Raw genomic sequence first — 252,073 nt, forward strand, 5'->3', positions numbered from 1 at the left:
TCATCCTCACGTGGGAGCACAGCTTTACCACACATAACTACATCTTACACACAGCTGTTTACTGTAGAATTTGGGAGGCAATGTTCCCGACCATGTTCTTCTGCCAACGTTCTGAGCACCGCTAATGGCTTCTGTTATGGCTTAGCATTGCCCTCAAAGGCCAGACAGAGAAGGAGACAAGTTTACAGGAGAAGAGGCTCCAGATAGTCTAGCAGTGCCTCCCCTATTAACACCAGAGCAGCAGAGCAGATAAGGAGCCCCTGCCTGCCTTAGTCAAGTAGCACAGAAATCCTCGGTCACTCCTGGTGCAGGGGGGCAAAGGAATTCGAACTCTAGCTAGGTTTTTACCATTTAAGTAATGCTTTTACAGAGGGATGGCCAGAGTAAAGTAGAAGGGATGAAGACCTTTCCCCACAAAGTCCCCACAAGCAATGTGGATAATCCATCTCACTGCCGTAAAAGGAGGAAACTGGTGTTGCTCCACACTCCACAATCCCTGCAAATTCCCTGGGGTTTAAGTCATAAGTCCTTTTTAGCTTTGCCCACCCATCTCTTACTTCCCTATTTAACAGGAAGAAAATCGCCTTTACAAGCAGGTTCCTCCATGAGCTCCACAACCACAGGGTGCACCCCCTCTTCCCTTTGCCGAGCTGAGGAGGTCTCCCCGGGACACAGAGATGGGGGAGTGCTTCATGGGGGCTCCAAGTTCCACCTGAAACCGGCTGGACACAGACTCCTGGAGGAAGACAACCTCTTGCGGCTGGCAGGCCAGCAGCCGGGGCAGATCTCTGCAGGTGGAGCGAGAGCTGCAGAACGCCTCCTGCGTGCCTCCCTGTGCCTCCCTGTGCCACAGCTCTCTGGGGAAATGAAGCGCAGCTTCTCATCTTCCCTCTCCACATCTTCGCTCAGCCGTGCTGCAGCGACCGCCATCAGTCCCGGGAGGACCTCACACCCAGCCCCAGCTGCCGTCACGGGGTGCTGAGGGTCAGGGCTGTCACCACACAGCCCCACCAAGGGATGCTTTCCCGGAGGAGCAAGGCGGGAGGCGCAGGCAGGGATGCGGAGCTGGGAAGGTGCGCCCACACCATCCCGCTGCGCTGGCTGCTCGAGATGCAGCGCTGGCTGTGCTGTGCGGCGTCCCGTGCCTGACACTGTTGTTGCCTGGGGTTTGAACTTCAGTGAAGGATGATAATCAGTGTGTGCTGTGTTTGCCATTTTTCTTCGCAGATGTCTTTGCACTGCTTTTCGTGCTGTTGCTGCTTTTAGCTGGGCTCTTTTAAGTCTTAATCACCTAAAAATGTTTTTGTGTGCCAAGATTAGAGCTTTCAGTCTCTCTTGGGTTCCCTATTTTTGGAGCCTTGATCTGGGCTCTCGTTGCAAATTTTCTTGTGTGTTTCTTTTTAAATAAACAAAAGCTGTAATAATAAATGTCCAGGGATGCAAAGAATGGCGAAGGATCAGATGTTTGTTAAAGAAGAGGGATGTGGCAGTGGAAGAGAGAGGAACTGACTGGGAAACACTGCAGAGCCAAACATCCCAGAATACCTCACAGCTCATCTGTCAGGCAGCGATGCCGAGAGTAGAAGGCAGGGAGTTCTCGGGATGCAGATAAACACAGATGAGCCAAACAGCAGCAGTCAATCTGCTGCCACCGTTACTGTTCTTCTAATAATAAACAACGGAGTGCGCTCGCAGCCCACAGCCCTTATCTTCCAAGTCCCATGCAGCAGGAACGCTTGGCACATGGCAACCCTTCCTCGGCCCCAAGCCTTCCCCTTGCCCTTCTGCCTGGCCAAGGGGATCCGGGTGCGGAGCTGGCTCTGGCAGTGCAGCACAACGCAGGGAATAGCAAAGCAAGACGGGAGTATGTGGACTGTGCCTCCTCACCCCCCACCCACCCCCCACCCCCCACCCACCCACCAAGGCAAGGGCTCCAAAATCCTCCCCAGGGGGCCACTGAGTGTAGGTGGATGACAGGGGAAGGTCTGAGGCTATGCTACATCCAATGCAAACCATGCAGTTATCTGATTTACCCAAGAACTACAAAGTAACCTGAAATGTAAATCAGCTTTCAAAGCCTGTTCCATCCCTCACCCAGCACATTTCACCACCCCTGGCTTGCAGGCTTGGCTCAGCGGTTACTGCACATGCACCCTGACACGCTCTGCAAATGGGAGGAACCTAGAATCATCCAAGATGCCAGCTGGGTCCCCAGCGCTGTCCTTTGGAGAAGACAACCCTAAAGCCTGTTCTGGAATTCAAAGCTCTTCCCCCAAATGGGGTTAAAGAAAAGCTGAAGACTCTTCCTTGAAGACAAAGCTAACAGCCTTGTTCAAACCCCTGAGCCGGGAAGCTAAAGTTGGCAACACCCTTCAGGCCATACTGTCCCTGTCCACCTCACAATGCTTTCAGCACTGCTAGGCAAAAAATGTGTTCAGAAACCCTCTTTTGACCAGGACATTTTCCCTGAGATAATTCAGGAAATGTGTGAGATGCTAAGAAAGCTTCTGCGTGTTCAAGAGGAACAGCTTCTCCTTCACAGACCATGCTGAGGATCCCACACACACACACACTATGTCCCAGCACTTACCCACCCCTCCAGGAGGTTTCAGAGCTTTCTGCCCATCTGTATGCAGCACATGCTGTGCACAACCTCCTTCCCACCTTTTAATTTTTGTTTTTTCCTAGAACTACTCAGCAATGCCCTCGCTTGTTCCAGAAAGCCCCAGCAAACGAGAGCTCCTTCACCTTCTGCCTTCAGCATGTCAGCCCAGGAAGAACTAGCAAAGGGAGACCCAGAGCAATCCAGACCCATGTCTGCAGTGCCATAAATCCGCCTTTGTGAGGGACTGACGGTGCCGCTGGGACACCCACTATTACTATAGTCATAGCTGCGTACTACCGTTACTAGCGGCTTCCTTCGCAGTAACAGATGTGAGCGCACAAAGCACAGACACCGAGGAGTGAGGCTGGTGTGAGCAGAAGGGCTGGGGGAGAGGAGATCAAGTCCTGTGCAACAGCATTATCACAGCAAGGCAAAATCTGTGGAGACGGCTGTAAATAGCTGGTGTTAAATACAGGCCTGAGGCAAACTGTTGCACATGGTGAAAGTGAATGATAAAATGACAAAGCCTTGGAAAGCTGGGGTTTGGGACTGACCACTTCATAGGGCGGTCCATCTATTAGTTTCCACAATGTTTACCAAAGATTATGTTTTAAAGACAGGAAAATGTGATTCCCAAGCGATACCCGAAAATGGAATTAGTTGGGTTTCCCTGGGTAGAAGTAACCAAATCTTTTTCAATTCAGAACAAATTTCTGTTACACCACAGTTAAGTCCAACTCTTGCCCTACCTACCTAGTCTTCTGCTTAGACTGCAGTAAGAATCCATCCCTGACCAGACCTGCAGACACGAGATTTGTTCATCAACACTGCAGTTTATAAACCAGGCTGAAACCTTCCTGAGCTGGGTCTTCTGGCAAAATCTCAAGGCGCTGCCTGAGGGCTGGTGTAAGAGCTGAAATCCCATTTATTTGCCAAATAGTATTTTCCTTCATTTACTATCTTGAAGAATAATAGCCCAGATGAAAAACCCCATGCAACACTCTTGCTTCTATCTAATCTTTTTTAGTATTAATAGAATATCCATCTCCTGGCACCAAGGTGCAGCATTTGATCTTTCACCGGCATTTCTCTGCCAGTATTTGCTTTCAGAGTTATTTCCTTTACCACCTTTCCTAGTTATTGTGATGTCCATCATTCTGGCAAAGTATGAATGATACCTGGGAGCACACCGGAGCTATCCCTGACTTACCTCCTTAGCCCAAGATCCTTTCCCCTCTTAAAGGCAGCTCAAGTGCCTTTTTCATCCCTGAGACCTTGTCAGCTTGAAAGCAAAACAAGGACAATGTCCTGGCTGAGCAAAGTAAACCCTGGGGTCCTAACCCCAGGCATGGGGGTCACCACGCACGTGGGTGCACCTGCCAGAGGGGGTAAGTGAGAACTCATGATGAGAAGCAGCTGAGAGGCAGCTACCACCCCCCTGCATACACGGGATAGCAGCAGCAGTGGCACCAAGTCCATCTCGAAACCCTCCCTGACTAAATACACACTCTCAAACACCTCTCTGGACTCACAAGAAAGGACACAAGCTTTGCTCCCACCACTTGAGCAGCTCCCACACCCCATCACCTCGGTCCCCCTGCTCCAGCCCTGAGAGCTCCCTAGCACTGCTGTCTTCTCGCCTGGCAGCAGCTCCATCTACACATTTCTTCTTCCTGGTTCATAGACCAGTGGGAGGTGGGAACCAGCATCGCCTCCTTTCCAAGAGTTTTGCCTGAACAACGACTCATTTAAAATACAATGAGAAAAGCCCTGCTCCAGACCGTGGTGGTCGATGAACAAGAGGATGGCATGAGCTGCTGTTCCTTGTTCTGCCAGAGACCTGTTTATCCAGCACCCACCACCCTCCTCACTGGGAGGCTCGAGCAGCATCGCCTGCTCAAAGGGATGGTGGGCGGCATCCCCAGCAGCACGGGCCTGGGTCACGACTGAGCCCTCGCAGGGAAACGTAATGGAACAACAGCTGGTAGCTCAAGGAAAAGGGAAATCTTCACTTAGCAGAAAGGGAAGAGGTGAAAAAGGTGCTCAAGCGTTCTCACCTTTCCTTCTCCACCCAAGTAGGGCAGGTTGGACTAACACATTTTGCAGTTCAGTTCGACTTCAGGAATCGAGCTGCCAGCTAGCACTAACCCATTTCGAATGCAAACACATTTAGTCAAGTCTTCCTATTTTTTGACAGTTCTTCCTTCACGATTTCAGCTCTTACACTGAAAAAAGCCCCTGCCCTAAATCCTTCTTTTTTAAAAAAATAGCTAATTTGAGGAAGCTAGACCCTAATAGAGCCCTAATGCCCTATGATGTCTCCCAAATGATTCACTGGAAGCGCAGTCAGATTTTTTTCATGTAATGTATGTTTACCAATCAGCTTTAATACATCAAACAATGACACTAAGGTGAATTTAATGGCAGTTTATTGGCATCCCATTGTCGTTGCATTGTAATATAAAACATCACTGCAGGCCCCCTACTGCAATAATTTCAGAATAAAAAACTTTAAAGTCACTGTTGAAGAAGCAATCAACAATTCCAGGCAAAACCAACCCAAATCCCAATTCAGAGTTTCTAACATGCCTCTATAAATCAAAAATAGACACCTCAGGAAAGCACAAGGTTATGACCCCAAAAGCATCACATGCAAGATGCGTGTTGCATTGAATTGCAAAAATCCCCAGTGACCATATCTCACGTCCCTCCTTCTGCTGTCCCTGTAGTGCCTGACCTAAAACTGAACTGACAATCTCATACCCATCATAGACCCATGGACAAGAGCTGATGCTCTAGGAAGCCACAAAAGAAGGAGATATTCCCTGATGGAGCGCTTTAATATGTACAAAGAAGGATGTAAATAGAAACTGGCCGGGTGTATGCCCAGCATTTAGGAAGGGTGTTCTGGCAGCTGCCCAGGGAAGGGCCATGGAAGACTGAGGACAATCACAGCTATGGACACGGGAGAGTCTCAGGGGTCAATAGCTAGCTTTAGTTATGGAAAGGCAGAACTGGAGTCTCTGCTGCGCCCTCGGTATCCTTGGCTGCCCTGGGTAAATTGCTTCACTTGGTTACCTCCACAGCACAACACGCTGCCCCTAATTTAAGGGATAGCTGCAAGTATCAAGGGGAATTTAGTATCAAGGCTCTGTGATGCCAATGGGTACAAGAAAGGAGAGAGGTGGGGACAAGAAAGGAGAGAGCCAATGCTCAGTGCTGGCTGCCTGACATGCTTTTCTTCTATGAGCTAGTAATTTACCTTGTACATAGGTCTTCGAAGATATTTGCACTCACCGAGCCCTGACTTCACGACAGACTGTCATCCACAAGGCTCACACGCCGCGGTGTCTCACAAAAAGCCACTCTCGCTCCTCTCTTTCAGCAGTTACTTCCTTCAGTGCTAATGGTTACTCAATGGATCAGGGAAATCCTGAACTGAACGGGCAGAAGAAACAAAATTGCCTTCTTCCTCTGATTTCTTACTCCCCTGATTATTTTTTAATCATCGTTGTGCAAGCAACACTTGCTCCATTTTATTAAATGTAAACAGAAGTGCAGATAGGACTGGTTGTTTCCTTTCACGAGTTATATGTAATACAAGTGATCCGATCAATAAGATAACGCAGCCAAACAGAGTGCACAAAAAATCATGCACTCATAAAAAGCATAATTAAAAATCAGTTTTTAATCAGCTCCTGTGATTTCCTCCTGACAGGCAAGGCTCTTAAACTCATACGAGCAACAAGATGCCCACTTGGCACTTCTCTGGTATGCCCCTATGGTAAAAGAGAGGGTGGATTATTTAGCCTGGCTACTACTGAAAGATTTCCAAAGCTGCAGATGCTGAATTGCCTGTGTCTCTGAGAGTAAGTCCATGTGCAACATGACCTGAAAGTCAGATCCAAGAACATGGATAACTCCAGAATGGAACACTGATGAAGGAAAAGAGGAGTAGGGAAAGGGAACTTTGCCTTTAACCAGCAGCAACAGGCTTCAAGTGGATCTTAAATGCTTGCACAGCGGGTCCCTCTGCCGTAGGTTCTGTTTTATTTTCACCAAAATCTTACCCACCCTCCTCAAAGGGAGGGCAGAGGGGTGACCCATAGCACCGCACATCACAAGCAAACACAGCCCAGAAGAGTTTCTTGTACCTTACAAGTGTCCCACAGTGTGCTGACCATATTTTCCCTTCTCAAAAAAAAAAAAAAAAAAACCCAACGCTTTTCTTTTTCTAGAAAGTATTTATTTTCCTAGAATTCTCCCAAAAATAAGGACACTACAAGCCCCAAATATTCAGTCACCTGCCCCACTCCATCTCTGACTTACTCCCTCTTCTGCCCCTCCAGGCATGAAGGCTGTGCACATCAGAGTATTTACCGATTTATTTTTTTGCCCAGAAAAACTTGTTTCCCATGCACACCGTGGGGTTTTACGGCATTACACGATGCTGCGAGGTGGACCTGGCAGCTCCACCCTTGCTGGCTGTCAGTGTGGGCATTTCCACCGCTGCTGGGGAGCTGCTGTGCTCTTCCTGCCACATTTCAAGCCAGAAGCTGAAGCATCAAAGTTCTATTCTCACTGGCACTAGCCGGATACCAGTTATTTGCCTAAGGTTAGTCAGGACAAACCTGTGATATCCTCCTAAGACATCAAGCAGGTAATGTCTCCAGTGGACACCATCGCCATGGCAATGAGTTAACTCTCCTGGGTTCATCCCAGAAAACACTGGCTTCAGAGTAAGTCCTGGAATCCACTCAGCACAGACAGGTTTTTCTTTAATCGTCTGTCAGGACCTTTTGGTTTCTAACACTTTGCATATGGACACTTGTACTAAATTTGGTTTAAAAGCCAGCTCAGCCCCTCGTGACCAGTGGCACAAAGCGCACTGGGGACAGGGAAGGCAGTGAAGGAAAGGAGCTGCCCAGCTGGCAGGGACGACGGCATCACCACCCAGGAGGGTGGCTCTGAAGGCTGGCTCCTCTCTGGGAGCTCACCACATCAGAAACACCGCTCCTCCGCACGCACACAGCCTCCAGCACCCTGCCCACCCCTGGGGATGTCGCAGTGCCAGCATCCCCTTTTGTTCTTAGAATCAGAGAATCGCAGAATCATTGAGGTTGGCAAAGACCTTTAAGATCACCAAGTCCAACCGTTAACCCAGCACTGTCAGGCCCACCACTAAACCACGTCCCTAATTGACACATCTACATGTCTTTTAAATATCTCCAGGGATGGTGATTCCACCACCTCCCTGGGCAGCCTGTCCCAGTGCTTGACCACCCTTTCAGTGAGGAAACGTTTCCTAATACCCAATCTAAACCTCCCCCGGTGCAACTTGAGGCTGTTTCCTCTCACCCTATTGCTTTTCCCCTGGGAGAAGAGACCGACCCCCACCTGCCTACAACCTCCTTTCAGGCAGCTGTAGAAGGCGATAAGGAACCTTTATTCCCACGGGTCCCTATTAATCTTCTGCGCATTAAATAGGACCTCACTTCCCAAGGTGCCCTACTAATTAACAGCCGTGCTCATGCGGCGAGGCACAATGCAGCACGCCAGCTCTGCTCTCCAGCAGCGAGCCCTTGCTCCCTTCTCTCCCCATATGTGCTCCACCTGGCACTGCACAAGCCAGTAGAAGACCATGTGTCTTCTCACAGAACAAAACTCCCAGGAACAGCCTGGAGTTTGCCCCAAGAAGGCAAAGATGGGGTCAAAGCACTGTCTGAAATCATTTCCTTTCATTCTGTCCTTCCAGATGCTGCTAAATGGGCTGTTTGGAAATTCTCACAGTCAAGTGAGGATTTAAACAGGGTTTGGGGTTGGGTTGGTTTTTTTGTCTTCTATTATTATTAAAGAAAACAACCGGTTTCCTTCTTTTTTATTATTCCCCATCTGATATTTTGGAATTAATCAGGAAGACATTTCCTTCGCTATGTTTTTTCTTTTGTTTGTGTCTTTCTTTTGTAGGTACGAGAGCGAACAAGACAACCAGAGAAGTCCTTTTCCGGCTTTAAAAATCCACAGATTCACTTAGTGATAATATTACTGTCAGCTTCAGGGTGGGCAAGATTTTCAACTTGGGAACCTGTTTTTCCATGGATAAGCCCCCTTTTGCTGGCATAAATCAGTGCAGTGACGTAGGGTACATCACCTGCACCACGGACACGGTCACACCACAGGCAAGCAGCCGCAGCACTGCAGGACAGGGGGCTGTACCTGGTCCTGCTGCCAATCACCCACACTGGTTTAGAGAAGTCCCCTTTTCTCTCAACAGCCTTTCTAAAAAAATAAAATAACAGCATTCCTGTCTTCAGTAAAGTGTACAGAGTAAAAAATGCACTAGGTTAAGACCAAGGTATTATTATAATGATAATTTATGTTCCTTGACTACCTGGCCAATACTTTTTCTCTGGACGTCTGGTGACAGCAACAGCACGTGGTACTTCTTGCCAGGGAGAAGGGTGATCTGGAGAATAACCCCTATACTGGAGTTTAACACACTCTTTTCCTGTTACGACTCTCCCATTTGAACCCAGCAAAGGAGCTACGCTGGATATAGCATTCTGTTGACTCCTAATGTTATTGGAAGATGCTTTCTTTTCATCTTTAACCCTCCTGATCATTACTATTTCAATGATTCCTTTAGCCTCCCTTATCAGACACCTGCATGTTCTAACTTCTAATTTATATTCATTGCTATTACCTTCCTTTATTTTTCTGGGTACAATGTTGACTGGTTTGGAGGTTTTATTTTATTTCCTTTTTCCCTTCTCTGCTGAACGATAAGAATTTTGCTCAGTAGTTTTTCCTGTTAGGGAAAACAGCTTTTTGTAACATCCCATGGAGGACCCATAAAAAGGAAGCACATGCCAGTGCTTTGACTCATCTAAAATCAGCTGCATCCTTCAAGTCCTCTCACGCAGACTTGACTTCAGTAACGTTAAAGCAGAGCAGCCATGGCACACCACAGAAGTGACCAGCACTTCAGAAGACTGCCACAAACATTTTCCTCCAACTTTTCTGGTCCATATGAAACCAGCCTGGATCTCACCTTGCCAATCACTTCACTACAAGGGCCCAGTCGTACACATTCTTGTTCAGCTGAGGTACCCCACAAGAGTCAGGACACCTTCCGGCCTGATGAGCAAGGACTCAGGCATGGAAGAGTTCATTTGTTGGATCGAAACGTTCATCTGCATCCTTCAAGTCTTCTCAGAGATATCTCTGAGAAAGGCTTTAATGGTGGCATCTGTGACCTTCCTAATGTTAAAGCAGCCACAGTACACCATAAAATAGATGGATTCATTTGTTGCCCTCCATCAGTCCAAATCAACCCTCCTGCATCTGAAAATAGTATTGTGAGCTTTCCACGGAGGCTATGAGAGTGGCTGCTCAGATGCTGAAAGGGATACTGTCGAAGCTTACTCATTTCAAGGACTTTCAAGCATAAAGGTGGAAACCTTCAGGCGGGACTAGACACAGCGTAGGTGTCCACAGGGGTGCCAGAGCCCAATGGCAGCAAGAGTCAGACACTCCTGCTGTGTCCCATCCACAAAGAATAAGACAGAAGGACATGGTTTAGCATTTTGTTCCTGAAGACACAGAACCTGCGAAGCACCCTCAGCCTGGGTTCCTGCTGGGAGAGATGCTGTGCAAATGAACGGGGGGAACTGCTGGCCCAGGCAAGAGCTGACTGTGCCTCACCCCGCTTCAACGTACAGCATCAAATCTGTCTCCATGGGAGCTATAATAAGGGCAGAACTTATCTGTGCCATTTCAAACCAAAAAGGGGGGAAAAAAGTCAAAGCAAACAACAACCATCACAACAACATGATTCCGAGCAAGCGGAGCCTGAGCAGATGGCTGAGCAAATGCCCTGCCGTCACCCCACGCCAGCCCTTTGCTCCACGTGCTCCAAGCTGGGACGCAGCCCTGACCCTGCTGCTCTGCCCCAGCCAACAGCAGCTCTGGTGCGTGTGCCTGTGAGCTGTGCCACCCTAACGCAGATGCTGAGCAGCAGCCACCAACGCCACCTCGGCTCGGGTGTGCGGCCAAACCTGACTCTCACCCAGCCAGAGATGGGAAGGCACATGCCGAGGCAGAGGGAGGGAGGCAGAGGGCGCGTGGGGATGCAGCCAGGAAGGGGTGCGTGTGTGAGTGGGACCACGCAGGCCTGATTTTTGGAGGTGTTGAGCCTACGCAGAGCTCACTGACTTGAAACAATACTGTGAGTGTGAGTACCTTTACAGACAGAGGAGATGAGGGCAGGGTAGAGTAGGTGGGGATGACATACACTGAAGGCAAGGCACTGAACTCATGCCTCGGCTCTGTGAAATACAGACCAGGGATCTTGGGAGCAAAGGGGAGAACACAGAAGAAAATGCTCTCCGGTTCTAGGTCCAGATCCAACCCCTGCTGCACTAGACAAAACCAAGCCATGGCTCTGTAAAACCCAGGTCACCCGTGAATAAGCAAACCCTCCTGTCTGCATCAGGACACAGGAAAAACACCCCAGCAGCACCAGGGCAGGAGGTCAGCGAGTGGCTTGTCACCATTATCTTCCCAGTGCAGTGTGGAGAAAGGACTCGGGTGGGCTGTCACCGCATCCTGGCACCACTGTGCCCTGTGCTCAAGGGATGACTCTCGCCCTCAAGAGCAGCTGCCACCCCACCACCCATCCCCACCAGCGCACAAACCACTGGACGAGTTCACTTCCAGCTATTTTCTCTTGTTCCCCTAATCACATAAAATTGTCAAAGTTCAATTTGTCTTCTTACAGAGTAATTTGCTTTCCGCCATGCATTGCTGGCTGCGTCTCACTGTTACCCACGTGTCTGCAGCCACTCGAATACATTAGGGTTGAGCAGAGGCCCAAATTAGATTATTTATTCTAATAAAAATAAGTCTAATGGAATTACACCACAAGACCAGATTAAAGTCAGATGCTTTGAAAATACTGGTTTAAGTTTCGTGTTAGCTGAGAGAAGGAGCATGTGTCTCATCCCTCTCCCATCTCCTGACCCCACACATTAAGGCTTCTGTGGGAGGTAATCCACCCTCTGCACCAGCTGAGGCGAAGGTTAGATCATGCTGACAAGCACCAACTTTTTCAGAAAAAAAAGACAGCCCCAGGACAAGATGCACCAGGGAGAACAGGGAACCCCAGAAAACAGAAGTGCACAGAGATGAAATGTGAAACCCATGAAGCACTTCACCCCTCTTCCCCATAAACTGCACCACAACAAAGATCCTCACAACTGAACGCAGCCCGCCCAGCTAAATACCGACAGGTGCTTGTGCCCACATGGCAGCAACCTCACAGCTGCAGCTGGCTCTAAGCTAATTGTGTATTTTACCTTTCCTAGGACTTCCTACACGCGGGCAGCAAGCAGGAGCAGAAAATATGCTGGTGTTCAGTCCTCTGGAGACCTGAAGGAATTGCCCTGCTTTCCCATCCTAGATGTAATTCATGCATGGTGACAAATGATGCCACACAGGTTTTCTTCCTACATCAGAGCAGAGGAGGAATGAGATGACCAGAGAGCTGAGGGCAAGTGCAGGCCTGAAGGTAGAAGGTAGAAGTTGCCAAGTAGGTTGAAAATTTTGGGAGTCAGCGCAGGGCAGGCAGAAAGGGTCCCTCAGCTCCTCAGCATCCTTGTAGTCAGCGTTCAGTTTCCTAGAGCAATCAACTGGGTTTCCAAAGAGATGCCTATACCATTTAGTTTGGTGTATTGCTCTTAGACCTGGAAATTTTTTTGAGACACTACCTGCAGGATGAAGCACAGGAATGACAACATTAGGACAGAGGACGGTCTCTAACTTGGCACTCATCGTCTTTTTCAGCAAATGGGCTAGGGAAGCCATAAGAGGATAATTAATTAGTAGTCTTCCCATGAGGAGCTTAGCGATCATCATGCCCTGACACAGGAGGCTCTATCGACTTGGCACACTGTCACCCCAGATGTTTAGCTGCAGAATGCTCAGTATTTATACCAACGTGCACTGCAGTCCTTGTGCTAGATCCCCAGGCAGCTTAAATCAGTGTGGCTCCTCAATGAAATTACTGAGATTACTTCCATTTACACGACATCTGCATCTATGAACCAACCCAAGCATGGAGCAATCCTACGGCGCTTCTCCGCTTCTGTACACCAGCAAGTGTTGGAGGGATGGCACTCCGCTGCTTTTCACTCAAATGACAGCCTTGGTTTCAAACACAAACCCACAAATATTTCCATACTGTGCAGTGTGACAGTTGGATTTGCAAGGCAGTATGTTGCCTCCTCACACCTTCTTGGCATATGCTCCATACCTTTCACTTGCTGCTCCTGCAGCGTGGGAGATAGTAGGCGGCATGGCCAGTCCCCACGGAGGACACCATGGTCCTCATCTCGAGGTGCTCAGCTCCTTCCTCCATCCCAGTGCACCACAGCACCAGGATCTGGATTCCCCCTTGTCCTCCACACACCCCCAGGCACTGCCTCCTGCTGTCTCCAGCCCAGGAGCCGAGGAGTGTGGAAAGCAGGAGAGACCTGAGGTGTCCTCAAAGGAGAGGTAGGGAATTCCCACCTCCTCCTCTTCAGCACCCCTGTCACCACAGGCTGCTGAGTCCTCTGTCCCACGTCAAGCTCTATCTCCCTTGCATTCATCTGGCAGCCCCTTCCACCAGGTCCAGACAGTTCTCACCCAAAGGACTTAGACCCACGCTGGCAGGCACTCTTACCTGGAGGAGTACCTTGCTCTTTGTCCTGCCTCAGATTTCCTGGAGCTGGGACTACTTGGAAAAGGGGAGCAAACGTGGAAAACTCGAGGCGTGCCAGCTGGCTCCAGAGGACAGGGAGGAAGAAGGAGGTGGGAGGATGGGGAGGAGGAGGTGGGGGACAACCACTGATGGCACTCACAGGAACACAGTTGGTGCAGGGGAGCTGCATGTACGATTTGGAGACTTCCTAGAGGGCTTTAATGAGCCAGCAAGCGCAGTCAGTGCACTCGCTCCTCTCACTTTTAAATCAGTGTTTATAAAGTCCTGGGGAAATGAAACTATTTATGTCTATCCCCAGTAGGGGACTGTTTAAGGAAATAAGATAAACATACCTTAGTGTGTAAGTGCTTATTATTTAAGCAAACACACAGGTTCACTCTTTGTTTGTTTTTCAACGGCATTACTGGACAGCATTGACGGTGCCAAGGTCAGGCTGGGAGAGCAGAAAAGGAGCAGTGAAGATCTTTTCAGAGGAGGGGAAGGCTGCTGCTGCTCCTTGCACATCACAGGAGATCCCCCTCCCGGTGGGAACACCGTGGGAAGCCAAGCCAGGCCCCCGGGTCCCCACCGCCTGAGAGTAAGGATGGGTGCACCTGCGGCTCCCGAGCATTGGTCTTCCCCAAAGAAGCGGCAGGGCACAGAGTGCTGCAAATCCCGAGCTGCTTTTCCCGGAGACCTGCCTCAGCCGGGCTATCCACCGTCCGCCACTACAATAACAAAATCCAAGCAATCTCCTAAAACCCCCTACCTTGCCTTTGCTATCCCAAGCAAAAATAGTCAACTGCCATAACACACGACAGAGAAAATAATTCTCCTTCGAGAAGCACAGGGAAATATTCCCATTAAAAGGAAAGTATTTTATTTTTAAAAAGAAATTAAGTCATAATGACATCACACTCTTCAAAGCATGGTCCAAGCCAACCACCACTGCTGCCTGGGAGCTTAAAGCTGGCAAACCAGTACCTAGCGCCTTCCTCACCGCCCTGAAGCCGCAGAAACTTGCAGCTGTGTAATATTTTAATTACTCACCCTTCTATGAAGTTTCCTTGGGGGAGGTTTGTTTTGGAGCTAGGAAAGCTGCCTCGGGGGGGTGAGGAAATGACACCAGGCTTTCACTCACAGACACAGCTCTGTCTCTCCTGGCGTCAGACCCACAGACTGGCCCCGCACCAAAGCACTCGGACGTGAGCCGGGCTCCCGCTAACTTTCCTCGGCTTCGGAGTAAGTCTGAGCGAGGCGGGCGCTCAGCATCACGGAAACCCTCAGCCACACGAGCTGGGGACGGACACGGCGCACGGGCACCTCGGCTGGATGTGACTGGGAAAGCCTTGCACTAGGGACCCCGGGCCACGCCAGTCGGAGCAGGGAGCTGGCTGAACCCCCATAGCTCCGTTCCTGGAAAACACCTTCCTGCAGCGAAGTTTCCCACCCTGCCGAGCCCGACGAGCCTCTCTGCCTGGGAACTTTCTCTGTGCACCGGGCTCCTGCTCTGTCCCAGCCGCAAGGATGTTTCTTGCCCCTCCGGCGGGTCGTTACTGGTAATTTCAGCGGGTTGCTGGTAATTCCAGCCGGTTGCTGAATCCCGCCAGCTAAACAGGCGCAGCGGCACCGACACCGGCAGGCTGGCAGCAAACACCAGCAGTACAATCACATCGCACTCAGCCGGCGCCTGTGCAGCGTTTCCAACCCCCCCCCACCACCACCACCACCACCTCCGCCGCCCCTTCGCGGGGACCCGCACGGCCGCGGCCCCGCAGCCCCCACGGCCGGGCACGGCACGCCGGGGTGCCGGCTCCGCACCGCCCGCCACCGGCCCAGGCACGTCCCGCCCCGCAGCGCTACGGACGGCGCCGAACGAGCGGGGACGGCAGCGCAGCCGCCACAGCGGGGCAGCGGGGTCCGCTCCCCGCAGCCCGGGGCAGCAGCGCGGCCCGCGGCTCCCAGCACCGCCCGCCGAGGCGCGGGGGGCTGCGCTGCGGGACCGCCCGGGACCGCGCCGCCGCCGGAGCCCCCGCTCCGCCGAACCGCCCGGCCGGGCCAGGTGCGCGCCGCCCCCCGCCCCGCCGGGGCCGCCTTACCGTTGCCGTGCCGGAGCCCCGCGGCGCACGGCGCGGCTGCCCGGGCGCGCCTCCTCATCGCGGCGGCGGGGCAGGACGGGGCCGCCCGGGCCGCTCTCGGTGCGGTGCGGTGCGGAGCGGTGCCGTGCGGAGCGGTGCCGTGCGGCGCGGGGCGGGGCGGGGGGGCCGCGCTCTCCGCCCGCCGCCCGCGGGGCTGCGGCGCTGCCTGCCGAGGCGCGGCGGCACCGCTGCCCCCGCCCTGCCGCTCCGCGACCGCGGGGAGCGCCCGCCTCCGTCCCGCCCCGCCCGGGGGCAGCGGGCTGCCGGGGGGCTGGCTTGGGGGCTGGCAGGGGGGGTGGCGGGGGGACCGCTCGGCGCCCCCTTCTCAGCCCGCACCGAGAAAAGTTGGGTCCGTCCCGCCGCGACGCGCCCGGGCCAGGCCGGGGGGCTGTGCCTCTGCCCTGCCCGGGGGGGTTGGGGGTGGCTCTGCCCGCCCCCCCGGCAGCCTCATCCCTCCGTCGCTTCCCGCAGCTCCCCGACACCTGCTCCCCAAGTTGTCTGAGCGCTTTGGGGAGGGCAAACCTGCCCTGATCCCGGCACAGATGTCCTGATGCTTCCCTCTCTTTCGGCTTGTAACGCCAGCCTCGGGGGGGGGGGGGGGGGGGGGGTTGCGTGCCGAAACAGCAGAAGGGAAGTGGAGCCACACTGCAAGTGCGTTTTTCACTTGCACCATCAGCCCAGTTCCTTCGGCGTTATTAGAGCTTTCGCAGCTGCAAATCTGACCCTGTGACCCTTAACGAACCTCAGCCTCGCAGAGGTGGATGCCACAACTGGCTCATCATCTGAATTTTTAAAATACCTATTGCAATATGCGACTGAGCGTAAAAGCAGGATCTGAGCAGCTCCGCCTTCAGGTGCGCTCACCTTACACATCTGGATGTGTGGTTTGGGGTTTCGCGGTTTCAAGCCCCAGTGCCGTTCTGCAGTTTCACCTTTGGAAAGTGCCTCAATAAACATCTCGTGTAAACAGGAGGTTCAGTACCAACAGCTGCAGGGAGGATTCCTGACCAGACCTCCTCTTGGAAATGAAGTGGTATTTTTCCAGCTCCCAGCACTCAGCTTCAGCTGCAGCTCCAGGGTCTAGCTGGGTTCCCTCCATCACCAGTACCTCCAGGTCTCTGTGAGACTGGGATCCTCCATCCGTGCTGCGTAACTGTGTGGAGCCCACGCTGTACCCTAAGAACCATGACCAACAGCCACTGCCGGTGTGAATCGCTCACAAACTGAAACCCCGGTGTGGATTGCTTACAAACTGAAACCCAATCCACAGGGCCCTTTGGCTTGACCTCTCCATCTGGATGCAACTTCTGGCTACAAACATTGGCAGATTTGATTCCAAGAGACTGAGTCTGTTAAGTGAGCCCTATGGCACGGATTCAGGCAGACTGCTGCACTCCTATAATGCCTCCTGGGCTTTGTGTGTCACCCTGAGGGATGTCACTGTGAACTCCTCAGGCTGTTGTTTCTCAGAGCAGAACTGCACTGGAATGGGGTGATCCAGAGTACAAGTTCAGAAAAGTGTTTTGGTGTGTAGCTATCCATTTCGTGCCCTTTAATCACAACTGAGGTTCTTGCACCTAGAAAAGAGACATCTTCGATTGTGTAGGTGCAGGAGAAACCAGAGCACCCAACAAGTTACAATATATGTTGCTTGCTGACAAGATACATAAAGTATGTATCTTGTAATGTAAGTATTGTATATATGTATATTATGTAATTGTAAATGTATATTAAGCACAACTCATTACCAACTTGTTTGATAGCACCCATTCTGAGGGGTTTTGGCAAAGATCTTTCAACTGATTTCTCAAAAAAATTTTGGCGGTATTTTCAGCCATTGCAGGCAAACATGCCTTCCCAGGCTGCCAGGCCTCATGTTTGTTGCATGCATTTCTTCATCACTATAGTAACTGAAGGACAGATAAAGAATGACATTAAGAAAAGTAAAACTGGGATCAAACCCATGAAGAAACTCCTTGTCATAGTTTGGATTTTCTCAGACTTGCACCACTGAGGACACAGTGGGTGAGGCTGGTCTGCGTGGACCTGAGATGGGTCATTTTTAAAACGTTCCTGAAACAATTTTATTTTGCCTTCACTTTCTTCTCCATAGTACTAACTTGAGCTTTCTGGACAGCTCATTATCATAGCCTCTAGCTTTAATATTAAATTTATACATATGTGGCTTGATGTCTGTTCATGGAGCAAGCATCCTGACAAGATCTGAGTCCTAAGAGCAGCTGCTTACTTACCTTCACCATCGCTCTGAGTCAGGATCTCCAGCAGCAGCTACTAATGAACCTGATAGGATAAAAGGGAAAACATCGGAGTGCAGAGCCCTAAGCCAAGCACATGCCGCAGTTTGCACATGAGCAGGCAAACTGAAGTCAAACGGGTTGATGCCCTTTCCTAGCAGGTGTTTAAATGCTTCACTGGATCGCCGACCAGCAGCCCTGTGGGTCAGGATTAAAGCTGCCCATCTGCATCTGTCAAGCTGGAGAGCGATGGAAAAGAGAACTGAGCCGTCCCCCTCCTGCTGGTGCTGCCGCAAACTCCTGCCCCAGCCTTGCTGGGCTCGCAGCAGCTCTTAGAGAAATGCACTTTGAAAATCTGAATGCTAGAAGGCAGATGCAAAACTTGAAGTCAGAGGAGGGTCTTGACATCTTAGGCCCCCACCTCCTTAGCCCCAGTGGTGAGAGCCAGGGATAAACCACTCTGTGCTGGTGGGAAACTGGTTATGTCCTGCTGGAGGAGGGGCAGAGCCCAGCCTGCGCCCACCCGTTGTGCAGCCACGGGGTCCTGGTTGCTCTGTCTGCCACCCAATTCCTCGCCTCTTGACCCTTTGGCATGCCCGTATTGCCAATATTTGGAGGACAGTAATATTCTACACCACCAGTATCGGGTGTGTAAGGAGCCATCTCTTCGTCAAGGCAAAACCTACAGCAGCAAAGTGTTTTGTTTTGCTGTCTGCAGAGCAGCCCAGGTGGATCAAGAGCTGAGGGAGTCATCTGCAGAAACTTGAACAAAATGGAGCCCCTTGCACCTGAGGAGACCAAGGTTGCCTGCCACTGTTCCTCTGCAGCCCTGGTCTCAGGATCCTGCCGCTCTCTTTGCTTTACCGGGTGCAACCCATGATGAAGTGAGGGGAATGGATTCTGATGCATGGAGGAGGCAGAGTGCAAGACCGGTCCATCACTGAGTGCTTCTGAACCCCGAGAACAGGTCATGCCAAACCCCAGGGCTGTCATCAATTTTGGTCACACTGCATCGCACCTCCTTTTAATGCAGGTTCCCTTCCAGGATTATCAAGAGTTTATTCAGCCTTAATGGGATGCCTACAATAATTTAATTAAATTTTTGAAAAGAAAAGTTGGAAAGCATTAGAGAGGGAGATAAGGCTTTTTCTCTTTTTTTCCTCCTGCTCCTTTTTTCCTTCTGTAACAATAATAAAGCAAAGATCTAGTTGAGAAAAAAAGTGGCTGAGTGATTCATCGGGACTGAATCACAGTCACTATGCGGTGGAATTCACTGCCTTCGCTTCTGCAGTAGTAACTCCGTCGCTGCTTTAGATCACTGGCTGTGCTTTCAAGCACAGATATAAGGCGGAGAGAGGGAGATAAAATCAACTTAACAGAGAAGCTTTTTGGTGTGCACAGTGTGTTCCCTTTGAACACAGCATGGTCTCCTTTGCCCAGTTGTGTGGGATGGATTTTATTAAAAAGAGAGCATGAATAAATTAAGTTTCTTAGGGTTATACCTGCCATTAGATCATGCAGTCCTCCCACTCTGCTGGGGAATAACTTCTTTCTATTCCACTTTAAATGCAAGCTTCTCTGGTCTTGCTGGGAGGTTACCTCTGAAATAAGCACTCTGCCTGGGCCACGGCATCTATTGGTACCCAGACCTAAGCTGAAAAGTCCGGATGCAGTAGCTGAACACCTCAGAGTTCTCAGTGGTTTGGATCACGGTCCGTTTTGTGAGGGAAACCATTGTGAAGAGGTGAGACAGGAGGAAGATTCTGGCCTAAATCTGGTTTACAGCATCAGCTGATTCAATGCTGGTCCTTACTTAGAAATACATCTCACTGTTGTCACCACCTCCTTTCTCTACGTTACTCATTATTCGGTCCAGGGAGCACTCTGGATGGTACAGCATTGCCGTCCATCCAGGATCCCAGACGTGATAAAAGCGCTCAGGTGGGAAGCAGTTCAAAACTGAAGTGATCAAAAAGAGGAGGGTCACACTAGTGACACCTAAACAAACAGGCCTTTAAATAATCAAGCTGACATCTATAGTATGAAATCTCACTGTCTGCAGAACACTTTGATTTATTCACTGTACTTTATTTATAACACTACCTGGATATATCAATCTAAAATCTAGTTTAAGGCAGGTCGGCCTTTTAGCTTTAAAGGAGAACATTTGCATTTATTTTTAAACAGTGTAACTATCATTGTTCAATAATACAGACATTGCTAATTCAGGCTTCATCTGAGGGTTGCAAATCGTTTTGCAAGCATTGAAATGCCCTCTCAGAGTGACCCTTTGAGGTATTTATTATCTTGAGACGAAAGAAGAAACCAAAGCAAGGGGCAACCATGTCAGCACCACCCAGAGTCAGAGTTGGAGCAGGGGCAGGCAGCTGCCTGCTGCCACCGGGACAGGGGGTCCCCTCTGGAGAGCAGGGCAGCCCCTCTGTGACGGGTGGCTTGAGCTGTCTTTGGCAAAAACCTTTCTCCATCAACTACACAGCCCCAGCTTTTAAATGGCCAAAGACATCTAAGACCACCTACCCCTTTCCTGGTTCTAGTCATACAAGGTGGAATATTAAATAAGTCTGATATCAGAGGACCAGTTTGTCTCCCTTTTTTTATGGGAAATAATTGTTTTGGAGACAAGGTCTACATTTACAGTCTGTGAGATGGAAATTACTGAACAAATAATCAGAAATTTAAGGATGAGAGAGGTGAAATGACTCTTGATAACAAAGCATCTTCAGCCTGAGCAGATGTGGGTACCTGGAGAAGTGCTGGTGCTGCCACAGGTCTGCACCTGGGGGAGGACGCGGGGCAGTGCCCATGCTGGGGCTGTGTCCTCCTAGGCTGTCTCTTCTCCTCCCTGCAGTAAAGCCATGTCTGTCCCCACAGGCTGGCGTTGATGCTGGCTCTGTGTACATTTTTGGATTTCCTCTCAAATGCACACATTCATGGTGTTCCCCAGGCTGGGGCTGTGACTGATGAGTTTGTGTCCTCTGCTCCTCAGCATCGCCCAGCGTTTGCTCTGGCTCCTCCTGAGAAAGGCTCTCAGAGCCCTGGGCCATCTCCACCTTCCCTGCGCACGGCACAGAGGTGTGACAGAACTTTTTGTCATTTTATTTTAACTGGTTTTTAAAAACCCTATTTCTAATGAAAATTTTCCCCTTTGGTTCTTTTCTCCTGCAAAATTTTAGAAGAAAAAGATCTGCCTAGGAGGGAGAAACGCATCTCCTGCCTCCTGCCATCCCCCCAGTGCTGCGAGAAGCCAGCTTCCCGGCTCAGCTCCACAGGACAGTCAGGTGTTTCTCTTTCTGCACCGCAGGAGGCACTGGCTGCTGCTGCCTGGAGGTTGGGACCACACCACTGAAACCAGAGATGAGATTCTGGTATAAACTGGTGAAAGAGAGGGAAGCCTCAGCACAGGGGAGCTGCATGGAGCTGTGCTGGCTTTATAGCCCTTCTTTGTGTAAGTCCCTCAGGCTAGGAGGGAGGGTGACCCAGACCCCTTCCATCCTTCATCCTTGCTAGAGCACGTGGATAAACTTGTGGTGAAAATGCAAGCAGCAAGGAGCTGAGCCCTGGCACGAGCCTGTGCAGAAACCTCCTGAAGCTCTAAAGAGCCCAGAGGGTGCTCGGCGACCTGTGCTCAGCCCAGCGGGAGCCAGGTCCCTGCAGCCGTGCGCGATGTGCGAGCTGCACCGAGCTGTAACCCCGGCTGCGTAGGAGCCCTCGCTGGGCTTCATAATTTATATGCATATGAGTCTGTATATATTTCCATGAGTACTGCATCTCCGCATGAATAAGGATAACTATATGCAACTGTGAATAAAGGAGCTGAGTGAATCATTCATCATGGATTATTGATAGGATTAATTTTACCTCTTTTTCTGTTCTCAGGATGCCCACAAGCCCCCCTGAATCTATTTTCTCTTTTATTAAATATGACTGAAGACGAAGTAGATTAAAGCCAAGCAATTTTTCTCCTCTTTGCTTGGCTGAATGAGATGTTTGCCATCAGGTTAACCACTGCAACTTCTCCCAGAAAAAGAGTCTTCTCTTCTGGCATCTGAACCTAGAAGCTTCAAAATCTTTCCCCCTGAACATTCACAGGTGTAAAGGGCAGTCATGGGGATCTCAGTGGAAAATAAGCTCAAAACAGGGGCAAAGCAGAAACGAAGGGGTTTCACCAGCTAGCAGGGCTCAGGCAGGGCTGTGCTCTGCTGCCAGGGTGATGGGGGAAGGACTGCGGGTGTGCAAGCTCAGCTTAGCAGGTTCCACGCACACGTGTTAGGAGGCTGTTTGAGCTCCTCTTTCTGCCAACAAGGGGAAATTGGCTCCTCTGTGAACTCTTCAAGCAAAGCGCTGAGCGTCTGCACTGCCTGTGCTGACCTCCCAGGCAGATCACAAGGATGAAGGAAGCCAAGCCTGCCCAGGGCTGGGTACCGATGGTGCTGAGGGACCCCTGAAGGGTGGAGGGCAGAGCTGGCCTCTGCCGGCAGCTGGCGGGTCATCCCCTCACCCATTCCTAGAAGAGAAAGGACACCTTCCTCCGGCAGGGCTCTCCAGTGGCTTTCCACACGGCATCTGTGTGACATCTCAGCGACACGCACCCGTGGTATCAGAGTGTGTCCCAGCACATTTAGGTCACGAGCCAGCAGAGCAACCCCGGGCTTAGCAGTCCTGCCCAAGCAGGGAGGAGGTTAGTGTGGATCAGGTTATTCTCTGCCATTTCTCACATGCATTTCTTTTTCATGTGCATCTCTTTTCAGGTAGGGCAACTGCCTGGGAACAGAACCTGCTCTTCACAGATTTGAAACCCAATGCATGCTTGAGTAAACCCAGGAGCTGGTTCCCCAGCAGTTTTGGCAAGTGCTGGCTGATACTCAGTCCTCTGCACATGCTTCATGCCAAGAGCTTTGTAAGCCCAGTGCATTCAGTCAAACTATCCATATGCAGAAAGTTAACCTGGCTCCGTTTCCCACCCCAGAGCAGTCAAAACTCAGCTCCACAGGAGCAGCAGCCTGCTAGGTGCTCCCACACTGTTGCCTCTCAGAAGACTTTTCTTCATGCACCTTGTCGCTTGCACAGAGATGCCCGTGTTCCCACAAACCAAAAAGCCGGCAGCGCGGATGCCCACGAGCATCTCACACAAAGTGCCACAGCCCCTGGGAATCAAACACCTATTCAAACCAATTTGATTCACACTGGTTTTGCACATCAGCTCTTCTCCAGACAGGACGTTGCCAATCCTGTCTGCAGGCATTCGTACATCCCATTATTCAGTGTGACAAGCACGTCCTGTCATGTCTCAGTGTGGCTTCCCCTTGGCCAGCCGCACGCCGCCTGGCACCACCCCCAATGATTTTACACAAACAGGCCAACAATTGTTCCCTTGCAGATGGCTGTGAACTGTGCTGGGGACCAAGGCTGCTGTTTCCATGGCAGCATGTAGACGATTCCACTTGTGAGCAGCCCCACTATTAAAATACAAACAAAAATAAACCCGGAGAGTGACTTTTTCCTTCCCACTCCATGGCCTTTGGGGAGACTTCACCGTCTGCTCCCATGCCGGAAAACTTGGGCTGCTGCTGTGGCTTTTCCCACCGAGTTTCCCTGGGTCTGCTGGAGCTGCATGAACAGCAGCAGTGGTGTTCAGGGCATCGAACGCTGATGCTGCACTGCACAGCCCCAGAAACACAGCCGGGTTGGCTCAGGTCAGGACTGAGACGGGAGCCCACTGCAGTCAGGGCCATTTAGCAAGCCGAGAGGGGAGCCAGCAGCCCATCACTGCTCTGGGGTGCCCTCAACTACCCAGGAAGGAAAATCAAGGCCCCTGTTGGAGATGGAAAACCTATTTCCTAAGTCCATTACTTGCTTAGTGAAGCAACATGATTTCTGACCATTAATTCCCCATCAAAAATCTTCAAAACCAACAGAAAAAAAAAAAAGGAGACTTCTTTACTCAGAGCTCTTCAAGGAGAGGAGAACACACTGCAGCCTGCAGGTGGTTTGCAAACCCTTTCTGGCAATTGGATGCTCAATTAGCACAGTTACAGCCAACGTCCACCCCAGTGCAGTAAGTGCCTGAGCCCATGGCAGGCTTTGGCACCCCGGCAGCTGTGATGGCTGGCACTTCCCAAAACATTTTTTTTTCAAACACAGTGGTGAATGCTTTTATGTTTCCAGGATGACACTCAGCAATCTGCAGCAGCTCAGCAGAACAAAAGTTAAACTAGAGCTGCCCATCTCAGAGCAGTGATACCCATATGTTTCAGCTGGGCTTTGACAAGACAGACATGCGGCTGGTCCTCCTGCAGGGCTACAACTGAAAGCCATGGCTTGGGGATGCAGAACCAGCCGGAGAGCTAATAAATGCAGAAGGCAACTAAGTATTTTCACTTCCAAGAACAAATATCAGAAATTCCTCACCCAAATGTAACTCACCTGTTGTGCCATGTTTAACCTTCAACCATTTTCACTTTTTCTTTCTGCAGTTTCCACACTGGTTTTGGCAAAATATATTGCAACATTCACACATCCTAAGGGGAATTCATTATGCAGCTTCCTGAACACAACAGATATTTTAAGCTAAATAACGGGCACAGTAGGTCAGGCCGGGCACAGGGGTGGAAGGGCTTGGCAAGAGGAAACCACCTTTCACCAGCAGCAGCAGCTGCTGCGCTTCCTCTTCAAGGCAACACACAGTGAGTTATTTTCATGAACACAGTTTCTAGGGGGGGGGGGGGGGGAGCGGGGGGGAGGACAAATGGATGAAAAGAAAGAAATGGCTACCTGTGGTCTAGCCACAGCAGCCTAAAGCATCCCAGCAGTATTCAGCCCAGTTATCGAGTGCTTGGGAAGTAAAAGTGGTCCACTTAATACCATATGTTATGCCTATAGGAGCTACTAAGAGCTTACTCCTTAGGTAAGAAAGAGGTTAAGAGGGAGTTGAGCATGTAGGCTCAGGCAAGCTCACTGCATCCCTGGGACACTCTCCAAGTCTCCAGCGATCCACAGTTAAACAAGTCCCTCAGCCAGAGAGGACACCGCTGCCTCAATTAATTGTTCTTTCATTAATTCCTCCCGCCACATTACAAACACATTTTTGGCATCTGGCAGCAAGGCGTTCCTGCATTAATTACCCCTTCTGTGAAGCGCCCTTTCACATCTCTGGAGTGTGCCTCACGCCTCTTTCACCTGGTGCTTTCTACTACTTGTGTGGAAAGAAGCAGCGAACAGTCCTGCCCTGCTCACGAAAACACAGAGGCACTCCCAGGGGCTTCTCCTGAAGCTAACGCTTTAATACGCGCTCATGTTCCTGTTTGCTTCAGCAGGGCTTGCACTAGCTGTAGAGATCCTGACAGCTCTAAGAGCCTATAAACAGGTACATGTCTTAGTTGGAGAAGCAGGAGCTGCTTATGCAGGTAGTTAAAAAGCAGTATTAATAGCAGGCCTGCCTACACGCTCCAAGGAAGCGCTCTTAGGAGCTCACGCCACCAACAAGGCTTCAAGGCTTCCAGTCCTACATTTTCTTTTCAAATATTCATTTCCCCCAATCTGCACATGAAGGTGCAAGCTGCAGGACTCTGTTCTCTGCAATGCACCGAGAGGAGCAAGTCTCCTCTCCTTTAAACGTTACCTGCTCGGCATCATCTGCTGCACCCACTGCAGGGACCTTCCCACCCGCTGCAGGGACCTTCCCTCCACACTGGCTGAGCTGCCTCTTCCCCGTGGAAAAGGGCAAGATGTTCCCTTCCTGTGAGCAGACCATGGAGAAGAACAACCCCGTGGCTTTCAAAACAGGGTGGCCTGGCCAGGTGGGGGTGGAAGGAAGGGTGGTATGAGGTGAGCATGGGACATGAGTAACCACAGAGGGCTCCAATGTGTTCACAATATTTCCTGTGAATGCCACCAGCCCCTAACCTTTGGCTGACCCAAGCCATGGCTGCTCATCTCCCAGAACTCAAGTCCTCCCTCTTCCCAAATGCACCAAACAATGGCATTAGATCCCTTTGGTCTGTGCCAGGATGGGAAAGGACATGCAGGACGGTCACACCTCCGTCAGCCTTGGCTGCCCCACCGAAGGGCATCCCCGGGCAGTGCCCCCAGCCATACGAACCCTCCAGCCAGTCTCTGTGGGCAGGGAGCTGAAACCAGCTCTGCCTCAGCAAGGTCACCCAAGGGGACATCTGAGCATGGCACAGACCAGGCTCTTCCCAACACTCTGCCCTGCAACGGCAGATCTGCCAGTGAGCGCTGTCACTCGGGCCATGGCTACCCTCGTACCACGCTCAGAGGAACCAGAGTCTCCCAAAAATCGAAAATGGGTGCCCAGCCTCCGGCAGCTGCTCCAGGCCAGGGGCTAGGGCAGCTCCACAGCTTTTATCCATATGAATCAACCATGCCATCCAGTGGCTGGTGAGCCCGCGCTCCCCCCCACCCCCCACCTTCACCTCACCGCAACCGGGACGACATTCACCTGCCCTGATTTTGTTTTGTTCATGTATTTTTGGCATACCGCTTCGTTTCAAAATAAACACTCTCCAGACTTAACCACCCACGGTACATCTCCTGCTGTGCCCGAGTGCTCTCCCACCAGCACACGCACCAAGCGGAGCATCCCCATCCCTGCGTCACCCTGTCCCCCACCAGCTGCCCACTCGCTCACAGGGGAGCAGTGGTGGTGGGGAGCACTTGGCCTGCCAGCTGCCGCATTTAGAGTAAATATTGATGTGGAAGAGAGGGCCAGCAGTTGGTGGAAGTTCAAAGGTTCGATTAAACATTGTTTCCTTTTAAAAGAATAAATCAGCGTAAGGTGGAAAAGTGGTGAACAGATTCTGTGGCAAGGATGGTTTGAAATGGAAACAACTTTGAGATGTCAGCATTCACCGCTGTTATTTCTCCTTTGCTTTACTGAACTTTAATATCTGTTACCCATTACCTGCTTTGTGAGTCTCAGCTGCTGTCTGGCCTGGCACGTATTTTACAATACATTTAATCTTGTCTCTACTTTATAAAGAACCACAACTATACCTGCTGAAACACACTTCTCAGTCACTAAAAAAAGAAAGAAAGAAAACAAAATAAAGGTCTTCTTGTTGGATTCTCTTTTTTCAGCCTTTAGGCTTAAAAAAGCACCTGTGCTGTACTTTTTTCCATGACTACGTGGGCTATATATTCTTTCTTTAAAGATGCAACAGATATCTTCACAGACTTTAGTGATTCCCAGGAGCCAGGGCTGTTTGGGCACTCACCAAAGAGTCCCAAAACTGTGAGACCTGACAAAACTACAGGATTTTGCTGTAGATGCCAAGGACAGCAGATGACCGGAGCTGCCCCGGTGCAGCTGGAACTGGGGTCCAGCTTAACACACCCTAAGCTCACCTCCTCCGTGTCTCAGGTTTTTTTAGACCAAGCAAATGAAGCTCATGTCAGTTCCCCTCTCTGCCTTGCCATTTATCTCTACCATCTTCCTGCCTTGCTTTGAGCCTTTTCTCGCTTTCCTGAAAGCCAAGAATCGCAGAGGTTTTCCTTGCTGCCAGCCAAGGGGACACAAAGCTCTCTCTGCTCCTATTTTGCCCATCATGATAACGCCATGCCACCTCCTGCCTCTCGCCACCTGAGCTGAGACCTGCCTTCAGTGTCCCCACGCCGCGTGTCTGATGGCTGCTAGAAACTGGGATTACAGCCTGTTAGGGGTGCACTGAAAAACAATTTTATCCTCCTCATCTTTTTTCAGTGATGACAGCACCAAGGAAAAGCATTTCTATCCAAGTTTCTGAGACTTGTAATATTGCTAGATAAAAAATTTCAGAAACTCCATCACTTAGCTGTGCTCACACCACCAACCTCTGTGGAACATCATTTGCCTCCACAGCTTGATGTAATAGCAGCTGCAGACTATTTGGGCCATCACTCACCTCTTCCAATATCCCCCACTTTGTGCCAACACGACATGGCTGCTAACCCCCTAGATCATGGCAAGCTGTCACCTACTGATTGCCACACTTGGAGCAAGCAGATCTATCAGCACTGAGCTGCTCACTGGTTTCTCCAGCCCTGATACTAAGGTCCCCACGGTCAGGGGTCTGTTTGTCAATTCTCCTCCACTGTCTTTTCATTGAAATTGAAGTATTCTGGGGCAAACAGCCTGCAGAGGAGACAGTAACAATATAGCAGAGAGAGAAAGTTTGGTGGTGCTTCTGAAATCTTTCCAAATCCTTGTCCCGCTCAGGTGACCCACGACCATCACCTGGTAGCATCAGCCTTCTCCCCAGGGAGGGACCCCGGGGGAGACCCCTCAGTTATCCCCACAGCTGAGCATCCAATCTCCTCTGTGGTTTGCTTCCTTAATTATTTTTAATCTTGACTATTATCGCTGTTATTATTATTGCTAACAAGTACTTCAAACTCTCAAAGGACATTATAATGCACGCTAATTAGCCAGCCAGATGGCAACTGCCAAGAAGGCACCGTGGAGCCCAGTACTCCCAGGGCTGTGGTGCATGTCCATGCCTGCCCCCTCCCCTGCTGCCCCCTCCTTACGTTCCTTAGTCTCACTGGCACAGGCTTCCCTGCTTGGACTGTTCAAATCATAATCGCCAGCAGCTGAGCCAGTTCGTTAGCTAATGGCTGGGATGTCTCGGGTGGCCAGGCAGTGCGTGTCCCCTCCTCAGGAGCTACTCTGGCTGTGCTAGACCAGCAGAGCCCCGCTTTTCCCTCATCATCCCTGAGAATCCTCCCTTTCTTCTTCCAACCGCCCATCACATTGATGATTTTCCTCAGTGGGTTACTCTTCCCTTAACACATCCTATCTAACCGGGAACTGGCCCAGGACAAACACACAGCACAGTCTGGAAACACCACTTTCCTCTCTGCTAAACGATCCCTGGGGAAGCAGCGACATCTGACCCTTTGAGCCAGGGCAGGGCATGCATGGAGGCAGCGTGGGCACCGTGCACGTGCTGCCACCAGTGCCGCTGCTCCCTGGCCTCTGCAAAGCTCCCACGGGGGGTCTGCTGTGCCAGGCTTGCCCACGCTGGCGGAGGACAGGGCTTGGCAGACCTGCTCCATGCACCTCCCTTACCTACCCGGGCCCTCGGGAGATGCTTGTCACCAAACCGAGATGCCGCCCAAGGCCAGCCGAGCCCCAGCGCTTTGGGATGGTGTTGCAGTACCCCCAGCTGAGGTCTTCAGCAAAGCAATGTCTGCAGCTCAGCCTGCTGGGGCAGTGAGCAGTACATGCACTTACCGCAGCAGTCCTCGCAGGTCAGGCTGCAGCCAGGGAACTGCCTGCTGCAAAACTGCTTTTAGCCAGAGTCATCATTCTTGCAAGGAGCTGGAACTATGAAGCTGTTTTCCCCAATAAGGTCTCCCAAGAGCTAGTGAGATGTGAGCCTCTAAGTGACTAATGGCATGTCAAGAAGCAGAGCACCCGCTTGTAACCAGGAGGGAGCGGGAGCACCACCAGGCAAGGGGGGCGGATTGTCATTTCCTGAGCAATGGCTGAAGGCAGCATCATTTGTCACTGAAGAGCCTTAGCTGGGCAGCACAGGGCCCTGGACCTGCAGTGATGAGTAAAATAGAGGTGCTTTGATCTGCCTCCCCTCCCTGACGGACTTTCTGATTAAAAGACAGAAAATGATCAGACAGAAAGTGGAGCAAATTGACTCCATCCGATTCCTCTCCAAGGAAGGATGAAAAAAGGGCAAAGAATAGAACTAGTTCAATAGCAAACCACCAAGTGCAGAAAGATTTTCCAATCACTGGGCTGACTTAACTATTTTTGGGGAGATCACAGAGACCGGCAGCAACTGCTGCTTGTAAGTATCCTGGACACTGCCAAGAATTTTGCCCAGAGTAATTTTCCTTATCAGCTCGTTTCATCTCTGTCCTTCCTACTTTTCCTTCCCTCTACGAGACTTGACAGTTTCTCCCTTTGGAGTGGCATTGGCCCATATGAGAACCAGGATGAGACTGTTACCAGTGAAGCAGTGCAGGTGGTGGGATGATGGCACAGCTTTCCCTTTCAGGGATGTATAAGGACACCTTCTCCCCACGTGCAGCCAGCCTGGGCTGTGCAATGAGCTGGGATCCCCAGGACATGTCCAGCCAAAAGTCACCCTCTCTGCTTTTGGCACTCATCTCACGTGGGATGAAGTTCCCATCCTCTCTCTTCATCAGTGCCACAGGATCCTACCAATCCTATTTACTTCTGCATTGCCTGAGTGAGGTGAGATGATTCTCCCCGCGTCTATTTTTCCAGAGTGGCCATCTCCCAATCTGAAGGTACAATTACCTGCATGTGTCAGCTGCTAATTTGTTTGAGGAAACGGTTGTTGAGTGCTCAGGAAAGCACCTAGCATTGGGTGTGTAACGCAAAGGTTGCTATTACACCTGCGGGAAAGCGGGCAGCGTCTTTGCTCCATTTTCTCCCTAGAGACCTGCTGAGAATGCTGAGGTCCCCCTGGACCCCCTCTATAGCCACAGGAAAAGACAGACTCCCTCCAAGGGCTCTGAACTCCTCTCTAGAGAAACAACTCCATGTCTGAAGAAACATCTCTGTCCTGAGCAGCAGGGTTTGAAAAGATGAATTTCCATTGCGTGTCTAAAATTGGAGGACGTGGCTGTGCCCCAGACATCATCGCAGCCTCAGCGCCGCTGCCCAGGCCGCTGCTGCCAGCACACGGGAAGCAGGAACCTGCTGCCAGCACCAGCTCCCCCAGTAGACACGAGGAAGCATTTCTCAACCTCTCCAGGAAGCTGCTCTGCTTCTTTGGACATCAATGTTAATCACTCATGCAACTGCCCTTATCACTCCAGGTGCTGCTGAGATAAGAGGTGCCACTGACGCTGTTAATACAAATCTGCACTCCTTTGGAGGAGAGGCGGGTTGTAAGCAAGGGAGAAGAGGATTGCTGGGAGGCCAGTGGCTGGTGACAGACACCTGTCACCCCTCCTTCTCCTACCCAGGGGTGCTGGGTAGGGCTGATTAAACTGAGGATACTGAACCGTATCTTTAAAAAAAAATAATAATCCTCTATTCACAAGAACATCCCTGAGAAAAGCCCCATCTCTTAGATTCACTGTGGAAAAAACAAATTGAGCACGTTCCCAGTCAAGTAATATGGGGAATTTTGCATCTCAAAAGCTGCTGTGTCTCTTCCCCTTGCTGTTCTTGGTCTCTGAAAATCTGGCAATGCTCCCAAAAATGTCACTTGCAAAGCTATCTGGTTTGAGCACTGGCAGTTCCCTTCAGGGATGTGATTCTTATTGCTTCCCTTTTACAGCAGGTAGAGAGAGGGAACTCGAGGCAAACAGGGTTTGGATGTTCAGTGACTTGCCAAGGATGGAGCAGGAAACATTGTGCTGTGGTCCTCCCCCAGCTCTCCAGGCTCTCGCCTTCAGGCTGCACCACCTGTGCAGCCTTCATAGCAGGGTCCAAATGTCATGGAAGGACTTAAAGACTTGGGGGCTGGAGACTCTTTTCCATGTGACTATAGCAGGAAAAGACTCCAGGCTTTGCTGGCAAATTATCACAGCCAGGTCATGCTGAAAGCTCCACACAAGGAGCCTGAGTCGGAGAGCTGGGGCTCGGAAATGGTGCGGGAGCATTGTACCTGGGTGAGACCTACGAGGCTGGGCATGAAACACGTGTGCATGCGTGTGTATACAGGCTGGTGTACCAGGGTACCCACACCTGCACACGCTGCCGGCTCGGTGAAGGCAGTGTCCTTTGCCAGCAACATCATTTATTTGATTGCACAACAGAAATCACGTCCAGCCTTTGGCCCGCAGTCATCATGGTTGGAAGGAGACTACGTCCAGGAGGAAATATCTGTGAAAGCAGACTATTGTTTATGACAAGGACTTTACAGTGCTTTACAGTGCCCCAGAGCAATCTTCTAAGAGGAGAGTAAGCGTTGAAAGCACTTCTTTTCACCCGCAGCATGTTAGCCCAAGCCGCTGTCCACTGATTCCTTCATCACCAAGTTATCTCCAGTGAGGCATTAATGCTGGCCATAACCTTTATTTTTTTTTTCTCAGAAAATCCAGTGCCATTGGTTGTAGCTTACAGCTTTCTCCTTATAGATCAGTTTTGTCTGCTAGGGAAAGCTTACATGGGTAAACCCTATGCATGTGCTGGCAGCACGCTAACTGCTTTATTGCAGTTATAGATCTGCAGAAGCAACTTCTTGCCATTATACAGACTGCGTTTTTCCAGGAACAGGCAACAGGAGTGAGAAGAACAGCCCTCAATGCAGCAATCAGCGTCTCGTATGCTTTCTAGAAGGGGAGCAAACACCCATCAGCCATGACAACCTTTATTCCTTAAACTTCCCCAGAGGGAGCATTTCAAAGCATCAAAAGGATTTAAACCTGTCCGGCTGCTGCTGAGGCATAATTAACAGTTGCACAGTCAGCTCCAACTGCAGCTGACAAAGCCTTAGCAGCAATCCTCTATTTATCACACTCCCGGAGTATTTATAGATCCACAGCACGGCAGGGGGGGAGAGAGAGAAGGAGAATAACAGGTGAGCTGCTTACCAGGAGGGATAACATTTGCTTTCAGCTGCGTGGCATTTCCTTGGCCCCTGGTGAAGCTTTAGGGGACGGGCACGCGAGATGCCCTGGGGTGCAGCCTGTCAGCAGTGGGATGAAGCAGCAGGTCCTCTTGGGTGGGAGATGCAGTGGGTCAGCCCCCAGCTGAGACATTGAGGCCCTTCGGCTAATGGGGGGACTCGGGCTGTTGCAGTCAGGTCCTGGGGCAGACAAGTGCCCTGTGCCCTCACCAGGAACCCCTTCATCACCGAATATTGGTCCACAGTTGTTGTGGTCCCTTCTCCCTCACATCTGTCTCCACCAGGCTATGCATGTGGTGAGAGGCCAGCCTGATCTCCCGTGGCACTGATCATAAGCTGACCTTTTACTGTGTCATTTGTCCTTCCTCATCTCTCATCCGTGTCGTTTACAACCCAGGGCCTCTTCATAGGAACCGATATAAAAATAGCAATTATTCTTTGATCTACCTTGGCAATCTGATTTCTGGGCTGGAAGGTGATACTGGAGCCGATGGGCTGGGAGACCTGGCCAAGCAGCCTGTGCAAGGACTGCCAGCAAGATCCAGCGGCTCTGGGCTGACGAGGTTGCCACCTCAGTTCTCCCTTCCATGGGAAGGCATCCCATAAAAACTGCTGGGTATCTCTTTGGCATTTTCACAACTGTCCCAGCTCTGATCAAAAACTGCTCATATAAACAGCCATATCCCATTGCAAAGGGCTGTGGGAACTGCTGCTCTGCCAGTAATCTCATCTGTGCTATCTTGCACCAAGCTGTGCCCAGGAATTATCAGCACTGGGTTTATTTCCTGTTATGGCTTTATGACCCCACTGAGATCATAAATGCATCTAAAGTCTAACTAAAATAATTTAATTTTGTCCATAAACGGCTCTTTACAGCAATGCTATTCCAAAGGGGAAGGAAGGTCATAATCCTTGCAGGTAATAAGACTTCTTCTCTACTGACTTGCTGTTCAGACACAAACCTGCCCCATTACTCATTGCTCCATGGCTGATGCAACCTCCCTGGGGAGTTGCCTCATGCTGCCATGCCCTGTGAGGACCCCTGGAGAGAGGTGCTGCAGCTCCCACCTGCTGACACCTGCACCCAGGGCATGCTGAGCATGCCTGTCCATCTAGCCCTGCAAAGCTTTACTGGCCTCCTCAGTCAATTTAGCTTCACCTGACACTTACAGCCTTGCTCCAAGGACCTGCAAGCAGGTGGGCATACCATGCTCTTTAATCCATTGGAAATAGTATTTTGACCACAAGAAGACATTTCCCTGAGCAGAGCCAGTAGGATTCCTCTTCCATGGACTTTATTTACAACAGTCTCCTGTCTCTGGGCTCCTGAGCAGCTGCCAAAGCTAGAGTTCCCTTCAGCAAGGTATCTTTGGTGCTGCGTTTCTTGGGCGAGGCCAGGGGAATAGTCACCTATTAAATATGCAACACAGAAGGCGTTTTACAGATGGATTTTGCAGAAGAAAAGCTATTCTGGTACTTGGCAATGCCACTGAGCCTTCATTGCTCAGAGCAAGGACTCACCACTGGGATACAGAAGCAGAGCCAGCAGGCTGCTGCCTGCCCCAGCCCAGCAGAAAGGGCAGGTCCCCCCATCTGCTTCAGAGCTGAGGCTCCCTCCAGTTGCACACTCAGCGGTGCTGCAGGCACGAGGCAGCCCTGTCCCACCGCTCCAAGTGACAGCACTGCGTCCCCAGCTGCAGCCAGGGCCCGGCCATGCATGTGGAAGGCAGCACAGCTTCTGCCAAACACTGGGAGAACTGCGGCCATCGCACGCTGTGGCACAGGTGTTCCCAGTTTACAGTTTACGAACAGCAGCTGGTGATCTCGGATACCTTTTTTTAGGGAGGAAATTTGTGATTTCAGCCATGGAAGTCATGTGAACCCCGGTTTGTAAGTAACAGCAGGGGAAAGTACCTGTTCTCCCCTGCAGCCAGACCGTCCTGAGCAATAACTGTCAGCTGAACAAACTCCCAACAGTTTTCCGAAATATCTTTGTTTTTAAGGGAAGTGCTTTGCTGTTGCCAGGTTTGTTGCTGTTGTTTTGTGGCCATTGAGGGGCTGTTAAACTCCCTGCCACAGGGTGTTTAGGAAATAAATGAGCTGCTTCAATTCATTTCCCGCATTGTCTCAGGGTGGTTGTGGAGGAAGAGAAGGGCAGACCAAAATGAAGGTGGCAAAAGATGATTAGCGAGTGAAGGAGTGAGTGGGACGGGTGGTTCTCGTCCCCGATGGCATCAGGCCACAGCCCCCACAGCCACACATCGCAGGAGGCAGGGGAGCAGCTTTGCTGCCTTGCACTCAGAGATGCCTTGGGGTGCACGTTTCTCCACAATGCAATTTGTCAAGGGACTGTGCCACGAGGGGGGTTGCTGGCGTCCTCTCTTTCCCTAGTCATTCCGCACTGGGCCAGTATACGGACATGGAGTTGCACATAGAAGGAAACTCCACGTAACAAGCTCCGGTTCTGTCTGTGAACCTTCCTGGGGGGTCTGAGCCGGGGGCAGCCCCTTCCCGCCTGGGGGTGCACACAGAGCGCAGCACAGGGGAGATGCTCACAGCGGCTGGGCTGTGCCTGCTGGTGGGGGGCTGGGAGGGACCACCGGGGCTCCTCCCCGGAGCAGGTGGCAGACCTGGCCTGCAGCCCCTCTCTCCTTCGCCTCAGTGTCCCGGCTCGACCCTCCCCCAAAAGCAATCAGGTGGTGCTTAACGCCAGGGGGCCACGGGAAATAGGATTTTCAGGCATAAAGCTTGGGTAGCCCACAGACCCCTGGGGACAGGCCCCTGCGAAGCCTCCCCCCGCGGTGACGCCCCGCGGCCGCGCATCACCCGTAGCACAGGGCAGGGCTGTCCCGGGCTGCCGGCGGGGCCCAGCCGCTCCGACCCCCGGCCGGCGGGTGAGCTCCCAGGGGCCCCGCAAGCCCCACCACAGGGCGCCCCGGCCGGCGCCCCCCGACCCAGCCCGCCCTGCCCGGGCTGGGGGCCGGGATCAGCCTCCCCCGCCACACACCGAGAGCAGAGGGGCCGCACACGGCCGCCGCCAGCCGCTCCGCGCCCCCTGCCCGCTCCGCGCCCCCTGCCCGCCACCGCGGGGGCCGCTTCAGCCGCCGGCGGGAGCGCGGCCGCGGGGGGGGGCGCGGGGGGCGCGGCCGCGGGGACGCGCAGCGCAGTTGGGGCCGCGCAGCGCGGCTCACTCGTGCCCCCCAGTGCCCACGCGAGACACGGGCCCGCGCGGGAGCGGCGGGGCGACCCCGGCCGCGGGGGCTCCGGGTGGCCAGCGGGGGCTCCGGGTGGCCAGCGGCGCGGCGAGGCGCGGGGGGAGCCCTGCAATGGAAGCCGCTGGTGGAAGCCCGGCGTCCCGTCCCCCTGCGCGGCACCTCCTGCCGCCGCAGCCCTTTCCAAGGAGAAGGGTTAGAAGCTGTCCAGGCTCCTCACCGACGGGACAGCCCCCGAAACGCCGCTCAGGCTGTTCAGCTGCTGGCACTCCACTCCCGACATCCATGCCTTCCCCAATCCTATTGCCCCATGCCTGCTGCTGACAGTTCATCAGATTGTTTTTTCGCACGCTCAGACTGAACTCCTCTCCAGCACACCCTAAGCCCATCCCCATTAGAAATCATCCCTCACACTCAGGTCTACAAAGACACCTGAAAGTTCAGGTTGTCGGGGTGCGGGAGAGCACCCTTTTTCTCCTTGCTCTCCTCCTGCTGCTCATGGTACCACCATTCAGCAAACTGCACTGCTGCATGGACGCTGTGGAAAGCCAGCTGGCCACCACTGTCCATCTCGCCAGCCCAGCCACCCTCTCGGAGCCGGTGGCGGACGGATGGGTTGCAGTTGGCCAGGAGCACCTGGACACCAATCTCCTTATAGTCATGACGTGTCTCCTTCAGCGCAGAGAGACCCACAGTGTCTATAAACTGCATTGCCCTACAGTCAAGGATTAAGGTGTGCATGTCTGTGGAGGGAGGACAGGCATCTGCTGGAGGCTTCTCAGCCCTTTTCTTGGCCTGTTTCAGGCAGTCACACCTGGTGCCAAAAAAGCTCTTGCTGTTGCCTGTGTCTGTACTTGCCTGGGCCCCCACCCTTTGGTGCTTAGCGGCCAGCAGGGTAGGATTTACCCCAGTTTTTTGGTAGAGAACAGTCTTGAAATATTCCTTGTTGGCATAGTAGAGGGACGACTCGAAGCGGAAGATTTTGATGTTGGCAATACTGCTGAGCTGCTTGTAAGTGGACTGGTCCTCATAGATTTCCGTGTTGCTGACCTTGCCCAGCAGCGTGGCCCTGGGTCTCTGCGTGCGAAAGATGATACAAAGCAGAGCAAAGCAGACGCCCATGAGGAGCCCGATCTCCGTGGTGATCAGTGTGGAGGACAGCATGGTTGCCCACCACACCACCGTGTCCAGCTTGCTGAGCTGCCACATGCTGGGGGTGTCATGGAACTTCCTCAGCCCCCCCCGCAGGTTGACAATGGTGACCACCCCCAAGATGGAGGTCTGCAGCGAGTGGAAAAGTGGGGCGATCCACAGCAGCACCAGCAGCAGCACCAGGGAGGTGACCAGGCCAGAGACCTGGGTCTGGGTCCCCGTGGACTCCTTCAGCAGAGTCTTGGTCAGGGCTGCAGAACTGGCAAAGCAGTAGAAGAAAGAAGGGATCAGGTTGCACATGCCGATAGCAATCATCTCTTGGTTGGCACGGACAGCGTAGCCATGCTTTTTGCCAAAGATTTCCGCCAGGGAGACGGTCATGGCAAAACCGATAACAGCAATGGGCAGAGCATCAACTGCCAGGCTGGAGAACAGGTTTATATCTGGTAGAGTGGGTTTCCTGAAACCAGTGGGGATCTCCCCACAAACAGCAGACTTGTATCGCTCTTCAAAGTTGCAGTAGTAAGATATTACTGTGGCTACAATGACCACCAGCAGCTCTATGGGGAACGGGGCCTTCATCTTCTCCTTATACCGCTCATTGACCTCTTTGACAGGCACTATGACGGCCAAAGCAACCAGGCTGGTGACCAGGTCACAGATGTTCGTGTTCTGAATGTATCTGAAAAGGTCAACCCATGTCAGGATGAAGGACCCCACTCCTTCATGACGAGGGATTTTCAGTCCCAGGAGATACTTCATCTGGGAGGTGATAATGGTGAGGCTGGAGCCAGTCACAAAGCCACTGAGGAGAGGTTCTGACAGGTAGACAGCCACAAAGCCCAGCTGCAAAACCCCCAGCAGGATCTGAAAAGCAAGACAGCCATACTTTTAGCATCAATGAGAAGGGCTGGAAGAGGTAACTGGTAATTTATGTCATTTTGCTTACACTTTAGCAGCTCTGGCTATTCTGTCTGCTGAGCATTCAGTGTGAGGCAGAGGGCTTTGTCTTCAGTAGTTAATCTGGGGGATGAAAAACTAAAGAAACCTACCTATAACACTCATCCGTAGCTAGAGATGCCATGCAAAGAAGCCTACAAGGTCCCTTCTGCTGTCTCTTTACAAGCAATAAGGGCACATAATTAGCGCTGCAAGTCCCGGCAGCAGCCCCATCAAAGCAGCTCCAAGTATCACTCAGCGGCATAAAACTGGTGTGATGCACCGAATTTTAGTTGTTCCAGAGAAAGAGCCTGAGCTTGTTTGGGGACAGCTAGGCTCAGGTGGTGGGGACGCTGCCAGGGGTGAAGGAGCCCCTGCTGATGGCAAGGTCCTTGAGGGCAGTGGGAAGGTGGTCCACAGTTCCTTCTCCTGCCTTGCTGTGTGTGATCCTAAGGATGTTTCAGACACACCCAAGGACATGGCCTGTTATATGGTGGGGGGGAAACAAACCCCCACATTCAGCCATGTTTGGAACTTTCTAAATCTCTACATTTGATTCAAGGGCGTCAGGGTCTAGTCACATCAGGAAAGGTTTCTTGTAACTTGTAAGTCTGAACCAAGACTGGAGCTTAGAGATCTTTAGCTCAGAGAAGTTCCTAGCAGGGAAAGGACAGAGGGGAAACAGTACAACAGCAAACATTTGTACCTGGTAAAGACCAACCAGAAAGCTTAAGGAAAGGGCCACAGTGATGGCGTAGCAGCTCCTGTCGCAGGCACCTGTCCCATTAGTGGAGGAGGTCGAGTTGCCCACCACCAAAGAGCCAGCGTTGTCGTCACTGTACCCTGCTTGCTGGAGGTGCCGGTTCACAGACTGCCCGATCATCAGGCACAGGACACCGAAGGAGCCCACAGAGTTATGGCGCGAAGTGGCCATAGCAACGTAAATGATATTGCAGAAGAAGTTGGTGTAGATGCCGTAGATGGGATCCTGGCTGGCTAAGAGGGAGTAGGAAATGGACTGAGGGACGGCAACTATCCCCACCAGGAGCCCAGATATGACATCCCCAAGCAACTGCGTCTTGACATTGTAACAGGGAAGCCAGTCCAGCACTGGAAACAGCCGACAGAAGAAGGTGATGATGGTTTGATGATTGCATGTGCAGACCTCTCTGGCTTTCTGTAGGATTAATTCCTTGGTGCTGAAGCCTGAAGGCTCATACTCCTCCAATTTGACATGTATAAAATTGGCAGGAGTCTCTTCTGGCGTTACGGAGCCCAGCGCGTCTTTGCTTTGCCCTGACTTCTGGCTTGATGTGTCCTCCATTGCTAAGGCAGGAGAACAGGCAGCCATGACGTGTTGCAGTCATGTACATAATGCACTTTGCTTAGCTCCAGGCCTCTTGCTCATTGCATGGATAAATAAAATAAAGGAAAATAACCTCAGACAAATCTAACAGAAAAGCACTTTCCCATGGTGCCAGTTCATTTTCACTTATGGACCTGATTAACCACAGTCCTGAGACCATGCTTTAAATTGCATTCACACCGGCACAGATGCCCATGTCAGGAGCAGAGCTACAGAGATCCCTGTGCTCCTTCCTAACATACCTCTTGTTCTGAAAGAGGAAAGCAGAATGGGTTAAGATCAGATCATACTATTTCACTGAAACCAAAACTTCTTCAGGAACCCTGCATTTCTTGGTGACACTTCCACTTCAGCAAAAATCTTTTTCAAAATGTTGAGAAATTCCAAGTGATGCTTTAGGAATGTAACACCTGGGTAAGGGAGGTAATTTTCAAAATAAGTTTTCCTTTAACGTTTCAAAATTTTAAATTACATTCCTGGCTTGCATCAAACAGGCCCACCACAGGGGATCCTATCTGCAGAACAAAAGCATCCTGCTTTTTCAGTCTGGTTAAGTAACATACACGCTTTCCAGAGCTACTCTGAGTTTTTCAGTCAAAATGCAGCTGCAACAAAACATACCTATTTGTCAAAACAACAATACACACAGACAGAAATTCTCCTGAGAGGAGACCTAGAGCAGCTGCACTTTGGAAATTGAACTGGGCTGATGAGAAATCCCATTCCCCTGCCCCATGGGTTCATTTCACACCACTAGTCCCAACCCAACTGCCTTACCTCTGGCTGTGAGGAGATGCTGGGCGTTTTCTCACTACCTGGGGCTTGTCCCCTGTGGACAGACCCGTCTCCTCACCTTGCAGAGCACATTGAACAGAGAAAGCATGAGGCGAACAACTGCAAACTTGTTTCCTTTGCCTTCCTTCTGGACATTGTGCTGCTTCCCTTGAGAAGAGAGCTAAGTTTCTCAGCCAAGAAATCAGTCCTTTTATCTTGCTCCAGCCGATGAAGATGGTGCAGCGGGCTAAACAGAGCTGTGTTTTGAAAACAAACATTGTTCTGAGAGAGTATTTTTGATGAAAACTTGTTCTGGCCATTAAGAATGATTGAAGGGGTTTAGAGCAGTGCTCCTGCCAGGTAACAGTATTGCTGGTATCTGGAGATGTGTTTGCAAAACAAGAGGAACAATGCAAAGAAATCTGCCTGTGTGTGCTATTGCTCTGCCCCGCCCTGAACTGAGAGAGCATCATTGCTTGAGTCCTGCCGGGCTTCTCTGCTCAGGTTTTCGTCTATTCTGTGTAAGTTTTTGCTCAAAAAAAAAAAAAAAAAAAACAATCAAAAAGCCAAACTTTTTCCAGGATGACTTTTCTTTCCTGGCAGCTTCTCCACCAGCGTGCTGCCACCAGCCCCTGGGCCCTGCTCAGCTGCCTGTTCCCCACGCCTCCGCCCCTGCTCGGCCACGCTGCGCTCACCGCTTCCACAGCACCAGTGATGCCGGGCTGCACCCAGGCTTCGCAAAACAGAGGTCTGCAAAGTCAGAAGTGTGACACAGGTGATTTCTAAGGAGACAGAAGAACTCAGTACGTGTCAAATCTGCACAATCCACATCTTGCACATGTCTTTTAGAGACCAGCACAATTTTTTTTTAGCACAAAGAACAAGGGGTTGTGCTTTGCAGAAAATAAGCACAATTCAGTAAGTGCAAGGTTGCATTTCTTTTGTAGGTAAAGGTGAACAGCTGGATTAGAGGCCAGGAGGAAAGGTAACGTTTTATCATCCTGAATTGAAACAGCAGCCTCATAAATACCAGCTGGAACTGTTCTGTTCTCGTGATCCCTGCCAACAATCTGCATCAGACCTCTCAGCACATACTCCCACTCACCTCATTCTCCACTTTTTCTTTTCCATCTATTTTCCACCAACCTAGTCTCTAAAATCTTGCTGGATGTGTCATTGCCCCATGGCAGCTTGGCCCCTGCCTCTTCTGGCACGGACTGTGTTCTGGGCTTGGGGAGCGGGCTGAGAGCCCACGGTGTTTGGAGAGATGGTGTGGGGCATGGAGGGATGACATTTCCACAAAGCTTTGATTTAGATGCTGGGGAGACACCCTGAGGGAAGAGAAGGGGAAGAGCAGCATCCTGAGCTACATTTATCTCATCAGTGGTAGTCTGTATCTCAGTAATTAGAAGTAAATAAATAAGAAGCATGAGTGCTCTCTGACAGCAGCAAAAAATGAAAGCACATGGTAGGGGAGACAGCTGCTCCATGTTTTTATCTGTTTATATGAATTCTTTACTCTGCCATTCCTCCACAGCTCATGTATTTTCAGGTACATCTGGTGATAGTTCCCCTTTCCCTTCCCCTTCTTTCAGTAACGAACTGTAACTTTCCTTAAGACTCATCATTCCTCCCGTCCTTAAAAGATGACCACCTCATATGCTTTACAATCATTCCTAGTTGTAGTTCATTTTGTGTCTTGGTCTGTCTAATGTTGTCTCTACACATTTTCCTTTTCCATCTTCTTCCTTAGCAAATGACCCAAATTTCCATTTTCTGTATTATTCCTTCATCTTGAAATTCAGTCACTGAAGAGCTGGCCAGGCTGGTCTTTTAAGTCGTCTGGTTTGCTGGGATGAAACACATCTGAGCACAATCCATCTTTGGGTTTTGACCTTATTTAGGGAGCATTTATTTCCAGTTCTGGATCTCTGATGTCTCCACCAAGAAAATGGGACAGAGCACTTATTCCATTTATGACAGTATCTAGACTACCTTTAACCTCCACCCTGCCTTCACTGCGGGCTGCTGCTTTTCCTTCTAACTTCCATCCTCACTTATACATTCTGGAACTCTTTGTTACGATTTCCTTTACCACCTGATATACCTTGGTAAGCCTTGATATAGCCATGCTCTTCCACCTCTCCAAGGCACAGGTTTGGTAAGCAGTTCTTTTTTTCATTCCTCTCTCTCCGTGCCTCCCCTGCCACCCTTCCCCACACATTTTTCACCCCCTTTCTTGTGTGCAAATTCCCAGTTGCTTTTGTATACTCAACTTTAAAATATTCCACACTTCCCCTGCAGTTATGCTCTCAAGGTCCTTGTTCCAGCTGGCTTCTCCACGTGTTCAGTTCTGTGCACTGACTTCTTGGGAACAGCAAGCCTTCATACTAGGGCAGCTTCTGCATGGTCCTCTCTGTGCTGGAAACGCAGGCTGTGGGCACTGAGGAGAGCCCATTTGATGTTCTCCCCGGCAGAAAGGATGTAGGAACATAGCTGGTGACACTGAACACTGTGTACATCTCTGAAATCGCTTTTAGTGCATGAGGTGAGGCAAGGGCAGAAACCGCAGACATTTCACATTTCCTCTAGCAAATGTATAGCAGACAGCTTAAAAAAAGAAACCCCCAGCGGAACTTCATGTGACCTTGAGCTGGCTAAGGCTATGCTGCCTTCCAAATGCAAGGTCACCACAGCTACCTGCTGAAACCGCTTGTTTTCAAATGCATCTTCAAGGGTTGTTCTTTATTGCCACTATAAACTCACTTTGCTGTTTAGCTCCATTCTGGGCAAGGTTGGGTTGGACAGATGGTGTGAGCTTGAACAATGCAAGTGCAGACAGGATGTTGCCTGCCAGTAACATGGCACCCTCTGCTTTTAAACCAAGCAGAAACCATGAAATCCAAAGTTTTTGTTTATGACATGGATTGTCAGCAATGTAACATCCATCTAGGCAACAGCCATTGCAGCCAGCTAGAAACAGAGCGGTGGGAACCCAAGCTCCAGGTGCAAGGAAAATGCAATAGCGGGAATTTCAGTTTTCTAGCCTACAGTAGAAAAAAATCATGAAATGATCTGGGTTTGTGATTGTTCCCCAGGCATTTTGCAGCAGGGAAGTGTCGTGAATTCAAATCTCTGCTGCTGCATCAATGCATAGTTTTTGTTTAACAGGACAAGCTGGCATCTCCAGTTTTCTTTGGAACAGAGCTAACTTCACTGCACAAGGATTTTTTATTTGCTTTAAAGCTTGCACATACACCTATGACTGTTTGGCTTCTGGAAGCCTTTCAAGTAGCACCCCATGTGTCTTGGCTCCGTAAATGGGCCACCCAGACTTAGTATGGCTGCACCCCACTGCTCTGCAGTTACTTAGAACACGTGCAACTTTATCAAACAAAAGGCAAGTGAGCCAGGTAGTGGAGTCAGGTATCTAAGAGAGATGCTTTTCCTTCCCTTCAGATTTGGGACTTGACAGTCTTATTGGAAGGCTGCTGATTCAGTTCCACTTGGAAACCGATTTTCAATAAGTAGACATCTGCAAAACATCACCTTTTTTTAAGGGAAAAACAAGGAAAAGGAGACAAGCCCAGAATCAGTCCCACTGCTGAGATACGGCAAAATGCAACAAAAGTGCCCCAGGGCACAAAGGCTGAACAGAACCTCCCCGATGGTTTCCTGGAAAGCAACTATTCACATTTCTGCAAGAGATAACACCAGACAATACGGAAAGCAGTACACTAGATCATCCCAGAAAACAGAAGTTTTTTCAGCCTCCTGTTATTTGGCAGGGCAGTTTATGCTGATGTGCAGGGGTGCACAGCGTGCAAGGCAAAGATAAACTTCTCTCCAGACATAGCCACTGTCAGCCTAAAAGTGTCGCTCACCCTGTGACTGCACACGGCAATGCAGCCACACCACTGAAGTTTGAGAGGGATCAAGGAACCTAGAAATAAATAATGATAAAGGGCATCTACTTAAGCTACTGCTTGCTCCCAGCAATTAACCATGACGGCAGACATACAAGGAACATTTTCTAGTGTGTTCTGAAAGGTGTGAGATGGAACGTACGTCCTTGGAAAGAGACTCAGTGCAGAGGTAGCACATCTAAAAGGACGTGGAAGAGTATCTTTGGCTGCAGAGGTCACACACCACCCATCAACTGTCCAGCCATCGAGGACACCGCAGACTGGGTCCACCCTGCTAATGCTCTGCTACAAGCCTTTCCCTCAGCACTGACACCCACTGCTAGAAGACGGAATAAAAGAGCACTTCCAAACACACCAGCAAGAAGATTTGGGGAGCATTCCCAGTTTATATAAGAAGGGTGAAAATAACTCTTTGCCAACTTTTGCGGCATTTTGTTGCTGTTTTCATGTTTTTCCCTGCATGATAAATGTCCAGTGTTTATAATCCTTTCCCAATTTTTCAAGCTAATAACTAAAAACGCTATAATGGCTCTGTAAACAGATTAAATTGATTACAGATAAATACAGTGGAATAAAAATGGGGAGACGCATTTCTATTTCATACTGAATTGGCCCTCAGCCCAGGCTATTTGGCATTGTTTCAGGCCTGACCTGTGTGTGCTGCCTACAAGCCCTTCACGGCACTGAGGCCGTGCTGGTGGGATGCTGCTTCCCTCTGTAGCTGCTGGCTGGCTCACAGGGTCACCCTATTTGCAGCTAACACAACCTGCCCCCCCCCCCCCGCCCAGCACAGCAGGCTCTGTGTCGAGCAGAGCCCCGTGACCAGCTCCCAAGCTCTACCAGCAGCCATCCCACACCAGTTCATTGTGCACCGAGGCAGTGGGGAAGGATCCTACAGAGGTCACATCTCAATGTCACAGGACAGAAAGAAGCTCCAGCAGGTGGGTAAGAAGCCCAGAAACCACAGCCCATCTCCCACTACCTGCCACACAACCAGATTGGATGTGCTATTAAACATGAGCAGCTTTTCCCCACAACGCAAATGGTGGGATGGACTGCCAGCGTGCGATGGGAGTCAACAGGTTTGAGAAAAGGGGTTATGAAGCTTCCTGAAGTGCTGCAAAAGCTGTAACAAAGGTCTAAGTGCTCAGGAAGTTTCTAGCCTGCTGCTTACCGGGTGCCGGGAGGGCTCTGCATGGGCTGGACCCCTGGAACACCTTTCCCAAGCTGCCTCCACCACGCTGTGATACAGGAGACAGGGCTGGGGGGATCCCATCTAGTACAGGACCGTGTATACTGAGAATTAGCTGTCCCCAGGTCAGGTAGAGCCTTGATTAGCATGGGTAAAGGGTGCTGCTGATGGGAGCCGGTTATCTCAGCTCTGTATCAGCAGGAATCAGAGTAACTCCACCGAAGGCAACGGCTGTCCTGTGCTTTTCAAGAGAGCAGAAAGCTCGTGCTGGCATTCTCTGTAATTGAGTGTTCCTACCACTCTGTTGGCACCAACACAAAAATTACAGCATGTGTGCTGAGGTCTCCTAAGGTAAAAGGCATCCTCAGGTAAAAGCTGAGCCACGCCGGATCAAGAAAACCTTCTGCATAACTCAAGGACATGTGTGCAGAGATAATGCTCACAGTAAGTGCTCAGAACTGCACCCAGCGCTGCTCTAATTTTTGTTCTGACTCTTACTGGCCGTGACCTGACCAAGTCATATAACCTGTTATGTCAAGTAACATTAAAATACACGGCAGCAAGTTTCTAAGCCTGAATATGTAATACCATGTGCTATAACTACACATATTGTAAAGTACAATTAGCACTAAACCTGACCAAATGTGTCATTTCTTGCATCTTGGGAATATGGACCTGGCCCACAGGAGGGTGCTGCTCACCGGCACATCGTGGTCATCACACTGCTTATGACTTACTATTCATGAGACAAATTGCAGCCTGGTTGCACAGAGCACCCAAGTCAGGGCGAGGTAAAAGCCACATACTGTCAGTGGCCTGGTGCGCGCTGGCAGGGACCTCCCCTGCGTGCCTGCACGGTACGCACCCCGCGCAGAAGGGTGCGCATGGCTGTGTACTCACCCTGCTCTGCAGCGGGCTGGGCACCACTGCCAGGAGAAAGCGGGATGGCACTCACTGCTCAAACATGCGTGGCTTTCCTTTTTAAAATTTATAGCTGCAGCACCTTCTGAAGTATCAAGCATATGTCCGACAACAGATAAAACCATAAATATAATCTTTTAATGCTCATAAAGAAATCCCAAAGATTTTACCGTATCTGACAGAAAAATTTTGTGCTAGCAAATCTTCTACAATGAAAATAAGGCACATTATCATTTCAAAATGACAACTGATACAGATCTAACAGAGACAGTGTAAAGGAGGGTCAACAACATGCAGAGGCTACACCCCACAGCTGATGGCAGGACATAAGACAATGATAAAATACAACTTCCACCACAAACATCTGGTCAGTGAGTGCAGCACTCAATGACAAGCTGATGGCAACACATCTCCCCACACCAGGCACAAGGCAAAGTCCGTGTCAGCGAACAGCCATCCAGCACGGACTGATGCCACACAGCAAGGTGACTCCCCAGCGCCCTGGAAGCCACCACCAAACTGGGGGAAATGTTGTATCCTACCCTTACTGCACAGGTAAGTAACAGTAAAAAGTAAGGTGATCTTTTATACATACTATACAAATTTTCCACATTTTATTCAAATAAACTATTTTGTAAACTGGTTTGATCTTGTGATCTAAAGCAACGTGATCTATTCCATTCCTGAGGTCCCTGTTTGGTTAAACTGATTCTCCAACTTGAAAAAACTACTCCAGGCAAAATTTACCATTTTGTTTATTCTGCAAAGCATTAAGTCACTAATACCTAAAATTATTCTCAATTTAAAATAATCCAAAACTCATAACCCAGAATATACCAAGGTACCAGACATGATGGTCAGGGACTCAAGAGGCTGATGAACTCAAAGCATCGTGTGCTTTCCAGAAAAAGTGAGGCTTTACCTCTCCTTAACCATGTTTCAGTTGCATTTCAAATATACATAAAATTTACTTCCTTAAGTCAAAAATGAGACATAAAAAATTTGGACCCAAGTCCAGCAAAATGTTTCACTATCTTTCTGTGGAGTCCTGAGATCATCTGGGGGCCAGGCTGAGCGCTAAGTGCTTTCAGAGCTGGAGAGAGCAGGAATTTAAATATTTTTGGCAGTAAATCTTCTCAATGGAGATTTGATTCTCCATCCACTGCTGAAACATTTTATTTGCACATTAGAAAACAGCAATATGCCTTAGCTTATACAATCTCTAGAAAACAAAATAGAAAGGTACTAATTATACTATGAACTAAATATATATATATTAAGTATTTGCCATTTTACCTAACTGAAGTCCTCACTTGTAGCATTGTAATTATCTCAAAAGAAAAAGCAAGACTCAGAATTATTTCCACTTCAGGTGGAATTTCACTAAAATAGTAAAGATCAGGTAGTTTTTCACATAAGCAGCTGATCCTACAAAAGCTTACAAACATGATAACCAAGTGCAAGTAATTCTTGGGACTTAACAAGGCCATTCACAGTGCAAAGTCTGCACCAAAAGCATTGCTCATTTTATCTATGCCAGCATAGTAGAAGTGCAAAGCCCTTCCAGTGTGGGCAGTTACATCAATATTGAAGTCTGACAACAGTATCCTACATTGAGACTCAGCAAAGCAAAATAAGCCGCACAGATACAAAGCACCTTGTATGGCATGAGCAGCAGACGACTATCTGTCACAGCTTCATTAGCTTAGCCGTGTCAGTAAAAAAAAATTCAAAAATGTAAATCACCTCAATCATTTAATCACCTTCCCAAAGCATGTGAAAATAAAATCACAACAGAAGATAATGCCCTGAAACAAACTATTTGCCTGAAAAGTTTCACCTTCAACTCAAAGGGTTTCTTCTCATTCCAGTTACTATGATCTTATTCTAGACCAGAAGGCTCCTACAACCCAGCCGTGCTCTTCACTGCACTGGGAGCACTGGGAGGGTAAGGTCCAGGCCAGCATGAGTGTTCCTGTACCATGTCTGGAATGGAGACGTGGGCGACCTGACTTCAACCTGCTTAAAAGCTTTGCACCGGCAGCACTGGAGATGACAGCAGGTAGCTAAGCGTGGTGGAGAACAGTGAGTTAGCACAGCCCTTGGGTGAAAGGTTCAGGAACTGGACCCAAGGAGATGTGCAGTGTTGCTGGTCTTCTCAAGGGAGGTTTGGCCACAGAAAGACTGGACCCCGCCAGGTATCACCTACATTTAGGACCCGGCACAGGCAGAATTCACAGCCAACCTCAGCACAATCTGTGGGAGGCAGCTGGGTATCAACTGGCTTAAACCCCTGGTGCGACAGCCAGCATGCTCTCCTGCCTGCAGCACCTCACCCCTGCACTTCAGACCCATCAGCAGGGGATTCTACAAGCCAGCAGAAGTGAATGGAGATGAAGGAACGACTGCTTTTTCCCCGAGAGTACTTTTCCATTCATCACTGCAGCCTGACAGGGAAGGAGCACAGCAGTCATGGAAGCTCTGCTCCCAGCACGGCTGGGAGAGCCATGCACAGACTTAGAATAAAATTAGATAAAAATAAATAAGCATGAAAACAGAAATCCCTTACATATGTAATTCAGGACAGTGACTCATGCAGCAGCACCGCACAAGAACTAGGTCCTGCGGTATTATTACACTTGTTATGGAGACAGGCACATGGCTGCGTACCACAGAGTCGCAGTAGCCGCATAATAGACACCTCCAGGTTAATCTGTCATCCCTGGGCAGCACCGTTACTCCTGCAGCTACACAAACCCTCGCACAGCCCCACTCCAGGCTAAGGCTCCAGCGTGCTCGCGACGGGGCATGCACAGCGGTGCTTCCCGGCCAGCCGCCCACAGCCCCCTTTCTCCCAGCCCCAGCACCCAGAGGACTGGAGTTGTTTTACACTCCCTGTTCAGGAGCTTTAGCCTTATCAAAAGATCTGGCATGAAAACTGAGTAGCAGGTCACACATAATAGCAACATACACAAAAGCAGTGATTCTTCTATTTACAGTCAATCATATGCAATGTCTTATGACAAAACACAGAAGTGTCAAGGAGGTGGAGGTGGGTCTTGCAGGGAATTAGAGAGGAGCAGATGAAGCTGCAATGGCTTACAAGGGAATTGGGATCACTATATCACACAAGACTAAGGTTGGCAATGTCATTATAAACACAAAAATAAGCACCATGTGCCCCACTGCAGTATCCTTCCCTGTTCTATGAAGTGAACGGAAAATTGTTCCCATGTCAAAACATTCACATAAGTGAGACATTTATTAGTGCAACTGCCACGTTACGGGGAACTGACACCACTGTCTATAGCAGCAATAAACGTATAGAGCGAGCCTGACATTTAGCAGACTACTGCAGACATTTCCAGGAGTCCTTAGTATAGCAGAGACTGGTAATTTCCATAACGCTGTGTTGTTGTCATTAATTCATGTGCTAATGATCTCTTAATCTTCTTCATTTAGACTGGTAATTGCTGATTAATACATTTGGGAATGGAGATCAACTTATTTAGTGTCATCTTCCAGTCTGGCCTGGGGTTCTGAAGGTTGCACCTGGGATGAACGTTCCTGTTCTGGACAGATGCATAAACCCAGAAACAGTCGTTCTGAGATTCCTTCTTTCCATCGATTACAAATAAAGCTGTGAGGCAGGGATAAGAGAAGCTGTAGAAGGCAGTGAGTAGGGCAGGCTTCCCCTTGTAAAATCTGATACGTTTTCCACTGTTCATTTGAAACAGTAGAAGGCAGAAGAGCCCTTTCCAGGAAGAAACAGGAGTATCACAAAAGCGTAACTGGATAGATATAGCTGCTGCATCTGTCATACAGCAGCAAAAGGTATATATATACACGTACACATATGCAGAAATAGATGTGTACATAAGGATATATGAAATTCCTTTATAAAACAAATTCTTTAGGGCAACAGTTTTCAGTCAGTGGTCCTTGACTCCTAAAGATGAAATTGGATTACTTCTAAAGGGTCCTTAAATATATTCAAGCAAAATGTGCTTCTTACCAGTAGGCTTAAACCAGATTAATGTCTCTGTTAAAAAACTTTTCTAGGCCTAAAATGCAAATGGCTGAAAACCCACTGTTTTAAGAAATTCCAACCATGATAAGCTCTAACCTTTTGTTAATTCCAAAGGACTCTCTATTATACTGAACTCTCTGGCAAACAGCATTTATTTCTGTTACCTTTTAACTATGGCTGTGTGCATTAATATAGACTTATTAATAATATGACCTCTGGACATTATCTTAAATAAGAACATTAGAAGTTGTTATTTTGGTTGGCTGGCTGCTTTTGCTGTTGCATTTTAATACCATTTCTTATGCTTTGCTTGAAATGGAATTTGGAGGCTATATTGTCAGTTGTGGCTGCACAAACAGCAAAATGCGGCCAAATATGGTGTGCTCTAGCTAAACATAAATCACTTCAGTATATCTTCTAGCTGTAATCTAAATTAATTCTTTGAAAAATCAATTTATGGCTGTTTTATTGTGCTTTTATGTAAACAAATACCCAGGAGCTACAAATATGAATCCTGCTAGCAGTGGAAAGTGCACACTTCTTGGAAGTAACAATGCTATTCCTCTCTTCCTGGCACAGGCAGAAATGGAGTTGAAAAAAAATCTTTTAATGAATAATTACTGTTTTTCCCTTCTCAGTTAGAATTCAGCTACACAAACCTATGCGCGGTGAGAGGTCAAAAAGTCTCCACCTTGGCAGCGTGGCAAGAGTACAGGAGAGAGAGGTTGTGAGTGTAAATGGGAAAGACTCACCCAGAGCAATTTCCACTTTACTTGTAACCCCACAAGCAGCCAACCTGCCCTAGAGGAAGTCTCCTGGCCAGCTACGCACTCCTCCTCTCTTTCTCAGCTGCCCATGCCTAAGAGGCAAAGGGGTGAGAACAAGTAGCTGCGGGTAAGTTGCAGTAACATACACTGCTTATTGCTCACTAAGCTGTAATTTTTCATAAGGGCTTTAAGAAGGCACTGCTTTTAGCACTGTTCTGCTATCTTGAAAAATATTAGTTAAAAATCAGCGTTTATAAATGGTATCGAGCCTTTTGTTCAAAGTTCTAGAGATGCCTTCTGGTAATGTGGACAAACTGTGCTGAAAAGGGCCTCCCCCAGGCCATGGCACTGCCATCAGCTAAATGCACGTGTACGGGTCTGCCCCACGCCCCTGCCACCAGCCAGCTCACCATGGTCAGGCACAAACCCCTGACAAACCCTCCCCAGCTGGACCTGGCTGCAGGAGCCGCCACAAGCGTGCCAGCTCTCTCTCAACACCAACCCAGGGGCTCTGAATGGGAACCCAGTGCAAAACAGGTATGGTGAGGAATTAAATCTTAATTTCTATCCTGCACTCACTCCCTGTGTAGGCGTTAACCCCACTCACTGCTTTTACACGGCTTGGGCTAATCCACTCTGCTAATATCGATTCAGTAATTGTAATTATCCAAACAGCAGAAGGGATTCTTAGCCCAGAATAAAGAAGTTCATGTAGGAGGTTACTGCAGAAAAGAAAAATTTCAGCAGTAGCTATTTGGGATTCATCCTCTTGTATAAACATGCCTTAAGGCTGAGAAAGAACAGCATTTGTTGTTTTTGAATACTACAGAAGCTTTAGCGTTTTCTCTTTGATACTTGGAGATTTGGTTCCTTAACAACGCCAGTTTTAGAACAGACCTCAGCTATGCGCTCTTCTTCAATATATGCTACAGCCACCCGCCACCTCCCCCAGTGTTTCTATATTCTCTTATGAGGTCCTAAAAAATGTAGTAAGTTCAGTTAACATACAAAGGTTGCCAGGTCCTGGGACTCATCTTTCTCCCATTTAGTCCTTCTCTTGAGGTCCCAGCACCTAGAGTGAAGTGATACATGACATTTCAGCTTTCATAGAAAGAACAGTTACTGGTCCTAGCTCAGAAAAACAAGAAAATAATCCTAAACTCAAAATGTATTTCTATTTAGCAAATGTTTCACAATTCATATTGCATTTTATTCCTTTTTCGACTGCTGGCTCATTATTTTTGAACAATTAAGGATGAGAGTATTGTCTGTATACAGCACCTTTTCCCTTTTAAAAGCTCTGAAGAACCTGCAATTCAGACTGTAAACTCCCCTGGGAGAAACCATCATCTTCCAAGGATGTACTGTGTGCTATGTATAGCTGGTACTCAGTGAAAACTGTTACTCTCTCAATTCTGCCTTCATAATTGTATTCTACTGGTACAAGAAAAGAGAACCTCTTCCTACCCAGTGCTTGTATTGCATGAAGAACAGGCACTCTTTACTGTTCTGCATAACTTAAAATCAAAGTACATTTTATTTACACTCACATGGTAAATAAAAAATATTCAGCAAAGAATTTCTCTGGCTCCTTTTCTAATGGCTGCATTTCTTGGCCTGTCCACCCCCATTACCTAAGTCCATGACGGAGCATGCTTAAAGGGTCTATGGTCAATAAAACCTGCATTCACACATGAAGTCTGTACGACATGGACGAATTTGGACAGATGTTGGATAATCTATTTGGCCCTTTTCATTTTGGTGCCTGTGATTGTTTGCCTCTTACATAAAACTGGCTATAAGGGGCTGTTTTCTGTCGAAACTCAAGAATTAAGAGATTTTCCTGCATCTAATGTCCACAATTCTAAAGAGCTCTTAAATATTAAGAAAATAAATGACTGACCATAAGCACGAATCAGACTTCTAAACAGTCACCTCTGAATAAAAATCAGTCAAAAAAAAAAAATCAAGCTAAAGAGGCAAAGTTTCCTGGCACATAAAAGGCCTGTGTAGAAATGAGATAACCGTGCCTCCACTGGCTCTCAGGAGACAATGACAAAGCTTGTGGAGGTGACAGGTAGTTAGAAGCTATTCGTTAAGACCTTTACGTGCATGTTTTGATTTTCTTTCTCCATCAGTCTCAAATTCAGGGAGGGTACAAAATCACCAACCAATCACTCCACAGTAAAGACCAGAGCAAACCATTCCCGTCAGCCATTCCCTAGAAAATAAAAGGCTGTGGCAATACAGAAAAGCAATGCAGAAAGGGGGACAAGAAATCAGCTGCCTCTCATCATTTGGCTGGACAGGATGCCCGAACTATTTCAAATTCCCATCCCATCCATAAAGACAGGATTGAAATAAAGACTTCAATGCTGACGATCAAAACTCAGAGGGGAACTGAGACACGGAAAGCTCCAGAGAAAAGAGAAATGAGATGAACAAGCTGATGAAAACTCTTGGATTCACAGATTGGCCATAATCAAGTTAAGGATTGTCTTCATTCGGTACCACCTATTGAATCACTACACCTGGCAGGCAAATTTAAAGCATCAAAACAGACTGCATATTAACCTGTGTGTTAACCACAACCCTGCTTCTTTTTTTTCTGAGTGCATATATATTGCATAGACATACAGACCCACAGCCATTTTTCCCCAGGCTTTGTTCCAACTTGCTGCCTTTCCACAACTAGTTCTTAGAAGTGCTGGTCCCACTGTGCCCCTGTGCACCCAATGCAAAGTCCACAGCCTGGTGCACACTGTGAAAGAGAAGGTGGTCCTCCCCCTCTTTGAAGAATTCTCCTCGGATCAGGGAACTCCTCACTGAAGGATTGCACTGGGCCAGTAGCACCTGGACATCTATCTCCCTGTAGTCCTTGCAGACCTCTTTGAGCGTGCGTATTCCTGCTGTGTCCAGAAACTGAACTGCACAACAGTCAATCACTATTGTGTGAAACCCTAGAGGTTCAGGGACAAAATCCATGGAGATGCTGGTCTGGTTGCCACCAGAATCCACCTCTTTCTCTCTAAGCATTCTTTTTTCTGCCTTTTTCTTTGCTGCCTTCACCCAGACTGGGTTGACCCCTGTTTGCTTGTACAGGGTAGATTTAAAGCACTCTTTGTTGATGTAGTAGAGGGGTGCTTCAAAACGGAACACCACGATTCCTGGCTTGGTCTGCAAGTTCTTGTAAGCAGACAAAGATTCATACGTCTCAGACTCTGCCACCCAGCCAAGCAGCGGTGCCTCTGGTCTCTGAGTTCGGAAAATGACGCAGAGCATAGAGAAGCAAACACCAACCAAAAGACCAATCTCAGTACTGATGAGTGCTGAGGCTGCCATAGTAACTAGCCAGATCACTGTGTCCACTCGGCTCAAATGCCACATTTTTGGCAGGTCCTTGAACTTCCGCAGGGCCCCTCTGAGGTTTACAATGGTTATGACAGCAAGGACACATTTCTGAAGGGAATAAAATAAAGGTGCAATCACAAGGAGGACTAATAGGATTACCAAACTAGTCACCATGCCAGACATCTGTGTCCTACAGCCTGTGGACTCTTTGACAAGAGTCTTGGCAAGAGCTGCACTTGTTGTGAAGCAGTGGAAGAAAGAGGGAATGATGTTGCAGAAGCCAATGGCATACATTTCCTGGTTGGCCTTCACAGAGTAACCATGCTTTTTGGCGAACATCTCTGAAAGGGACACAGTGATGGCAAAGCCAATAATAGCTATGGGGATAGCATCCAAAGCCACATTAGGAATCAGGTTCCAGTCTGGAGGGCGGGGTGGCAGAAAACCAGTTGGGATGTGTTCAGCAACACTTGAGCCGTAAGTCTCTCTCAGCTTCCCAAAGTGAGATGCCAGAGTAGCTGCCACAATCACGACTAGTTCAACTGGTATTGGAGCCTTGAGCCTGGACTTAAAATGTTCATTAAGCTCTTTGGTTGGGATAAGTACAAGAAAGCACAAGAAGCTGGTGATGAGATCACAGATGTTGGTCTTGTGTATGTTTCTGAAGATGTTTATCCACGTGGCTATGAGGGAGCCGATGCCACTGCTCCGTGGAATGTCGAGGCCCAGGAGATACTTGGCTTGTGACGTTAGGATGGTGAAGGACGCACCCGTGACAAATCCACTCAGCAACGAATCAGAGAGGTACACTGAGACAAAGCCCACTTGAAAGAAACCCATGGCTACCTGGAAGGAATCAACAACACACAACAGATTAGGATGCAAATTTTGCAGATGTCATCACTGCGGGGCTCTGGAGGAAGGTGGGATAAAAACACCCACTGTGCACAGTCCTGGAGGACAAGGCATGGTCTGAGCATGGAAAAAAAGAGTCTCCAGTATTCAGCAGCTCCTGGTGCACCGCACTTAAAAAAAACGCATTTCTAACACAGAGCAGGCTTTTTGGGGGGGGTCTCTGTACTCTGAACCTGTTACTGTTCGCTCAATCATTCAGTTGTAAATTCTAGTTACCCAAGTGGGCAAAAAAGAAAGCCTGGGGAAAAAAGCACTTGAAATACTGGCTACTACTGCCGTTTCTCTCCCAAGTTCTTACAATCTCTGTGAACTTTGCAGGGATCAAAATTTTTCCAATCCAAATTGTCTTTGTCTATCTTACACTGGAGCTCACAACCTGCAATAAAAATACAGCTTATGGCCTAACAGCTCTACTTGGCACTGTATAAAGTTTGGTGCATCTGACTCAGAAAGTATATCAGCTGCAAAGTCTTGTGATGCAGATTATATAAACAGAGATAAATTTTTGAAGTGTTTTGTCATTCATTTTTAGTAAAGCTAGTTGAATGGACAAATCCTTGGTGCTCTCTCATGGGAATGACTGGTTTTATGGACACCTACTCCACTACATATGTGTCTTCACACCTGGTAGATGTCCCTTCCTCCCCATCAACCCTCATGCCAAATGGAGCATGGACCTTCTCACAGCAGTTTGCTAGAATCCTTTAAATTCTCTGCGCTGGCCAACAGGTATGTCTACACTGTTACCTGAAGACTGCAGGCCAGAACTTACAGGTATTAAACTTTAAATAGTGTCGATTTGATGTATCCTATTAGGTTGTAAGGCAAAATAACCTGGGATCAAGGCTAGAAAATTCACAAAAACCACGAAGCATTACTGAAGAAAAGGCAGGTTTGAGACCTGGACTGACTGGACATCAGCTCAGAGCCCAGCTCTAAAAAAGGCTCCCTCACAGCCTTGGAAATTAAGTTAATTCAAGGTTTTTCTAACTGTAAAGCATTAGCAATAATTGTCTTACCTAGTTACACTGTAGGCAACTGGTGTGAGCAGGCCTGCTTTCTGTCATTTGGTTGGAAAGTTTCTGATACAAAGAATATGTGATGCTGTTGGAGCTTCCAATAAAAATGTATTTGAGGGTGTGAAGACCTATTGGGTAGCAGGCAGAGACACAGCAAGCAGAATATGCCTAACATTCAGAGGCACTTAAAGTAATCTGACTTCTTCATATAAAGAAATTTAATTGTACTTGTACTTGCAAAGCATATTAAGCACAATTCAAAATTCCAAAACTGAATCCATCCTACAGTGATAAAACACAAAATCCAGTGTACCTCAGGAGTCCCAGAATACTTCTGAAATTACTTAACACTAATTTGCAGTACAAGAAAAAGTCCCAGGCTGTATCTAAAACCAGTGATTTAGAGTATCACTCGTATGTTTCCTTTTCTACTCCTGTACAGTTTGATTAGCTATCATCCTGGAAGTCACTGCAAGAATAAATTCATGTGAACTTACAAACAGAAATACCACAGCTCTGAAGTACTGTTAAAACTAAATCCATTCTGGTTAATGCATGACATTCTAAAAACAAAGGTATCTGCTTTAATTTCAGCATGCAGTGAGTTCTAGGAAGTAAGCAGAGAGTAAAATATTGTTGAGTAATATATTTTAATATGGTAATAATTAGAAGACTTATTTCAAATATATTTTACAATCTCAGTATTACCCTTTTCATACAGTGGCATCATTTTGGCTTTGAATGCACAAACAGCGAAGTTTTACAAGCACAGTGACAAATAAAAAGAAACTGGAGATACTTTTACTGTCCAGATTACTTTTTGATAAAAGAAAAGGCAAATGACTGAAGCCTGGAATTAAAAGTTGACACACCACATTTTTTCCAATGAGACAGAGGCCTAAGCTACAAGCCAGGGGAAAAAAAAAACAAAACAAAACAAAAGCTTCAGGCCACAGCGAGGAAGGTGGTGAGCAGATCGTGTGAGAGCAGCAGGTGGCTATGTGCTGGTTCTTACAGTCCCCAACACAGTAGCAATGCAAGCACAAAATGCTATTAAAAAAAGGAGAGGACAAAGACGAGTTTATGGCAGCACTGTAACTGGAGACTTCCAGTCTTCCCTGTGTCCGCTCCCCTGGGATGCAGACTGAGGACACATGCAAGCCCAACAGGCTGTTCATGTGGACAATCACCTAAAGGAGAATTAAAACTATTTCCACATAATACCTGTTTGTCCACCTCCTCTTACCTGGTAAACTCCAGCTATGAAGGTCATGGTGGCTCCCACTGTAATTGCATAGCAGCTTTTATCACAGAGCAGCTGTTGTGACGTCTGATTCGCAGGCAAAACGGTGGTGTTCACATACGCTGTTGTACCTGCGAGGACACTGAGTGCAGCTGGCTCTAAGTCATAGCCAGCCCTCTGTATTTCTCGATCCACCACTTGTCCCACCATCAGGCAGATCACACCGAAGATGCCAACTGAGATGTGGCGGGAGGTTCCAAATATGAAATAAATAATGCTAGCAAAAAAAGATGTATAAAGGCCATAAATAGGCTCCTGTCCAGCCAAGAGAGAATAGGCAATTGACTGTGGGACTAGTAAGACCCCCACAATCACACCAGACATTATGTCTCCCAGTAGGTACTCTCTCAGCTTGTATTTAGGAAGCCACTGCAAGACGGGAAAGAAACCAAAAACACAGTCTTTAACTCTGGCTGGAGTGCAGCTGCAAGTTTTCTTTGCTTGCTTAACTACCAGAGCCTTCATGCTCCTCTTCTTCTCTTGGGGTTCCAAGAACATTCTGTGATGGAAACTGCGTTTAGTATCGTCTCCTTCTGGCATTTCAGTCACTGAACAGATGTTCTTGAATTCTGCCATTGCCGCCATCTCAATGACTCCCTAAAAACATGAAGAAGGACCATATGCATTAAACCATAAATGCATGCGCTACGTGAGACCTTTTAATAGAGTAAGTATTTATGAAAAGCAAGAGCTAAAAGTTAGTTCAGCTCAGAGAAAGCAAATTCCAAGCAAAGCTGTAAAGAGCCTGCCTGTTAAGCAAATAATCACCTTCCCTAGGAGGGAAGCTGGTATCCTGTAGAATAAACCTGTTGCTGGCCATGTTGTGAAATGGAAAAGAATGCAGCAGCACTGTCCCTCTGGGAGGCTTCCTTGATAAAATCACTGTCTGCAGCCTGTTCCAACATGCAAAGATAGACACAGAGTTTATTGTAGTCCAATCGTCACTTCAGTTGCTGAGAATTAACTACAGTTCGTATATTTCTAGGATTGTACATCTTGGTCTAAATCCCATTTATGTATATATATATATTTTTTTTTTTTAATGCAGTGATTACACCTGCCAAATATTGTAAAGATTTGTTACCTATGAAGAGGCAGTCTTTACACAGTGGCTTTATTTCAATGACACACTGCAAAGAATGCTCTTCACACTTTTTAAAAGCTGGTTTTCAAGTAAATTACGTCTGACCAAAACAATACACACAAGTGGAAAACATATTAATGGGCACAATGTAAGTGGAACACTTCTACTAGAATGTATGCTCTAGTACAATCTGCCTACAGACAGCAGAACAAGGTGATTACATCAAAGCACGTTTAATATTGGAAATTTATTGTCTGAATGTGAAAGAGCAAAGTCTTGATGAGACAGGCCCTAATGAAACTTGGTATCAATGGTGATTGCCAGCATTCATACAGCACTCCTGGTTTCCAGAAAACATCCCAAATCCTTCAGAAAACTCTTTCAGCCACAGTACCTGCTACCACTAGTATGTTGAAGTTGATACGTTTCAGCCAGAAACCAAATCATCTGCCGCTACAGTGGAGTCAAGGCCAGAGGCAGCAGCAGAACCCTGAAAAGTCTTAACTCCCAGGCTTCCCTTTCCAACACTGCCTCACAGTCCTGGAGTGCCAATAACAACATATATCCCTTATATGCTAATTACACCTTCTCTGTGCAGTGCGAACACCAACCAAACTAATGTTCCATGCAATGTTTACCACTGAATTAATTACCAAACTGGTATTTGAGCTAGCAGCGCTGAGGATGCCACTGAAGAGTCTGTCTCAAAATTTGTTCGTTTAATCATCATCTCACAAGTAGCTATAAAACATTCACTGCTACTATCACTTCAGTGTGAGTCACCCAAAAACAGGGGATGGGAGAAGTGAAAGAAGTGAGTTTGTGGTGCTTAAACTACCTGCTTCTCCTGCCAGTAGCCCGTTACGAGGCACTGATCCCACAGCTACACAGAGGAAATGCCTTCTCTTACACCTCGGTCTAGCTGGCTGGAGCATACCATTTCCATTCTTCCATTCCAGGTCGATGCTGTCAGAGGTATCCAAAGCGCTGTGCATCAGCCCTGTGTAATGGTTTACACACAGTCGTACCTCCACCAGTCTGCTAGCTCAGACAGAGATGAACTACCTTTGTTCTTCTGGCTAGAAAGACAGTATGAACCCAAGTACCTACTGTCTTAAAGCAGCCTAAGCAAACGATCATAACCACACCAAAGGAAAGCACAGGAGAGCAGAAGCAGCTACAGTGCTTAGCATTTAACTGGCTTCTATTTCCATACAAAAATACTCAGAGACTTCTAGGACAGCCTTCCAATTAGAAAGCTTTAATTAGAATTAGAAACGCCCAAATAATCCTATTGTTCCACCCTACACCGTAGCATACCTCTCCCTAGAGCTACCAGGCTGCAGCATGCAGAGGGCTATCTAAAGTCAACACGCAGGACAGATGACAGAAGCTAGCCAACAGAAAATACCAGAGGCAGAGGCTCACATCTTATCTTCTGCTCCATGTTGGGACACCCAAAAGGTGTTTTCATTCACTACAGACCCAGAGACAGTGAGCATCTCTTTTGGTGGGTAAGCTCCTGCACCTTTCAAATAACCAAACCCAGCGCACTCTGCTAGCCTGCCACAGGACTGCTACTGAAAGGGAGCTGTGCTTCAAACAGAGACCTCCCTGGCTCCAAAACTGATGAGCACGGCATCAGCAGCAATGGATTTCCTGCATAAGATCAGGGCTGTATGCCTTTCTGTTACGACACCATGATCTATAGAACTCGTGCTCTGTTACACACTGGAGCAGACTGAGCAGCATTGCCAGGTCTCGTGCTCTGTGTGAGATACTTTATTAATACCCACCTACACACCTACCAGATTATTTCTAGCAATGCATCAAGGCTTTTCTCCAGCTCCTGCCCTGTTCCATATTCCTATACTTCTAACTCTATGCTTAATTCCTCCAAATCGCACATGAGGTCTGCAGGGCAGTCTGCAAACCAGAAAGAAGAAAACAGCGGTAAGATCGTGCCACTTTGTGGCTCCTATTCTGAGCATAGGCAGAGGAGCTGCCTAGGGAAAGTCTGACTCCAAAAAAAGAAAAATGAAGCTTTAATGCACTGCTGGGTTAGGTGAGACCTAAGGGAAAAATTCCACAGTTTGAACTCAAGTCCTGTTTCTCCTATCTATGTCCTTCTTTTCGTCCTGGTCCTTGTGAGAGCTCTGGATCCAAAGAGGTCTACCCAGAACTCTTAATACATATACATTTTTAACACTTAATTTTCAAATTTATTTGTCTCTATATTTGTTCTTGTTAGACAAGTCAATCACCTAGTACAACAGAAGGTAAGAGAAAAGAGCTTCAGTTTTGTCTGCTTGCCTTCTTGATTATTCCAAACTTCTATCTTACAGCTTCCTAGCCATACAGAATTACTGTATCATATACCTATATACACCTTATAATGACGATCTTCCCTTGGCTAATGCCTTCTAATTCAGTAATCTTTGATGTGTTTTAGAATAATTAGTCTCAGAAGAGCCATATGAAGAATTGGGATCTTTACCATGAGAAAACATGCACTGCAAGAAGTGACACTCAAAATCGCAGTGATCACGCTAGGAGAAGAACCCATCCCTACCTTCCAGATATCTAATCTCTCCCACCTGTACAGTATTGCAAAGTCCACTCAGGGATTATTTATAGCACCTACAAAAAAAAAACACAACAAAAGAGCAGACACTGCACAATGAGAATGAAGTGAATATAGCATACAAAAGCATATGTCTGCAGTACTCAGGATAAGCACATTCTATAGTTGTATTTGCTCAAGCAGTTTTAATTCATTTCACAAGCACATTTACAAACCAAAAAACTTTTCAGCCAAAAATCAGCAAATCAATATTGTAAAAGCTGAGGGGGAAAGCTACCCCAGACTACTTTAATGTGTCGCAAATTCCTTGAGTTAGTTTGTTTTCTGAGCTTTTAGCAAAAATATCAGTAACGATTCCCCTCTCCCTCATCCAGGACTCGCAGACAGCTCACTCAAAACTGGGAGTTTTTCTTAATGTGTCAGGGAACTCCAACAGATAACCCACATAGTCCGGTTTAGTTCTGCGCAGTGCCGTAAAACGTGCGTATTAGAGTATACCCCTGTTTTTTCAGTCGTGTCTAGACAGTAGAGAAATGTTCTAAGTAAAAATCTTTTTGGCTACCAAACTCTTGAGCATATACTGGGTCTTTGTGTTGACCTGCATGACAGCTTTCTCTATGTGGCATGAAAAGAGCTTTTCATCCCACAGTCACTGCCTCTCACCATGTCAGGACACTAGGAAATGGCACAATTTCCAACACCCATTTCACCCTTTTCTGTCTGAAAGCATTGCTCTGTATTATTTTTGTAACCGTTTAGCCCAGGCTTGCCTAGCAAAACTGGATTTTGTTCTTAAAAGAAAAAAAAAAAAAACCAACCACACACCACCCTTTGGTTCAGTATACTGAAAGATATTTGGTATATTTAACTTGGAAAAGGAGCTACTCATTTTTTATTTTGAAAGCTGCTATTTAGGTACAACTGATTTGTATGCCTAAAATTCACTTTTATTCGTTCCTTTTGGCCGGAGCAGGATCACAAGGGAGTGTCTGCTTGCTGCAAAGCTTTACTTAAGATACAAATAAGAAGACTACAACACAGCACTGAGGAAATGTCCGGTATCTCTCTGTTATCAAGTGACTGCCATAAAATAAAGATATGGAGAGCACTGCATTCTAATGACTTTTACAGACTATTCTGGATCCCATCCGGGCCTTTCTTACTGATCACACGACACGGCAGAGGTGAGCTAGCGTCTGTCTGTCAGGAACCACCACCTGCAGCAGGGGGCTTGCTGGCTCGGGTCTCCGTTGCAGATGCCAGCCACCTTGACAGTGAGAGAAGAACGGATTGCGAAGCTCACTCACCTGATGAAGGAATGTACTGCAAGCTTAAACTTCCGAGGTGAGCACATGAGAGCAGAAACTAAAGCAAGTGTGTTCTTTCCACAATGCCAATCTCAGTGTTCCAGATTATTTTTCAAAGTTTCACGTGCACGAGTCGTCACTGTATGTTATCACTACCCACCCTCACGTACCCACTTGCTAGACATGAGAAGCTGCATGCACTTTAAACCTAATGCATAAACACATCATCTAAAGAGATACGAACAATTTTTGAAGAAATGTAAAGAAGCAGCAGGGGAATCAGAAAACCATGTTCCACATGAACTGAACTGGATCTGAGCTACCACCTCCGGGTCCTCGGAAAATCTCATCCTAGGAGTATAAAAGGAAAGCATACCCCACTTTGATAACAAGTCTTTGTCCTTACTCTTGTTGGACAACACCCTTTCAAAATAATCTCATAACTGTTGTGGAGCAACAAGGAAATTCAGTCTTGCCACAATAACACTAAGACAGGCACTGGAACCGCACTGTATGTACTTCGGAAGAAAATTCAGATTTTTTACAAAATCCTTAATTAAAACAATTCAATCCTTAATTAATTAAAACATTCAAGGTGCAAACACTTATTTCGACGAGAGACTTAAAATCAGATGAATGCCGAAGCGCCGTAAGAGGCCACACCACATTCACCACGCTTAAGCAACACCTCTGGGAACAAAGCGACCTTACTGCCGGCACGATCGTCACCAGCCAGTCACCCAGGCGGGAAAACCTGCAAAGCCGGACACTAGAACCTTGTTCGCGTGAAATATTCCATCTCCCGTTTCAGATGTCAGCTGTCCCCCCCCCGGGGCCGGCGGCGGACGGTCGAAAGGCAGGGTGCACCGGCTGGGACGGCTGCGCTGCCCTGTCTGAAGCGGATCCCGCTTGGAGAGAGCCGGCTGCGGCCTCCCGCTGCGCTCCGGCCGTTCCCATCCGAACCGGGTGTGTCACAGCGCAGTCCCGTCAGCAAGCCATTCCTAAGGGCGGCCTTTCCCCCTCACCGTTAGCCGGCGAAGGGGACCTGTGGCGGCGGGGACGGGGGACAACCGCTGCCCCCGCCGCGCCCCCTCAGGCCGGGGCCGCGCTCGGGCTGCCCGCGCTCCGCCGAGCGGCCTGCGGCAGCGCCCGCCCCCACAGGCAGCCACGCTCGGGGCTGGCAGCGGGTGAGGGGCTGCCTGAAAGACGGTTGTGTGGGGGGTTTTATTGTTATTATTAAAATCTGCAAGAAGAGCGTCCACGTGGAGGAAACCCACGCACTTTGTATACTCCTGAAATTGTGGATTCTGGCTGAGAGCTTGCGTATCACTTGGGAAGCCACCCGACACCTCGGCTCCCCGCACAGGGAAGGGGAAGTTGTGACGCCCGTAACACAGCGCTGCGCTCCGTCCCCTCCATCCCCACACGGTGCCTCCGGGGCCGGCCCCCGCGCCGGGCAGACACCCCCGCCCCGGCAGCGAGCACTCTGCCGCCCGCCTTTCGTTTTCTAGTCTCTTCCTATTCCGAGGCACCGTCTGCCGCGCCGCCCCCCCGCCCCCACCAGCGGGACCCCGCCGCAGGGAGCCGGGCCGGGCCCACAGCCAGACCCCTCCAGCGCTGACGGCGTGCCCGCCCGCCTCGCCGCGCCACGCAGGCGCCCACTCACCGCGGGGCCGCCGGCGGCTCCGGACACACCTCGGGCGGGAGCGACCGACCGGCTATAGCGGCGCCCGGCGGCTCGGCAGCCCTACGCCTCCCCGCCGAGGGGCCGGGAGCGGCGGGCGGGGGAGGGCAGAGCCGCCCCCGCCGCGCCCCCCCGTCGCCGCCCGCGGAGGGCCGGGCCCGGCCGGGCAGGGCCGCCCCCGCTTATCGCCTGGTGCCGGGCGGGCGCTGAAGGGTGGGCGGGCTGTGGGGGCCGGGGTGGTGCCTCGCTGCTCCGGGCCCTCACCTCAGGAAAACAGCCACCCTGAGGAGCCACGAGCGGCTGGAGCTCTAACGGGGAGTCCACGCGTCAGTTCAGTCGTACTGACGCTTTTGTATTAAAAGGTTATTTCTGTGTTGGTAACCTGAGGTAAAGTGACCTTAAACTCCCCATGGCTGTCACGGATGGGAACCCGTAACAGTTTTGACGGCGAAATTGCCCTCGTTTTGCTTTGGGGTGCCACTAGTATCTGTGAAAAATAGCCTTTTAAAATCCCTCAGTGGTGTTTGCTCTGGTGTCCAGATCTGTCTGGGAGTACTTCCAGCTGGGAAGGACAGGAGATCTTTGACAATATTGGTATTAAAAATACCAGGGTTTTGTTCATTGCTCTTATCTCTGGGCTGGAGGTTCAAGGTTGGAGGGGCTGTACCTGGCCTCCTCTGCCTCGCCTTCACCATTTGTGCGAAAAGCAGACATTGTCTGAAACCGAACATTGCCTAATATTTGCATTTCAGGTGGAACCTTGAGCTGCTGAAAAGCCCATCAATACATGGTTGGAGAAAGCGAGGCCAGCTTCCAGCCTGCAGAATCCATGCTCGTGTTTTTTCGTGTTAGGCAAATGCTATAAATCTTGCTGTAGAAATAGAGAATATTTCCAGTAGCAAACACTGACCCTCTCCACAAGGGTTTAACTAGATGCCATCATAACTAGCAAGCTGCTAAGGAAATAAAAGAGCACCCTCCCTTCCCCTGGCTACCCACCATCAAAAGCATCAGTGGATCTGACTTCACAGTCCTCTTAGGGACTTCCACAGGAGTTTTCACTGAGTTTGATGTATATGGTGACTCAGAGACTACAAGAGCAAATTCTTGTGAGGAGTGACATCTTGACAAAAACCTTAACAGAAGCCTTTTGTGTGGGGATTTTGCAGAAACCTCATAAGAAACCACAAAAACATGCAGTGGGCATTATAGCATTTTCATTGTGGTTCTAGAGGCATTGGCAGTGGAACAACTTGGATCATCAAAGACATCCTGTCTTCATGGAGGGGAAATAATACCTTCTTGGAGCCCAAGCAAAGAACATGGCACTAAAAAAAATCCCAAGCATTAATATTTTTCTGAATTACTGCTGTTATTAGGGATAGGCTTTTTTCTTTTTACTGTACACTGATTTTCTAAGAAGCGGGGGGGAAATCCAAGTAAATATTTAAGATAAGTAAATCATTTAGCTTCTAACTGCTTTCCTCTTCTCGAGGTACATTAAGTTTTATGGTTCATGTATTTCTGTGCTAAGGGGACCTTGGCCTTGGAGAAATGTGCCTCTGGGCTCCTCACACTCCAGAATTTCCTGCCAAGGAACAGTGAGCTGGGGCTTGCTGACACACAAATGCTAGCTTGTGCCATCTGCCCATCCCACTCTGTCTGCCTGTCAAACCCACTGCCTCCAGTTCTCCAGATTGCCCCATCATCCTCATAATATCAAATCTCCAGAGACCAGTTTCTCAGACTACAAAACAATCTTGAAAAACACTGGTTTTGTTCCACCAGGCTCATGCTCTTGGGCAGCCCTGCACACTGCAGCTAGGGAAGCCCTTCCACCTTGCCTGTTGCCCAGTAGCTTTCATACAGCCCTGCTGTGCCCTGGTCCCCCCAGCAAAGAGCTCTACAAGCTGTGTGGGACAGTGTTATCATCCCTCTCCTCATTGCCAACAAAACCTCTGTATGCAATGACTCCCCCTGGTTCTTCTCACTCCTCTCTGGGCTTTCAGCTCTGCTTTATCACTCAGCAGATAAGGCACCCTCTGATTTCCCCCAGCTGTCAGCTGGTTTATGCCACCTGGCTCCCAACCCTAAGTAAGGAGCTTCCTGCTTTCAGTGATGTCCTCTTGCTACCTCCCTGCCCACTGCCTCGGTCCCACTGGCTCTGTGAGTCCATGGTAGGGCAGGTAGGCTGTGGTGAAAGCAGCTAAAAACTTATTTTCTCTCCTTGTCCTTCCTTCCCTGTACGATTTGCTGTCTTCTGAGAATCAGGCCTGCATTTGCAAAATGTTGCATGAAGTTTGGAGATAGAGAAGGTGGGAGCTGCTTAGCTTGCTGCCCAGAAAGTGAGAAAGTGTATCAGAGCTCACAGAAACCTTTTTCCCCGTGTGGGCACCTTGTCTGGTCATCCAGGCACGTTAAGCCAGGAAACAGGGAAAAAGCAGAAGCAAATGTGGAGCTACTCTGAGCTTCTTGAACTTGAGCCTTTGTGGGGAGCAATCAGGACCCTTAGGACAACTTTCCTCAAGACCTCCTGTGGTGTCCAGCATGTAAAATCAAAGTGGTATCCTTGGGGTCTGGTGTCTAACCTGCTGGTCTTAGAAGGTGTCAGACACATAAAGGTCTAGATGTAGTGTGTGTGAATTACTTAGAAAACCCATCAGACTAGAGTAACAGAAAGAAGCCTGTCCTAGCTTCTGAAATCTATTTTATTTATGCATTTGATTATAAATTCAGCTACATCATGCAATGCTTGGCAAATGCAAAAAAAAAGAGCCATAAAATCAGCTACTCCGCTTTCCTCCCCTCTAAAGGTTTTCCTCAAGGATGAGACAAATGCCAAGCAAAAATTAAGCAGGAGGAGGGAAGAGAGCATAATAAATAATGAAAGACACAATGAATGAGAGTCCTGAGGTAATCAAAATACCTAAGCCATAAAGATATAAAAAAAAAATAAGCTCTGTTCATAGCTCAGGACTACATATCTCACAATTATATTGCTATCAAGAAAGTGTGTTCTGCAAAAATATCTGTACAGAATTGCTATACTCTGAATGTATGCCATGGTCCAATTTGTCTCCTAGAGTCAAAAACTAATAAGGTGTTAAAATTTTCATTGTTGTTGTGGGTTAGACTGCTTAGTTGGACTTCAGTGTGTTTTTTTACATTGCTTTCACCTAGTCCTTTCACCTCTCTTTGCTTCCTCAAGGCTAATGCATGGAATATTAAAAATACAACAAGTCTCAAATTCAGAGGAGTGTATCTTTGCTAATACTATAGCAGGCAAATGTATGGGGGAAATAAACTGCACCATCAGCTTAGTATCTAACTCAGAAAATCTACCTTCCTAGATAGTCGTTTTCTTCCAGAAGCTTTGTGAGCCTGCAGCAGTATTAAAAAATGTATTTTTTCCAATCTACTTGAAATGAAACCCTTTGCTTTTGCCACATAGCAGAAATAATAAGGTCTTTATCTCCTGGATCACATTAATTTTGCCTACAATAGAATTACCTTTTTTGCTTCATTTTGGCAGATGCTTAACATCAACCCCAAATTCAAGTCCGATAAACCTAGCAGTGAAGAGCTACGTGCACTTTTCCCTCCAAATTAGATGGTGGGCAATTTCCATCCAGACAATTATTATCTTTGTTTTGGTCAATAAATCTCATTGATCTTGGGTTTTAGTTATGCAAAGTACTTCAGTCTTAGTGCAATACTGTGTTATCTGTGATCAATGCTTCAAAGGCAGCGTAACAACTGTCTAGTGCGGGCTGTGGAGCTCTTCCTTCAAGCATGAATGGCCTCAACCCAGCCAGCTGCAGACATACTCCCTTCTCAACCGCTCCTGGCCCTTCTGAAAGCCTCTTATGAATATGGCTCCATTTGTGAAAACCTGGATGGTTGCCTGTGGTGAAGGTTTCTGGAAGGACCCTTTTCTAACCAGTTAACAGACTTTTCTGCCAGGGGCTCAGAGATTCAGGGAGCTGATGGCTGGCACTGGAGGAAAGGTGAAGTCAGGACCTGAACCTCCCTGGGAGAAGAAAATACCATGGCTTCTCCAAGACTGTCAGAAACGGTGTTAAAAACATGACAATTGCTTGTGGACAAGGGAGTAGCCATATATCCAGAAACCTGTTGGTGAGGGCAGCTGCCTGGGAGTGCAGGAATCGCTCAGCACACCGCTGCCAGTTGCCCTTTCCCTCTGCTAGTGAGGAGAGTGGTGCTCCAGTTCTCCCACAGCAGCCTGTGGCTGGAGGTGTGGGAATACATGTTTGCAATATGGGTTTCACTGAGGAAATGCTAAACTGGTATTTCAGAAGGAGTTACAGAGGTGCTGACGTTTCCTAAATGCAGTCAAACACAAGACATGCTGTGAGATGGAGAGGAGGGAGTGCCTTAAGATACCGTGCTTGAGTAGATCTCTCTGTAGTGATTTACAGCAGTGCAATAACTTGCTGTATGCAGCAGCAGCACTGAACTGCATTGGCTGGTCATGGCTCTTTCACCTGGGGTGAAAGCAATAACTACCTGGCAGCCAGAGAAAAGACCAGGACACAAAAGTGCTGAAGGACAGGCTCATTTCTTTTGCCTCATTTCAGTGGTTGAGAGCAGCTGTCCTTCATGTGTCACTGGCTTCGAGCAGTAGGGAATATTTGCAGAGTCACCTTGAGCTACTGCTGAGCTCCCAGAATTTGGCCATGCACTTTCTGTTACGCTGACAATTGATGTATGCAGCAGAGCAAGGGCTGCTTAGGATCCATTACAGCTTGGTGAGTCCATCTAAACCATGAAGGGAGACATTACACTAAATCCAAGATGGATTTTGCTGAGTTTATTGTTTTCAATCACTGCAATTACCACAAGTGACAATAGAGTTGTAGCCATGAATTCTAATTCATACAGAAGCATTCAGAACTTTAGCCTTTATTTCTTAAAAATGTGGATGTTGGCAACTCACATTTGCAGCAAAACATTTTTATCGTTTGGAGAAGAAACACCCAGGTTGTGAACCTGCATGTAGGATCTAAACCACAGCTAGGCACAGAGCAGCCCACAAAAGCAGAGTGAGCTAGCTGCCTGTCAGTGTCCATGAAATCCCTTGGTGGAGCTGACAGGTGCAATAAGGGCTACATCAGGAAAGCACGGCATGTGCTTGATCAGAAGAGAACATCTGAACACATGAAGATTTGACCAGTAAAGCATCTTCGTATGCTGCCGACTGCGGTATTTTGCATGGCTCTTTGAGCACTCTGCGGAAGTGTTAAAATGTGGCTTAGAGGCTAACTCATACACAGATAATTAATTCTTTGCTACAAAGATCACTCATGTTAAATGTGATAATCCAAATCTGTGGCATGGTTCTGAACAGCTTCCTACTGCAACCATCCACAAACAAGGCTCTCAACAATTAATTCCTGGTGATGGCATGAAATCAGCCAGCCTTGTTTATCTGTATCTATAGCCATTTCTTTTGTTATCCAATCACAAAATGACAACACAGTCACCACAACTAATAGTACGCAAGTATCATTAGTACCATGAGATGATATAGTCCAGCAGTTGGAGATTTTCTTATGTTCATGTTCATTCTTAGCACTTCTTTTCCAAATTTGCATATGCTACAGAATTGCTTTTAATTGCAGGTATGCAGGGGAGGTCAAGACATCTGGCAGGTCCCCATTTTTAGAAGGCATTTTTGACAATATTTAACTTTTTCTTTCCATCTCAGTTCTGGCTTCTTTTTTTTCATCTCTCCCTTACTTCTGGGCATACGTGGACCATACACTTTGTTACATGTGCCACTTGAAGCGCACCAATCGTTGGTTTTGTGCTGTAGGAATACACAAGATGGAAAAGTTTCACTTACTGTAATAATAAAGTAATATTTTATCGTTATGCTAATAACATATTTGACAAGTTTCTTCCAAGTATGGCTTTGCATTGCCTCAGAAAAGATACTTCCTCTTGCTCCCCTGTTTTGAGTAACCGTCTGGTTCTGTACAGAACACAGACATGAATATGTCTGTAGAAGAAGACTGAGCTCACAAGACAAATAAATGGCCACGTACACTGATGGAAGAAGATACCTCTAGATTTCAGGCTGACATTATGTTAATGGGGAAGGGGCTGGCGCACAAGTCTTATGAGGAGCAGCTGAGGGAACTGGGGGTGTTCAGCCTGGAGAGGAGGGGGCTCAGGGGGGACCTTATCGCTCCCTACAGCTGCCTGAAGGGAGGCTGTAGGCAGGTAGGGGTTGGTCTCTTCTCCCCGGTAACAACTGATAGGATGAGAAGAAATGGCCTCAAGTTGCATCGGGGGAGGTTTAGATCGCATGCTAGTAAAAAATTCTTCACTGAAAAAGTTGTCAAGCACTGGAACAGGCTCCCAGGGAAGTGGATGAGTCACCATCCCTGGAGGTATTTAAAAGACACGTAGGTGTCGTGCTTAGGAGCATGGTTTAGTGGTGGACTTGGCAGTGCTGGGTTAACAGTTGGACTTGATGATCTTAAAGATCTTTGCCAACCTAAAAAATTTCTATGATTCTATAATTCTAAATATAAGTAACTGTATTGTTAAGCTGTGCTGTGTAATTAATCCTCCTTTTAATTGCTTACCTGCACCACATGCCTGTTGTGCTCTCCAGCCATCATCAGCTACATGAATTACTGTAAAAAGAAAACGAGATTTTTTTCTGCTTTTTCAAATGTGTCTGGTAAAACAAATATGTTTGCTTTTAGGGCAAGACTACATTGTTCTCAACCCCCCCCACTGAACAGCTCTTCTCAAACACATCCCTTCCCAAGTAAAATTTTACCATTAACATGTCTCTAAGAAATGCTTGTCAGAAGAGAGTAATTTTCCCCTCCAAAAATTAAAAAGGGGTGAAGAAGATAGGATTTTATTTTGAATTTATGAATTAAGAAAAACTTGTTTGCAAATAGAACTTCTGTTGCAGCAATTAAAAACTATAAAAAATCTTTCAAATAACTTACAAAAACCATTTCTTAGAAAAAGCATGTAGAAAGGATATACCGCTGTACCCAGCAGAAATCTATTTGAGCATCAGATTAGTACTATCATAAGAGAAATACTGTTTACAGATTTAATATCGCCTGCAGCATTTGGATTTGTCTGGGAAACCTTTCAGGCACTGAGTTTGCTCCAGCTCCTGCTCAGTTGGTGGGAAACCCTTGTACTGGGTTTGCACGGCAAGGCTTTGGTAGCGGGGGGCTACAGGGGTGGCTTCTGTGAGAAGCTGCCAGCAGCTTCCCGCAGCTTCCCCTGTGTCCCATGGAGCCAGTGCCCGCCGGCTCCAGGACGGACCCGCCGCTGGCCAAGGCCCAGCCCATCGGAGACGGTGGTAGCGCCTCTGGGAGAATGTGTTTAAGAAGAGATGAAAAAAACCCCAAATATCAGAGGAACTGCAGCCAAAGAGAAGAGTGAGAATATCTAAGAGAAACAACTCTGCAGACCCCAGGTCAGTGCAGAAGGAGGGGCAGGAGGTGCTGCAGGCACCAGAGCAGATCCCCCCGCAGCCCGTGGGAAGCCCACGGTGAGGCAGGCTGTGCCCCCAGCCCATGGAGCCCACGGGGAGCAGGTACCCACCTGCAGCCCGGGGAGGGTCCCACGCCAGCGCAGGTGGATCCCCGAAGGAGTCTCTGACCCCATGGGAAGGCTCCTGGCAGGACCAGTGGACCCATGGAGAGAGGAGCCCAGGCTGGAGCAGGCTCCTGGCAGGACTCGTGACCCCGCGGGGGCCCCAGGCTGGAGCAGCCTGTTCCTGAAGGACATCACCCTGTGGGAGGGACCCACACTGGAGAAGTTCATGAAGAGGTGCAGCCCATGGGAAGGATTCACCTTCGAGAAGTTCCTGGAGGTCTGGCTCCCGTGGGAGGGACCCCACGCTGGAGCAGGGGGAGAGTGAGGAGCCCTCCCTCTGAGCAGGAGGGAGCGGCAGAGACAACGTGTGATGAACTGACCGCAGCGCCCGTTCCCTGTCCCCCTGCACCGCTGGCGGGGAGGAGGGAGAGAAAATTGGGAGAAAAGTTGAGCCTGGGAAGAAGGGAGGGGTGGGGAAAGCTGGTTTTAAGATGTTAGTTTTATTTCTCTTTACCCTACTCTGGTGATTTGTAATAAATTACACTAATTTCCCCAAATCAAGTCTGTTGTGCCTGTGACGGTCATTGCTTAGTGATCTCCCTGCCCTTACCTCGACCCATGAGCCTTTTGTTCTATTTTCTCTCCCCAGTCCAGCTGAGGAGGGGAGCGATGGAGTGACTGTGGTGGGCACCTGTGTTAGCCAGGGTCAACCCAGCACACCCTACATGGTCTTTCCTTGGAGCCAGCTCAGACTCAGATTACTGGATACTGAAGCAAACCCAATCTCTCCCTCAGGCTGAAGAGAAATGATTCCTCTGGTGAGTTCCCAGAGATTTTTGCCCACTGCAGATTTTGAGAGCTGTGCCCTGAGGCTGCACGCCTGCTTGTCTTACCTCTGGCAAGGAGAGGATATGCATGCAACAAAATTCTGTTCACATTTTTATGTGGGAGGTTTTCTCCGCAAGACTCACAGCCCCAGGCCAGAGTCCTGGGGAATAACTAGTATTTTTGAACACTTACAATTTGAAGAGGTACCAGTGTCTGAAGCCCCACTGTAAAGAAATAGTGTTGAATGTTAGTGACTCATAAAACACAAATCACATCTTGCTAATAACAAGATAAGACATGTGAATAGATCTGACCCCCTCTTTTGAGATGAAGGACAGCCTTCTAGACTGTTGGGCTCTCCTTGAGACCAAAGCAGAGGAGCACAGGGCATACGGTCCTTAAATGAACAACTGTTAGAGAAATTTGCAGGGAACATTTTGTAAGTTAAGAAAAGGATTTACCTGTTCCGCTTAATTTGGTTGGTGAGTTCACCTAAGAAAGATGGAGAAGAATGTTTTACAAAGCTAGTAATGCATTCAAGGTTGGGATTTGGTACTGTGTCCCTGGATCTCATGGTCCGGGATAAACTAGGTGGGGATAGGGGTGGGCAAACGAAGGGGCCATTTCTCAAAAGCATGATTGCACACCCAAAGACTCGGGAGGTAGGTGGGAGCAGGAAACCACCTCAGCTAGGAGCTGTCCTTACGCTGGTTAGGAGCAGACCTCTTTCTTGTTATCCCCAGAAACAGTCTTTCCGCCCCTTTTGCCCTCCCCTTTCCAACACCCCAAGATCCCATCTGAATCCTTATCAGCCCCTCAAGGCCACGCACATGCCCCGTATAAAGGAGCCACCGTTCAGTGGCCATCAGCCCTGCTCACTGAACCCTGGGGCTTGGTGGTCTCTGCTTGGGTTCGGCAGCGTGTGGCCGGCAGGTCGGGGCAGGTCACTCACTGTGCACATCTTCCAGCAGTGAGCCCAGGTGACTCATGAAGTCCCACATCAGGCGTTGGCAGCAATCGATCCTGGCCTGATCCAGCTGCACCACCACCATGTCTGTCCCTTCAACGCAGAAATTCTGACTCCGAATCCTAGAGCGTAGGCAGTCATTTCACCAAGGAAAACCATTTAGCATTAGAAAGTTAACAAATCCTTTTTTAGGAAGGACTCTACGAAAGAGGAGGGTGCTTTGGCAACATGAATTATCATGTAAACAGCTCTCTGATAAGGTTAAGTGAGTTGAAATTGTTATGTAGTTATTTTTTTGGCAATGCCTTCTGCTTACCAAACCTGGATGGAACTTTCAAATGCTGGAAATGAGAAAGGGGAAGGAGTTTTGCTAATACCCTTGTGATTTGACCTGCTGCAGGCAGGTTCTTACTGTTCTAGCACAACTGCCATCCTGATAGAAAGAAAATGCCAAACGTATTAAATGGTGTCCAGGCTTCTGGAAAATGACTTTGATCCCACAGTCTAGATTTTGACTTGTAGCACAGCTGTGAGTGATGGACTATGCTGCTGCCAGCACACCCCCTAGGTACACAGTGATTCAAAGTTATCCTTGCAATCCAAGTTCAAACCCAGCTTTAATTTGTACAAGTTAAAAAGATGACATCTTAAAATCTACCTAGATGTTTAAGCTAGCCCTTCATGCGGCTGGGGAGTTCAGTGCTGCAGCAAAACCTCTTGTGGATCTCTAATTTACTGTTGGTGTGATTTTGCACCATTGAATTGCAGCTGACACCCAGGTGTCAATTAGGATGTGATAAGTCAAATGTATCACTTGCAAGGGAAAAGATAATAAATCTGTCTAGCTATTAAGCTTGTCCACAAGCAGAAGCAAAACTCAGTGGGAAATGAGCCAGTTACCTTTGCAGCTGAAGGCTTTTCACTGGGACCTACATACAGGAGTGGCACAATACCCATCCAAGAGAGTGTTGCTGTAAACTGAACCCTATGGGCTTAATCTCTGATAAAAACGGTTTTCTGGTAACAAAACCCATTGGTTTTCATCAGAATCCAGCAACCGTGTAGCTGCCAAGGAAACTGAAACTTAAAGGGAACTCTGGGATGGCAGGCGGGTATCTCTGCATCTTCATTAACTGTGTGGAGGTGGTGCCCTCTGGCTCAGCGGGAATAGAGAGCAGCTTTGCAGCGTAGGGTTCTGGGACAGACAGGTTTGATCCCAGTTATCAACACCATATTTTTTCAAAGAATAAAACAAGTGTTTTCAGATGGAACATACCTGTCCTTGGCCAGTTTAAATTCCTACAAATAAGATTGCCAAAAGAAAAAGGAAAAAAATTGTTAATGTGGTTTCCAGAAAGGGCAGCTGGCTGAGAAACAGCGATATTCATGAAGAAAAGCGGAGTACTGCTGCTTACTTTGAGAAAAAGGAAAACATCCGTTTGCTCTTTCATCTTCTGCAAAGACTGAAGATGCTGTGCAGCCTTATGTCTCCTCTGTTCCATTTTCTTCTTCACTTTGGTAATATATGCCAGCTGTTTTTTCTCATTGGATTGAATGTCACTCAGGATCTTCTTCTCTTTCTGAGTCATCTCTGTCTTCATCTCTTCAAACAGCATTTGCAGCTGAGAAGTCACTGTTTCTGTATTAGTCTAAATGAACAGATAAGCAAATGGTGCACTGGCTCAGGAACTCAGCACTTCAGCTTAGTGTCCCTGTTTATGAATTATTTATTAATTGTATCTATCCTTTGCACTGGCTTTAGAAGGAAGCAGACAATAAACATTTGCTTAGAATATCTGATTAAGCACAGGGTTATGAAAATTAATCCTGATATAGTAAAAAAATCAGATAAAATCCAGCTAGCAATGTGAGAACTCTATTGGTACACGCTGAGAATCCCACTTGTAGACTCAACTTGTTTTTCTTTCATTTAACAGATAGAGAACTTTAAAAATACATAATGAAAGGTATGATCTGTGGTCTGCCAGTCCTGCAACCTCATCTGTGCAACCACAATATATGGCAGAGTCTCCCAGGTGGTTCCTCCTGTAGAGCTATGCTGGGGAGCTGTGAAAAAGCTTGGCTTCTGGCAGTTTCTCACACCGGTGTTCTCCCTGCTTTGGACTGTATCTCTTTCTATTCATCTGCTTCTAACAGTGTATTTGCCATCACTTACTTCTGGGAAATTGTGGAGGAAAGATGCTCTGAGTGATGATCTGAGTACCAACCTTGAGCTGATTCTTGGTTTCCTGAAGCTCTTCTAGGGCAGTAGCTAAAGCGCTTTTACATTCCTGCAGCCATGTCACAATGTCCATGAGTTCACTCTAGAAGAAGGAAAGGCAGCACTGTACTTTGCAGCAGGGAAGCAGCACAGGAAGCTTTAAACCAGACCGGCAGTTTGCAGAGCTGATAAAATGGCACAGGTACCTTCTACCTCCCTGCTTTCACCAGCAAGTCCTATAATAAACGCCTCCTCATAAAGACAGGGCATAACGGAAAACTGACATGACCTTGAAAACTTTCAAGTCAGTGTTTAATTTTTATAGATGTGTAACTTTGTATAGGTAGGTTAGTAAACAACTTTCCCTTTGAATAAGTAGATTTCACTTTAAATAATTACATCTCAATTTATCCGTTAAGGCTCTGTTCCTGCCAGAATCTTCACATGTACCTAACGTGACCCAAATCCTTAGTTTTCACATCTGTCACCAGCTGTGGGATCTGAGGATAAGGTAATAAGCAACCATCTTTTCTGAAGATCAGCAAAACAGCGGTACTTACTCACCCAGCTGTTTCTTTTAACGGATACCACTATCATTGAGTGCTGTTATATATACTGCACAATGACACATTTCAGAAGGGACATTAAACTTTGTTCTTTGGGGATCAGACAGTCTCTGGTTCTGGTTGCTTCTGGCTGCCTCCAGCAGTTTTCACACCTTGAGCACCCAAGAATGGCCACAGCAAACACAGCTGCTAGACTCCCGTTTCTTTAGTAAAAATGATACCAGAAAACTTAGGTTTTCCATGAGATAGTTGTCACAGCTGGAAAGTTTTACTCTTGGAAAAATTAAAAGACAAATAATCAAATTCAGCTGAGGTTCCTTGCACCAAAACCCTTTTATAATTCCTTCTAAAAAGCTGCATTCCTGATTCCTCTGGCTATCTTGGGGAGTTTAAAAGAAACCAAGCAAACAAGAGGAATATGCAGCTGAGACCCATGGAGATGGCTTCCCCATAGACAGGGCACTACTGCTCCCTTACCAGCTCCAGGGATGAAGGGAACGGTTACTATCCTAGACACCCCACTTCTGTTTGGCAGCCCTGAATTTTTTATAGGTAACATGGGGGAGAAAGTTAGTTTGCAATACGTGTAACTGCAAAGGATGCTTCCTGCTAATTCCTGAGGAGGTTGTGACCTGTCCTGAGGTCGGGAGCAAGCCAGGCATTTCCTGCCCATGCACTGGGTTCCTGCAGGGTGTTTTGTTTGGGCTTTAAACTGAGCCCAGAAATTTCAAATGCAAGCAGTGAGCAAGCATTTTATGGAATGGAATGGAAAATACATTTTAACTCCTCAGTCTCAGCTGATTCTGGAGCTTTTCAAGGACAGCAGCTGGACTCAAAGCCAAGGACATGAGGGCCCATATCTCTGTGCCCTCTGGGATGCTAGCTCAGCAAAATTTGTGGCAGAGGGAGTAGGGAGCCAGAGGCAAGAGTGGGAAAACCTGTTTCCCAACCCAAAGTTCAGCAGTGGTGGGGTCCCCGAGGCTCTGTGGAGAAAGAAATTTCTTAACCCCTGCAAGAATACTTCTCAGTCGCAGCCAGGAACGCCCTGGTGCGTGGCAGTTTGCAGTTGCATGGGGCTGTGCACGACCGGTATGCACTGCAGCAGCGGGGGCGGCGGAGCCCTGCGCCTGCCACTCGCCCACTTCCCCACATGCACGCCCACATCAGCACACACTGCAGGATTTACCCACCCTTGTCCCAGGCAGCCCCAAACACCATTTTCTGCCTTTCTTCCTTGCTTAGCCTGCCAGGCTGCTTTGACACCGCAAAGGAGGAAATGAAAAGCAAATTCCAGCACAATGCACTAGTCCCTGCCGGGGTGGGCATGAAATCCCCGGAGCTGCTGCCTGCCTGTCCTTGCCTGCCCCCATCCCCACTCCCCGGTGAAATCCTTGCGGCCCCTCCTGCAGCTTGCCCCATTCCTCCAGGTCAGGAGTTTGCAGCAACCCTTGCAGGGGCCATGGGGAGAGGAGAGCCCCTTACCAGCTGTCTGTCATGTGTCTCCTTCAGGCTGAGGATGTTGTGGCCCTTGTGGCATCCCGCGATAGAGCAGAGCATGCAGATGTACTGCCTGTCATCCTGGCAGTAGCACTCCAGCAGCCTGCCATGCTCCAGGCACTTCCTCTCCTCCACCAGACCGCCTGCGCCCACCTCCACCAGGACATGGTCCTGCTGGGAAGCCTTGGCGTTGTGTTTGTTCAGATGGGCCTGGCACAAGGACGCATCGCAGTTCAGGCAGGTTTTCACGGCTGGCTGGGACCAGTCCAGGCAGAAGTCACAGGGAACCACCTCCTTCTCCTCTGCAGAGCCCTCGTCCTGTTGTTCTTTGGAAGTTGTGGCCAGAAATGCCTCCACAATGCTGCACAGCTGGAAATTCTTCTGCAGATCCAGGATGGGCCCCAGCTGGAGCTGACATACAGGGCAGGAGTAAGTGGCCTTCGATTGCTGCTGGGCACTGAGCGCCTTCTGGATGCACTGCTTGCAGAAGCTGTGTCCACAGCCCAGCAGCACTGGGTCCCTGTACAGAGACAGGCAGATGGGACAGCTGAGTTCATCCTCCAGGCTCGCACCCCTTCCATATCCTTCCTTGGCTTTTGCCATGGCTGCAGAAATGGTGTGTTGGCTGGCCTGCGAGAAACGAAACTAAAAGAGATGACCTTGGCGTTGTGCCATGGTTGGAGACCCAGCACAGAGGCTGCATGCAAGTCCTCGTGACAGGGCAGCAGAGATAACGCTCCTGTCCCAGGCTCCACCCACACGCAGCTCCTCTAAACTGTGGCAGCCGCTTTGAGATGGTTGCCCTCAGTCTCATGCAGCATCGCTCCAAGGATGAGCCACCACCACCAGACTGGTGGGAGTAGTGAGTGCTGGGGAGGGCAGGAGATGGACAATTCTCCTGCAGCCCTCTGCCCTCCCAGAAAGCTTCTCCATCCCATGCCAGGGACAGCAAACGAAAGGTAAGCCCTGGATGAGAAGAGCACGAGCCCAGCAGGGGTAAACCAGGAACTCCCTCTGCTTTGTCTGGTTCTTTTCCACAGCAGTTACAGGTTACCTGTAGGTAAAATAGGGAGAACCCAGGGGAAAGTTTTACTGGGACTTGTTGAGGCTGGTCTGCTACCTGCAGCCAGGTGACAGGGAAACAGGGGCTGGAAAGGCTCTCAGGAATGTGCTTTAGGGCAGGAACATCCCTGCACCATCTCAGGAGCCTTGCTTACCCCACTTGGCACCTGCACCACCCCAGACCGGGCAGAGCAGCAGCCACTGCAGGCGCATTTGGGAGACCCAGCTCTGCCCACATGGTCTTCTGTATCATTTTGGTGCATAAGATGCAAAAGACAAAACACAGCCACTTTCTTCCAAGACTGAACGAGGATTTATTTTAGGATCTGCAAAACTGTAACATTCATTAAGGCCCTTCACTGTTCCTGCTGGGGTGAAGAGCTCCTGCCTGGACCTCTTCAGGCAAATACCCTGGCTCTGTCAGAAGGCAGCAGGCAGGAATATCATCTCTTCCTCCCCAAGGTGTTTGGACAATCGTAATGAACTGGGCCAGGTCCCATATGGCAGAGGCTAAAAGCACATGAGTTTTCCTCGTTACTCCCGTTGCTGTGAGATTTTTGCATACATGAGGAGAAAATCGAAATGGCAGCAAGAAGCCGGTAAGCGATGTATCAGAGAGCTCGCAGGGGGTGACGGCAGCAAGGCAGAGCAGTTGTCTTACTGCCTAGTCTCTGCTTGCCTCCCAGGCCCTCTTTGCTTCTGCAACAGATGGCTCAGGTTCTGCAGGATGGGTGGAGGAAGGCAGGGGTAAAAGCTGATGCATTACAGCAAACATGAGCATTGCTGCTGCTCAGTTCTGCAGCAGTTAATGTTGTGCTGTCAACATTTTTATACACCAACTTGCCATTGTGTTTTGCAAACTACACTACTTTAATAACATGCAGCCAACACAGCATTTGATCCAATGCAACAAAGTGCATCTCAGCAGCATTTTCATAGTGATTCACAGGACTAATAAGACAGGAGCTCTGGCAGTAAGTGGCGGTGTGCTGCGCTATACCCCACAGAGGCCTTGCCGTCACACAGACGAGCGGTCACAGCAGCCCAAACCCTGATTGCTGATATGCCAGCTTAGCACAGCCTCCATGCAGCAGCACTCCCAATACCTAGGCCTGGAAATACAAAACACCACCTTGTCCCCCCATCACTACAGGAGCCTCAAAGAGCCGTTTGACACAAAAAAGGTAGCATAGGCGGGGTAGTTTGAAGGGATGCTTACTGCCTGTATAAGCTTGAGTCTCTCAGCAGGACCTCCACCCTTGACAGACACGTTATAAAATGACAGTGTATTTCTTCTACAGTCTAGCTCTACCCTGATCACTTTGAAGCCTGCAGAAAAGTTCTCAGTTGTGATCATGGTTTCACCTAGGAACACACTAAGGTAATCACAACACATGCACAGGTAGCACTCAATCTTGTTGTGAATGATTCCGAGCTTCCAGCATCTCGCATTGCTGGTGTCCACCTCCCAGAAGTGACAGCCCGCTGAGAAGCTCTGGTGACTCTGCACGTATGGTAAAGAATATGGGTTATGTGGTATACTATATGTGTAACAACCAAATGAGGAGTCAAAGATTGTTTGGTCAGGGTGAGCAGCTGAACAAGTCAGATGTTGATGAACTGCAGAAAGAAAAAAAACACATTACAATTGTTAATTAATAATTGTGCAGATTTGCACACATCCCTTTTGCTGTTGCTGAAAGCTGGATTTCCCAATCCAACTCATCAAAGTCAATCTAAGTCATCTTATCCAAGTCATTAAAAGCATATGTTAACCGAAACACCCTCAACACCTCTCTAAGCTGCCCCTATGTAATTCTAAAGGGGATTGCTAACACAATTCAAGAAATGCTGCTCTTTCACAATTTTGAAGTGTCTTTTTCCTTTTTTGTTTCCAACGACAGCAACTCTTCAATTTTAGTTTTCTATCATTGTCCTCTGCAGAGCTTCATTAGGCATTTTTAAAAACTCTTAGAAAATTCTACGTACAAGAAATGTGTGAACAGTAGCACAGCCATTTTATAAATGTTTATTTGCTTAGGAACATTCGAAGCTTCAAAAGTGAACAAGTCAAGAACTTACAGTAAAGATTAAGGGGAGGCCAACATGGGGGACACTGTTGTGTGTTTGCTACAGGCCACCTGATCAGGCCGATGGGGCCTCCTACAGACAACAGGGGGTAGCCTCACCATCACAGACCCTGGTTCTCATGGGGGACTTCAACCTCCCTGATACCCACTGGAAAGACAACACAGCCAGGCACAGGCAGTCCAGAAGGTTCCTGCAGAGCATTGATGATAATTTTTTGATACAGGTGGTGGAGGAGCCTACAAGGTGAGGTATGCTCCTAGACCTTGTGCTCACAAACCGAGAAGGCTGGCTGGGGATGGGAAGGTTGAGGGCAGCCTTGGCTGCAGTGACCATGAGACGGTGGAGTTCAGGATCCTGCGTGGAGGAAGCAGGGCAGTAGGCAGGACTGCAACCCTGGACTTCAGGAGAGCTAACTGCGGCCTCTTCAAGGACCTACTTGGAGGAATCCCGTGGGTTAGGGCCCTAGAAGGTAGGGGGGTCCAAGAGAGCTGGCTAATGTTCAGACATCACCTCCTCCAAGCTCAAGATAGGTGCATCCCCGTGAGTAGGAAATCAAGCAAAGAAGGCAAGGGGCCTGCATGGATGAGGAAGGAGCTTATGGCAAATCTCAAACAGAAGAAGGAAGTTTACAGGATGTGGAAAGAGGGAAAGGACACTTGGGAGGAATATAGGCATGTGATCAGAACATGCAGGGAGGCAACCAGGAAGGCTAAGGTCCATTTGGAACTAAATTTGGTGAGGGAGGTCAAGGACAAGAAGGGCTTCTTCAAGTACGTCAGCAGGAAAAGGATGACTAGGGAAAACATGGGCCTGCTGCTGAATGAGGTGGGTGCTCTGGTGATGAAGGACACAGAGAAGGTGGAGTTACTGAACGCCTTCTCTGCTTCAGTCTTCACCACCAAGGCCAGCCCTCTGGTTTCCTAGACCCTGGAGGCAAGAGAGGAAGTCTGGAGAAAGGCTGACTTCCCCTGGTTGAGGAGGGTCACATTAGAGATCACTTAAGCAAGCCTGACACTCATAAATCCATGGGCCCCAATGGGATGCACCCCCGAGCACTGAGGGAGCTGGCAGATGTCATTGCCAAGCCACTTTCTATCATCTTTGAAAGGCCATGGAGAACAGGAGAGGTGCCTGAGGACTGGAGGAAAGCCAGTGTCACTCCAGTCTTCAAAAAGGGCAAGGACAGGAGGAGGACCCGGAAACCACAGGCTGGTCAGCCTCACCTCCGTCCCTGCAAAGGTGATGGAACAGCTCATCCTGGAGGTCGTCTTGAAGCATGTGGAGGAAAAGAAGGTCATCAGGAATGTCAACATGGATTCACTAGGGGGAAATCATGCCTGACCAACCTGACAGCCTTCAGTGATGGAATGAGTGGCCGGGTAGGTGAGGGGAGAGTGGTGGATGTTGTCTACCCTGACCTCAGCAAGGCTTTTGGCAGGGTCTCCCGTAACAGCCTCATACATAAAATCGGGACATGTGGGTGAGATGAGGGGACAGTGAGGTGGGCTGAGGGCTGGCCGAATGGCAGAGCTCAGAGAGCTGTGACCAGTGGCGCGCAGCCTGGCTGGAGGCCTGTAGCTCGCGGTGTTCCCCAGGGGTCCGTGCTGGGTCCCATCCTCCAACTTATTCATCAGCGACCTGGATGGAGGGACGGAGTGTCCCCCCAGCACGTTTGTGGCTGATACAGACTGGGAGGAGCAGCTGATACCCCAGGAGGCTGCGCTGCCATTCAGCGAGACCTGGGCAGGCTGGGGAGCTGGGTGGAGAGGAACCTAATGAAGCTCAATAAGGGCAGGTGTAGGGTCCTGCACCCAGGGAGGAACAGCCCCAGGCACCAGCACAGGCTGGGGGTGGCCTGGGAGGTCTGGTGGGCAGCCAGTCGCCCGTGGGCCAGCAGTGTGCCCGAGTGGCCAAGGCCAGTGGTGTCCCGGGGTCGTTAGGAGCAGCGAGGCCGGCAGGGGCAGGGAGGCGATCCTCCCCCTCTGCTCTGCCCTGGTGAGGCCACGTCTGGAGTGCTGTGTCCAGTGCTGGGCTCCCCAGTTCCAGAGACAGGGAACTGCTGGAGAGGGCCAGCGGAGGCTACAAGGATGATCAGGGGACTGGAGCATCTCCCTTGTGGGGAAAGGCTGGGAGAGCTGGGCCTGTGTAGCCTGGAGAAGAGCAGACTGAGAGGGGATCTTACCAAGGGCTACAAATATCTTCAGGGCGAGTGCCAGGAGGACGGGGCCAGGCTCTTTTCAGTGGTGCCCAGTGACAGGACCAGGGGCAATGGGCACACAGTGCAACACAAGAAGTTCCATCTGAATCTGAGGGAAGAACTTCTTTACCTTGAGGGTGACAGAGCACAGGAACAGGCTGCCCAGGGAGGCTGTGGGGTCTCCTTCTCCAGAGACATCCAAAACCCACCTGGATGAGACTGTGCAGCCTGCCCTAGGTGACCCTGCTTGAGCAGGGGGTTGGACTAGATGATCTCCAGAGGTCCCTTCCAACCCCAACCAGTCTGTGATACTGTGAAGTTATTTTCTAGAACTCTCAAAACTTCTTACCATGGCCAGTAACAAAAAGTGAGTTCTACACTCAGGAATTTGAAGAATGTTGTTATTCAGACCTTCTCTTGCATGTAATGCATTTCAAAATTGTGACATTTTTCTGGAAGTTACTCCTTCAGGAAACTGAAACAGCGGCAGTGACTTGGGCAACTAACCAAAACCACTCAGGTGGCATAGATAATTAGGAAACCTGGATCTGAGGTTTTCTAGCCAGGATAGGTCTGGGCTGTGCTTACAGGGATGGCAGAGACAGAGCTGAGGAGCGGCTGTGAGCAGTGTGCCTCTTGGTGCGCCCAAGGCTGTATGGGCGGCAGCCAGTTAGGTGTGCGCACTGTCACGTGTGCCCTGGGTAGAGCCTTCCCACCCCAGCTGTCTCTCGGTCTTGACCCTAGGCTCACTATCAGCATGGGAGCTATAACAAAGGAACCCTAATATTTTTGATTCAATTGGACAAGCATCCCACTGTGCACAGCACTGGGACAGCAGGTTGATCTTACAAAAAAGTAAATTTTTTACACTGTGAGACAAACTCCACCTGCTGCTGCTGCTGCTTTGAAGAGTTCTCGGCTTTCCATGTGCTTTGAATCAAAGTCATGCTACAGACAGAAGAGGCATTGCTAGTCTTAATCCTCTCAGAGAACTCTAGGACATCCACAGCTCTTTACCCAGAGCCCACTTTAACAGCGTGTATTCAGAGCACATCCAAAAGCCCTGAGGCCCTTTTATGTACACATATGTGAAAATACAATCATATCATAGAGCATCATAGAATGGGTTGGAAGGACCTTAAAGATTGTCTAGTAAGTGTGATTAATCAGTTCTTCTAGAGGTACTTGTACTCAGTGTCTTATTACAGTTCTTTTTAAAATATGTTTTCCATCTTGCTTGTTGTGTAGCAAAATGATCACTTACCAGGTAGTGCTTTAAATAAGGACTGCATGTCTGAGAGAAATTGCTGGAAAAACCTCAGAGTAGTGTTTGTTGTTAATTCATTCAAAATAATGGGTGGCTGTGGTAGTTGTACACCAACTGTGTTAGGAACTGGCTTGTGTTTCCTAAAACATACAGAAAGACATCAGAAGAGCAGCAAGTTGTCAGAAAACCATCAAAAAACCCATCCCTGAGCCAACAACTGCCTCTCCTGCTCCACATGCAGCCTCGATGGGAGATACAGAAAGCAGCTTCTATCCTCCCCTCCCTCTGCAGCTTTACCAGGGACTCCCCCTCTGAGCAGGTTTCTCCCAGAACCCCAAATCCCTTCAACACTGTTAGGATGAAATTCACTTCATGGACAGTACCTGTCCCCAGGGAACCTTGTCTCAGCCACCTCAGCCCCAGCTTTGCCAGGACATGCCCTAGCATCATGTTTGCGGTTACAGTCCTCAAGTCCCCACAGCAGGAGCTAATGAGGTGCCAGGGACAGCTGCTGGGATGCTGGGACAGCAAACCAGAGGTGCTGCATTATGACAGCCAAGGGGCAACTGCTGCACCTGAAAGGCAGGGCTGAGGAAAGACCAGGCTGGGGCCACCTGTGTGCATGCAGCGGTGGGCTGTGGTGGAGGAACAGCGCTGGGCAGGCGCTAGTGGAACAGCTCAGGAGAGAAGCCATGAACTTTGTAGACTCTCCTTCATGCACGTTTCGGCTTCTGCCACATTTGCTTCTTATAAGCAGAAGGCAATGTAAACTGGAGGATGACTCAGGATACCTAAGCTCATCCACCCTTTGCATGCCCACTCAGGGACCTAAATATTCAGGAACTGCCCTCAGAATGGGTCTTGAGAACAGGTGTGGAGAGTACGGCAAAAGAAGCCATGCTGCATATGAAGAGTCACACGTGACCTCTGTTAATATTCTGGGGCTTCTCCAGGTCTCTGCCAAAGCCAGGCTCAAGAGTGTGCAGTCAGCATGCCCAGGGGGCAGCCAGGGCAAGCCCAGGGAGCTGTGGGGCTGGGGCATGCAGGCTGGGCTAGCAGACTCGCACTAGTAGACTACCAGGCACCTGAAACAAAGTGTAATGCAATAGTGCACCACCTCAGGAAGAGCTTACCTTGCTCGAATCGCTGCAAAAGTCTGTAAAAGACATTTTGAAAGTAGAATTAGCATAGACCAGGCAAAGGCCAGCCCAAAAGCTGAGTATCTCTGGGAAGGGAGATGCTGTTAGGTACCTTGGTGTAAAGAAGTAGGTCTTTCTGATCTCTCAGAGCCTCCATCTCCTGTACATCACGGCTGACAGCATCCTTCTCCTTTTTCTGTTTTTCTATCTCCGTCTGAATCTCAGCAAGGTGTTGCTCCTCATTGTGACTGAGAGTTTTCAAGACCTGCTCTTCTTTGGTCTCTAGCTGCATACACATCTCGTCAAAGAGGCTCTTCAGCTGATCCCTCTGCAGACTCCCCTTAGCCTATGAAGAAAACACTTTCAAAGCTGTTAGGGACTGAATTCTACATTTTCCACACTAACTCTCTCTCTCAGAAAAGAGCCTGGTCTTTTCCGGGCTGAGAGAAGTAACCACTAACTTAGTGCCGCTTCATATGACAACAAATCAAGATGTCCCACTGACAGCAGAAAGCATCTGGCAACTGACCAGAAAAAGATTAAAAAGTAGTGCTTCTTGCATGATGCTTGCTGAAGACATTCCACTATGCATATATTTCCTTATTCTGCACTGGTGTTTTTCTGGGATACATTGCCTTTGGTCCTTTTAAGGGTGGGTGAGGAAACAGTTTCTTTGCTTACTACCTCCACCCAGCTTCCTTCACGGTGTGAAAGTAGCTATACTGCCAGACAGGACACTGCCAACAGGTAAAGTTAGGTCTTCATACTAGAATATATACATTTCCTTTTCCCAGCACCAGGACTTCTGCTCCCATCACTCTTCCCTGTGGAGGAAGGCAAGTGCCAATTCTGCCTAAGCAGAATGAGCTAGGGTTTGGAGACCTGTGTTAAATTCCCTGCTCTTTCAGAGCTTTTAGATAGGTGACTGCATGCTAGGAGCAAAACCCAAACACTTTGGGGCAATCATTTAACCTAATTCCTACCAACTTTTTAGAACCACAAGCTAACCTAAAGGGATTTCTTGTTGTAAAAAGGAATAAAATCACTGTAACATGGTCTGGGTTTTTTCCATAATATTTTCCAAAATTACTATCTATAAATTTATTTATCCTAAATATTTTCCGAAATGTTTTAGACCCTGCCAATTGAATAAGGTTGGGAAAAGGAAAGCCAACCGCCACCCACTAATCAGGAGGCACAGACTTAACAGCAACTTTCAAGCTCAAAAGTCCTTTGGAAACTAAGAATATACTTCCCAGACTGATAAGAAAGTTATTCATCATCCTCCCTCAGAGAAGAAACCTAGAAAACATCTGAGAAACCACACAAGAATGAAAAAAGGCTTTGGAATCAACAATCTGGGGAAGGGCAAAACAAAACTTTATCTCATCAGCTACCAGCAAGCAACCATCCCCAAAGCAGTACGGGACCTTGGAACAAACCTTTACTTGCTCCTGTTGTTCCAGCAGGCTTGCTATGCTTCGATCCAGTGCGGCTTCGTGTGTTTTCATTGTTTCCAGAGTTTTAGGAAAAATATTCTATAAAAATAACCAGAGAGATATCGGGATAGGACTGACATATGGGCACCAGATCAGCAATTTTATGGAAATGGGTTAAGCCAGACTTGCAAAAAGTTTGTTCACCGCATGCTCTCAGGATAAATCACTACATAAAGTTTAACTAGAAGATTTTATCCCTGAACAAATAACAACAATTCTGAGCACAAGAAAGAAATTTGAGACTGAAAACTCATGTTCATGTGCAACGGCCATGCATAAAGCTACTTTCAGTGCTGACGGCTTCCTTTCTGTTGCTCTGTCATTCATTTTCTTCCCGTAAACGCAGCTCAGGCTGATCTTCCAGCTTGGAAGTACACCAAGAACTAAAAGCATAGCCACAAGCACTCAGTCCCACCAGTCTGGCTCCTCAGGATGGGAAGAAAGTGTTTATAACATCTCGTTTTATACCCCGAGGGGTGAGCCCAGAGGGAATCTGGGGCAAAACTAGGCATAGAAGCTCAGTGACCCAAGATGGAGATTTAGCCCTACCCCGAGCCTGTAGATCCGAGGCTCGGAAGATGTTTTATCCCCGTGCTGCAGGCAGCTGGGCCACAGCCCCCCGTGGTTCTCCTAAACGCAACCCACGCCTGGGCCACTCTCCTGGCAGCCTCTTACCTGCGCTTGGCCAAAAGCCTTCTCCAAAGTGATGATCTTATGGCTCTTGTGGGAGCCGATGACACAGCACAGCACGCAGATGCAGACCGAGTCCGTCTGGCAGTAGCACTCCAGCGGTTTGCCGTGCTGGGGGCATCTCCTCTCGGCCAAGGACTGAGCATCACAGGGCTCCACCAGGACGTGGTCCTTCGTGGGGCTCTTCGTGTTGTGCTTGCTCAGGTGGGCTTGGCACAGGGAGGCCTCGCAGGTCAGGCAGGTCTTCATGCCTGGCTGTGGCTCCCAGAGGCAGAAATCACACAGGGTCACCTCCGGCTGGCCCGAGCTGTCCCCCTCCTCTTCGCGTGGCGCATCGCACCCTTCCTCCCCCGTGCGAGGGGCCGCGTTCAGGAGCCGCTCCACGATGCTGCAGAGCTGCACGTTGGGCTGGGGGTCCGCGGGGGGGTCCACGCAGGCCTGGCAGAGCGGGCAGCTGAAGGGGCCCTGCCGGCCCCTGCGCGCCTCCTGGATGCACCCCTTGCAGAAGCTGTGCCCGCAGCTCAGGGACACGGGGCTGCGGAAGATGCCCAGGCAGATGGGGCAGGTCAGCTCCTCCTTCAGCCCGGCCACAGCACCCAGCCCAGCCATGGCGCCCGGGCCGCGCGGCCGGGTCCTGCTTTGGGCGCGCACCGAGGGGAAAAGAAACCGAAAGCGGCAGTGCCGGCCCCCCCGCCCCGCCTCCCCCGCCGGCAGCCCCGGTCCCGGGCAGGGCCGCCCCGCGTAGCGCTGCCTCCTGCCAGCCCCGCCGCCGGCACCGCCCGGCCCTGCCGCGGGGGGGGGGCGAAGCGAGCGGCAGGGATAACGCCGGTTCCCGGCTACCTGCCGCCGGGGGTCCCGCGGTCCAGCGCCCCGGCAGCCCCCTCCTTCCCGCCGGGGGGTCCCGCAGGCTGGTCCCCCCCCGGCAGCCCCCTCCGTCCCGCCGGCGGGTTGCTACGCCCGAAGCTGCGGTTTCTTCTAGAAACAGGAGGGAGTTCAAGACCCCTCCGTCGCAGGAGCAGGGGGGAGAGCAGGATGGAGGCAACTTATTTTTGCCAGTTTAAAACCGACTCGCTCTGTTCTCTCTGCCCCGTTGTTCCAGGAAGCTCCCGAGGGGGTGCTGGCAGCCGGCACGCTGGCGGTGACTGTCCCAGCCCAGCGCGACCCCCGCGGCACAGCCCCACAGCCGGCGGTCGCTCAGAGACTGGGGTTACTGGGCTGCTCGAGCTGCTCCTGGGCTCCCCAGGACCTGTTCAACACCCGCTCCTGGAACCGAGCGAGGCTCCCGAGCCACTGTCCAGGCAAGGGCGCTGCACTTGGCTACCTGCCCAGAGAAGCAATAGTTATTTTAGTTATTTTACAAGAATTCATCATACAAATCTCTTCCTGATGATATTGGCCTCTCAGCCCTCTCCAACACGATGCACCTGCTGGGGGTAGGTAGAATAATTCCCTCCATATCAGAGCACAAGCTCATTTTCAGCTTGCTGCCTATTACCTGCTCCCTAATGCTCTGTAATGACCTTGGCCTGCTGGATGGAGAGGTTTCAGATGTTAGCTGTACTTTCCAAGTGATGTTTCCTATTTTCATTGCTACACTGTGTCCTTTATCATTATTTTTCTCCGCTCTCTGGAGTTTGTGGCTTTACACTCCACTCCTGCTAATCCCTTTTCCACAGTTGTCCCGAATGTGACTAATACTGTATGCAGAGCTCACCTGGCTTTGCTGTTCCCCCAAAGCACATGAAACTGCTGCTTGCCGTTGCCCTTCCCCACCTCCTGCAGTGTGGCACAACCTGCACCTGCGAACGCTGCCCTTAGTGCACGTGGCACCAGCTGACTGCCGTGCCACTGCGTGCATCCCAACCGCAAAACCTGGTGCTGCGTAGGAAAAATCCTCTGATCTGCTTGGAGCTTACGAGGGCTGCAGAAGGACTCGCTCCCTGTGGGTGCCTGCGGGGATTTTGTGGATGGCTCTGGGTTACTTACTGTGCCCTGCTTGCAGACAGAGGCTGAGACAAGCTGCTGCTCCACTGCTGCGTGCTGCTGCGGCCAGCTGCAGCCTTGCTGCTATGTGTGCTGCCTGCAAATCGTCTAGCCTAAAATCTTCTTTCTTTACGCTTCGTTAATTAAAGTTCTTAATCCTTTCATTGAAGAAAAAATAATTTCCTTGATTTCCTTCAGGAGTTTGAATGGCCAGTAGATGTTGGAAGCTGCAGGTAATGGCCACTGTAAATAACCTGCTGGTATCTCCCGGGCCACTTGCGGGCAGCTTGTGTGGCAAAATGGTTGCACAGCCACAGCCTGTTTGGCTTTTTAACTCTTCCCTTTGGTCTCACAGCTACACTGATGTTGGGGTCCCCCCCCACCAGCAGCATGGAATGGGGTAAATTCAGTAGCAGGGACAGAGCTTATACTGGAAGCAGCATGGAGAGAGCAATAGCTACTTGCCAGATACATTTATTTTTCTATGTAATTTTTAAATACAACATTATTTCAGTGCTGGTTGGCTTTGGCCAATTGGAAAAACCCAGCAGAGCAGACCTGGACTTGTGTTTCGTGGAAGTAAACTTGAAGGTGAGCTGAACCTCAGAAGTGAGGATGCTCAGAGCCGTGTCCCGCCCTCCACTGTGTGAGCACGCCAGGGTGAGCCCCACATCCTGGGGGGATTGCAGGAGTTGCCTTTCCTCCTTGGACTGCCGAGGTCCTGCCTGGGGCTGACTTTCAGTAGCTGGCAGTGATGAATGGAGAAGGTGATGGTGATGAAAGCCAGGGCTTTCACCCAAGAGTTTTCCCTTTTAGCAGTGGTGAGCCAGATCCTTTCCCTGCCTCTCTCCGGTCAGACACTGCTTTTTTGCAGATCCACTGCGATGAAGATTCTGCGTGCTCCAAAACCAGTGCGAGCAGATACAGATGACAGACAGCTTGTGCCAAGCTTTGCACTCTCAGTGCCCTTCTCCAGCAGGTTCTGTGTGGGCAGTCAGCCTTTGTGCTTCAGGGCTTACTGAGAGCCTGGGGCATCGCATGCTTGTGTGCACTACCGCAGTGTGGAGAGTCTTCCTCTACAGTTATTGCTATTATTAAGGCAACGAGGACGTGTTTTCCCTCTGCTCCTCAGGCTGTTGACTGGCAGGCAGGCAGGCAGAGGGTAGCTCCTGGCAAACCTGAGCTGCCTGGTCTCTCCAGCCGTTTGGTATTCCTTTGGTGCTTAGCCTCCTCCTGCTTGCTCGTGGTGATCAAAGCAGGATTGCAGGAGCAAAGAGGGGGCTTTGTGCATGTCAAGCTGAAAGGGAAGAAGAGAGACTTAGAGAAGGAGAGAGGCAGCAGCCCCAGCACTGCTGCGTGGAGCTGGTGGCCTTCTGAGACCCCTGCACCAGCATCTCACCCATCGCACCTGCTGCCGGGGAGGATGTTGCCCTGGTCATCAAAGGGTCCGCTCAGCCACCACCGAGTGGGGCCCACTGTGCACTGCAGGCAGCAAGAGCCTGCGGACATAAGGAGCTGGAAACGCTCCCTCAGAGTCAGCAGGTCATCAGGTTTTGGGAGAGCAGCATTAGTGCTCAAAAAGCTGGTGGGGAGAGGATGGTGCCTTCTTATCTGCAGGAGGCTGCTGAGAAACACAAGGGGTCCAAGCCTGAGTTTGAAAAGGTATTTGGAGACAGAGATGGCGTATGAAAAATTAGAACATATCCAGCCAAGGACTGAGGGGGAGAGAAAGAGAGAACAGAGAATGCAGGACACAAACCCAGCAGCACCTGGAGAAAGCTCTCCACCGGCATTTAAAGACAGGCAGCAAACACAGGAGGTGGGGGTTGCAGGTGCCTTAGGGGGAGAGATGCAGGGCTTGGCAGGAGTCCCTTGTGGGCAGCTGCTGCAGGCAGGAGGCCAGTACAGTGGGACCAGCAGGCAGAGAGGTCCCTGAGATGGCAGGGAGCAAAGAAACCAAGCCTGTCCCTATTCCTCCCTGAAAAGACACCTGCATGGACCCGGGCTGACAAATGCTTAGTGGGCAAATGCGTACATTACTTGAAGTATGTCCTCCAGGGTCCTCTGTGCAGACCTTGTGTGGCCCAGAAGCTGAGGTCCATGTCAGGGAGCAGGGAGGTCCTGTGCCTAGCAGAGCCCCGAGCAGGATTTGCTGTCCGATGCCATTGCCCAGGGCACAGGTGGGAACAGAAACTCCAAAGGGCAGCCCAGGACAGCTCACCAGGCAGTGAAATAAAACCCAAGCAACAGGCGTTTCATGAGCCTGCCTTGCTGTGCCTCTGCCTGCCCACCAGCCTTTCTGTGGGCCCTTGCCCGTGGGGCAGGGGGAGGTCCCACCAAGCCGGTGGAGCTGGGGGCAGTTGTGATCTCAGCTGGGCAGATGTGGGCACCACCACACCGCACACGCTGGCCCTGCAGCCCCTGCTGTGCCTGCTGCCTGCATTGCATGTGCTGCCCACGCTACCTGCTGCCCACACTGCCTGCCAGGTGGCAGCCAGCCATGGTAAGCAACGGAAGCTGTCCCTGTTCACAAAAGCCTGTTACTGACTTATTTTCCCCTCCCACAAGGCACGGTATGCCTGTCCCAGGAGGTATCACCGCCTCCCTTCCCTCCTGCAGCTGGAGAGCAGCCACAGAAGCTACTATCGAAGCAGTGCCCATCTGTGCGAAAAAAAGCCATTGTACCATAACGTTATACCAAAATGAAAACTGTCGCATTATTGGGTTTTTTTTCCAAATGGCTGGAAGTAATTTCTGGGACTAATTGCTGGGACGGAGGTGCTGAGCTGATGTGGCGATTCACCAACAGCTCCCTTCAGTCTCTAGGTCTGCTTGCAGGATAGCCCTCAATAAACACTATCAGCCTTTTATTTTCCAGAAAGCTGCCTTGGAAGGCAGGTCTGGGCGGCACAGGTCAGGCTGGGAGGACAAGCCTTAGCTGTGGGTCTGCCCCTCCCTGCAGACCCCTTCCTTCATCTGCTTCCACTCCATCCTGGAGCCCTGCCAGCCAGGGACCCTGCTCCCGTGCCTCTGCACCTGCTTGCATCCACCCTGGGCACCCTGACACTGGCTACCCCAGCTGCATCCCCAAATTTCCCCCTTGAAATTTCATGTTTTAATCTGTCCTGGCACTGGCAGTGTCACTGTGCCCTTATGTGTCTTAGAAAAAAATATCGGTGGCTCTGAAACCTGGTTTTTTTGGAAAGAAGCTGGGAAATAGGCTTCCTGCCAGTTCGCCACTCAAGGGTGCAGCAGCTGCAAGGACCAGGGGCTGGGTTCAGGGCGGGAGGCTGGTTCTGGCTCTGTGGCTGGGCAGGGGGACCCACACTGGGCTCCCACCCACTGTGCTGCGCTGGGCACGGGCAGGTCTAAGGCAACTACCTAAATTGGTGCAAATTGGCAGAAAAAAAAATAGCTGGGACAGCTCAGCACCTTGCTGACCTCCTCCTTTCGGGCTGCTGAGGTCCTCCTGCCCAGCAGCACCACCGCACCATGCTCCAGATAAATTCAGTGCAGCGTCTCCGACCCGGCGAGCCCTGGGCCCTGGGCTCCTGCATGCTGTGGGGTGGCTGCCCCCGGGCTGCTGCTGACTGCCTAGGCTTTCCATCCCATCCCTTCCCAGGCTCCCATGATGACCAGGACACCCTATGCTGGCGAAGAGCAGTTTGGCCACCTTGGCTGTGTCTCTGGGAGAGCAGGGTGGCTCCCAGGTGACGGCTCTCCTGGTACCGCTATCCAGGTACCATCCTGAGCCGTACAGTTGCTGCACCACCATCTGGAGTCTTCTCCACACTTTTTCTTGCAATCTAGCCCTTTGCTCTCTTACTCCCACTCAAGCAAACGCGAGGTGCATGCCCCACTTCATTTTTAACCCTTCATTCTTCTGCGATGGGTCCTGTGGCAGTGGCAGGCTTTTCCTGCACAAGTTAAAACTGGAAGAAGCCACACTTAAAATAGCAATATACAGAGGTATTTCCCCCTGGGAGCTGCATCTCTGGCAGTGGTGCAGTGTCGGTGTGAGCAAGCTGGGGGGCTCCGCCACCCCCCTGACCCCAGCTGTGCCCCCACCATCCCACTGCTTGCCAGACAGATGCAGGAAAGCACCTTCTGCAAAGCAAAACGCCTCCTCCCAGGGCAGGTTTGCACTAATAAACTAAAGTATTAGCAGCACAGACTTGTTCCTTTTTTTTTTCCTTTCCACTTTATAGTGTATATGTTATCGTTTATTTATAGGCAGATCACTTCACTATTTACAGTACATGAGCGTAGAGATCCTACAGTCTTTTTGATGTAAACAAGTAACTCCACAGCAGGGGAGTCTGGAAAAAGAAGCCAGTTCTGAAGTATTTACACAATTTAAAATAGAACTTTTATACCCACCAGATAGATATAGATAATACATTGAGCGATTTGGTTAAATTATCTATGAAACTATAGAATCTGACAATGTAAAAATACAAGAAAACGTTCTCTCGTTTTAGAAGGTAGACAGTTAAATCACACTAGAAATAAATCTCTTTTTTAAAAATAATAACAATAATAATAAAGGAAAGGCATAAGAATCCATGCCATCTTTTAAGGTTAAAGTATGTTACATAAATAAGGACACAACAGAACGGAACTGGGGAAAAAATTAAGTGAAATATAAAAAAATGCTACCAATTAAAAAAAACCCAACAGACTAAAAACTTGATTCTTAATCACAAAGGGATCAATTCTGCTACTTTTACTTACTCTGCAAGTAGAAAATTGCAGTTAAGTAGTACTTACTCAGTATGAGGAAGGGAGGCAGAATTGGCCCCTAATAATTATGAGCAGTGTCCTTTTACTTAAAAAAAAAAAAGGAGAAAAAGACAGAATTTAGCTTTTTTTTTTTTTATAAATAACAAAGCAGATGTGCCCCTTTTTAGGTGAAATTCTTACACCTTTCTCAAGAAATGCATCAATTTAATCTTTCTCTCTCTTTCTCACATGCATACACACACTCCCTCCCCAACTCAGTGTTTACTGCAGCATGGCTCTCAGCTCGGCGCTGTGGCCGTGGGCCCTGGGCTGCTGCTGCCCCTGACCCCAGGGTGGGCGAGGGAAGAGGAATGAAACCCGAAGGCTGCATTTGGCTCTATATTGCTTGAGATTGTCAGGGATGGACTACGAGGCTTAGAACAGAAGGGGTGTCAGGGCACAGCTACGAACAACATTGTATCTCAGTTTCAGCATACCTCCAAAAAGAAAGAAAGAAAGAAAGGAAAAAACCCACCAAAAAAAAAGAAAAGTGCTGGTCTGCGATTGCAACACCCCTTTGCATGGACCAGTGCTGAAATCAGACACTCAGGACTGTAACATGGTGACTGAGCTGCTGCTTTGTTAAAGGAGATGTGCAACCCAGCCAGCTGTGCTGAGTAGGGATCGGGATTCGTTGGGGCAGCGTTGAATCTAAAAACCAGGATTGTCCTCTGCATTCAGCCCAGACACTCAGAAACATGTGCTCCATCCCATGGAGCCCCAGGGACCCACTGGATTCCAGCCAGAAACCCAGTACCCCGTCCTGAACAATGAGCTTTTCTGGGGCAAATCTGTGCAAAAAAAGCAAAGGGGCATTTTATCACGAAAACTCTTCACATTCAGCATTTCCCCACAGCACCTGCAGGAAACTATATATTCTTAAAAAAATAGATCTCCTCCTTACTTACTGCCTATGGTAACGTACCCTTTTGCTCCCAGTTTCTCTTTGAAGTAGTGCTCCTTGCCCGCCTGCAGCCCCAGCCCTTGCAGGTGGTGGGGGGCAGCTCCCCGGGGCTGCCAAGGGGGCTGGGGTGCAAGGGTTCCCTTTTCAGGGTGCCCAGCTCTGAGCTGCACCCACACTGGGGCACCCGCTGCAATGCCACAGACTGGGTGGCCTGGCTGGGTGCCCCCAGCAGCACGGGCTGCCTCTCCCGCACAGCGCCCGGGCAGCGCCTTGCTCCTGCCCCGTTTCCCCATGAGCATCTGGAGCAGTCGCAGGCTGCTCAGGCAGTGAGCTCCCACCTGCCCTTGTGCCCGAGCCCTCCTGCCTGGCCCTCTGCGGACTCGGGCACTGCCAGCTCAAGACAACTATATTTAAAAAAAATAATAATAATCAAATAGAAACCTATTTTTCACTACAAACCCTGCGTGAGGGATTCTAAACCCAGCAGACCTGTGCTTCTTGAGCTGAACACCCGCCACTCTCACCCAGTCCTAAAAGCTGGGGGAAGCCGCTGGGGCAGGCAGCACAGCCCTGGGGTGACAGCACAGCCCTGGGGTGACAGCACCTGACCCCTGCTCTCCCCTGCTGCAGCGACGGGCAGTGGCACAGGGCTGCCCCAGCCACGGCTGCACATCTGCACCTCGCACACCTCTGCGCATAGTGTGTAAATCCTGGATAAATTTCTTGGGGAAGGAGGGAAAACAAACCATCCCAATTTAATGGAAAAAACCCCAACCAAACAACGAAGAAAAAAAACCCAAACCAAAAAAAAAAAGAAAAAACCCAAACCCCAAACCCACTTATAGGCTTCAGGCACCAGAAAGACCACTTATTGCATCTCTTTCTACCCTATGGGTGCAGTACTGATCAGCTCTGTGCAGGACGAGCCCTCCCCTTCCCGAGTACCGGCCTCAATATCCAGAAGCCGGGCATGGGCAGGGGCTATGGGCCAACCCGGGGCACCCAGCTGCAGGAAAACAATGCGAAATTCTATAGCTGGGTACACTGAAACCAATGCTTGGGCAGTGACTGAGTGACCCCCCAGGAGAGGTCCCCCCCAGCTCTGCACTAACCCTTCCCTCCACCACGCTTGATGCATCCCCAGCGGGGCACGGCCGGGGGGGCTCGGTGCCCAGAGCTGTGCGGGAGATGGAAGAATTCCACTTACTTTGCTTTTTTTTTGTTTGTTTGTTTTTTTGGATTGATCGTTTTCTGGAAAACATCAGCACAGCACAGGACAGTACTACCCACCCTAAATGTGTCGCTATATACATTCTACATAAGCTCTATAGCAATCACATGTAAACATCATCATTGTGAGGAAATACTAGGACAGAAAAAGGCAAAGCTACAATGAGGCAATTGCCAATAGCAGATGCTCAGTCTCGGTCAGAGCTACTTGTGTTTGCTAAGGTAGGATGACAAGTGGGGGGAGGTTGTGGCAGGAGAGATGCCAAACCTTGCTGCTGAGCCTGAAATGGCACAAGGACTGTTCCCTGACAGGGATTGTCGCCGGCGGCAGATTGGGGACCTGCAGGTCAAACCCCGCGGTGGCCCTTGCACTGCCAGGCTGGTTGTTGTCAGAACCACAGCTTCCCTGAAAGCAGGGAGAAATAGCCAGGTAACTGTGCTGGTATCGGTGCTGCCGGCATTCCTGCTCCTGCCAGAGACCAGCCGCGTACACGGCCCTGGAGCCGAGGGCCACCTCGGCAGGGCTCCAGCTCTTGGCGTCACATCTTGCGTGATTTCGAAGGCTTTGGTCATACTCCCTGCAAGACAAAACAGTACCCACGCCAGGGAAATGAGAATAAAACCCCTAAGTCATGTTGAGGGGAGACCCCAGGAGACTCTAATCTATCTATTGGCAGAGTTAAGGCTATAATATTCTATCTACATAGGATGGCTGAATCCCTAGTGGTCTCTGGGTCTGAAAAATAAATGGAGACGATGGCAATGGCTTGAGGAGCAGGAAGACTCCCGCTACCTCAGGAAAACAGTACCTCTTGGCCGGCTTGTGATGGGCTTTGCTCCAGCCGGTGGTGGGCTCTCCCCCTGCCCACCTCGCTCGGAAACGGAGGGCAAGTTTGCAAGCAGATTTCAGGGGGGTGCTGCTTGAGCATGCCTTAAATCCAGCTCTGCCAGGCAGCCCCAAGGGCCCCTGGCCCGAGGCAGGGTGAGCAAGCATGCCATGGGGCACTGGTGGCATGGGGGACGGATCCTGGGGGCCAACTGGGTGCTGGGGAAGGGTATGGCTTATCAGGTACCGGACAGAGTGCAGGCGGGCTGCTGGCTGGGGCAGGCGTTCGGCACGGCTGCTGTGCCCCCTCCCGCTTCCCTGGGGTTTGGGTGGGTGGGCAGGCGGGGATCACAGATGGGTCCTTCTCACCCCGCTTGCTTTGCAGGCGGTGGAAGCGAGCGGGGAGCAAGCCGCTTGGCCCAGCCAGTCTCCCAGCTGCCCAAGGAGCCAGAGGGAAGCCAGCTACATCGCACAGACCTGGAGGCACCAACCCCGCAGGCTGCGCTGTCAGGACCTGCCAGATCAAGCCTGGCCAGCTCTGTCCCCTCTTCACTGGCTCCAAAGGCGGCGGAGGGCTGAAGCAGTGCTGCCTGGCAAGCACTGGTCCCACGGTCCCCCAGGCAGAGCATCCTTCCACCACCCTTCTCCTTTGCACCTGCAAAGCTGCCTGGCCCCATGGCGAGAAGGGCAGGGGGCTGGCGTGCCCCATCGCCTGCTGGTTCCATCACACGCCAGGACCAATCTCGGCATCTGGGTGCTGCCACCCAGCTGGGCTGGGGGCCTTGGGCCACGCCAGCGAGAAGAATGGCTTTGACAGCAAAGTGGGTGACCCCGAAGTGACTGCCGAGCAGCCCAGTTTGCCAGCAGGGGAGGCGGGTGCCTCCGTGGCCAACAGGCGAATGCCGGCTCCGTGACTCTGCTCTGACCCCCCATTTGCTGAGTGGCAAATGCCTCATTACAGTGCATAGTTAAAAATCAAGGAAGCGGTACAATAAATCTGAATTACAGTACATCTGAGCCATAAATACATTTTTTTAAGTATATACTTTTTTTCTCTTCTTCTATTAAAAATTAGTTTATAATCCTGATTCTATTCACAATTAACAATTTCATCATCACACACTACGGACAAAAAAATGTTATGGTGAACACAGCTGCAACTCCGCGGCGGGAGCACGGGGAGGAGGAGGGCTGGGAGGGGGGAGAGGGGCTGGGGGGCTCCTAGGCTCACCCTAAAACAACCAGTCAGAAGCAGAGGGACTAACGTGTGGCAGTGAGACATCAACACCATGGGGACTCACAGACAGAAGCAGCTTTGTTCAATGTAAACATCGATCGGAAGGGACAGCAGTCTCTCTCTCGTGCGTGCGTGCTCTCGCTCTCTCTCGCTCTCTCTTGCTTTCCATAGACTGAATAATTTCTTTGAAAACGTAAACATATTGGAAGTGCCTTGACTGAGGTATTGAGGTATTCCTCCAAGGTTAAGGCTGTTACCGATGCAGGCTTAGCTGGGCCTCCTGCAGCAAGCTGTCAAAATCCATGGTCTCGTACTTGCTTTTCACTGGAGCTGGGGAGGACTCCTCCGCGCTGCAATCTGGGAACGGCAGGGACACAAGGCAGCCAGGTCAGGGAGTGGGGCAGGAGCTCTCTCGCTGCCTGGCAGGGAGCGAAACTGAGGCACGGCAGGGCACTGCCAGCTTCCCCGCTACCGGCATGCTGCAGCCTGGCACCGCAGAGCCGGGACGGGGCGGTGATGGGGAAAGGGAGCAGGGACGGTGCTGTCCCCCCCACCGAAAGGAGCTGCGGGGCAGAGGGGCTGTAGCGGTGTGCAGCCCAGCAGCTCACACACCGCAGACACCCGTTTCCAGGTGCTGTGCAAAAATCTGCCGGCTGCAGCTGAATCCTGAGGGCTGACACAGGGCTGCCCCGTGGGAGCTGTGCGGGTCGTGGGGAGGGGGCTGCCTGCCTGCCTGCCGCGCTCCCCAGCCCTCCGGCAGAAGCTGAACAAACAGTGCCACTGCAAAGCCTGGGAAATTCAGCAAATGCCAGAAATAAGGCTGCTTAATTTAACAGCAGCTTAACCCTTTTGGATGTATATTTTTGAATGAGCCTTGAATGGCATGGTTGCATTTCACCCCTGCCTGTGGGCTCCCCATCTTATCCTGTTCCAGGGCATGTGGGATTCTAGGAACGAGCATGGCTGTGCAGCGAGGGGGTGACTGCTGGCCTTGCTGCAATCTGCAGGTGAGGAGCACTGAGGGGGGTGCCGCTATGCAGGGGGGCAGCTTTGGCCCCCCTTCTCACAGCACTGCTCAGCCATGTGCCAACATCTTCATCGCAGGGTGCTATCTGTTTTCTATCTTCTTCGTGCCCAAAATGAGAGGCCCTGGGATTTATTTAGATGAATGGCCATTTGCACCCATAACCAAAGTCAGAGGGATTGCTGCTCTGAGCAGATGAGAGATTCTAAGGTGCTAAAAGATGAGACAGTACTTGTGTCAGACTGGACATCTAGAGATAAGTCAAGACTTAGGGCTTTATTTTCAGGCCCTCAGTCTCTCGTGCATGAAGTGGGACACTGGTACCAATTCACCCCCTGCAGAGGGTACAGAAATAAATGTGCAGGGTTTGTGAAACACCTGCAGATCACAGCAACAAGGGGTTAGCAAAGCCTGGATCACAGTTCTTTTGCAGGACTAGCACAGGGTTTTGCTCCGGCCCCTCAGCTCAGGCTGCAGCCTGTCCCTGTGGAGGGATGGGGCCCAGCGAGACCCTGGCTAACGTGGTCGCCAGGTGAGGCAGGAGGTCTTGCAGAAGCCCATACAGCACAGAAAGGGTTAATGCGACCACAGCACATTTCAGTGCCTTCATTTTGGCTCAAAAGTGCATGTGCAGCGTGGTGAATCCATCCTGTGGAGCAGCAAACCACCCACATCACCTCTTGAGCTAATGAGATATTGCTGACTGCTGTCTCTAACGACTGGGAAGGGACTTCTCTGCTGGAACGTGTCCAGTCCTGGGCAGAAATGCAGCAGACAAGATGGGCTGTGGTCAGCTGAGAGCGAGCAGCCCTGGGATATGATGCTACGTTTTGCAGCCAACACACTCCGGGTCCTCACACCAGCTGCTTTTCTCCTCTTGTCCCAGTTTCCTAAGCCATCTGACTGAGCGAAGAGCAGCTACATGAGCCACAGGAGAGCCGGTGGGCTTTTCCTGCAAGCTCTAAAGAGCTTAGGATCCTTGCGTGACTAGGGTTCACCAGTGCAATGTGCTGTTACAGCTCTGTGCTGATAAACGAGATGTGTCAGAAAAAGCAGCTCCTGCTTTCTTACCCAAGTCAGTGTATCTGGTCCAGAAGAAGTGCCCGAGGCCACCAGAGCTGAGCTGAAACGAAGGCTCGTTCCTCTTCCTTAGCGACGTGCCGTTCTTCAGAGATAAGGCGGCATGCTCTGAATACCGGTAGGTGATGAAGCCGTATTTATCCCCCCTGAGCAACCAGAGAAAGAATTCAAGATGTGATGGGCCCCTCTGACATGGCTCTGCCCAGCACTGTGCCCCTGGCCCCCCATCCTGTTGTCCCTTCATCCCACTGGCCCTGAATCCCTCTGGCTCTCCATCCCCCCGGCCCTCCCCATGTCCCTGGACTCGCATCTCCTCACCCGAAGAGCCAAGATCGTAGGGGCTTGGATGACTGAGGGGGCTGGCACGGCACAGAGCACTTTACCCCACCAGCACCACTGCATCACTTGCACATGCACAGCTGTGTGCAGGGGTGACCCTGCACCACCTGGCAGTGCTGGTGATGCCTGGGGAGAGGGACCGTCTGCAGCTGCTGAAGCCCTGGACCACAGCTTGCTCCCCACTCACCTGTTAGTCCTGGACAGGACCTGACACTCCACAATTTCTCCAAACACTTCAAAGCGTTTCTTTAGTTCACTGGAGCTCATGCTGCTCGAGAGGTTTCTGATATACACCACCCGGCCTTCTCCCTGGCAAAGCAAGTGAAAGGTTTCAGGCTCTGGGACCCCACACCTGCACGCTGCTGGCGGGCACTGGAAATGTGGGGTCATGGAGGAGCCCCGGCAAGGCAGCGCCAGGGCCATGCCACGGCAGGCACAGCCTGACATCCCCAGGGTCTGGCTGTCTCTGCTCCAGCTAGCTCACGGGTGTCACCCCCAGGACACCACTGCTGCTGGGGACAGCCATATCCAGGCTGAAGCAGCCACCACCCCCTTCTCTTTTAAATTTCTCCTGCACTCTTGCAGCTTTTTCAGCTTTTCCTGGTGAAGATGTTGGGAAATATTCCCGAGAATTGCTAGGGGCAAAATTCAATTACGTTGCAGGTGAAAAATACCACAGGGGCATGTGTGAGTGTGCGCGCACAACAGTACGGAGGAGCATGTTATTTTCCTGCGTGCCCACCCCACCCCAGCTGCCACCCACAGGTTCCTGGTGCATGAGGCTGCCTCTGCAGGGACTGCATCTGCATCGGCTGAGCGGCTTCAGGGATTCCCCGGCTCACCCCGCTAACTGCCAATGCCAACTGCACTGAAGCACCCGTGTAGGATGCTCTGGGCATTTCCTGCCAAGGACTCCGTGTATTGCCAATTGCCAGCAGCTTCCACTTCACGTCGAGTTTTTCTCTCCCCCCTCCACCCCCCATGTCCTTGTTTAGCACTGGCCTCACATCAAGGGATGCTGAAGCCAGGGCTAATGGGTTCCACCGCTGCTTTTCTGGAGCAGGAGATGAACAGAGGGCTGGGGACTGCTTTCTCCCAGAGCAAGGTCCCTGCTCACTTACGATGGCCTTTTCCCGTCTCTTCTCCAGCTGGCCCCGCTGCCCGCTCCTGCCCTGACACTGCTCACCGTTCTCACACCTGGGAAGGGAGGGAGAGGAGGTCAGCCCTGGGGGGTGGGGGGGATCCGGTGAGGAAAGCTTCAAGCGTCAAAGAGAAGCTGAGGCACACAGCATCTGCAGCAGCGGGCGGGCACTCCAGAGCACTGGCAGCAGAAGACAGATGGGGTTCTGGAAACACTGGGAAGTCCTCTCTGATAGATGCTGGACAGGGTTCCCAGCTGGTGCTTGCCCCTTCCCAGGCACAGCTCCAGCCCCTGCCCATGTCCCACCACTCCCAGCACCACAGAAACCCCTGGCTGCTTTGCCACCGGTGCTGCTTTCTCTGGCCATGGCTGACATTTGCAGCAGCTGCTGATGTACTACCAATTATTTCTATAGATTATATTTTATTAGGCAGCATCTTTATTACTTGTGCCAGCAAAGCAGAGAGAGCTGAGGCTGCCACGCACCGGGGCAAAAACACAGGGGCAAGAACAGTCCCAAGTGCCCTCCCCACAGCCCCCCTGTACCTGAAGGTGCGTCTGCTTGCAGGTGATCGGGACCTGCAGCACGAAGACCCTGAGCTGGACCTGCTTCGGGAACAGTAATGCAAACTGGTTCTGGAAAGGGGGTTTCTCCGCAGGCACAGCTTGGTGTCGCCATGCTCCTCCTCCTCCTCCTCCTCTTCCTCCTCCTCCTCCTCCTCCAGGGGGGAGCCGCTCTCGCTGCAGCTGTCTTCAAAGACAGTGTCGTACTCAGGGGTCTTGCAGAAGACCATGTCCTCATCATCAAGAGCACTGTCCAGAAAGCCAAAGTGCTTTGTTAAGCTGGCTCTGATCTCCTGGTCTCTCAGCTGCTTGACACTGTCCTTCCACAGCATCTCACCGCCCGCCTCCTTGCCACCGAGTTCCAGCCCCTGGTAGTGGGCAGCCGGGACCCTCCTCTTGTGCTCTGTCTCCACCTGTCCCAAGGGCTCCCATGACTTGAGCACCTTCCTCTGCAGGGTGGCCTCGGGCTTCAGCACCTGGCAGTAGTCGTGGTCCCCGAAGGAGCGGGAGAAGGGCCGCTTGAGTATGCCCGGCTGCTCGGGGAGCGCAGGGCGCCCGGCGGCTCGGCTCAGGTGGGCGAAGAGCTCTGTCCTCTCAGGGTGCTTCCTGGGGGCTTTCTGGGAGGCTGCCATATCCCCTGTACCTCCAGGGCTGGGGGCCATCCCGTCCTCCTTCCCTGCCTCCTGGGGGATGTCTGGCTTGTACAGGTCCTCCTCAGCGGGCTTATATGGCGGAGTGGTGGGCGGCGTGAGACCTGAAGCCCCCCCCCCCCAAACAAATGGCAGCAGTCAGCTCTGCCCCCGCCATCCTGCCCCGTCCCACCCCAGCGCCTGGGCTGCACCAGGTATTGCAAGGGAGGAGGCTGCTCAGCCCCCACAGCCTCATCCACCCAGCAGCACTTGGGGAAAAAGGAGGATGCCTGATCCCAGCAGGGACCAGAAGACCAGAGGACACCCCCTTCCCTCCTGGCTCAGGCAGGGGACCCCTGAGCAGCTGCTTGCAGTGCTGGGATGCAGAGACAGTGCACGGGAAGTCTCCTGCATTTGCAGTGTGAAGAGGGGTCCCGGACCAGGGGATGAACGTGCCCCTTTGGCTGGGCTGGGCTGGAGCTGGTGACTCCAGGCTAAATTTAGGGTAAATCTGCCCCCTCGCAGGGAGGAGTTTTGCAAAATCAAAAATGAAAATCCTGTCCTACCTGCTGTCCCACACAGCTCCACAGTCAGCATTGGCTCAAAGTTTCTCTTCCCGAAGGCTGGGTCACTGAAGAGCAGAAAATAAGGAGAGAGAAATTTTGTAGGTCCCAAAAACTGAAAGGAAGCTGAGAAAATACTGTCTACAAGTGAGCCCTCCCACCGTGGTCAGAGCCAGACGGAGTAACCCACGGAGGGGTGCGAGGGGCAGCAGGGCGAGCAGCGTGCCCTCCCTGTCCCAGCCAGAGCTCTGCGGCACGTTTCCCCTGGCACACAGGAATGCCCTGCCCTCGGCCCGGGGCCCTCTGAGCTCCTTGCACCCGAGTGATGGCTGGGGCTCCCCACAGCCCTGCACCCAGCTGCACGGCTCAGTCTGCTCTGCAAAAGCAGCTTGGCTTGCTCACTGCGGATGCAAGCCCAGCCAGACAAGCCCAGGTGGCTTTCCAGCCCCAGCGTGGTTCATTTAGCCCCGCGCACACTTACGTTTGTGCCAAGGACAGCGTGAGACACCTGGGTGTTTCTGAAAGGCAGGGAGAGAAGCAGGGTTACCAGCGGAGCTGTGCTCCATCCAGCACCCGTGGCGTTCGCGGTGGGAGCCAGGGCCCCTCTGCCTGCCCTGGCCTGGCAGGGGGCTGGGGACCGTGGGCTTTGCCTGCCTGCGCGGTGGCAGCGTCTGCAGGAGGGCCAACCCCGCCGTGGTTGAGCCGTTGGTGCTCACAAAGCGCTTGTGGACAGCTGCGACTTCGGGGCACCAGCTGAACCCCGGCGTGCAAGGGTGAGCCCTCAGGGAAGAGGGAGCTGGAGGGATGGGGCAGCCCAGTCCCTGCTGGGCTAGTGCTACACCAGCTCCTTCATCTTGTTGTAAAGATAGGGAAACTGAGGCAGAAGGCCCCCGTGGATTGAAACCACACCCCAAAACCAGAACAGGCCCCCAACTCCCCATGCATGGGACCCCTCAGCCAGCCAGCACATGGGTCAGGGCTTGGCTGTGCTTGGGCTGCTCACAGCTTCACTGCCAGCTGAGTGCCAGGCGCCCGGCCAGCAGCGCTCGCCCATGGCAGGGACGGCACAGGCAGCGGCACAGGCAGCGTGGGCACACCGGCGAGGGGTGAATGGAGTGACAGTCCCCAGCCCTCCTCACCTGCTTGCTCCAGGAGGGCACAGCGCCGGCTCTCAGCCCCATCGCCCACCTCACCATCCCCTGGGGAGCCCAGGGAGAGGGGCTGAGGCTCTGCCAGTGGCGCTGCACCCCCCACCTCCACCTCGGCCGCGGGCTCCTCAGCAGAAAAGCCTTCTGGTGCTGGGCATGGTGTGGGCTCTCTGCAGGCCAGGGCATCCTGGGGGCTGTCCCCTGCCTCCCGGGGGACAGAGGGCTCTGGGGGTGGCTCATCAAGGAAGGAGAGCCAGTGCCCAAGCTCGGGGTTGAGTCTCTTGGACCGGCGAACGGCATAAACGGTGCTCTCCTGTTTGCGGGCCACCTTCCCCGCAGCTGTGCCCAGTGCACCCACATGCTTGCTAGCATCGTCCTCGAAGCCACCTGGCTCCTGCGGTGCCTCTGCCTCAGCCCCGGGACTCTGCTGCAGCTCACTCTTCTCTGGTGCCATTTTGGCTCTGGATGTGCAGGTCCTGCTGGCATCCTCCCCATCCCGGGCCAGTGGCACAGGGGAGCAGTAGCCGGGCGGCCGGGCCAGGGCAGCGTACACAGGCTTGCCCAGGCGGTATGGCTTGCTCACGTCACACAGCAGGTCCCGTGCCAGCAGCTCCTTAAGGATGGAGAAGGATGCTCCAGGCTTCTTGCAGCCCCCAGCCACCTGCCAGGTGCAGCCCGGCCGGCTCTGGGCGCTGCCAGGGGGGGCTGGCTGTGCGGGGCAGTCCGGTTTGACTCTCTTGAAGGGGCTGCTGCAGGGCTGGGGCTTGGTGTCAGCGGCATCGCGGGCAGGCAGCTTCCGTGGCGGCAGACAGTAGGTGTGCATGTAGCGGATGAGCTCCACCACCGAGTGCATCTCCCCCTCACAGGAGAACTGTCTGCCGGAGCCATCCTCCGCTGAGGAAGGGGGGGTCACCAAGTCGGCAGAGCTCAGTGAGTCCTCGCTGGAGTCACTGTCATCCTCATGATGGGTGCAGTCACCTGGGGATGGGTGGTGGCTGCTGCTGGGGCACTCCTCAGATGTCTGGGAGGCTTTGGTCTGGGGGCAAGGTGGGGTGGAGGTGAGGTGCCGGTGCAGCTCAGTGCAGCTGCGGCTCTGTGCCTGTGGGACACTCGCCCTCCTGTCCCGGGGACCCTCCACCTTCGGAGAAGAGAGAGGAGAAAGTCAGCCCCAAGCCCCACAGCCACGACTTGACATAAGTAGCAGGCACGGGGGGAGAAGCCTCCTGGGCTGACAGAGTCACCCCATATCCCTGAACCCCTTAGTTCCAGCCCACCAGCATCCTGACCTGACTGGGGGTCAGCCCCACACCCCAGGGGGTTTCCACTGGGCATGTGGGGCTGGCAGCCCAACCACCCCGAGCATTGCTGCTCCAGCAGCCGCCATGCAATGATGTTCCTTCTCCCCAGGAGAGACTTGCTGCTCTTCCCAGGCAATCTAACCTGCCGGACCTAATGCACCGCACAATTACTATTAGCAAAGTAGAAAAATCTTTGATGGCAACTTCTGCTGGGTTTCAGGAGATTAGCTTAAGTGTTGGGGTCGGCTCTGCAGCATGGCATGCAGGGAGCCGATGGCTCCCACTTGGGCTGCGAGTCAGCGGGGCGGGGGCGGCCAGGGGCTTTCACAAACCAGCACTCATGGAAGCTGGGAGACACCTGACTCCACTGGCTCCAAATGACATCGAGACATTTCTCAGCCCAGCATGAAGTCCGAAGGTTTTGCTGAGCCCGGACTGCAGCCCTAGCACAGCCAGGGACGGGAACACCATGTGCTGCTCTGCCAGGGGTGACGGTCCCCACCTGCCCCCAGCCCGGCTCTGAGGCTGCCCACGCTCCCCGATGCTCCCTTTGGTGACAGCTGTTGGGACGGCTCCCGGGGGCTGGGTGCTGGGTGGGCTCGAGCTCTGCCCGCCAAGGAAGTACCTTTGTGCAGGGCCGTGCAAGTCGGGACTTGGGGGTCCCCGGGCGCCGGGCACTCCCATCCCGCTGAGCCTCGCAGCTCAGAGGCACGTGTGACGGAGACAGGAGCAACTTCTTCAGCTGCAAAGAGAAGCAGCAAGAAAAGGAGTCGGCATCGCAGTGAGGGCAAGGGAAAGCACCAGTGGGGCCGCAGCCCCTCAGGTCACATCTGCACCGAGCACATCATCGCTGACCTCCCGACCCAAAAATGGGGGAGGAAAAATAAAAAGGCAGGGAGGTGTTTCCCACCTCCCAGAGACTGTGGGGGGAGGCGCCCGGCCGCACACAGCCCCGCAGGGGTTAGGGCTGTCTCCACACCATATTCCCAGGGACCCCCAAGAAGGTCAGAACAGTGGGGACAACCGGAGGGAATTTACTTCCTAGGGGCACCCCCACTCCTGTCAGACACACAGGAGCTGTTGTGGCATCCAAACCTCTCACTCCATCGGCTCTTCCCTTAGGTGACAGAGACTTGAAATCGGCACGAGTGATGGGTTTGGACAACTCACTGGGGTTGCTGTGCAAGACGTATTTAGCCAAAACATCCAAAGAGGGCCTCGACACATTAATGAGCTTTCAAGGCTTTTTGCAGCAGATGCAAACCCCTGTGGGCCCTGTTGAGGATCTTCCCCAACACACTCGGCCAAGCCCACAAGTGGTGGGGGTGAGGTTTTCCCTGGGGTACCCACAGTGCCACCACTTCCAACGGCAAGGCCAGCATAACATTTTTCTTCTACTCAAAACCATTTTTGGTTAGGGGGAGGGCAAAAACCAAACCCCACACCCAGCAACAACATTATTTCATATTCTACCCATGTTGCACTAACAACCAAAGCGACAACAGCTCAACAGCAAGACGACTGCGTAGGCGCTGGGGGACTGCACAGAGGAGACAGACTGGGGGTGCTCCCACCCTGGCCGGTGGGCACGGAGCCTCACGGCAGGCATAGGGGTTTTAAGGGGTGATAGAAATCGGGGGTGCCCAGGTCAGGGTCTGCTGGGAAACGTCAACCGGGGCACCCACAGCTTTAGGCGTGCAGCTCCTGTTGGTGGAAGCAACCAGCTCCTTTTCCCCCCCACCCCTGCAACGTATACATCCTATATATACACATACATATCGTGTGTGATATATACCCCCCTGCGCAGGGTGTGGGCAGTGGAAATGCACGCTCTCACCACTGGATGTCACTCCTCCCCGCCACAGCCCCAGCTTTTGGGGAGACCCCAGGGCCAGGCTGGGGGTCCCTGGCAGGGACCGTGAGCCCCAGGATGGAGCGGGCTGGGTACCTTGTCCCAGGGGACCTCCCGGGGACGGCAGTGGTTTGCAGCAAATGCTGCCAGTTAGTCCTGGCCAGCAGCGGGAGGGGGGCTGAAGCCCCGATATCGGAGGGAACCAAGAGGGATGCTCCAGCCACCCAGCCTGCAGGGACTGGAGGCCACGCAGCCCCTGAGGGGGTGTGGTGGAAGGCATGGGAGGGTCAAACCCTCCCGCTGAAAGCCAAGGGCATGGGCTGTCTGACACTCCAACCAAGCCCCCTCTGTCCCTCCTGCGAGAGCAGTGGGGAGCTTGGCACCGAGGCAGAGCCAGGCGGGAGCAGCCACCGTTGCCCATGGGCACGGGGCTGGGATGCACTAGGGAGACCCCTGGCTGCCCCACATCCACACATCCGATTAAAAGCAGTTGTGGGTCTTGCCAAAGCAGCCCCCACCCCTTTGACACCCACCCCCACCCACTTCATATATATATTTGTATACACACAACTTGTTCCCGTGAGGATGGTGATGGAGGTGACAGCAATGATGCAGAACATGTATACGTATACAATACAAGTATATGCTTTGGTATTGACGGTTAAAGAGAGTTTTAAGCCTAGAATGAAAAAATTCAGACCTTTGCTTCCTATCATACCCATGCAGCCGGCTTATCAGGGGCTCATCCAAATCCACCTTAAACAGTAGGAAGTGGGTTCTTACTAGAGACAGCTCATCAAACTCGGGGGCCGGGGGCGGCCCCCCCGTGACCGGGGCGGTGGGTTTGGGGGAGGGGGCAGGCGAGGTGCAGACATGGTTGAGCGTGTCCCCCTCTTCCATAGTTCGGAAGGCAGCCAGGCCCATGTCATCTCCCTGTATATCATCCAATGTCTCCGTGAGGGCTGCCAGCAGCGCTTCATTCTCGCTGTCTATTATCTGAAAGGAATATGCAAAGAAGAGAGGGGGAGTTAGGCTGGGCAGAGGGACCAGGGGATGCTGGGCAGGGGGGAAGAGGAGCCGGCGGTGCCACACCAGCACCCACACTTCCCCGTGACCCTGCAGGGGACCTGGGAGAGCTTCTCCCCAGCACAGCACTAGGATGGGATCAGGAGAAGAGAGACCCAACTGGAAAAGCAGCATCAGTCTGTCCCCCTGCTCCCCCAGTGGGAAAACAATGAATCAGAGCATCTTCTCTCCCAGTAGTCACCTTCAGCCCATCATGAGGCAAACTGCAGCAGATAAAGGATCTGTGATTAAAAGGCTCCTTATCCAAATCCTCCTGACTCCGGGCTGTAAGTCCCCCCAGCGCTGGCTACCACAGCACTGCTGAGCGGGGCTTGGAGCAGCAGCCAGCCAGGACAGGAGCCCGGGGAGGGGGAGCCCCCTGCCCTCCACCAGGCTTGGGAGGCCAGCGGGGGCACAGCCACAAGCTCAGCCCAGAGCTGCCCAGTGGACAAGAGGGCACGGACCCCTGGGAGAGCACCAGGGGAAGCTCAGCCCAGGCTGCGCTGCTGGCCAGATGACACAGCTTGCAACAAGCAGTATGGGGTTTGTTTTCGCTGAAGCCCCCCAAACACAGGCACCCCCAGCTTGACAGGGGCTCTCAGTCCTCACAGTTAAAGGTGGCTGCACCCAGCGCTCTGCGAGGGACCCTATCGGCAGAACAAAATGGGCCTTGCGTTATAGCTCCCTGATCCATTTTTTTTTGGCAGACAGCATGATCTGGGGATGCTGAAGGGAGACGGTGAGTGGCTGGGGCTGTGCACGGCCAGACAGGGCCACGGGCTGCTCCTGCCTCTTCCCTGCCTACCACCCACCCTGCCCCCTTGGGTCTGTCTTTCCATCTGGGCTTCACCTCAGCTGATGCACTTCCAGCCCTTCCAGTAGCCCACAGCCTCCCACTAGTCCCCCTCCAGTCTGGAAATACAGTGCAAAAGCACAGAAGAGGATGCAGAAGCTGAGGAATGGCTGAAGTGAGCCAGGAGTTCCTTCTTTTTAGTCCTCCTCCATCATATTCTGAACATAAACCATATACAACAAGAAGCAGGCTACCACCAGCTAAAAAATTGGCACAGGGGTAAATTCAGGCTCTCAAGGAGGACTGTTGACTGCACACAGCCTCCCGTGTTTCTCTCATCTTGTTTGAAAATTCAATATCTTTTGTTCCATGCCCTAACCTTGCTCGCAGTTACTAGAGCAGGCTCCAGGGAAAGGCAGCAGGATGCTCCATTTTTGGCTCCATTTCTTTTCCTCCTGTTACTGGCACGAGACCGCTGTGCATACAAGTTCAGTGGGATACATTTCATCATACTCCACTGCTCCTAATGGGCCCGTCTTTTGCATTTCTTTTCTGTTTATCTTTTCCCCAGGAAGTTCAGCGGAAAATATGCATCTCGTGATGAAGGTCCCTCAGCTGGACTGGACCATTTTCAAGCACAGCATCAGCACAGCATAAAACCCAGAGGGTTGTTATCATGGCCAGGTTATAAATATTGGGGCTTTTTTATTTTTTTTGCCCTTGTTTAAATACAAATCCTTCTCCCTCCTAAAATGTAACCTGGAGCTGGTGACTAGCAGAGAACAGTGGATCACAGTCTCCTTGTCCAAGGGGGTAAGCGCCTAGGTGCTGCTCAGGAGGGCACCAAGACCCCAGCCCCTGAGGACAGGACACATCCAGGGCATAGCGTGAGCTTTGGGAAAGGTGAGAGGGCTACCCAACCTGCTCTGTGCTGAGTCCCCAGGCAGTCTCCACAGCTCCCTGCCTCCAACCTGCCTGCACTGTGCTCACAGCCCTGCCCTGGTACCACAGCTCCATGAGATGCTCGGCTTTTCTGCAAGGAAAGGCAAAAACAGTGCCAAGGGACAAGGACCAGCCCTGCCTGTACCTGGGAACAACCTCTGCCCCAGCACTGCTTTGCACCGTGTGGTCCCAGGTGCTGGTACAGCAATGGCTCCATCCCAGCACAAAGGTGAGGAGAGAAATCAGCCACCCTCTGCCGGGGGACCCCAGCCCCAAACACAGGGATGATGCCAAAGCTAGCAAGACAGGAGAGGGGGGCTGCTTTCACCTGCTGGGAAGCAAACATTCCCACCCCGCATGACTGACCTGAAACCTTCACATTGCCACCCTGGCACACCCCACCATCCCAGGAACTGAATAGGATGTGCTGCACACCAGCTGTAATTCCTTTTTACTAAGGCATCACAGCAAAGCTGAGCCAGCAGCCTTTTTCTACCACCTGATTAGCCTTACTCCACTTGCCCCATTTAAAACCGGTGTGCAAATTAATGGAGCACTAATCAGCTGGGGAGGAGCTATTAATAGTTGTGTGTGCCCCCTTGTTCCTCTCTCTTTTTCCCCCTCCCCCTACCTCCAGCCCCAGGCCCCCTGTGCTAGGGGGATGGGGGTACCTGGAAGAGCTCGGAGTCATCGGTGCTGTACTGGCTGGAGTCAGTCTCCGAGTGCTCCCCGCACCACTGCAGCTCGCTGAAGCAGCCGGCTGAGTCGAAGTCGCTGGCATCCAGCTGAGACAAATCAATCTCAGGGAAGTCAGAGTAGAGGTGCTCCTCGCCAGACACCTCGTACTGGGGAGAGAAGAGCAAGCGGGTGAGCCACCCACCACGCCACAGGGGCAGGCAGCAGCAACCACCTGTGGAAACAGCCCGTCTCCCCACATTGAGCCACCTCTGCTCGAGCCCATTTCAGATCCTCTTTCAAATAAGCTTTGGCAAGGGGCTCCAGGAGCAATAATGCAGCAGTGCAGAGTGTGGAGATGCACTGGGCATCTCGGGAATGGGTTTGCACAGCCTGGCACGGGCACTGCTGGTTATTGACAGCTGCCCCACAACTGCCACCAAACCAGCCCTCTCACATCCCATGCTGTGGCAGGTGTCAGAACAGCAGCATTTGCACTGGAAGAGCCTCATCTCTGGTGAACAGAAGGTCAGGGCACAGCACAGTCACCTGGACTGTGGCAAAGCAGCTGCTGGTGCTCTTAGGGGAAACTGAAGCCATTCCTGCCTTTGGTGCCCCAAGGATGCCATCCAGGTTTATCCAGCTGCCCTGGAGATCAGCAATAACAGAGCAAGGCAAGAGACTTGGGCACACATGAGACAGCAACGCATGGAGCCAGGCTCCGGTCAGCATGGCTGCTCGGTACCCGTGGCTGCTCAGTACCCCATCCCTGCCCCTGCCACATGGCACTGAACCACACAGGGACAGTCCCTCTGGGGAAGCCGCACGTCCTGCATGTCCCAAAGCACTGCCGAAGCAATGTGGACCCTGGTCCCTGCATTGCATGTGCAGGATGAGAAAAACAGCATGGAAACGAATCTATGTCCGGGCACACACGGATCGACGCGAGCTCTAGGAACCAAGCTAGAAATCTTCATTTAACCACAGAAAGGTTCTGGGACCTGCGGCACAGCCCTGCCTGCGCTGCCACTCGCTGCCTGCACCCACCCCAGCGGGCAGGCTCGGCTTTGCCCTGCGATGTCCAGGTTCAAATGCAGAGGGGAAAGGTCTGGTGTGACTCCTCCTGGTATTGGCTGCCCGGGGGGAGTTTTCTGGCGATGAGGGAAGCAAGTTTATTTACAGAGCAAATGGATTTTGGAGCAGGCAAACATCTGAGCATGTGAGAGTGGCTGCAGGGGCAGGAGAATGCGGGGGCCTCCCCTCCTGAAGTGCCCTGGGAGGATCTCCTTCAACAATCAACGGGAAGGAAAAGGGATTTCAAACTGAGCTGCAGGAATGGAAAAAAGCGTTTCTCTCTTTCTCTTCTCTTTTTTGGTAATTGGGATAATCTGGGATTATTGGTTGCTGAGGAGCCTGTGTGTCATGCTCCCCACCAGGTCTAGGACACCCTGTGCCACACCAAAGGACACTCCTGTGCACAAACCCACTCCCATTTCATATTTCTCACCTGCTTTCCACCCTGTCTCATCCCAGGGGTCGTGGAGGAAAGGGTAAGCAGTTTCAAGGATGCAGCAAGGGGAGGGGAGAGCAGCTTCGAAGCCCAACAGTGAGCCAGAGCCACAGACTGCCAGCCCAGCCATGCCCATGGCCACAGCGGGGCTGGGGGCTGCAGGGAGCTGCTGACGCTGCCCCAGCCCCAGGGTGACGCTCTCCCCAGCGTCCTCCCTCCATCCTGCTGCTGGAGGGAGGCGTATCAGGAAGACATCCACGAGTGTGGTGCCACCAGGTATATCGCGTACAGAAAAAATCTAAGCAAACCCCTGAGCGGCTCTGGGATCCGGGTACTCCTCGTGGGCCCCCCAGGGCTGGGGCTCTTCAAACCTGCCCTGCAAAAACCTTTGCTCTCTGGGTTGTCAGAGCACATGTAGCAGGTCAAGGGTCCCTGCCCTCATCACTGCCAGCTCTGGGAGACACAGATGTTACCTTTCCCCTAGCTCTCCCGCCCCCTTTGCTTGGGGCATCCTGCACTGCTCTGGGATCAGACGTCCCTAGGCCTTTCAGATGTGTCCCTTACCTGCTCTGGCTTGTCCCTGCTTTCCTGCCACTGCTCTTGCGCCTGCTCTAGAAAAAGTCTTGCAACAACTTTGGCTCCCCCTTCTCCCCAAATCTTCCCATGGGAACACAGGCAAAGGCTTTTATTTTTAGAAAAGCCGTACATACATATATATATGTGTCTGTGTGTGCGTGTGTGCGTTCAATTAAAAATAGCAAAGCAGTCAAATTCTCCTGCTCCTTTTGATATGCCACAAGGGAAAAGATCCTGGTGCTGAGATCACAAGGAGCAGCTGACACCAGTGCTTGGGATGTCTTTTGATCAACTCCACAGATGTGACATGTCCCCACTGGCAACAGGGCTGGGTAAAAATAAACTCCTGCAATCTAACGCTGCTGAGCTGCCCTCTCTGGGCACCCTGGAGGCAGCAGTGCCCTGGCACTGTCACGCTGTGTGCAGCCATCCCGAGGCACTGGTTGGCAGTGGATGCTCCCAGGTTCCCAGCTAGCACAGGTCAGGAGTGCCCAGGAACTCAGCTCTCTCATTCCCTCTCCTCCTTGCAAAAAGTGGGGAGAGCCTTTGCTAAGCGCAGCCGCCCCCACGGGCACCCAGCAGGACATCCCAGTGCAAAGCCACGGCTCCAGCCAGCCCCCTCGGCTAGAAGTGTCATTTAACTGGCCCAGCCACCAAGGGCTTGAGTCTCTAGAGGGAATTCATCACTCTGAGCACTGCTACCCCCGCACTGAGTGCTGAGAGCACAGCCCCTCTGGGCTGGCCGCAGGGGTGGTGGGGACCCAGCCCCCCACCCGAGTAGGGGGTGGCAGCAGTGATGGGGAGGCTGCCTGCGGGCACTGGACCTCATCTGCTCTGACTTTCCCTTTTCCCACCCTTTGCATTTCCTGCTGCCTTGGGAGAGGAGTGAACTTTTGTTCTAATTTTACTCGGGAGTTTGTAGGAAGATCAGCCATGGGTTCTTGGTGTGCAGCCAGCAAACACCCATGGAGACATGCTCAAAAATTCGGAGGCATCCTCCAGCCCAGACACCTGGCCCGTGCGCGCTGCAGTGTGGCTGCGACCAGAAAGCTGCCGGCAGCTCACTGCGACGTGTCTGATGAATCCCTGCTCCAAGGAAGAGACAGATGCCCAGGCAGCTATGCGGGCACCCTCATGCCACACACCTACATCCTTTTGGGGAGCAGAGTCCCAAGCCTGGGCATCCCCTCCAGCAGCAGGAGCACCCCACAGCAACACCGTGTGGGCAGCTGCACCTGAAAGCCAAAGCTAAAAGGTGGAGGGCGTTTGAGGGAACAGCCTCTGTTCTGAGACGTTCTCCTCGGCTTTCTTTAAAGCATGAACCAACTCTGACCTCAGCCCCAGCAGAAACGCAATCGCAATTACAGGACAAAGAGGCAGCTGATACTGGCTTGCATGTTGCAAGGAGCTTCGCCTCTGCAGAGGCTTTGCTGGGCTGAGAAGACAGAGAATTAACGTTTTTGTTCATTAACTGCTGAGCTCGGACAGCCCTTCCCCGCTGCGAGGGGTTTATTAACTTCAGTCGTGGGAGCAGGGGTTGCCCCAGGAGGTTGGCAGGGACCCTCGCACCGAGGGTTTGTGCTCATTTCGTGCCCCTGCGGAGGCTGGCTGGCTCTGCCAGTGCCGTGTGTGCCCGGGGACAGCCCGGAGCGCAGGGGGGCTCTGTGCCCGCTGCGGCTGCACTGCTCCGCTGCAGCCCCGCACCCGTGGCTGCCATGGCGGAGCCGGCAACATCAAGAAAGCGCAACGGACAGTCTCCAAAGTGGGAGTCAAGGACGTATAGAGATCACCTCACCAACTCTCCCGTCCCACAGAGCCTCAACTGCACCTCAGTGTTTCCAGAGAAGGACCAGCAGGCCCTGTCCCTCAGCCCTGTGGGTGAGGAGGGGCCATCTCCCCCCCACCCAGCTTGCACGGTGCCTTCTCCTGGGAACCCCATGCAAGCAGATAAGTCTGAGAGCTTCTGGTGGCTCCTTGGTCAGCATCCCTTTGTCTGCCAGGGCTGCAAATGGAAGAGCTCCCAGTGCTCTGGGGACTGCACCCACCAGGGCTCCTGCTGCTCCAACCCCCCGTCCCCTTGCAGAGCCCCCAGTCTTTGCCCTTGCTGGGGCAGTGGCAAGGCAGAGCAGGACAAGGAGCTGGCATGGGGGTGAGCTCCATCATCTGTGAGGGTGGCTGATACAGGTGGCTGATGTGGGCAGCTGTCTCTAGTGTCCTCAGCAGCTCTGGCACATGTCCTGGGCTGGACCTGCAGCAGCGTGAGGGCAGCCACCAGCTGGAGCCACATCCAAGGGTGTCCTGCTGAGCACAGCTCAGTGCTGGCTCCCGACATCATGGGGACAGCAGGTGGGACATTTCCCTTTGGAGCAGCATGAACTCCGGTGCGGGAGCATGTGAGGTCTTATCTCTGCAGAGACATGAAGTTCCTCTCCAAGCCCAACTCTAACTCAAACATTGGATTAGCGAGACAGGAAATGTTTTCCGCTTTTCAGCGTCAACTTAGGCTCCTCAGAATAACCCCCCTGGCCAGCAGGGCTGGAGAGGCTAGCTGGGGCCAGGCTGCTGGCTCCTGGGGGCAGCCGTACCTGGTGAGCCCACCAAAAGCAGACCTTGGCTGCAAGTGTGTGCAGCCAGCTTGCCTGGGGAGCAGGCAGCACTGCCCTCCTGCCTGCCAGCCTGAAAACAGGCACCTGCCACCCAGAGCTCAGCAGCCTGCAGGCAAATGCTGATGCTCTGGGGTTTTGCCTTCCCTGTGGCAAGCCTGGGAAAGAAGCAAAGGGGCGATGCCGCTGCCAGACGCCGGTTCTTGGAGGAACCGCAGCCCTGCTGCCAGGCACTAGCAACCTAAACCACAGCAAGCAAGAGAGCTCAGCTGGCAGTTGCCTGCAGGGCTTAGCTGGCTCAGAGGGGCTGGGGACATGCCAGTGACCATGACGAAGAGACCTGCAGGTCCTCTCCTCTGTCACAGCCCTGACAACAACACCGGTAGAAATTTCCCTTATCTGCAGAACCCCTGGGTCCAGCTCCTTGAAGTTGCGGCCAAGTATTCCGCAGCGAGGCTCCAAGCGCACCGGGCGATGGCACACACATTGTGCTCATGCTTAGTGAGGCTGCAAAATTTCAGCTTCTGAAGTCTGCCGGTGCGAAAGCGCTGCTGGACGTGCACAGCGCCTTCGCGGGAACTTAATCCTGTTTAAGCCTGAGAGGCCAGATTTGCATTGCCGCCTGCATACACGGCCCCAGGATGCTTTGGAATTGCCCTGTCACTCACATGCCACTTTGCTGTACAGAAAAAAGGAAGGAAAGCTGCGGCTCCTCGGAGGGGCCGAGGGATCCAGCCAGAAACAGGCAGCCCATCTCCTCCGCGAGGAGCCAAAGCAGTGACTCAGCCCCGCATGGAGCCTCCTCCCTCCCCACAGCTGAGCGCCTACCCAAAGCACTAAGGGATAAATATACATCCACACGCGCTGGAGACAGAGCCCCAAATTAGCCGGTAGCGTTTAGGCTGGGACCCAAACCAGCAGAAGGTGAGAAATGCTGAGAACACAGAGTGCCAGCTCCTGCCAGCCCTCCCTCGGTGGCACGGGCAGCGCCGGCTCCTGGTGCCCACGTTTGCAGCCGGCTAGGAAGTTTCCCCCTCCTCACCCTCACCCCAGGCTTGTCTCTAAAAAAGAAAGAAAATCCTTGGGCAGGGGTTTTGGAGAGAGCCGCCCGGGCTTATCAGGGAAATCCGTAATCACAGACTGCTTGAAACAGGGATTACAGCCGTGCAGGGAGACGGGCACCGCACGGCAGTTTCACCGGAATGAACTCTTCCCCAGGTGGGCAGCAGCAGCCTGGCTGGTGCATGGTGGGCACGGCTGCCTGCCACACTAGCTGCTTCGGGCAGGTGGGATGCTTGGGTCTGCAGGCACCAGGGATGGGTGCTTGCAGACCCCCAGCACTCTCCCCAGCTGCCCCAGCACTGGTGCGGGGAGGCAACGGGGGCATGCAGCCACTGTGACCCACACGGGGGCCAAACCCAGCCCCCATCCACACCCTGCTGTCCCGGTGGCTCCCACCCTGCAGTCCCCATGTGGTCAGGCCACCAGCACCCTGGGAGGTGAAGCAAGGTGCTGCCAGCCCCTTATCATCCCCAAGGATGCACCAGCTCCCTACGAGCCCTCCCGGCCCAGAGGGACCCCCATGGGGCAGGCAGCAACCTTCCAGTAACGGAGAGGAGGGCAGAGGTGGGGATGGAGGAGAGAGCTATAAATAAGTGTAAATACAGCAAGGAGGCACCTGGCCAGAGCTGTGAAGGTCACAGTAGCATGTGCCAGCAGATAAGCAACCCCCCTCCCCGCTGGCATTTGACAAAATGTCACTGTGAATGAAGGAGAGGTGGTGTCGGGTTGTGCCATGGCCTGGCCACCCCTTGCCACCCCCTGATATTTATAGCCTGAAAGCCCCAAAGCAGAGGGTGAGTGGTCCCTCCTTGGGAGGCAGACACGGCAGAGGGACCCTGCCTGCAAGCCCACCACTGTGACACAGTGGAGAGGCACGAGGAGAGGAGAGGCAGGGCACTGCAGCATCAGGCTGCTGCTCCCTCATCTACCTCCCAATTTTGGGGGAAAAGGAGCACACAAATCTTCCAGGCTCCCAAGTCTGCACAGAGTCATGCAACATTTTGCTGTCCTGCTAGGAGCAGGGCATTTTGCCCTCTGCACTCTGTGGATTTTTTTTTTTTTTTTAATTTCTACTGATCCGTTTTAACAATTCAGCCTAGCCAGCAAGAGGTAAAATCAGCCCTAGCATTTAAAGCCTGGACAAAATAAATAGCAGGTTGATCCTTTCTTCCACTCCAGCTGCTCAAAACCCACCGCTGCTTGGCCGCATTGCCACAGCATGTGGGAGCCCCACGCCGGACACCCCGCGCCGACACACATGAAGCAGCCGCCGTCCCGACACAGCCCAGGCAGTGCGGGGCGGGCGAGGGGTGGGGGCGCAGGCAGCACCGGGCACCCAGCCCGGCGGCACCAGCGGGACAAGAGGACCTTAGTGCCAGGCTCTGAGCTACAGCTCGAGAACGAACACGGTCTCGCTCGCTGACTTTTGTCTTACATTAGAAGGGTGTAATTAAGATCAATCATGAGATGCCAGTAATAGGAAATATTAAACATTAACTGCAAACAATAAACACAAACTTGCCAGGATATCTTTGATATGGAAGAAAGATGGAAGAAATTGCACTAAACTATCCCTGAGTCACAGGGCAGAAAAAAGGAGCCTGAGATACTGGTAATAATGCCCTGAATAAACAACGCTTTGCTGGAACACTTCAAACAAAGGTGTGTCGGTTTAGGAAGAAGGACAACAGCAAAGTATATCACAGGTTACGTTGCTGCATGTTCATACTATACTTGGCAGCCATTTATTTGGGCTCCAAATTACAGAGTCCACCTTATTTCTGCCTGAGCTCTGGGATGGGCCAGCCCAGAGCTGCAGGACCCACTAGTGCCACAGCGAAGCCACAGAGACCCTGCAGCCCCAGCTGCCCTGCACAGAACCCAGCACACCCCCCCACTGCCGTCACCCCCTGGCACGGCCGCTGCCGGGGCGGCACCAGCAAGCACCAGGCAAGGGCAGAAAGGCAGAAGCCATGGTGTAAGGAGAGGGGGCGGCAGGTAGATGCAGTGGGGAACAGGCAGTTCCCGAAGAGGGACGCTCCTCTCTCAACACCGCCTAATGGAAACAGCACCTGCCGACTGTGGCTGCTGCCAAGTGCCATGCCGTGCTGGCTGCTGCTGCTGCTGCCATGTCCTCAGGATATGGTCACCAGGCAGAGGGCTGCCCGGGCAGCAGCAGCAGCAGCAGCAGCACACTGAGGCACGCACAGCACGCCGGTAACAGTGTCTCCCATAACAAGAGATGTGTCACAGCTTTATCCTGCACCCCTTGAGACAAACAGCAGCACCCCATGCCAACCCTGCCAGCAGCCAGCCCAGCAAACACTGCCCACTGATGCGGGGAGCAGCACCCCCAAACGCGCGCGTGCCCGCGGCTGCTGCCAGCCTCGCCTCAGTCACCGATGGGTGCTGCTGCAGGCAGCGGCGCTGGCACTGCTCGATGGCATCAGCCAGGCAGGGCACGGGCCTGGTCCTGAACCCTGGTGGTGGTTTCTAAGAAATTCCTTGTTATCTGCCCCAAAACCAAAGGCAGGACCAACAGACAGCAGCCAGCGCGTGCTGAGCTGGGTACAAAAGGACACTGGGAACTGAAACGTCCCATCAGCAGAGGCAGGCAGCTTCTCGCCGCAGCATTTCTCCAGTGAGGCAAGGGCAGAGCGAGAGGTGGCACAAGCCCTGCAGTCTCCAAAGGCCCCACAGGAGAATGCCCAGCGGGACACGGAGCAGGGGGGGCTGTGGCCAAGGCCAGTGGGACCATCAAGACCCTGAAAGTGAAGGTGGCAGGAAGCACTGTGGCCCCATGAGACAGGCTGGGGAGCCCTGGGAGAGGGGGTGTCCCCAAGCTCCAGCCAGGCTGGTGGCACTGAGGGGTCAAGCTGTGCCATGGGAGGGGGCAAGCACCTGACTCACCATGGAGCTGATGATTAGCCAGCTCTGCTGGTCACAAAAATTCCCCACGATGGCAACTCCCTCCTTTTGAAAGGAAAACATGAGGGGGCAATTATTTTCAGACCTTCCTCTTCTGATATCCTGGCAGCCAGCAGCCACATGACCACTGTGGGCAAAGGGACACCAGCAAGGAGGCTCCTCCGGGGTCGGGGTGGCTGTAGGGGCCAGAGGAGGAGCAGCCCTGCCCCTGTCCTGCTCCAGCCACCGGCCCCTTTGGAGGTTTGGTCACCAGCTCGTGGGCTGGTGGGGCTCCATGAGGCCCTTTCTGTCCAGAGGATTCTGCAAATGTCCTCCTGTGGTGCAGCCCTCCGCAGCTAATACCAGTTCCGCTCCGCGGGCACTGTTCGCCCTGGCACCGGCGGCTCTCTCGTTCAGCTGGCTCTAAGAGCAAATCCCTGCTGGGAGGCAGCGAGCAACTGGCCCTCCAGCTCCCTACGCTAGGAGTGAGGTTGAGCCTGCAGCAGCACATGGAGGGAAGCGGAGCCAGTGCCCAGAGGGACTGCGTTAGACATCAATGTGCCGTGCCACATCAGGTTCCCGCTCCAGCTCCTGAGCTGCCCAGGCGAGCCCAGCCTCAGCCGTCCTCCCTACCCACAGCCACAGCCTCAGCATCCGCGGTGCTGTGCTGGGAAAGCTCCTCTTGGCTTTGCCAGGAGCCACAGATGCAGTCTGTGATCCTGGGAATCCCTGAGCTACTCTCAGGGGCTGGCCCAGGCAGCATGGGGAAGCTGGGAGGCATTGGGGGTCTAGGGGCAGGGGGTGGGCAGCCAGCGTGCTGGCGGGGCAGGCTCTTGGCCGCACTGGAGCTACTCGCCCTGCAGTGCCACCAGCTCTGAGGTTGGTGCCTTGAGGCTGTGAAATGACAGGGGAGGGGAGGCCAGCTCGGGGAGAACTGTCGTTACTAAAATATCCTCCTGCCCTGTCTTGGGACACCAAACACCGGGCTTGGGACACCAAACACAGGGGCTTGGGACACCAAACACAGGGCTTGGGACACCAAACACAGGGCTTGGGTGGGACACCAAACACAGGGGTTTGGGACACCAAACACAGGGGCTTGGGTGGGACACCAAGCACAGGGGTTTGGGACACCAAACACAGGGGCTTGGGACACCAAACACAGGGCTTGGGACACCAAACACAGGGCTTGGGTGGGACACCAAGCACAGGGGTTTGGGACACCAAACACAGGGGCTTGGGACACCAAACACAGGGCTTGGGTGGGACACCAAACACAGGGGTTTGGGACACCAAACACAGGGGCTTGGGACACCAAACACAGGGGCTTGGGACACCAAACACAGGGGCTTGGGACACCAAACACAGGGCTTGGGACACCAAACACAGGGGTTTGGGACACCAAACAGAGGGCTTGCTGGGTGGCAGTTAGCAGGAGGCAGCGGCTCGGCACACAGCCTGGCTCTGGCACGCTCGGTGCGGAGCTGTAATTCCCAGCACATTCTGGCACTCCACGTCAGCAGATCCATGGCTGTGAAATGGGAGCTGAGGTTAAAGCCAGCCCAAATCCTGCCCCATTACATACAGATCTGATGAGCGGGTGGAGAGAACCTGCCGAGTGCCGGACACCATAGCCTGATGTTATCCCTCTGCCAGGTCTGTGGCTGTCATCTGTGGGATGCTCTTCACCTCCCCGAGCCACAGGCACCTTTTTGGACCTCACTGATGCTCCCGTCTGATGCATCCCCAGTAGAGCAGGGACTGCGCAGGCAGCCTGTCCCCTGCCGAAAGGAATGTAAAACTTTTGCCAAGGAGGTGGCAGGCAGGGGAGGGAGGAAAGCATGCCTCCTGCCTGCCTGCAAGTTTTGTACTGAAGCTCAGAGAGGTGTTGAGACCTTCCCCGCCATGGAAGACAGGGCAATGCCCTGCACTGTGAGGTGCTGCCCGTGCCGCCGGCAGCAAAGCACCCTCTTAGCGCTAATCAGGACGAAGCAGGAGACGGGGAAGGTTCAAGCTGGGGTTAAGAAGGAGCAAGGAGGATCTTCCCACATTAGCCTGACCTCCTATGGGGCCAGCCCTGGTGCTCTGCTGCCACAGGCACACTCCAGCGAGGCACAGACCCTTTCTCCTGCCAGACACTGGCTGCACTAGCCCCCGTGCTGGGGGTCTTTGGGGGACCCCCCACTGTACCCAGCTTCCACATGAAAAATGAAATTTTCAGCTGGCAGCACAAGGCCTCAAAGGTTGAAAACCGCTGCGGAAAGGGCTAAACTGCTCAGAGCTGTCCGTTCCCTCCTGCCAGGCCAGTCCCTGCATGCCTGGGCCCATATCCCAGCGAGGGTGGAAGCACCAGCCCAGCCCAGCCTCCCCTGCCAGGCTGGTGGGCCACGCTGCCTGCACCTCACTGCTCCCCATCACCTGGGTCCCCTGTGAGAGCAAGAAGGGGTCCCCCCACCCTTCCTCCTGAACTGGGGGCTCACTCCTCTCCCCGCTCCGGCAGAGCACATCAGCCAGGCGCTGCAGTCTCCCTGATTAAATTATTGCCCGTTTTCTGCATAGTGGCTGGAGGTGTCCTGGCTGGAGGGGATGTATCGCCACTCAGCCCAGTCACCGCTTGGCTCTGTGGTGGCATGACCTTGGGAAAGCTGGTGAGGGGGGGATCAGGGGAGCACAGGCATTGGTGGGCAGGTATGGTGGGGGCACTGCCACCTCCTGGGCTTGCCCAGAGAGGGCTGTGCCAGCCCCAGCATCCCAAAACTGCAGAGAGCTGGCACAGCCATGTCACCCCTTCAGTGACTACCTAAAAACGTGGTGGGCAAGGGGGATGCTGAACAGCTGGGCATTTTCCAGGTGGGCATCATCAGTACCAGGAAATCAGCAGAATTAACTGAGCAATAGTATTGATACTATTCTAATTATTACAGCGGGGAAACTGAGCCACGGGAAGGTGAAATGAGAGCAGGTTACAGCAGGTCCCGTGACCACGGGCTATGTACACAGCTCACAAGGTGCCTGGTGGAGGCGTGATCCCTGAGCAGCACCTCTGGGGCTGCCGTGCTCCGCGCCTGCTGCACTTTCGCTAGCACAACCTGTTTGGCCTGGGGATTTCCCGGTGCTGCACCAAACGGCACGAGGCTTTGCTGTGCATGGGTCCGCACCACAGCATTGCCAGCATCCCGGGAAGAGGCAGGGGTCCCAGGCAGGCCCCCTGGGGACTTGGGGCTTTTGGGCTCTGCCGGAGCATTTTTGGGAGCCGCAGCCTGAAGCCGGTGCTACCAACCCGGCTGCTCCTCCAAGCCTTCCCCAGTGTCAGGACCGGGCGCTCCCCTCTTCCCCCCCACATAACAACTGACTCACCCCGGAAAGAAACTGCTCCAAGATCTCCAGATAGAAAACCCCCTCCGAGGGCAAAACGCTCCTTCGGGAGCACATGCAAACCAGGCGATCACCCACATACACAAAGCTTCGCGCTATTCCAAATTCCTACCTGGGAAGGACCACACCTCGTCCCCCCCAGAATCCCAGCCCCAGAGGCTCTGACAGGGCACACGGGAGCTGCACACCCAGTGGGATCTGGCCGCTCCCGCTGCAGTGGCTGGGGGCTGGGACCCCTCTCCTCCCCCCGTACCCGTGGGGCTGAAGCCCACAAACATGACCTCCTATGCTTAAATCAGATCCTTCTACCAGCTCTGTGTCCTGTGCCAGCTCCCTCACAACCCTGCCCTGAGCTTGCCTGCTCCCAAGCCTTGTCCCCACCTATTTCCCTAGCTAATCCAGGGATCAACAGCCAGAGCCCCCAGGGCAGGCTGGCCTGAAATCCAGACCTGAAATCTGGATGCAACAGCCTGGTGCTCAGGAACTAGTCTGACCCAGCATCCACCTCCAGGTCAAGAGCATCAGAGCCGAGGGTCCCCTCCAGCACACGGGAAGCCACCTCTACCCGGGCAGTGCCATGTTGCAGATGGCCCAAATCCCCATGCAGAGCTCGCAGGGTTAAGGCGCCTGCTTGGTGTGCCACCTTCACATACTTTGAACAGTCCCAGTGCCTGGCAGCCGCTCCCCAGTCATGTGAGCAGCTCCAGTTACTGGCCCCACCGTCACCTCTGTGCCTCGCTTTTATCCCATCCATCTCACTGCTCCATGGAGGCCATCCATCCCTGTCCCCGTCCCCGCATCGGGGCTGCCATGTGGGAGCACGGCCAGGTGTCCTCGGGCAGAGCCTCTAATGTCACCTTGGAGGGGAGCGCAACGGGTCTGGCAGGGAGGCAGGGCAGTGAGGCTTGCGGCCACACAGCATGGCACCAGTGCGGGAACCTCACGGGGACCCTGCCCGGGCCACACACGCTGAGCCCACAGGCAAAGCTGGCTCCACACCGTCCCACTGCTGCTGGAGCCACCCTGCAGGTCCAGGCCCCTGGCAGCACGGGCACAGCGGGTAGGGAAGATGCGGCACTGCAGCAAGCAAACCCCTCTGTCCCTCCATCCAGCGCTCCTCTGCAAGTGTGGTCTCCAACCGTGGGCGACCGGGTGGAGCCGCGCATACCCAGACCCAGCCGAGCCATGCTTGGTTATGCAAACCGCAAAGGGAGCTGTTTCAACTAGTTGGACTGCTGCCTGGCAGTCAGGTGCCTTCCTCCTCCTCCTTCTCCTCCTCTTCCTGAAACGGCTGCCAGTCCCCTGTGGGCAGCTGCCCAGGCTCCTGCGGGTGCCTCCATCCTCACACTGACCACGCCATGCCTGCTGTGAACAAGGGGCTCCCCTTCCCTGGGGTACCCCGGGAGGTGGGGGCAGGCACAGGGGCTCACCATCCCCCGGCACAATGCACTGTTATCCCCCAGCGCGGCTGTGAACCAGCCCAGTCAGCAGGTTTCACAGTCCCTGAGGTGTCCTCAAGTGTCCCAGTGCTGCCAATGTACAGCACGCACCACGGGCAATCAGAGGAAAGGTTGTCCATGCTCAGCTCGCACCCATGCGACACCCATCATGCTTGGCTGGCAGCAGGGAGCTGGGGCCATGCAAGCCCCAGGGTGCAGCAGAGGTGGGGAAGGGGCCGTTTGCCCCATTGCTGGTGAGTTTTGCCCAGCACTGTGGCCATACTGGCATTTCCCACCCTGTCTGCGTCCTTGGTGCGGTGCAGGGACCCAAGCAAACTGCTCCCTGTGACCTGCTGCCATCAAAATTGGGAAAGGTCCAGGATAAAATGGTGCTGTGAGCCACAAAGGAGGCCTCTGGCAGAGCTGGTCACCATGTGTCACTAGCTGCCTCAGCCATGCTCACATCTTATGGCAATGGCTCAGTGTTTGGCTTTACCTGGAGAAATCCTCCCCAGACTAAGAGGGGAGAGGAGCCAGCACATGGAGAGCATCTGCTCTGAGCAGCCTCCAACGTGTTGCAAAACAGGAAAAAATCCAGATCTGAGCATCAGGCAAATCTCATCCTTCCCAAGCCAGTACCTATCTCACGCTCTGGGATAGCAGGAAACCTGCAGCTCGGCTCTGTGCAGGGCTCTTCATCCTTTGCACAACACTTTGGCCTCTCCTTAAATTTCAACACAGATTGCAGGGAACTTCATACGCCACCGATTGAGTCAGCAGGGCCCAGCAGCCCTGGCTCTGGCAGTGAAACGTTCCCTAAACACCCGCGGCTGCTCCCAGCAGCTCCAGGCTGCTGCCGGAGGTTTAGGCACCGTATGGATTAGCAGCTCCGGACGCTGTGCTGAAACGTAGGATGGGATAAAGCCAGCCACCTGCCTGCACCAGGGCTGCAGCGCTCCTGCCACGGACAGTGCCCAACCCAGGGAGCCCGGGTGGGAATATGGAGAGGGAGAAATGCTTTGTGCCAGCCTTTGTGCCAGTCCTTGGAAAATGGAGAGCAATCAGCCAGCCAGCACACAGAGAAGACGGACGCCAGCCTGGCTGCACCAGCAGTAGCGCTGGGAGAGGGAGCTGACAACGGGCTGGGGTGGCACAAGAGATGGCTTCATCCCTGCAACATGTTTCTTTACTACAAACTTCTGTGCAACAAAACAAGGCCTTTGCCAAACTAAATGGGCCCCCAGCCAGCTCTTTCCAAGGTTTCCTCGGATGCTCCACTCCACTCATTCCTTGGTGGGCGCCAAGATCTTGTCGCAGGTGTTGGTTTTTATGTTTGGGGTATTTTTCCAGCTGGTGTTGGATGTCCTTGATGAGCTTTTCCACAAAGGTGGCATTAAGCTGGAGGAGCGGGGAAACCTGCCTGCACTGAATTGTAAAACCCGCTGGCAATGCTGTGATGCTTCTCCAGTCACTGCATCTAAATATAGACTCCTCATTTATTACCCTGCCGGCTGCTGGATGTGGTGCAAGAGGAGCTGGGGGGCTGCGCTGACACTCCCCTTGCCCGCAGGTGGGGACTGCCTGTAAACATCAAGTGCAGAAGCTCACACTGGCTCCTACAAGGTGCAAAGCATAAAATAAACCATAAGCGTTCCCCCTGGGTGTCTCCTGAGAAACAGGGCTGGTTTGCTGGTATAATGCTGTGGGTCCAAATCCCCTGCTTTGCATCCTGGAGGGCTTTAGGGATGCACCGGCATGAGCAGGTCTGTCCTGCCTGGGTGGGAAGGGATTCCCCCTGCTCCTGGTGACAGCAGCAGTGGTGCCCAGGCCTCCCAGCAAAGGATGTGCAGCTTTCCTGTGGCTTCCCTATGGATGAAACGCAGGCATGCCTCCCCGCCAAACCAGCCACGGAGGCCAGTGCTTGACCCAGCTGCACATTTTGTCTCTCTGGGACTACAGGTGAGGGATCGTTTCTGCCAAACACGCAGGTCACACCAGGATTTGTCCCTTTGTTGTACATTGTGGAGGGAAGGAGATATGCCCCAAAATTTGCTGGGGACCTACAGCTTCCGTGACTCCTTGCCAAGGTTATCCCGAGAGATCCTGTTCAGTGATGGGACATGTGGTGCTGGGGGGGGCGTCGACACTCAGGGTAGGGCAGGCAGGGGAGGATGGAGACTGCATCCCACATGCCCAGCAGAGCACAAAATGCTGCCAGGCTCAGCTCTGGGACGTGGTATGAAGGTAGCTGCCACGGGGCCAAGGCACAGGCAGGAACAAGAGGGGTAAACCGCTGCTGCCTGCTGCCCACCCCCACAGGCAGCTGCAAGCTGCCGTGCCGCAGCACCATGCCCCTGGCCACTGCCCCGAGCAGCTCCCCCACTCCAGGCCAAGCTGCAGAGCCCCTTCACTCCAGCTTCCAGAGGTGGGACTCGGTGAGAGCCCAAAGGGGCTCTCGCTAAAACCCCAGCACTGACCCCAGCCGACGGCCCGTCAGAGCCATCCCAGGAGATGCAGGGCTGGTGTGACCTGTTCTGCCCGGGCACAGCAAGCTCCCTGGACCCTTCCTGCTGCTGTCCGATGGGGACTTGCGCAGGAGGCAGGAGGGGCAGGGAGCCAGGCTGCGTGCCTGCTGCCTCCCTCACCACATTGGGGAAAAATGGCTCAAAAGAGGGGATGCACAGCAAGACAGCCCCCAAGCCGGGAAGCCAGGCTGGGCCAGGCGCTGCTGGTTGCTCGCAGCAGCCATCCCCCTGCTCTTGGCGCTGAGTCCCATTGAGACAGGGCCAAGCAGGACGGGAACTCCAGGCATCCTGCCTCCTGCCGCCGGCACTCCCGGCTGGCCGGTTCATGCTGGGACACCTGCTCCCAGGGTGGCCAGGGCGCCCTGCTGCCGGCACTGCTGGCCTCATCCATGGCTCCTGCCCCGTGAACACAGCTCCAGCAAAAGGAAACAGCCCTCCACCCCCGTAGCCCACCCTGCCTTTCCCCCACAGCCACCCCACTGGCCAAGTGGAAGGCTGGGAAGTAGGGAGGGAGGGAAGGAGTTAAGCCATTGATCAACCCAGCTGGAGAGTGGCTGGACCCACGGCCCATGGCACCCACAGGGGCACCAGTCCCACACTCCACACATGCTGGTATTGCGACCACCCACGGGTCTTGCAGAGCAGCGGGGGTCTGCTGGGGTCTGCCTCATCCCACCAGCAGTGGGGACGGCAGTGTAAGCTCCTCTGGGTGAACTGGATGGATGGTACGGTGGTAGCAGCAAAGGCAGCCATGGCACCCACCGCACCCATACCACCGCTCACATGGGGACCAGGAAGCTGCTGGGCTTGCATGGCACTCCTGCTCATCACACAGCCACCCATCACACAGCCACCCATCACACAGCCGCCCATCGCACACCTCCCACCGCACACACCCCCACTGCACACTCTCCTGCAGCATTCCCACCCATCGCCAGCACGGGGAGGGTGCAATGCAACCCCCCCGAGCATCCCCGGGCAGGGGCAGAGGTGACCCCCTGCTCCTGAGCATCTCAGCTGCTGGCTGGAAACTGAGCTGGGTGGCTGCAGAAGCAGCCAGAGGTCCCCGGACACGAGGGATGCTCACATGCCAGGCTGCTGTCCCCACACAGGGACAGGCAGGATAAGGCACAAGCTCACGAAGGGCAGCTAAAAAAGCCACCTTCTGACTGACGGGTCCTTGGCCAGTATGGAGTGTCGCTGCTGCCATGTGGGCTGCAGCAAGACTGTTGCTATCAGTGGCCCACAGGGACCTGCAGCGGCACAGCAGGGAGGGAGCTAAGACTCTACAAGCCCACAGGAGGCCTGTGACCATGAACATGCCTCAGCCCAACCCTGGATACAATAGGATGCTCCCAGTCTTGAAATTCCCATTCAGTCCCCGCTTGGGGACCAGAGACAGGGACACGTTTTGACCCTTTCCCCCCAAATCTCATAATCTTCTGACCATGTTTTCAGAGTGTGGGGAACCCTGAAACAGTCCAGCCCTCACCGTATCCCCATGCTTGGAGTGAGCTGACCAGTCCCATGCTACATTCCTCAGCCAGGCCTTACAGATGGTACCAGCTCTCCTTTTGGGGCAATATCTGGGCTCATGAGGCAGGAACACATCAGAGACCTCCCCATGCCTTTGGAGGCTGCTCCTCCTTCTCTCCTTGTTCCCCGATCAGGGACCATCCTATGCACAAAAACTTCCAGCAAGCCAAAAAAAATCCCCAAACGTGATCTCTGGATGACCTCCTCCTCCCTGTGCCAACATCTGCTGAAGCAGCAGAGAGGGGCCACATGGATGCCCTGCTTCCACCTCCCCCCCCAGCCTGAGAGGCCTTTCCCCTGCTTTCCCCAGGCTCACAGGGGGCATAAACCTTTGGGCAGCAGCTGGTATTTGGGTAACAGGCCATGGAGCACTGGGGATGCAGAGCCAGAAGCACGCGCTGCCGTTAACGGCTGGCCAGCCATGGCTGCGGCCGGCCGTCTGTCAGGACAGCAGCAGCACATGCTCCAGCAGCTCTCCCGCGGCTGCCAGCAAACACCCTCAGGACCCCCAAGTCCAGATGTGAGGGGCGATGGGGGGAGAGCTCAGAGGGGAGCAGAGCCTGCCTGCCTGCAGCTCTCTAGGCTGGGGGGGGCCTCCTGTGGCATCACTGCTTTTGCCCCCCCAGGACTGCAGCTTATTTTGGACGATGACATGGGCCAGGTGAGCCTTTGCTGCCATCCTCCTGGAAGGAGCCCTGTCCCCATCCCTGATGGCACGCTCTGCACAGGCTCCTTTGCCCCAAACAGCTCATGTCCCCTGGCTGTGCCACCCTCCTCTGGCTAACGACAGCAACCCTCTCCCACCTTTCCCCACAGGAGGATTTTGCTGACGCCCGCCACGGGATTTGCAGGTATAAAGGGCTCGCTAAGTGCTAATCGTGCCGGGGAGCCGGCTGGCATCCATCTTGGCAGACACCCAGCGCTGTCCTGGAGAAACCTCTGCAAAAATCGCCCCTGTGCCTGCTGCCCCCCAGCCCCTGGGCAGCCCCCTACCCTGGCCATCACCCCTCGGCAGGGGCACCGGTCCCTGTCCTGCGGGAAGGAGGCTGTGCCTGGGCAGCAAGCGCAGGGGACATCCAAAGAAGGAAAGGAGTCGGATGGATGGAGGAGCCAGCTGGGCTCCCTGGCTGGCTGGCTGGCCAGCCCATACTGTAAAAGGAGTGGGAACAGGGACTGCACAGCTCCGGCTCCAGCGGTTTTAAGATGGCTGTGAAGCAGAGAGGAGGAGAAGGAGGAGGAGGAGGAGGACATTAACCCTCCCGGCACTGCACTGCAGACAGGAGCACCACAGTGAGGACGAATGGCAGGTTTCTTGAGGCTCTGCTTAACAGCAGATGGACTGAGGTCTCCCCAGCTCCCACCCAGTAAAATGCAGCTGGTGATGCTTTGAGGCCTGGCAGTGCCGAGATGGGAGATGTTGCCCTCAGACTGGCCGTGGGAAGGAAGAGGAGGAGGAGGAGGAGGCAGCAGCAGATGCCTGTGGGAGGGAGGTGGCCCTCCACGAGTGCAGGACACTCAGCAGTGCCTCAAAGCCCCCTTGCACATGGGCTCCCTGGGAAGGTGCCCTCCCTGTCACGCTGTCCCCAGGCAAGGACCCCATTGAGGGTTCAGCAGCACTGGAGGGGCACAAGATGGGGACCCATGGGTGCCACCCCTCTGGGCGCCTATCTGTCAGCATTGCCATCCCTTGCTAGCTGTTCAGCAGGGAGCAGCAGGGCTGAGCGATTGTTCAGCTTCCCTCTTCTTTTTCCTGTGGACATGCACATGAATAATCACTTTTTTCCTGCTTAATGTTTTCCTTTAAAAACATCAGGCTTGGCCTTCCCTGCTCTTTTCTGTGGGATTCATCAGAGCCGCAGGAACCCAGGCACAGCAACTGGAGGAGCAAAGGTATTGGGCACTTAACAGCAACTTCCCTTCTCCAAAATTTTTATTGGTCATTGACGTCAAGTAATTACAGAGAATTATTAATTAAGAAAGCATTTAAGAGCGTTGCTTTTGTTGAGGTTTTGTCATTACAATTAGTTTATCAGCCAACAGGAGAACCATCAGCCTTTGCAGTTGCTTGGAGTGCAGCAAAGCGCCTATAATTAATTTCCCTTTCCGCAGCAAGCGTTTTGCTTTGACCTACCTTGGGGACTTGCCTTTCTCCAGGTGTGCCAACCACAACAGCTCTGGAAACACCCAGCCAAAGGGACGTCAAGAGGCCATCGGATGGGAACACCATGTCCCCTCTAGCCTGTCAGACGCAACTACGCATGGATAGCGTCTCTTTTCGGGAAAGCATCCTGGCCAGACGCCCTGATCCTGGACAGGAAGCTGCAGGGTTAACGGGCCGAGTCCCGCAGTCTCCCCAGGGCCACCCTGCCATGCTCCCATGACACCCGCTGCTGTGTCCGCGGCTCTTATGGCACCCACCTCCCTGTGCCAGCACCGGCATCCTGCGGCGGAGCGGCTCAATGTGGGTGACAGCTCAGACACGCTGTCACCTGCAGCCTTGTGTGACAGGTCATTTGGCACCAGACCCTGTCCCTACACCTGCTGTCACCTCCACAATGCTCTGCCCCAAGGGCCGGGCTCTGGGTGGGCAGAAAACTGATGGGGCAGCAGGGAGATGGCTCCGCACAGAGAACTGCAGAGAACTGCTGCCTCTGGAGCCTCCCAGCTCCTCTCCTACCAAACCACAGCCCACTTGGCTGACCACCCTTCCACAGGAGCAGCACTACGAGCCCACCTAGAAGAGGTTGGCCCTTGCCACTTCACCCCATTCCCACCTGTGACCAGGAAGGCCACAGCGCAAGCAGGTGGCTCTGCACCCCCTTCTCCTCCCTGAGAAACTGGCCAAGGCCCATGGAGGTGCAGGCTTCGGAGCACTGGTGCCTCCTCCTTCCCTCGTCCAGGTGGCCTGTGCACCATGCTGTTGCGTGGTGGGGTGTCCCACCAGCCGCACTTCGAGAGAAATTTTCTTTTTATCTTCTCCCCATCCTGGGGAAGAGCTGGCTCCCAGGTGCTTGGCAGGGAGAGGCACTGCTTTGGCAGCCCAGTGCTTTCCAAGAGTTCCCCCAAGCCCCTCAGGCACCAGCAGCACCCACCACAAACAGCAGCAGGCAGCTGGAGGGGTGAGCTGGGGCTGGGGAGTGCAGGGAGATCAGGACAGCCCCACCGGTACCAGCAGGAGAGGAGATGCAAGATTTGTGCTCTGTGGTCTGGGGCATGAATTTCGGTGGGTTATTGCTCCCTTATTTCCTGGGTCCTCTGGCCCCATAGCTGGGCTCCTTGCCTCTTACAGCCCACTCCGTGCTTGCCACCTACTCTGCCCAGCCCCGTCCTTGTACTCTGTCTCTCGTGGGAACTCCAGCCGGGAGGCCACCGCACTGCACCAGGCTGTGCCTGTGAGATGATGTGAGCCCTGGGGAGCAGCACAGCTCCCCGGTGACCAGGGCACAGGGACAAGGTACCTGCAACCCCATCCCAGCCACCCCAGCACTCCTACCTGCCCACTGGCTAGGAACCCTCCTACTGGCGCAGGCAGGGGCCGGGCAGTGGGACACGGCACACGGCGCAGGGCATGCCTGGCTAGGCATGCACCCAGCATGTGTGGTGGGAGCTGGCCCCGGCAGGTGTGCTGCAGCTCCTGCCTCACCGGTGCATGCACACGCAGGCCCCATGCACCCCTGCTCACACAGACCTGGGGCTAGCAGTGACATGGCTGCTCCAGCACCCGAACTCCCTGCCTGTTGAGCACCCGACACCCAGGCCTGGCTGGAGGGAGGGGACGTCCAGGAGGCAAGCTAACCCCATGGGACACGGGGCTGCATCTCGGGATGGGGGCTTGAGCACTGCCCTGGGCTGGGATCCCCCCACAGACCAGGCACAGCTGGTGCCTCCAGCAGCAATTCCTGCCCGCTTCAGTCTCTGCTGGGGCACCGGCGGCTACTCCTTCCCTGGGAGAGCTGGGGTGCCAGTGGGTGGGTGAGGCTGGGAGAGGTGCTGAGGAAGCAGGCAGGCTACAGAGCCTGCACCCCCTGAGTGGCCGGCAGCAGAGCTGCACCCTGTGAGCAGAGAGTTCCTGCAGCCCATCCACAGAGCAGGCTGCAGGCGACGACAGCCCAGGCACCCACAGCTCCGCGCTCCCAGGCCGATGCTGGTGCAGCCCCTCTCAGCCTGGTGCACGCACGCACCAAGTGCAGCACCAGGAGGGGCCGGCAGCCCCCGCTCAGCAAGTGGGTCAGCTATATATAAATGGAGCAGCCCCAGCAGCGCTGGTACCAGGCACCTTCCTGCCTTGCATCATTGCCACCCTAAAAACCATGGCCTGGAGACGGGGCTGGCTCAGCCCACAAAATGCTGCCACATTGCCAGAAGCACTGCTGAACCTGCTCCTTCGCCAGAGGCACTGCTGAACCTGCTTCTTCATAGCCCTGCGGCCGCTTGGCCATGGCAGCCACAAGGGAGGCGGGGGGACCAAGTGGGACCAACGTCCACCGGACAGACACTCCAAGAAGGCCACAGCCGCAAGCTGTGTGCATACTCCTCCACACACAGCAGGCCCCCAGGAGGGAGATTTCCACTTCCATTTATGAAAACCAGCCGCCCCAGCTCCCAAGCATTAAGGCAACAAGCTCAAAAGGCCTCATTAAGGCTGGGCAGACACCTCCTGGGCCCGAGGCACACAGGCATGCCTGCTCAGCAGCATGCACGCACAGGTTTGGCTCACCGGTGACAGCGAGCAGCCCCAGTGCAGCGCATCACTGGGTAAGGATGTTGTGCAGGAAGACTGTGCAGCAGGGCAGTTCAACCCCAGTACCCCCAGTCTGCTGCACCCCAAGGACAGATGTCTTCCCCAGTGCAACCTGCCCCCCTGAGCTGCCCTGTTACAGTTTGTGGGTCCAGTAAATCTGGTGCTGGAGCCCAGGGGAGGTATGGAATGGGGTGCTTTGGGCTGCTGCCTCCTCACAGCCTTGCTGGCACCGCACAGGAAGAGAGGGCTGGTGTTCATCCAGCATGCCTGCAAGCAGCCAGAAAAGCCCTTTGCAGCCCGCAGGTCTCAGGTTGTCTACAGTCGAACATCACCAGCCTCTCATCTAGCCCAGAGGGTTGGTTATTAAGGAAAAACCCTTTAATGAGGCAGCTCATTAAAGGCAGGAACAGATTAGCCCAGGAACCCAAGGAACTCTCTGACTGCCGAGTTCAAGAATAGGAGAGACAGGCCTTTCCCTGGCAGTGGTAGGAGATGCTGCCTCAAAGCAGTGGGCTGAACCCATGAATCCTCATAGCCCTTTCAAAGCCCTGCACCCTCCCAGGAGTCTGCATGAGCTCGAAGACAGAAGACGCTGGGAAAGAAGGACCATAGCTTGAAACCTATGAAAACACCCACTGAAATACAAGTGGAAAATACTCCATCCCCAATAGTCAAGTTCAGGCCCTGCCTCCTCCACTGATCAAGCAAAATCCCAGCACTAGTGTAGACTTCCAGCAGGGATGCTCCAGGGAGAAAGCCTTTGGCACAACACAGCTCTGCTGGACAGGAGTAACGTGGGAGGAGAGGCAAAGGCAAGCAGAGTTCAGAGCTACAGTCACCAGAGAAAAATTAACCCTGGAAAAAAAGTCCTGCTCCATTTCCCACTACAGGGAAAGGTTTGCAGACCATCTCCTTCCACAGCCAAATGCAATGCTGGACGAGTGGTGGAAGCACGGGGGGAGTGGGGCACCCCAGGAGGTCGGGGTTATCTCAAAGCCACTTGGGCAGCAGGGAGAAGAATCAGGCCCATGCGATGGCTGTTATGAATGAAGGTGGGAACGGTGCTGCTAAAAATAACTTTGTGAACAGGTACTATTAATAGCAGTACTATAGGGATTATGGGGTTTTGTGCTTTCTGCAAGGCTCTCTGGGACTGGTGAATGCTAATGGATTGGGCCCTGCTACAATGCCAGGGATGCATCGCTGGAGCCCAGCAGCAGGCTGATGCCCTCAAGGAATAAGGACCAGCAGCAAGTGGCCGACTGAGCCGGCCACCCGCCACCGCTGCAGACCAGTGCCGGCCGGGCACTCAGACCGAGGATCCCGCGTGGGAGCTGCTGGCGAGGCTGCCACCATGCTGGTTTCCATGACGACTTCAGCACTTGGCGCGAGATGGAGATGACAGGATCAGCCAGGAAAGTAACCGAGCGGAGCTGGCGTCCTCCGTCTGCTGCGGCCGGCGGCACAGCCCTGCCAGTCCTGCGTGGCTGGCTGGCACGGGGCGAAGCACTGGGAGCCTCCGGGCATCTGGGTCCCCCTTGCCTTACAGGGCATGTGCTGGCTGCCAGTTGTCCCCGTGAAGCGCAGCCTGCCCATCCCATCGGTCCCTCCCCAACACCTCCATGGAAGTGCAGTCCAGGTCCTGACCCCCAGCCCCATGCTGTCCCGGCGCACACCCAGCACCACAGCACCCGGCCAGGCTCGTGCCCCTGGCTCTCACCCCAGTGCTGCATTTCCACTCCCGGTGGGGCTGTCTCCCCGGCAGCACCACCTCCGAGCCCACACGTGCCTGCACACCCCAGCTTGCGGTGTCAGGGCCAGCCGGCACAGCAGGCAGTCTGGCAGGGCCAGCACCCAGCTCCCCTCTGCAGCTCAAGGAGATGCTGCAGGCTGGGACCAAGCTGGTACCGGGGCCAGCCACGCCTGGCAGTACCAGCCTGCACCAGGCCAGCCCTGATCCTCACTAGCCCTTGGTCCCCACACAGGCTTTCCCTGGCTTCCAGGTAATCTAAGATCAAGCATTTCAGCCAGACGTGCTCAGACGCCGAGGGACACCACGGAGCGGTGGGGAACCGAACACCTACAGCATATGACTCCCCAGCTGGCACGGTCCCCCCAGCCCCAGAGCCCCAGCCGAGGAGCGCTCCCCAGGGACTGCATCCCCTGCCAAGCCGCTGCACGTGGCCGCTGCTTTCCCAGGCTGCTGGCAGGGAGCACGCAGGGCAGGGGCAGCACGGCAGGCAGCTGGGACCCCCGGCACCCCCTCCTGCCCACACGCAGGATCCTGCTGCGCGCCCTTTTATTCCAGCAGTGCAATTAGCCTTGCTGACCCCTGAAATCCTCAGCCTCTCTAAGCAGCCATGCATTAAATCCCGGATCCAAGAGTGGAAATAGACTTCGTAAAAGGCTTATGGCCCTATTTATTACATTTTACGCATGATGGAGTCCGACAGCACAGCAACGGTGCTGCGGTTGGTGCTGGCTCTGCCTCCACGCCAAGGCAGATGGACAGACAGACAGGCAGGGTCTGGAGCAGGCAGCAGAGCCTTGGCCGGTGTCTCCTCCTGGCCAGGCTTGGGTTGCCAGCTGAGTGCTCCCTCAGACGCAGGCAGGCAGGGATATCGATCTAGATGAAAGCTAACACTGCTCTCCGGGCTGGGTAACCGTATCTGCCGCACATTTGTATTCCTTAGAGCAGGGCGGGAGGGCTGCAGCCATCTGCCGGAGCGGCTTGGGGATCCTGGGGACGCTGCGAGCCCTCTGGCCGGATCTCCAGCAGTGCCTCCTCCCATTTCAATGCACAGCATTTACCTTCTCTATCTCACCTCCACCTTCCTAGGGCCAAATAACACAGACCTGAGGAGGGCATCACCAAAACAGCAGGGTCCTTTCTTCAGACCCCGGCCACCTCTGCCCAGCAGGGACCAGCGGGGCTGCCACGGGGCAATGCTGAACCTGCTTGGTTCCTGCCACTGTGATGGGAGCCAAGGGGGCATCGTGCCGGTGTTGGCAAGGTTGTACAAGGGCACCGTGGGAAGCTGGCATGCTTGTGTTCACCAACACCTCCCCGGGGGTCCCACCGTTTAGCCAGGTGGCTCCTGCCCTGGTGGGATGGGAAGGGTGGCAGAGGACCCTGCACACTGGGTTGAGTTCTGGCACGAGGCTGCACAGCTCCGAGCTGGGCAGAGGGCATGGTGAGGGGCAGGGGTGGGCAGCAGGGAGGTGTGGAGGTGTGCAAGGAGACAGAGCCACCACGTGCGGAGAAAGCAACAAGAAAAGCACAGAGATGAAGACTCAGATAGCTGAAGGACCCCCTGATTTCCCACAGAAAACATAAGGCAGCTCCTGTGCATCTCCACAGGGCCCAAATCACAAGATAGATCAGGGAGCCCCTGCAGCTGGACTCTCACCGTCAGTGCTGCAAAGTAGGGAGGAGCAGAGGGGGGTGCCCCCTCCATATGCTTATGAACAGACAGCTGCAGAGACTCAAGCAGCAAGTGTCCCATGCCCCAAGTCCCTGGGACACCAGTGCAAACAGCTGCTCCCCGCTTCCTTGGAAGGGAACCACGGCACCTTCATTGCAGGGCAGTCGGAGATGTCATGAGGCAAAAGCAAGGGCCGCCCTGAGCACCTTTGAGAAACTCAGTTTTCATCAATACTTGGTGCAATGTGCAAGCCTTGCTGATCCCAGAGAGTCCCGCCACGCCACGTGGGCAGGCCAGCGAGGTGGTCAGATCACCCAGGCGAACCCATCTCTTGTGCTCACTCCAAAGGCAACAAGGGGTCTTGTGTGTAGGAGGAAGTGCACATGGGTCCATGGGATGCACGCAGCACCCAGATCCTGCTGCCACCTGTGTCTCGGCCAAGTGTCTGGGCCCCAGTGCCCACGAGGGTGGGCAGCACACAGCCCTGGCAAAGGGGAACGGCACGGGTGGGCCATCCCCTGGCTCGGCATTTCAAAGGCTTGGCCCCGCATCTTTCACTAAAGAAGCTCAAAGGATTTTGACGCCTGCAGTGCTGGGTACACCTGAGGGCAGAGGGACCTTTGCCCTTCCTTGCCTTTCTTCCCAACCCCACGAAGCAGCAGTGACCCCTCTCCAGCAGCCCTGAACCATCCCCCCGGGGTGCTGCAGTCTGGTGGGCCCCCCTGGCAGGGCAGGACTCGGAGGTTTTGCCCCATAGCTCAGCTCTGCTTCTGTGCCTTGGTGCCTTCCTCCAAGGGGAGGCAATGGCATGTTAGCAAACAGCATGTTTGGGCACAGATGGACTCTGGCACCACAAGACATCGAGACGCTTAGAAAAAAACCTGCAATCCACATCTCTATAGGTTACTGCTTCCCTGCCAGCCAGCGAAGACGGTCACTGCCACCAGCTCCCCACTCCCCCAAGACCGCTGCAAGCCCACCCTGCTAACGGCAGGGGAATAACCCCCGGGGACTGACTGAATAAGGTTTACAGTCCCCCTAACACTGGTCCACAAAGGTCCTGTACCCACCAGGGCACTCGCAGGCTAATCCTCCCTCCAGAGCGCCTGCTATATTTAGGTATCTAAATGAGACAGAGTGGCTTTTTCCAAAAAAGAGTTAGTTTGTGTTACATAAATACAGAGAGAAACTTGAAAGCTGTGTTTCCAGGTCCTTGCACTGCCATAAGCAAGCAGGAGAGACAGGGACAGTCTCCCCCCGATAATCTGACTTTCATTTCTTTTTGACTCAGCTGGATGTGTGGACGGGTTTCCAGCTCCTCTGGGCAGACAGGCTGCAGGCAAGCGGTGCAACCCGAGTCGAGGGAGCCTGGGCAAGCGGACCCTCACGGGCAGCCCCTGGTCACCAGAGGGAGGCAGGGGCCTGGGGGCTGCCCATGCACTGCATCTCGGGTGCACTAACAGAAAAACAGAGAAGCCATCACTGCAGGCAGGCCAGGCTGCACGGCCGAAAGAATGGGCAGGATGAGTCAAAAGAAGTAAATAAACGGAGCAGCTCCAGCCCTCCCCATCTGTGCCTGTCCTAACAGTCCCCCCACGACATTCCTCCCCACACAGCTGCCAGCTTCCTTTTTCCTGCATCCACTTCCACATCGCAAAGCTCCTGTTCCCATGAGGAAAGGAGACGGACGTGCGTGAGTGTGTCCCACACACCCACCGCTGCTCACCCCAAGACTGGGGCTGCGGGGCCGGGGCTGCCCCTGCTCCCCAGCTCAGCTGCCGGCAGAGCTGCAGCGGAGGGTTGGTTGCTGGTCATCAGCAAAGCAGCGTCCCCACCAGAACTAGGTGACAACATGCACCATGGGGGTTTCTGAGGACATGTACCACGTGCTTTCATTTTCAAAATATATATAAATAGACATACTTATTCTTTCCTAAAAGGACATGGCCACAAGAAGAAGAAAAAAAAAAGCAGTTCAAATACCATCCAACCTTTCAGCCTGAGAAAACCATGCAGTTCTCATAAGCTTGAGTCTGTTACCTGGGAAATGGATTTTAGCACCCAAAACCCACATGTGCCCATCTCCTGGTGGGGCCCACTAAGACAGAAACTTCCTTTTTAAGAAAAACATTTGCAATTTTTTCTTTTCATTATTAGCCTGGTTAGGTCGTGACTATCTGTGTGCAGGCTTGCTCACAAGCAGAAACAACGCTGGTTGCTTTAAATCTCCAGCTCCAGCTATGCAGAGCTCTGGTGTTTATGCTGTTCAAGGGAAGGTTTAAAAATCCTCCCATCATTAAGATGCTGGAAGGTGGCTCCAAGCCGCACACACCTCGTGCTGGCAGGGCTGCAGGCCCCAGAGCAGAGGGGGAAAGGCAAGCAGCTAAGCAGCTGCGGTTTAAAGGAAGCTGACAGGAATGCAAAGTTTAATTAGCTTGAAGCCAAGGGCCATGGAAGTTGCAAACATTTGTACCGAGGCCATGCAAGTCCCGGGGAAATCAGGACAGAGGGACTTGAGCTGGAACGAAGTCCAGCCCTACCACTACCGGGTGCCAGGTGAGCAACCTCTGTGTGGCAGGAAAGGGCACTGCCAGCTCGCCTGGCACAAGCCACCGCACAGCCCCGTGTCCTGCCCTGCCCTCCGCCAGCGCTGCCCGCGGGCAGGCAGAGCTCCCATCCTCCCAGCACACACGCCGCGGCTCAGCCCCCTGCCCCGAGCCCAGGGAGCACGCGCTCTGCCCGGGCAACATGCAAGAAGCCAAGGCACCGCGGCCACCCCAGCCCTGCACCCAGCGGCACTGGCACGCCGTGTGGCAGCGGGGCTGGCCTCTGCAGGGGAAAGAGAAGCCAGAGCCTGCCCCTGCTTTGGCCTTCGAGGGGAGCTGCGCGAGTGCCACGTTTTACACCTCCAGCTCCTCGCTGCTATCCAAGTGCATGCACAACCATCACCCGGCTGTGACCAGCACTGCTCTTTGCTTGAACCCAGCCCGACTGCTGCAGGGCCGGCTGGAGCTCAGCCCTGTCAGTCTCGTGTGCATGCAGAAGGTTGCAGCAGTGTCCCACTGGGACATTTCCTGGAACACTCCATGGCTACATTTGCACTTTCTTCATAAAAAAACCCAACGTAACTCACTCCTACCTAGGCACTTTGGCTAAAAACAAAGCAAGAAAGGGCTCAGCAGGAAGGCTGCTAAGGCTCAGGGACAGGGACCATGCTGCCTGCTCCCAACAGCAGCTCCCCGGCATGCCAGCTCTGCCCACCGAGGGACAGCTGGGGCTGCTCCGGCCGCAGGTCCCCTCGCAGCAGGACAACCAGGTCCCCAGCTGTCACATGCAGGCTTCGAAACCTGCAGTCCCCCCTCATCCGGGCAGGAGGGAGGAGAAGAAACACGGTTAGAGGCAGCTGGGCTTCCTTCCGTCTGCAAGGCACAGCCGGCCGCCCCAGCACGCTGCTCCGGCTGCAGCACAGCCCCAGCTTAGCTCAGCCCCCCGCCTGTGCCGGGATGCTCTGCCCTCTCCCCTCCATCTCCCCCCGACACAGGATTTCCTTGCTCTTGATGTGCACAAAAATTAGGAAATGAGGGCTCCTCAGGGACTAGGTGGGGAAGGCTGCTTGTGGCGGGGAGGGGGGGGAAAGGATGACACCTACCACACCCCTCACCCGCCACCCCATATCCCGGGGTCGGACAGGGTCCTGCGGCCTCCCCAAACAAAGGCCAGGGAAGCAGAAGCAACTGCAGTGATGAACTTGCTGCAAACTGAAACAGGAACCGAGAAGCCTGAGCAGCGGCGCTGGCTCAGCAGAAGGGGCTGTTTCGGCCGCGTGCTCCCAGCCCTGCAGCGACCGCAGGGCGCAGAAGCGGGCGCAGAGGAAGAATTCAGAAAATGCATCTCAGTAAAGATACGCTGCCCTGCAACCCTGGTCACTGCAAGAGCTTGAGGCACTCCTTTTATCCTCCACCACCTCAGCACAAAAACATCCATATAAAGCATGTACGGCTCAGTCCCACGGGAGGGGAGAAGCGTCACATCAGCCCTCCCAGCGCACCGGGGGCTCTCCTGCTTCAGCCCCCATCACCCAGGTTCCCCTTGCCCATGAGGGCAAATGCCTGCCCGTTCGCTGCGTGGGTGGGCAGGGTGCCACGGGAAGGGTGGGTGCCCACGGGAAGATATAAATACTTCAGGAGGACCCTCATCCTGCTCCCCCCGACGAAGCTCGTGGGGTATGGGGAGCACTGGGGAGGCACCCGGCACCCAGTGCTTGCCGGCTTTGTCTTGGGACAGCAGGGATGCAAGATAAGAGAAGTATTTTCCCTAAGCCCCATATTGCTGCCCAGGAGCCAGCAGCAATCGAAGGTTAGTCTGCCTATTGGATGGGGCCATCACAAAGAGCCCCCAGGGCTGCCACAGTTTCCACAACCCCCACCAGCAGATACCAGACCTGTTGCATGGGGAAGCCCTCCCCGGGGGTGGGGTGGGGCGGGGGATGTCCAGCTCTTACAGAGCCAAAGGAGATTTCCAGCTTTTATTTCTCCCTATCTTAATTCTGAAGGGAACCGGCTCAATTTAACAAATTGCAGCTGCTCAACCCCTGGCTGTTGCCTCTGCCTGGGGAGGTGAACCAAGATGGAGCAGGGTAAGGACAGGGCTGACGAGACTCTGAGCACAGCCAGATCTGTGCAAAGTCCTTCGGTATTTCTTGGAAGCTCCCATTACAAAAAGCAATAAATAAATAAATAATAATTTGCGAGCCAGAGCTCAGGAAAAGTGCTGAAAAGCAGAACAGCCAAGCGATAAGAGAAGGGAAACACATTGGCTGGACCATAACCCGGTGCCTACACCGCGGCTGCCCCTGGAAGTAGGTCACTACCTCACCTGACCACCCACCCCATTAACTGCAACCTTTAGTCTCTGGCTCATTACTACAAGCAGAGGCAGCTTACAACATCCTCTCCAGGTGCTCACAGGAGGGTAGCTGGCCAGGCAGCGGGAACCTGTCCCTTCCCAGCATGGCACCTGGGCTGGGGAGCCAGCTGCCCACTCTTGGGGTGCAGGCAAGGGGCTGCCCCAGCCCGTGCCCCCCAGGGAGGAGGAGTGCCATGTGGCCAGGGCTGCGGCGGCTGGCCCGGCACGGCCGCGCTGGCAGTGGCAGCTCCAGCGCGTACAAAGTTCCCCCTCTGCTAAATCACTTCATGCTGCCAAGCAGTCACGAGAAATATAAGCCCGCGCAGGGTTGCCATGGAGTGGGGCTCGGCGCGGGAGCCCGAAGCTGATTCCTCCGGCAAACGTGTTTGCTGACCAAGGCCCTGCCAGCACCTCGTGTCCCCAGCTCCTCAGGGGCAACAAGCGAGCGCAACGTGCGTGGTCCTGGCAGAGCCTTATCTCTGGGGACAGCTCTTCCCTCACCCGGCAGGGCCAGGGCCCCCTCCATACTGAAGACCCCCACGGGTGCTTGGCTCAGTGCCCTGCAGGGACGGTGCTTCTCGCCCTGTGACACCATCTCCCCAAGGCCATGGGCAGGCAGAAGCAGTGGTGGCTTTGGTGGCGTTTGCCCCACAGGCACCGGGCAGCAAAGGCACAGACTGCTCCTGTGCAATGCCTCTGCCCCAGCCAAACAGGCGACATCCCCGAGCTCCCATGGGTGCTGGCACATGCCGGCCGCGGGATGCGTGCCCTTGCCAGCGCTCTGCTTGCCGGCAGTGCAGATGCAGGGCTCCCACGCTCTGCCGTGAGCTGGCCCCCAGCCCCGCCAAAGGAGATTGCAGAGACTGGCAGGCTTCTGCACCTCAGGAGCAGCAGGCAGCAGTGGCCAGCAGCACAGCAAACCACCTGCCAGGAGCCAGCCCACGGCATCCCAGTCTCCAGCCCCATGCTGGGGACCACAGGACCCATTCCTCAAAGGTAGGATGGGGTCTGGGGCAAGAAGGGCATCCCCTGGGCATTTTTCATTGAACAACCGACAGCACTGAAGTGCCGGAGCAAGTGAAGTTTCTAACTACAAAGAGGCTTTTGACATTGGAAAGGTTAATGTGAGAGAGAGATCCATCTCCCTCACAAAGCTCCCTTTGCTGGAGGCACTAGGTTGAGACCTTAATTATTCACCTGTTGGACAGGTGCCTTTCCATTACAGCATGAGAGTGGGGCAGGGATGTGCAGGCAGGAGGGAGGGAAGCCCACAGCGTGGGGCAGCCCTGGGGCCTGCCAGTGGAGCACCGGGGGACCCAGTCAAAAGCAGGGGGTGAAGGCAGGCAGGTGAGCAGCGATGCTCTCCAAGCGGCCCGGTTATCAGGCCAGCCCTCCTTTCCCCGGCTGCTGCTCCCTCCCGCTGCTCCCTCCTGGCTCTGAGCAGCAGGCTCAGGAGAGCAGTAGGCTCAGGAGCATGCCGCGCTTTCCATCTCCCGCAGCTACCGCTGCGGCGCAGGCGGCTGCTGGCATCCCCAGCAACCACTGCCCCACGCTTTGCAAACGTACTGGCGTGGCCTCGGTGAACTGCCACTGGCAATAACTGCCACCGTGCCACAGCCACCCTGCAGTGCTTTCCTGACAGAGCGAGGAGGGCCTCCAGCCCCAGCAATGCAGCAGCCCTTCAACCCAAGCTGCAGCAATGCAGCCAGGCTGGAGACACACTTTGCAGAGGCCCTTGGGCTGTCTCAGTCATCCAGACACCCTCCCAAATCTTTGAGAGAAGAGCCGCAGAAAAAGCAGAATATCGGTCCGCTCAGTGAGGACTATCAGAAATTAGGGATGCATCTCCCCTCTCCAGTTCTAGCGGTAATAACCCACCCGACAGATCGCTTTTCCACCGAGGGCTTCCCTGTGCCTCCTGCACTCATCAGTGGATTAAGCTGTTAGCAGGAGGCCGGGAAGTTAAAGGGAATATTGTATTTCCATTCATGTGATCTTTAAGCATCTCTCTGAGAAACAGCCTGGGTTTTTGGGTTTCCCCCCCCCTGCTGCACTTTGTTTGGGGTTTGTAAACAAATCGAAACTGTAAGAGTCAAACCACTGCTGCCTCTCGCAGGGATGCCAAGAGTCGCCGGCCGCTCCGCGGTGCTCACGGCAGAGCTGCCTGGCTGGCACTCTCCAGTGCCTGGTGCCAGCAGACGAACCAGCTACAACCAGCTTCATACCTCTGAGCAGCAAAGAGTTGCACAAAATGGTTTAAGCGGGCCCAGAAATGACACGTTTTGAGTCGCAGCAAAATGAAACCACTTTTTGTGTTGTTGTAAAGGGAAAAGGAGTTGGCAGGAGAAAGGCTGATATCAATTGAAAAACCCTGGTTTTCTTTCTGTAGCAATGCAGGTACCACGTGAATCATTGCTGTCCTCAATATGTAAATAGAGGTTAGCAGGCATCCTCAGCACAAGCCCATATAATTAAGGGACTGATGCAAATATCCATGTAAGACCTCCACTGTGCATCTCCCCAAGAGCTCTCCTGAGGATCCCTCCCCTGGAGAGGAAGGGATCACCTGGCACCTGCATGCACCCAACTGCGCCCTTCTTCAAACCTACTGCAAAAGCAAGGACTGGGGAGGAGCATGGGGGAGAGAGGAGGAGAGTCAGAGTTCCTCAAGATTTCCACGAAGGAAACGGCTAATATTCATGATCTCATGGCCTCCTGACATTGTAGCCTCTCAGGATAACCTGATCTTGTGCTGGAGCACTGGGGTCTTTGCTGAAGTAGCTTTCGGGCTTCATTGAGAAGTCAGTAACCCAGTTGTAAGCAGAAGCTCGTACAGTAGTAATGGGGAGAGACGTCAGCAGCCAGCCCGGGTCCGCCTCCCGCTCCGACTTATAAAGCAGGCATGTGACAGCAGCCAGGGCTGGAGCCTGCCCTGCAGTTTCATCAGAGGTTAAGGTACAAGCACAACACAAGCTTACAACTTCAGGCGTTTCTTAAGCAAATGCACGCAAATCATAGCTGGGGGGAGCTGCTTTTCTTTTTTTTTTTTTCCCTTCTCCTTTTTTTCTTTTCTTTTTACCCCAGCCTTTCACCCCTCTGCGCACGTGGGGACAGAGAGGAAATGCAATTATCAAAAGCAGGCGCCGGGCGGGAGAGCAAACACAGGCTGCACACCGCTGCCGAGGGAGCCTGCAGCGGGCTGCGAAGATTATACACGTTATACACCCCACAGACATCAGACTAGCACTAACTGTGCGTGTACCTACACCGCACCCTCCAATACAGTGCACGTATGGGAGAGGGAGAGAAAAAGAGGGGACAGGCAGAGCAAACCGTATTTCAGGAGATGCCAGAACGGTCTTACTAGATCTCAGGCCATTTCAGAGTCCCCAGTTTTGCAGGGGATGTTCACAACATGGTGGTTTTGCACCAGGGAAGGATGGAAATTTGCAGGATTTTTTTTATTTTTTTTTTTTTTTGCCTTAGCAATCCCTTTTTGGAATAACATTCCTAAATTGGCATATCAAACACTGACCAAAAAGCAAAAAGGAAACAAACCTTCAGACGCATGCTGCAATCATTGCAAGCTTTTCATTTCATGTCAAGCACGTGGAGAACAGGCAGGTTATTGCAGGGAAGTGGAGCCAAGAACTTTCACCTGCCCAGGGAGCAATGGGGCCGGTGGGAGCTGCAGCCTTTCTGCCATACTTCCTAGGGATGGCATCCCACACAACCAGCCTCCTCTTCTCTAGCTGACGGTTCTTTCAGCAATAATAAATCCGTCCAAATCAGAAAACGCAAACTGCTTACAAAATCTTCTCAGCCCACTTCTCACCCTTCCTGACCCTTCTGCCGTAATCAACCTGTCAGCAGGTCTTCGTTAACAACCGAAGCCACCACCTCCCCCTTGCTCTGCCCCCAGCAAGCCGCCCGGGTCCCATGCCAAGCCGGAGTGCTCTGGAGCTGGTGCAGGCGAGGAGAGGTGCTGGGACTACATCAGCCTAGCTGGTGGCAAGACCTGCCTGGTTCTGTCTGGCACATGCGCCAGGGGCAAATCTGATTTACCAAGTCTTGAGACCTTACTTGTTTTGAACCCAAACAGCAGGATTAGTCCCCATCCCATTCCCCACACACATGCTCCTGCTGTTTGCAATCCCGGAGCTAAACTGGTGAGAGAGCAAGGGTTGGGATGAATGTGCTAGCTTCACAATCGAAGCTATTTTGTAATCTGTGGTTATGAAAGTGAAGGGCTGGAGGGATGATACATAACTACAGAAAACTCTCCCCACTTGCACCAGCCTCATCAATCCGACTGCGAAATGCGCGGTTGTGCTCCTGATCAGTCACAGCTCTGGCTACTGCCCGGCTCATTGTATAGCGCCGCTCTTCCACCCCCCAAAATGGAAAAGCATGCAAGCCCTATAGCCAGCACAGCTCGCTCTCGTGATCGTGCAGGAGCTGCCAAGGAGCCTTAATCTGATTTTAATACCCAGCTCCGTCCCAAAGGGAGCCCATCCAGATTTTGGAGCTGCTGACTCGCGGCACCGAGACCCCCTCTCCCTGCCAACCACCCCCCTCCCCAAACCTCCATCCCCCAAGATCCCAGCCCGTATGCGTGTAACTGACGCTCGGCATGACTCATCCCACAGCCCGGCTCTTATCAGCCCCCACCGCGCAGCCCCCTGCGGAGCCCACCCCCACCCCCACCGCCCTGCAACACGGCGTCCCCCTCCCCACCTTTGCAGCAAGGGGGGTGGGGGGTGGGGGGTCTGTTGCAAAGGGAGGTGTGTGCGCCAAAGCCGATCAACCCGTCAACTTCTCCCACCGCCCCCCAAATTCCCTGCAGCAGACGCGGGGGTGGACTGGGGGGTGGGGGGGGGTGGGGGGGGACGCGGGAGTCCACGTGCGGGTGGTGCTGAAAGCGCCGGCGGGGCTGGCGGGGCTGGTACCGCGCCGGGGCCGCCCCGAAGCCACGGGGAGGGGCGCGCAGAGAGCCGCGGGGGCGGCAGGGTTCCGCGCGTCCCCCCGCCCGGCATTTCCCCCTCCGCGCATCCGCGGAGTAAACGGGACCCCCTGCAGATCCTCCGGGCACCTGGGGAAGGAGCCGGTCCCCGCACACCCCGGTGCGTGCAGGGACCGGCTCCTTCCCCAGGTGCCCCGGGAAGCGGGGGAGGGGGGGGGGGTCTGCCGGCTCTCCCCGCTGCAGCTGCACCGCGCTGGGGAGCCGGACAGCAAAGCCCCTGCGCCGCCCTCCCTACCTGGCTGTCAGCGAGGTAACTGAAGACGAAGGAGGAAAGATCCTCGTCGAGCAGAGAGCTGCAATCCGGCCCCGGCTCCGCCATCTTCCACCTCCGGCTGGGGCTGAGGCGGCACCGAGCATGCAGCAGGCGCGGCGGCGGCGGCGGGGAGCCGGGCGGCCGGCGGGGCGGAGCCGCCCGCAGCCCCCGCCCGCCGGCTGCGGGAGCCGGGGCGGGCGGCCGGGCCGGGGGGTGGGAGGGAGCCGGGCAGGGGGGACACTCGCTGCAGGGTGCCCCGTGGGGGCTTGAGCCACGCGCGGGGCACCGGCACCTTCCCGCGGGACGCGTGCCCACTCGGGGTACCCGCTTTAACCGCCGCTGTGCACACCTGAAAAGTGCCAGCTCTTAAAACGGGGGGGCACCCCGGGGGCTGCCAGCACCGCTGGGCGGTCCCTACATCACCCCGAGTTGAGATACTACAGCCTGAGTGCAGCGCATTGGGCTGAGGGTCACATCAAGGCTCGGGGAGGGGGGTTCCCCGCAGTTGCAGAGTGTCCCCAGGGCCTGCAGACACCCGCGTGGCACCAGCACCTTCCCACTGGACGGGCACTCACCCAGGGCACCCACTTCAAACACCGCTGTGCGCACCTGAGAAGCACCAGCTCTTAAAAGTGGGGGTGCCCAGCGTCACCGGGCACCACTAACAGCCCCTCAGTCACCCTGCACTGAGATACACCAACGCAGAGTGCGGTGTGTGGGGCCGAGGGTCTGCTTCCAGGCTCGGTGGGTCTGCACTGGAGTGGGGCCGGGTGGCTGAGAGCAAAAAGTAACAAGAAGCAAAAGATTTTCACATTTCCCTCGATTTTTTTCTCAATGCTTATCCCACTGTTGCTGCAAGCATCTCGGTATCACGCACGTCATGTTTCTGTCTGGGGTTTTGAGGCATATACTAAAAGCCCTTTCAGAAATAATTAATGATAGGACCAAAAATCTCATGAATGTTCTATTTACTTACTCGTAGCAATTACATGGGTAAGAGCAGGGCTTGGCACTGCAGCTTGAATTAGCTGATACACAACCAACCGAGTGGCAACACCTGCAACCTAACGGCTCCAGATCCTCAAATTCCCTCAGATGGACGGGCAGGATCAGTGCAAATGGCTGACCAAGCAAAGCAATACAGAGCGACCGAGGTGGAGAGCTCGGCGTCAGGCTCCGGTGGGTGAACAGAAGGTGCTTCTTTGGTAGGAAAGGCTTGCTGCCCGTCAGCGTGCTTGCCTTGCTTTTGTTTCAAAGGGAGAGCTGCTTCCAGCCACTCTGTAGTACCTTCTGGCCTGCATTTGGTCCAGGACATGCTGTAAACACCATGCAGTGTAGCAACACTGGATTTTCCCTGATGATCCCAAGCTTTGCACCAAAAGAAGATGTCAGCAGACAGCCGCCAACTCTTCCTCGTTGCTGTGGCACTTTATTACTAATTACTGTTATGAAGTTCTCAAACAGTTACCCAAGTTGCCTTCCAAGCTGCTCTGCCAAGCGATGAAACTTCTCTTCCCGTGGGTGGGAGGTCTGGGCCCAGAAACGCCGCTGCTGGGATGCACAGCTGCAGCTCACAGCAGGCACAGCATGGAGCACAGCGCTGCCAGACTGCACCGGGAGGGCCCGGGAAAGGAAATTGCCTTGCTCTGGAGCATGTGCAATTCCTTGCAGACCAAGACTTGAATTCCCAGTTGGTGCTGCTGGCTGGTGATCTGGAGTGCATTCCTCCCCCCAGTCCCTCCTTTGCAGAAGACGCAAGCGCTGAACACTACAGAGAGAGGAGGTGAACTGCAAAGAGGAGGGACGCTTTCCCCATCAGGGGAAAAAGCAGGAGTAGAAGGCCCCACCATAAAAGTAGTGGTTTGTGAGGGATTTGTTGCACAAAAGGCAAGGTTCTCACTTGATTATCTCGTGATTTCCTTCATACCAGTTGTACTCAAATAGGAAGTAACCATTCATGGGAATTACTTGTGAATGGTTATTCTAAAATCATGTTATGCATAGCCATGTGTTTCAGAAATACCTTCCCTCTTCTGGTGTCTGTGCAAGCACAGTTCCTCCTTCCTTGCTAACCCAAGATGAGCCCTTTCCAGCCCCCAGCTGCCAGAAGCCTGCAGGGCACCCACCCTGGCATCAGCCACCCGTGCAGTACAGCTCGGCCAAGCAGCCACAGGTACCACAGAGCGTGAGGAAAGCAAAGCTCAGCCCACGCTGCCCCATTTCTCCTCTGGATGGAGGATGGTTAGAGCTTCTTTCAGCCAGGTAGCCAAAACTGGATGGGATGCTGGGGTCAGGCTGCCTGTGTGCTGGGAAGGGGCCAGAGGACAGCAGAGATGGAACAAAACAGGGGCATCTCAGAGGGGTGGGCTTGCTGCTGCTTCAGGGTTTCCATGGAATCCCAGAGGACGAAGTACAGTTGTTCACATGGCTGCAAGTTGGTGTTAACATGCTCCAACCAAGTTCTGCTCCTGACTGCTCTGGACTTTTGCACAGTCCAAATATTTTTCTGTGTCTTTTGGGCTTTTTTTCACCTATAGAATGGAGATCACACCACTTCCCTGTGCCCTGGAGCTTCTGGGGGGATTGGTTGAATAATGCTCATAAAAAGGGCTTCGAAAGCACCAGGAGAGAGGCAAAGGAGGACAAGATGTTATAGCTGGTATTGTCTCCACCTTCTTAGAAGTCAGTCACGTGGCAGCCTCAGAAATACCCGCGGTGGGCAGAGAGGGCATCTGATCCACAGTACTTCAATGCGATGGTGTGAATGGGATGTTACATTCTCCATGTGCACGCACCCTTCTCTCTCTGTGCCCAGGGTGACGGTGCAGTTTCACGGCTTTCCTCCTAAACCAGAACCTGAGCTTTGTGAGCGGGAGAGCTGCCGGAGCTTTGGCTTCTACTGCTCCTCGTATTTATATACCCAAAGAGGTGTCAGCCACAGTCGGGCAGAAATCAGCCGCTGGTGCCCACCCCGTACCGGCCACCCTGGCTAAGCCGGAGGGCTCCATGGCACTGTGGCACTGCGCTGGCGCTGCAGCCGGCTGCAGCAATGTGATGCTAAGCCCAGAGGGGCTGAGGATAATATTACCAAGGTAAACTATAACAGGAAAAGTCTACAAATGCCCTTTCAAAACAGCAGAGAGCAAGTAATGTCAGTAGGCCAGCGGTCAGGAGGGGACAGGGTTTGAAGGTACCCTGAGCCTAGCGAAGGGCAAATGTGGGGCAGGAGCCAATGAGCGGCGGCAGGGCTGGAGACACCCCATGCTCTGCAAACTGCTGCCTTCGGTTTCGCGTTGCAGCTGCTCCTGTTTGTGCATGGGAATATGTTGTAAGGGCTGGGCAGCGTGGGCAGTGAGAGGCAGCGGCACATGGGGCTCCTCTGAGTTACATCATCCCCAGCCGCTGGTGGGTCCTGGCCAGCCCCCTGTGCTGTGGCACTCATGCAGCCCTGGGGAAAATCTGCGTGGCAGCCAGGATGGCCACCCTGGTGGCCACTCTCGCAGGGGACCCGGGGGACAGGGGTCTGTGTTGGCTGGGTCTCTTGGAGGCAGCGGTTGGGTAATCTGGGGGCAGCCAAAGGGGAAAGGGCCCCTGAGGCTCTCCCAAAGTCCTCCCCTAAAACAATCTTCATTCATGTGGGCTGCTAATTGCAGGCCCTGCTCCCACAGGGCAGCAGTGGTTAGCAGTGCTGAACTCCTGGGTTTTGCTGAGTTTCTCTGCTTGGTTCCCTTCCACAAGTTCTGCTTTTCTTTCCCCTCAGCCCCACTCAGCACTCAGCTCAGCCTTGTCCTTCACCTGAAATCACTGAGCACAGGGACCTGCTGTTGCTTTTCCTCCATGCTTTCTGTGTCCAGTGGCTCATGATCAGCTGTGTTCACCCAGGGGAGCTCCTGCTACCTCCTCCTCCTCCTTCTCCTCCTCCTCAGTTTGTGACATGAAGGCTCTGTGATGCTTAATGGTGAACAAGGAGTGAATCTCTGGAAATGCACTGCTGGGTTACATTCGTTCCCCTCAAGCCTGCTTGGAAACTGCCCCTCCACTCTCAGTCTGACATCCTCTTTGCCACAAGGCTGAGGACGTGGTCTCTTGGGCTGGAGAGGACCTGGAGATTTTTTGTGGAAAAAAAGAGTGGATTCAGAAGACACGTAGGTGCTGGCTGGGCTCCTTGCTCTGAACTCCAGCTTGTCCAGGGAGCAGAGCCATGGCAATGCTTATTCAGAGGTTGCCGTTCTCACTCCAGCATCCCCAAGCATCATCAGGGAGCGATACTCCAACGTGCCAGCAAAGCCCATCATGCAGGCACACACAGGCACCATATCTGCCTGTGCAGGGGCAGAGACCCCCCAGTCCCCTCTCTGGAGTGCACCCAGCAGAGGGTCCCTCCCCACCCTGTGCCACCAAACTCAGCTAGCTGCAGTTGTCTTTCCCTGGAGCAAAGGAGCCCAGGGCCGGCACTGAGGGCTGGGGGGGTGCACACACACAGGGTGATGTGCAGGGCTCCAGCCTGCCCGATTCTGCAGCCTGCTCCTCTCCAAAACTACAGCCTTGCTGTGGAGCTAAAGGCATGCAGCTATTGCAGAGGAAACCTATGAAGAAAGAAATGTGGTGACAAAGGAGTAAGAAGAGGTTTGTGGATGAGCTATTGAAACAGATGGGAATTTCCCGGAGCAAGCAGCAGTGGCCAGGCAGCACGGTGGAGGGTAGGGAAGGCTCCTGTGCAATGGCTCATGCTGCCCACCAGCTGTGTGGGCTGAGCGAGGAGACCAGGATGCCCATTGACTCCTTATGGTGTTTTCAGTGACTCATTTGTCTGCGGGAAGCAGCACACCCACAGCAGCTGAAGCAACCTGTCCTCCTCCCCAGGCTGCTCTGGCACAGCGGGGCCAGCAGGCCCCTTCTGCCCAAGGACGAGAGCCTGGCAGCAGCCTGGGGCACCCAGCTCACCTCATACCTCGCTTTATCTAGGGGAAGAAACCTGCTGTCAAAGACCCTGCACTGCTTTTTCTGCACTGCCTGACATCCCACCATGGAGGCACAAGCCTTCCCAGTTTTGCCAGCAGTGTCCCCACGTGCTGCCCCAGAGGCAGCCTGGTGCGCTGGCACCAGCCAGCTATCCGTGTGCGGGGACCAAAGGGAGCCTCACCTACAGCACATGTCCCTCGTGCTTACTCTTGCTCTGGCTGAACTCAGCTTCTCTGCCACACCATGCTACTGGTGGCTCTCACGCTGTGCTGATGGTGTCTGTCACAGCCCATCAATGTCTCCCCACTGTCCCCTTGCTAGCCTGCTTGCCTCATCCCTGCTTGTTGGGCTGCCTCTGGTCCTGCTAGCACTGCGTGGCCTCCCTTCCCTTTCCTGCCTGTCCCTGTCTGGCAGGACAGCATCGGGAACTGGGGTGTCTCCTCCATCCCCATCATCCTGCTGCCAGCTGCTTCTCTGCTCTGCTCACTAGGAGTGAGGGGCAGAGGAGATGCTGGCTGAGACCCAAACCAACCTCATCCTCCTCTGCTGACCCTGGCTCTGAGCCGGGTGACTCCTCCTGCCTCTCCATGGGAGCTGCTCAGGGACTGGGTGTTGCCATCAATGTTTTCTCTTCCTCTTTCTAACTGCCTCTTCCCAGACACACACCGCGATCATCCAAGCAGGTCCTGATCCCCCTGCACCAGCAGAGCTGGCCAAGGGGGTGAGCAGCAAAGGGAGCTGCTTTGGATCCCCAGCACTGCTGAGCAAGGACTTGCCGTTCCTCAACCAGCTGTCACTGGCAGGGATGTTCGTGGGCATCTCCCTGCCTTGTGGCCCCCTGCCCAGGGCAACTGGCAGCCAGGCTGCCCTGCCTGCCCCTGGGACCCCGTCCCACAGCACCTCCTCCACAGTACCCCTGCCCTCCTCACCAGCTTTCCTCCGAGCATCCCTCACAGTGACCAGCCATCACTGTCCACAGCTACTGCACCCCTGGCTGAGGCACCAGCAGTGTTGGAAGGGGCCAGCTGTCAGGTCCCAGCTGCCCCAGCTGCAGGCACTGGTGTTAAAGCAGAAACCCCTCCACAGGCATCCCCTCCTGCTCCCCTTGCCAGCTTGGCAAGCGGAGCTGCCCGCAGCACTTTGGGGAGCATCAGGGAGGGGGCCATGGGCTCAGTGGGGCTCGAGGCCGGGGTGCTGGGGCAGCAGGCACTGGCACATCTCCCAGCCCCACACAGACACCGCTCTGCTGTTTCTCAGCACCTCGGCACTGTGTCCCCGGGCAGGAGACACTCTAGCTCCAGCCAGCACTATAAATAAACCCACATTCTTTTATCCCACCAAATAGGTTCTCATTGATTATACCTATTCCTCCTCCTCCCTCCTGCGTCCCTTTGATATGTGAAGTCAGCTGCAGAAGAGCTCGAAGAGCTGCCAGCCTGGTGAGGAAAATGCCACCCCCTCCAGACCCTCTACCCCTGAGAGAGCCGCTCTCCCCTGGATTTTGCTCTCTGAACAGGCAGCACTGCTGGAGGAGAAGAAACAAAGCTCCCCGGTGGAAGTTTGCCGGCTAATTATTTATTAATCTCCTCCTGACAGTGCAATTGCCAGCAGCAAGGCAGCCCCCGAGCCCCCTGCCATGGGGAGGGGGATGATGAGGAGGATGGAGGGCTCTGCTGGTGGGGCCTTGCCATGGCCAAGGAGCTCAGCGTGAGTCAACACATGGTTTCCTTCCCTGGCTGCTTCAGTTACAGTTGTGCCGGTGGCTGAGATAAGGGGGGCCCATGGCAGAGGCCCCGGGTCACCACCCTGGAAAGTGTTGAGGGCTGGTCCCAGGGTGGTCCCTGGTCTCTTGCAGGTGATGTCAGCCGGAGGGCTCAGCCCCTGCCGGATCAGGCAGTGCACAGATGCCTGCTTGCTGCAAGCAGTTATTCCGCACACAGGAGCTCCCCGTGCAGAGATGGCTAGCAACAGAAATAATGCAGCAAAATCACAGCTCACACAGTCTTCCTGGCACTTGAAAGCATCTCAAGAGCTTAAAAAGCTGCAAGATGCTCTCATTCCCATCCTTTTCCTGCTATCCTTGCTGCTCACTGCCTGTGCTTCAGGGGGGTGCATCACTTTCCCAGGCAAGCGGTACCAAGTTGAGCATGGCAAATCCTGCCTGCACCATGCAGCAGGAGGCAGGGAGGCCGTGTGCTGCCCGCCGGAGCAGGGCTACGGGTGACTCATCGCCATGCAGTATGCAATTACCAAGGCAAGTGCAGGCCCCTGCTGTTTTGCACAGGTATCTGTGTCAGCCAGGGCTATTTCCAGCTCTCTCTGCACTCCCAGCTCCTTCAAGAGGTAAGGAACACAGCCGCCTAGCTACTCTGCCTGCCACAGGGACAGGCACGATATTCCCATGAGCAAAGAGCCAGGGGGTTGGATTTTGCATCCAAACACTTGAATTGCACAACTGGGGGAGGAGGGTGTGTTGTGCGATTGCCCACACATTTCATGTATTTAAGGGTGCACACACAGGCATAGACCAAATGGAGACACAGAGAGATGCAACGAGGCAGCACAGCGCCTGTTGCCACCGACTAAGCATCAGGCGAGGAGGATTTAGAGCTGTTATTATTAGTGATGCTGGTAGTGCTAGAAAGGAAGCGGCAGGGATGGGATAAAGCAGAGTTTGGAAAATGCTCTGGCCTGGAAAGGCAGGGAAGGGACCAGGACAAAAGGAACAAAGCAACAACGTGCAGCAGCTCTTCTCCCTTCCGTGATGGAGCAGATAACTGCAAGCTCGGTGGGTCAGCATCTCCATCTCCTGATCTGTACACTGACTGTGCGCCATCCCCCATCAAGCTGTTAAGCCAAACCACACTCAGAGAGTGAGATTTTTTGATTCCCAAAATGTTTGCTTAAGACTTTGCTCATTACTTGGTCTCTGTGAGCAGGAAGCAGGGGAAAACTTAGGCATTGAGCACTTCTTGGACAAGCTCCAAGCAAGGGCTACAGGCCTCCAGCCACAAGCTTCATCAGCTACAAGGGTTTTGCAGTTGGGGTTGTCACACCAGGGCAGCAGCTGCAGCCCAGTCCCTGTGACCATAAGTGGTGGCAGCTAGGTCATTGCACTGGTGCTCTGCGCAGTAAAACACATCTGCGCTGGCGTGGATGAGGTTCACCCTCCTGGGAAGCCCGAGTGGGCTGAGTGTGCCCGAGGGAAGCGAGCCTGGCCTTGCACAGACTTTGGCAGATTTCCTGAGGCACTGGAGGCCGCAATATGAGGGAAGTCTCCATATGTGATACGGATATGCCTGGCATGGGCCACTCTGTGCCTGGGCAGCATGGTGAAGCAATGGGTATATGCCATCACCAAAGCCCCACGGATAGCAAACACCACTTGTCAGGATACACCATCTGTCCTGTTTCATTACCCTGAAGATGAGCGGTGTTCATCACCCAGCTTGGCTCGGGCAAATGGGTCTGCTGGAAGCAAGCATGGGGGACAAGAGCCGAAGGAGGAAGGGATACAGAGCCAGGACCTGCAAAGGAGCTGGGAGGGCTCTGTGCCCCAACCTCCTGCCTTTGCCTGGCACGTGCCCACCAAAGCCTGGGGAGAGCACGAGGCTGCAGTCAGACCTCTTATGAGCGCGGGCTGTGCCATCTGCAGACAAGCTACCGGGCTGCAAGCAGCACTGAGTGCCTTCATCCTTTTCGCAGCCCCCGGCAGAGCCCTTGACATGGGAGAGCTGCTACAGTTTTTGGCTGGAAAAAATCACGTTAATCATCCTCAGCAACGCCTCCCTGGCCTTTGTCACAGTTTGGTGCCCCAGTGCCAACTTCATTTTAAAAAGCATTATTTATTTTTAATAAAAGCTGATCTAAACAGTGATATTGCTGGGGTGATAAAAATACAAATGCAGTGGTTGTCACAGATGTCAGCATGCCTGGGAAATGGGGGACTGGCAGTGCCCGGCTGCACTCCCCTCCAGCCTGTGCTGCTGCCCAGGGAGGAGGAAACACTCAGCAGTGTGTGCCTGTGGGCAGCCTCTCTGCCGGGAAAAGCAGCGCCTGCCTTTTTTTTAATACACAGGTGCACTTCTTATATATACTCGTTATTTTCTAAATGTTTAGTAACTTTAATTTCATTTCTTGCATGAATAAATTAGCAAATATGACATATACAAATGCTGGAAAGTAAATTAGTTTGTTAAGCCTCTTCATTAAAAGAACTATCTATTATTAAAATATTTATGTTGCAATGTGCTGACATTGCATTAACAATAGTAATAAGAAATGCTGTTTATCCATATGAAACTAGATTTTCAGGGCATAGATCTGGCAGCGTGCGTCGAGTCGGCGTGTGGCTGAGGCCACAAACCGCGGTGACTGGCAGCATCTCCACTTGCCCAGGGAGCCATGGTGGGTCACGGGGCAGCTTCCATGTCCCAGGCTGGCGGCCAAGCTGAGATCTGCACCCTGAGGTTTTCCCTGGAAAAGTCCACCTCTGGTCCCCAGCCCCAGCCCCACAGCAGTGTCCAGCAGGCAGGGTGAGAGGGAAGCGAGCAGGAAGCATGCAGGAAGCAAGCAGGAAGCACGCCTTGCTCACTTCCTGAGCATCTTTTCTCTTTCCATCACTCTTCTTTCTGGCAGATGGGAATAAAGCTTTACCGGAGGCCGCAGGGCGAGCCCAGCCTGGCTCCTGCACACCCTTGCCACTGCGGCTCTGCCCGCTCTGTCCCGCTCCACTGGTTTCTTCTGCGGGGCAATGGCTTTTGGCAGGGCTGGGCAGGGTGCTGCTCCAGGGCTCCTCTCAAGCTCATTTTCTCCCTGGGTTTTCCAAACCAGCTTTATTTGCAAGCGCAAGCCCACAAGCGGCTGTATTTGAATGCTGCCTGGCCGGAGCAGAGTACAGTCATGGCTGGGACAAAACAAAACCAGCATTCATGGGCGGTCATTGAAATTCCCAGCAGCTGTTCCCTCCAGCACACTCATGCCTGCCTTCCTTTGCTGCCCACAGGCACTTCCAGGGGCTTTTTCCTCCTCCTCCTCCTCCTCCCTGCCCCAGTGCAGCGGGTCGTGCAGGGCTGGCTGGGTGCTCGCCCGCAGGTTGAGCCCCCCATGCTCAACAGCACCCCCAGCCCCTGCACCAGCTACAGGTGCCCCGCAGCTGCCTCCCTGGCCCTGACTCATTTCCATTTCCTCACCATGGTGCCTCACACCCTGAGGCTGACCCACACTGTGGGGCCTCCAGCACCACACCGTGTGGCTCCGGTGGGAGGACTGTCCCCCCACACTGAAGCCCACTCAGCTCCCTGGGGCAGGGGTGCAGACAGGGGTGCACCCCTGGGACACCAGGTAAACCCAGTGTGATGGGGCTTTGGGCCAGACGGAGCCGTGGCAGCCCAAGCAGGAGCTGAGCGGTGCCTTTTGGCCCCTAGCACACTCACATGAGAAAGAAATTGCTCGTGCATGTTTTGGTCTGGTTGGGTTTAACCCCAGCCCTGGTTTCCCGCGTGGGCTGCCAGCACGGGGGCCCAGCAGGGAGCAGGCAGCAGCACGCTGGGCACCGGCAGCAGGAGCGAGCACGCTGCGGTTTTCCAGCCGGAGACAGGCAGCTGCTGTGAAGAGCTGGTGATGAAATGCTGCCTGCAACCCCATTACAGCTGCGAGTGCGAATGAGTTTAGTGGCCTCAATTTAATTCCCATTTGTACATGGTGAAAAGAAAAAAATAGGAAGAAGAGCGAAATCATGGATTGACACGGATCGACTGGGATGGGGATGCTTGAGCTGCAGCCACATGGGAGGCACGAGCCGGCAGGGATGTGCCCAGCCCTGGGCAGAGGGTGCTGCCCTGACAGCAGGGATGGGAGCCTCAGGGTGGGGAGAGGGACACCTCACCTCTCCTGGATGTGCCCAGCACGTCGAGCCCGGGCTGGGAGAGCTGCTGTGGTTTTGTGTAGCTGGAGTCGATCAGCAAGGGAATGCACTGGGCACAGGGCTCCCCACATCCCAGCTGGAGAGCTGTACTGATGGCGAGTGCATGGGCTGCTGTGGAGAAAGCTGAGCACCCACCTCTCCCTCCTCTCCTTGCCCCCAGGATGTACGTGGGGCTGGAACAGACTTGGCCGAGAGAAGGCTGGAGGAGGGAAGACACTCTTTAAAGCCCCAGGGAGCTGGGACTCCAATTTAAAAAAATAAAGTGAGGATTTTCATCTGTATTTGCTTAGTGAGCTAATGACTTTATTTCTGATTTGATGGTCTTGTCTCTGATGACTCAGGCACAAAAAGGGAAAGTAGATAAGAGCAAAGAGGCCCGGCTGGAGGGATGCTGGTGGCTCTCAGTGCCTGGCATCCCCCGGCCTGGATCCCTTCCAGGGGATTCCAGAAATGCTGTCGGGACTGGGAGCAGGACTGCAGGCATGGGGAGGGAAGCAGCCATCCTTGATAAGAGATGGGCTCTGCCCCATTATGGCTATGGCAACCACACTAGCCCAGTATGGCATGACCTGCCTGGATCGTGCTGTACCACTCCAGCCCTCTGACTCTGTCCTCTTCTGGGAGGAGTAAACCTCTCTGACAGAGAGGAGAGGAGATCTTCTCCTTCCTCTGACACCTCCAGCTGGAACCTCTTTGCCCATCCCTTACCACTGAGCAATTGCCAAGGGCTGGCAAGCAGCAGGGAATATCCCAACCTGGGGGAGTTAATCAGTCCCAGAGCAACCCAGCCCCTCCTGGCTGCATTTCTCCATCACGAGAAACAAACACATGTGTTTAGCCTGAATTAGCTGTTTTAGATTGGGAGGTCAACCCCAATCGCACTGCACCCAGTTGATCCCTAGCCTAAACAAGGAGCTGAGCAAAACACACATTTTCTGTGGTGATGAGGAGGTTTCTCCTCTCCCGCATTGCTTGCTTCCAAGTGTGTCGAGCCCCACAGAAACGTGAGCAGAGCTCTCTGCGGCTGGAGGGCTAACATTTCAGCTCTTCTATCTAAATAGAAAATGACCCAGTTTCTTTATTTTTCTCTTTTCCCAACGTCCAAGCACCCAAAAAATGAGACGGCAAGTGGAAGCTACAAATAGATTTCACATATCCTGACAGAGCTGGGAGATGAAAGCAAGGGAAATGGCTCCCGCCTCCCCTGCTCAGATCCGGGTACAGCAGCAGCACATCCTCCCCGGCATTAGCTTCCCCGGGTCAGAGAAGCAAGAGATGCTTTGGGGCTGACCCCAGCTCAAGTCCCACATTGCCCTGTCCAACCCCATGGGCTCTGGTGTTCTTTGCCCCCATGTGTGTGTGGGGAGGTTTGGGCCAGATGAGGTCCCAGGCTGGTGTAAACGGGATGCTGGCTCGCTGGGCTGGTGCTCCAAGGAACACCTCGCTGCCAAGGTTCAGCTTCATAGCCCCAGGCTCTGCTGGCACTGTGGCTGGATGTGCCTCCACTTCCACCCTGGGATGGCTCGGGGTGCAGGAGCAACTCTTTCCCTAGGGTTTATTTCCTTGGTCCTTTTTTCTGAATGATGCCAAGGAGGCTCATATGGTCCTCACACCCGTCAAGAATCAGGCTCTTTGAGGCAGGGTAGGAGCCTCCCCAGGGCTGCTCCCATCGGCCTTGCTCCAAGTATTAAGGTGAGCAGCAGAACGTGCCCAGCCTTCAACTATTCCTATCACGTCCCATCTGGAGACAGAAATCTGCCTGCTGGCTTTACAATTAAAATTGAAATGATGTGATTATGGGGCTTCATTAGTAAAAACAAACACCAGGCAGCCTTCCTCCCCATCCCACCCCCTCCCTGTCCCCACCCAGCTGTAACCCCCTGGGGCTGTTTTAGGTAAATCCCAGCCAGGATGCGGGCTGGGCACACAAAGGGGGTTTGTGTCTGCAGCTTGTAGCTATAGTCGGATGCAACCCAAAGGAGGCAAACTGTAGACCCACACATCACCTCCCTCAGGTAGAGATGCAGTAACAGCCTCGGACTGACAGCTTGATGGACTACTGCCCGACAGCGGGAGTAGCGATGGCTGCAGCAGCAGCAGGACATTTCCCAGCCCTGCTCAGCCCGCTGAACACTTGCAGACCTTACTGGGGGGCTCCCGCAGCCCCTGAGGCTTCTGATTTACACTTTGACTCCAACTCCCTTTGTTCTGTGAGCCTTTGCAATGGGACCATTTGCACCTTCACACCAACCTGGATTTGCCATTGCCAGATCCATTTTTCTTCCGTGCAGATGAGCCAGCTGCAGGGAAAGCAGGAGTGCGGGCAAGGGCTGAGCCGGCACGGAGTTGGCTGCCCATGGCATATGCAGATGCTCGAATCCCCGAAGCTGAAGCTGCGGCAGTTCTGGGGGAAGTAATTCAATTAACAGTCCAGGCATCGGGAACGGGCTGTGCAGGCTGGGAGAGGAGGAATGTCAATGAAGGAGGGCTAGGGAATGCTGCTGGGTTGGAGCGCGGTTCACCTGGCTGCTCCCAGCTCCTGGTTTTCTCTAGCAGATGGGATGGCTCGGGGGCAGTGGGGAGGGGAGGTGGGAATGAGCCAGCCTTTCTGCCTCCAGTGACTGAGGAGAGGAGAGGGCTTTGAAATGGGTCTTCACACTGAACTGGTGGCCCATTTGAAAGGGCCTGTGGCAGAAGAGGTGTGTGCTGTCCCCACCGTGGCATGCCAGCTAGCACCCCGTGGAGCCCCATGTCTGCAGAAGGCAGGACGACCCCTCTGCCCTCTCTCTACCTGCAGGCAGGGACAGTTCCCTGAGATGCTCACCTGAGCTTCTCCATCTCTGCCTCCCACCTGCACCTTCTGCCTTTGCTTTAGCAAAAAGCTGCCTGTGGGGCCTCCCCAGCAGCACAGAACACGCACCAGTGGGGCCATGCCTTGAGCGAGCAGCCAGCTGAGCTGGGAGCTGGCCAAGGAGGCATGAAACCACAGGGCCAGGCTGTCTGGGACCCAACAGTCCCTTTAGCCCTCCCCATATAACAGGGGAAACCTGCTCCCAGAGCTGCAGGGTGTGGGGGGCTGTAGCCACAGGGCTCAGGCTAGGGAGAAACCCCCTGGCTCAGGAGCACGGCCAGCCATGGCAGCTCTAGCTGCAGCAGGGGATGACGGCAGTGCCTGGTGGCATGCAGGGATCACACACGCAGCTTCTCCCTGGGGCAGCAAGCCCATCCAGGCAGGGGAGGCCACATGCTCACCCACAGAGAGGGGAGCAGAGCTGGACTCCAGAGCCCCTGTGCCCAAAATGACTCAAGGCAGGGCTGCCTTTGCTGCCTGGGGGGCAGCAACACCCCAAAGACGTACCAGGGTTGCGTTTGGGATGCCTTTGCAGGGATGTATTTGGAGAACCTCTGAAGTCTCAAGTGTTTCTGCAACAACTGTGTGCAGCCACCCCGAGGATGCAGGCATGAGGGCTGCAGGAGAGCTGGGGCCGTGGGTCTCTGTGCCCTTTGCCAGGCTGGGCAGTAGGAAAGGGCAGCTGTCACAGGAGCCGGCAGAAGGCAGGAGGGTGCTCTGCACCTCCTCCCCACCACGCTCACTGCTTAACTCCTGTGACCTCTGGAAAGCCCCGGAGCGCTGTCCAGCCAGAGGAGTGACCTTGGGGACAGGACAAGCCCACAGGGATCTGCCTTTTGCTGACAAGTGGATGAAGCCCCTCATGCCACAGGACTGAGCAAGCCCCAAGAGACAGGGTGCATCACCCTGGGACCGCCAGCTCAGAGTGTCCCTGCCTGGGGACCCCCTGGGGCACGGTGGGGCAGGGGCATGTGGGGCAGGGGCATGTGGCATGCCAGCCAGGCTATTCACAGTGGGGAGTATTGCCCAGCCGCTCCAGCTGACTCATGTCACGTCAGGGCCAGGCTGGCTTCCCAGCGGCATGAAGCCTCCCCCTGACTGGTGGCACTGGGCCAAGCTGTGGCCAGGGCAGGTGGCGGGGGAACACAGGTTATAAGGTTACACCAAAGAAAGAGCAGCTCCCAGCGGGATGCTTCCCTCCCTGGCTGCGTGCCATCCGCCTGCCCAGCCTCAGCTTGGTGCCTGGGGATGTTCCAGCTCCATCCCCCATGCAGGGGCCTGGATGCAGCCCAGGGATGGTGGGGTCCAGCTGCAGAGATATGCTCCGACAGCAGGTTCTGGCTGCGGGGATGTGCTCAGACAGGAGGGCTGAGCCGCAGGCAGGGGGGCAGCAGGGTTAGTCCCCTCTGCCTGGCCAAGTGTCACCAAGTCAGTGTCCTACCCAGGCTTGCCTTGTGGGCTAAATCTTTAACCAGATCAAGGGTTTAACTTTATCAGTGGCTGGAAAAATGTGGCACCATCTCCCTGGGGCAAAGTATCGTGATCCTTGCAGAAATCCCAGATGCAGCTCCTTTTCCTGAGCACCCCTCAGCAGCTGCCTGGTGCTTGCATCTGGCCCTCTAGCGCGGGCACCCTCTGGGGCAGGGAGCACCCTGTGCCCCACACACAGCCTGGGGTCCCAGCTGGCCCTACCTTCCCTCCAAAATCACGGTTTGCACAGACAGGACAGAGGAGCTGGCACTTCCCCTTGTAGGGTGTACCTGGGCATGGATTGCCCTCACGGCAGGCAATGCAGGAGGAAAGCCACCACCAGAGCAGAGACTTCTCTGTGTCCCCTTGAGGGGAGCCCCCCCACTGGCACCATGGACCCCCTGCCAGCCCTGCCGGCTCCCCAGTCTTGGAAAGCTTTCCACAGCCCCTGCCCAGAGCAGGATGATTGATTATCGTTACTAAGGCTGGAGAATGGTTTCTGTGCACATCCAGGTGATTCAAGAGCAATTAGTCACCCACCGGTGGGGGGAGGGGGCTGGGCTGCGCCTCTGTCCCTGCCAAGGTGGGCACCCTCTGCTGCCCGAGTGAGGGTCTGAGGTGGCTCCTGGCACTCCTGGCGCAGCTGGAGGGAGCCCTATCTCTTTGTGGGCTGTATCCGACAGGCGTGCTTCCCACCAGGCCTTCCTGGGAAAGGGCAGCGGAGCAACCCCAGGGCAGGGCTCCAACCTGAGCTGACACCTGCATCCCCAGGTCACCTGATAGGGGGGAAGGCAGAGACTCCGCAGCCCCCAGCCCCATGGCAGAGATTTGCCCCCATCCAGGGTGGTGCACCCACCAGCTTGTGCTTTTACATGGGGTGGGCACAGTGGAAGGCTGAGGAGGCCGGGGAGGGGTGCTTATCCCCAGGACGGTGGGTACCACCTGGCAGCTCCTGGCACAGTGGTCCTAGTGGTCCTGCAGAGCCGTGCCAGGCACAGGTCCAGCAAGGGGCTCATCTGGCAGTGCCGTAACAGCAGGGACATCAGCAGCAGCCGGCTGCTGGCTGGGAAGGAGCGGGGGTGGGGGGGGCGTATTGACGGTCCATCTCAGCAAAGGTAGCAGAGCATGAAAGCAATTTCACACTTTATTAGACAATTCAGGTGCCGGCTGCGCAAGCCTGGAGCGAGCACTGCTGCTCACACCTCTGCTCCTGTTTCACAGCCCTGGGGACACTCTCTGTGGGGCTCAGCCCTCCCTCAGGCCACACAGCACCACGCTGATCACAGCTGGTGGCACAGCAAGCAGGGCCAGCAAGGGCTGCCGGGGGCTAGGGTGCCAGGGCTGTGGGCTGCTTCTCATGGGCCACCCTGCTCCCGCACACGGGCTGGTGCCTGGGAGCTGGTTCTGCTCAGAGCCAGCTCAGCCTGGCAGTGGTGGGGAACTCAAGCACCATGCCTGCAAGCACAGCTCCACTCAGGCTGGCTGTGCCCTTCAGCCCAGGACAGCTGCCCTGCTCCTGCTGGGACCCCCTGCTCCCCTCCTCCCCCGGCCACTGCGGCCCCGCTGCACCCCGACTCCCCTCCTGGCACCCTGTGGTGAGGGGATGGGTCTGGGTTTGGGAGGCCAGGCTTGGTGCTTCCCTGGCAGCTGCTTTCTCCTCCTGCCTCCCAGCCACTTGGGTGCCCCAGCAGAACCAGCGGGCACATCGACACCTGGGCATGCAGCCATCTTCCCTGCAATCCAGGTGCCTCCATATGGAGATGTGCTTTGCGGCTCCTCACCCTGCCTGCAGCCGCTGCCATGTCCCCAGAGACCAGCATGCCCCACAAAGCAGGGGAGAGCAGAGCCTGAGCTGCCACCATCCTGCCCTGAGGTGTGCAGCTGGGCTGGTGCCCTGCACCTTGGGGACAGGGCCATGCGCTGTCACACCCCAGGGGTGGATGCTATCCAAATGCCTGCGTGTCTAGGATATGAATCAGCTCAGACAGGAGTGCAGTAGCCACTCCTGGACAACCCGAGCTGCCCAGCAGACCGCTCCAGCAGCCAGGCTGTGCTGGTGCCAAAGCCCTTGCAGGTCAGCAGGCAGGTTGCAGGCAGCAGCACCTGCCCGGCTCCGCTGTCACCTTGCAGATCAGCCCCAGGCATGGCAAGACCCCAGCCTGGCATGCATTTCCCTCCCCCTTGCACAGGTCTGCTCCCGTGGTTCCAAGCCACGGCACACTGGCGCCTGGCCGGGGCGATGCCTAACCTTGACCTGACCTTCTGGCAAGGAGCCGTCCCTGCCTGGCTGTCCCCCCGTGACCCCAGCCACAAGCATGTTCCACCATGCCAGCCAGAGCATTCCTTCTGGGAGAGCCTGTCCTCACCGGGCTATTTAAAGGCACATTTGTGCCCTTTACACCCCTCGTGTTTAGGGTGGAAGAGCCCCGTGCCCTTCGGTGACTCCGAGGGGCTATACTTCCAGGCTGAGGGCAGCAGCAGGTGCAAAGAGTTTGGGTGAAATCATGGGAAAAGTACGGGATATTGGTGCCCCATGTCCTGCAGCAAAGTACTAGACCATGTCCTGGGAACAGACCCCATGGTGAAGGTCCCGTGGCCACCGAGGTTGGCAACAGGGCTGGTGGGTACTGCGGAACCCAGCTCACCCCTTTGGGTCCAAAGACCCAAGGAGTAGCACGAGCTAATTTCCCTCTTCCTAGCAAGGACATCCACAGCGTGCTCCAGCCACTTCTGGGACCTTGGGGTAGGCAGGGCACAGCTGCCACCACCACTGGGCCGGGTGCTGGTGCTGGCTGGCTCAGCACCGTACAGTGGAGCCTCTTGGTGCCTTGGCTGTACCCAGCTTGGAGCACAACCACATTACCTGGCAGGGGGCAGGCAGCTGGTGCCTGACGCAAGCAGCATGTCCCCAGTGTGCTCCCACCTTCTGCAGATCACTGGTGTGTGGCCCATGTCCATCTCCTGGTGTGATGTGCGTGGGCTGTTTCCATCTTGCTCTTCATGCCCATCAGCCCTGGCAAGCACTGGTAGATGGTCATTTGATGGGTAGAGCAGGGACCCAGGAGAGGCAGCAGGGGTCTAGGGCACCTCACATCAGCCTGCACCCCCTGTGCCAGTTGTAGGCAGGGCAAACAGCTCCTTCTGGCCAGCACTGACACACAGGCAGCATCAGCAGTGGCTGGATGGAGGGAAAGGGGAGCTGTTGTTTCAGAGTACATGAAATCCAGAGTCCAGGTGAGCAGAACAGGGAAAGCCCAACTGGTTTTATGAGCTGCGTATCAAGTCCTTCCCACCCCAGGTCTCCTTCCAATGGGCAGATCAGGGCACAGGCAGCAGCTGTTTCTTGGTGCTCCTTGTCCTGCTGTCACCTTTCACCCTCTGAAGGGTCCTGGGCACCTGTGGGCTGCAGAGCAGGACCTGCCCGAACCGCTGACTCCTGCCGTTGCCTGTGCTGGCACGGGGCTGATTGCTTCTGCACCCCACTGAGCTGGCAGGAAGGTGATTCAGGAGGGAAATCCGACCTGATGTGATTTGATTAGGAACGGAAAAATCTGGAGGAGCCATCAGCAGCGAGCTGGAGATGTAAGCCCTGCTGCTGTGGGGCTGGGGCTGGATGGGTGAGCCTCAGAAACACAGACCCAACACGGTGGCCCTCGTTCCCCCAGCCTGCCCATCTGGAGAAGCCTATTGGCCTTTCCCCAGGCTGGGAGCATCCCCAGGTGATGTCCCCAGCTCTGGCACTGCCATCCCCTCCAAGGTTTCATGTGGGTGAGCATTTGCTTGGGGTTTTCAATGGCACCTGGGTGGAGATAGCAAGCCCCCAGCCTCCCAGCAGATAAAGCCTCAGGACCCTGCAGGTACAAAGGAGGGCAAGCTTCACAGGCAGCTCTGCCTCAAACCAGGCCCCTAGACCCACATGTGGGGTGCACAGCAAAAGCAGAGCAGTGTCTGGGGCTTGTCTCCACTTGCCTGGCACCCACCCCATCCCTCCCCACATGGTGCAAGCTTGGATGAGGACATGCCACTTCTGCCCCTCTGCCCAACCCGCAGCCGCAGGGCAGCACTGTGGGCACCTGCACCCAGCCACCCTGCCGCCAAAGCACGTCCTGCGGGGAGCCTGTGGGCAGCCGAGTGTGCTGCCTCCCTGCCGGGCAGGGTGCAGGAGCTGGCACGCCAGCGCTCGCCAGCCGAGCCATCACACCTTTGATGCGGGAAGTGGCAGGTGGCCAGGGCAGTCGGGATGCCGCCAGGCTACTGCACCGGTGGGTGCCTCCATACTCCACTGCCCATGGTGGGTGAGGGGTGGGCAGTGTGGCACTACGGGCTGAGCTCTCCTGTGGGGGGAATGTGGTGCCAGTCCCTGAGGGCTGCAGCTGGGAGCTCCTGAATTCCCCTCTGACACCATGTCAGCACTGGTGTGGGCATGGCTTCCAGCCCCGAGCCCCATCAGCATCGCATGACAGCACAGCATCAAAGCAAGCCATGGGGAAACTGAGGCACAGAGCCATGACACCTCAGGTGGTGGGAGGGAGCGCGGTGTCCATCCCCAGACCAAGCCCCAGGTCAGGGCCCGACTGACACAGGTTGATTGTCCCAATGACCTCTTCCACGGGGCCGGTGCTTCCCGAGAGCATGCATGTGTCAAACTGCTGATTCGTGGGGGTGGGCAATGGCGACAGGGTGTCCCCAGCGCCCCAAGGAGCCGTGCTCAGCACCCCTGCCCGAGCAGCAGCGGCCGGCAGGGCCGCGGGGCACAGCTCGCCTTCAGCCGCTGCCGCGGCACAGCCGTGCTCCGCCGGCACCGCCAGCCCTGCCGCCGCGGGCTGTCCCCACGTCGGGGACGCGCACACTCCACCGCAGCCGTGAAACCCCTCCACGGCACGCCTGCGCCCCGCTGCCCCCGCTGCCGGAGCCCCGAGCCCCGCTGCCGACATCCTGCGCCGCGCTCCCCGCTCCCCCCGCTGCCGGCACCCCGCGCCCCAGTCCCCGCTCCCCTTACTGCCGGAGCCCTGCTCCCCGCTCGCCGGTGCCCGCCGCCCGAGCCCCGAGCCCTGCTCCCTGCTCCCCCCCGCTGCCGGAGCCCCGGTCCTCGCTTCCCGCTCCCCCCGAGCCCCCCGCTCCCCGCAGCCCCGCAGCCCCGCTCCCCCCGAGCGCCCCGCTCCCCCCGAGCGCCCCGCTCCCCGCAGCCCCGCTCCCCCCGAGCGCCCCGCTCCCCGCAGCCCCGCTCCCCCCGAGCCCCCCGCTCCCCGCAGCCCCGCAGCCCCGCTCCCCCCGAGCCCCGCGCTCCCCGCAGCTCCGCTCCCCCCGAGCCCCCGCTCCCCGCAGTCCCCGAGCCCCCCGCTCCCCGCAGCCCCGCTCCCCCCGAGCCCCCCGCTCCCCGCAGCCCCGCTCCCCCCGAGCCCCCCGTTCCCCCGAGCCCCCCGTTCCCCCGAGCCCCCCGCTCCCCCCGAGCCCCCCGCTCCCCGCAGCCCCGCTCCCCCCGAGCCCCCCGCTCCCCGCAGCCCCTCTCCCCCGAGCCCCGCGCTCCCCCCGCCCCCGCCGCTGAAGCCCCGCCCCCGCCCCGCCCCCCGAGGCGCAGCCCGGCACGCGCGGTGCCTCTGCCACCTGGCGGCCGCGGCGCAGCCCCGCGCGGGGCGCCGAGCCCGTCAGCACGGCTGGCGCAGACCGGCGGTGTCACACACGACAACGCCAGCGCATCAGTCCGTCACACAGAACAGCATCGGCGGTGTTACAGAGCGCTTCTGGTCACCACAGCTCAGCGCCTCTCACGTGGGTCAGTAGCATCAGCCCCGCTGCGGGGGGAAACCGAGGCCGGGAGTGGGGCTGCGTGGCCAGGAGGGCCTGGGAGGACCCCGGCCCGTGGGCCTCAGCCCCACACTCTCCCATCACTGATGGTGCAGCCAGGCGCAGGCTGGCATCGCCATGCCCTTCAGCAGGACGTGAAGGCTGTGCTGCCAAAGGGACCGCAATGGCACACAGGGGCAGGCAACCAGGTAGGCAGAGTGACCCGGCGAGTAGCAGGGAACCGCGTCTCCAGGGCTGCTCCTCTGCACTCTCACCAGTGCTGCTCCGAGAACCCCCTTCCGAGAGCCCCAGATGCTTCAAGCCAGGCTGAAGACCCCCCCTGCAGCACTTACCCTTTGCAGCTCAGTCCTGATCTAACTGGGGACAATGTTGTCTCATCACCCCTAAGGACACTTTTGTCGCTAACATCGATTTCAACAAATTCCTGAAAACCTGCAGCCACCTGCCCTCACTCCCTCATACTGCCTTCCTTCATGCAAACATGTATGGGACATGGCATCCTCACGCCTACCCACCAAAAAGTGCCTCCCAACAGCCATCCCTCCTCACACCCATGTTCCCTGGGCCATATTCCGCCAGTTGCTTCCCACCGCCTCCCTGGCCCAGGGCTACTGCCCTTCAGCATCTCCTGCCACGAGTCCTTGGGTGCCAAGCGGATCGCTCTCATCTGACGAAGCCTGTGCCCTTGGGTGCGGGCTGGCTGTGCTCACACAGGCAAGCTCCAGCCTGTGGGCTCCTGCACAGGGACGGTCACCAGGTAGCTGGAGGGCACATAGCCCCTCTGGCCATTCACCTCCACCAAGCTCCACTCCTTGCTCCCCTTCTTGTCATGCGGCTCCAGCACCACCACGGGCTGCCCTGCCTGGAGGCTCACCTCCTGTGGACTCCTGGCTGCGAAGGAGAAGCCGGCAACCACCTGCAAAAGGTGGGGGAAGCAGGGAGGAAGCCCTTGCTGGACAGGAGAGTCAAAGGGGGAAAGCACACACATGGCAGGCCAGCAGGCCACTTCTGAGGGCAGTACAGCAGTGCCATTGATGTAGGGACACTGGGGACCCCACCAAGGACACTTTTGCTCCGTCCACCCCAGGTCTCAGCAAGGCAGACACCAGCCTCATGGGACACTTGGCCACGGGATGCGACACTCCCCTGCTAGGCACGTGGCTGCACATGTATGACTACAGGTGTGCTGGAAAAGCAAGGCCACCTTCCCACCCACAGGTTGCACACACGAGGACTAGCATGGAGCTGGTGAGGTTGCTAGGAATGGCCCTGGGGGGTGTCCCCCACTCTCACCTGGAAAGTGGGGGTGAAGGTGGCCATCTGTGGCCTGGGAGCTTCAGGTGATGCATATGAATGTCGCCTCCTTTCTGTGCCACTCTCCAGGGCCGGCATCTGCATCCTGGGCTGCTGGCTTTGTACAGGACAATAGGGCTGAAGTTTTCCAGCAGGCACAAACCCTCGGGGACCTGGAGGACATGCAGACAACACAGGCCATGGGGCCCTGCTGCCTGGCACATGTAGGACTGGTTGCAGGAGAGAGGAATGACAACTGGGCTGTTGCCTGGCATGGCACAGCAGCCCTGTTCAAACTGGTCAACCGCTAGGGGATACCCAGCAGCAAAACCACCCAAAAAGGGGGTTCAAGATGTTTCTGTATGCATGGGATTCTCCTTTCCCAGCTACAACACATCACAAGTGCTCCCCTGGGGAATGAATGGGGAAACCTGAACTTTACAGCTAATGGCTACGGGCGTAGCTGGCAAAGCAGAGGTGGGTTTGGGATGAGCAAACCCTGGAAGGGAGGGTCCGGGAGGCAATGGCCATCCAAGATGAGGATGTGGTCTGGGTTTGGTTTCTGACCCTGGTGCCAAGGCAGGGAGAGGCTCCCCATAGCGCTCACCGTACCTCCAGCATCCACCAGCCATCTGCTCGTGTTCCCCTTAGTGTCCACACTTTGCAGCAGAGCTACAATCTGTCCCCTTTGCAAGGTCAAGTCCAGGTCTTTGCTGCCACTGATGTTGCTTGTCACTTGGTAAAGTTTGTCTGGGCCGTGCTTGCTCACAAGGGAAAGGACCTTCCGCTCCTCAGCAGGGTTCAGAGGCTGGTGGGGAGCAAGAGACACCGGAGCATTTGATGAGACATGCAGGAGACTGAGGCCTTCCATATACGTGTGCTCTGCTTTCTGCAGGCTCACATCCCAGTGAGAGGTTAGAGGAGAAACTCCTTCACACTATCTGCTCTACCTCATGGTTTGGAGACGAGTGTCCAGTACTAGAGGAGCTAAGACTGTTTCATCCCTGGTTATTCCCACCCAGCTGTAGCCAGGGGCTTGAGGGAAATACTGGGGCTGCAGCAAGCCCCTGGGCCACTTTCTGAGCCAATTTACCCACCAAAGAGCTGTTCTGCACCGGGGAACCTCTTTATCCAGCTGGTCTGAGACATCCCCTTCCCAGCTCCTACCTGTGTCACAGGGCTTGGCACGACTGTCTCAAACATCTGGCAGAAGGTACGGAGCTGAGCACCAGACTGCTGCAAGCTGTCTTCCACCATCTTCCAGAAACTGGGCAGAGGCATGTGGCCATGGGGCATCTGTGGAGACAGACTCTGGAGATGAGAGAGGGCCCTGGGGAGGGGAAGAGCTGTGGGTAGGGTCAAAAGAGAAGAAGCAAGAAGAAAAAGGGTGAGAAAGCAAGAGAACAGACCCGGTCACTAAAGATGCACCTTGCATTTAGGATCAAAGCTGCTCCTCTCTTGTCTTTGAGCCACCTTTCCTGAGCAGGGCCATCACACATGGGGCTCTTAGGCTGCACTCAGCCCACCAGAGCAGTCCCTGGGTCCCGTTGTTCTGCCCCAAGCCCACAGCCCACCCCACCCCACCCAACTATAAAGGGAGGTGGGTAGATGTAGCTCCAGGGTAGATGTCTGCAGCATAAGCATTCCAGACTGAGCAAGGGGGATCCACCCTCATGACGAGGTACGTAGGAGCAGCGCCTAAAAGGATACCTCCACGTGGCTGTATCTTGTTCTCATCTTTGTAATGGGTCAGGCCAGGGCCATGCTCTACCCCAGGGCAGTGGACCGGCCTGATCACCATGTTCACAAACGTCAACCTCAGAGAGTACTGTGCCAGTGAGGAGTGCTGGGAGACGTCTCCCAGGAGATGGGGGTCGAGGGATGCTCATTCCTCAGGCCAGAAGCTGTTTTTCTCCTCCTTGCCTTCCCAGCACAGAGCTCTCACAGAGTTAACACTGATCTCTCAGGCAGCACATCCATAAATTACCAGTGGTGTTCTCAAAGAGAAAGCAGGACAGTTCCTGGCAGCGAAGAAGAGAAAATTTGGCTTTCCCCAGCCAAAGAGGAGGAGAGATTGTTTACAAATGCTAGGCAGGGAGCTGCGTGTCAGCAAGAGAAGGCTTGGGCTACAGCAGACCTTCAGTGCCTCAATGTCCAAGCGATGTCTCAAGCCTGAAGAAGGCAGGGGCAGGCCTGGCTCAGCACGTGCAACAGTTTGGGCACACACGCCAAGGGGTCACTCTCACCTGCTCTAGCTCCTTTTCTGCCTGGCGCAGCACCTGGGCAGCCAGGTCCCATTGCAGGGCACTGAGGGAGCACAGTATCTGCCCCAGGAGCTGCACGGTTGCCTGGTTGAACCGTGGGAGCTCAGCCACGAGCAGGGCATTGATGGCAAGGTAGGTGTTCATGGCTGCCTCCTCGTCATATGTCACACTGCCCATCTCGCCCTTCCGTTCTTGGATCTCCTCGTAGTCCAGCAGCTTGTCCAGGCGCTTCTTGACCAGCTGCTGTGGCCCCACCAGCATGTCTGAGAGGCTGCAGAGGGGCTGGCAGACCAGCCTGTCCAGTCGTTGCTTCTGTGGGGCAAGAAAATCCAAAATGTGAGGCCCCCAAACAGGCCCAGCTGTCTGCATGGGGCACTGTTGTACAGAGGAGAAAAGGTTTGGGGACCTGTTGGTGGGCTTGTGTGGAATGGGGAGCATCTGAGGCATCCTTCCCTGAAGGCACACAGGATGCCAACCAAAGCAAACTGTTGGTACCGAGCAGAGCAGTCAGGCATACCTTGATTCAAATACAAATGCAAATGATCGGGTAGGACCCCCGTGCACAAGGTCCCAAGGGCCAAGGTGGGTGCTGCAGTGACTGTCCCATGCAAGTTGTAACGTCTTGGTTTGACAGAGGCCCTCAGCCCAGGGTCTGTTATCCCACGTAGCTATCCTCCCTCCCCATACAGGCACTCCCCGGGGATGCCAGCATCCAGGTGTGGGGTTCAGGCTGCCCTGCCACACTCTTCACTGCTCGGAAAAACCTCCCTGTTGACATTCAGAGCAGCAGCCACCACCCAAGAGGGAGTCCTGGATAGCCAGACAGGGGTGGTGGAAGGAGACAGGTGGGGGTCTCTTGGGCTCCTAAAGGTAAGCACAGATGTCCACAGGTTGTGTGTAAGTGGGACTGGGGTTTGGTGGCAAATGCCCTGTGTGAGTCAAACAGTACACCTGGTCTTCCCACCATCCTGTCCTCCACTACAGCCCCGCCTGTATGGCTGGCTCTGAACATCAGGGCCCTGAAGGCACAAATAGTCTTTAATGGCCCAGACCAGCCTCACCTGGGGCTACCCCTGCTCACAGCTCATTTAAGGGCTTTCTGTTTCTGCAGAATATTGCCGTGGGTGTGTTTCTGCCTCTGTTTCCTGGGTGGACCTTGGACCTCAGCTATAGGTAGTTCAGGTCCTGGATGAATCCATCACGTAGATGTTGCAGCTTGTCTCCAGCCCTGGACGGACTTTAGAGTTGTGTTGTAGCTGTCTCTCTGGCCCTGTCTCTTCTTTCCTACATGGACTCTGGAGCTGGTTTCCCACTTTTTGTGTCTGGGGCTGCTGATGGATCCTGTTACTTGCCCCTGGCTCTGCCTGCAATGTTCAGGCCCCAGGGGCCTGCCTGTTGGTGCAGATGCTGCCTGCTCTGGGGTGGCCCCTCAGCTCTTGGTTGTCCTGCCCTGGGGGAGAAGCCAGCCTCTGCTGTGCAGCTGCCAGAAGATGTGAGAGCATATGCTTGGCTGAAGGAGACCAGGGAAGGAGCACTCACAAACTCTGGGAAAACGGTGCCGTGGAGGTACTCTGCAAAGCGGCGGTACTGCTGGGCAGGTCCCTCGTCGATCTGCAGTTCGCACTTGTGTGGAGCAGGCAACAGGAACACCTGAAAGGGAGAAAGCCATCAGACCTGACCTGCAGAAGCTGCCCAACACTAGTTAACCCATCCATAGCTTATCCCCGTGTTCCCAAAGACACGCCAATGTCCCATTTAGGGTGCTCTGTGCTAGCAGCTCTGTGGGACTGATGCTTTAGCTACTCTTGTCTGCAAGACAAGGGAGCTTGCTCAGGTGTTAATAGACCTAGAGGAGACTCAGGAAGGAGTCATGCACTGGCTTGGTGAAGGACTTCTACCCCAACAAGGTGGCCAATGCTGCCCTGTAGCCCCAGGTGGCCTGCCCCAGTTTGATGTCGCCTGGTGCTTTGACATTTGGGTTTGGTGTTCCAGTAGCCCTGGAGTTTCTTGTATTTGTGCACAAAACCTTCCCCCCACCTCTGCAAGGAGAGTAAGACTGACGGGAAAGGAAAGCAGCTAAGGATGGTTTGGGTGGAAGCACTCCTCTGCTTTGAGAGGCTTTGCTCTAATGATAAACCTGGGCAGCAGCCTCCTACAAGCCTGCAGGGAGATTTTGACCCACAACACCTAGACCACCAGAAGGGAACACAGAGCTCTGAGACCCAGCTTGCTTCTGGCCAAGGGAAGCCAGCTCTCTTCCCTGGGCGAGCTTTGCTACCGCTTGGAGCACTGCTCCTGCAGTTAGTCCTGGAGTAGTTTCTGCTTGATTCCCATCAACCACGGCTACCATGGGTCTCTCAGGATGCCCTGATCTCTGTCCTAAACCCCGTCTTATTTTTGCCTGTGGCTATGTTTAGGAGACCTTTCCTTTATGTCCTTCCTTACCACAGGAGGGAAAGGAGATGGAAATATGAAAGGGGATTGACCCTTTGAGCGGAAGACAGCAGCTCTGAGACCCCTGTGCTGCTCCCCAGCCCTGCAGGGGCTCTTACACAAGCAGAGGTGGCTGTGACAATTGTTGTACGAACCAAGATTTGTGTCTCCTTGTGGTGAGGACACCAGTATAGAGAGATGAGGGAACCACCAGTTAGCACAAAGTCAGGTAAGACTGTCTCTGTCCTATGAGAAGATGTTTTCATCAGCCCTCAGGATGGCTGTGAGAAGCTTTCAGAGGGAGAGAAGTGGAGCATGCATGCAGCCCCACCTTCCACCACCAGCAGCTCCTCTGAAGCAGCATCCAAGCTCCAGCACGATTCCTAACCACAGCTTATTATCTAGGCTGCCCAGCCTGTTTGCAGACACTTGATGTCCTGGCTGAAGCCAAGGTGCCAGCTTAGAGATGCAGCTCAGCGAGGGGCAGTGCCAGGCAGGTCCCCAGGAGTACATGATGTCCCAAGGAACGGATATACCCCATTCCCCTAGCTGATGCCGTGTCTCACTGGCAAACAGATTACTATCCTCATGCTTTCTATGCTAACCCTATTTTATCCACTTTTTGGGCTACAGGGAGTTTTTCAATCCCCCTTTCCTCCTTCGCAATCCTAAATGGGGAGCCCTTCTCAATATTTCCATGACAGGGTCTTTCCAGCCCTTGAATTGCTGCTTTCTGAACCCTTTGCCATTTCCTGAGGCTTCCCTGATACTACTGTGTCTGGGGATTGCAAGTTTTGCCATCAATTCATTTTCCACAGATGCCCCAAGGGATTTCCATGAGAAAATCATACCAGCTACTGACCCAGGTGAGCTCAGAAAGGAAGTTTGTTGTCAGGCCTGATTTGGGGGCATTTCTGCCTTATACCCGTTACTAACACAAAAATTCCCAGGCTGAGAAACACTCAGCCTTTTCAGCCATGTCACGCCTTGAAATAATGGTCGGTTTAAGGACAGATTATTCTCAAATGATACCCAGATCAGACTGCACTGATGAACCATCAACTTTGTTTTAAGCTCCCCTGGACCTGAGCAATTGTTGGATGTTGTGCAAGTCCCTGGCACAACAGTACAATTTAGCTGAGAGATGCAAGTCCCTGAACAGCCCCAACTACTATTGGTTTCCACAGGGCTTGAAAGTATTCTGCAACCCCAAGAAAAGGGTCCCGAGGCCTGGATGGGGCCAACCCCCTGTCAAGTAGTCAAGGTTTTACCTCTAAATGGCCCAGGTAGGAGGCCACATTCTCCTTCAGCATGGCCACACTGGACACCACACACTGGAACTTCTCTTCCAGGTCGTCGTACTCCTTGTCCTCCGTCTGCAAGGCAAGGGGCAGCTCATCACCAGCACGGGCACGTCAGGCAATGCCTCCGGCAGGGCTGATGCCCCTTGCTGGGTGCTGACAGAAACAGCAGCCAGGCGCTTTGGCGTCTTACTGAAGCTCACAGTGCTGGGGACGGGCAAGGGAGACCCTGAGAGGCTCCAGGAATCTGAGAAGGGCCAAGATCTAGGGTGCTTCGGGTGCAGGTAGAAACAGGGCTTTTGGCGTGGTTGCAGTGCCGGGAACACGGGGGTGCCTTTCCTTTTGCTGGGGTGCCCAAGGATCCTCTAGATCCTTTGGGGGCCAAAGTTCTCCCCTGCAACGCTCTGAGGCAAGGAGCGAGGTGTGTACCTGCATCCCTTCTACCCTACTGATCCTCGGGATGGAGGACCGGGAGGCATCCTTAGGCTGCTCGAAAATGTGACTGTGGCTCTCGTGACAGCGTGGGCCACTGGGTGTCAGCATTGGCCACCCCACCTCGGCTCAGCCAGCCAGGCATCTCGGGAGGCAGCAGAAAGCCCCAGAAACAACCCGAGGAAAGGCAGCAGGTCCGTGGGTGCAGGCAGTGGGGTGCGCGCTGCCCACCTTGGCCACGATGCCGGCCTCGTGCATGAAGAGCCGGCTGAGCCGCGTGGTCTTCTTGGCGATGGAGTGTGTGTTGAGGCGTGCAAAGCGGTCCCGCAGTGTCAGGTGCTCGGCCTTGTTGTATTTGGTGGCTGCCTCGGGTTGGGGCACACAAGGTGGGAGGAAAAAAAGATCAGAAGAGGAAACTTCAGGGCAGCAGCCTCAGCAGCCTGAGTGGGCAAGGCGGGTGAGCAGCACAGGGGCCCAGAGCTGACAAGTCCTGATGAACAGGATAAGCACAACCCACATCAAAGAAGGGCAGCCCTGAGGAAAGTACTATGAAAACCAAAAAGAGCAGCAAGCTCCCATTTGTGGGGAGCCTGATTTCTCCTATCCCAAGGGCAGGACTGTTCATCCCTGTTCCCCAGTTCCAGGAATGCAGGCAGACTAGTTTTGTGCTCCACCCCGCCATGCCACCCTGCTCCTGCAGCCTTCAGATCTTGCCCAGAGTGACATTTGCAGGACCAGAGCAGTGCCAGGAGCTGCCCGCACAAGTCTGTGGCTCCACCAGGCAGGATGGGTGGTGGGCGGGACAGCTTTGAACTGATTGAAGTGGGAATGAGTACAAGACCGAGGGGAGACAAATGGGGTTGGGCTGGGGCTTGCCAGACACCATGCCCCCTGCCTGCACCGTGCCTCCTGACCACTCACCTACTTCTCTGCGCCGTTTGTACTCGTTGATGTTGGCATTGACCTGGGACATGGCACGGACGGCTGCCTGCAGGGCCGGGTAAGCACTGGCACTGGCGGGGGTGTTCTCCAGGATCTTCCCCAGCAAAAGTGGGTATTTGGTGATTCTCTGCACTGGCATCACCAGGAAGAAGCTGAGATCCGACACGCCCGTGTGAGGCCTGATGGAGAGGGGAATTGCTTAACGTTGGCATGGAGGGCTCCCTGCCGCTTCCCCCAGCTTCTCTGCGAGCATTTTGGGGAGAAAGCAGCGCCTCTGCAGCTGCAGGGGAGCTTTGCTGCCTTGGACCCACAGACAAGCTGTGCCCAGTAGCTGGGGGCAGGTTCTGGCTGTGAACTCCTGCTCTCTGCCAGCTGCAAGGCCACCCCCCCGGGAGCACTGGCAGGGGGACGCTGTCCCTGCCAGCCCCGAAGGCAGTGCCAGCCCCAGGCGGGTGCCCTGCCTCCCTGAACAGTGCTGTGCTTGTCTAGCTCGAAGGCACGGGATCAGCACTTGCTCCAGGGGCAATGGGGAGGGGAGGGTGTGGGCAAAGCGTGGGCCGGCTGCAGGCAGGACTCCCCTTCTGCCTGCGTGCAAGGCATTGCTCGCTGGGAGTCACATCACCCGTGCCCTGAAACAGAGAGCAGTAAATGCCAGCAGCTCCTGTGCTGCTGCACCTGCCTCTCCTGGCTCCAAGAGTGTTTGTGACCCCCCTGATAGTTCAGGAGAGGTTCAGCAGGTCCTTTGGGGCCAGCCCATCCCTCTGGTCAAGCTGGTATACACGTGCCATCTGTGGGTACAGCCTCTTGGCTATGGAGCGGGCAGGACCTGTGGGTGCCACCCCATTCCTTGTTTTGGGGTCCACCATAAAAGACCACCAGCCTGCAATGCCCCTTCGGCAAGTGGCCCCGAGGATGCAGGACAGGCTGACAGAGCAATGCCACAAAGGTCATAGCCATGATATTACACTCAGCCTGGGGGCACATACCCATGCAGACAGCTTGACCAGAGAGGTGAAGAACAAGGCCAGTAGGCAAAACAGGGACAGGGAGGTGGTGGCCTCAGCCAGCAGGCACCTACACTGTTGCATTCAGGGTCTCCAAGATCTCCTGCTGCAGCCTGGAGTCCTTGCGGTAGCTCTCCACCAGCAGGAGGGCATGATCATAGCTGGCACAATAGATCTTGTAGACAGTCTCCATCTCCTCCTTGAACTCCTGGAACAGGGTGCCTGGGGAAGGACAGCGAAGCTGGGAAGCATGGCCCTTTCCTATGGCCCCAGAGAAAGGCAGAGGTTTCTCCCCAGTGCACTGGATGAGTGAAGCCGGCAAAGCAGTGCCAGCCAAACACGCTGGAGCAGTTCTCTGCACCCCGGGCCCTCTGCTAACCTGGCCCTGATGCTGCCCTCCCCCTCACTTTCTGCAGGCTGGGCAGGTCTGCCTTGTCCCACCGGGGTGAGCGTGGGTGGCAGCGTGCAGGCAGCAGTGCTTCCCGGAGCCAAGGAAGGTGCAGGAGGTGTCAGGGCAGGTGGGCTGGAGGCTGCACCTGGGCATAGCACCGGGCAGCAGCACTGCCAGCACCAGCAAAGACATCAGTGGGCACGGATCAGCTCTCGGCACTGCACCACTTACTGATGCAGTGCAGCTGCTCATGCTCCTTGGTGGCTGTGGCCTCAAGCCCCTTCAGAAACCGTCTGGAGACATGGAGGATGTCATCAGTGTTAGAGAAGAGTCCTTCCAGGTCAAGATCAGGCAGCTGAAGGGAACAAAGATGCCCCAGGGTAAGCCAAATACATCAGACAGGTGGACCGTGTGTTCTGGAGGTACAGATGCCCTCCTGAGCACTTGTGTCCTTCCAGCTGCCCCACATGACACCAGAGGAGCTGGAGCAATGCTTTGCTGCAGGAGACACTGGGTATGCTGAGACGCGGCTGTGCTCCCGAGTGGGGTGATGAGGCCTTTTCATGTTACAGATGCAGGGTTAAAGCTGTAGGACGGCTGCACTGGGTCAGACCCAATGTCCATCCAACCCATGACCTTGGCTGATTGAGGTGAGCCCAGGAAGGTGGAAGGTGAGCATGTGGTGACCTCCTTGCAGTGATTTGGGTATCTCTCAGCTCTTGACAGATTCACCCTACAGTCTCTAGCCCCTGGGCAAGGGGACATACCCCATCTCACCTGCTTCTTCTGGAGGTGTGCTCGGATGTCCAACACACAGAGCTGGATGTTGTGGACGTAGCTGGCCTCAGTGGTGATGAGCTCTTCCACGGCCAGCTGCTGGCTCAGCTCCATCCTGTTGCAGGGCATGATCTCCTCGTAGATGGCTTCTTGGGTCTCGGCTGCATCCTCTGCATTGGGCTCTGCCCCATGGGCACTCGCCATCTTGGTGGGGCACTCTGCAGGGAGTGGCAGGGGGTTAGGGGCAGGCTGTGCAAGGGTGCTCCAGTGCCCAACCCAGCCCCATGCCCATGGTCCCTGCTCTGTGTGTGGGGAGCACCTCACAGCACATCCTCGGGGACACTCAAGCCATCTTCATTTACAAGCAAGGCGTGGATGACACTCCAGAGCCATAAAAAGAGCTGCAAGCAGGGGCGGGCTGGCTGCAGGGGATGGACACCCATGTGCGGCAGGCAGGGGTGGCCTTGCCACACACACGTGCCCAAACGCCAGCGACTACGTGCAGGGTCAGGGTGCAGGCAGGGGCCTGGCAGCACTACCCCAGCACTGGGGCTGCGCAGGGACTGGTCCCCGAGGGCAAAGCAGGGTTTGCCACCTCTCCTCACACTCCTTGCTGCCGGGGCTAGCTGATCCCTCCCTGCCTTGGCTGTTGGCACCTGGCACGTTGCCTCGCGTTCAAGAGTCCTATTCAAAGTACCAAGAGTGTTTTGCAGTGCTTGAACAAGAAGCGTTTCTGTGCCAGGGAGAGCTGGTTTAAAAGTGACAGGGATGGGGGGAGAAGTGGGTGAAGCTGCAGGCACCTCTGCCAGAGGCACTTGCAGTCCCTGCTGCGCAATGCCCGCGCCCTGCACAGCACAGCCTGCTCCCCTCTCCTCTCTGCCTGTGGAGAGCATGAAAAATCAGAGCTGATTCATGCCATTTCCTTCTCAGGGAACACTCTGCTCTGATACAGGGGAGGATGGAGAAACTCCCAAAGCATCACAGATAATACTTAGTCCCAGGCAGGAGGCCTTGAGAGGGAGACAGCACAGCCCACAGCAGCACAGCACACAGCTTGGCTGGATCCAGACTCCAGCCAGGGAAAGAGATGCTGCCAGGCTGCCTGTCCATGGAGGCTGTGGAGGACGTGAAGAGCAAAGGCAGGATGGAGGTGGCTTGGCAGGATAGGAGTGAGATGGCACAAGCAGCAGCACTGGGATGGTGGTTCTGCCTCTGCTCTCTGCTGCCTGCCCAGCCAGTGACAGCTGTGGGAGCAGGGAGAGGGGCTGGCAGGGCAGCCCGAGCCTTCACTGGGGAAGGGTCTGGGTAACAAGCAGGTGATACAATTGTGAGCACCAGGCAGGGTGAATGTCCCCTCCTGGCATATGCCCACTGCTGCACCAGAGGACAGCTGGGCTTGGCACAGCAAGCAAACGCATGTGAGAAGGTATCGGACCTCCGCCTGCCTTACAGGGGCACGTTACCCTGCCAGCTGTCATCCCTGACCTCTGCAGATTTGGCTGTCACCCCTGACTGCTGCTATGGGACATGGGGAGTAGAAGGCACTTTCCTGCACCCCTTTGGTTGCTTCTGAGGTGTCCAGGCAGAAGGATTCCCATTAAGGGCTGTTGGAGAAGCCCAGAGCCCTCTGTCTGGGGGTGAAAGCAAAATCCTTGCTCAGAGGAATGGCTGCAGAGCAGAGGCAGGTGGAAAGCCCCGATCTGAGACAGCCCCCGAAGCCTGGAGAGCTGTCCTGAAGCGCAGGGCCATGCAGGAGCTGGGCTGTCACTGGTCCCCGCACCAGCATCCCCCAGAGCATGCTGCTGCCTTGGGGGCTCGTCCCTAGGCTGGGGAAACCTCTTTCTCTCCCCTCCCCCCCCCGGCCTGACACATCAGAGGAACAAGGGAATCGCGCAAAACCAAACAGAAGCATTTCTGGGCAGCGCTGGAGCAGGCAGGGAGAGCGGGGGCAGGTTTTACTCCCCAGCTCCCAGGCAGCCGCCTGCCTTTGACATGTCGCTGCCGCCTCGGTGGCTCCCAGCATCCCTGCCCCCAACGCCGCGGGGACCCGGCAGCGTCCGCAGCCAGCCCGCAGCGACCCGCACGCAGGGGATGCCGCAGCCGCAGGGCCCCCCCGACCCCGCGCCCCGAGAGACAGGCGCCGGCCCTGCCGCGCCCACCCCCCCCCGCGCCCCGAAACCGGCTGCCCCGGCCCCGGCTCTTACCTGCGGAGGCGGCCGGGGCTGGCGCCGGGGAGCTGCGCCCGGCTGCGGTCTCTCGCCGGCTGCCTGCGGGGAGTTAATGATCAACCCGCCGCGCCGCAGCCGCGCTGGCACGGCCGGCGTGGGCAGGACGGGGCGAGCCCGCGGCGCGGGGTGGCGGCACCCACGCGGGGGCTGGTGGCCGCGGGGCGGGGGCTGGTGGCCGCGGGGCGGCCGGGCCGATGGGCAGCGCCGCTCCCTGCACACGCCCGGCGCGGCGGGGGGTCTGGCGGGCGGCCCGGCGGGCAGCGGCTGCTCAGCGCCTCCGCTGCCAGCCCCGGCGGGGGAGGATGCGGAAAGCGAGCGGGGGGGGCGGTGCGGTGCGGGGCGGGGGGGGGGGGGCGGGAAGCGCCGTACCTGGGTCTGCGTTACCCCCCGGCACGGCGGCCGCAGCCCCCGCCTTGCCCCTTGGCATCCCCCATTGCCGGCAGCAGCACGGCAGCCCCGCTGTCGCGGCACCGGCTGCAGAGCGGGGACACAGCGGCTGGCTCCTGCCATAAATAAACAGGGACAAGTCCTCTGCGCCTTTTCATGGCCCTGCTACGGCTGCAGCGGGCTGCCACCTCCGCACGAGCTGAGCCCCGGTGCACCCACAGCCCATCCCTGCACGCGTGGGCTTCCACCCTGTTACCCCGCGGGCCGGCATGGCCCTGGCCACGCGTCCCTCCGCTCTGCCATCGCCCGGCAGCTGATCTGCCGCGGAAAAGGCTTCGGAGCAAACAGAAACGAAAATATACAACCGAGGAAGTGGCTGCGCAGAGCTGGCCGTTGGGTGTTAGTGGCTATTTGGCGTGAAGTTGTTTTTTGGCTCGTGAGGTGTTTGCATCCGTATAAACAAGCTGTTGAGAAGGGAGATGGTGATGTGCAGCCAGCTCCCGCAGCTGGGAGCTCGGCCTCGGTCTGGCCACAGGGAGGGGACAGCAGCACTTGGCTTTGTGCATGCTGACCTGCAGTATCCGAAAAATGCGACGGTAAAAAGGACTCCGAGTCTTCCCGTGACTCACACAGGTCACAGGCAGTGCCTGTGTCTAAAGCCAAACTTCCCCACAGGCCAGGACAAGCTCTCTGGTGCAGACCCTCCCTCTGGGACCTTTCCTGGGGGTGCAAGCCAGCCCCCTCCCCAGCTGAGGTGTGGGGGCAGGTGTGGGCTGCGCAGGGCAGCACAGGGCCCGCACACACCTGCCCTGCTGGCTCCCACCTGCTGCTGGTGCCAGGAAGGGCAGCCTGCCCCACTGCCTTCCCTGCCTGCATCCCATCCCACCTGTGGGGCTGTGTCAGGCTCTGAGCCAAGAGCATGAAACTGCCTCCCTCATCCCTGTGCTGGAGGGATGCTGCACCACACAGGAATGGTTTCAGATGGATGAGCTGGGCAGCAACGTGGCAGGAAGAGCCAAGGATGGGAAGAGGCAGAAGTATTAATGCCCAGGCAGGTCTTTGGAGAAGAAGCCAACGCACGGCAATGTCCCCTGGCTGGGTGGCTGGCTGGGGTAAAGCCATCGCATGAGAATGGTTCCCAGGCTGTCCCATGCCATATGGATTTAGGGAGATACATGGCCACGAGAGAGACCTGCACATGGCTGGGCAGTGAGGGCTTTACCTGGCTGTGGCCTTGGGGACACAGATGTTGTCCTTCCTCCCTTGCAGGTGGCAGCAGGGATTCAGTCCTTGCCCAGGTGCTTTCTGAAGCAGCGAAACGCCTGGCTGGGCATCCTTTGTGCAGGCATCGCACAGGTCAGGAGTTCCCCAGCTCCATCCCTGGGCAGGATCTCTTACTGCTGTGTCCAACAAACCTGTCGCCCCTTGAGGTACGTCATCTCCACTTTGCTGCCATCAGCATCTTTTGGCAGATCACACCAGGGCAGGTACCACGCTCCTGCAGCTGCCGAGGGAATCCTGGCAGGGCACCATTCCGCCCTTGGATGGTGTTGTTGCCCCACTGGGTCTGGCACAGCAGGGCAGCATCCCTGGCCACTCACTTCTCCCTGACCAGCTCATGCCATGGGTGTTTCCTTGGGCATATTTCCCATTCCAGTCTGGTTTTTCAGATGCTGGGTAACCTGGCTTCAGCAAGTTCCCTGCAGGATGGCCTCGCCGCCAAGAGCTGCAGGGAGTGGCTGAAACCTCCTTCCCCATGGCCGTTTCCTTCCTGCCATGCTGCTGACCCCACACTTCTGTCCAGCCCCAGGGCTGGGGCTGCTGCGGCTAGGCTTGGCTTGGCTCGGCTTGGCTCACGTGGGCGGCTTGGGGAGCGGGAGCAGTGTCACAGGACTGTCACCACTCCAGAGCTCCCCAGGGAGGCGTGAGAGTAGGCTGGCTTCCCTGGTCTGGCTCTCCTCACAAGGGAAAAGCAAATAGGTGCCAGCTGGTCAAGAAGAATTGTTTGTGTCCCAGGGCGAGGCGTTGTGCTCAGGTTATGCCAAGCTAAAGGGTCCCAGCAGGGTGGGCTGTCCCCTGGCACTCTTGGCATTTCGCACTCTTGTGGGAAGCCAGCACTCCCAGCCTGACAAAACCTGGCAAGCAGTGGCAGGGCATGGGACTGCGCATGGGACTGTGCGTGGGACCCTGCAGCCGCTGCGGAGGGCAGCAGGGAGGCAGGACTGCCTTCTCCCAGAACAGACCCAGGTTTGTGTAACCTCATTGCAAACCTGTTGTTACAGGATGTTTCTCACAGAGCAAGGGTGAGCCACCTCCACGGATCTGCCCGGCCATCTTCATACCCACTGCCACAGCAGGAACGCTCTGCCAGCTCTTCTATCTAAATAAAAAACACAACCCCAAGCTGCTGGTAGAACAAGGTACCCCCATGACACTCCTTGTGTGATGACCACAGGCCCAGTTCAAAGGCTGGAGGAACACCTGCTTGATGGTGCTGGGCTCTGGCTCCAAACAGGCATTGTAGTAAAAGCATCAGCAAGAGGGAGGCAGGTTTGCAGGGCAGGAGGCTGCCAGCTGCCTGAGCTAAGCTCATGTGGCCGCCCAGCGTGTACGCAGCCACCCAGGGAGAAGGTACCATCTCAGCCAAAAAGGTGGTTATTTTCCCTCAACATCTCACCCCAAACTTCTGCTGGCTCCTGGAAGGCTGACAAGCATTTTCCTAGCTCCTCAAAATGTTAAAGCTCAGACTATTTGGATGAAAGCTAAAGCCATCAGGGGGCTCTCTGGGAACACACCAGACAAGCTGTGAGTTAGGCAGGGCTCACACAGAAAATAAACACAACTTCCAGCCATGCAAAGCACAACAGTTCAGGCTATGCCTAATAAGAACAGGCGGGGGTTCCTCTCCAAGCAGCGGGTTTGCACAGGAAAGTAACATTTCCTCTATTTAATCTTTTGCATTATTACTGTTCTTTGGATTTCTTTCCAGTCTTGAAAGGACTTTGTGACCACACGCCGCTATCAGCCATTCGCGGTGGAAATGAAAACACGGGGGAAAAAATTGCAGCCCAAGAATGTACTTGCAGGTGCGTCCTAATTGCAAAACTTCCTCCCACACTGCAGTTCTAGGAAGTGGAATTTGCCTCCAACACCATTGCGTGTGCATGCTGTGGAAAGCAGGGGAATTTGAGCTGAGGTGTGGAGAAAGGAGGAAAACACTCATGAAATGGAAGGTCTTTATCCCAGCATGAGCAACTCCTGAAAAACCACATAGGTGTCATTCCTTCCTCTTCTTTCTTTCCTTCCTGGCTAATGTAACCTGTGCTTAAAGCCTCCATGGGAGGGAAGGAGGGCAGTGTGTACCTGCTTGGGATAACCCCATCCATGTACTCGGTCAGGGCTGCACCTGCTTCTAAGCAAGTATGAATTGTGTTATCTCCAGAGGTCTGGAAGGAGCTGCAGGCTCCAGCCTCATGGCTGGAGGGGCAATGCCTGCACCAAGAGGAGAAGCACAGCCTAAAAATAAGCAGATAGAATTTGATCCAGGTGGAATAAATTGAGTCAGCTCTTTATTTCTGAGGGGATTATTTATGGGTCTTAGGCAGATCTCCTTTGTGGAGGAGGTTTCAGCCCCTCTCAGCCTTGCTGAGGCTACAGCCCCTCAGGTCTCCTCTGTCCACATTTTAGTGCTTGAAGCTTCATGTCCACCAGCCTCTGTGGTACTTCCCTCTCCCCGCAGATTCCCTGCTGCCTTGAATTGCTTTTCCTACCCCAAGATCTCCATTTCTCTCCCAGGGCTGGTGACTCTGGGCCTTTCACCCATCTGTCCCACATCCCTGTTACCAGCTGAGCCAGCTGATAGTGATGACAGCTTGAGGAGAAAACCAGATGCTGTTTTGAGGGCACTGAAGGCTGAGGTAGCTGCCTTTCTGTCCAGACAACAGTGCCAGCTCTCAGGACCAGTGCGGAGCAGTGCTCTGCTGGAGCCCTCTGCCATCTCTTGCTCAACAGACCAAGCAGTATTGATATTTATTCTTTTCTTCCTTCCATTAATGCATGGATGCTGGTGGCTGCTTTTCTTGCTGGTATCTCTGCTGGTGAAGGATAACAGTTTGCTGGAGAGCACAATTATTCAGTTAGCAAACAGGTTATTTCATAAGAGCTGTGGTCTGCAAGGTGTCCCATCCCTGCCCATCAAGGACACGTGCACCTGGCCCTTCCTGGAGGCTGGTGTCTCCAAACCTGTGAGCAGGACAGGCACTTAGTCGCTGCCTCTGGCCTGGCCCGGCTTGGAAAGCCATGGCTGAGCAGCACGCAGAGGTGTGCACAGTCCGTGGGCACCTGGGCAGGGGTGCCAGGGAGGATGGAGGCATCTGCAGCACTTTGCTGCTCTGGGAGGAAGGACAAATGTTTCCAGGACAGCCCAGACCCAGCTGGAGCCAGTGACACCCCATCACAGGGCAGTGCCAATGACAACACTCCTTGTGCAAAGCATCCCACAGGGCAGGCGCGCTATCCCACCGAGCATCTTCTGCCTGCCGTGAGGAGTAACGAGACACAAGAGAGATAAGAAGTATTTAGAAAATTCTGGTGGTTTATGCTAATTAGCCATTTCCACTGATCAAACCAACATCTTCTCCCTGCCTGACTTTGTAGAGTTTCTGCTCCTGCTAAGTGATTACAGCCACCCACCCGTGGAGCTGGAGCTCCACGTGACCACCACCTCCTCCCAGCAGCACACCACGCTTTTGTCCTGGGCCACCCACACGCCCAGGGCACTCAGGCACCCCACTGCTGTCACCCCACCCCTGGGTGCAGTTGCTCCCCTATGCACGGTGAGGGCACAAGAAGATAAGCAGAGGTGCATCCCCTCGAGATTCACCATCACCTTTGCTATCAGGTGCCTCTGGAGTCCCACCAGCACCCGCTCATCCAGGCAAATTCTTGCAAGAGTGGTTCTTCTTGGAGTCACCACAGCAGCTGCTGCCTGTGCGGGAGATGTTGCAGGAGCTGACTTCTCTTGCTTGAGAGAGAAACAAAGGGTGGGAGGGAGGCAAGAGCAGCCCTTTGAAGCTGTCAAGCCAGTCTGTGTGCAAGCTCTCCATCCCTTGTTCCACTGACGCAACAGGGAGTGCCTCTGCCATGACAGGGCTTGTGTCTCCACCACAGGCAAGTGTAACAGCTGCCACCTTGAGAGGGATCATCATGCGCTTGATTCACTGCTGAAGGCAGAAACCCAGCCCAGGAACCTCAGCCGCTGTGCTGTGTTTCACAGCATAGTAAGGTCACCTGAAGCAAAGACCTTGCCATAGGCCACCAGCTCCATGCACTGCCGGGAGGGAGGGAGGGCAGGGGTGGGTAGCCCCCAAGCTTTGTGCAGGAGAAGACCACAGCCAAGCGGCTTTTCAGGGGAGCAGCCTAATGCCGGAGATCTTCAGTTCATGAGCAGATAAACAACCAAGCAGGGAGAACCAGGCATTTCCACTGGCAGCTGTGGAGAGCTGCAGGTAGGCAGCTGCCTGGTGTGAATGGTGGTCTGACCTGGCAGGTCAGTGCTGGTGAGGCTGCCACATGCCAAGGCTGAGAAGACCGAGAGATGTGGCCAAACAAACTCAGAAGCGGTGAAAAGAGGCTGAGGTGGAAGGAGAGGTCCAGAAGCAGCAGAGAGGCTGCAGGACCAGCCCACGGTGTTGCCTACATGTCCTCCTCTACCCACCTCCTCATGTCTTAGCAAGGAGGATATTTTTCTGGGGAGGAGTTTGCTGTGGGAAAACCCCATCAGTGAATACTGTGGAACACAAAACAATGGCCAGGAGTCCCACATGCCGGTGGCACTGAAGTCTGGCAGCTGAGAGGAGAGCCTCCTGCACAGCCTGGGCAGCACCTGCCCAGACCCCGGGGTACAGCTCAGCCCCCCCGTTCCTGTCTGGTTATCCTGGCTCCAGCAACATGGGGCTTCTTGCCAAAGAGGCAGCGCCCAGTGGAGGCATGTTCTGCCCGTCAGTCACCACGGCTGAAAGCAGAGCTCCGCTGTGTGTCAGCAGCCAATACTTCATCTCCTGCCCTCCAGCCTCAAGATGACTGCAGCGTCAGAAGGACGTCACCATTATTAATATGTGCAGATGAGATGCCAGCTCCAGTTCCTCCACCCGCCTTGACTCACCAGCCTACGCCCCAGCTGCATAGGCACGATGATGGTGGAGAGCCACCAGCCTTGAGCCCTTCCAGTTAGAGACTTCTCTGCCCAGCCTTGGGTCCTGCTCTGGCCAAGGGGGATCACTGGGACATCCAGCAAGGATGTGGGGAATGAAACCAGGTTCACGTGGGCTGTCCAGCGAGATGGCCAGCCAGGCCTCCCACCACAGACCCTTGGGGACACAGTGCTGTACAGGACAGAGACGGGAAAGAGCTGCCAGGCAGATCAGTTGTTACAGGCAGGGAAGGAAGGGCTGAAGCGAAGGGTCAGTTTTCACAGCAAAGGGATGTTACCCACGGAGGATCATTGAGTGTGTCCAGAAATGATCTGAAAAAGGGCAGAGATAGCAAAGTGCCCATGTTTGCCACCAGCACTGAGCTCTTCAGAGCAGAGCAGACAAGGGCAGGCTGCCAGGAGCTGCCAGGTTCATCCTCCCGAACGGTGGGACAGCAAGGTGGCCAAAGAAACTCAGGTGAAGGCAGAACAGACACACAAAGCTGTCTTAACGCTGGTAGCCCGGTGATGGGCCCTGACTGGTGCGTCTCCTCCCAGCAAGGAGATCTTGGGGCTAGTGCTAAATGATGTTTCCAAAATGTTTGGAGCAAAGAAAACAGAAAATTCCCTGCAAGTGAGTAGGAAAGAAACAGGAGACGAGAAAGGATGCTTTGCCACTGCATAAGCCGGCAATGTGCCCATGCTCAGGAGGTTGCGTGTGGGTTTGGCTCTGCCCGTTGCATCCATCTCAAGAAGGATACAGAGGAGGCTCAGAGAAGGGAGGCAGGAATGCCCCAAGCTCCAGAGCAGCCTCTATATGAGGGACAGTTCCATGGACATGAAAAGGAATGATGGAAAGGGGTGTGATACAGATCTGCACCGTCTTGGGAGGCATCTGAGGGTGTGGAGGGGTGATTACTCACCATCTCTTCCAGTGCAGGAGTACAAGCTCCAAACGAAACTACCTGGAGGGAAGTTTAAAACAAGGAAAAGGAAGTGGTTCTTGGTGCAATGTATAGTTAGAGCGAGGAGCAACTTGCCACAGGATGTGACAGATGCAAAGCATTTAAACAGGAACTGGATGAATTCATGGAAGAAAAATCCTTTGGGTTATTAAATACAAAGAACCACCATCTCTTCCTTGAGGCTGGAGGACTGGTGGGAGCTCAGGGACTATTCTCAGGAAGTCTTGCTGTGCCCTTGCTCTGTGCCTCTGTAAACCTCTGCCATGGGCCACAGCTGGAGCCAGGATATTGGCCTAGATAAGCTGTCACGTGGCTCTGACATTTTGTCAAACTGCTGCCCTGAGATGAAGCCACAGACCGGGCAGCTCCCTGGGAACATGGCACACTGCTTCCTCACCCAAGGGCAGCCTGGGCTGCTCTGGCCACAGGCTCCGCAGGAAGGCTGCCCCACATGGGGCTCAGCCCCACCTGTGCCGTGTGCCAGACCAGTCCTGCCATCACAAAGATGTTCCCGCTCCCTTTGGGTTTAAGAGAACTGTTGATGATGATCAACTGAAGTTCACTATTTTTCTTCAAGTGCTTTTTGGAATGACTCACCATGGGGAACATCCCTCTGCCTGGACTCCTCTGGATTTCAGGCAGCATACAGCCTAACGAAAGCAAATACTTCTGCTGTTAACAGCTGTCTGGTGATGTCCTTGAGACAGAGGAGGGGAAAAGAGTCTGGGAATTCATGGAAACCACAACACATGTCCTGGTCACAAAAAAATTTTAAAAAGTTCTTTTGTTAGGATTCAGTCCCGCCTCTTTCACCAGCCTGCACCTCTGCGTGCATGTCTCCGCTGCTTAATGCTTGCAGGAGTTGTAATCAGCGCAGAGGTGGCAGGAGCTGGTTATTCGGACACAGCAGCTGACTGTAGTGTCTTCTGTTTGCCTGCTGCCACATGGTCTGATGATATGATCTGATCACTGTGACACACAGGCAGCACTACTGAATTCAGTCTGAGTTTGGAGATTTCAGAACATTGTCTCCAGTTCCCTGGGGTGATAAGGCAAACCTCACAGCAAGGGCACACAGAGGGATGCTGTCATGTGCCTGGAGTTCCCTGCAATGCACCAGTCCTCAGAAGCCAGGTACCAGCTGCTGGGTACAGAGATGTGACACCATCAGCTTTAATGGGAAGATCTGACTCCGGTCTGTCTCCTCTGTTGCATGAGAGAGGGTCCAGCAGAGGTGAAGCAAGGAGAAATTTCTATTTTTAGAAGCACTGGTTTTCAGGATAGTTTTTTGAAGAGGTGACTGACAGGACTTCATGTGCTCCAGACACTGAACACACCAGTCACAGTGTAGGTCACTCTGGAAGCTACTTGACCCTTGGGAACTGAACAGGACACCTAGGGGGGAATGATCCTTTTTGTAGCATCTGCCCCAACCTGCCATGAGAAATGATCCTGGTACAGCAGCACAGAGATGCTGAGGACATCCAGTGCCAAGGCTGGCAGAGAGCTCCCAACCAGGACCTGGCACCTGTTTTGACTTCATGCATTGCTGCTGCAGTTCATGCTGCAGCATTCAAGGGATGCTCTGGATGCATCGCTCACCTTTTGGCCAGCAGTGGCACAGGACAGAGAAATGCTGTCACCTGCTGCACCGCATGGCTGTGGCGGGTCCACCCTTGGGTGAATGACAAACACTCATTTCTTCCCCTCTGACCTCAGGCCATTTTTTGTTTCCCTGCAGAGGGGAGGCAGGTCCCACAAGTCTGAATTTTCTTGAGAAGCTTCAGAGTGATGTAAGTTGCCTGTCTCAGACAGCAGGTTGCATGCCAGTCCTAGAAGCCTGGCTCCATCAGCCTGGGTAGCACAGACTTGCTGTGGGGAGCCATGGCTCAGCACCACACACCTTCCCCTCCTCTGGAGACCTGGCAGACTCTGTGTCCTTCTGGAGGCAGGATCACAAGGGACCTTGGGAGAGCAAGGGAACTGCCTCACTTAGGAGAGAGGTGATAAGTCCTGTGCCTGAGTCACATGAGATTTCAATCTGCTCCCCAGGTGCTAGTGGGCTTTGGATCAAACCAGCAGCACCTGTAATCAGGGTGAGGCATCCTTGCTGTGTGACATTCCTTTGCCAGGCGTCAGTCACCACCACACAAATGTGGCCTCACAGACCGACCCAAAGCAGATGGATGCAGAAAGGAGCACGGGTGTGAGAGCTCTGCACCCGGAGCCTCACGCAGTGATAAATAAAACACCAGTTTTTTCACCCAGTCGCAATGCTAACAAGACCAGGCACAGAGCAGTGATTAGCAGGGCTGTGTTCCCACCATGAAGCTGCTCTGCAGATGAATCTGGTCCTGGGTTGTCAGAGGTGCCCCCCCGCTCAGCAGCAGGAACCAGCCTGCTGCTCCCCCTCGGCAGAGGACAACGCAGAGGGAGCTTGTGCCAGAGCTGCAGTCAGTGCAGAGCAGAAGGGAGGTTTGCACCTAGCTGGTGCTGCTCCCAGATTTGCATCGCGGGCACCAGCAAAGCCCCCTACTCTTCAAGACACCCAGCTACTTCCCAGGGCACCCAGACGTCTGGCCCTGTGCCTCTGAGCAGCGGGCAGCAGTTCAGTCTATGGCCAGAAAAAGCCATGGCCGAAAGCTGCCTTGCAGTGCCACAGAGCCCCAGTTAAGCTGTGCCCGCAGGGTCTTGCTGCCACTCAGCTCTGAGGCTGAAGCTGGCACATCCCTGGCTGGTTTGGAGCATGGGCATGGAGAGCTCAGGGCTGCCCGAGAGATCCTGCAGAGCCGTTTTCTGTGGCTACCTACATGTTGGCTGGAGCCTTTAACAAGGACACTTGCTTTTGCAAAACTGCAGCCCCTGCTCTCCTGAGCTGTGCTGAGCTGCTGTTCGTTGGTGCTAAAATTAGCCAAAGGCCCATCAACAAAAGAGCCCTTGAAAGAGCTCACTCTCAAGAGCATTAAAGCGGGACACCCTACACCCTTTTCATCTGCTCCTCAGATAATAAAGTGGGACCCAGTGGAGTGACTGCTGCTCTAGAGGAGATGTGAAGCAGGGCCTTGCGCATCAAGGGGCTGTCTGATTTGTTAGTGATATTTCCAGTACTGTGGCAACAATAACATGTGATGAGCCTTTCCCCTTATCTGGCACTTTCCACCTTGTGCTTTTCACAAACGCTAATGAACCAGAGCTCGTGATGATCTTTGCAGGAGGGGAGACAAAAAATCAGGCATAATCAAACAGCATCTCTCAGCCCATGTTGTTTTTTAATCGCAACAAGAATCAGATTTTGAATGACATGAAAAGCTGCTCCATTGAGTAGAGAAGATGTTCAGGCCTGCAGGTGACTGTTGGAAGGGACAAGACACAAGGGGATCCTACCCCTCGGAGGACATGCTCACGAAGAGGCTGGAGCCCCAGGTTTCCAGTTACAATTTGTCTGGAGTCAGGTGCTCCAGTCTGAGTCCAAATCCTGGGATAGTTTGCCCAGTAGCATCGCAGTACCATGTCTTGTGCATGGCTTCTGGGAGATGGGCAAGCACTCAGCATCCGTCAGAGCTAGTCTCCTTTGAATTCCCCCAGGATTTAGAAATCGGGAGGGTGGCCTAGGAAATATAAGATTTAAAAATCACAGAGACATTACAAACAATCCCCAGGAGGGATGGAGCTCTTTTCCGCTGCACCAGGCTCTCTGGGGTGCTCTCAGACATGTTTTTCTTTCCAATCTTGGGAGGAAGCAACTTGCTTGGAAAAAAAATGGAAGGAATTGTAATGCCCTGACTCCACAGGGCTAACTCCATGACCCCTGAGGAGGTGCCGATAAAAGCCACCACATGACATGCCGTTAGCGATAAAATCACCCGACTCAGCAGCCCTTGATTGGGTCCCACATCATCCAAAGGCAGCCTCTAAGTATCTTAAGAGGAGGTGGGAGGCAGAGGGAGCATCCCTGCTGCAGAGGGGCCTGGGGGACAGGCAACACAGCCTCTGCTCATAGCTCTGTGTTATTTTTCCTGCAATGTGTAAGGACATCCAGAGCACCCCAAGAAGAGGGGTGGACTGTGCTCAGCTGGCTTTGGCCACTGGAGAGCAGCAGTGTCACCCAGCACAGCCAAACCTGCGCTGGGCAGACGAGACCGAGCTGGCCACATCCCACACTCCAGGCTCTTGCTCTGCTACTGCAGCAGCAGACACTCTACACCAGCTGCTTTTATTCCTCTTATCCTCCCTGGCATCCTAAACCACAGCACGTGGCATGTATAGACCCCATGTTCCCTAAAATGGTTCAAGAAATTATATTTAAGGGGAAGATTTACTTCAAGGTGTATCAGCCATCATCCACAAGCTGAATTATTTTGTGTCAGAGGAGACTCACTTCAATGATTTGAACCTGACTGATTTAAGCTGTCTCACAGAGGAAATGTGCCCTGGATGCCAAATACCAGTACTCTGCACTAACAGGGTAATTAATTCAAAAGCACCGGAGAAACTGCTGCTGAAGCCTTATCCGTAGCACTTGGCATGCAGTGAATCAGCTGTGCTGCCATTTACATCTTTTTTTGGCCCCTGACTTCTTCAGAGTCTCTCGCCTCACCTCCCAGTGCATCTGCTCAAGTACCCAAAGCAATTTCAAGTCTGACATCACTGCAAAGTTTGGACTTCGGTTTCACCCCCGTTCAGCAAATTGTCTCTAGCGATTGTGCCAAAGGAAAGGAGCTGCAGTTCCTTCATCTCCCTACAAACACTTCTGGAGCTGCACAGCCTCTTGGCACCGGATTAGGGAAGGAACCTACTTTTAGAAATCTTGTGGCCATACACAGTTAAGGCAAAGTAAAACAAGGTATCTCAAAGGAAATCAGGTAAGCTCCATCAAGAAAGAAATTTTAGGGATCTCGTGTCTCAACCTTTTTGCCTGGGTCGGTAGCCTGAGCTTTGCAGCAGAGCTGGGGCAATCCAAGCAGCCTGCAGACACTGCTGCTTGGCAATCATGATCACTAGAGAAACTGCAGGAAAGAGTCTTCCAGGGAACAAGTTCAATGGTAGAGCTTCAGCTGTGCACTAATGGCATTTCCTATGAATCATAAAAATTACTTGAAAATCCCCCTTTTCCTGCAGTACTTAAAACAACCTTCCCTCCAGCCAAGAATGTCCCAGACTGCAGAATTCCCCTCTAACTTCTTGCAAGGCTTGGAAATGGTGCTGTTAGCTTATGGACACCTTCTCCCCAGACCCCGATACCTTTGGTTCAATTCAAGCACTGCAAGAATATTTGTCCCACTGCCCCAGCCGTGCTCTGCGGACCTGGCCAGAGCTGTGCCCCAGCTCCAGGGCTCTCCATGTCCCTTCTTTGCTGCAGGACAAGCAAGGCATAATGCCACATCCACACTGTCGTGGCTGTGGATGATGGGGTCTATCTGGAGACACGATGTGGTCAAATGCAAGGGTTTGGCATAAGTGGAGAAGGCTCGCCCCAGCCTTGCCCTTCTCGTGCAGCAGTGCCAGAGATGAAATCCCAGGATCTGGGTCAGACACGGCATGGCTGCTTATGTCTTTTCTGATGCAATAAGGCGTCGTTGGTGCTGGCTGTAACCCTGGACCACAAGGGATGCCAACTTTCTGAGGGTTATGTGCGAACACTTGAAGCAGGCACCCTTGCCAAAAATAATGGTGCCTCTTGCCTTGTGCCAGAACTGGCATTGAAGCTTTGTGCTGAGAGCCAGCCTGGCAAATGCAGCCGGTGTCAGACTGCTCCAGAAAAACAGAGTTATTTTCAACCTGGACCAGTTCCCTGGGCTGGCTCCATGCAGCCCCATGACTGGCCCTGACAGCACAGGGGAGGGAGCAGCAGGAGGGCAGGGACAAGTGGCCCTGGCAGAGGGCCACCTCTTTGGTGCCTGTGGATGCCCTTGGTGTGGGTGGGTGTCAGGCAGGACATTGCCCAAGGAATGTGGAAGAACCAGATCCCTCCCACCCCACTGCAATGCCCTGGTGAGCCCCACATCACCCCGCTCTGCCAGAGTCACCTGCAGGGGAGCAGGGTTTGGCCAGATGGGTGGCAAAGCCACCACATGAGGTGTCCTCAGGTATGCAGACAGGACCGTCCAAAGGTGAGCTACCTCACGTGGCGTCCCAGCACAAGCCTGGTTTGGTTCCTACTGGCACAAGCTGCTCCTCTCCAGCTATTTTCCCAAATGCCGTAAGCTCTGCTAAAAATAGCTGGATGGAGAATCAGCTAAGGTCAGTGCAAAGCCAATGCCCATGGGCTCAGGGGGGAGGGCAAAGGCCCCTTCGTGAAGGGCACACTGCTGGTGTGATGGTGTGGGCAGGGGGAGCATGAGGAGATGCTAGAGCAGAATGGGTGCCCCAGACAAGCAACCTGCTGTGTCTATGAACCTGCAACCCAGATCTAATTTAAAACACAAATCCCTCAGCCATGGCAGAAGCTCACTTGCCCCTCCTGCCACAGAGCAAAGAAATACTGAGATGACCTTGGCTGCCCAGGACTCAGTGAAACCCACTGGTGGTGTCTCAGCTTGTGCATCCAGGGTTTGCTCACTTACAGGAAAAACTGGGCGCAAAACCGCCTTGGCTTCTCCATCTCTCTGAAACACTAAACACCAGAGAGAGACAAGACCTTGGGCTGAAGGTACGGACCTTGCTTTTTCTTGGCTACACAGAGTACACAGGGCAAACATGTCCCTCTGGAGAGGGGCTAGTGCTAGGTGGTTGGAGGGATGAGCCAAAAGACAAAAGATAGTAGCTTTACTTCTGAAGGTCTTGGGTTTCTGCTGATTCCACTTTTCTTTTTCCTTTGCATCAGGTCCAGCTTTTTTGGACTTTGCCATGAGACAATCTGATTCCCTAAACCATCAGAAAACTAGCCTGGCAAAACAAGGGAATTGTCTCCTGCCAGGTCAGGAGGTGCATCAGCTCAGAAAGGGGCCAGACTGGTAGAGTGAGTGGCCAGGAGTGAGCAGGACTCTTCCTCTCGGCAGGGCATGGGATCTGTCAGCCTAGCTCAGCTGTGCCATGTAACTTTGCCCTTTGCTGTCCGTAACTTCCATAACTTTGCCCGTTGTGGTCTGTATTGCAGAGTGCTCAGGGTGTGCATCCCTGGTGCTCCTAGGTCCTACCTGCAGCAGCAGGAAGAAAGCTCTGGATGATGGCAGCTCCACTCCAGAGAGGCTCTGAGATTACACCTTGACCTGAACACGAACTGACTGCTCTGGAGCCAAGGCACTGCATGCCCTTTGACTTTTTCAAGCATGACTTTGCTTAGCTTGTCACTTCACTGTTCCTCCCTCCTCAGGAGCCTTTAGACAGGAGCCCAGGATATCCCTGCTGCCCAGGAGGATGAGCAGTTGCCTCCTGCTCCAACTTCACAGCAGTACGTATTTGCTGACACAGTTACAAGCATGGAAAGAGGATGCTGCTCCATCAGTGCTGCGTCAAACAGCTGGTTTATTACACTGAAAACACTCCTTTGCTGGGATCAAATTAAGGGGTTTGGAGATGCTCAGTTGCAAAGCAAGCACAAATAAAGGATGAGCAACACTGGGATCAAGGAGAGCTGGTCACACTGGAGGCTTGGTTGTGCAGCAGGACTTCTGACCTATCTTATGGAAAGGGAAGAGAGGGGATTTATTCCTTTCACTTTATCAAGTGGTGCAGCTATAAACGTATTTTCATTGTCTCAATGACCCTGAAAGATGTGAAAAATAATAATGAACAGGAGCTAAAGAACAGCTTGTGGATGCTTTAGCTGTCCAAGTTCACCCCATCCTCTTTGGTGGTGGTGCTGAGGCTGGTGTTCTCCCTGTTAGCACTGAATTCAATGACTCTCATGTTCTCTCCTGGGTACACCCTTCCAGGCAGCAGGAGGTGTTTCTTCAGTTTTCCCACCTGACCGCTCCTGTTTGGTGTTTTGGCTGACAGCATATCATTGCCAACAGGGGACAACCCTTGCACTGTCCCCTTAGAACTCCTTGAGCCATTCAAGTCACCAGTCTGGCAGAACATTAACCAGAGAAAACACCAAGAGAAACATTAGGAAAATTTTCTGTAGGCTTGGACAGCTGAACCAACCACAGCCTAAAAATCCCCTCACAACTTATATTTTCAGTACATCATAATTGATATAATTTTAAATCCAGTTGGTATCTCCATGGGGTTTACGTTTGTACGGATCTTGGTACTGTTTGTGTTTGTCTTCACCAATTTCTGTGCTTTCTTAAAGACTCAGGACACAAACCCCAAGGCAGAGGATGTCTGCAAGGGCAGACAGCTTTCAGACTGCCAGTATCGTCACCGCTCAGCGAGGCATCCCCCAAACGTGGTGCCATAGGATGTGGTTTTCTGCAAGGCTCTAGGAGGGGAATTTTCCTGTACTGTGGCATCAAGACCAAACAGATCCACTGGCAAAAATAAAAACCAGCAAAAGCTCTTGCGCAGGTAGACTTCATCCTCACATGGGGGGAGGATGCCACACAAGGTGAGACCCACCTCCAGATCTGATCAGTTTCTGGACATCTAGGATCCATCAGGCTGTGAGTCTCCTCCAACCTTATGCTCTGATAGTGTTGTTTGTTCACTGGGTTTAAATCTGCCTACCCAGAAATACACGTGCCTTCCCTCTTCTCTGAAACTGAACAAAGCTCTCCTTGCTACTCCTTGTGGAGACTTAAACGGATCCCCGGAGCCAATGAGACTTAAACCTAAAAGGTAGGATCCAACATGGTGTCCCCAGCCCAAAAACAGGTGTAGCCTGCAACCACAGGAGTGAGGAAATGGGAAACAGGCTGAGGTCATCTTGGCGTGGCAAACAGTGGGATGCTGGCACGTGGGGCTTTCCAGCTCTTCCTTCATGGAGCATCCAGAGCTGGAGATGGGGTGGAGGTTTTCCCCACACTCCCGGTGCCAGTGCAGGAGGGTGTTCACGGGTATCCTTAGTGCTCCCGGCCAGGGGTGGTGGAGCTGCAGCTCTGCTGGTAGGTCTTTCTTCTCTTCTGTATTCTGATTTTAGCTTGGTTTCTGCTGGCTGACTTCTGCCCTCTCTCTGCTATCCTCCAGCCTGTCCTGCAGCCCTTCCCACATTGCTTAGACTGATCCTCCTTTGAATCCCCCCATTCCCCCCTCCTCTCCTGCAGGACCCATTAGTGAATGCGTGTTAAAAATAGCAAAAGACAAAATATACCAAATTATTTCAGGCCACCTCTTCTGCACAACACCCACCTAGACGGCACACATTTGGGGGAAGGTGTGTGCCCGGGTGTGTTTGCACGGGGCTCAGCTGGGCCAGTCGAGGTCCCGTGTGATATTCCCCGGGTCAAGGCACCGGCAGTGTCCCTTGGACACAGGGATGTCCCCCGGCAGGCAGGAGGTGGCAGCATTGCATAGCCCAGCAGATCCTGCTCTCCTGAGTACCCAGGCGTAGTCTATTTAATGGCCAGGAGCTGCAGACCTGTTTTTCCAGCTCCTCCAAGGATACGTGACTCAAACCGAACGCCTCCAAACAGCTCAAATCCCATCCAAAGCAACCATTAAAACCAACAAAACCCCGAAGGCCGCTAAGTGCACATCAGTCCTAAGCTGTCTGCAAATCAGCATCAACAGCAGTCTGAGGGCAACTGAGGACACAGGGGCTCTGATTTTAGAAATGAGTGTGATGTTTAGATACCTCATTTGCCCTTGAAACTCCAGCCCCCTTAACTAGTGTGCAATGTATCTGAGCTCCTCCGCACAAGATCCACATTCCCTTTGAGTGACAAGAGTGCAGATATTCTTGCTTGCGCAAATGCTCCTTGACAGAACCGAGGTGGGAATGAGTTGGAGGCTAGCTTGCTCTCAGAGCATCATTTTCAATCTGGCACAGTTCGGGCTGATTTCGAGTCCTTCACATTTTATTTGTATTGAAGATGTGGAAAGACCTGTAGTAAAGCCTTGGATCTAAGGTCCCTAAAACACAAGGGGACCTTGGGGCTGATATTTGCAGTTCTTTTTTTCTCCAATTGCAGGACATTGCTGGCTGCTAGTCTTCCCTTTCCATTCCTCCTGGTCTCTCACTATGGAGTCATCCTGTAGCTGACTGAGTCCACCTCAGGAAGAAACAGGCAAATCACAGACTTTCCTCGCTGCCTAACAGTGAGATGGACAGGAGCCAGGACTTTTTTGCACTTGTACAGGCAGAAAGTGTTTGTATCACAGTGCCTTTGCCAAGCTAGAAAGCAACATGGTGAGTGCAATAAAAGCCTCTATCACTGTGTGGATGCTGTTCTGTTAAGAGGACTTCTCTACCTTTACATGAACAACTTCCTACAGATAATAGCAGTGTCCCAACGTGGACCTCTTAATCTCAGTTTTATCCAAACTAGTTAGCTATTCAAAGAAATCTGTGCATAGAGCAGTCAAAATCAAACTTTATTATTCATATGGCTTTGGGTGTGCCGGGCAAGCTGGAAGGCAGACTGCCTCCCTTAAAAACAGACACCCTGAGCAGGCTTTCCTTCTACCTACATGAGCTGAATTACTGTAGCTCATTTCTTTCTCCTGCAGACTGAATCATTTCCCAAATGTAGGCTTGCACAGCAGAAGAAGCTGCTCTGACAGGGAATGATGATGAGTCACCGGGAATTCACAGTTTTGTGTTCCTGCAAAGGAAAAACTCACAGCACCAAGCAAGGGGGCAACAGAGGAGATCTCGGTTTTGACAGACAGCAAGAAACAGCTCCTGGAGCATGAGTTGCTGGGTCAAAGTGATCTGGGGAAGGAGAGGAGCTGTGTGTAACAGCCACGTGAAGGCAGGGGGCTGCAGGGCCAAGAGGTGGCCATGACAGGTGGCTCTGCCCATGGTGTGGTCCTTGTGAGGGGCACCTGCACTGAGAAACCCCAGGAGGAGATGCATGCAGCCTGTCTGGGATCCGCAGTGCTGCACACCGCAATCCGAGCGGGCCGAGGCTGAAGGTCAGAGGGATAAATCGGACGCAGCAGGCCGAGCAGGGAAGGGTAATGAAGCAGATGTCGTGTGTACAGGAGCGGGGAAGGCGCCACCAGTCCCTCAGCCCAGGCCTGCAACCCGCCAGGCTGCAGATACCGCAGGGCCCGGGTGCTGCGGGAGGACAGGGACAGGTTGTTGTGGATTCTTACATACAAACGCGGAGTGCTAACGCACACACAGAGCGGGGCCTGCGGTTTAACAAGAACCTTGAATCAGCGCCAGCAGCCCAGACACAACCCCACACAGAAAGAGACATGAAGCGTGCGTCACGGCGGTGACTCTGACCCAGCTTTATCTCCCACTCCCTCACCCCGACAGCCACCTCGCAGCTGGCAAGGGCAGCCGCCCGGCTAGCCAGGCACTCCCTGACCCCGGAGGGCTGCCAGGGCGGGCGGGCTGAGCGGACACCTGGGCGACTCAGCGGGAGCCTCGCGGTTTGAGGCCTCCCCGCTCCCAGCCCCAAGCCGGGCAGCGCTCGAGGCAAGCCAGTCGAAGCCCGCCAGGCGGGGCACGGGGCCGCCTGTCCCTTTAAGAAGCGGGTGAGGGCACGCACGCTGCTCCCCGCCCGCTTCCGCCCGGGCCCGGGCTCCGCAGCGCGCATGCGCCCAGCTGCAGGCGGCGGCGCTGCGGGCCGGGGGCGGGTGAGGAGCGACGACGGCCGTTGGCTCCGGCGGCGGGCGGTGCGTGCGCATGCGTAGAATGCGCGTCACAGCCCCGCCCCTGCCCCGCCCGCCAGCCCCGCGCAGGCGCGCTGAGGGAGGGAGGTGGCCTGACCCTGGCGCAAGCGCGCCGGCCGCCCCGCCCCGTTCCCAGCGTGCCCCGCGCGGTGAAGAAGCGGCGGCTGCAGGCTGGGGGCATTTTGTGTCTGCGATAGCAGCAGTTGAGAGACAAGATGGCGGCGGCGGCCGAGTGAGGGACCGGCGGCGGCCGGGACCCGGCGGAGCCAGAGGGCTTCGCGGTTCCCTTCCCCTTCCCCCCTGCCCTTTCCTACCCTTAACAGCACCTCCGTGGCCGTTTCTCGTTTTTCTGGAGGTCTCTGAGAGCCGAGTGCCACCCGGCCAGGGAGCGGGACAGAGCCGCGGAGGGGGGCGCCCGCCGGAGGGGCCCGGCTGGAGCTGAGCGGCGGGGACCCGCCTGCCTTGTTCTGCCCCCCTCCCCCCCTCTTTTCCCTCCCCTGCCCCTTCCCCCCCCCCCCCCCCCCCCCTCCGGGGCGGCGGTAGAGCCCTCTTTCTCCCCCCAAACCTCTCGGCGCCGGGAGGGCCCCTCAGCCGCCCCTCGCCATGGCGAGTAGCAGCGGCTCCAAGGCCGAGTTCATTGTCGGAGGCAAATACAAGCTGGTGCGGAAGATCGGGTCGGGCTCCTTCGGGGACATCTATTTGGCGATCAACATCACCAACGGGGAGGTAAGGGCGGCTCGCACTCCCTCGCCTCCTTGGGCCCGTCGGCGCGGTCCCTTCTGCACCTCGGGGGGAACCGGAGACCAGCGATAATCTTCCTGAGGCCGACTTGAAGCGTGGTTTTGCTCCCCTTGCTCCCGGTGTCGCTGCCTGCGAGGCATCGGGCGGCCCTGGCTCGCTAGGGTGGCTCAGCCGCCCTCCGCGGGGTGGGGGAGTTGAAGGTGCGTAGCCGGGGGTGAGGGGCTCCCCCCGGTCCGAGGGCCTTCATCGCCGGGCGGGTGGCACTGCCCCTCCCGACAGCAGAGCCGTGCGGTCGTGGTGCATAGCTCGCTTGCGAATGGTAGGGAGAGGAGACCCCCATTGTGGGAAAATGTACTTTGTCTTTTATGAGCGGCCAAAGTCGTCCCTCTCCCGCCAGTCATCTGTCTGTCTCTCAGTTGGGGAACACTTTATCTCATTTTCATCAACAGTAGTAGAAACAAAGAAGATCCCCTGTTTCTTCAGCTCTTTTTTTCATGGTTTTTTTTTTTCTTCCTCCCCCCTCACGGCTCTGAGCTGTAAAGAAGAAACACCCACGTATTTTCTTCCTGACTTACGGATCTGAAGACTACATCTCCAGCTCAGTTTCATGACCTGGGATGGATATTAATGTACAAATCATCACGATACGGATTTTATTTGAAGACACAACAAAATGCAGGACGTTGAACACTGAGAGCTTAAAAAATTATACCTCAATCAGCAGCAGGGGTGTGTGGGGAATATTGAAGTGCTGTGCCCCTTAAACCTCGGTGGCAAGGCTGTGCTTGGTGGACACTCTCCTCTGACTCCTTGTTCCCTCTCACTGTAGGAAGTTGCTGTAAAGTTGGAGTCTCAGAAGGCTAGACATCCCCAGCTCCTGTATGAAAGCAAACTATACAAGATTCTGCAGGGAGGAGTTGGCATCCCACATATACGGTAGGAAACATTCATGTAAGCCAGTACAGTGACTTTTCTTTAATGTTCGGGTGAGGCAGGACATTGCCATTAAAAACAGATTTATCTGGGAGGGATTGGGCTGTTGAGGGGGGGGGAAACTGTTCTCATTCTAAGCTTTACTACTAGTTGGGTGCCCTCCCCACTAGCCCCCTGTCTTGTCCTGTCCATTTGTACCGTGCTTTGAAAGTGAGATCTTTAGCAGTTCCTGAGCTGTGAGAAATTCCTGTTATTAGAACAGTGAGAGACTCTTTTCAGTTAGAGCCAGTGGTGTTCTTGATGAATTGAGAGTTTGGAGCCGGTACTGGAAATGGCTGCTTTCTTTTGTTGCTTGCTTTTTTTTTTTCTTTCTTTTTTTTTTTTTGTTCCAACATGTCTTCCTCCTCCGCTCAGAAAATGGCGGATGGACGTGATTAACCCTCCCCCTTCTCTTGTTGGGACAAGGGACGTGCTCAGGCATGCATCTTTTCCTTTCATAGTTATGTGCTGCAAGGCTTGAGACTGCAGAGAACCTCAACCAGGAATGAAATGGCAGCCCCTTTCTGTTACCCGCAACAGATGCGTCACTAGGATTTCCGTACAGTTAAAAGTGCCAAGATTAATCCCTCCCAATTGCTCCTTACGCGGCTTCCTTGTTTCATATTCTGTCTGAAACTTTCAATAGTGTTTAATAATTTCCTGATCTAGAAGAAAATCGCTGGTGCAGCAGACTCTAGGAGGAGTTACCTCTCTTGAGGCAGAGGTGTTCTACTGTGTTCGTTCCCAACTACTGAATCTATGCATCAAAGTAGATTAAATGAAACTTCAGTTTTCTCCAGAAAGACTTTGTACAAGAAGTTGTTCTTTTTTTGAAACTTTGTTAATAGTTATTTTTAAAGTTAGTATTTCTTATATTTGCACTATGTCATAAAAGAATTTTGTTCCTTGAGCTCTAGAAACTATTTCACTTTGGATATGGGGTCAAACTGTGGATTCCATTTAATCTGTTAACCCTTCCCTGACTTTGTTGTATGCGCACCTATAGTGGCCTGTAGGGTCTGTTGCAAGGTTATAACGATGACAAATTCTAGATCATGTATTAATTCTAGCAAAACCTAAACCAAGTCTGCATTTCTGGGTTTAATAGCTCTTCCCCTTCCTCTGCCATCCCTGAACACTGGCTGTAGTCCTGAAAGTAAGCTGGAACTACGTAGTGGAGGAGACAGTGTTGTCGTGGCCATCTGTCCTCATTCACTACAGCCTGCAGGAATAGAATAAACATACCTGAATTAAGCAGAATACTTGCAGCTTTAACAGAGTTGCTTACTTGAAAACAGGTTTAGTCTTTATTTTGGGCTACAGCTTCCTTTTCTTCAAATATGGGTGCCTTTGTTTCACAACTGAAGGAATAGAAATTGCATTTTGGAATGCTATCACAGTATAGTTACATGCTAAAACAGGGATAACTGGGAAAACAGCCAAAGCAAGCAGATATCAGGTGTTTCATCACAGAACTGGAAAAGCAGACATTCATTTACTTTTTTAATATAGTTAAGAACATTCGGTGCTATGACAAAGGCTAAGTTGCAAATTTTTCAACTTTTCCATGTAACAGACATGAATTACTGTTTTAAGTTAATGGATTTGTTTAAAATGCCCTGTGAGAGTGTTCTAAAGCTGAAATACTGGAAGTAATCTTGCATGTTGAGAAACTTGCTTCCAGCTTCAATTACAGCAATCATCTTCTAAGTTTTCTTTCCTCTGTGTTTGGTGTTCTGGTATTTGACTTTGTTTTCTGTATAACCAGTGGCTGTAGTTCAGAAGTCTCACCACCACAGGGGAACCACAACCTTTCTTTAACACATACTGTCCCCCCTACCCCCAATAATACAGGATTACAAGAATGTGAATAAGAATGGACAACTGAGGCAGTACTCAAAACAACTCTCATGGGCTCATTTTGCTAAAGGTGTGTGATCTATTTGATAATGTCAGTGAGTCTTAAAGTTACTCACTTTCAGGTTCTCAGCATTAAATCTAAGTAACACTTTTCTAAAATAGTGTCTGTCAGAAAATTTTTGGAATCACCTTTCTCACTGTCTTCAGAAGCAGCGTTAACTTTTTATACTTTTTTTTTTGTACTTTTTGTTACGTACTGTTTGTATGTACCAGGTGCTGCTTGACAAGTTCTTTGACTAGGCTTATGTTACTAGTTGTACGATGTGACGTTTGTAGATGTACCTTGTGATGTTTGAAGAAATCTAAAATAGTATTTTTATCTTCTTGAAAGAGGATGCTGAGCAACACAGTTCTTGCGATAAATGTTAGAATGTACATGTTTGTAGAACTACGCACGTGGTACTCAGAGTCTAAGGCGGAGGACCTGGCCTATCAAATAAAGTGTATCGCTGAGGTGGATTAATAAGGATACGCCTTTGAATAGGTGATTGCAAAGAGTTAAGACCAAAGTGAAATTACTGTGCATATTCTTTCGGACAGTTCAAGCTTTCCTGATGTGTTTTTGGCAGCAGTGAAGCTGGGAGAATGTATGACTTTGTACTTAGGTCACTTTGCATGTGTAATTGATAACACATGTTCTGCTATTGTCTTATAATGATACACTGTCAAGTCAGAATAAGCTCTTCTCAGCTCTGTAGAAGGATGAATCAAGTTGAAGGAAAGTCTTTCAATATATTTGTTAAAATTTCTGTAATGCGACACCTTTAAACAACAACAGCATGAACAGAGCATTTGATAGAAAATTAAGGAATCATTCTGAGCTTTTCCAGTTGTATAAGCTGGGCTCAATAGCATTTTTATCTGTGCAACGCTTCTGGGAAACAGAGGTGCGTAATGTTGCGTTTGTTGTTCAAGCATGAACGACTTGTTCTCTTTTTCATCTACTTAAGCAATGCAGTGGCCAAGGTCAGCTTACTAGAAGTTGCATTACGTGGCTTTGCCTTGCTGAAGTGGTCTGCTGTGGTTCTTTGACTCACAAAGCTGAAATAATAGGTGAAGTATGGCTTGCTTATTCATTTTGGGCACCTGTTATTAAAACTGATTTCTGCACTTTAGATGTGATTGTGAACTCTGTAATGATAAGATAGCATATCTGGAGTGTCACTTAAATTATCTAGAAGCAAGCAATTACTTTTTTTTTTTTTTCATAGCCTTGAAGTTTGATTTGATAGCCTTTCTGGCTGACTGCAGGGAAGCTAATGAGCAAAATCTCAGCTTTGGAGTTAGAAGTTTTTTAATACTACTTAATTTTGTGGGATCAACTGTGAGCCTTTACTTGTCATGGAGGGTGAGCAAGTGCTGTTGGTACTCCCACTGTAACAGAACATGTTGTTTGCACATAAAACAGCAAAAATTGAGGCTGGGATGGCTTTATTTATTCTCTGAATATTCTAAACCCTTTTAGACTTGCAAATCTTTGACTTAGCTGCTCATTGTTGTTTCCTGGAAGAGTAGCAAAGTTTCTGAACTTGTCTTGAGTTTCACAAAACCTTATATAAATATTTGCTCTACAGATTTTTAAGCTGTGGCTTGTTCTTGATGTACAAATTTTGCTTAATTATTACCTTCATTTTTCACAAAAGGCTCTTGAACCAAGCTTAACATTTTAACAATCTGATCTGCCTTTAGGACACAATGCAAAGTCCGTGGTATTCTGCTGGGCTTATTCTCATTGTTCTCAGCCATCAGCTGTCTCTTTCTTTTTTCTCTCTTTTTCAGTGACAAAGCATTTTTAGCTGTAATCTTTTTAACTGGATACTGATCCTATTAGTTTGGACTATCTACCTTTATTCCCAGATTCTTGGTTCTGGCTTGGAGGAATGCAGCAGTCTGGTTATTTTTGTGTGTTGTTTTGTCCATAGTGTAACTGTTAAAGCACTCTTGACAAAAGCGATTATTTGAATTACCAGTGACAGTCACTCTTGATTTTTGCCGTTTATGGTGTTTTATCAACTATTGTTTGTATCCTTTATGACTGTTACCTTTAGGTACTCTTTCAGATGTAATTTTGAAAGAAAAGCGGGCTTCATATTTTTCTTCTGACATTATCATGGGATGACTTTTTTTTCATTATTTGTTTCAAATGGAAAACAACTGTGCTGGAACCAGCTGTGGCTAGTGGTGATGTATCGGAAGTGTTCCTTAAGAGCAGGAAGAGGGAGAGCATAGTGAATGTGAAACAGATACTGCATGTGTTCTTGTGTGGGCAAGGCCGAAGAGATACTGTATAGCGTGTGAGGCTAATCAAGGTGATAATTCAATTGAGTTGTTCGTAAGTTAAAGACCCAAAAGCTGCCAGATTCACTTTTTTTTTCAACGTTCTCTTGCAAACTGAAAAAGAAAATCCTTACACTTCTGAACTTTTCAATGTAGTAAGTTCTTGCCAAATATTTTGATGCTGAGAAATTCAGTATCGCCACACATGTATCACTACGCAATCTTCTAAATAGTGAAGTATATTGTAAAGTTTCTGGCAAAAAAAGAAGAAAATTATAAAAATGTACAATTTTTGTTCTGGTTGGTTATTGCCATGTTGCTAGATAATCTGTTTATAACAAACTCTACCTATATTCATCTTCACAAAGTAATACGTGTAATGGAAAAATGTGGTCAAGTTTGGTAATCTTAGGGTTGTTCTCACAACAGATTTTTCCTTGAGCGCTTGAAATTTTGATCTCTTTAAGCAGCATATAAAAATCTGTAAATACACTTCTCAAAGACGTTCATTTTAAACTGTTTTCCCAATAAATCCCTGCAGCATTAAAAAAACCCCAATCCACACTAAAAAAAAAACAAACGGAAAACCCACAAACAAAACCCCAGCCCTCTCGGTGCCTCCTGCCCAGCAAAGAGCCTGAACCCAAAACTAGTAGTCAGATAAAGTCTGAAAAGTTTTCTGTCATCTTTTCATTGGTAAGACTGATACTTTCATTTAGGTCTGCAAGTAATGAGGAGGAAGGTTCTAGCAATAGAACCTCCTATTAATGAACCTTCTGTTACTACTTAAAGCTGCGTACTGAAGGGCAGAACCACTCTAGCAGATAAGATGAAGCCTCTTGTTCTGGTCTCGAAGTAAAATTGAAAGTTAGTCTTTTAAATTAATACCTACAATTTTTCTACTGAGAAATTGTCTTTAAACAAAATCTATTTCATGTTTTACAGCTATCTAAACTTCTGTCTTAATTGGTCTTCATGGACTCCTTAGAAGCATCCAAGAGAGACCACAGTTTGAAAACAAATGAAGCTGAACTTTTTCAATTTTGTTTTTTTTTTTCTCCTTGCCTTAGCTCAGCACTTGCAGAAACAGCTGCAAAAGTATGCCGTTTCAGTTCAGTGTTGCTCTCTTATGGAACAGGTGATCAGCAGAGGTACTACTGAAACACTTGTCTTCCTCAGCGACGTTTCTTGTACCCACTGCAGATTAATGGCTTACCTTGACTGAACTGAATCTTCTGGGTTTTACGGAAGAAACTTGACTTGGGTGTTAATGCACTTCATAAAACAGCTAGCGAAACAGTAAGACAACTACATGGGAGTATGTATGCAACATAACACTAAGCTGATGAAATGACCTTACTGCTTAGGAGATGAGTTGCACTGGTGTACTTCACATATTCATATTTCTCTCATAACTGTACAAAAAGTGATACAGAATTTTATTTATAGAGTCTATCTAACTTCATAACGTAGGGTGTTCATTGCTGTTTCTTTATTTAGTACTTGGGTGGCCTAATTCATACTCACCATGGCAACTAATGTTAGATGACACCTGCTAAATATTCCACTTCAGTATATCAGTCATGCCATATTACATTAAGTTCATTTATATTACTCTTAGCTGGCTAACAGTTAAGTGATTTTCCAGCTTCAGGGGAGATAAACTAGAAATATAAAATGTGTCAATTTAGACATGAATTTGTGATGATAAATTACCGTTCTTATTCGTGTTGCTTCAGTATCTGTTAAGGCTCAAATTAGTATATTTTTACAGCAGAATAAACTTACCAATTTGTCTGAAACACCATTTTGTCAGGAGATGTCTTTCGTGAGAAGTCTGGAACATGGGACCAGAAAAACCCACTTTGGTCCAAATCCAGCACCTGTTTTGGACAACATGCTGTTCTTTCTGTGAATCAATCAGGTGCACTGTTAAAACTTTCTAGGCTAGCACAGCAGTGCTCATGATTCTGTTGTTGGACAGAGAGAGCGAGCATGCTTCTGTGCCTAAAGATAAACCCTTGTACCCATATGCAGCCAGCCCATAGTTGTTTCTTCTCTGAGGTTTTTTTAATAACCTCCCCATTACAGTCCTCCCATATCTATGAAGAATAGTTGCATAACTCTATAGCTGCCTTCCTGAGCTGTTTGAATACATGATTACAGAGGTCACCGCCTTCCCAACTTTGTTGAGGTCACTTCTCTCTCCCTGTTTTGATTTGGATTTCCTCTCTTGAATGTTGGTGATAGGGCTTGCACGTCAGTACCTTAAGCATCGATACAAATTGCTTTGCAGTTTCTGTGTAGAATACCTGTACTTTTACTGGTTAGGTTTACTTACTATTTTCCAGTGATGTCTGATATTAGAGCTATATGATTATAGGGAGGTCTGTGTTTTCTGTTTAGTCACAGCATCTGACTAATGCCTAGTTCAGAGACTTTTGTATCAATGACTTAGTGCTTGCAGAAATGGAATGCAGTTCCAGAGTGTTCATCAGTTCAGTGTCATTTGGTTTTCTGTAGGTTGTCTGAATCCTTTTTTTAGGCCTTCCAGACTTGCATATTTATTCACTGTCGTGTGGCTGCTGACTTGTCAAACTTACTAATAAGGTGATCTCAGGTAATTCGGGTCATAAGTTCTTTCCAGCTTGCTTGCTTCACCGTATTTCTTATTGTTTTAATAGTTTTGGTAATCCACTGTAGTTCTGACAGTCTCCAGTTTTCTCATGTGACCTCTTCTATTCAGTGTTTGAAAGCCCAAGTGCTGGGAAACAATTGCATAGGACTACACTGAGGGTCATAGGGTCATATACTTAGTACGAGTTACGAAAGTGGCAAAAGTGTATGTAATGTTGAAGAAGTCAAAATCGGCCTTTTTTTTTTTTTATCTGACTATAAGGGCTTCAGGAAGTCTAAAGGTTTGAGTTCATTCAAGTCTTGTTACAGAAACATTGTACTTCCTTGCAGTGAGACACTAGGAGATAATTTTTTATTTTTTTGTCTCATAAAGCATGACTGTGCAGTTCTGTTTGTAATTCCAGGTTGCCACATCCTCCACTGGAATAGTCAGTGATAGAATTAACGGAAGCTTTTAGTGAAGGACAGGTTGCCTTGCAAAGCAGGTGTTGATTGAGGAGAGCTTTTATTAAGCTGGAACAAAATAGTCTTATTGCTCTGGTAGTAGGAACAGTTTCTTGTGACACTGAGCTGATTGATGTTTTGGTTTTGTATATAGTAAGCTGTAGACAAAATGAGAGGCCATTAGACTAATGGTGACAATGCCTTTACTGCCTTCATGATTTCAGAATGCATGGGATTTGGGGTTTCTTGACAGTTATTTAGTAATTTAGTTCATCTTGACCTGAATTTGAGATTATTTTTTCCCTGTGAGTCTTCCAAAGCCTTTTATTTTATTCCTCACGTGACCAGCTCACACAGCTCTGATAATTGTGTTGGGTTTGTTACCTTGTTGTGATAAAAACGGTAATGTAATGGATGAAACCGATTGTCTGCTAGAATTGTTGAAGTGGTACAGTAATTTGAAACTGGGACTGTAATTTCATGGCCCGTCTGAATTCTTTTAGCCCTTCATCCACCTCTCTTTGCTAGTTGGCCTACCTTAGTCAGACCCTTTCTTTGAAAGATAACGCTGGATGTGAAGAGAATGTTATAATAACCAAATTAAATATTTTATCAGTTAAAAAAAACAACCACAAAACAAGCTATTAACAAGTATTTTCTCAAAGGTTTATTTTTCATTGACATGATTTAAAAAATATGCAATTGCTAAATAGACACCATACACTTTTTGATGCAGTTCTGAAAAACAGAAATGAATTTTTAAGTTTGGGTAGACATAACTATGGTATTTGTTACTAAGTGCTAGATTTGTTACTAAGTGATGTGCAGCAGTACTTCACTTGTTTGTCTCAGGGTTAGTCAAGGAAATGAAAAAACAAAACAAAACATGCCACATGAGTTCAAGTAAGCATTCATTTGTCATGTGGTCTGGCATCATACCCACTTTACTATGTAGTATTTGGAAACCAAATACTTTGACCCCTGTGTTATATGACCTAGTTGTTCAGCATATAGCTACAAATACTGAAAATCAAGCTGTTACAGAATTTCAGCCCAGTGCATATACTGGGGCAATATATCAGGCTGCTAAACCACGTGATTTGGAAACTTGATGTGGTGAATCGTGGTCTTCCAAATTAGGCTAGTCACTGAAGTCATATTAAGGTCACTGTTCAATCTTTATCCATGCTTTGACAGACAGCTTCATAAAGGGTATTTACTGTATTCTAACTGATCTGTAGTAGTTTTACCTGTAGCTTTAAACAGATAAGGCAAGGGAGAGTGACAAAGCATTTTCATGCATGCATGAACTTGGGCACACTTTACGGCATGAATGTAGACTGGGGTTCTTAACAGCTGTGTCAGGTATTACAGCGTTACGCCATCCATTCAAGGATAAGTCTTAACTCTTCATAATAATACTGTCCCATTAATGTTCTGTGTAGTCTTCAATAAGATAATCTACTGCTATTCTTCAGGAAAGCTGATAATAATCTGTACTTTGTGTGGGCTTTTTGGCATGAGTAGGTGTAAGTGGACCTGTGCTATCAAAATTGTCTATTTAAGAAATATGTCCTAGTAGGGACATACAGCACAGTGAAAATGAATTGGAGAAATAATGAGTTTTTCTAGTCAGTAATTTTTCTTTTTGAAATAATACACCATATATAACTATATGCAGAGTTATTACCTACCCAAAGTGAACTGTCAAGTAGTTAAATCTCTTGTTCCCACTGTCCACTCCCCTGCAAAACTTTCCCTGCTTAAAATGTGTTGCTGCTGTTGCTTCCTAAAGTTGAGTATGAGGGAATACTCCAAGTGTGCTTAAAATAAAGTCCATGATGCTCTAACAGATGTGGGATGCTTGTGCTCAGAGATGTTAGTGTTACCTAACAGTTGCCCAAGACTTTGTATGGATCATTCCTTCATATCAGTAGTTCACTACAAGTTTCATGGCTGATACAGTATTAGAACTTCTGAAGATTTTTTGAGACAGTAATTGTTTTTTTTTAGAATTGTGCTCAGATTATTGCCATACTGTTTTGCACTTTAGTCCAGTAGTGTTAAAACTCGCATGTCCAAAGTGCTCTGAATTTGTGCTCATCCAAAACATGTTCTTATATGCCATTTTATATTGATATGCAAATATGGGAGTAAGGAGTATTTGCCAAGCTCTTACCTATCATAATACTCAAGGTTTCCTGAGAAGAGCCATGACTTCCAGCACTTTTCCTCGGAGATGCCAGTAGTAGCAGCTACTAGACTTTGAGTGGACATGATGTAGCCTTACTACTTAATCCTGTTTTCCTTGGAAACATTCCAAGGGAAATGAAAACTTACTTGCAGTGTTAGCAAAGTAAATAAAGCACAAGTTACTCCAGTACCCTAGCAGAAGTTTTAGTTTTCAGTAGTGAAATGGATGCGGCAACCTTCTGTGAGAAATTATATGCAGGTAGGCATGAAAATGAAATGTGAAGAGGTCCCATCTTATTTTTGTCTTGCAGAACTGATCCTGCTTTCCACCAGTGCAAAATGGTCAGGAGATTAAAATTTTCTTGTGCATATGTAGAAGTAGGCCAAATGGAGGTTGTGCAATCAACCTGAATTACTGCACTTACTAAGCAGAGAGATCCCTATAGAGGAACCAGATGCCTGCCTTGGGAGCTACATTTTAAAAAGCTTCCTTTTCATCAGCTTCACTTTTTCTGTGATGCTGTAACTAAATTTTCTTAGCTCAGTTGAAGACTGATCTTTGATCCTTTTTCCTTATACTGCAGTCTCTTGGGCACTGAACCATTACTGTACTGAACAATTACACTCAGCATCTGAACAGCATCTCATTTTTACTACTTCTCCATCTCTGTGTAGCATTTTTTAAATACTTTTATTGATTGCTCTTGCAATTGAAACTAGCTTCTGATCACTCCTTAAAAGGGCCTGGCTAGACAGGTCTTCTCAAAATGCGTGTTTCATGAGTTGGCGTCAGGTTGCAGTGTGGATATTAACCTTTTCATAAATTAGACTTTATCAAATAATACCATCAGCATGCTTTCCTAGTTGAGTCACTTGTAAATTGGGGGTATTTTTGTACATCATAGTATATTCAATGAATTTTTAGAAGGCAGAAACTGATAAAAATAGTGCTTATAGTATTGGTATGGTCATTGACATGATGGAGGAAAACTTTTGATGTTTCATTTGAATGACTGCTTTAAAAATACGTATTTTCTGCATCCCCTCTTGATGCAGGGAGTGACTAAAGGTACTAGACTGATCTGTAAAACAATACGATCCATAGCTCATCTATAACTTTCATCAAATTTATAACAATGCATTACAAAGTGCATAGTTTCTGCTAGAATCCTGACAGTAGGAAGGTACAGGCCAGTGGTTACTGAAACATATCCAAATATAGAATCTTTTCTCTGTGATTTTGTAAACATTTTATTTTGCTATCCTGGCTAAGCTTGGAATCCTGTGAGTACCAAGGAATTTGTCAGCTTTATCAGTAGTAACTATTTTCCAGACAACTATGCATTAGTCTCCTGGAGTCATTGCCTAAAGTGGAAATAAAATGTCTATATAGATCTTTTAAGCCCAAGCTACCACTGTGTTTGAGCTGAATTTTGATTTTTTTAATTTTTTTTATGTACATACTCTTATTATGGGGTATGTTGTTGGTATATCTTGTGCATCACTGTTGTTGGAAACTTAGGAATCTCCAGGAGGGAGTTGGTCAGTGCCTTATCCCTTGACACCTGGTACTAGGTCCCTGCCATAAGGACTAGGTGCCTAGCAAAGGCACAGTGCAGCCCTTTGCTTGACAAGGTGTGAATCTTTCCAGTGATGTAGCAGTACTCAGCAGAGCTTCATAAACAGATTTTCACACAGCTCTTGCTTAACTGAAGGGATCTGGAATGTCCAGAAGGACTGTAGAGAAGAATGTTCAGGTTCTGTCTTTCAGTGTCTGTTTAAAGTATGGAAATTCCCAGCCGAGATTTGCAGAAATGAAAGGTGCGACTCCAGGTCTTCTCAGACAGCTTAGGTGGGGAAATACTATCCCCCAGTTAGGGATACATAAAGTAATACTATGATGGAAATGCTAGACATGGATTGGAAAGAAAAATATGCATGGGAGGCCTCCTGCTTGTTCTCACAGCAGTGGTAACATTTGGGGGTTTTGCCCCGAATTGATATATCTGATACTTACAGGTGGGTTTCAGTGTTTGGTTGCAATTGATATTTTGCTAAATTTGTATTTTTACTTCTATGACACTTAAGTGATTCTCTCTTCATTATGTTGAAAACCTGGTAAAGAGTCGTTTATCTTCTACTTGGTAGGACAGTAGAATGTGATTGCTGTTTGTTTAAATTTGGATAAATGAAGCAAGGCAGTATATGAGCTAACTGCACAGGCTGCTTTTGTCTGTTGCAGAGAAGTCATACCTAAAAACAAAGTCTAAAGCATGTAAATATGTTTATGTGAAGTTAAATAATGCAGGAAATGATGAGACCGTAAGGTGTTCTGCAGATGAGTTTCACATCAGGCTTGGTACATGCACCTCAGTATATTGATGTTCTGCTTTGATTGCATTTTCATTTTGGCGTTTGTCATTTCAGTTGCTGCTGAAGTACAGTAGTGTTCCCTATTAAGGGAAAATTAAGGGAAAATTTATACACACACTTGCCACTTCTGTATTCTGTTCTGTCCTCAGACTTCGTTTCCAGGAAAAATTAGACACTATAGTTTTTGGTTAGCTTTCAAGATTAAACATTAGTCGGCAATGTGCCCTTGCAGCCAAGAGGGCTAGTGGTATAGAACCATTTAGTTTGGAAAAGACCTTTAAGGTCATGAAGTCCAACTGTTCACCTAGCACTGCAAAGTCAACCACTAAACCATGTCCCTAAGCACCAAAGCACCACACCTATGTGTTTTTTAAATACTTCCAGGGGTGATGATTCCACCACCTCCCTGGGCAGCCTGGTCCAATGATTGACTACCCTCTCAGTGAAGAAATTTTTCCTAATACCCAGTCTAACCTTCCCTGGCTCAACTTGAGGCTGTTTCTTCTTGTGCTATTGCTTGTTACTTGGGAAAAGAGACTGACCCCCACCTGCCTACAGCCTCCTGTCGGGTAGCTGTAGAGAGCAATAAAGTTCCCCGTGAGCCTCCTTTTCTCCAGACTAAATAACCCCAGTACCTTCAGCTGCATCTCACAGGACTTGTGCTCCAGCCCATTCCTCAGCTCCATTGCCCATCTCTGGACACACCTCAGCACCTCCGTGTCTGTCTTGTGCTCGGATTTGGGCCCGTGCTGGGGGGATGATCACTGCTCCTGTCCTGGTGGCCACACTATTTTGGATACAAGCCAGGATGCTGTTGGCTACTTTGGCCACCTGGGCACACTGCTGGCTCATGTTCAGCTGGCCATCAGCCAGCACCCCCAGGCCCTTTCCCACTGGGAAGTTCCCTCTGCAGAGCCTCCTGCCCTCCAGCAGATCAACGCTCCTGCCCAACTTGGTGTCATCTGCAAACTTATTGAGGTTGTACTCAGTCCTGGGCTGCATTAGGGTTCCTGCTAATCTGAATAATGAATTTCCTTTGTTGCAGGTGGTATGGTCAAGAAAAGGACTACAATGTTCTAGTTATGGATCTTCTTGGTCCCAGCCTCGAAGACCTATTCAACTTCTGTTCCCGCAGGTTTACAATGAAAACAGTACTTATGTTAGCAGACCAGGTATGTACAAATCTTATTGTGAGAAAGTTAAAAACCTTGACATATTTGGTTCTTTTTAAGTGGGTTAAATAATGGTGTTGTATGTAGCTAAGTGAACACTTGACCTATAAAGGAATGAATGGTGGCTTCTTTGTGCTGTGACATACAGACTGAATGTAGGCCTGTGGTGGGAGGGCAGCACAGATACCAGCTCCTTGATGTTGCACATCTGACGAGGGCAACTTTAATGTATTGACAATAATATGGATGGATTCATTCTCAGTATCAGCCATAGGGGTGCTGTAAGGTCTGAAGCCGTCTCCAGTTACGGTTGGTCTGATTCAATAGAAACCTGTTGTATGGTGGCCAGCTGCAGTGACGGGTGGGCAACATGCAAGTCTGTGGGTCTGTTCTTAATGAACGTCACAATGCGTTCACAACCTCCTGCAATTTCTAGTACCAGACCATGAGTTAATAAATACTGTTTTGATTGATGCAGTACTTAAAGACAGTCCTTAAAGTTGTTAGTGGAGGTGCCACTCTTATCTCCAACTTAGTCAAGGCCTCTAAAATTGAGGGCTGTTAAATCTTTTTCTAGCAATTGATATTTTTTTCAATGTGGTCATGAGAGTACAGCGTTTGAAATAGCCAGCCATATTTATTTCTTGCTATTTAATGAATAGCTTGATTGTGCTATCTTCAGCTACTTGAAAGGCAGTGAGGGTTTCTTGAGTTGAATTTTCAATGGTAGTTTAAATTTCATCTGATGTTATGTAATTGATGTTAGTACCAAGTTGTCACTTAGCCAGATGCTTGTAGAATCCCAGGCTCTTGGCCAAGGAAGCTCACGGCATTTGTGTGGATATGAGGTCAGCTGTCCCTGTTCTCAGCTGCCTTAAGTGAATGGTACGGTTGCTTTAGAGAGCCATTTGCCTGCTCAGTTAGCTAAAGTCTGGGTGTTAGAGCATCTCCAGGGAATCCGTATGGTTTTTCTTGCAGTATTCCTTTGGATGATGAACTCTAATTAGGATATCAGTGCACGGAAATGGTTTTTAGGGCATAATCCAGTAGAACAGCTGTCAAGGGTATGATGTTGTAACAATTCAATGCACTAAAGACTGCATGAAGAGTGTCTTAGTATCTGGAAAGCTGTACCACGTAAATGCGTGTGCTGTGATCTCATGCACAGGAAATCACATGATTGTATATGATGATACAGATGTGCCACAGTTTCTCTGCATCTTCACTGCTGACTGTTATTCCTAGATCACAGTACCCTAGACATGACAGTATGGGCCACAATCAAGTTGTTCCTTGCTCTGTGAAAACTGTTACCTGGACAAGTGATGCTTGATGATAAATAAATAACTGGGACAGGGGAGGGAGGGAGCTTTAAAATTGTCTTGTGGTAAGTATAGAAAACCTTTGTTTGAAGTAAGAAAAAAGAAATTGCTCTCTAATGGGACACTATAGTTAGAACATCAACTTGAATGTCTGGGAAGTTGTTTCAGGTATTTAATCTGCCATTTCCTGACCAAGATTATGGAGTCTTAACATGTAAGAAAGATACATTTATTTGAACAGGATAAAAAAAAGACTTGGTTTTCATTAAGCAAATACATAAACTTAAGGTCCCCAGGAAGGTAAAACTAAAAATTCGTATTTTCATTGAAGGTTTAAGTGAATTGTATTGCTCTCATTGAAATTTTACCTGTTTTGTTGTTGCTGTTTTTTTACAGATGATCAGTAGAATTGAATATGTGCACACAAAGAATTTTATACACAGAGACATTAAACCAGATAACTTCCTAATGGGTATTGGGCGTCACTGTAATAAGGTTAGTCTAATGCTGTTTGTTTAAAAGATCCAAAGGAAATGGCTATGTTAGTTGATTCAAGATGCACAACCTTCTTGAAACTCATTGCTAAAACTGCTGTTTTTGATGCTAAACCGTGCTTTGATATGAGAACTTGGGTTTCTCAGTGTCTGCTTCTAAATGCAGTGGCATACACATGTGGGTCTCTGACCCACCCTGTGAGATGCATTTGATTGCAAGATGATTGCAACAAGATCATAAACTAACCCTAGAGAATACTTAGCTACTTTTCTCAATGATGGAGTTTCATTATAGAAATGACTATTGTAATAGCGTTTTTTTTCCCTCAATGATAAAGTCAAGTCTTGTCTTTGGCTTTGGGGCTGACTTCCTGGGTTGAAAAGAACTTGTGCCAACGTGGGAGCTCCTGACCTACCAGTCATCAGGGCATTAAATCCTGCAGTGACAGACTGGTAAAGAGAACTCTTCAGCCATCAGAATTGTGGATATGACTAATAGCCAACATGTAGATCAGTTGCCTTTATAAATAAATGAAATTATGCAAATATATTGATGGAAAACTGTTAAGTTGTAGAGTACCTGAATATGTTGTACAAGAAAAAAACTGCTCTCAATTTACTTTGTGGGGGGAAAAAAAAAGGCGGGGGGGTGGGTGGGCTGAGGTTGTTGCACTTGTTTGGATGGGTAAACGTAGTCAGAAGTGCATGTTTCCTGTTGAAAACCTTATATAGAAGAAAACACTATTTTATTTTTAGTTCTCGGGAGTGAAATGTGCTTAATCCTGCAATTTGTATGTCGAGCTCGGGCAGACAGGCAGCATTGGCAATGCATTAAGCATGCTACTTAATAGAAATTAACTTCAGGACAAATGTACGTGATCAAGCTGTTTATTGGAAGCAAGATTCCCACTTCTCTATATGCCATCTGAGATTGTCTCATCTCTTTAGGCACTACTAGTATTTAAAATGTTTACCTTTGTTTGCCTGTATGAATGCCAACTTCAGGGCCATGAACATTAGAAGGGGAAAGCTTGAGTAACATGAGATAACAGCTCTTGTCTGAAGAGGTGCAGTGCACTGAATGTTTAGATACAACCATTGTTGGAAAAGCTTGTAAGTCCAGCTGAAAGACAGTCTTTATGTAATCCTGTTGCTGTTAAACTTTGCTTGTTCCCAAGTTTCATACTTTTAACTCTGTAGAGCTCTATTTTTCTCTGCTGTATAGAGCAGTTAGGCTACTTAATTTTCTGGCATGACTTAGAGTATAACTTAAACTTCAGGGTTTTTTTTCCCCTAATTTTAGTTTCTGATTTCCAGTTCTTTTTGGGCCATTTTTCTATACTTTTGCACAGTCATGCTAGGTTGGCATTGCTGCACTCCGTTTCATCTTGATGTGGATTAATGGCCTAGAAATTGCTGTTGTGCTTACTTTAGTGGAGGAACACATTAGATTTGCATCAGCTGAAATAAAAAACAAAATTGCCTGTAAACCATTATATTTTTTTCTATTAGTAGACTAGTTAGGGAACCACACAATGATATGGTGGTAAACGCTGTGGGCAGGGGCTTTGTTACTGTTGCATGGTGGTAGATGTTAGGGAGGTAATTCTTGAAGGGAAGTTCAAATTGATAGATTTACATGAGCAAGGTGAGGATTTGGTTGCTTCCGTTTAGAATCAAGTGCTTTATCTAGGGAGCACTTGTCATTGTGCAGTATTTACTTTGTTTCTTTTTATAAGTGTATTTCTGGGTTTTTTAGAGATTACTGTACACAGTTTAAAGAAAATCAGCCACAAAAACTAGAATAGCATGGTAATCTTGTTCCAGTAGCTTCCTGTCAGTTATATTTTTCAAAAAGTTAAATTAATTTTTTTCAAATTTTGATTTGGTGATTGGGAGAAACTTTGCTCCCACCTTAAAAGATGAATTTTCAGCTCTGCTAGAAATAAGCCCTGCATGCTTATGAAAGTAAACTTTAAGGTGACTAAATGCCTTCTACCTCTTCCTTACTGAAGATTTACTTTTTCTAAATGTCTTTTGGGGGAAGGGCAGTTTGTGGAACTAAAGGATGCTTCTGTAAGCAAAACTTCGATTTCCTTTTTTAATAGAGCCAAATGTCACCATTGCTATCCCTGGTCAAGGCAGTGCCATTTTGGAGCGGCTCACAGTTTGAAATTTACCTTACCACATCTTTCAAATTTTCTCCTTGGAAAAAAAAACCTAAAATAAAAACTAAAAATACAAACATACATAATTTTTTGAAAACTACAGTGCTTGGTGGAAGAAGGATGGCATTTGGCTACCCTGTTCTTTCTCGAACGCCTCGGTGTTGCCTGTCTGCGCCGGCCATTGTTGCAATGTAAGCAATACTGTTTGATGCACTGCCACCCTCTATTGTTTGTTCAGTGTTTAGAATCTCCAGTGGGGAAGAGGAAAAGAAGCATGACTGTTAGTACTTCTCAGGACCCATCTTTCTCAGGATTAAACCAGGTCTGAACTGTCTCCTATTCCAACCTCAACCCCAAATTCATGTGCTTTATTTTTGTTTTGTTTTGTTTTTTTTCTTTCCTGGAGAATGTAGACCTTGCAAAAGCACCTCTTATGTTGGCATTATTCAGACATACTTGGCAAACATGTAACATTACTAAGATGTTTCCCTGTGGCGCTTGTTTAAATTGTGGAATTATTTCTAAACTTGATATTAAAAAGGGCTAAATGTACGTGATTTCTTTCAGATGCAGAAGCAGGTTTTATTTTTGTCCTTTAAGACTTAAAGGCAATATATTGAATGTGTTGAAGGATAGATATGCCACTGAAGTGAAGTAGCAGGGCTTCTGTGTAGGGCTGTCTGCTTGCCTTCCTGTAGGATTCCAGCAGTGTATTTGAATGCACGTGAAGTTCTTTATCGCTTCAGCCAGGCTCCTTCCCTTGCAGTTTTTATTCAAAATCTTTCCAAATGTGTAATGAGGACTCTCCTGTTTTCATTCATTGTGCTTATAAAATGAAAGGACTCCAGCTAGCTCTTGTCTTGGAGAAGCATGCGCTTATCTTGTAGTGTTAAATGTAGTACTCCTGACTTTAAGAAGAGATGAATTGGAGAGAAATGAAGGCATATGCCAGTTCATAGCAGGACAGCTGGAAATTGCTGAATATGAATCATAGCTCAGGAGTTGGGCCATAGAATCAGACCGTAGCTTTCCACAATGATAGTCTTCATGTGTTAAGTCCCAGGCAGCTAGCTGCTGTATGCAAGCTGACAGGTTTCTGTTGTCTGCTTCTGAAACTTTCTTATCTGTTGAGGCACAGATCTTGATCTACTTCTCTAGTTGCTCTTGGCAAAAATCTTGCCCTACTTATCCAGTTTCCTGGTGGTTGTGCAACAAACAGAATTAAGGTGGTATGAGGTTATATGTGGGATTGTCTGTGTTCCTGCTGGCTGGCATCAGTACGTTCTGTGCTCATCCAAATCGGGCTGTATCTTCCAACTTCGTGCTTTGCAAGATGGACTTACTCCTTTGTCTTCCACCCATCTAGAGTGAGAAATACAAAATGAGCTCAAGCTAGGGAACAGATGAAACTTCCCCAGATAAATCAAGTGTTGTAAAATAATATCCAGTTACTAGACTAGCATAAAACAGGTCTTCGTTGCTGTATTCTTTTTTTTTTTAAGAGGTTCTACCCATACATCTTGAGACAATGCAGAATTACCTTGTTCAGGTCTCATATAGAGAGGTCATAGTAGCTGTGGAAGAGTCGGAATATCATTACTTCTGTAACTCTTCTGAAGAAAATAGTCTTACCCTGTGTGTGCTAAACAGGGCTAGATGCCAGCTATTTATGTATTAGAAGCACACTTCCTGTGTTAACTATTTTGATTCATGAACTGTGACTTTGTCCCTTCATACCATTAATCAATGGCAAGATCCCCAGGATTACAGAAAGCATGCAAAGACTTTGAATTGTTTGAAGTGTTTGTAACCAAATGTGCAGTAAAAATTTTGACTGATGTGTATAGTGTTTGGTTTTCCTTCTTCAGGGCATAGTATTTTGTTTAAACTAATGGGCAAAGGCCCTGCAAAAGTAGCTGTTGAGAAATACACATTGGAGGCTGTCATCAGATCAGAAAGCTTTAATCAGAAAATAAGGGATTGCATTTGATCTTAGGCTTTGCTTCTAGGGAAGTTGCATTTGCAGTATAGTAATCACATAGAAGCTTTATACTATCTGCTTTAGGAGTTTAGTATCAAAATGGCCAATTTAGTGCACAGACATGCCCTCCAACTACCAATAAGTTAGAAACTACCTCTAGTGGTAGCTGTGGTGGGTGCACCAAAGACCCTCACTTTCCTGAACTGTCTGGCCAGTGTAGTTGACTTAAACTGGGGTTTACATACTCTTGCTCAAAGCATTCTGGGCTTCCAAGGGTGACTTTCACTAGAACATCAAATATAGAACCACTTTGCTTTGTGGTTGCGAATAAATCATGGCAAGACTTCCACTCAAGGTTTTCTGCTCCAACATCAGTAGTTTAAGTTTTTAGCTTTGTTTTTTCCTGTATAGACTGCTATAGTTGGAAAATACTCAGTCAGAATTCTAAAACATACCTACTATGCAATTCAGAAATTTTCACTCTTTCAGCATCTGTGATACTTCTGTGTCAAGTGTCACTTTATAATTCACAGCACTTCCAGTGTGCCAGAGTGATCCTTTATTTCAGTCTTGCATGCAGGTATACCTGCGTATCAGTCTCTGGTACTTGGTTGCATTTAAAGCTGCATCTTCTGTTCTGGACTCTCCTTCAAGGTGATACCGAATAGGTTTTTTACTGAGAGTTTCTTGAACCTTGCGTCTTCTTTCCATCATATCATTCCCCCACCCAAGTTACTCTGCAGTATTCATTAATCTGGGGGGGTTGTAGTCCCTGATCCTGTAGCATTAATCCAGCAGTGGAATCCGGAGCTCAGCCTGATGATTTGTAGCTTCAAGACTGATTACTAGAATCTGCAATGTTCCTTACGTACTTCTGCCTCAGCTTTTTTTGCCTAGTCCTGAAATCTTGTCACAAGAAGGTACAGTCTGTATTAACCTTTGTAGATAGGCTGGCTGTTAGCACGCTAATTAGCACGCGCTCAGTTGTTGCTAAATACCAAATCATTGGGCAAGCTGGGTTATTAGAAACCTAAATTGGATTCCATGTACTAGGCTCTAGCTTCCTGGCTGTATTAATATCATCAGCAAGTGTGTCATGCTGCTGTGAGTAGCGTTCTGGTAGTCTTAAAATGAGCATATGATTGAATGCAAGATGTCTTGTTTGCTGTCAAAGGTTTTGGCCTTCTGCTCTGCAGAATGGCCAGTGTTCTTTGAGACAGAGAGAAGAATACAGAATGTATATCATTTGCATTAAGCTGCTGAGCTGCCGTTAGCTATCTGTATGTGTAAACTGCTTTAGTGTGAGTGGGTTTTTGTGAAGTGTGCCTTTGCACATGTTAGTTTCCTTCCTAAATTGTGCACTGTAGTTACTGAGCTAATGTGATACAAACTGCAACAGTAACATAAAATAGTTGGAGAACTAAGATACAGATGCTGAGTAGCACGATCTAATCTATTCTACTGGATTGAGAAAAGGCTTGAACTAATTAACTATTAAGTTTTTTAACTGGCTAGTTAAAGCTAGTTGTGACTCTGCATTGTTACTGCTTTCTCTTAACTGTAGGCTGTTACATTGTGTGGATGTCTCAAAATGTAGTTAATGCCTAGTGAAAGAGGTTGGGGATTCCTTGTATTGTATAGGAATATAATCTATTTTCATTTTTCTTTAAGTTATTCCTTATTGACTTTGGTTTGGCCAAAAAGTACCGGGACAACAGGACAAGGCAACACATACCATACAGAGAAGACAAAAATCTCACTGGCACAGCTCGATATGCCAGTATCAATGCACATCTTGGCATTGAGCAGAGGTGAGTTCAAGGAGATTACTGCTGTGCTTTTGGAGGCTGCAGGTTGATCTTATTTGTAAGCTTCTGAGGTGTCTGAACTAATTTTGTATGAATAAGTGTATATATACCTTTGCAAGTGCTTTTCTTTTTCGCTGCCTATGAAAGGGTAGGTGGAAAAATCCAAGTACCTTATTTGCTTCTTGGAAAGTCTTTAAGTCTTGCAAGCATGAGGTGGATGTTCTGTATACTGTTGGTTTAGGGTTTTTTTTAAAGGATAAGCTATACTTTCATGTGGATCTGTCAAGAGGATGTTCACAAATAAAATGGTGCACTTCTTGATTGTGTTGGTACTTGTTGATGCCACTGCTGACTGGCTTGAGATGCAGTTCTGTAGCCAGAAAGGGTATTCTAAAGCTGGTGTCTGTGTCCTGTTATCTCAGTCTCCCTTCAACAATAAACTATTGTTTATCCTTTTGCCTGCAAGCAAGACTTAAAGATCTTCTACTCCACTTGCACTGTATTTTGATTTCCGGTATATGCAGCCAGTTGTGGCTCTTATGTATATATGTACACGTGTGTGTGTTTATATGTTTGAGCTTTGCTTAATCAAAAAACACATTTTTATCACCTGGATCAAAAGCATATTGCTACTACAGTATCTTGGCAGTGGTCCAGTGGAGATTGCACTTCGGGTTGTTTGGAAGTGTATTTTAGGTGTTCATGAGATACGAAGTGATGCCTCTCTTCTCTTCCTTACCTTTATGCCTAGATATTGTAATGTGTAAGTGTAATGTGGCTTTACCACATGATGCTGAGGTCACGTAGACATAGTTAAAACTTCCGTGAATGTCTGTGCCTCTGACCTTCAATTTAATCAAGATGGGAATGACAGAATTTCTAGTGGTTGACTTCAACAGAACATGTAACTTACAAACATTTAGTGCTTTAAAATGTTCCATGTTTCTTCCTCTTTAATTTCCTTAAGGTTCCTTAAGTGTATATTATTGTGTGTCAGTATCATTATGTAAGCCTACTTGACATGTGGGTCAAGTAGGGTAAATGATGGGTATCGTTTCTGAAGTAAGTACATTTTGTAGAGCCCAAGCCATTCTTGCAAGAGAATAGCTGTGCTAGCACCTTACAACGAAGGGAGGGAGCTGCAAAGGGCTCCAGCTTTTGAATTTACTTGGAGGTCTTGTGCCATCTCTGCTGGTACTGGGAATTCTAAAATAATTAGAAATGTAGCTTGGTGCATGCTGGAAGCTATTAAACTGCCTAAATCAAGCCAACAGTGAGGCAAACAAATAATATGTTCCTGTAATCAAGAGAATTCAGTCCTGAAGCTGATGGCAGAATATTTCAACTGTTAGTACTGTACTTCTGTTACAGAACACGTTTGCCTACATGTAATGACAGCTGTTCTCAAGGAGCTGTTTGGAATGTTACCCATTTCTTGTTTTAGTAATGGAGGGTATTGTCCTGTTTTTCAAATCTTGGAAATCACTTTGGATCAGTATATGCTCACATGTAATGTATTCATTACAGATTTTACAGAACTACAGTGTTTCCTAATACAAAATAATGAAATTAAACATTTAAACAATGAACTGGATTTGGGATGGAAACTATTAGTCCCTTTCTTACTTCTGAATTTACCACTGCCTTCTCAGAAAATGTAATTTTATATCATGGCCTGATACTGGTTCAGTGAATTCTGTTGATGATTAAGATCTGCAATTCTGATAGAATTAGCAGGTTTTGCAGGTTGGAGTTTATGGTCTTTGTATCATTTTTCATCCCTCTGTCTTTGGCTGTGTTTTCACGTTATAGCTGAGATGACCTCAGAGCTAGCTGCTGTCAAGAGGAGTGAACCAGTTATCTCTTTCCTGGCCCCTGGGCACAGATAGTGCTTTTTTGGCCTTGTGGCGAAATTATTTAGGGGAGGCAAGCTGATTTTCTTCTGGGATAGCTCTCTGAACTGGTTCTTCAAAGGGTCAGAGAGCTGGAACATGAGTTGAGAAGGTGATGGGTAGACCATTCTGGTGATTATTAGTGGTTATATTGGGCTGGCTATAATACAAAACATCACCTAAGACTTCCTTCCTCTCATACCAAGATCTGGAGGTAGATTTGTCAGAGTTCTTACAAATTGTTTGTTCTCCCTTCAAGGGAGCTGTTTTACCCTCACTCGTATATATAATGCTGTTTGCAATACTGCTCTCAGCCTTTTGCTTCCTTGTGGGGGTAGTAGGTGTGTCATCTTTCCTGCTGCCATTTAAATGCTTTTCTTGCAGATCTGGCTGGCTGGCAAAGCAGCAGCAATACCTGTCAGGTTCTCTTGATAAGGGAACTGGGAGGAGAAAAATAAGTTATTTCTCTGTCTTAAATAGATGTCAGCTGCAGAGAGGCAGTCAGAGGAAAAATTTGATTCTACCACAGCTGGGAAGAGGCAGCTTTGCCAAGAGGAAAAAAATCATGGAGCATTTTTTCCATTTCAGTGAACTGTACTAGGCTTAGTAATCATGAAAGCTGTGTAGCAAAGTATGATGGCGTTCGTGTGGCTGAAGTGTGGATCTGGAGCATATGCAGTACAGAAAACATTTGAAGCCTTTTAGATGAGAGTTTGCGTGCAAATTCTCAGTGAAGTCTGTGGATGGATAACTTTGGAGTTCTGTAGCTGTCTTAAAACAGACTTCTTGTGGGAAGAAAGCAGAGGCACCTCGGATTGATGCATGCACCTTTCTAAATATTGCTTGTCTGTTAAAAATCACAGAGATAATTCAGGGTCTCTTAACAGAAGTGAAGAAAGGAATTACACCCTTCTGGGGCTAAATGTTCGGTATCGCTCCTAGACTGAGGCAAGGTTCAGGGAAAAATCTTCCAATGAAGTTAAGGCTAATGTCATTTATCTCTTAAAATGCATACCATGGTTCCTACAGGTAAAACTTTAGTTTCTATCCAAGCTACTTAATTAAATGGGAAGGACATTTATTTAAAGTTTCATTTCTTATGTTCCGAAGTGTTTATGTTTCCCAAATTATAATGTAGTTGCAGATGGAAACTTACTACACACAAATACCTACTGACTATTCCTTGCCTGAAAAATGATTAGGATCGCCTTCCTGCTTCTGAAGAGTTTTTACATGCCTGCTAGTGGAATTCTGAACACCTAGATGTCTTAACTGTGTTAGAAAGATACCTTCCTTTGCACCAAAGCTTAGGTTTTATTCTTTAATTATTATTATTTTTTGTAAATTTTGGAATGCTTGCTCTGCTTGGAATAAAGTATGAAAGGCAAAATTTGTAATTCATTGTGTTGTTGTTTTCTTCAGTCGTCGGGATGACATGGAATCTTTAGGCTATGTATTGATGTACTTTAACAGAACCAGTCTGCCTTGGCAAGGACTGAAGGTAGGTTATGTTGCCTTTTTTTCCCCCCTACTCTTCTCCCTTTTTTTTTTTTTTTTTTTTTTTTTCCATGTTTGGGTATCATGCTTCTGCCTGCTGGTCTGGATAGGTGGTTTTATATAATGTTTACCTTCAGTTCTACAAAGCAGCTTTTCCCAAGGCATGATATTTATAGAAGCTAGAAGAAAGGTTCTTTCTGCTTCTCGTGTAGCAGGCAAAATGTGTATTGTTCGACTGCCTTAAATTTTATGCTAAACAATAACTTACGTCATCTTTGCAAATTATTATTGTCCTGTTGTAGGCTGAGGCCCTTTTTGGGAAGAGTAGAAAATAACATTGTTAGTGGCTTTTTGAATTGCTGTAGAGAGCATGGAAATAATCTCTCAGCTAGCAAGTCCAGCTTTATTGGTATCTTAGTCCAGTTTATGGCATGACTGAATAATGACTAGCTGCAACAGACTTTTCAAGTATGTTCATGTGTGGTAGCCAAGTACAGGCACGGCAAGTACTTCTTATTTCTGTTACATGGACTTTAGTAATTTGTTTTCATGTTTTAATTGGTTTTCTTCCTCCATGTTAGAGTTGTGTAACTAAATAGTGTTGCAGCTGCAAGTTTTCTAAAAAGGCAAGCAGCTTGTGAAACTAGAGCTCTTCAGCTGCAAATGAATGTAATGGCTGCTTACTGAAACACGCAGGCAGCCCTTGAATGGGGTGCTGAGTGGGAATTAATACAACTTTGGCAAATGTAAATGCAAGTCTGGTCTATTTAATGGACAAAAGCAGCAGCTAGAACTACACGAGCTGTGCCATGTGATGGAAGCATTAGACTGCGACAAATGGTATTAAACTGTGTCCAAATCTTAATACCAGATTGACCTTCATTCTCTTTGCAATAAGTGTGTGGGACTTGGAGATTTCACATAAAATACTTACGGTTGACCAAAGGATTTTCGTCTTTTTTTTTTATTTTTTTTGCTACTGTCCTTGTTAATCCAGTGTTGCACAGTATCTCTTATATTGTGACCTCCATGTTCCACAGGCTGCAACAAAGAAGCAAAAGTATGAAAAGATTAGTGAAAAGAAAATGTCCACTCCTGTTGAGGTTTTGTGTAAGGTAAGAGTTTCAAAATGATGTCATGCTATGAAATGGAAGTTCTTTTCTTAGTGTTCTGGTTGTGGTTTTGTTTTGGTTGTTTTTTTTTAAACTAGAGCCAATATATTAGTCTCAGATGGTGTTTGCTGCTGAATAATACTTCTCTGGCAGTCATGGGTACTTTGTGTTTGCCCGTGCAGCAGGGCTGTGAACGTGTGTAACAGGCCAGGCATTTGCTGCTATTTCTTAGCATAGTTCATGCCATCATTGTTCCAGTTCTTGGTGACTTGTCAGTTGAGCGAGTTCTCCAGCTCTCTTAAGAAAGGAACAAGTCTCACCCTCAACTTCCACAGTGAAAGTTCTGTGTGTGCCCTCTTGGATAAATAAAACCAAGGTAGAGCTGTGTAGCTTGCCAGTATATACTTGCTTCTGCCACTTCAGGATCGTTGATATTGCCTTGTAGAGGCTGTAGTGGAGTTGGATGTCAGGTGGTCTTTAAAGCCATGTTGCAGCATGATGTTTTTCCAGTGCTATCCTTTGGGTCTTAAAATTTCCCTTGAACTGCAGCAGCCCCATGCTTGTTAACAAAGATCCTTGAGAACACATGGTAGTTTCTGCACATCAAACAGCAGCACCAAGGATTGTACTTTCTAGTCGTGCACATTTATGTGCCCTTGTAGTCTGATAGCATCTGACAAACTGCTGAACTGTTACACCCCGTGTTTTCTTTCTTGTAGTACAGCACTGTGCTGTATGCTATTACCTACTTTACATGTAAGCTTTAATATATAGCATTAAATGTATAAATATGTAAAGCAGGGAATCTTTGAAGGAGGTGTTCATGGTTTAAGTTTTCACATTTAATAGTGGTAACTGACCTTGCCTCTAGTATGCTCAAGTAGATTATCAAGGAACCATGAGTAGAAATTTTGAGACAATTACTACTAATTTCAGAGACCTAGTTAATAAGAACTAGGTTTAATTAGGATGAATTAAGTGCTCTAAATATGTTGTGTGTTGAAGGTTTTGGTAGCAGAGAACTTCTGATTGCAAAACATGCATCAAGTAACAATTCTGGGGAGGGAGAGAATATGGACCTGCTAACCCGCTGATCAAACTTACTTTCTGAAATACAAAATAGGTGAATAACTAGAGGCAACGTAGAATTTACACTTATGAATCTTCAGACAGTTTTTCTCTGCCATTGTAGACAGAAATACAGCTTTTTGCTGCCTTATGTAGGGTTGTTAGAAGCTTTTTGCTGCAAGCCTTGGCTTGATTAACACTGTTGATTTACAGGGATTCCCTGCAGAATTTGCCATGTACCTGAACTACTGTCGTGGCCTGCGCTTTGAAGAGGCACCAGATTACATGTATCTGAGGCAATTATTCCGTATTCTTTTCAGGTCAGTTTCAAATTGGAAAAGTACAGGAATTTGTCAGTGCTTTACCAGTTGATAACTCCTCTGTGGGACTTAACACTGCAGAAAGCTGTTCTCTGTGTGTGTGGTGTAGGGAGTTCTTCTGGGACCTTCTTTCATTTTGGAGTTTGAAAAGCTGTTTAAAAGACCTAAAAAATACTGTTCAATTTTAAAGGTGAAGGAAAAGATTCCCTTTGGTTTTCCATTGCATGATCTGACCGCTAATGCTGCAGGGTTGAGCTCATGTTTCAAGTTCTCTGTTGCAAGTAGTTTAAGAAATCAACTCCTCGGTAGAAATGTTTGAAGTTTTTTATGTTTGGAGATTGGTGATGTGACTAGCAGTGGTGCCCAGGAGATGGATTTCAATGAAGGGGAATAGTGCTGTTACATTGAGCTTGTTAGAGAAACCAGAACATAAACTCAGTGTAGTAGAGTGAATAGCATCTGTCAAAAGAAGAGCTGGTACTGATCTCTCAGTCTCCCTCCAAGTTTCTGGAATTCAAAGCATTTTTTTTTTTCAGTGATCTACAATACTGCAGTCTCCTTAAAACTATATGTATTTTAAAAAAACCAACAGCTGAGAACCTCAGTGCAGACACATGGGTAAGCTGGGTTGTGAGAGCTGCTTCTACAAACGCAGACTTGCGTAAACGGTGAAGAAAATGCTTGATGGTATTATGGTATTTGGGCCTGCTTTAAGAATCCCTTTAAGTTAGTAATACTTAGCATTTATATACCATTTTGTAATCTCCAAAGCAGCTTACAAAAAGAGTTCAGGGGTTTCAGCAAAGCCCTGGTATTAGCAGTAAGGAAGTTATGATGTGTTACGGTAAAGTCTTTCACTCTTTTTCTAGGACCTTGAACCACCAATATGACTACACATTCGACTGGACAATGTTAAAGCAGAAAGCAGCACAGCAGGCAGCCTCTTCCAGTGGGCAGGGGCAGCAGGCCCAAACCCCCACAGGCAAGCAAACTGACAAATCCAAGAGTAACATGAAAGGTTAGTAGCCAAGAACCAAGTGACGTTACAAGAAAAAAAAAATTACACTAATTTGGACAATGTCAGCAATTTTAAGTGTTAGATCGAGGAGGTGGTTTAAAAAATATATTTGGCTGTTAATTTAAAAAGCAAAACCAAAAGACGTCCTTGGAGAATTTGACTACTAACTTTATACCAAAATGTCCTTGTTCTTCATATCATTTCTTCTGGGGATGTTGGGTCATTTTAACCACTGCATCTTTTGCTCCTGCATTAACCACTTTCCAAAAAAAAAAAAAAAAAAAAACCAAACCAAAAAAAACAAGAAACTGACTTGGTGTTGGGAATGTGACATTTTTATTTTTATTTATATATATACACATATATATATTTTTATATATATATAAATATATAATACAATCCAAAATCCTAGACCTAACACTTCTTAAGGGATAATTCTCATTAACTAGGTAAGGATCTAGAGACTTTGGGTTTTACTCTGTTCCAGCTGGTATAGTGCTGTGGGTTTGCTTCTGGTCTGTATGCCTCAAACATTGGAAACAGAAAATTGTGAATGATCTGGCTTCCTCCAGTGGTTTTACATTGAGACATTTGGTCCAGAGTTAAAGGATCAGTGAGCTCAAAATGCCTTGCCTAAATCAAGGAGTAACCCTGAACTGCTGTGGATTGCCAAGTCACAATTTTCTGAAGTATCAGGGTGCTCTGGGGAGGGGTTTCAGATTTCTTTACTATTTTTAATGTTTCTAGGTTATGGTTTCAAAGGGAAATGTTGTGAAATGTTCAAGACTTAACTGAAAACTGAGTTCTGAAAAGGCACATAAGATTTATTTTTCAATGCTTTCTAGAAGCTTTTAAATTTTTTTTTGTGATGTAGATCTGCCAGTGTTAGTCTAGTAAGCCACTAGAATGAAACAGCTACAGCTACTGAGCATTACAGCCAATCTTGTAATGAAACTGATTCCTCAAGATGAGCTGTAGGTAAAATTCAAGCTAATGAGGTTCTTCAAGTGACAACAGAGAAACTAGGTTCAAGTTCTATACTGAGCTATTTATTGCTGGCACTTGCTACTCTTCAGTACATTCTTGTCTTGACTATCACTTTTATATGTATAAAATCATATATTAAGCTAAGATGGTAGAATTGGACGTATTTACAATAAAGTTACCAAAACATTTTCTCATGTATTGTGACAGCATTCAAACATTACCATGTGGCTCTAGTCAAAATAGGTATCCAAAAATATAATGCTTCATCCAGAAAAATGCAGTAGTAAAATACCTGCTGGTCTTCCCAAGACTCAAGTCTGAAATGGTTTCTTGAAGAAAAAAATTTCCATAGGACACCATTAAGTGTCAGATTCTTTCTGTCTAACTTGTTTAGCTGGAACCGACAGGTGTTACTGTAGTACGGAAGGCTGTAAACCAGTTCCTTCAGCTGAAACACTAGTACATAGCAGACGTGACGATTAAGCACCTAGGCTTAGATTGCTTCCTGAAATACAGAAGCTCTGACTGAAGTTCAGAACCTACTACTAAACGCAGCCTAATGTTGGGGTCTGGAGCAGTTGGCTGTTAGAGCAGGAGGAAATAAATCTAAAGCAAAAATGTGGATTCTTCACAATAACTCATGCTTAAAGCAATGATCTTGCAGGAGGTAATGATCTGTAAACAGACGCTACCCTGAAAATCGAGTTGTATCCACTTGAAATACTGTTTTGCTGAACTATTCTGAGACGTAATGTGCTAGCCTCCTGGCTCAGGTGGTCTCTGACCAAGTGCTGAACCATAAGCAAAGAAAAGGTCATCATAATGATTATCTGCCTCTACCTTCTAGTGATCATTTAATGACGGTGCAGATCTGCTGCTGACTGACAGGCATGAGTAACAGGGAAGCTGTCTTGCAGTTGAACCTTGCAGACTATTCCTTTTCTTGATGAACATTCCTCATCACACTCATTTGGTAATGAGGTCCATTGCTACAGCTGTGGAGAAGTTGCTGTTTTTCTAGCAGGCTTTCATTGGCTCTTGCATGGAGAAACAGCCTTTTGGGGGAATGACTCTCTCCTTTCCCTTCCCAATCATGAAGAAGAGGCTTGTGACCTCTGGATCAATCAAGCTGTAATGTAAGCCAAAGCATTAAAGTAGTGCTTATCAAACATCTGAAGACTTTTCCAGCTTCCTAAAACAGTTAGCTTAGTCTCTTCATCAAAGTAAAGATTCCAGATTTCTCAAATCCTATGTGCCTTTTTGTGGGAAATACTGCCTGTTAATGAAGATTTTTCTGAAACCAGCTAAGCTTGAGCAGGAGGCTGTATGGGTTGTATGTTGCTGTCACATTGAAGATTAATGAAATACCTAGGTATTTTTTTGAGTTCAGTTAAATTCTCATGTAGTTGCTGTAGCAAAGCCTGTATTGAAGTGGCTTAAAAGGCTTCATATTATCAAATTATACCCCTCTGGGAACCATATCTGGTTTAATAAGAGTACTGGAAATACCAGTTTACAGGTGCATTTATTGGTTATAATCTTACAGTATATTGTATAAAGTGCAAATACTCCGGAAGATGTGTGTCTGGGGAGAGTGGTGAAATCTTTATTTTTTCAGGCAATGTCCAGAGACTTACATGACACTAGGCTGTTTGGACAGTGTGCTCATTTGTAGATATCCCTGGCTGCCTTAACTCGGATACAACTCCATATTCAACCATCTCACTGAATCCTAAAGGTTATTCAGGCTGAATATTTTGTTTGGCTCCTGGGTAGCCTGTTCTGTCAATGGTCTTTCTCCTCCCCGCCCCGGCCCCCTGTCCCTCTCTGGAACCCTGTGCAGTGTCTTTTGTAACAGCAAGATCAGCTGTTTTTGAACTTGGGAGAGGTGAACTGTTTCAACAGACAGATCTTCTCTGCTGACTCTGGAAAGTTTAGCTCTTGATCTCTTGATGGTGCAGCAGTTATTCAGGTGTGATTTGTAGTCAGCTTCCCTCAGTCATAAAACTGACTCAAACAGTCTATCTCCAGGATAAAGTCTATCAGTTCCATTTGTGAGAAGTGTTTTTAATTCACTCCAGTGTAGAGTTCTGTAAGCCTGTCAGCAGGCCCATTAGCATTCGCTGGACACCTATGGTCGTGGCAGTATTTCTCAGAACAGGCTATTAGTTTACTACTTGAGATTTGGCCAATTGACAACTTCTTTTCACTGCTTGTCTCTGCAGCTACTTAATAGAACAAAACATTTGAACACGAGCAAGTAGAGGAGCTTCTTGGAGTATGATAGTAGTACAGTTACTCTTCCCCTGTTGATCAGAACTGCAGCTATGGTAATAATAAAGCAATTTGAGTATCCCTTGCGTAGCATAGATTATCAAACACTTTAGTAACACCCTGGAGGGACAAGGAGTGATGAATGTGCAGATTTGAGCTAGCCCTGTGTAGTGAAGATTTGTTAGAGACATGCTGGCGTAAACTCTTCAGCATGTTCTTCATACTGGTAAAGTTTTGTGTGCTACATGAATGTCTCAGCATCTCGTTGGACAGCGGTGGTTGGGTGTGTTTGGGAACACTCCTGTGTAGTCTTAATAGGACTTGCAAGGGATATTGTGGGTTGAATCCAGTTCACTATTGCTGTCTGTAGAGTCAGACTCCTGCCCATAATACCTTCAATTTGAAGTATTCTAACAAATAGTGTATCATTTGTAGCATGTTCTTTATCCTCAGGGTTGGGATCCTATTTTAATTTGAAATTTCCAGGTGTCTAAAGCAGTCAGTTGATCTGTCCGTTTCCACAGTGGAAGCACACTCCTCCTTTTGACTTAATTTTGGCTGCTTTGATGGAGAAAGTGGTTCAAATGATGAATCAGTGTTTACTGCTGAATACACTAAGTGGAAAGTTTAACTTTCGGTTGTATGCATCAAGTAAGGGTTATGGAACTATGCCAATGGAACTAAGGAGTCACTGGGGTTCCCTTGAGAATTTGCATTCAGGTGGGAATGACTTGTTTTAATTCTGGTGTGGAGTTGTGGTTCTTTTAGAATTGCTAGTGCTGGGTAAAGAGAGTTGTTCTTCAGTGCATTAAGACTGGGCTCAAACAAGGGTATTGAGTCTCTTCTAAATTACTTGTAGCTTGTTCTGGAAGAGTTAAAGTTGTCTTTTGAGTGCTGTCCAGATGCATTTTTGATTGAATGTCAGGCTATGTTTAAGACTTGTTTGCACTTGCTTCTCTTGGATGACAGCACAAGCTATAGCTGAGGTCAGCCTTGTCTGTATTTCACTGTGAGGAGATTTCTGCTGCAAAAACTCAGAGCTGTGGCTCAGATGAATTCATACATCGGCAGAATACCATACTGTTTGGAGGGCATCCAGAACGGAAACTTGCTTGGCAAAGTAGTCTTTGGTTGAGATTCCTGTTACCTCTTTAAAGCACAATGCTACCACCTGAGTCACCAGAAATAAGTATATAAGTAGTCACATGAAGGGAAGACTGGCTTAGCTTGCAGTAACTGGTTCTTCGAGATCTCTGTGTGTATTCCTCTACTCTCCCTTTTCCACAATGTCTTGAACTTGTCATTTGGAGTACTGAACATTAAAAGAATTGCTCTTCACACCCCACCTCCCCTGTCACATGAGTTCTTTCGCTTGCCCTTCCAAGGACAGAAGGTATGCTGGATTCCTAGTCACTGTCAAAGGTTCTCAGTTCTGTTCTGGTTGCCCCAGGGCATCATACACGCGAGCATGTAGCGAACAGTTACTGTAAGGTAAGTTATTCCTGTTTCTTTTCCTTCTCTGTGTGACACTGCTGTACTGCATCTCTGAAGAGCACCACTGCAATCAGATGACAGTTTGACATTCAAGGATATAAACACGAGACATTGCAGACAAGTAGAAAACAATCCTATGAAATTACATCCTGCTTCCTAGTGGCAATAACACATCTTGTTTTCAAACTGCTGGTCTGAATTCCTATTTGAGGAATGTGGCATCCAGCTGGTGTGTGAGCTTGTTTTCCAGTGCAGCAGTAGGTGTGAGAGAGGTGTGTGTTTGAGCTAAAGGGTGGTGGCCAATGCTGGTTAGTGTTGGAAATGGACAACAGGAACTCCGCAATTCTGAGATGGAACAGCATTTTCCCCTTTGAATGACCATAACTGATGTTTGATTTTTTTTTTTTTCTGCTGTGAAGGCTGTTTCTCATTTTCATCCCGTATCAGTAAGTTGCCCTTGTGTTTATCTTGCAGGTTTCTGAGCATGGCAAGGATGGGACAAAGCAGAGCAGATCGGAGCAGGACTTGTCACTCCCCAAATCCTAGAAATTTAGTTCATATGTACACTTGCCAGTGGCTGTGGGCAACCATTTACTTGGTGTAAAGAACTTAATATCAGTATAAACTGGCTCTGGGCAGTGTCAGTGATGCTGCACTTTGAGTTGTAGCAGCTGTAATTGTGAATATTACTGAGATAGTGAAACATGGTGTCCAGTTTTCTATTGCATTTTTTTCAAGTGGAAAAGTTAACTAATGGTTGACACACAAGTGGAGAAAATTGTGCATATGCCAAGTTTTGTTACCTTTTTACTTTGAACTACACTGCTTATGAGATCTCATTGTTTTGGAAGAATGGCATGAACAGTCTTCGGCAACAGTTGTGATAATTGTAAATGCTCACAATTGTGCACTCTTTTCTGGTTATTCCTCCCTGGGTTTTGAAAGTTGTACACTTAAAACATTCTTAAAAGTTGTTGGCTTCTATGTGCAACATACCAAGCCAGCTGACATGGTAGTAACCAAAGATTCCAGTTTTTAAGCGTATGAAAGACTCTGCCTGCTTACCTGTGCTAGAAATAACAGCATCTAAAGTGAAGACTTAAGAGAAACTTAGCGACTACTAGATAATCTTTAGGACTCTGCATTAACTCTATAATGTTCTTGGTATAAAAGGAAAAACAGCATATTTGTCACAAAATTTAGTTAACATCTTACAACTGAACCTGTATGTAAGTTGCTTAGATAAATGTAATCACTGTAAACATCTATATGATCTGGGATTTTGTTTTTATTTTGAAGCGGGAGCTTTTTTGTTTACAAGTTCATTAAAAACTAAAAACTGTTTCTGTAAGGAAATGAGATTTTTTTTTTAATTTGCCTTGTTAATTCAGTTTAAGAAATCTACATTACCCTGTTTTTAAACCAAGTTTTGAGGCCATTTGTTAAGCAAAAGAAGTCATATTTCTTTCTAAATCATTTTAGATTTAGTGTTTTAACTCTTCCTCATTTTGTTCTTAAATAAATTTTGTATTTTTTCCTTGAGGGGGAAGGGGCAGTCTTGCATTTGTATAACTTGTTGTTTGAGACCAGCCCTCTGTACTAAGATTGGATTTTTTAAAAATGAAATGGCATCTTTTGCAGACTTGGTATTGGCAGCCTCCGAGCGTTGCCATGTCATGCATCAGCTGGAATGACTTGTGATTGCTAGTTTTAAGAAAAAATTGAATGGAGTATTTGGATGGTTTTAAACCAAGGCATTTTCTTTCAATTTCTTGTGAAGTGGATATGACCAGATTTACTCTTGTTCTTGGGGACAGCCTTGCACCACGCAGAGTTCACATTGGTTACTGCCCCAGGCTGTCTTCTTTCTCACTCCTATTCTAGCCCAGCTGAAAGAAAGAAATACTTTTATTGCTGGTAATTCTTTAACAGTGTAATTTATTCCTTTATAGCATGTCAGAATAAATTAAAAAAATGTCTGAAAATGCTGCCAGATGCCTATTGTGTAAATGTTTGTATGTTAGCTTTTTAGACAGTTTTCATGCATGTAGCAGAGTTTCCTGCTCACAGTTCAAATTTTTACTGTTTGAAAAGGTCTCTCATTTTGGAAACCATTTCTTCAAGATCACTGTGCACTCTCTGTCATCACGGAGTGGTAATCTGGATCAAGGCCGCAGTCTCGTGTGGTCACTATGCATACTCTCTTTACGAGAAGGATCTGCCCTGAGAAGATGTTAAACTTTAGCTGGAGAACGTTGTGTGCTAATAAACATTTGTATAGATAATCTGGGAGTACAGGGAGGCAGAAAGCCTGCTGGGTTCAGAGATACTGGTGCACATTTGGAAACTTCTCTTCTGAGTCAGAGCGGTCTGTCTCTGTTACCTGGAAGGTGGAAGAAGAAATGTAGCTCATTCCTCTGGCTAGGATGGTTTTTCTAGACTCTTTTGAGTATTGCCCCATCTGAATAAGGATGCTTTACAAGCAATGCCTCATATGAAAACCGTTATGTTTCTAAGAACTGGTATCTAGAATACTATGGTATGTCCTTACATATGATTTCTACTGTCTAGGCAATGCATCTGATAACATACATTGGCAGAAGGGGAAGAAGCATCAAAGAAATGCATTCTTGGCAGCTGTTTTCAGAGTGGCTGCTTGGAATTGTTTTGGCACCACTTTTCTTGCTTTGACATGAGATATTTGAAAGTTGGAGGAAAGCGTGTGGTTTCAGGAGAAGAAATTATTTCCTTTGTCCATAAAGTTTGTTCAAGACTTTGAGGAGGGTTGTCAAGTCTTAGAAACAAATCTGCCCTTGATAAGCACTGTAAGCAAGAACAGTTGATGCGCTTAGTGTGTCAGAACGCATTGGTTTGTAGTTCTGAACGACTGCAAGCCTTGTCCCGCAGAGGAGCGTGGAGTCCAGTTAGTCTTTCAGACATGCTGTGTCTGCACAGAAGCGTGAGCTTTTAAACCGTCAGCTGCCTTGTGCTGCTTTGCAGAAAACCAGCCTGCACCAGGCATGCTGAACAACGAACAAGATGGCAACCTTCCTTAAAGAGATGCTGTGATACTGAACACTCATTTGCTGTATAATCCATTTGGTTTGTAACAGACTTAAACCTGAAAGCATTAAAAACTATGTGGATCTTGACTTCTGGTTGCAGCTCTGCAAAGGTTTTGTGTTGGGAGGTTTTACTCTTACCTACTGTCCTGATGCAAAGTCAAGAACTTCTGCAGGCAATCCCAGGCCGTTCGTAAGTAATTATCAGCATAACAGAGGCCGTAAAGCACAAAAACGAAAAAACCCTCATGCTCCCTGGAAAGTGCTAGAATTCAGGTAATGCCATTAGCCTGTGACAACAGGTTCTTAGTCACCTAGCTAAGCTGTGTACAGGGTTTCAAAGCGATTTATTAACCTTTACAACAACCGAGAGGCGTCCTAAGGCCACCTTTTAAAGGGTTGCTTAATTTGGAGCACAGAGTGCTCATGTGCAGCATACTGGTTCATTATTTTTAACCTATTTAAGCCGTTGGTGCAAGCAATTGAAAGCATTTTTCTCTTCTCCCATAAAAGGCTCTGAAAGAAGGGCAGGCTGCTCTAGGTCTCGGTTACCAGTAACATTGGTAACATCACTCTTGCGCCCTGCCTTGCCCGCTGTTCTGCACAGCGTTGGGTATTGCTAGTAAGTGATGAATTCAGGCCCTGGCTGTGTTGGGAACAGTCAAGTCTCTGAAAGCTACATATGTTTGATAGGTGTGTCAAGCCTGTGCAGCGTGTGCCATCCAAATTTTTTTTTTTTTTGCTGAGTTCTATTGAATTGTGTCTGTATGGGGGTTATTTTTCAAGCTTACGTGTCAGCTTGCTCTGCTATTGCATTGTTCTGCCTGTTCCCCTGAGCTGGCTTTCTCGGGGTGCGTTGCTTACAACTTGCAGGAACTTGTACGTGTTTTGTGGGCTGTGCTTTTCCTGTAACGGGCTGCAGCAGCAGGGGCGAGGGTGCCCAAGTCGTAGCTGCGCTGCTTTGAGCAGGAGGTTGGGCTAGATGCCTCCTGGCAGCCCCTTCCAGGTGGATTTTTTTTCTGTGATCCCGTGTTGTTTTTTTGTATAAGGCTTTAATTTCTCTTGACAGCATTCTCCAATTTAGAAGATTTGTTGCTTAGCCAGCTTTATCAGCCCCATCTGCGCCTTACTTAATTGCAGTGAAATCATCATGATTTCATATCAGCTTGATGTCATAATACAAGTTTATGGGCACGGCAGGCTCCAGACAGAAAGGAAGAGTGGTCTGGGAGGAAGATCTGTCTGCTCCAAGCACTAATGCCTCTGGAAACATGAGGCGAGGGACAAGACGGAGGAAGTTCCGACCCTCCTAACAGGGCCTGAGTGGAAATACTGCCTTCACTGCACGCTCTAATGTGGGAAATGGCTCTTTAATGTAATCCTTGTTATCTGGGGCTGAACAGGAAGGAGGGAGGGTGGTACCAGGTCTGTATGTGAAGAATTGAGATTGACTGTTGTGCTGGGGCACAAGGACGCTCCGTCATTCTCGGTTGCATTAAGGAAGCTTTTCAAAATAGATCCAGGACTGTGTTGTCCTTGGCCACGAAGGAAAGGCGGTGTGCTAAGCGAAGGCTGTGTCCAAAAAGACAAGACCGTGTCCTTGTTTTCAAACGCAGTGGGTTTGACTGCTTTGCAAAGCTCAATGCTAAAGGTGTGAAGTCTTTTAAATTAAGATGCTAACTAGACTTCTTGCATGATGTGAGATGTTCTTAGATGCGACTGTTGCTAGTGCTGAATTCAGGTAGCTGGAAAGCAGGAGGAGCTAGGGAGTATTCTCACACCGGGCTTGAGTTCCTAGGTTTCTAGGTATTTTTGTCCGTAACAACTGCAAAGGTGATGTAGCTTTTTTTTTTTTATTATTCAGAGAACAGCTTGACATTTTGATATCAGGGGCTGCTGCTGGAAGTACCTCAGCACACTCGGTCCTAACTGTTCTGTTTTCCCTCTCCTCCCCAGGAACCTTTTGTTCTTGTTGATAATGCAGATTGTTTTTTGTAAACACAGCTGGTCTTAACTTCATTTCTTTCCCTCTCTGAATTTGAAGGATAGCATCAATACGCATAGCTGGCAGAGAAGCTTTCAGAGGCGCCGTGCGCGCTGCTTGTGTCCCAAAGAGCAGGCTCCTGGCTCCCAGCGCTGCTCCCTGTTCTCTACCACCCTTGACATAATACTGAGCCTTGAGCTACTTTGCAGGTGATGGACTTTGAACTTTTTTTTTTTTTTAGAACAAAAGCAATTTGAGATCATTGAAGGAGTACACATGCCATCATACAGGGTGGACTGGCTTTTGAGCTTTCCTTGTTGTAGTCAAAGCCCCCGTGTGCAATGATAAATCAGGGCCTTGTCCTTTACAGCCTTGTAAATGCCCGGGGCAGGTGCTTGGCTCTGCAGAATTCAGTAACTGGCAGAGGTGGGGCAGCGGTACTTGCGTGACTCAGCTGTGCTTTGTGGCACCGCACGGTCCACCAGGCCGGGGGCACAGCGAACAAACCTTCCCTTTCCCTTCCTCATACCTTGGATGAGTCCCTTGTGCGTGCACACACTGATGCCAAAGCAGCGCAGCGGGAACCCCCAGGGTTTAAGGCTGGTCTCCTTGGCATAGCGTACCTGGTGCCTGGCTAGCCCTCGCTGCTGCACATGCTTCTCCCTTGGTTTTTGTACACTGGCTGGTAACTCCCCTTCTTGGCAGCGTGGGCAATTTTAAAGATCCTTGAGCCCATCTCTATACGACCACATGGACTGGTGTTTCACAAACCCCGCCGTCCCCAAGTAGATGCAGCGGCCTGACCCCAGGACCACCTTGGGGCTTGCAGCTGCCTCCGGTGTTCCAAACCAGTTTCTTGTTGCTGGCCCGCAGCCAGGCCAGGCTGGCTGGCCTCTGGTAGCATTTCCAGATCTTCATCTGGTGGCAGCTCTAAGGGAGGGCTTTGCCCAGGTCAGGCAGAATGAGGAGCAAGGAAGCGTTTGCCTGCCTGGGTGTACGGGCAGTGGGGGAGGAGAGCAGAGAGGTGAAGCTACAAACTGGTGCAAGTCTGCTGAGCTGAGAAGAATCACTTAGGCAGCAAATACATTCATTCTTGTGTGCCGAAAGCTTCCCCCGGGCACAGCTCTGATTTGTGCTGAGCTCGTTCCTCCTGGGTGGCTGCTGGTGTGGGGCCAGGCCTGTTTGCAGCACATGGGTCTGGGTTGGGGTTACTTGGTGGGGCGAAGCCTGCAAACAGCATCAGGAGTGTTTGCACAGTGGAGCACGTCTGTGTTCCTTCAGGGCTGGCACTCCGACTGCCAGTCGGACCTCGGGTAACTCCAGCTGCACGGCACTGTTTGAACAGCAGGTACGGCCAGAAACTCCTGCTGACTCACATCCTGGAAGTGCTTGCCTGCCTTCCTGAGACCTCTTTCTTCTGGGGGAGGAAAGGCAAGGAACCCAGCTGTGGCCATTCTTCCCTTGTGTTGCCCAGGAAGTATTAATTAATGGCTTTCATTAGCTGGGCTTGTGCTACAATGGCCCTGCTGCGCTGCGTGCATCTGGATAGCCGAGGAGCATCAACAAAGCCTGTTTGCGTTGCACCCCTGGTGTGGGAAGGTGCTGCTCTGCTAAAGCCGTGCTGACGTGGTCGTAGTGAGCCCCTGGCTGGCCAGCCTGACGCTGTTAACAAATCCCATAAACTGATTATGGGCGTAAGTCACTGCTCGGTGACCTTTCTCCCTCTCACTGACAGCTTTTTACACTGCACCTCTTGACCTTCCCTGTACCTGCTGGTGGGGGGCTCCCAGCGCCGGGGTGGCACAGGGGGGGTGCGAGCTGGGCACAGAGCCAGGGGCCGGCTCGTTGTGCCAGCAACCAGCGGGCTCTGCTGGTCTGGCAGCGTGTTCCCACGAGGCAAAGCACGGCCTGGGGAGTTTGATGCTGATTGGAAGTGGCTCGGTTTTGCTTCCCAACGTGTAAAACAGCTCGTGGGGGCCCGTCTGCGCTGTGCTCAGCCCCTCCTAGGGTGAGGCTGCCGGGGGCTTGTCAGCCCACTGCTCCCAGTGCTGCGCCTCCCAGAGCCCCAGCCGCAGGCAGGGGTAGCTGCGTGGGCAGGACCCTGCTGGTGGCTGCGGAGAGGGAGAATCGTGGCACCGGACAGACTGGCTCGGCTGTGGCAGACAGCTCTTCCTGAGCTGGCTTTTCCAAGGAAGGTGTTGAACACGGGTGACAAGGGACTCCTGGGTGCCCACGGGACATGCAGTGCAGGGTGTGTTTAAATATATTTACGGCCTTCGCAGGGCGGGGAGCAGGGGGAGGAAGCAGTTGCTCTAATGCAAACCAGGTCCCAGTGCCAAGATCGTGCAGGCAGCTGCCTGCTGCTCTTTCCTAGAGGACTCCGGTGTGTCCCCTGCCTTGGGAAGTCCCAGGGGAGTTGCCCGGTCCCCTGGCGAGGGAAAGCCTGGTACTGTCTGCTCGCTGGCCTCCCACCTTCTCCCCTGCCTTGCTCTTCCCTGGGATTCCACAGGCAGTGAAAGCGGAGCTGGTGCCGCTTTCCCTGGCGAGGTTGCTGGGTGACTGGTAAACACAGCAAAGGCAGCGGCGGGGGGGCTGGCTGTCCTTTGCTCCCTCTTCCTGGAACTGGGGCAGAGCTGTGCCCAGCGGAGCCTGGCAGCCGGGGTGGCAGTGAGGGACCTGCCTTGAAGGGCAAATGGCCCCGTGCTTGGGCATTTTGAACTGAACATTGGGAACGTGAGTCCCAGCCCCAGGCCTGTGGCGTATGTTGGTGACCCTTTGCAGGGCTCCCTGCCCAAGCCTGGGGGGCTGTTGGCTTGTTTCTTACCCCAGCATCCAGCCTGGCTGCCCAAAGGAGCTCTGCTGGCGGAGCAGCCATGCGCTGAGCCCGGCTGGGGCTGGCCAGCCCAACACAGGGTCCCAGAGCTGCAGCATCCTTTCGGGCCATGGCGTCTATCAAACACCCGGTTCACAGCAGCTTCTCTGTAACCTCTAGGAAAAAGTTTAAATGCAAGATACTGGAGCAAGTGGGGCACAGACACGACTCCTGCACACTTGGCTTTTCCTAGGCAGGACGTGGTGGCTGGTGTGGGCCATGGTGGCAAGCTGTGAGGTTCTAGCATATGTGGGGCTGCACTGGGGCTGTCGCCTCCCGTGCTGGTAGGCTGTGCCTCTGGCAGGTAATGAGAGAGGAAAACAGTGCTGGGAGCAATCCGGCTGCTCTAAATAGCTTGCCAGCTGCTGATGTTTGTTAACGTGGCTGAGCCATGGTCCTGCAGGAATGTGGGGTGCTTGGGATCAGTGTTGTAAGGGGAGCTTTGTGGCATGGGAAGGAATCCAAAACACCAGGAAACACTTCCCAGGAAAGAAGCGTTTGCACCCAAACCCCATTTCTAGAAGGCCAGCACAGCCTCCTGTGTGGATCTATGGCTGCTTCTATTTTCACTGCAGTAATCAAGAGCTTGGGGCTGAAGTCCTGATCTCAGCCTCTCTGCCAGCATCCTGGGAGCTAAAGGCTGAACCAGTTCCACGTCAGTTCTCTTGACAGCTCTTCAGCTGCCCTGGAGCTGACTGCTGGCATCTGGAGGGTGTTGCCCCAGTATGGAGCCCCGCACCATGTGCTCTGGGAGTGGGTTCAAAGGTGCTGGCCCAGCCTGGTCCCATCTGCACCCTGCACCCCTCTGCCCTGGCTGGGTCCTCACCCTGGTTCTGGGAAGTAGCTGTGAGCATCCTGCTGCATGGGGGTAGCTGCTGCGGAGATGGTACTGAAACTGCTGCGGCAGCTCTGCTCCCAGCCCGCGTGCCAGCGTGCCCGGGGGAGCAGGAAGGCTGGGGATGTTCTTGGCAGGGCTGGCTCCGCAGGGCTTGCCCTGCTGTCCTTGGACCTGCAGCTGCGCACCAGCTGCCTCTCTGGATAAAGCCCTGATACTGCTAAACCCCCCATGGATGATCTTAGGTGAACGCAAAGCAACTGAAGCCTTAAGATCATCCTTGAGCCTGGCTGCCCGGGCTGTAAGAGTCCACGGAGCTGTGCCCCAAGTGGGACGGTTGCTGGGGGACCTGCCATGCCTTTTCTCCCCCAAGAAAAAAGTTTTCTGCAGCACTCTGAGTGCAGGGGGTGGGGTGTAGGTGCTGCTGTGCCAGGCTAGCAATGGTGCTGGAGGCTGACTGAAGTATTTTAACAGCTGCCTTGCAAGAGCCTGTAAAGGAGATGCAGGTGTTCTGGCAGCACAGGCAGAGCATGGCAGAGCCAGGTCAGGGCTTGCCTCCTCTCTGGGTCTGCTGTATCAGCCGTGTGTCTGCCTGCTTGCCTAACCGGCTGCTGCCATGTGGGGTATAGGCAAATGTCTGTGGTGCTTTGCACGTGGGTTCAAAATGAAATATTGGAAAGAGACCATTTTATATCTGCCAGGTACCACAGCTTAGTCTGGCTGCCCTCTCAAACCCACCCACCCAGTTCCTGGGTCCCCACAGTTCAGCTTGAGAAATAACACTGCTTTTCTTTCAGCTAGGGAGAGAATAAGCTGCTCGTTGCTTCAGCTTGCATCAGGAGGAGTGTGGTAAATCCCTAGCGTCTAGTCTGGCTTTGTCCCAGTAAGCTGGAGTATGGAGGTGTTGCTGATGGAAAGCTGAGCGCAGCGTGGGAAGTGCTTTGGCTTAAAACGTGTGAGCTGCCACCCAGTCTCCTTCCTGCAGAAAGGCCCCCAGGTGCAGTGTCTGCTCCTGCCGAGGTTGGTCCGGGGCAGTTGGCTTTCCCAGGCTGCAGAGCAGGAGGGGAGGCTGCCAGCTCCGGGCAGCACCCTCTCTAGAAGGAGAGATACCCATCTGACTTGCACGTCCTGTTAGATAAGCACTTCTTTTAACACGCTTGCTGGGTAGGACCAACGCCTACCTTTCAAAGCTGCCGTCGAGTTGAAACACCGCTCCGGCTGCTGGCAGGATTTCATCAGGCAAACGTACTCTGGCTCTTCCACCCACTGGGGGACATCCGCTCCTGCACTGTGAGGAGTCCCCCGCTCCCACCTCCCAGCTGAGAGCATCACCACAGCCCCTGGCAGGCCTGGAGCTGAGAGCCTCCCTGCTATGCTGAACAGGGTGCTCCTGCCGATGCATCCACCTTGCCCCTTGCTCCTGGTCCCCCTGCCTGCCATTGAGGCACCGGGCGGCTGGCTGCGCTCTGGCTGTGGCAGGGGACATCCCCTTGCTGATGGCCTCAGGAAGGAGGGTGCAGCATGAGGTTGTTTCCAGACTGGGTTTCTCTTCCCCAGCTATAAAAACTTTCAGGGTGTTTATTAAAATGCTCTGAACTGGCTTCTCTGTCCCAAACAAATCTGGTGCTGCTGGGCTCAGCCTGTTCTGTGCCATGCCACCCCTAAGCAGCTGGCTGCATCTCTTTCTTAGCCCAGATTTTCCTCTAAATAGGTCACTCATTAATTGAGGGCAAGTACAAAGTTGCTCTGTTTCTCCTAGTCCTCCTAGGCTGGACAGACCCACTTCAGGAGCCGTGAGACCTGGGGCAAGGCTGAGTGATGAAATGCTCGTTGGCTGCTGCAGCTCTGGCTGGATTCTCCAGCTCCAGGACTTTGGTCACTGCTACGTGAAGCTGGAGATGGCAGGTTGGGGCTGACTCTTTCTCAACAGCCATGCGAAAGCCCAACCCTTGCTTGTTTGCAGGAAGAAGATCATAACAGCCGGAGTCTGGGTTGTGGCTATTATGAGGAAGGGAGGAGCCCTGGTCTGGTGGGATGGGGTTGTGTCCCTCCATGGCAGAGGGGAAACAAGTGCTGCGTGTGTTCCTGCCCTTGAAAACTGCTCAGCGCGGCGACGCTGGTGCCAGGCCACGTGCTGGGGGAAGCGGGAGCAGGAGTGCAGATCCTAGCAAGGACTCAGTGCTGGGGAGAGCTTTGCTCTTCACCTCGCCCGTGGTGTGCTGCGGCTGTGCCGTGCAGACCCCGCAGGTGCCCCAGCTGTAAGGGGATCCCGGGGCAGCTGGGCACCGCAGGCTGGGCTGCCCACCGGCCCACCCCGGCAGCTCCCTGCTCCTGCCCTGCGCGGGCTGTGACTCCCAGCCTGGGTGTGTGTGTTTAGCTTTCCCTGCTTGTTTCCATGCAAACAAGGGCAGATGGAGGGAGCCAGCTGCAGCCCCTCGTTCCTGGCTCCAGGGGCCAAGGTACAGCTGGGAGCACAGCCACAGCTGCCTGGTGGCTGCGGGACCTTTTGCTGCCCAGAGAGGGGACTGCTGGAGCAGGACAAGCCATAGCTGAGGGTTCTGCCACCCTGGGTATGTCATTACCCTGCTCCTCGATGGCCAAGGGTGGCTGAAGCAGCCCCGCGCTGTTTTATCCTGCCCAGGGGCTGATCCCCAGCCCTGGGGCAGGGGTAAATGCAACCTTGGGACCTGGTGGGAGGGCTTGGGCCGCTTCCCCAGAGGAGGAGGCAGCGAGATAAAGGCAGAGCCTGGCCCATGGCACCGCGGTTGAGTTGTGCTTTGAATCAATAGCGGTTTGCAACAGCCCCTGGGCGACCACGACGAGGAGCGCGGGGCAGGCAGCTGCTGCCCGCCTGCCCTCTGGGCTGAGTCTGTGCAGTGGGTTGTGTGCGGTCTCTGCTCTCAGGGCTGGGCCAGCCAGAGGAGGATCAAAGCCAATCCCTGTCCCAGGCCCCAAGGAGACTTGGAGAAGAGGGAAAGGCGGTGGGAAACTGCCCTGTTGGTGAACGGCTCGCGCCACCTCCTCCCTCCCTGCGTGCGTTTTGCTTTCCCAGGCTGCCAGGGCAGCGGGGCAGGGCGAGCCGGCCGGCCTGGGTGCTGCACCATGCTGAGCAGGTTTGGAGCTGCTGGGCCAGCTCGCCAGGGCAGGGAGGGCCGGCAGCTGCTGACAGAGGGGCTTTCGGCGCTGTGTCGGTCTCGGGTGAGCATGCAGGGCCATGCCTCCTGCCGCAGGGACGGGCTGGGCATGGCTCTGGGTGCCGGCAGGTCTGCTCCCCAGGCTGGCGGTGCGGTGCAGGGGGGGCTCCCAGCGGGACCTTTGTGCTGCCCCCGCCGTGGCTGAGTGGGGGTACGCAGGGGCTGGCGATGCCGGTGCTGGCAGCACCGTGCCTGCCTTACCTATGCTTTGCTCAGCTAAGGCAGGACGGAGCTCCCGCCCTGCCGGATTTGGCACCACAAGGTTTCAGGCACGCCGGGCAGGCCTGGCAAGCGCCGGCTGCCGACGCGACCTTCCTGGGTGCTGACTCAGCAGGGTGGGTGGCTGCAAGCCAGGCTGGGAGCTGGGGGGTGCTGGGCAGGCTGAGCCCTTCGGCGGGCACAGCACCCACACCCTCCAGCCCTGCGCGTGGGCTGGCAGCCACCCCCACGCTTGCACCCTCCTCCGTGACTCCTGCATGCCTGGGCTCCTAGGGGGGCCATGCCTGCTCCCTCCCTCTCCCCTCCAGCTTCCCACACACACGCTAATCTGGTCCCACTGCAGCAGCGAGCGCAGCTCAGCGAGAGCAGCTCAGCTCTGGCAGGGCTGGGTTTGCAGGCACAGCTTCTGAGCTGGGGGCCCTGGGATGCTGTGAGCCCCCCCAAGATCTGAAGGACACAATCCTGCCTGGATGGAGCTGCCCAAGCTCACACCCCTGTGTTTCCAGCATTGCTCTTGGGAGCTGGGGGGAACAGGCAGCATGAGCCAGGGGGGCTGCTCTCTGAGCCAGGGAGGTGGTGGGTGTAGAGCAGGGGTGGGTGGGATGGTGGTGTTTGCACTGTGGAGGACTCCTGGAAGGGCCGTGCAAAGAGAAGGAGATCAAAGGTGCGTGGGAGGGCCCCTGGGAATGCAGCTGGGCTCTGCTGCTCATCTGCCGCTCGCCGGGGGTATGTGTGTGTGCATGTGCACGCGCCCTCGCCTCGGCTCCCCGCCCTGCTGAGCTCTTCAAAAATCTGCAGATGCAAAAAGCCCTAATCCCGGGGGCCTTGCCCCAGCCTAGGGGTGTCATGCCCTTGGTAGGAGATAAGCGGGGTACTCCACCTCGGGGCCAAGCTTTGGAGCACGGCGCCTTGAAGCAGCGCTGCAAGGGCCATGATGCTGGGTGTGCTGGGCACTGGGGGCTGGCACCAGCCTGTGGGCGCTTGGAGGACAACGGGATGCCCTGCTGTGGGTGCCGGTGAGGTGCAGGCGTGTGGATGCCGGTGGCCGTCCCAGGGCAGCCACACCAGCACCCGCCACCCCCTTGCTTAAAACCACCCTGTCTCCCTTCAGGCCTTGGCAGCGGGTGGCAGCGCCTGGCCCCCGTGGGGGCCCTGTGCCGAGACCAGCGCAGGACACGGGGATTAGTTTTAAGCCGATTGCTGCTGCCCATTAGGGGAGCAGAGAGACACGGCTGTGGTTTCCCTGGAGGGTCACGGGGGGAGCGCGGCTGCCATGGGGCTGGCACCGCAGCCCAGCAGGGCAGGACGCGGTTTTGCCCCTTCCCCAGTCCGTTTGGTTTTGCTGCCACAGCTTATAAGGGTTCATCACCCTGGTGGCCTCTAGGAGTGAGGGTGGGCAGCCCCTGTCCTGCCCCAGCTCAGTGGCCCAGTGGGACACCCCGAGGGACCCTCCTGCCCACCTCCACTCTGGGCACCCGTGGGTGTGAGCCTCCCTGTGCTGGGGCGGGGGGGCTGAGGGTGCTGGGGTTTGGCTTCCAGCATAGCGCCTCTTCTCAAGAGACCATCAATATTTTTTTGAAGGTAACACACGTCTCTGGGAGGAGATGGAGAGAAGACAGGGAAGCGGGCAGCCCCTGTGGGCAGAGGAGGATTTATGGCTGCCGAGTTTCTGCAAAGACAGTAACTGTGCAGGACTCTTGGAGGGGGTAGAGGGGGAAGAGCTGCCCAAAAAATGGAGTACGGCAGCTCGGCCTCCCCTCCTGGGTGCTTTCCAGAGAGCAAGGAACAAGGGGAGCTCATCCTGTGGGAATAAGGGAGGAATGACCGTGTCTGGCTGTGGGCCTGGGGGAAGCAGCCCTGCTCTGCCATTGCTGCCGTGTCCTGGCTCCCTCCTCCGTGCTGGGCCGTGGGGCTGTGCCAGCGGGTGCTGCTCCCAGGTGGTGCCGGCTGTGCCGGCTGACTCAGAGCAACACCCTTCCCGGGATGGCAGGCCTCGGCACAGCCGGCAGCGGCACGGGGCATGCTGGCCCTGCGCTGGCAGTAGTGCTGAGCTGGTGGAGGCTGAGCTGTGCTGGGTGTCTGAGCATTCCCCAGCAATGCCGCCTCACCAGTGGGGAAACTGAGACAGGGAATGTGCGATGCCTGTGAGTGATGCTGGGGTGGCATCTCGCCCGGGGCGGCGTGACTCCCCTTGCTGTCCTTGGCACAGAGCGGCACAGCTGCCCCTCCAGGCCCCGAACTCCGGCACTGCCCTGTGCCCACTCTGCAAACCCCGGCGCTGCCCAGAGGCTCCGGCTGAGCTTCATGGAGGGACAAGACTTTGCTCCCCCATCCCATGTAGCAGCCACCCTCATCCCAGCCGTCCTCCCCCTGGCCGTCCTGGGTCAGGTAGCAAAGCCCTGGCTGTGTTGTTCCCGAGGGAAGGGGCAGGCAGGAGATGTGTGCCTCAGTTTCCCTATCAGGTAGGTGGGTCAGCATTCCAGGCTTTACGCCCAGAGCTGCTGGAGTCATGGGTAACCGATGCGCACAGGGCGGGCGGAGGCACCCGGTGAGTCCCAAGGGGGATGTTTGCAGAGCATGGGCTCCCTGCTGTCCCCCGGGGTGGGCTCTGCAACCGCCTGGCTGGCAGCTGGTGGCGAGAGGCAGGGAGCTGAACCCCAGCCCTGCTTCGGTGACAAGGAGGAGACTGGGGCTTCCCTGCAGTGGCTGGGGCAGATGGTTCACAGGTGGGCTAGGGGCAGGTCAGGAATCCTTCAAGTAAGGGGCTTTTTCTGGTCAGAAATTGCCAATATTTTCCAAACCTAAATCTCCCTCAGGGACAGGGTCAGCCCTGATAAATTTTCTGGCTGAAAAAAAGGGGGGGGGGGGGGGGGGGGGGGGAAAGAAAGAAGGAAATAATCAAAGCTCTCTGAATTGGCATTTCCTGAATGAAGTGCCGTATTTTTTTAATTTGGGTGTGTGTGAGAGAGACATGGCTTTCCATCCTGCACCAGCATGTCATGTAACCCCCCCCCCCCCAACAACCAAAATCAAAACAAACTGCTTGGAAAGGATTGAAACGGAGCGGCTGGAGCCGTGGCAAACCAACAGTGCTGTCACGGGGGGAGAGGTTGGGTTTGGCTTTTGGCTTGTCATACCCAGAGAGGTTTTGTGATTTCCACTTTTCCTCCTCATGTGGGACGGGAATGACTTCCCCATCCCTGCCCTTTCCCAGCTGTGTCTATGGGTGGCCCCTCTGGGCAGGATCTCCTTGCCCTCCCAGCCCTGTCCCATCCACCTGCCCGTCGCGGGCAACCTGGACCCACTGGGAGCCTTGGGGAACCGAACAGCACCAGCCCAGTGCCCCTTCATCTCCCCATGATGGTGGGCTGCCAGCCTCCGGGTCCTGGCAGAACAGGCAGCGAGCGCGGCAGGCAGCACCCGTGGCACGCAGGCATGGCTTTCCCGGCTGTTCCCTGCCAGCCGTGGGGACAGGACAGGGGCACGCGTGGGAGAGTGCCGGCGGGGGGGTGCTGGGTGCAGGGAGTGTGGGTGATGCGCAGCCCTGCGTCAGCGTAGCCCCACCGGGGTGGGCTGGGTGCTGCCGGCTGCACCCCGCTGACTCAGCAGGATGGGTGCGGAGGCGGTTAGCCCTGCGGCATTTCGGCACAAGCTGGGGAGCCGGGAATGGGCTGGGTGGGAACGGGGATGCATGATGTGCGGGGTGTGCCGTGCCAGCGGCATGGCGGCAGCTGTGTTGGCATCACATGGCCATCCCGAGGACCTGCTGCTGGTGTCTTTCCACCCTGTGGGTGGATGGGTCTGTCTGCGTTTGGGGGTGGGGGTGGCCGGAGGATTAAGGCCTGGCCTGGCCTGGAAGGAAGGGACACTGGTGGCTTCTCTGGGGACGTGGGGGTGGTTCTGCTGCTGCATGGGGTGAGGGTGCCGGGGGTGGGGGGAGGAGGCATCCCCAGCCCCTGCAGGGCCTGCTTGCAGGGTGCTTCCCCACTGCAGGGCTGGGACGGGCCCGGGGGTAGGCAGGAGCGGGCAGGGCGGGCAGCACGGCCTGCCTGCTCCGGCCTAGGCAGCACTGCCACCTGCCGTCCGCCCTGCCTGCTGCCTGCGCCTGCCTGCTGCCTGCCTGCGCCTGCCGCCTGCCTGCGCCTGCCTGCTGCCTGTGCCTGCCTGCTGCCTGCCTGCACCTGCCTGCTGCCTGCTTGCGTATACCTGTGCCTGCCTGCTGCCTGCCTGCACCTGCCTGCTGCCTGCGCCTGCCTGCTGCCTGCACCTGCCTGCTGCCTGGGCCTGCCTGCTACACCTGTCTCCTTCCTCCACCTTCATACTGTGCCTGCCTGCCTGCACACCTGCCTCCTGCACCTGTCTTCTTCCTCTGCCTCCATGCTGAGCCTGCCCGTATCTGCCCCTGTGCAGGCAGGCAGGCTCCTGGTGCAGGCCGCGGGCAGCAGGGCAGAGCAGGGGTGCAGTGCCGGTAGCTCCCGCTCCCCACGAGGCTTGCTGCTCCGGGGCTAGGGGTCACGTCAGGTCAGCAAGCTGAGGGGCTCCAGTGCTGGCAGGGATGTGATTAGTGTAGGGTGAACCCGAATGCCTGGGAAGCTACAAGGAGACATCCCAGCTCCTGTCTAAGGCAGCCGCTGCCCGGGATGCTTATGCTGCCCAGCAGCAGCCAGGACAGGGATGGTGCATCAGTTCCCTTTGCAGGAGCATGGCAGGGCTGGGAGCTGGGGGAATGTGAAGAGTAGGAGCAGGAGGGAGAGAGCAGCCCCCTGGGGCTGTGCTCCACAGGCAGCTCTTGTAGCGTCCAAACTGTGCTGGCACCAGGCTGTAGGGCTCCCACCCCCAAAGGACCAGCCAGGACAGTCACTTGGGAGTCAAGACCTTTATTGACCCCCGGGGTGGCTAGGTGGCACATGCAGGGCAGGAGAGGAGTGCAAGGCTACCTGCCTGCCAGCTGCATCCTCTTGCAGTGAGCAGCGACCCACAGGGACATCCATCACCCCCCTGGCACGGGGTGCCTGGGCTGGAGT

At 52.0% G+C, this 252,073-nt stretch overlaps 8 protein-coding genes across 24 annotated transcripts in view; 1 reads left to right on the forward strand and 7 right to left on the reverse strand.

Moving 5' to 3' along the window:
• HTR4 (5-hydroxytryptamine receptor 4) overlaps positions 1 to 15,685 on the reverse strand; it is a 146,342-nt gene extending 130,657 nt beyond the window's left edge. For 4 of the 6 annotated variants that reach the window (XR_008733511.1, XR_008733510.1, XM_055718201.1 and 1 more), the window contains exon 1: positions 15,446 to 15,685. The gene's annotated coding sequence lies outside the window, so the exon portion shown is untranslated. The remainder of the gene's footprint in view (positions 1 to 15,445) is intronic. The other 2 variants (XM_055718203.1, XM_055718202.1) reach the window with 2 other exon arrangements.
• Positions 15,686 to 35,611: 19,926 nt separating this feature from the next.
• LOC102049848 (sulfate transporter-like) lies at positions 35,612 to 45,838 on the reverse strand. The gene is made up of 3 exons (XM_055718196.1): positions 42,041 to 45,838; positions 38,331 to 41,095; positions 35,612 to 37,552 (listed from the first exon to the last, which is right to left on the reverse strand). Exons 2-3 carry the CDS (start codon positions 38,973 to 38,975, stop codon positions 35,954 to 35,956), a joined length of 2,244 nt encoding a protein of 747 aa, XP_055574171.1. The 5' UTR covers positions 38,976 to 41,095; positions 42,041 to 45,838; the 3' UTR covers positions 35,612 to 35,953.
• Positions 45,839 to 45,919: 81 nt separating this feature from the next.
• On the reverse strand, positions 45,920 to 63,979 carry SLC26A2 (solute carrier family 26 member 2). Of its 3 annotated transcripts, none has more exons than XR_008733509.1 (4): positions 63,830 to 63,979; positions 57,132 to 57,785; positions 53,242 to 54,797; positions 45,920 to 51,672 (listed from the first exon to the last, which is right to left on the reverse strand). XR_008733509.1 is itself a non-coding variant. In XM_055718198.1 (4 exons), exons 3-4 carry the CDS (start codon positions 57,771 to 57,773, stop codon positions 53,292 to 53,294), a joined length of 2,148 nt encoding a protein of 715 aa, XP_055574173.1. In that variant the 5' UTR covers positions 57,774 to 57,785; positions 57,957 to 58,081; positions 63,830 to 63,964; the 3' UTR covers positions 45,920 to 53,291. The 3 variants fall into 3 exon arrangements, 2 of the variants coding, with proteins under 2 accessions (XP_055574173.1, XP_055574172.1); XM_055718198.1 differs by adding an exon at positions 57,957 to 58,081 and having other exon boundaries at positions 45,920 to 54,797; positions 63,830 to 63,964; XM_055718197.1 differs by having other exon boundaries at positions 45,920 to 54,797.
• Positions 63,980 to 69,426: 5,447 nt separating this feature from the next.
• On the reverse strand, positions 69,427 to 78,175 carry LOC106631631 (E3 ubiquitin/ISG15 ligase TRIM25-like). 5 transcript variants are annotated; one of them, XM_027815949.2, is made up of 10 exons: positions 77,511 to 78,175; positions 75,470 to 75,565; positions 74,657 to 74,890; positions 74,518 to 74,540; positions 73,236 to 73,363; positions 72,736 to 72,766; positions 72,467 to 72,498; positions 71,453 to 71,857; positions 70,462 to 70,512; positions 69,427 to 69,677 (listed from the first exon to the last, which is right to left on the reverse strand). In XM_027815949.2, the coding sequence occupies exons 1-10, from the start codon at positions 78,126 to 78,128 to the stop codon at positions 69,637 to 69,639; spliced, it is 1,659 nt and encodes a 552-aa protein (XP_027671750.2). In that variant the 5' UTR covers positions 78,129 to 78,175; the 3' UTR covers positions 69,427 to 69,636. The 5 variants fall into 5 exon arrangements, with proteins under 5 accessions (XP_027671750.2, XP_027671748.2, XP_027671749.2 ...); XM_027815947.2 differs by having other exon boundaries at positions 71,453 to 71,899; XM_027815948.2 differs by having other exon boundaries at positions 73,227 to 73,363.
• A 702-nt stretch (positions 78,176 to 78,877) lies between these two features.
• On the reverse strand, positions 78,878 to 88,144 carry LOC102049672 (E3 ubiquitin/ISG15 ligase TRIM25-like). The gene is made up of 6 exons (XM_014286231.3): positions 87,456 to 88,144; positions 86,724 to 86,819; positions 85,394 to 85,627; positions 85,276 to 85,298; positions 84,140 to 84,282; positions 78,878 to 80,207 (listed from the first exon to the last, which is right to left on the reverse strand). Exons 1-6 carry the CDS (start codon positions 88,077 to 88,079, stop codon positions 79,735 to 79,737), a joined length of 1,593 nt encoding a protein of 530 aa, XP_014141706.2. The 5' UTR covers positions 88,080 to 88,144; the 3' UTR covers positions 78,878 to 79,734.
• A 1,767-nt stretch (positions 88,145 to 89,911) lies between these two features.
• Positions 89,912 to 147,577, reverse strand: PPARGC1B (PPARG coactivator 1 beta). 3 transcript variants are annotated; one of them, XR_008733536.1, is made up of 13 exons: positions 147,408 to 147,577; positions 111,542 to 111,715; positions 108,854 to 109,066; positions 106,844 to 106,960; positions 104,912 to 106,058; positions 104,254 to 104,290; positions 103,776 to 103,840; positions 102,563 to 103,334; positions 101,997 to 102,072; positions 101,063 to 101,184; positions 100,528 to 100,682; positions 90,862 to 98,789; positions 89,912 to 90,750 (listed from the first exon to the last, which is right to left on the reverse strand). XR_008733536.1 is itself a non-coding variant. In XM_055718431.1 (12 exons), the coding sequence occupies exons 1-12, from the start codon at positions 147,489 to 147,491 to the stop codon at positions 98,686 to 98,688; spliced, it is 3,066 nt and encodes a 1,021-aa protein (XP_055574406.1). In that variant the 5' UTR covers positions 147,492 to 147,577; the 3' UTR covers positions 89,912 to 98,685. The 3 variants fall into 3 exon arrangements, 2 of the variants coding, with proteins under 2 accessions (XP_055574406.1, XP_055574407.1); XM_055718431.1 differs by having other exon boundaries at positions 89,912 to 98,789; XM_055718432.1 differs by lacking the exon at positions 147,408 to 147,577 and adding an exon at positions 110,850 to 110,961 and having other exon boundaries at positions 89,912 to 98,789; positions 111,542 to 111,669.
• A 20,636-nt stretch (positions 147,578 to 168,213) lies between these two features.
• On the reverse strand, positions 168,214 to 182,349 carry ARHGEF37 (Rho guanine nucleotide exchange factor 37). Its single transcript, XM_055719472.1, has 14 exons — positions 181,874 to 182,349; positions 181,481 to 181,543; positions 179,277 to 179,494; positions 178,731 to 178,854; positions 178,183 to 178,330; positions 177,084 to 177,283; positions 176,394 to 176,524; positions 175,701 to 175,805; positions 173,536 to 173,646; positions 171,979 to 172,308; positions 170,900 to 171,028; positions 170,345 to 170,540; positions 169,733 to 169,905; positions 168,214 to 169,355 (listed from the first exon to the last, which is right to left on the reverse strand). The coding sequence occupies exons 1-14, from the start codon at positions 181,929 to 181,931 to the stop codon at positions 169,146 to 169,148; spliced, it is 2,196 nt and encodes a 731-aa protein (XP_055575447.1). The 5' UTR covers positions 181,932 to 182,349; the 3' UTR covers positions 168,214 to 169,145.
• An 18,493-nt stretch (positions 182,350 to 200,842) lies between these two features.
• Positions 200,843 to 238,035, forward strand: CSNK1A1 (casein kinase 1 alpha 1). 4 transcript variants are annotated; one of them, XM_005446643.4, is made up of 11 exons: positions 200,843 to 201,445; positions 202,290 to 202,396; positions 215,322 to 215,448; positions 217,167 to 217,265; positions 219,671 to 219,754; positions 223,085 to 223,224; positions 226,536 to 226,614; positions 227,651 to 227,725; positions 229,004 to 229,110; positions 229,980 to 230,128; positions 235,358 to 238,035. In XM_005446643.4, the coding sequence occupies exons 1-11, from the start codon at positions 201,323 to 201,325 to the stop codon at positions 235,363 to 235,365; spliced, it is 1,098 nt and encodes a 365-aa protein (XP_005446700.1). In that variant the 5' UTR covers positions 200,843 to 201,322; the 3' UTR covers positions 235,366 to 238,035. The 4 variants fall into 4 exon arrangements, with proteins under 4 accessions (XP_005446700.1, XP_014141702.1, XP_005446702.1 ...); XM_014286227.3 differs by having other exon boundaries at positions 229,980 to 230,092; XM_005446645.4 differs by lacking the exon at positions 219,671 to 219,754 and having other exon boundaries at positions 200,846 to 201,445.
• Positions 238,036 to 252,073: the final 14,038 nt, after the last annotated feature.

This window comes from Falco cherrug, chromosome 8 (assembly GCF_023634085.1).
Source record: "Falco cherrug isolate bFalChe1 chromosome 8, bFalChe1.pri, whole genome shotgun sequence".
NCBI lineage: Eukaryota > Metazoa > Chordata > Aves > Falconiformes > Falconidae > Falco > Falco cherrug.

Coding starts and splice junctions, on each gene's coding strand:
- CSNK1A1 (XM_005446643.4), top strand. CDS start 201,323: ATGGCGAGTAGCAGCGGCTCCAAGGCCGAGTTCATTGTCGGAGGCAAA. Junction 217,266..219,670: donor TTGGGCGTCACTGTAATAAG/GTTAGTCTAATG, acceptor TTGTTTGTTCAG/TGTTTAGAATCTCCAGTGGG. Junction 219,755..223,084: donor CTTTCTCAGGATTAAACCAG/GTCTGAACTGTC, acceptor TTTTTCTTTAAG/TTATTCCTTATTGACTTTGG.
- LOC102049848 (XM_055718196.1), bottom strand. CDS start 38,975: ATGGCTGCCTGTTCTCCTGCCTTAGCAATGGAGGACACATCAAGCCAG. Junction 37,553..38,330: donor TTCTGGTTGGTCTTTACCAG/GTACAAATGTTT, acceptor CTTGCTTTTCAG/ATCCTGCTGGGGGTTTTGCA.
- LOC102049672 (XM_014286231.3), bottom strand. CDS start 88,079: ATGGCTGGGCTGGGTGCTGTGGCCGGGCTGAAGGAGGAGCTGACCTGC. Junction 86,820..87,455: donor AGGCTTTTGGCCAAGCGCAG/GTAAGAGGCTGC, acceptor TTATTTTTATAG/AATATTTTTCCTAAAACTCT. Junction 84,283..85,275: donor TTTGCAGCGATTCGAGCAAG/GTAAGCTCTTCC, acceptor TGTATGTTTTAG/GAAACACAAGCCAGTTCCTA.
- LOC106631631 (XM_027815946.2), bottom strand. CDS start 78,128: ATGGCAAAAGCCAAGGAAGGATATGGAAGGGGTGCGAGCCTGGAGGAT. Junction 74,891..75,469: donor AAACCAAGAATCAGCTCAAG/GTTGGTACTCAG, acceptor CTGTTCATTTAG/ACTAATACAGAAACAGTGAC. Junction 71,900..72,466: donor CACTGGTACCTCTTCAAATT/GTAAGTGTTCAA, acceptor CCTTCTTCCCAG/GCTCAACTTTTCTCCCAATT.
- PPARGC1B (XM_055718431.1), bottom strand. CDS start 147,491: ATGGCGGAGCCGGGGCCGGATTGCAGCTCTCTGCTCGACGAGGATCTT. Junction 109,067..111,541: donor ATGACTCCGAGCTCTTCCAG/GTACCCCCATCC, acceptor TATTCCTTTCAG/ATAATAGACAGCGAGAATGA. Junction 106,059..106,843: donor TTGCACGGCCCTGCACAAAG/GTACTTCCTTGG, acceptor TCTTCTCCGAAG/GTGGAGGGTCCCCGGGACAG.
- ARHGEF37 (XM_055719472.1), bottom strand. CDS start 181,931: ATGCCAAGGGGCAAGGCGGGGGCTGCGGCCGCCGTGCCGGGGGGTAAC. Junction 181,544..181,873: donor GGGGGGTAACGCAGACCCAG/GTACGGCGCTTC, acceptor AACTCCCCGCAG/GCAGCCGGCGAGAGACCGCA. Junction 176,525..177,083: donor CAAACGGCGCAGAGAAGTAG/GTGAGTGGTCAG, acceptor AACCCGAGGCAG/CCACCAAATACAACAAGGCC.
- SLC26A2 (XM_055718197.1), bottom strand. CDS start 57,773: ATGGCGGCAATGGCAGAATTCAAGAACATCTGTTCAGTGACTGAAATG. Junction 54,798..57,131: donor TCATAGCTGGAGTTTACCAG/GTAAGAGGAGGT, acceptor GATTCCTTCCAG/GTAGCCATGGGTTTCTTTCA.